Source organism: Canis lupus, chromosome 12 (genome assembly GCF_048164855.1).
Source record: "Canis lupus baileyi chromosome 12, mCanLup2.hap1, whole genome shotgun sequence".
Taxonomy (NCBI): Eukaryota; Metazoa; Chordata; class Mammalia; order Carnivora; family Canidae; genus Canis; species Canis lupus.
The window spans coordinates 49,337,756-49,562,323 of record NC_132849.1 but is presented as its reverse complement, the minus strand read 5'-3'; the positions used below and the strand labels follow the sequence as shown (position 1 = coordinate 49,562,323).

The following is a 224,568-nucleotide window of genomic DNA, read 5'->3' as shown; positions in this document are numbered from 1 at the left end:
TGGGGGTGAAGAGGCCAAAGCGCAGCAGAAGACAGATTTCCCTTTGGAAAAAGGGCATGGCTATGTGTAGCGAGGGAGCGTTGTCACTGCAGACACAGTCCGAGCGGAAAGGTCTTGCTCCACACACAGCAGGCCGCTGGAGGATCTGTCTCACTTCAGGAAGCCTGGGCACCCCCATTCTGAGCTGTGCAGGGAAGCCTCTGAAACCCACAGCCAGAGCAATGCCCAGTTACAGCAGCTTCCCCTGCAAGGCCAGTTACATATTTTAGTGAAACCAGCGAAGTCCTACAGCCAGTTTGGCTGCTGTTGCTCCACGCTCTCCAGACAAGGATAAAGATCTGTGCTCAGTGGCATCACCTCGGACCCTTCAGGACCTCTCCCAGACCCGGCCAGAGAGGACCAGCCACTCATAACTTCTTCCTGCAGCAGAGGAAGGAGAAAGCTATTTCATCAGTTCCCAAAATATTTCTGGGGAAGGACAGGGACTTGGCCGCCAGGAATGACCTGTTACCAGAATGACCTCCTCTGGGATGTGGATACCGCTGGGCAGGAGGCACCTTTCTGCAGGGTCAGGGCAGGGCACGTCCACCGCAATCAGGTGTCCTGCTGTCCCGGTGGTCGTGTTTGTCTCTGTCTGGTGTGAAGTGGATCAAGAAAGTCTGCTCCCCTTCTGCCTCTTAATTTCATCAGTACGAAATAAAGGAGTCTTTTTCTTTGGAAGAAAATGAAGTTCACCTTTCAACTAACTCACTTGGTAGGTACAATTCCATATAAGATTTAAGACTCTGTCCTGGAGAAGTGTAAAGTCTTGTCATGCTTTGTTTATAACCATCCTTGGGCGGTTCTTCATTTTCCTATTTCCTGGTCCCTTCGTGGCCTGCCCGGGCTTTCTGTGGTTGCAGGGGGTGGATACAGAGTAAGCAGACTGTGGGTAGTTACAGGGAGAAAGGAAAGCCAGGGGTAGCATTTAGACATTTATCCTAACACTGATGAGAGCACATCTCAAAGGTCCGCAAGGACTGATGCTAACAGGAGGAGAAGCCTGCCGGCTCGACTCCCTCTGGGGGGCCCTGGGCTGCTTGATACACCCTCTATGCCCGTTGGCTGCTCACTGCCCGGCTGCCGAGGCAGACACTTGCCACCTGCTGCCCTGCTGCGGGTGGCCCTGCCTGCCCTGCTTGTGGGTGCATTGTGCTCCCGTGCTCCCGGGGCGCCCCACACTCTTCTGTGCGGAAGGGAGGGTGATCTGGGGAGAAACTCATCCGTTGCAACGTGTCACCAGTGTGCAGCCACCGACTGCGAGGCCGTGGGCGGCTGCCAGTCCTAATCGCATGCAGGTGCGCGGCCCTTTAGCAGTGGCCAGTAGGAGGAAGCCCAGCTGTGGTGCAGAGCCTGAGCTGGGTGGATTTGCAGAGACGGGATTCTAGTCCCAGTGTGAGGAGGGGGGCCCTGCAGGTGCACCCGCACCCCCTGGCTGTAATGGACGCCCAGTCACAGGGTCACATTCCCATCCCAGGGAAGAAGAATTTTCCCATAGACTTACCCAGCAAGGAAGTCTGTCCCAACGTAGGGAGGTCAGCCCAGGCCCCTCTGCCAGAATGTCTGAGGAATGCGATCCAAAATGAAAACGCTCTGCTATCCCAGAGCATGGTCTTGTGTATTGTTGCTATAATTCCCGCTTGGGGTGCTGCACGGGGTTAGCACTCAAGAAGTAATAACCACATATTTGGTAGTTGCTAATACTCGGGCTCCAGAGGCTTTCTGACCTCGGAAGAATGAAGTTCTTGCCATCAGAGGGAACGAAAGCGGGCCCGAAGCTCGGGGGCCTGGCTTCCTGTCGTGCCCAGCGCCCGAAAGCCTGCCTTCGAAGCCCCTGTCCTGCGCGGCTCAGCCGGGGACAGGCTTGAGGGACGAAAGAGCCCGTCCACTTCCCATTTCCATCTCCACACTCGTCGTGAGGGGCGCAGAGTCTCTGACATGTGACTCCCTGAGAGTCTGACCAACTGAGAGCGCCGTGCTTCTTGACAGGTTGGCCATCAGGTGTGGTACACACTTTAATTTAGGTGACACTTGCTGACTCTTCCGTGGAGAGGCCCTATAAGTCTATAAGCCCCGAGATGACAAGACACAAGTTCCATGTCCTCGAACTCTCCTTTTAAGGGCAGGAAGGAGTTGGGCAGCGGGGGCAGGAGGAGCAGAGACTGGAAAAACAGAATTCCAGCCCTGGCTGGGAAGTTCTCCAGTAGAGACATGGCCAGGGCGCCATGAGGGCTGGGGGGGAGGCAGGGGGCGGCAAGAGCAGTTGGCCTTTGGGGCCGGGTTTGGGGGCGGGGAGGGTAGAGGCTTGGCTGCTGCCAGAGCTGGAGTGGTGGACGCCAAAGTTTCAGAGCACAGGTGCGGGGAGAGGTCAGCACCTGGAGGGCCAAGGTGGCTGGCCAGAGCGGAGGTCACAGTGAGGGCTGCAGCCTGCGCTTGGGCCCCTGCAGGCAGCCGGGCCTTCCTCCTTGCCATGTGCGGCCTGCCTGCTGCCCCCACTCCCCCGCCCCCTCCCCTGTCCCCTCCCTGTCACCTGCCAGCTGGTCTCTGTTCTAACCTGGCCCTCAGTCGCCCTTCCCTTGACTCCCAGGTCCAGCCCCCCACTCCTGTGGCGCTGCCCACTGTCGCCTCCAGGAGGCAGCAGCATGGTGTGGAAAGGGGAGGAAGCCCTGGCTCTGGAGTAGAGGCTGCCTCTCAGTCGCTGTGAGATCTTGAGCCAGTCACTTACCTCCCTCCTCTGTGGTGATCTGGTGAATAGGCCATAAGCTCAAGATAGCCTCAGGGTAACCTCAGCGACCCCCCCTCCCCTCTTTCTGCAGCAGCCTCTTTCTGCAGGCTCCCTCCTGTCTCCCACACCACCCAAGCTCTCCCGGTCTTTCTGGCACTAAGAGCAACTGCCTCCCCTCTCCCTCTGGGTGGTTCCTCTTCACCGGTCTACTGGCAACCGGGAGCCTTCAGTCTGGCAGAAGAGGCCAGACCCATGTCACACAGTGGCTCCCCAGGGGGGACCAGAGCCATCACTCACCTACATCTCCACGGGGCATAGGCAGGAATCTCAGTCACTTTGGAAAGGGACTCCTGCGGGAGAGCTTCAGCCTTAAGGCCTCAGAGAGAGATTTGTTCACAGACCACACTTAGTTCCAGCCACTGACCCCTCTTTTAAACCCCACCTCCCAGAGGATGGAGCAGCCCAAGTATGTCCCCTTCTCTCCTGCAAAGAAAAGGCCAGGAACAAAGATGATGCCTGATGTTATTTAAGAAATGTTCTGCTTCCTGCAACTTTCCTAAATCTACCGTAAAGTCTCCTCAAAGCAGATGCTCGAACATCCTGTGCTGCATGGGGGAGGACGGATGGCATGGCCTGGGACCAGAAAGCTGAGCCAGGTGAGCAACCACCCCCTCCCTCCACCCCCAACATGAAGCAGAAATGCTAAGACTGCAAGAATCAAGTTGCAGGCTAGCCTAGGTGAAACAATGCAGAAGCTGAGACATCACCAGGTTCTCTGCTGCACCAAAGAAAAGAGACAGTAAAAGAAAAACAAGTTTGCTAGGCTTTTCCTTCAGTCACTATTTTACAGAGCATCTACCATAAGCCAGACAGGGTGCTAGATGCTATATGCATGACCTCAATTAATCCCATTAAAAACAAACAAAAACCCTCTCCAAATCTAACATCTCAAAAGGAAAGCAAGTTTTTTTTTTTTTTTAAGATTTTACTTATTTATTTAGGGGAGACGCAGAGACAGAGGCACAGACATAGGCAGAAGAAGCAGGCTCCCTGTGGAGAGCCTGATGGGGGACTTGATCCCAGAACGGTGGGATCACGCCCTGTGCCAAAGGCAGATGCTCAACCACTGAGCCACCCAGGCATCCTGAAAGCAAGTAGTTTATGAATGTAGAAATGGGTGGAGGGGGAGCCTCCGGGAGGCTAAGCCAATGTAGCATTGCAAACCCAATAAATGACAGATCCACGATTTGAACTCAGATCTCCACTTACTGCTCAGATGAAGAAATTTACTTTCTGGAAAAGAAGCAGTGGGAGACATATGCAGGAGAGAGCACAATGGCTTTTTAAAAATTACTTTTATAAATTTCAAACTCATATCAAACTTACAAAAAAGCTGCAGAACATTTTCTTTCCTCTGAACCATTTGAGAGTAAACTGGTATGATGCCCCATCACCACCAGACCCTTCAGTGTGTCTTCAGTACAAATAAGGATGTTCTCTTCTCCACAACCCAACCACTGAAGTCTGAAAGTTAATATTGATTTCTTACTCCCAGCTCTAGACCCTGATCAAGTTGTGCAAACTGCCCCAACAATGTTTTTTTATAAGAAAGCATCTAATCCAGAATCGAGTGTTGCATTAAGTTGTCATGTCTTTTCAGTCCTTTTTAATATGGAATTAATTTTGGGCGCCTGGGTGGCTTAGTCAGTTAAGCATCCGACTCTTGGTTTTGGCTCAGGTCATGATCTCAGGGTTGTGGGATCAAGGCCCATGTTGGGCTCCATGCTAAGCTTTAAGATTCTCTCCCTCTGCCCTTCTCTCCACCCTACATTATGTTAAAATTAATTCCATATTATTTTTTAAAGATTTGCTTATTTGAGAGAGAGTGAGTGGAGAGAAATCAAATCTTTGGAGGCCCCTGGCTCTGGGGAAGTGGATAGTGATAGGAGTTCAGAGAGCCTCAGGAGCTGCCTCTGGAGATGCTCTGTCCCCAGCACAGCCTGAGGACACCCTTTGGGCAGTGATCATGACTCTAGCTTAGACTTTTCACTCAACACTAGATAAACTCCTATGAAGCTGAATCTTTGACAAAGGACCATCCATGTGGCTGACTGGAACATATAGACAGAAATGCTTTTGGAAAATGATTTCATCCACTGTTTATCAAGTTTAGTCTGTTTTTTATGATGATGATGTTTAATAATAAATTATTATAGCCAATCTTTTAAAAAATTTTTTTATTTGTTCAGAGGCAGAGAGAGAGAGAGGCAGGCAGAGAGGCAGAGGGAGAAGCAGGCTCCATGCAGGGAGCCCGACATGGAACTCAATCCCGGGTTTCCAGGATCACACTCGAGGCTGCAGGCAGTGCTAAACCGCTGCACCACAGGGGCTGCCCAATTATAGCCAATCTTTATTGAGAAGATACTATTGGTCAAGAATTGCACTAAAAGCTTTAATTTTACCTTTCCGCTTATTTCTTCCAACAATATGAGGTAGGCATTATTATTAATTCTATCTTATTTTTTTAAGATTTTATTTATTCGTGAGAAATAGAGAGAGAGAGAGAGAGAGAGAGAGAGAGAGGCAGAGACACAGGCAGAGGGAGACGCAGGCTCCATGTAGGGAGCCTGATGTGGGACTCGATCCCAGGACTCCAGGGTCAGGCCCTGGGCTGAAGGTGGCGCTAAACCGCTGGGCCACCCAGGGATCCCTAATTCTCTTATAAGTGAAGACACCGAAGCTTGGAAAATTAGAAAAAGTTGCCTAAAAATTACACAGATGAGGTCTCCAGAGTTCTTATACCTTATTACCTCGTACATATGCATGGAAGCCTTTAGTCTTTGGTTTAATTCCTTTTTTTTTTCTTTAAAGATTTTATTTATTCATAAACACAGAGAGAGAGGCAGAGACACAGACAGAGGGAGAAGCAGGCTCCATGCAGGGAGCCCGATGTGGTACTCGATCCTGGGTCTCCAGGATCACACCCCAGGCTGCAGGCGGCACCAAACTGCTGCACCACCGGGGCTGCCCTTTGGTTTAATTCCTAATGAAATAAAATGAACTTTAATCTCCTAAAGTCGGATTCTTCCTTCTCTAAAAGAAGTACTGAGAAAAATGGCTTTTCAATTTAAGAGAGAGACTTTGACTTTCTCAGATTATACCCTCCTCCCCAAACAGAGAAATAAGGCCAGGCAGTTGTAAATGCTGGTAAAACATTTATTTTGAAAATTCATTTGGCCATCAGATGATAAACAGAAAACGAGCCAGCATCTTTTACTTTATCATTTTACTTTTTATCATTTTTTTTTAAGCTCTGAAAAACCAAAGTTAAGACACAATGTCATACATGTAGAATTCTGAAATACATAGTAATATAAAATAATGCTGAAAGTAAAGCTAGGGGATATTATTATTCTAGTAGGTGTGATTCACCCAGGATTTGCTCAAATGTGTCAAGTTAGTACTACTGAGCATCTCCTATATGCAAGGCACTGCAGAGCCATGAATCCTAAGCTTCTAACATCAGACTTCCAGAAGTCCTCCCCTCACAGAGGGCAATCAGGATTTCGTGTGCAGCCCTGTGCCAATGGTCTGTGTGTCTCCTGGCTTCTCTCCAGGGCCAAGAGCACTCCTTGCCTGGGGCTTGGCTCTTCCCTTCTGAGAAGTCATTTGCTCAGATGCAGAAGCCATGCCAGGACAGCAACTTGTTCTATGCTCACCACTGGGTTGGCAGCATATCAGAACTGAATCCTTCATTGGGGGCTTTAGGGCTTTGGAAGGAAGGACAATATTCTATTGTTCTTAAGGAATGATAACACCATGAGGGGGGTCTCCTCTAGGAGAAAACTGAATGTTCTGATTAGTCGTCAACTATCACTGCTGTCAGTGGGACTTATTGGCTCCTAGGGTCCCAGGATTGAGTCATTTTAGGGAAGGCAGAAATATAGTGAGCCTACTCGAGACTGGACAACAAGCTTCTCTACTGGACCTCAAGGCATCCAGAGAAGGTGAATTCACATGATTCATTATGGCTTCTTTTGGTTCATTAGTAAAACAATTTCTTTCCAACTAACAAAGCCGGGGCAGAAATGTAGAACTCATTTATAGCAATTCTCTATTCAGCAACTGAAAGATGCCCTCCCGAAAGTTACTTACTGGAAGATTTTCCTAAGAAAAGAATCATGACATAGCCAAGAACTTTATCCTCAATGCCTAGCACAGTATTTGGCTCATAGCTGGTCCTCAATATAGTTTTATTGGAAAAATCACAGAAGGGGCAACTCTTATGAGGAGGTACAGGCTGGCTTTGGGACACCCAGGGCCTCCCAACCTGGCAGGCTAGAGCTCAGCACAGAGCTTGCCGGCTGTCTTGTGGCAAGAGGTGCAGTCAGGATCCTTCAACAGCTCTCATCGGGTTCCTTCACCAAAGTTATGTCTGGTGAACTTCAGTGTCCAACTAATGCAGGAAGATCAGGAAGTCTCACTCCTCAGGGAAGCTTCTTAGAAGCTGCATCTTAGAGATGCAGACAAGCACTGCCTCCCCTTGATGCTGGCACTGCTTGGTGGTTTGTGACATGCTGCAAGGTAGTATCGTGGGGGGAGTGGGGGGTGATGCAGGCTGTCCTGGTATCCAGTGTGATACTGAGGACCTCAGCCAAGATCTCTACAAAGTTAGTCTGGGCTGATCTTTAGCTTCTGTCCAGGTCCTCTACCAAGATCCACTACTCACCACTTCCTGCTCCTGGAATGTGCATCCTCAAGACCTCGTCCACTTACATATCTGACTCTACACTTTACTGATGCCCTTTACATTTTCTAGTAGGTATTTCATGATTTCCTCTAGGAGAGCCTATTCTACATGGTAACTGTATTAAAATCAACTAAATTTAGACTTTTGTCTGCAAGGATCCTGCCTACTACAATCAACTGCATGGTGCCACTGGGGTAATCTCATGCAAACATGAAGGGTCTTGTTTAGATCACTGATCTCTGTGTTCCCTGAGTCTTGGAAAATGTGCTGTTAAACCTATGGTGTATTTCATCAACTGTGTTTACTTCAGCCTGTAGTATGGGGGGCTAGCTAGGAGCTGATAGTAAGCCAAAAGGTTCTTTTTTTTCCTTCTTCTAATATCAAACATTCACACTGAACACTTACCTACCAAGTATACTAACTACTAAGAGATGGCACAGCCACTGCTGCTATGTACTAGCTGTCAGTGATGTTTCCATGGGTCAGTACTTATATTTTAGACAGATCATCCTTTAGCCAGTCAGCTACCATGTCAGCCATTTCCTGGGGAAAATGGAGGATGAATGCATGAGGTATTTTCTTCTCACAGAGCCGAATATCTCCTTCTGGAAAATCCTTTTTTATGTCTTCATAGTATTCTTTTGGACACCAAGCATCTGTAGTACCATAGTAAAATGTAAGCTAAAAGACCAGAAAAAAACGTTTTATTAGAAAACATTTTCTTCTTCCAACACAAACATGACACCAGCAATCTGCAAGGCTTGGAAAACAGCACCCGTCCCTGGCCCTGTACGCTAGTCCCAGGGCTCCCTCCAGAGCATGGCTCTCTCAAGGCAGCGACCTTCATGGTGCGAATTCGTAGGAGTGAATTAAGAGGCACCTGATCAGAAGAAACCTATCCCCATATCAAGAGGGAGAGTCTTGTATGAGCGGTCACCCATGATTCACTAAAAGGATGTGCCAGCCAGTTGTGTACACTGTGGCTGGGATGGGCAGGAGTGGAGAGACGGCTGGTGAGGACAAGGACGAGTTACTGGGACATAATCACTGGGTGATCAGTGACCTATTTATTACATACTTCACCGTTTTCATGCAGCCACATGGTAGGTGAATGCACCCAAAGATGAATCAGATAGGCTTCTCAATGTAGAAGAAAAGTCACCAGAACCCTGAGAGTGTCTATAACATTTCTATGAATAGGCTCTGTGCAGCAGGACAGTATGTTGATTCAGTGGCAGGTGATATAATTATACTTCAGGTGATAGCAAGCAGCTGTATGGAGACACAATCCCTGAAGACATTACTGACACCCTTACCAGATACTGATCTAGACCTGCCCATGACACACACACACACACACACACACACACACACACACACACAGAGGTATCCCCTGCTTTCCCAAACTCTGTGTTATACTGCTTTGCTTTTATGGAAACACCTATGTTAGTACCTGTTTTTGCCTCCTGAAAGAAATCCAAAGAGGATTTTTGCTTTTATGAATAAAGGCTAAAAGGGAAAGTAGAATTCAGTGTGTGTGTGGCAGTGGGCACGTATAGAGGCTGCATGCCCCTGGAGCGGTGAGGGTGGCTTCCCCGAGCACCTCCCCCTGGAACTACATTACGCATCAAGCCACCAGAGCTCTGAGCAGTGTCTGCAAGCATCTGTGCTTTACCTCGATTTACTGTGTGCACCCACTAGCAAGATGTGTCCTAAGGCATCAGAAAAGCCTAAGAGAAGTTCTTTTTTTTTTTTTTTTTTTTTGGTCTGGATACACTCAAAAACTTTTCACCAGATACATTAAAGGTAAATGCTTCCTTGCTTTATGCCATTTCAGCTTATAAAAGGTTTCACAGGAATGCTCTGCTTCCTCCCAGCAATAGGGGAGGGGGGTGGAAACCTGAAGTCCACAGGAGCTAACGAAAGACTCCATGCAATGAAGTGACATGGCCATGTCTCCATGGTAGGACACTTACTCCTGCTACAATGGCAATGAGAGACTGGGGGGGCCAAAGTGTGATGGGAAGACAAGATGGAACACATGTGCTATTGCCCACTGGGTGATTCTGCTCTAATGGCCATTAAATCCATTAGCTGGACAAAAGAGATTGCGCTTATAAAAACACTGGTCTTTATTACAAGAACCTTATGATTTAACCTGTAATTAAAGGGATAGTTAAAGCAATACTTTAAAGAGGAAAATATGTGATGTAGTACTCCAGAGAGTCAATTATTAACAGCTAAACCTTGAGTTGCAGACTGACTCTGAATAACTTTGTAGAGATTTTTCTGGTTGTCACCTGGGGTTTTAGTTTTGAATACTGCAAAGGATCTCTGGCTCACAGGCTGCTCACTTATTCTTCTCATTCTTCTGTTTTTTTTTTTTTTTTGTTTTGTTTGGTTTTTGTCTCACTACAACCATTTCTGGACACTCCAAAGCCCCTAAAACTGAAATTCATTTTGCCATGGCTCCTAGCAGAGTATGAAGTTCTTTCTGTTGCTGGAGAACAGAGAGCCTGGCAGTGGTCTGGTTTGTTCCTTCAGGTGTCAGTCTCTACAGGTCTGGCACACTGCAGTGTTATGGCCAGTGGGTGACTACTCTGGCCAGCAACACCCTGCCACAGCTTCCCTTTGAGGTATTGCTGGGAGGACAAGCTACTTGCAGGCATTCATTACCTACCAATAGGGCTAATAACTTCAGGTTCTCTCTAAACCATGCCCTACCCTTACCCACAAGAATCTTTTAAGTTATACCCAGAAAATAATGTATGGTACAGTCATCATGTCCAGGGGTTTCTGCACTTCCTCAGAGTATGAAACAGTGCTGGGAAATCCAGAAATGCTGACTTGGCCTTGTGTCCATCGGGGTGTTTCTCTGCTCCAAGTGCATTCTCTTGCCTGAAGATTCCTAAACACTGAGAAAGGCACCCTGGAAGCCCTCACACCAGCCCAAGCTGGTGCTGAAGTCTTGTCAAAAGCCCTACCACAAAAAAAGTAAGCTAGAGGGAGAGCAAGGCAGAAAACCATCCCTAGGAGTCTCTTTGATGAGGAGACTGTATGCACCTGCTGCTTCCTGCCTCACATTTCAAGAACTATTTCTATGGAGAACCCAGCATTTACTTTTCAGTGAGGCAATCACTCCTTGAAATGTCTCCACTGAACACTCCCGCTTATTGAGCCTCAGCACTGGGGAACCACCAACCCTTCCCTCATGCATAAAACTGTCAGACAGTTGAGCAGGAATAATACACATAGGTTAGAGGGTATCAAGAGACAAGTCGTGTCCAAGTAGTCGTGAGCACTACTACCCAAGGCATGTACTAGGACAACAACAAAGTGTTCAAGATGGCGTGATAGTGATGATTCCAGATTTCCCATATGTTTATCTAACTTTCTCAATCCTCCATGACCAGTAACCATTTAGAGCGGGCTAGATTTTGTTCAATCTCTAAGTGATAGTGGGGTAAGGTCTTTATGTTTTGTGTCTTTTTTTTTGTTTAAAGATTTTATTTATTTATTCATGAGAGACACACACAGAGAGAGAGGCAGAGACACAGGCAGAGGGAGAAGCAGGCTCCAAGCAGGGAGCCCGACGTGGGACTCGATCCCGGGTCTCCAGGATCACACCCTGAGCTGCAGGCGGCGCTAAACCGCTGCGCCACCGGGGCTGCCCCTTCTTTTGTTTTTTAGATTCTTCTTCAGACTATATTCACTGAAGGGCCCTCTATGAAAATCTTGGCTTACAAGTAAAACACGTGGTTATTCTAATGCCTTTACGTACATGGGTCAAGATACTTCCTGTCCCTATAGATTATAAGTCACAGGCAATAGATCTGAACAGAAGACTCTGCATCTGTAACCCTAAACAGGAAACTGAAAAAGTATGGGGTGTGTAGAGGTACTAGTGGGGGGTGGGGGAAGGCAAGTGAAGTAGAAAGAAGTAACTGGACACCAAAGCATGATAGTTAAGAGTGTATACTACTATGTGTCGATTTGTCAAAACAAATTACCATCAGAACACATGACGAACTGATAAAAACTGAGAAGAATGTGCTAGGCTCTATACTCTCACAGAGTCCTCACAACAATACTCTGGGAAGGTATTTTATCCCTATTTTATAGAAGAGGAAACTGAGGCTTAGTAAGTTGCTTAAGTTCAAACAATTAGTGAGTTGTAAAGCTGGGTTATATATCCCAGGGCAACATTCCTAATCAGTTCCTTTTACTACTGTTTACAATTAACAATGAACTGACCCATGTTAGGAAAACACAAAAGCTACAGACTGGGTGGTGGGGGGAGAGGGTCTTAGACTGGCTATGAAAACTGAGTGTGACCATCAAGGGCAGGAGTGCACCCAACCACCTGCACTTACGGCCTTCCTCAAAGTCTATGTAGTTCTGGGGTGCTGCGTGTCACAGGAGGGATAACTGATGGGAAATTACTGGAATTGTGACCTGAGAATCTCAGGCTATCAGCGGAATGTTTAAAGCCAAAGGTCTGTGAGGAGATAAATTATTTCCTGTAGTTTCTTTCTTCTTGGCACTCGCTTTGATACGCGTGAGAGTTGATAAAAAGTACACATTATTGAATGGAAATTATTCTGTGTTTCCAGATTGCTGTCATGTTAAGTAATCCATTTCTCTATTAAGCACAAAATTTAATTTTCTCAGTTTGTGTACACTTTGACTTCTCGGGATTGCTTTTTGCTTTTCCTTGTGTGTTTTCTGCGGTAAGGTGGCATTATGGTTACTGTAATCTCTGTGCTCACAGACGTATTTTCCTTTGACTTTTCAGTGTCCCCCTATGGAGATATGTCCCTGCAAATTGTTGCAGTTTGCCACCACACAGGAACCACATTTGTCTTTTCTCATGTGGGTGGTTTTTTCCCTCTCACTTTCTGCTGCTGAAACTCACAGATTCAAAGCAGTCCCACCAAAAATGACTCTAACCCGATTTTCCATCTGGCACTGGCTAAGTAGTTAAAATTCACAAGCGAGTAAAACACAGCTTGCCCTGGAGAAGCTGCCAGACTAGGGAAGAACAGGCATATACAAGCTGGCCCTGAAACACAACAGGCAGAGAGATGCTGCTACAGGAGCCCAAAGTGGGGAAACCTGAATCCTGCCTGCAGGAGTCAATTTGGAGTTGTTGGCTTTTATGCATTACCAGCAGAGGATTTAGTTTAAGAAAAGCAATGCTAGAAACCATATTATGACCTAAGTTTATATATTTGATTTAGCTAATAAATAACAAAAGTCACTCTCCATGGTAGATCCTAAAATATTAAACATGAAGGAAACCACAAAAATCCCTATCTGGTGGTATACACACACACACACACACACACACACACACACACACGCAGTAATACTATTCAGTCATAAAAATGGAAGGAAAGTCTGCTGTTTGTGACAATATGGATGGACCTTGAAGGCATTATGCTAAGTGAAATAAGTCAGAGAAAGACAAATACAGCATAGTTTTACTTATATGTGGAATTAAAAAAAAAAAAAAAAAGAACTCCTAGAAAGAGAGAACAGATTAGATTGGTAGTTGCCAGAGATGGGGAATGGAGCGGTGAAGGGACTGGGTAAAGGTGGTCAAAAGGTACAAAATTCCAGTTATAAGATGAATATACCCTTGGTCTCTAATGTACAGCATAGTAACTGTGGTTAACGGTATTGTGCCGTACACTTAAAATATGCTGAGACAGTAGACCTTAAAAGCTTTCGTCGCAAGAAATTTAAATTTATAGCTGAACTTACTATGGTAATCATTTTGCACTATATACATATATCATATTCATTAGGTTATAAACTTTAGGCTAGTACAATGTTTTGTGTGAATTATATCTCAATAAAACTGGAAAAAAAATCTGTTTGTATTTCTTCTCTCTATTCAACAATCCAATAGGACTATAGGCATTATAGGAGACACAGGTCTAATAAAAGGAAGTTTTTCATAGTCTTAGAATGTTGTTTATTTTTCTTTTAAATTTATTAATTTTATTTATGTATTTGTTCATTTATTCATTTTGTTAACTTTATGGATAAGCTCAATTTTAGAAGCTCCTTAGAATATAATTCACCATGTAGCCAAGTTTGGTATAAACCAGTTGTCCTTGGAAGTTAAACAAATTGAACTTCCTCTCTTCAAGTGGTCCTTGGGCAATCTGTTTCATGATATAATGTAAACCCGAGCAAAAGGGTAGATGGTATTTCAGGGCCATTATGCTCAGAGTGAAAGCACTTCTCATAAAGCCTTTGTATTCTATTATGGTAAAATCATCTGTGAAGCTGCTCAAGCTCATTATTCAGTTACAGGGGGAGAGCACAGTGCAGCGGGCACAGTGTTGAGAGCTTGAGCCCTGAGCCATACCTGCCTAGGCTGGAATCTTGGTTCTTCCATCTATTAGCAATGTTACCTTGGACCAGTTTCTTAGGCTCTCTGTCTCCTTATCTGTAAAGTGGGGACAGAACAGATACCCTGTGGGGTGGTAAGGATTAGAAAACAAGCATATCAAGTACTTGACATACAGTAAGCACTCTAAAGGGCAGGTGCTATTACACTGGTGATGACAATGAGGACAAAGGCATCTCTTATGGGGGCAAAAATTTGTCTAGATTCTTCCCTAAAGTGGGGGTTGTGCTCAAGTCAGAGGAAAAAGCAGCCACATGGCCTTAAATTGATTTCTGAAAATATATTTTCTTCTGATAAGCTGCTTTTTGATACAAGTCAGGCTCAGAAAATATATAAGTATTATACACTTAAAAAAAAAGACTTATTTTTTTTTGGGGGGGGGTCGGAGGTGTAGAGGGAGAGAGAGAGAATCTCAAACAGACTCTGCCAAGTACGGAACCCAACATGGGGCTTGATCCTATGACCTTGAGATCATGACCTGAGCTGAAATCAAGAGTCAGTTGTTTTAACTGACTGAGCCACCCAGGCATCTCTATACACTTTCTTTAAGCCTAAAGCAAAGCATTTTATTATATACATTATATATTATCATATAGTGCACACACTCTACACACACATGCACACACACACATGCCATGTTCCCCTGAAAAGATCATGGGGAAGGACATTGGTTGGAAGATCCAGGGTCAGTCACCATCCAAAGAAACAGTGAAGCACAGCCCATCTTCAAGCCACTACTCACACTTGGCTCACGGAGGTGACTCTCACCCACTTTTAATTACGAATGAGATCTGGTGCCTACACTGCAGTGCCATCTGGGTACTCCTGGTCCAGCATCATCCAAAATGAAGGACGGCACCAGCATTCAGAGACTGCCACTTCCCACCTGGTAGGGCTCACAGGCAGAGCCTCTGGGCCCTCACGGCAGCAGAGATAAGGCCCCCTGCCTTCCTGGGCTGCACAGGGACTCCTCTGTTAGTGTTCCATAAAGAGTTGTGGCTCCCTAGGTGCTGACTGAACAGGTTTCCCAGTAAGTTTACAAGCTGATTTCTTTAGAAAGAGTGGCCTAAGCCGTCACATGGCATGGCAGGGAAAACTCCTGCATTGTGAGAGCAACTACAGGGCAGTGGTGTAGATGCTCAGGGAGGAGACCTATTTTCTCCTTCGTGCTTTGAGAAGTCAGAAAAATTATGTCAATCCTGCTTTCTCCACTCTTCCTTTCCTTCTCCAGAATAACTGTCACCTGTCAGGTTTGGGTTTAGTTTTTATTTTTGTTGTTTGTGATCAAAGAAGCCAAATATCAGACACAAAGCAGCCATTTGCCTACCAAGGGGTCAAATTAGTACCCGCACATCTAGGTACCAGCTAGATCTCCCTGTTCTGCCTTTATTTCTGTGTTTTCATCATCCCCCTACCCTGCCCAGCTTTCCCAGGCTTTTTTCCCTCCATTGCATTCTACCCTTGCAGAGAACCCAGGGCAGGCTGCAGCTCCCACCCCCTCCCCACTCCCCGTCAGATGACGCACTTCAGAGGAGGCCTATTCTGTAACATAAGCTTCTTCTTTTCAATTATTTAAAAATCATATGCCTCTTGGGAACAGAGGGATGGCAGTCACAAAGCTTTACAATTTCACTGCAGTCCTTCTGAACAAGCATTTTTAGGAACTTGAAGAATTGCTAAAGAAAGGGAGACAGTTTAGGATATTCATTTTCTAATTTACTTTGTTTCCTTTCTTCCTTTTATCCAGAATTGGCTCAATTACCCTCCTTGAGAACACGAGAATTAAAATCCCCAAAGATGAAGAAATGTGGCTGAGGATGGAGGTGACAACACAATCCTTTATGACCACTGAGCCCTCTTCCTTCTGCAGGCACTTCAGGGAGCTGTGGGCATCAAGGCACCAAAGGAGGAGGATGAGGATGAGGATGAGGATGAGGATGATGATGATGATGATGAGGAGGAGGAGGAGGCAGCGGAAGGCCAGTAGGTTACTGGCTGGACCCCTAACCAGTGGCTGCCCATCAGACTCATAAAGTGAGGCTCAGTCCTTTCTGTGTGACTCGAGTATAAAGAGCCAGAACACACTCACTCCCAAATGGAGGGCACTGGACCAGCTACTGACTAGCTTTGTCTCTTTCTTGCCTGGGACTAGAGTGAGAGGCTGACCTGAGGCATCAATTTTCTTCTGGTGAGGTTGCAGAGTATGAGGCATTGGGAACAAATGCATCCTCTTGTGTTTCTGTTTCTCTGTGGTCATATGCCTCAGGAGATTGGCAGATGTGCTGGACGGTCTTGTTTAACTCAGAGAAACAGTGGCCAAGTCCAGCTCATCTGGATTCTTTGCATGAGGGTACTGTCCTAAGTTCCGGCAAAAATGAAGTACTCCTGTGCCTTCTTTTGCCACTGTTCCTTCCTGCACAACTTCTCCTTTAGGCATCTCAAGGGGAGCAGTGGCTGTGATCTAGGATGGGGTTGGGGCATTCTAGGGTCTCTAGGGTATCTACTTAGTATCTGCAAAATCTTTCACTGCAGAATGAAATATCTGGGAAGGAGTGTGTGGGGGAAGAAGTTAAGCAAATAGTCTTTTTAAAGCACTCAGAGGCATATCTAGGATATAACAAACTTTATAATAATAATAAACTCCTATTGAATGCTTATTAGTACATGCCAGATACTCTTGGAAGGCCTTTGTATGAATTACAGCATTATATTTTTGGAACAAATGTGTGATACTAGATACTACTATTAAACCATCTTATTGATGAAAAAAGGAGGCTCAGTGCGGTCACGTAACTTAATCATGGTTCCATAAGTAAGCAAGCAGTGGAGCTGGGGTTTGAACCCCAGGCTGCGACTCAGAAGTCTGCTCCCCAGTACGCACCGGCTCCTTTCAATCTTGCTCCACCTGAGAACTCAGGGTATGCTAACACAAGTGCCTAAGATAAAGCTCTCAAGGTCAAAACGGTTGAGATGAAAACAAACCTACGCACTTCCAGGATGATTATGACATTCTGAACAGGTTTCAAATTAAACAGGCAGAACTAACACGATCAGTTTCGGACCGAGGCGTGGCGGAAGGCAGTCCTGGTCAGCCGGGCCAGGCAGCACTTCCTATGCTCCGCTGGGCAGGACGTGTGCATGTCCGAAGGATTTGCATGCCCGAACCTGCCAACGACTGCACAAGGTTTGCTCCCACAGGCAACATGCACCTCTGGGCTCGGGTGGGCTAAGCAGGATGGGGAAAGGGCCACAGCAGAGGGGTTCCTGTTCCTGAGGACACTTTGCCCCCTTCCCAAAACACACTGTCACCTGGCCTGGCCCTCTGGGGGCAGGGGCAACATGACTCTGCCGGCGGCCCCTTCGCGGCTGCCCGCCTTTGTCACGAAGCTTGCACCTCACAGGTTCTCGCTGGGAAAACTTTAGACCCCTCACTGGCTGATAGCGATGCTCACCGTCGGTCTGGCAGTAGCACACACCAGCTGTTTCCATACGCCTAGGCCAGAGATGGTCACGGCAGTTTAGAGTTTCCCTCCTAAGTGAGTTTCAAATGAAAACTTCAAGTTTCTAAACCAAACACAAATTCACTTTTCTGTGAATGGGACATACATTTCCTTATAGTTTAGAACAATGACAGAACAAGCGAATGCTGACCTATTTGCCTCAGACACACCAGGTGCCTCATAAAGCAGAACATGCCCCAGGGGTTCCCAAAAGAATTGGGATGGGGGTGGCGAAAATGAACAGTTGATTCCCTTACTTGGGCTTGTTTTATTGTGGTCCTCATTCCCACCCCTCTCCCTCCATTCCTGTCTTATTTATTACCTCCTTTGCTTCTTCCCAACCTTTTAAGCTGTGCTCCCAAGGATCCATCTTTAGATGTCTTCTCTCCATATACTACTTCCTTTTGTTACTGTTATCCAGGCTCATGGCTTCAAATCTATCTCTATTATTTCCAAATCAAAGTTCAGCCCAGACTACCATTCTAAGCTTCACACCCATAGGTCCAGCTGCCTGCCGGACATGTGTCCACTTGAGTGTCCCATAGGTATCTCAAAGGACCCAGATGAACTAGTTTCTGAACTACCTCCCACAGCTTGCTAGTACTTCTCTCCCCACGTTCCCTATCTTGTTACCAATCTAAATACAGAGAAATAATCCGAGACTCTTCCTTCCTCATTCTCTCCTGTCCTGTTAGTACAAGTGTTTCTGACTCTACTTCCTAAATCTTCCCTATCCTACCTCCTCTCTGCCCCCACCCCACTGCCTCAGTCCTTGTAAAAACCTCCTGAATGGTCTCCCTACCTCAAATTTCATCCTTCTCCAATATTTTCCATACATCCTCCCACCCAATAATCCCTATCATTTGTTAATCCAGCCACATTCCTAGGGCTGACTGATATGAACTGGTAGCTCTCAACTGTCTAGCTGTTCATTGATGGCACATGTTCTGATGGGTAACTGGCTATGCCAAAAGGTTGTCAAACATTTTGGCTATCACTCTGGTCATTACTCTTTTGCTTAAGCCTTCAATAGCTCAACAACAGCTCAAACTAACCTCATCTTTTTAGGGTGGCATTTCATGGCTTCTTGTTCTCAGACCAGCCAGCACCCAAGCCACGATACCATGCTGCCTAACCACTTCTAGTGTCTCTAAAGCAGGGCTTCCTCACTGGCCGGGGGGGAATCTATGGGTCCACATGGGTTCATGCAGATGTGGTGACAGTGGGGGAAGGGTAACGTAAACTTGCTTGGGAAAAAGATGACATTTTTTGCTAACCTCTAACTACAATTTAGTATTTCCTTCAATTATGAATACAGGCAACAAACAATAGTAGTATGAGTGACATCTACATTTTGTCACCTATAAAATTATTGAAGTTTTCAAATCACAGGAAATTTGTTGAAGATAACTAAAAAGTTATTTATGCTCATTATTATTTATGCTCATTACTATAAACTTATTAATTCTGACTGCTATTTTTATATCTCATTATTTAATGTGTTAATAAAGGTGTACGAACTATCACAAATTTGTTTTTAAGTTATTGTGATAACTCTATTTCGATATAATTGCTTTTTTGTAGTAATTTCATGTATTTATTTTATGTACTTAAAACCATTATTTTGAGTAGGGCCAAAGAGACCCGTGGCACAAAAAAGTCTTAGAATCTATGCCCAAATGGCTTCCCCATCCATCTATCCATCTAGTACACATTTATTTATTAACTCAGCAGGTATCATACATTGTGCTGAGTCTTTAGAGATACCGAGATGAGAAAAACATAATTCCTGACCTGAAGGTACACAGGAGGGGAAAACTGACCACTTAAACACTGTGTGGAAAATGCAATATTATAACTACACAGGGGAAGGGCTGGGGGAGGAACATCTAACCAAAACCAGGGGCTGAGGAACGCCTCCTGGAGATGACATTGGAGCCAAGTTTTAAAGGATAGGTGGCTTCAGTCAGGTAAAGATAGAACACAATCTTTGATGCCACAGGCCATAGTATACTCATTCGGAAGCAAATAGGAGGCTGGTATATTTGCTCCAAGAAAGGAAAATAACTTTATGTAGTACTGAAGCACTGCTAATAAACACAACTGCCTGATACTGTATATAAAGTCTGCAGACCTGGGAGGGAAGGAAGGCAGGCAGGCAATAGGCAATTAGTCCAGTAGATTTTTCAGAGTTAAAAAGTCCATTTTCCTCAAGAAGTTCTCTTCATGTGGACAATGGAAATTCAGTGGCAGAAAATCTGAATGTAGAACCAAAGCCTGCAGTTTATGGTGTGATAGTTTTCTAGCAGATGAGAAAGAATCTGAAAGCCATCCCCATGATGTAGTAGAGAGACTATTTTTAGACTTTCTTGCGGCTTCCTGACTGGATGGCACAAAGACACATTTTTCAGAACTGTTTTAAAATTAGTTGAATAATTGAGATACCTTCAAATATTTTTGCAACAAAGTATGTGGCTCACAGAGTCTTCACACTGGACAGTTCTGGCAGATAGGTATGAAGTTTTTGAACGCCAATGTTCGGGGCTGAAATGGGATAGAGTTCCTTGGACTAAAGTACCTAAAAAGGGATATGTCTAGTCTTGGGAACTGGTTTTCAAGTTGAACCACTTGTCAGGATTGTTGGGAAGGCAAGAGGCAATGGCCACTACCTTCCTAAAACTACATGCCCTTTCAAGTTTCCTTATTTTCTCAAGCAGATGGGGCCGTATATTGATTCGACTTTCACCAATATTAAATTACAGCATGTTTCCTCTTTTTTCATTATAGACACAAAAAGTTGCAATAAACTTCCTGTCTCTCTGTACCTCATTTTACTTAGGAATCGGAACTGTATTATTCTAATGGAGAGATCAAACTGAGTCAGTACAAAGGATAATCAATTCATGGCAAGGTAGTTTTGCATCCTTAAACTAAACAATGCTTTGCTTTCCCAAATTCCACCAGTACCTTTTGTGCTATCTTAAAAAACAAAACAAAACTACGCCCTGTAGTTGGAAAAGTTTATTCCTGTGACTGCGTTAATAATAACCTTGAAATGCCTGCCATCTACTATTATCCCCCCATATTTCTCTTAAAGAAGTTTCAGTAAACTTACAGTCCTGACACAGTTACCATAAGCAGACTTCGATCTGGGAATGATTACACTTGCATATGGATTTAACTTAGGACAGGAATAAGTTAGCACCTTCCTTTGACCTCTTCCTGAGCACAACATACAAACAGAATCCAGAGATGATGAGTATTTTATAGCAGCTGGCTTCCACAGGTGGTAAGATGGGCTTTGACACATGATGGGTCTAGTCATTCTGTAAGTGTGAATTTTGGAAGTGAGCATCTGCCAGTCTTATTATTAACTGGGAATTGAGTTGTTTTTATGAACTTCTAGCCTTGAGAACTTAAATGCATTTTTGAAACAAATTCACTTATAATTTAGCTGAAAAATAAAATACTCTTTTTCTTGTATTTTTACATCCTTCAATGACTGGAAACAGCTGAAAGCCCTGGAGAAAGTGTCCTTCTGAGGCCCCCAAATTCCCCCATTCAGCTAGTGAGGGTTTCCTTCTGGCTTCAAAATTTCAATCTCTAGCCAAATGCTATTTTAGAAAAAGATGAGTACTATGGCCATAAGACAAATACAGATTTTCAAAAGTCCTCTCTGGGTGAAGCTACTATAGATCAATATTCTGGAAAAAAACCTTTTTTTTTTTAAGAAAAAATATATTTTAAAGAACACATACACATATATTTCTTGCTTTAAGATAATTGTATTGGGAGGTTCTAGAAATATGAACACTGTAGCAAGTTTAAGTCAAATGTCTCAAAGTTTATGAAAACATTCTAAACCCAGGGGGCGGACATCTAAGATTTTATTTGCAGACTATAGGTTCCTGGGCCCTGTAAGAGCTGGCCACTCGGCTGGGCTCATTACATTATAACCTGCAGATGTCACAGGTCAGCACTTACTGTAAAGTTCTAGATTAGCACAGCCCTACAGAAATATAAAGACACATATGTAATTTAAAATTTTCTAGTAACTACATTAAAAAAAGTTTAACAGAATGGATGAAATTACTTTTAACAGTCTATTTTGTTTAACCCAATAGTCTAAAATATTATCATTTTAACATATAATCAATATACAAATATTAATGAAATACTTTATCTCTTTTAAGTACTAGGTTTCTGAAACTCAGTGTGTATGTTATACTTAGAGCACATCTCCTTTCAGATTAGCTGCAAATAACCATACTGGCTGCTGACTATGGTATTTAGACAGCGTAGCTCTATCCTATTTGGAATGGACAGACAGACAAATGATGCCACAGGAGTACCAGAGCCACCAATTCTAGGGTTCTTAGATATATTCTTGACCATGGTATCCTCACTGTTTCAGAGACTGGTGCTTTCAACTGTGTTTGTGTAAGACTTTGACGTTTGCAGCAGTAACTCCCAAATGCTAAATATTTCAGTCTTTGCCTTTCTGCACCTGCTTGTACAGAAACCTGGTCTTGGTGTCACAGCTGAACATCCCTACCCTAATGCACTGGAGAATAAAAAAAGACAGGCTGAGTCAACAGGTCATAGCGATATTAGTTCTTCTCCAGTGTTTTACTTACATTTTAATATACCTCATTCATTCTATAAATATTATTGAGAGTCTCCTCAGCATAAGGCCCTAGAGAGAAGCACTGATTCTAAAAACAAACCTTACAAAAACAGGTGGTAAATTATATTTAAGTATCTACTGAAGTATATGGTCAGCTTTGCTTACTTCCTATGCAACTTTCAAGAACTGCCTTATTTGAACTAGAAGTGGAACATTATAGGAAACCCACAAACCCTTGAGGTCTCATAGACTCTAACCAATTCCAGCACTTCATGCTCAGTAAATATTTCTGCCCATCTACTTACTTCCTTGCAGCACCAAAATGATTACCTTAGATAAATATGTCTTTATGGTTTCGTTGTCTCTCTTCACCACTTTCATCATTTCTTGGCCTCCAAGGTAGGCAGCATTGGCTACATTTGAAAAGAAGAGTCAGACACTTAGAATATATAGACCAAACACAAATGTCAAATTAATTGTATTTAATCCCTGGTTCCTCTATTCCATTCAGCAAGCAGTGTCTGATGTGAAGTTATCACTGATGCCCAGAGACAGGTGTGAGTCAGCCTGGTCTCTGGAAACAAGACCATGTCCTACAAAAGAACCTGTTCTTTCCCTCACCTGCCTTTCTCAATAGCAACACGCAGCAGGACGGCCTCATGTCAGATACCACGTCAGATGATGTGTGGTGCACCTGAACAATGTATTTTTATGATTTAAGGATTAAAAGCACAGATGTTTACAGGTAAATCATGCACACCAGGGAAATGGCAGGCAGTTACTAATGTGAAACTATCCTTTTTATTTTATTTTTTGTTAAAGTTACAATTAAGATGAATGCTTATTTTAAAATAGGTTTAAAGGCTCCCTAAGAGCTTTTAATGAGGGTTAGTCCCATTGTACTGACTGCATGAGGAGCAAAGCTGACCCTCTCCCTTTCTAGATAGATGTCACATACCTGAGAAAGAGGAAGAAAACCAGAGACAGCACACATTTAAGTTGCTTTCTCATACTGGTATGCAAATTTTCATTCAGTGCTGTGTGCCTTGGGTTCCATTTTGAATAGTATTATTATTGTCACTTTGATCTCTTCTTTGTCATCATCTGCCTGATATATTTGTCCTTTTATTTTCAATCTTTTCTCATTTTAAGAATGTCTCTTGAAATCATAAGCAGACCTCTTTAAAAATGTAATTTGAAAGTACCTCTTAAAGGGACCTAACATAGTCACGTATGTTGATAGAAGAGATACTTGGTTTGAGTCCAGTTATCCTGTTTTGTATATGCTTTGCTTTCTTTTGATTTCCCATACTCCTTCCCACCCCCTTTAGTGTAAGTGATGTTTTAATCTCGTATTTATTTATTTATTTATTTTAAAGTTTATTTATTTTTTTTAGTTATCTCTACACCCAGTATGGGGCTCGAAGTCAAAATCCCGAGATCAAGAGTTGCACACTCTTCTGAGCTGGCCAGGTGCCCCTTTGCTATCTCTTAAAAATTTCTTTTCACTGAATAGTCTGAAAATACGAATTCTGCTTTTCTTCACTGAGTGATTAGCTGTACCTAAAGTTTTATAAGACTTATATTTTTTCTATCACTGGCTGGAATGAATCAGTGTCTGTAATCTCTCCAACCAAACAAGGTGTCCCCTGGTATCCCTCCACTTTCCTCATGCCTTCCTTCTACCCTGTCTCCTCTTGGGAACTGGAGGGAATAAATTCTTATTCCAAAGGCAGTTCTCTGTGCCTGTCACTTTGTCACAGCTGATTAAAAACAAATTCTGGACACACTGTACAAGAAAGAGGCAGAGCTGGGGAAGTCAGTGTGTGGTTTTGTACGGCAGAGTCATGGAGGGGAGAGAGCTGGTGAAAGTGGAGGAGGGGAGAAAGCTCCAGAGACCAGCAGACGGTTCCTCTTCAGTTCCAGCTAAGTACTGACTGGCACTACCCTGTGAGACATCACCAGAAGCTGGAGAAAGAACCACCAAAAAGGCTTTAGAGGAAACAGTGCCCAGACAGGGAGTAGTTACTGTTCTTACTAGCCTACTAGGAAAATTTTGTAATTAATGGTATATCAACTATAGGACTTGGAAAAGGTTTTGCCTTGGTAGTGGGTAAAACTGACCCTAAACACCCTAAACTGAATGCTGTCTTGCAATCAACTAACAAAGCTTAAAAGCAAGAACAGAACTTGCAAGTAATAGAACTGTCCCATAACAAAGCTCAAGAACATCTACATAAATACAAAAATATCCGGCATCCAAAAAGGTAAGATTAATAAAATAAAGCATGCCATAAACAGTTATCAAGCATGTAAGGCAGGAAAATACAACCCCAAATCAGGATATAAATTAATTAAAACTGATTCCAAAATTACAAAGGTAATAAAATTCGTAAACACTCAAATAACAGTGCTGAGAAAACTGGATATACACACACAATATTATGGGTTGAACCGCCGTCTCATATCATATACAAAAATTAATTAACAAGGAATTATAGTCCTAAATTTAACAATTAAATCTACCTATAAAACTTAGAAGGAAACATAAGAATAAATCTTGGTGATCTCAGAATAGGCAATGGGTTCTAAGACATGACACTAAAAGCATAAGTGAGAAAAGTAAAAATAAACTGGTTTTCATAAACATTAACACTGTACTTTATTTTTATTTATTTATTTATTTATTTATTTATTTTTAAAAGATTTTATTCATTTATTCATGAGAGATACACACATAGAGAGAGAGGCAGAAACACAGGCAGAGGGAGAAGCAGGCTCCATGCAGGGAGCCCAACGTGGGACTCGATCCTGGGTCTCCAAGATCACTCCCTGGGCTGAAGGCGGTGCTAAACCGCTGAGCCACCTGGGCTGCCCAACACTGTTTGTACTTTAAAGGACACCATCAAGAAAGCGAAAAGACAATGCACAGAATGAAAAAAAAAAAAGATATATCCCATAGGATCTAGCATCTAGAACATAAAGAACTCTACAACTCAACAATAAAAAGACAAAAATTTCATTAAAAATGGGCAAAAGGGGCACCTAGGTGGCACAGTTGGTTAAGCATCCGACTCTTGGTTTTAGCTCAGGTCATATCTCAGGGTTATGAGCCAAGCCCTGCCTTGGGCTCCACATGCTCAGCGTAGAGTCTGCTTGAGTTTCTCTCCCACTCTTTGCTCCTCACTCCCTTGCTTGTGCTCTCTCTCTCTCCCTCTTTGTCTAAAATAAATAAATCTTTAAAAAAAATAAAAATAAAAATGGGCAAAGGATTTGGACAGGCCTTACTCTAAAGAAAAAGTACAGATGGTAAGTGTGTGAAAAGATGCTCAACATCATTTTATTAGTCACCAAAGAAATGCAATCAAAACCACAGTGTCATACCACATCACCCCTAATAGGATGGCTACAAGAAAAAAGACGAACAAAAGCCAGTGTTGACAGGGATGCAGGGAAACTGAAACCTTCATACATCATGGGTAGCATTGAAAATTGTACAGGTACTTTGGAAAACAGTTTGACACTTGCTCAAGTGTTAAATATAGAGTTACTGCATTTATCCAGCATTTCCATTTGTAGGCGCAAACCCCCAAAAAGTGAAAACAGAAGTCCACACAAAACTTTATGTGAATGTGTACAGCAGCACTGTTCATGATAACCAAAGGGTAGAAACAATCTGCACAGTCATCAACTGATGAATAGAAAACCAAAATATGCTATCAGCATAAAATGAGTATTATTGATCAATAATGAAGTAGTGCTGTATGCTACAACATGAATGAACCCTGGACACATTATGCTAAATCAAAGAAGCAAGTCACAAAAGGTCACATACTGTATAATTCCTTTTATGTTAAATGTCCGTAATAGGCAAATACATTGAGAGAAAAAGTAGATTAGTGGTTGTCAGGGACTGGGGAGAGGTGGAAATGGGTAGAGATGGGCATGGGGTTTCTCTGAGGTGATGAAAATATTCTAAAGTCAGATAGTTGTCATGGTTGCACTACTCTGAGAAAAATATTCTAAAGTCAGATAGTTGTCATGGTTGCACTACTCTGAGAATATACTAAAAGACAACCACTGAATTGTGTACTTTAAGAGAGTGAGTTTTATGGCATTTGAATTATAGCAAAATTAGTCTATTTTAAAAAAATTGGTATTCACAGATATTGAAAGTTTTATAACCTATTCTATATATTTGAGAAGAAATATTGAACATATTAAATAGAGTTAGGGAAGATATAAGAAAGACTCATGCCAAACCTCTAGAGATGAAAAATACACTGGATGGGATAATGGCAGAGTAGACATCATAAAGGAAAAGTTAGTGAATTGAAGACAGAGCAACAGAAACTATAAAAAAAAAACAAAACACCCCACAGAAAAGAACTTGGGGTGGAGTGGGGGAAGAACAGAATATCAGTGGGCCACAAATGAACCTCAAAGTGGTGTCATATGTCATATGCCACGTAGCTGGAGTCTCTGAAGAAGGGAGGTACAGAAAAATATCTTAAAAATATTAAAATATTAAAACCATAAACTCACAAATCCAAGAAGCTCAAAGAATCACAAAGCACAAGAACCATGAAGAAAAGTATACTAAAGTACATAATGAATTGCTTAAAATGAGTGATAAAGAGAAGAATCTTAAAAGTAGATAAAAATGATGTACAGCTTGACCCTTTTACAACATAGGTTTAAAGTGTATGAGTCCACTTATACATGGATTCCTTTTGGTAAATACAGGATAGTACCATAAATGTATTTTCTCTTCCTTATTATTTTCTTAATAATGTTTTCTTTTTTCTAGCTTACTTTATTGTAAGAATACAGTATATAATACATACAATATATACAATATGTGTTAATTGTTTATATTATTGGTAAGGCTTCTGATCAACAGTAGGATATTAATAGTTAAATTTTGGGGGAATCAAAAGTTATACACAGATTTCTAAAGGCATGGTGGGGAGTTGTGCCCCTGTCCCTCACATTGGTTCAAGGGTCAACTGCATTACATATAGAGGAACCAAGACTTAAAAAGACAGCAGGTTTCTTCTTTAAATGATGTAACTAGGAGAGTGGAGGAACATTTCTAAAGCAATGAAAGGGGGAAAAACAACAACAACAACAACAACAACCCTGCCAATCTAGAATTCTACAGTCAGTGAAAAAAGCTTTCAAAAGTGGAGACAAAATACATTTTCAGACATACAAAAACTGAAAGAATTAACTATTAGTAGAACTTCAAGAAATGTTATGAAAAAAAAAAGAAATGTTATGGAAAATACTTAAAGCAAAAAGATGATAATCTGATACAATTGTGTCTACACAGAGATAAAGGACACCAGAAATAGTAATTATGTGGGTAAATTTAAAATACATTACTCTGTTATTTATACCTCTTTATAAGACAATTGACTGTTTAAAGCAAAATAATAATAACATGTCAAATAAGTAAAATACGTGACAAAAGTGTCCATGCTAGGAGAGAGAAAGGGCTTACTGTTAACTTTTTAGTATAGGACAGTATCATCTGAAGACTGTAAAAGTGGTAGAGTATCATGTTCTTTGTCCCATTTTTACTTCTCTCCTACCTTCCTATAAATCAATTGGGTATTTTTTATGATACATTTTATCTCATTTGTCGACTTATTAATCATTTTTTGTTTTAATATGATACTGTAGAGACAAATAGAAAATATGTATCAAGATTTGATTTAAGCCATCCCGGTTTGTAACTACATTAAATTTAAATTGTTTCAACATTCAAATTAAAAGGCAGAGCTGGTAAGAAAGCAAGATTCAACATTTGCTGCCTGCAAAAAATGGACCTTACCTATAAAGACTAAAAGTTAAAAAATGGAAAAAGATATGTCATGCTAACATGAGTCAAAAGAGAGGTGGAATGATTATATTAATATCATAAAAAATGAGTTTCAGAGCCAAGAATATTACCATAGATGAAGGGTCAATTCATCTGGAAGGTGTAAGTCCTAAATGTTTATGCACCTAGTAAGTTTGAACTTCAAAATATGTGAAGTAAAAGCTAATAGAAATACAAAAAGAAATAGACAAATCCATAAATAGTAGTGAGAGATTTTGACACTCATCTTCTAATAATTGATAGAATAGTTAGAAAATCAGTAAAATCAGAAAATGATACCATCAATCAACTTGACTTAAGTGATATCTATAGAACAGTCTCACTAACAAGTACAGAACATACATTCTTTTCAAGTATCCACAGAGCATTTCTCAAGTCAAACCATATCCTGATCCATAAAACATGTATCATGTCATTTAAACAATTAAAATCATACAAAATATGTTCTCTGGCCATAATGGAACCAAATTAGCGATCAATAACAGAAAGATATCTGGAAAATCGTCAAAAATGTAGAAATGGGTAGGAAATATCAGAAAGGGAGACAGAACATGAAGACTCCTAACTCTGGGAAATGAACTAGGGGTGGTGGAAGGAGAGGAGGGCGGGGGGTGGGGGTGAATGGGTGACGGGCACTGAGGGGGGCACTTGACGGGATGAGCACTGGGTGTTATTCTGTATGTTGGCAAACTGAACACCAATAAAAAATAAATTTATTATTAAAAAAATGTAGAAATGAAATGATCCATTTCTTAATAAACCCCTGGGTCAAAGAAGAAATCTAAAGGGAAATAAAAGAGTACTGTGAGGTGAATAAAAATAAAAACACAACATATCAAAATTTGTGGGACATGATCACAGCAGTATTTAGAAAGCAATTTATAAAGCTTTAACACCTACTTTAGAAATGGATAAAGATCTCAAATGAATGACCTCAGTTCCACTGTAAAAAACTAGAAAGAGAAAATTAACTCCAAAGTAGGCAGAATAAAGTAAATAATAATGTTCATAGCAAAAATTAATGAAATAGGAGGCAGAAAAACAATTGAGAAAATAAATGAAACCAAGAACAAGTTTAGTAAAATTTATAAGCCTTTAGGCAGCCCGATCAGGAAAAAAAAATACAAGAGAAGACATGAGACATAAAACATTAGTATCAGGAAAGAGAAGTGATACCTTACAGATGTTACTGATGCCAAAGGATAATCAGGTAATTTTGTAAACAAATTTATGCTAAGAAATTCGACAAGCGATAAAATGAACAGAATCACAAATCTTAAGCTTACTTGAAAACAAACAGCTTGAAAAGTCTTTTATTTATTAAAGGCATTAAATTTGTAATTTAAAGCCTTTTCATAAAGAAAACTCCAGGGCAAGAGGACTTCATTGGTCTATTCTACTTAACATTTAAGGAAAAAATAATATTGATTCTATATAAACTCTTCCAGAAATGACTATGCATATATGGATACTGGATTTTTGACAGAGGTAGCATTTAAGAGCAGCAGAAAACAGAGGGCAAGTGACACAATACTACTTGTCCTTCTACAGTCTCCTCCCTTTTGAGTGCAGGTGGCACCTGTGAATCTGATGATGTATTACCCCCATGATGAGATTACATCATAGAGTAGAGATGACTTTAATCACACACATCCTTCAAAATCTGAGTTTTCCTCTGGCTGGTGGGAGAAGAGGAAGTCAGAGATTCAAAGTGCTAAGAGGACTAGAAGTTTCACTGCTGGTTTGAAGCTGGAGATCACGTGGAAAGGAACAGAGTGACTTCTAGGAGCTGAGAGGGATCCCTGGCTCATAGTGAGCAAGACAGTGGGGACCTCAGTCATAAGGCCACATAAAATGGACTCTTGCCAACAGCCCGAATGAGCTCAGAAGTGGATTTTTGGAAATGCAGGGCCTTAAGGGAGGTTTCTGAGATCCAGGCAACGGTGACTCTTGAGCTGGGTGTGTGTTATATGGGAGTTTACTTTGGGATAATTCATGCAGGTAAAAACATTTATGTTTTAATCAATTTTCTGTAGTGTTATTCCAAAATTAGGAGCAACTTAAAAATGCAAATCACTTGTAAGGAATTTTATATTTCCAAGAGTAAAATTTCTTATCAGAGAATGTACCTTACCCTGTCTTTATTTCTATTCTTTTTTTCCCTGATAATTTCTGATCTAAGTATACTTTTTTTTTTTTTTTTTAAAGAAAGTAACATACCAGTTTCCTTTCCAGTAATTGCTCCAAGGAAGCCATCTTTTTCATTCCTCAGAAATGCTCATAACACAACACAGTGGTCAGAAATAATAATACCAAATGGACATGTAATTTCCTAAGGGGAAAACACATTTCTCTTGGCAATGATTGTCAACAGCATTCTCAGAAACCCAGCAGAATTCAGAGTTTCAAGCACCACAGTGAGGGAAATATCCAGGAGCAAGAGTAATGGAAACAAAAACATGAACATGAAGGAAAGAGAATGACTTAGAAGAATGGGAATTGTTTACTTGTTTTTTTCCATTACAAATCTCAATACAGGTACAAAGAAAACAAACTGAGGAGTCTAATATACTATACTTTGCTACTATATCTTCTGAAACCTGCTCATTGTTCAAGGATCACTACAGCACTTCACCTCGCAGGAGAGTGGCTAAGGGGATGAAAGGAGTGGGGGCTGACATTGGAAGACAGAAGGATTTTCATCTCACAAGTCAGATGGCATCATTAAGTTCTCCAAGTATATGTAATCTACAATGGAGAATTGCCTTCTATTGAATTTCATCACCTATCTTGATGCTATTCCGTCCTTCTGGAAAAATCCAAACTCATCTTCAAGCCAAATTCAGTAGTCTTATTCTCTGTTCCTGACCCAGGGAGAACTGATTTCTCCTCTATCTGTTCTCATGAAAGCCCTAACTCTGAGAGTTTAAAATTCTTCACATTTGTCTCCCTGACCATGCTGGAAGTTAACTTAAAGGCAAGAGCTTTATTTATTATTCTTTCCAGGGCTTATCTGAGTACTTGGTTCATGGCAGGTATCCGTAAGGGTGTTAAATAAGATTAGGAGGGACTGAGCTGATGTTGTTTTTTGGAAGAGTTGTAGGGGGGCAGTGGTTGGGAGGAAAAACCTGTTGCTTTCCTGGAAGTGGTGCAAAGCTGATGTTACAGGGGAGCCCAGAACTGGGGGCAGAAACCCAATCACACTGGTGAGCCAAGGAGGGATGTACTGGTATAAACTGGGACAGATCCCTGCAGGTAAGAGGGAGAGTCTAAGGGTTTTTGTTGAGACTGGCCAAAAATTAGGTCTCCTAAAGCACTCGTCTCAGCAGTGAGGGAAAATGCAGAGGGAAGTAAAACCACAATGAGTGATACAATAAGAAGTCTGGGGGAGATGCACAGATAGTTTTCTAAGGTAGAAGTTGGGGACTGGAAGCCAAGTTGTCCTGCTAGTTTGGTGACACGTAATCCAATGCCTCCTGTAGGGTTCCACAGTAGAATGCCTCGGTTTGTTTGATTTTACCATTATTTTCGTTATTATAACCATCCATTTAGTCTGCAAATGGATCACCTTATCTCTGTGACACTGAGTTCACCAAAGGGAAAAACACCACTCAAGGTGTATGATTTTTTTTTAGAAAAAAATAATACAACTTCTTAGAATAGCAGGATAACATACACATACAAATTTCTTTAGAAAGCTATAGTAAAGCTTTCATTGAGTCATTTAATTTTAAACTAGAGATGGTCTAGTATTCTAGTATTGTATCCAATCATTACCTTTTATCCTAAATCCTAATACTGACCATGTACACACACACAAAACTTCTCTGTCATGCTGCATTTCAGGCTAGATTTCTAAGAATTATTAAAGTTGCAGTTGCCTTTTAACAACAGATTTTTTCTAAGCTACACCATAAATAAGAGAATAGGTAGCATGGGAGTCTGGTTTTGTCTTACTCAAAAAATTTTTTCTGAGATTGAGTTAAAAATATTTTGAGAAGAAATGTGTGATTCTTTAGTAAAGGTTATGTGTCAGTTCATTGAAGAGTTCATTTCATATCACTGTATGTGTTTAAAATAGTTATTTCTACACAGATCAAGGAAAGGAAAGATAACACAAGTTTTTTTTTTTTTTTTTTTATAAGAATGTATGCAATAAAGTAATATAACCTACCAGGAATGCCCTTTGTCTCTGCACTATGTTTTTCTAGTTAGGTAACTGAAAGGAATTAAAACATCAATTTGGCCTAACTAACGAAAAGACCCTAGAATATTTTTTAAAGTTAATTATCTTGACCTGTGATACTGCTAAGCTAAAATATATTTGCTTTTAGCTTTGATCAGGAAATCCAATTTAGCTGTCTCAGTGAAAAGCCTATTCCTTATGAAGTAGAAGAACATCTATTATAAAGAAAATATGTAGCAGCAAACATTCCAGAATTAAAATTAAAGTAAAAAACCCCATATATTTTCTTTAAAAACAACATTTAAAACAATCTAATTATGTAAATTGATCTGATGGACACTGTGGTAAAGTTTATAAAATATGCTAATTGAATTAGGGCTACTCTCTGAATGCCAGATAGGAACTGATGTTTCACTCACTCAATCTGGGGAAGAAGGCTAATACATGGACTCCCAGCCCAAAGGAAGTGCCATCTTTGCCAAAAGGGCAACAGCATTTGAAATACTTGAATATTTTGGTTCCTTGAATTTTTCGGACCTTACTACAACAAAAAAATATGTGTATAAACTAAAGGATACAGAAAATCAGTGTCTATCTAGATAGGGCAGGATTTATTATCCACTATTTGGACTAGCAAACTTCCTCCATTTGTTTCTGTAAGATTTCTACTGAAGCACAGACATTACATAATGTGCAAACACCGTAAGGCCTACTCAAAGTCAAGCTGGCATGTTAAAGGTCACTGTCTGGGTGACAGTAAAGCCAGGGAAACAGGTCTGCAGGGATGTCACAGATGTTACAGACCACTGAGAATAATCTTGGACCCCGCTTTTTCCTCTTGATTAGCCCTCTCTTTGTGTAACCTAAAAATCATACTTCCGATTCAAGTGGGTTGGTTTGAACACTGATTTACCTCTACCATTCATGGGATACAAGCTTGGGAGGAGGCCACTATTATCTGCAAAAGCCATGGTCTTATGAGTATTGGTCTCTCTCAGCTGGGACCATCTTCCTTTTGTAGTAAGCAAGGTGATGGGAATCACCTAAGGGATAGCCAGGGCAAGCCTGGGCAGAGGCAGTTTCTGTGGTACTTGTTGCAAGAGGAGACAAGGGTGATGGGGGATCCCAAGGGGATCCCAAGGTAGCAAGAGGCTTGCTAGGATGGTTGAAATGCTTGGTTAAGGATCAGCCTAGGATGACTACTGGGAGATTTAATTAAGACCCAAATAGACAATGAACCAAGGGTCCAAAGAAAAAAGACAAGTAATTCTCGCCTGCCTTCAAGGTTATACAGACTGAGTGGGAAATATGGAAAAAAAAGAGACCACTGAAGTACTGCTTACATCAGAAGGCCAGATCTAGAACAAAGACAAAAGAAAATCAGAGAAGCAAGGATGGCAGAAATAGGAAAGCTATGCTCTAAAAGTTTGTTTGGACTTTGGATGTTTGGAACAGATATGAAGCAAGGTAGCTGATAGCTCAGTTTACTTTAGAGTGTAATTTGCACATAGTATAACTCTACAGTGCTTGTGCAGAAAAGGAATCCCAGGGTCCCGAAGGAGCAATGTGGCTTGAATGCTTTGGTTTTCTTGAGCCAGGGAAGGTAGAGTGTCATCCAAACTATCTTGTTTCTTGATGCTTGCACTTGGGGCCACTGGAAGACATAGTAGGAGGTCAATCACTATAGCTGAAAGGAAGATTCCTATCCTTCAAGGACAGCTTATGTAGCCCACTTCTCTAAGAGGGTGCTTAGAACTCTGCTGTAGAAAAACTGGAAAACATCTTTATATAATTACCTCTTTTAGTTAAAAACATTAAACACTTGACTATATCTCGTATGTGTTACACAGCCACTAAACATATATAGAAAAACAAATAAAACTTTCGTATACTCTGTGTCCTGGTATGGCTTTAGAAAATATTTCTAAAGAGGTATAAGAAAAGCACAGATAGTTTGATAATCAGTTAGTTTGATAGTTTGCACAGATAGTTTGATAATCAGGCATTCCTATCTAATGCTTATCAGAAACTCAGATGTTTTGAGTGAAGTGTTCTATAAATATCTATTAAGTCCTGTTGGTTGATACTGTGGTTCACTTCTTCTATATCTTTGCTAATTTTCTGTCTTGTTCCTTCAACTGTTGAGAGAGGTGTTCTTAAGTATCTAACTATAATTGTGGATTTGTCCATTACTTCTTTCAGTTCTATCAGTCTTGCTTCATATATTTTGCAACTCTCTTGTTTGGTGTACACATGTTTAGGATTGCTATCTTCTTGGTAGATTGAACTTCTTATTGTTATTATGCAGTGTCCCTCTCTGTCCCTTGTAATTTTCTTTGCTCTAAAGTCTACTTTATCTGATTTTAAGACAGTCATTCCTGGTTCCTCTTGATTAATGTTTACATAATGTATCTCTTTCCATTTTTTTACTTTCAATCTACCTGTATAATTATATTTGAACTGAAGGCAGCATATACTTAGGTAGTGTTTTTAATCCACTCTGTCAATCTTTGTCTTTTAATTGGTGTATTTTGACCATTTCCATGTAATGTAATTATTGATATGTTAGAAGAGCTTGTACGCCATTTTATTACTTGTTTTCTCTTCATTCTGCTTTTTGTTTTTTTTTTTTGCTTTTTGTTTTTTTTGTTTGTTTGTTTTCTGTGTTTTTTCTCTTTTTTTGTGTGTTTGTGTGTGTGTGTGTTTTTTTTCTCTTGCCCTTCTACATGTTACTGAATATACAGGGGGTTTTGGTACTTAGTAGGAAAAAGTACATCCATTCCATCCTTCTAGAAGCAGAATTCTTTGTAGGAAAATGGAATCTCTAATTGGAAAATGCTTTTTATAATTCCTTCTATCGGGTAAAAAGAAAAATGCCCAAAGGAAAAAGAAACTGTAAAGGGAAATAAAATGATTTACTGAAGCATATGTGGAGTAATTTTATATTTTTTAAAAAATATTTTTTATTTAGTTATTCATGAGAGACACAGAGAGAGAGAGAGGCAGAGACACAGGCAGAGGAGGAAGCAGGCTCCATGCGGGGAGCCTGATGTGAGATTCATTCCCGGGACTCCAGGATCATGCCCTGGGCTGAAGGCAGGTGCTAACCACTGAGCCACCCAGGGATCCCCAATTTTATATATGTTTGCCAGAATTTCAAGTGACTTCCATTTGGTCTCAAATAATTTCCAAAGGTATATTGGCCCTTAGAGATCATCTAGTCTAACTTTTGGTCTGATCAATGTCCAAGAACCAGACAGCAGAAGGGTTTCTGACATGTAGACAATGCCCTTCTCACTTAGGCCATCTCTTTCTCTTCTATGATAGGAAGGAAGGATAAGGGGTTGGATCAGGTCTTTAAGGGGCCTCTCCAACTTCAGTTTTTGTGACTTTTATAACTTCCCTGAATCTTGCTTCCTTTCTTCCTTTCTCCTCTTCTTCCATTGCTATGCTAGGGTATACTAAAAGAATGGGGGTTGGAGAGAGCATGGAACAGACAAAAATCCACAAATAAAGAAAAGATAATGAACTTTTGGGAGTCCTGCCTTTATAACTGACTGGGGCAAAAAGATGACAATAGCAGCTATGGTAAAAGGAATCTTTAGTATAGTGGTAGACTGCCAAAGTCTGAACACTACCCACTAGTTGTATGACTGTGCAAATCATGTAACTTCTTTATATCTCTGTATTTTCACCTGTAAAATGAGGACAGTAAAATATCCAAAACAGATTAGTTCTGAGGACTACAAGTAAATACCCAGAATGGTGCCATTAGCTGCTGCTGCAATTGTTGTTATATCATTCACTGGAGGCTTATTATAAATAAAATATTATATAGACACTTTGCATATATTATCATGTTTCATCTTACAATAACCTTTTGAGGTATAGATTAAGAAGGGATCATTTTATTATGAAAATAATTGATAAATAGCCTATAAATTAGTATTAACTAAAAAGGTAGCTTACATTTATTTATTTTTTATTTTTTTAAAGGTAGCTTACATTTAAAAACAAAAATTGAAGCCAAAAACTATAGTAGCAAATATTCCCTGGCACATTCAGAAAATATAATCAGTACAATGACTGTTATTAATTACTTTTGTCATTTAAACTCCTCCAAAAACATGTAAAAGGGAAAATAAAAGCATTGCTTATTCACTCTATGGGAGTATTGAGCCTGGTTTCCTTGGCTGGTTTCTCCTAAGTTCTTACACTGGACTAACAAGGTGTACTCTGGATTCCTATAGAGTCCATATGTACTATATATAGAATTCTCTCCCACCATCTGGCAGCTAGAGTGGAGAATCAGAAGGATAAGTTTTTAAATCAAAGCCTGATGAAAATGAAAATGAAAGGCTCTATGTCTGTTTTTATTTTATGTCTAGTTTTGAGCTTTTAGGAGAAAAATAATTCCTTGCTCAATATTCACTCACTGTCTGAGGTAATTCTGCATTGTGATACAAGAATAAACCTATCCATTTAATTTTTATTTCTTTCATTTATGTATTTTTTAGAATTTTATTTAAATTCAAGCCAGTTAATATATAGCATATTATTAGCTTCAGGGGTAGAATTTAGTGTTTAATCAGGTACATATAACACCCAGGGCTCATTATGTCAAGTGCCCTCCTTAGGGCCCCATCACCCAGTTACCCCATCCCCTCACCCTCCTCCCCTCCAGCATCCCTGAATTTGCTTCCTATAGTTAATATTTTAAAAATTAAGTTAAGAGTCTCTTATGGTTTATCTCCCTCTCTTTATCTATTTATCTTCCCTCCCTTCCCCTATGTTCATCAGTTTCGTTTCTTAAATTCCACATATGAGTGAAATCATATGGTATTTGTCTTTCTCTGACTGACTTATTTAATACATTTTAGTTCCATCCACATCATTGCAAATGGCAAGATTTCATTCTTTAAATCAATGCACAGAAGTCTGTTGCACTTCTATATACCAATAATGAAGCAGCAGAAAGAGAAATCAAGGAATTTATCCCCATTTACAATTGTACCAAAAACTATAAGATACCTAGGAATAAACCCTGAGCCAAGGAGGTAAGAGATCTGTACTCTGAAAACTTAAAACATGTATGAAAGAAATTGAGGAAGACACAAAGAAATGGAAAAAACATATACCTTTTAAAATGTGCTTACCAAGGCAGAATGGTTCTAATATGTTTAGGACCGAAAATTCGCTCTGCAGGTTCATCATTTGAAGAGCAATTCTGATAACAAAGGACTTGATTTTCTCAGGCCATGGTTTAAGTAGAAGGTAGGCAAAAACATAGAGAGCATATCGAAGCCAGCACAGGAGTGGAGTGGCGATCCTGCCATTCGGTGACTCAGACATTCGCTCAATTGTTGGAAAGAGCAGAAAGGAGCGAATTATCTATAATACAAAACATACTTTGATGAGAAGTTTTCTTAAGGGATAACCCACTGTTTTATTGTTTCTTCTATATAGTACAGTACAGGACAAATGACAGGGCTTCAGAATACAACTAAAGATCTGCTGCAAAAAACTACCATCAGCTGTCTTCTCAGTGCACAAGCAATCTGGGGGAGGCATAAGGATGTCCCCTTGAGTTACTGGGGTTAATATTCAGGGTGAGGAACAAATCAGATTCCTAGATAACTTCCTGATTGTGACAGCAATTCACAATCCTTTTGAAAGACCACCAAAATTAGGCATTCACGTTCCATTCTAATAGTTATACCACCACACTGCCTAGTGATACCAGAAGAAATCAGAACTACATAAAGAACTTTGGTTCTGGTCATCATTTCTTTTGTTAATTATATTTGGGGATAGTTCACTCTTGATAAGCTTCTCTATTCTTTACTCTTACCAATAAAAGATAATCTTTAATAGGATCAAACATACTTCTGACACCTGATTTAACCTTAGTAAAATGCAGGCTAGAAACAAGGAAAGCTGGGAATCTCTACCTATAAGGGAAAATGTTCAAGGACAAAAATATAATTTCAACTGAATTCATCGGGATATCAGGAAATATATTTTAATAATACTCCACAAGAAAGAGCTTTGCTAAAGCATTTTAAATTTACCATTAGCTACCATATCAATATTTTAAAAATTCATAGATAAAAATAATTTCTATTGTTCTGGATCCAGAAACAAAACACTGCCTGCAGGGGTTCTTCCAATCCCAATTCCGACCTCTGCTCACCTCTTAGGTAACTCCTATCCTGCCTTCCTTACTTTGCTTTACATGAATACTTATTCCTTAATACTATAATCACTTCCTTATCTTGCTTTATATTAATAGTTATTGTCCTGCAGTTGACTGAATTGTGACTCTCCTGAAATCATAAGTTGAAGCCCTAACTCCCAATGTGATTATATGGAGAGAGAAATGAGGTCACAGAGTGGGGCTCCAATAGGTGGGATTAGTATCCTTACAAGGAGATTCACCAGAGAATGAATCTCTTCTCAAGAGGTGGCTCTCTCTTCCCAAGCACACACAAAGAGGTCCGGTGAACACACAATGGAGAAGACAGCCACCCAAAGGCCAAGAAGCCTCCCCAGAAACTAACCATCTGGGCAAGCTGATCTTGGACTTTCAGCCTCCAGAACTGAGAAAATGTCAGTTGTTGAAGCCCCTTAGTCTATGGTATTTTGTTATGGCAGTTCAAGCAGACTAATTACATATTCCTTAATATGAGAGTTAAATCTTTTCTGTGAATGAATTTTATATAAATGCAATCAACAGTATGTTTTTGTGTTTTACTTCCTTCACTCAATACTGTTTATAAGATTAGTCCATGTTGATATATGTAGCAACAGCTTATTATCTTGGTTATGTAGTTTTCCACTGTATGAACATACTGCTATTTATCTTACTGATACTATGGACATTTTTATACATGCCTCTTGGTCGCATGTACTTCTGTTGATGGTATCGCTCAAAGTAGAAATACTGTATCATATGGTATGTATAAGTTCAGCTTTATTTATTTTTGAAAATTTATTTATTAATGAGAGATACAGAGAGAGAGAGAGAGAAGCAGAGACATAGGCAGAGGGAGAAGCAGGCTCCATGCAGGGAACCTGACGTGGGACTCAATCCTGGGTCTCCAGGATCAGGCCCTGGGCTGAAGGCAGGTGCTAAACTGCTGAGCCACCGGGGCTGCCCAAAGTTCAGCTTTAGTAGATAATTCCAAATAGCTTCCCAACGTAGCTATAAGAATGTCCCCCCATACCAACAGACATGAGAATTCATGCTGTTACATACCTGCACTAAATTTGGTTATGGCAAACTTTGTAATTTTGACTAACCTCATGAATAGCGGTATTTCACTATGGCTTTGTGTTTCTCTGATGACCGGCAAGGTTGAACAGCTTTTATGTTTATGGTTTCTATATCCCTTGAAGTGCTTATTCAAGTCTCTTGCATGCTTTTCTGTTAGGCTGCTTATCACTTTCTTTCTTGACTTGTAGTTTTTTATTTATTTTATTTTATTTTATTATTTTATTTTATTTTATTTTAATTCTAGGTACTCGTCTTTTGTCATGTTGCAGTCCTTGGCTTGCCTGTTCATCTCTGATATTTTTCTTAATGGACATAAGTTCTTAAGTTTGATGGAAGCGAATTTAAATATTTTCTTTTATACTTATTCTTTGTGCCTAGTTTGAAAAATTTCTGTCCAACCTCAAATCATGAAGATACTACTTTTCTCATTCAAAATGCTTCTTTAGAAATTAGGTAAAGCTACCTTTTAACTGAGTCTGTGAGTCTGTTCCTTTGATTTGAGGTACCGGTGACTTGCCATTTCCCTTATGTATTTATATTCCTCCTTCTGGAGGAACTGAGTGCAGTTTTCCTGGTAGAACTGACAGTACAGTACAGGTTTTTGTGGACTCTCATCCTCTACCGTTGACAATCCTTTTCTGTAGTAACCTGTAGGGATGGCATTGCCCAAATGTTCAAGTTGATCTGTAATTCTCACTGATACACAGTCTCTCTAATAAAGAACAAGGACTTGAGGGTAAAACTATGGAGGACTTTTTTCTTTCTAATCATCTTTGTTTTTCCTTGGTCCTGTCAGCTGAGTGCTGAGCCATTTCTTATAGACTTCCTTTTCTCTCAACAGTAGCCGAGATATTGTAGCTGTTTCTCCCTTGGTCACAATAATTTGACTTCTACTAGGTCTCCTCCTCTGTCACATAAGTAAGAATGTGCTGTTCCTTGTGGTCTTGGTGGTAAATAAGACATTCTTTGGGAGTAGGGAGCCATAGCCTCTTCTGATGATTTTTTAAAAATGCTGCTTTGGCAACTTTACATGCAAAATGCTCATAATGTGCTTTTGGAATGAATGTAGGGTTTCAGTTAGAATAGGGGAGTTTCTGCCACCTTGGCATCTTCTTAAGTACAAAGCAGAGAAGATGCTAGATGGACTGTGTGTGCTTAATAAAGGCATCCATGGGGACTTGTGATTCAGATGACTTTGGACTCCAGAGCATCAGGGATGATCCAGAATCTTCCAGTCAGAGCCAGCTGCCTATTTGGCAATGGGTTTACACAAAGATTATATATCAAGATTCACATAAAGGTTATGGAATCTCAGTGAAGTCTGACTAACCAAGAAAAGTCAGTTAAAGGAATTATCTTCCCTGGACACCACTTTCACCATGAATTCCAACTCCATGTATTCAAACACGGACAGAGAAGAAATGAGGTCAGCTCTGGAATCCCAGGACTCTTCTGTTATTCAGTCTTCTTCCCCTCTGGTCCTGATTTCGCTGTAATCAACACAGGGTGAGGACACAGGGTAAGCAGGATGTGAAGCACCAGCATCATAACTGCAGTCCTCTGCCATTGCAGGAGGTGCCCGCAAAGAATCCAACAACTTTCCAGGGTCTCTGGGCCCTTGAACAGGCTTACCCTGCTCTCATATTCAGTGAACAGTGGTATGCTGCTACTTCACCTTTGCCTTTCTGTCCAAAGACAGTCTTTGGGATTGCGGCCAATGGCTCAAAGTCAAACGTGACTGCTGTCACTCTTGGAGACGTGGAATATCCCCTTCAGACTGACAAAAATTAAGAAGTCTAACAATACCAAGTGTTAAAGATGTGGATCAATGAGAACTCTTACACAACGTGGCAATAATAACTATTACACTTTCCTCCTCTGTTTTTGAAAGTACAGGCACTTTAGTAGGTGCCTAGAACTCACGCAGAAAGTAAATTTTTATCATTTTGTTGAATGTTAATAGTTTAATTAGGGGATCTGGCATTTCACTTGGATACCAAGCCGCATGCTTTAAGAGTCTGAGAGGTAGAAATGATGAATTCTCTCAGCAACGGGAATGGTGTTAGAATTAACCACGAATTTTATACCTTCAAATTCAGAAGTCTTTCCCTCTCTTTTGGGTAGCTCTAACATCTGAGTCCTTTTATTCCTTTAAGTGCTACCAATGTTCTATTGGACTTAACAAGACTTGAGAGATTCAAACGGATGGGTTTACACACAGCAATCTTTGGTGCTGGGAGAGGCTGGGTTTCTCATTGCCCTGCTGAGGCCTCCCAGCCGAAGGTCCAAGAAGGAGAGCTGCTTTCCCCAACCACAGGAAAAGTTCTCCCTTGAGGCTGGAAGCAGGTGTGTTAGCAGCTGTGGTGGCCGCACAGGATAAGATGAAGGAACTGACTTCTTGGCTTCAGATGGGCTCTCATTCGCCAGTCGCACCAGGAGCCACAAGAACATGCCACGCCGAGGGAGCCGGGTGGGCCACAGTCCGCAGGCACGGCAGGCTCCCTGGCAGCCAGCATTCTTTAATAGGATTTCCAACAGCTCTGTGATCTAGTCTTCCATACTTTCATTTATAACCTACCTGAAACTGATTGTTATGTGTGCCATGAAATATGGGTCTAATTCAATTTCTTTCCATATGGAAACTCAATTTCCCAGAGCTGTTAACTGTAAAGGCTTCTTCCTGGCTTTTCTGCAGTGACACTCATGGTGTGAATCCCATGTAGATGTGAATGGTTTCTTTTCAGTGTTCTCTGACTCACTCTACTGGTATACCTCTCTAACTCTGTGCCAAGAGCACCGTGTCTTATTTACTAAAGCTTCATAAGATATTTTGATATTTAGGATAGTAAGTTAAACCCCATCATGTTGCTCTTCAAAAATGCCTGCGCTATTTTTGGCTCTCTGCAATTCCATAAACATTTTGGAATTGGCTATTTGACTTCTACATGAATCTCACTGAGATTCTGATTGTACTAAATTTATAAATTAATTTGAGAAGTAGCATCTTTAAAATACTGAGTTTTCCAATCTGAGAACATAGGGATAGTTCTCCTTCATGTCTCTAAAAATGTACATACATTTTATGTGTAGTCATTTTGCGTAACTTTTGTCAGATTATTAGGTACTTATTATTTTAATGCTGTTGTAAATAGGCTATTTTAAAATTTTCACTAAATGGTTGCTGCTTGTATGTATGATATAAAAAATATTTACATGTTGATTTTGTGTCCAGCAAACTTATTAAATAAAGTCCCTTAGTTTTAGTAAGTTGTCTGTAGATTCTTTGGATTTTCTAAGTACATAGTTATATCATTCATATATAATAACAAGGTTACTTCTTCCTTTCATATCCTTGTATCTTTTTTTCTTATATTACCTGAGCTAACCAAAACCTTACTACAACACTGACAGAAATAATTCTTGCTCCTGAATTAAAAAAATTTTTTTTCAATATAATCACAAAACATGATGTGTACTAATACACTTTGTTGGATTAAAAACATTTCCTCTATTCCTAGTTAATTGCTTTTTATTTTATTTATTTTTATTTTTATTTTATTTATGATAGTCACACACACAGAGAGAGAGAGAGAGAGAGAGAGGCAGAGACACAGGCAGAGGGAGAAGCAGGCTCCATGCACCGGGAGCCCGACGTGGGATTTGATCCCGGGTCTCCAGGATCACGCCCTGGGCCAAAGGCAGGCGCCAAACCGCTGCGCCACCCAGGGATCCCTAGTTAATTGCTTTTTAAAATCATAAATGGATGCTGAATTTTATTAATTACCTTTTTTGTACCTATTGGGATGATTGTATGATTTTTTCCCTTTCATTTATTAACATGGTAAACTATCAATTGATTTTCTAATGTGAAACTAACTTCAATCTCTGGACCACAGTAGTGATATTACCTCTTTCCTTCCTGATATTGACTGTTAGTACCTAACAGAGTAAACTTTTATAATTATGAAGGAATTCTCTTCATTTCTAATATGCTTTTTCCTTAGGGCTTATTTTAATATGAACATGGTTATACCAACTTTCTTTTGCCTAAAATTTATAAAACTTTTCCCACTCTTTCAGATCCTATCTTTTTAAGGCCTTTATTTACAAGTTATATTTGGATTTTTTTCCTCTAATTTGACAATCTTTGTCTTTTAACTAATATGATTAATAGGTTTACTACCTTTTTATTTAAATCATTCCTAATATTTTGGAGCTAAATCTAAAATATAAACCTAAAATCTTACCTTGTTGCTTTTTATTTTTTATAGACCTTCTTATTTTTTTCTTCTTTCTATCTTTTGCAATGAGAGAGACAAATAATTGATAGCAAGTATTAAATAACTGAGTAAACGATACAAAAAGTGATTAAAATATGTATGTAGGGATGCCTGAGTGGCTCAGCAGTTGAGCGTCTGCCTCCAGCTCAGGGCGTGATCCCGGGATGTGGGATTGAGTTCCATATATGGCTCCTTGCAAGGAGCCTACTTCTCCCTTTGCCTATGTCTCTGCCTCTCTCTCTCTGTGTCTCTAATGAATAAATAAAATCTTTAAAAAAAATAAAGCATGTGTGTAAGTCACAAAAATGATTATAATTCTAAAGCAATTAGAGGACAATTTAAGGAATAACAACAAATAATAAAATAATTATTAACAACAATAATAACAGTATGCAAAAATGCATGTTAGTAAACTCAAGTCCATGGTGACATAGGGAAGAAATACAATAATGAAAGGAGACTAGGAATTGCTGGAAGTGGTGCTGTAGTTTAAATCGGGTGTTAAGGGAAGGCTAAAGAAAGATGACAATTGTGCAGCCAGTCATGGAGTGAACTGTAAGATATTTGGAAAAAAAGTATTTCTGTAAATGGAAGGGCAAGTCAAGTGCAAAGCCTGTGAGACAGATCCTAATTTGCTGTGTTGAGCAAAAACACAGAGAACAGTATCGCTGGGATGGTGTGTGTGAAAGGAGAGCAGTTCATGTTGTGATCACAGGAGCAGCACGGGGGACAGAGGATGTAGGGTCTGGTAGGGCTTTGGGTTTTATTGTGAGTAGCTGAGAAGCTGTTGAAGGGTTTTGGAAGCAAGAGTGATCTGTTTGATTTCCATTTTAGTAGAATTATTATATTGTTGTATTGTTAATACTGCATTGTTAATACTGTCTGAAAAGGACTAAATCAGTGAAATTAGACAAGATAAAAAATGAGTAAATACTGGAAAGGTAAAATTACCATTAGTTATGACTTATGTTTAAAACATTAAAAAAACCCACATATAAAAATAGCTACAGACAAATGTAAGAAGAAACGTAGTGCACTTATCTAAAGAAAAGTTTAAAACACAAAGGGAATTCATTTCTTTGTTCTTCTGTTACAAAAGAGATATAAATTTTCCCACTAAATTAATGGACCAATTCATTTCAATCCCAATTAAAATAGTAAAAGATGATTCTTATTTTGAAATTTAATGAATTCTTTTAATGCTCATTTGGAAAATGAAATGCACTAACCACCTAGGAATTCTGAAAAAGAAGAAAAAAAGATTAGCTCTCCTAAATATTGGACAAAGCTGTTTATCAGAAAAAGATCACATAGTTCAGTGGAACATAAAAGAGTCTCAAAACAAACCTGAATACCTGAGGAATTAAATTTATGATAAAAAAAATTTATGATAAAGGCATCTATGGAGAAAAAAAGGAGTTATTCAATAAATGCAGTTGGGAAAACTGGAAAAAAAGAGTTACTTGGAGTAGCAAAGGACTGGAGACTAGAGTTCATAATGAAGAATGGCCCCACATATGGCAGTGTGCCTATACAATGGAATACTATATTACAATGAGATAACAGGTATATTTGCATGTGTTGACAATGAGGATGTACAAATTTTCTTTCTTCTTTGAAACCAGCTGGTTGGGACTGTGAATAAAAGGGAGTTAGCAAGCTTTAAAGGAGACATTCTATGGGTTTGGGCTCATATGCTCTTTGGGCTTTTATTTTTATTTATTTATTTTTGGGGGGCTTTTAATTCTGAAAACACAGAGGCAATTTTGCTTATTTTCAGGTTCTTCAACTGTGTCCTGGAGAATTAATGTCATTGAATAATGCAGTCTCCACCAACTGCAATTTAATTGTTCAGCTCTCAATCTTATTTTCTCCATATTAGTAAATAACCAAACCAACTACTATCAGGGATTTGACTAAAAAATAATTCCAGCAAATAATGTGAGATCAGTACATTTAATCTTAATAATCCCCTAAGCCTTCCATCATTTATAAAACAGCACTGTGGATGATAAAGGAAAATATTCAGAACTAGGACCCTCAAGTGCTACAAATTCTTAATTAGGAAAGTAAAACGATTATGTTCTGTTCTATCCTGTTTGTAAAAGCAGAAAAAATATGTTAAATGGGAAAGCTAGAAAGAAATGTTTCTGTTTTTTCCCCTGGTCAACCCACAGTTAAACCAGAACAATCTTAATGAAAATTATCTGCAAGAAGTCTGGTGGCTTAGTCCTTTATGATAACCCATTGCTCATACTAGTTCCAAGTTTATTCACTTCATAACAAGGGCTTCTTTGTGTTTATTAAAGTGTCCTTAAAAAAATATAAAGTGTCCTTAAAAGATTTAGAGAATATAAATGGTTAATACAGTTACTGTCATACTAAAAAATACACCATATAGATTCCATACTAGTTATGTAACCCACAGTACAAAGGAACTTCAGACTGATCAAATCAGTTGGCAGAAAGAGGAAGCAATCCATTACTTTGTATAAATGATCCATTACTGTGACCCATGTTAAACAAAACTGCATGCAAGGGAAACTCTAAAAATACATGAGCAACTACAGGGTTACATGTGGTTGATCTATATCAATAACAAAATGAGAATTCAAGTGCACTCTGAAAACATGGGAATGTACTGAAACAATAAGGAAGTTCAAATACATACTCTGAATGCATCATTACCTCTAAAAACTGTAAGAAGACCAAAGATTGTTTATCACAACTAACACTTAGTTGATGAGACTTGTTTTCCTCTCTTGCCTTTGGAGAACAACAGTTATTACCTGTTGGGTGAAACTCCTACTTTTTCTTAGATACCAGAATGGTAACTTCAATGAAATTTATAGTCCAAATTTGATAGGATAAGCCACAGCAACAAGAATTTATTTAATTCATACAGAAACCTACTGGCAAAAAAAAAAAAAAAATCCCATCAAAGTCAAGGAAGTATACCCAATTTTATAACACAGCTGTTCAGAGGAGGTTTCCAAATCTGTGTACACGACAACACATTTTCTTATGTTACTGTCTCAATAAAGAAAGAACTTCTAGGCTGGCCAGTTCACTCTACTCTACTGAAACATTCTCATCTATTTCACATTCTCATTTGAAATCTACCAGAGTCAATTCTGATGATGAAGCACAACCATGGTTTCTTGAATAGTACAGGAAAATAAATATAAACAATGGGATTTTTCACAGAAGATGCATTTTGGGGATTTGAAATAGTATTTTGATGTTTATTTTTTTCTGAAATTATTATTATTATTAATCATTTTACAGAAAGGAACTTAGGAATGATTTGAAGTGCAGCCATAAGGTAAGATGAATGATGTTCAGGTGTGGATTGTGTAAAATCCGTTTCATTAAATAGGCATTTTTTTAAACAAAGAGTACAATCTAAAGATCACCAATCACTATGCTTACTGTTCAGATAGTATACTAGAGATATATTATATTACAGATATATCATATAGTGTATATATTATTGTTTGGTGACATAATTTCCTGCGGGTGAGTCAATCACTATCATTTTTTGGAAAGATTTTATTTATTTATTCATGGGAGATACAGAGAGAGAGGCAGAGACATAGGCAGAGGGAGAAAAGCAGGCTCCCTTTTGGGAGCCTGATGCGGGACTCAATCCCAGCACTCTGGGATCACGACCAGAGCCAAAGGCAGACGCTCAACCACTGAGCCACCCAAGTGCCCCGAGTCAATCACTATCATTGTTGTTAGAGGCAGGCCAATATTCACAAGTGTTTCAAACTACTTGGCTTTGGAAATGACTAAGCCTGTATCCTAAGAAATAAAGCATGAGATCCTTCAACTAGTGATTGCTGAAAAGGATGATGCCACTTCAACATGTTCTGCTTTAGATGGCATTTAAGGAAATGACCACTTTTACTATTTTCTATTCATATGAATTACACTCATGACCCTCTGGGACAGAGATTTTTCTATACTTTAATTACCTGAATGTAAAAAAAAAAGCCATTCCATGCATTTAATCTACATGTCAGTGTTGCTAATTACAGAGAATGCTTGCATATTTTCAGATAGGTATATTATAGCTTATGATTGATTACATTAAACATTTGAAACATAGGTTCAAAATCTTCCTACAGTCTATTCTTCCCAAACTTTTGTCATTTTATACACTTCACATTTATTTTATTTTGTATGCAAATTACTCTTCTCTTCAGCTTAATATCTCTTGGAATTTCCTTCCTTTTGAGTCTCTCAGATTTGGAATCACAAAGAACTCAAATAAAAAACAGTGATGCTCATAGACCTACCGCAAATTATTCTTCACAGGTTGCTGGGCAGCACAGCCATCTATTACAGAGCATCTGTTATTCCAAACTAAACAGTGTCCTCCAGGTAGCCTCAGTGAATGGTGACAACAGCAAACCCATCCTCATGTCTACACCTACAACATTCTCACATCGCTACTTTGGGCCTTTGGCAATTTCAGCTTTCTCTTGGTTTCCAATGGCAAAACTACACAGAATTTGAAAGGATGGTTTTCCTGACCAAAAAAGGTAGTAGCTGGTAATTCCCTAAACTTGGAGCCAGAGTAGTCTATGTGGGTCAGGAAGCAAAACAAAACAAAACACAACATCCCAATTGTTTGTAATGGGATTGGGACTTTTCAAAGTTAGAAACTGGAGTCTTTAAAAGCTTAAGCAAGATGACTGAGAAGGAAAAATCATTAGGTCTATTGCTTGTTTTTTGGTTCATTCGTTCGTTCACTCATTCATTCATGATATACTGGTACCTACAACATACTAATGCTGTGGGGCATTCTGGAGACTCAATTCTGTCTTGTCAATTAGACAAGACAAAGAGTCTGCTTTTAGAGAACCTAAGTCTAAGCAGAGAGACATTAATAATAATGCATGATAGGCTGCATGCTACAGGAAAGAAAGAGTGTAACAGAACCATAAAACGGACACTAGAAACCTCTGATTCATCATGGCCTAGGAACCTCTGAGAAAGGCCTTGGAAAGAGAAAATGACAAATGTACACTGGGTACCTCCATGAGCAAAGTGCTGACAACAGAACTCAGGGTTATTTGGGGAAATCTGTATAAAAGACGACTCCTCATTTAACTTTGCTGAAAGACTGTGAAACACATTCACTTCCATTTCATAAACTAAAGTACCATTTTAATACTTGAACTAAGATGAGGCATCACAGCTTTTCAGACTAAGAGAGAGCGGAACAATGGAAAGGCCCATGGCCAGAGGCACACGCTGGACACGTGTCAATGCACCACCCAGTGTCAGACTATTGCCACAGGAGCTGTCCCAGTTAACACTCCTAGCTTCTCAGGAGTCAAAAGGAAGTCTCAAGGTATTGCTCTCTTGTTTCATTTTATCTGGCAAAAAATAAATCCAACACTCAGGGCAGCTAAGTGTTGCTGGAGACAGAGATTAAAACGGGAAAATGAGCAGTTAATTCACAGCAAAGGGTTAGGCCTAAATAACTAGAATTCAGGCACAAATCCCATTACCAGCTTTGATAACAGAACAGGTAAGGATCTGTTCTCCTTTCAGATCAGGAAAAAAGAGAGAGGTACCAAAGATGTATCTTAACATATTTTCTCTCTCACAGGCCTCTAAAGGGGGTGCTCCTCCTCTCACTGACTCCCAGATACATCAGGTTCTTGAGGGAGCTATCCCTCCTATAGTCTCCCAGGCTGGGCAAACACCCGAGTTAGTTCCTGAGTCCTACCTCTGAGACTCACTGAATTTCTGAGGTCTCAGCTTCTATGAAGCTCACAGAAGGGACAAGAGCCCCTGGGAAGGCCCTTCCTTACCTTCTCTCACAGGGTTGGACTGCACTCTTGGAAAGCCTAAGAACTCTCTGCTCTCAAGAGTATTTGGCATAAAATGACAGGTCACCTATTTATCAATTAAAAACATTTCATGGTATCTGAAAATGCTATACAATGGAAATGGGAGTCATATATTCTGTTACCAGCTCAAAGTTTAGCCAGAAACTAATATTTTATATCTATATTTCTATATATCTATATCTATATTCTGTGTGTGTATATATATATATACACACACATATAAATACATATATAGTGTATATATACCCCTACCCTATACATATGAGAGGAGACAGAGTGTGAGAGGGTTGGGAGAAGAATAATAAGGTAAATGAGGTAAAATATTAACATTTATAAGTGTGGGTAAAGTGTATATGGTGTTCTACATACTATTCTTATTCTTCTAACTCTTCTGTTAATTAAGCCTGAAATTGTTTTCAAATAAAATGTTAAATAATAAAGTACAGTCCACCACTGCCCTCTATCCCCCAGCCACGGCACTTCCAATCCCTTTGATCTTGTCTCACTCTAGCATCACCTTTGAACACATTAATTTCTGTATTTTTCAAGTCTACTACTGTTTCCCCTTAGCAGACTGTGAACTCTGAGAAGGCAGAGCTTCTTTTCCGTTTTGTTCATGGGTATCTTCATGTCCATTACAGGTGCTCAGTGACAGTGCATGGCACCTAGCAGACTGAATGAAGATTGGTCTGGTGGAGGGGCAGTGAGCCTTCCAAGATGACTGCCTCATTCAATACCCCTAAGCAACTCCTCCTCTCCAAGCCCAGCTCAGGACTGCAGGTTTACTCTGTATAGAAACCAAAGGAGAGAGCTTTCTGAGCTGGGTACACAGGCACAAAGAAAGGCAGAGTAAAGGGCCCACAGGAGAGAGGGATTAAGTGAGAGCCCAAACACTAAATGCTGAAACTCTCAGATGCAAACACCAGCCTCTGTGCTGTTTTGCTCCGATGCTGCTGCCCTGAGGAAGGAGATTTGGAGAAACTGAATGGCTCTAGACAAAAACCACTGAGTGACATTGAGGAATACCACACACACAAAAAAATGTCAGGATACCTGTCCAATCACCCAGCAGCGAGGCCGGCTAGCTGATAAGGCCCACTCCCACACACAACTTCCTCGGATTTTCAGTGCTTCATTCTTAAATATGAATAGATAACAAAGGAATGTTGGACATTTGAGCAAAGCTTCAATTATGCTAGACAGATCAACAAAAGCAAAACATGAAAACAGGAATTCAGAATGAATCGCAATAGTGCCTGAGTACAACAAAACTCCAAAGGATTTGTTCTCCTTAGATAGAAAGGGAGTGAGCCGTGAAATAAAAAGCACACTACAAAAAGTGAACAGAGACTAAGAAATTATCTTAGAAGTTATTTTTATGAAGGCTGAAAAAAAATTATATAAATTATAAGAAACAGTTGGGAAAATCTCCAATATTTCTCCTGGTAGAGAATGAAAACAGAGGGGGAAGGGAGAAAGAGATTGATAGTGGAAAATAAAATGAATCAACAGAATTGTTTCTGGATATTTAACATGTAAATAATGAGAAAACAAGGAGGAAAAAAAATATAGAAGTTTTTGGTATGGAACGATGCCGGTTTCCAAATTAAAAAGGATAAAGAGTCCCAGGAATATCATCATACGATGTAAAAATGGGGCTGAAGATTCTAAAACTGTCCAGGGAAGAAACAAGGCCCATAAAGAATCAGAAACTCGAGATGGCATACTTTTCAATAGCAGAGTTTGAAGAATTTAAAGCCAGGCAACAGCTGGTAATAGTGGAGATGGGGAGTGGGGATGGCAGACTAGCTTACTGCAAAGCAATCCTCTTGCCAAGAACAATTAGAAAAGCTGGAAAAAGTATTTTTTTAAAGTGCCTTTGAAGGCATCAAAGGGGGGATCCCTGGGTGGCTCAGTGGTTTAGCGCTGCCTTCGGCCCGGAGCGTGATCCTGGAGACCCGGGATCGAGTCCCACATCAGGCTCCCTGCATGGAGCCTGCTTCTCCCTCTGCCTGTGTCTCTGCTTCTCTCTCTCTCTGTATCTCTTGTGAATAAATAGAATATTAAAAAAAAATGAAGGCATCAAAGGCAGAAGGGGCTGAAAGGGCCAAAATCCTAGAGAAGAAGGAAACTCAAGAGAGGTGTGTTTAAATAGCTCTTCTTATTTTCCAATTCATGAGCAACAGGTAAGAGGACAAGAAGCTGGGTTTCTAGAAGTATACTATGGCTCAAGGGTCAACATTTGGGCATTTGGTGCCCATTAAAGAGATGGAATCCCAGGCTTTCAGTGGGAGCTACCAAAGGGTTACCCCCTAGAAGTAGTGACCTACTGGACATAGACCAACTCCATCAAAGGCACTGTTGATTGCGCCCGAGTCCAGATGGCATTAACATGATCTGTCCTTACTGTAATTGCTAGTCAAGAGCAAAAGGAAATTCTCCATGGAGGAATATAGAAGCCTCATATTGTCTTAATTTTTCATATATAATGTCAGGTATTCAATTGAAAAAAGAAAAAGAACATCTTACTAAGCAGTGATGGTTCATTTTTTAAAAAAGATTTATTTGAGAGAGAGAGCGAGAGCGCGCAAGCAAGTGGGAGGAGAGGCAGGGGTAGAGAATCTCAAGTAGACTCCCCACTGAGCGGGGAGCCTGATGTGGGGCTTGATCTCATGACCCATGAGATTATGACTTGAACCAAAACCTAGAGCTAGGTGCTCAACCAACTGAGCTTAACCAGGCTCTCCAATGGTTCATTTTCTTTCTTTCTTTTTTTTTTTCTCAATGGTTCATTTTCTGCCAACTCGACTGAACCACGGGGTGATCAGATATTTGGTCAGACACTATTCTGGGTGTACCTGTGAGGGTGCTATGGAAGAGATAAATAAATATTTGAATCAGCAGACCAAGTAAAGCAGAGATTGCCCTTCCTGATGTTAGTGCCTCATCCAATCAAAAGGCTGAATAAGAGGGAATTCCTCTGCTGTTTTTGAATAGAGACATTGTTTTTCTTCTGCCTCTGGACTCTACCTGAAATATCAGCTCTTCCTGGGTCTTCCCAAACTTGTGTGCTTTGGGACTAGAACTTATACACCATCTGCCTTCCTGGGTCTCCAGTTTACCAACTATAGCTCTTAGGACTTGTCACCCTCCAGAATTGTGTCAGCCAACTCCTTCTAGTTTGCGTCCTTCTTTCTGCATACATATCCTTCCAGTTCTGTTTCTCTGGAGAACACTGACTCATATACAAACATACTGAGGGACAAGATGAGATGACCAGAAACAATGAAGAAAAAAATGCAACTGGATAAGATTTGGATATTGACACAACAGAATTTATCTGACACAACAGAATTTCAAGAATTGTTATAAAAATGATAAAATGGAAATTTTATAAGCTAAAATTACAATAACTGAATCAAGACTGCCAAAAATGGGTATAAAAAGGTTTATACATAGCTGAAGGGAAGATCGGTGGACTGGAAAACAGGTCAGAAGAAAATATCTAGGGACACCTGGGTGGCTCAGTGGTTGAATGTCTGCCTTTGGCTCAGGGTGTGATCCAGGGTTCTGGGATGGAGTCCCAATATCAGGCTCCCTGCAGGGAGCCTGCTTCTCCTTCTGCCTGTGTCTCTGCCTCTTTCTGTGTGTCTCTCATGAATAAATAAATAAAATCTTAAAAAAAAAAAGAAGAAAATATCTAGATTGAGGGAGGGAGAGAAAAAAAGGAATTATTGCGTGTAAATTATACCTCAACATAAAAAAGAAGAAAATCTTAAAAATTTAATAGGGAGAAGAAAAAAATTAATAGAGAAAATTAAATAAATATGTAATACCTATAATACAAGGTGGAATATATAAGAATCATGAGAAGGTTTCAAAGAAGGATAATAAAAATGACTGAGAAGAATCAGGAAAGAGTTCCCACAGGAGTTTACATTTGAGATGATTTCAGAAGGTGGACCAATGGCATTTGTTGGGTGGTGGTAGGAGAAAGCAGAAAGGAAGAAGGTAAGAAGAAGTAGTAACAGGTAGGATGGAGCACTATGTACACACCGGGCAGGTGCCGTGTCTACAGCCAAAGGAGACACAGGAGGCCACCTCCCTCGGAGGACCTGGAGAGAATGCCCCAGCACCCAGATTATCACAATCTGACCCTAAGATTTTCTGAAATCACTTCTCAATCGACATCAGTCAACATTCATATAATATTATAGGAGTTCTCAGGACCTTTCTCCTCGGCAGTAGGGCTCATGAAGCTCCTCAGCATTTCCCTAAGGGTCCTGGGCTATGGAAAAGGCTGAATCTATAACACTCCATTTGGTTTACTACAGAAGCTCCCAGAACTCTACTGGTGAGGGATAAATTAAAATTATTTGTTGAAATGGAGTTTCTGGACTGTCTACAGGCTTCATTTTTGCATGCTCCCTCTGGTCTCTGTATGACTGATACTGAGAAATGATTTACTGTCTCCTTTCCTAGGGATAGGCTGCCAGAAAGGATGCTGGCTTCAATCTTTACTCATTCATCAATATACCTTTCTGACACCTGATAATCTGGCTTCTTCCCAACCTAATGCAATTAGTCTAAACCAGCTTGGAATGTAAGATCTCAAAGCAACCACATTTTATTCTTGTGAAGCATCTTTCATTTAGTGCCTGCTAGGCTTTTTCCACTTCAGGGAATTTTTTGTGGCCTGCATTGCATATTGTTCACAGATTTTCCGTAAGTGCAAGAAGGGAGGGTAAAAGAGACTCATGCACACAGGATAACCATATTAGAGAGCCTTTTCCTTTCTTAAAGATTACATTCACCGTTCTCATCTCCACAAACTGATAGACCTAAAAAGAATCTTCTGGCTAGAATAAACAAGAGCCACAGAACTGCACAGAAATTTAAGAGAAATTTGTTCTTCGGTTTTTATATTCTTGCATGCTACCTCTTTCCTTTTTTTTTTTTTTTAAGATTTTATTTATTTATTCATGAGAGACAGAGAGAGAGAGAGAGAGAGAAAGAGAGAGAGAGACAGAGACATAGGCAGAGGGAGAAGCAGGCTCCATGCAGGGAGCCTGATGTGGGACTTGATCCCAGGACTCCAGGATCATGCCCTGGGACAAAGGCAGATGCTCAACCGCTGAGCCAACCAGGGATCCCTGCTACCTCTTTTCTATGCTATGCTCCATCCACTAAGGCTCTATGAATCTGTTCTTCTGTGAACACCCAGTTCACTGGCATAACAAAGTCTAATTGTAGCAAGGTATGAGCTCTATTTCTCAGATCTGCATCCACAAAGGAGACACCTCTGCCTTAGCATGGGCACTTACTCATACCCCAGAGCCTCTTAGAGTCCAAATCACTATGAACCTCATGGTCCGGTGAGATTTGAATATGGCTGTACTAGAACCTTTTTTTAAAAAAGGACCCGCTTCACTCTAGCAGTATGATGAATGATTATGCTAATCCCAACCTGCGGTTTGTTTGTTTTTTTAAAATCACATTCAAATATAATTATGAAGAGACCTCAAAAGATATACCTATCAACAATCCAAATTATTCTAGGAGTAAGGAGAAGCAGGTTAATAAAAAATTGCAAGGAAGGACAAAAGCCTAGCTAACTGAGTAGAGGAGGAAGAGTGGGTAAGATAAGGTAAGAGGTGAGGATCACTGCTACTGCTGAAAATGCTACCTACCTGGTGCCACTACTGGTCTTAGGAATGGGTTTTCCTACAGAGAAACCATGACACTGATCTTTTTTCTGATAACACACAGTCATTGTAAAATAGCAGAGACAATACAGAGTCTCTACCTCCAATATACCCTTACCTCTAACCCCAGAGATCACAATCATAAGCCACCTGGTGTTTAACTGTTCAGACTTTCTAAAAGTGTATCCAGAAGTATATACACACACAACACTAAACTTTTTCTTTTAAATACTGCAATAGTAGCAGCTCATTTTGATTACTGCTGAGGTCTATTTGTTAAGCATTATTAATTGCTACTACATACTCAATAAGCAGACATTATCAAGTACTACCATATATTAATTTATTAAGGACTGTATCATGCATTGTGCCAGGTACATATTTTTGGATAGATTTTATTAAGCTAGCTCTTCTTCAGTGAATTAACTGCTCATGTCCTCTGTGCCTTTCTTTACTGGAGAACTGCTGTTCTTTTTATGGATTTCTACAAATTCTCTATAATAAGAAGCTAATCTTTTAGCTTAGTGGGTGGTGGGAGCATGAATTTTGGAGTCAAACACACATGGGTTCAAATCCTAGCACAGGCACTTACCAGCTATCTACTTTTATCCCTAGGTCTTGGTTTCCTCATGTAGAAAATGGGAAAAGGAGCCTGTCAAAGAGTTTCTGCGAGGATTAAGACCCTACAAGTGATTGCTACAGTGATATAATAATTGTCATAGCAAAAATAGTTCATAGTTTAATTTTCAATCACTCTGAGTATCTTCAAGAGAGCTAAGTATCTTATGTAAAAATTTACATCCTAATAAACAACAATGCAAAAAATAGTTCAAAGTTTCAGTGTTTTCTTATTAAATAAAAACAAAATTGAGAGGGTGTGCTGGATTATCCTATGGTCTAAGCATGGAAACCCAAGGGACAAATTAGCTCAGTTTAAAAAGACCTGTATAACATTATGATCTAGCCATACTTTTCTTTAAGCAATTTCACATTCAGTTGTAAAAAGCTACTTGTTGACTTATGAAAGAAATTTATGGTACATTTCATATGTTAAATCTCTCTGAACACTATACCAACCTTCAGAGTCACATATTTTTTTACTTTTTTCCCTACCTTCTTAAAACTTAAAAATATATGAACTTTTATAATTGGAAAGGAAACTTTTAAACTTAAGAAAGATCTTGCAAACCCACTGTAAAGACACATTTTGGGGACAAAGGAAATCTGAATATGGGTTATATTAGATGATATCAAAGAATTATCATTAATTTTGTTAGGTGTGATAATGACATAGTAGTTGTAAAAGAAAAGGTCCTTTATTAATGATGCATAATAAATTATTTATGGGTCAAATACCATGAGGGCTACAATTCAACTGAAAGTATTTTAGAAAAAAATAAAGATAACAAAATATTAGTAGCTATACTAATCTGGATAATGGGTTCTGGTGATTCATTACTAATAATAATTAAAAATTAATTATTTTTATTTTTGTTTGAAGTTTTTCATGATAAAAATTTTAAATGAGCAATTTAAAAATGAGCCTCTTTTTCCTTTCCAGCTATATAAGCTTAGGTAGCTGTATTCATGCTTCACTGAGATGGGTTGTAACTGAATATAGCTTTAAACTGCTTAAACACCTCTCCCAGGCTATGTCTGAATTTCCCATTCTAACAACAAGCTGGGGCACTGGGTGATTAGCTAAAGGCCCACATACAATAAACTGATGACTTCCGTCACCAGGAAAATATATTCAGAATTTGATATAATTCCACAAATACAGCTACTTCTGTGCTTAGAGACACAGTGACATAGACACTAGGGTTTGCTGGAATGCAGAGGGCCAGTGCAAAACAAAAGTTTGAGAACTTGCACACAGGAGAGCAGGGCTCAGTCAGCTTCCATTGAAAGCTGGAATTTAAGACTGCAAAGAAATGAAAGTGACATGCATGGGCCCACTCCAGGTGTGACCCTGATAACTCAAGGAAATGAGAAAATACTTCTTGGTAGCATTGTTTCCCTGAGTAATCTGGTATCAGCACCTTTACTCAAGAGGGTCACGGTGCTTGTGGATCAGATCATAGGCAAAGAGAGCTAGGATATATGAAATAGAGACAAAAAGAACTTTCCTTCAGAGAAGCTGATTAGCATTCCTCCTGCTTCCAGGGCATGACATGAGAAGACAGAGCTGACAGGTTCCTGAAAGACCAAGGACAGATTTAATTGTCCACAGCATCTCCATACACCATGTTTCCAGATTTTGGAAAGCCTAGGTTGGCGGCTCCCGACCTGGAGCATGTGTCAGAATCACCTGCGTTACTTGTAAGACCATGAATAGCTGGGTCCCAGCCTCAAAGTTTCAGATTCAGTAGGTGTGAGTGGGGCCCAATCATTTACGTTTTTTTTTTTCCTTTTTCCTATATAAATTTTTTTATCGAAGTTCGATTTGCCAACATATAGTATAACACCCAGTGCTTATCCCGTCAAGTGCCCCCCTCAGTGCCCATCATCCAGTCAAAGACCCCACCAAAAAGGAGAATTATAGATCATTCATGTTTCTAACAAGACCAAAAGTAATGCTGATGCTTCACTGAGAAATGCTGGCTTCACTATCTGAATGAGTGCCTAATGTCATCTACTATTCTACACACAACTATTCCCAAGCCAAGAAGACGTGGTGCTAACATGTGTGCGGGCAGTATGTAAGGTTTCTCTGCCTCATGGCCACTTCACTTCACTTGCCCAACTTGTCCCTCTAAACATATCTTGCTAACTCTCAATTCACGTGGACCTGTGAGAAGATGGGGGAAATTTTCCATGTCTGACTGTATCCTGGACATACCAATACTAAAATGGTTCAATATTTAAATCTGAAAAGTGCTCAGAAATACTCAGATGAAATGCATTAGATAAAGTACTAAGGATTAACATGCATGAAGAATGTTTTATTATAAACCCCTGTTTTCACTTTCTTGCAGCTCTCCAAAAAATTAGCCCTTTGTGGTGAAATTTTCCATGCTTGGTTTCAGCCCAAAGGTGATTTTTTTTTTGCAAAGTTTGAGAAAAATATATTAAATAGTTTTTGAGTTATGAAAAGATGAAAAAAGCCCACACAATTTTTCCACTTTGAAAGCAATTTTAGGATTTTAAAAAAATATGCAGATGACTAAAACATGGCTGAAGTCACAAAGTTGAAACTTTCCATGTGTTCGGCTTTCAGCAAGGTAGTCTCCTGGGTAATTAGAAAAGATAATGTGTGTGCACACACACAAACAGATAAACATATGTATTTAAGTAAATGCATAAGTGATTCGCAAAGTCGCATCTCATCATAGTCAATAAGAGCCTTCCTCAGAGTAGGGGGAATTTATTGTTTTCTGAAAGAGTCTTTCACCAAGCAGAGTAGCTAGCTGTTGACTGACTGACCCCTGTGGTTTTCATGTAGCAGGGGTCACTCCTGGCTCACAGGGACACAAGTGTGTCAATTCTGTGCACTGTGTCTCCAGAACCATCTATTTCCTTTCATACTCCCATCCCCCTGCTGCCCCCAGTTCCTGGAACATTATTCATTTACCACCTAACTGCCTGCGACCCCCTTCTCCCACTATTTCATTACAAATGTGCTCTTCCGGGTCACTACTGACCTTCTGATTACCAATACCAGAAGCTTTAAGTTCTCTTTGAATTCACCTCTGTTACTCTGTTTCACTTATCTATGGCTACATAATGTACCATTCCCTAGCTTATGGTTTAAGACCACAATGGTTATTTTTTCTTAAAATCTGTGAGGTCAGGAATTCAAACAGGACTCAGCTGGACTTCTGCTCCATGTGTCACTGGCTGGGGTCATTCCCTGGGTTGCATTCAGTAGCAGATGTAACAGGCTGAAAGATTCAAGAAGGTTTCACTCATGTCTGGTGCCTCATGATCCTATGTGGCCAGTTTGGGCTCTTTCACAGCATGGTAGTCTTGGGTAGTTGGACTTTGCATATGGCAGCTGGCTTCTAAGATGGAAGAAGTAGAAGCTCCCAGTTCCCAAAGGCTTGAAATTAACATCACTACCACTGTATCCCACTGGTGAAAGTCACATGCCCAACCCAGATTCAAAAGAGAAGGGAAAGAGACTATTCCATGAGAGAAGAGTGGTAAAGAACCTGTGGCCATCTTTAATCACCACACATTTACCTCTTTCTTGATCTTCTCCTTTCTCTTAGCATGTGGTACACTCTAATCTAGGGTAATGGCTTTCATTTTTTTTTTCTTTTTAACCCTGATCTAAAGTAAGATATATACTCTACATTGTAATCTAGGATATCAACAAACCCCATAAAAAGTGAAACAAGTTTACAATCCAATCAACTCTAATATTTTCTATTCTATTTTACTCTATTATATTTTTAGAAATGCTATTTTATTGTTCACAAACATATACTTCGCTGCTCTGAGGAGGATTACACTTTGCAGCCTCCTTGATGGCAGACTTGGTCATAGAACTTGTTCTGTGCAATGCTGTGTGAAGACTGACAAATGTCACCTCCAGGCAGAGGTTTTAAAATGCAGTGGTTTATTATTTCCTTTTTATCTTTTGCCATGAGACTGGAATATGCCAGATAGAAGCTACTCCATCAATCTGGATTCTGGAGTAGGAGTGCATGATGAGAACATGCTGCATGGGGCAGCCAACCCTCAAAAGATTTGTATTATGAGCAGTAAATAAATCTTTGTTGTTAAAAGCTACTTACTGTAGTGTAGCACAGTCTACCCTATCTTGATTGAGCCACTGCTTGCAACCCACTGAGGTGACTTCAGAATCCACTAATGGACTAATGTAGTCATTAGTTTAGAAACTTACTATACCTTTTGCTTCTTCTTCATCTTCCTATCAGATAAAGTCATTCTCCTAATATACATATATGACCAGTTTTTTTCTCTCTTAACAATTTCCCTTGGCAAATTCCAAATATAGTCTTTAGTATTTCTCATCAGAACTAGTAATAACTTGCCTATCACTGGGTTTTTAGCTTCTTATTCTTCTTCTTATTCTATACTCTCTCCCCAATTCACTCTCCTTTTCGCTGAGAGATTAATATATCTGATTCAGGACTATTATTATCACAGATCCCTCAGTGGCTCCTTACTGTCCAGGAAATAGAGTCCTAACCTCCTAGTCCCCACTTCTATTACCCTAGGCTCTCCATCCCACTGCTCGCTACATGCATACTAGGCTGCATCCAAATAAGACCACTCACTGCTCTCTTCATGTGTCCAATGATAAAAACTATTTTTTTATACTGTTCCCACTACTTAGAATATATAACAACTCCTTACCACCAAAACATCAAACCCACTACATCTAAACATTTCTAAGTACTGACTCAGTCTTCCTCTGCTCGAATACCAGCTCTTCATCTTTTTCTGATCTTCCCAGTTAGGAGCCATCTCTTTCTTCAAAATATTCAGAGCCTTATGTTACTTTCCTCAGTTAATCTAGGGACAGGACTCTGACAACAGTTACTTTGATATATGAATGAGCTCTTATTCTTTCCCCTCCCTCCAGTTTATCTTGACTGTTGAACACAATGCAGTGATGTTGTATGAATGTTTATCACAAAGATATCTAGCTTTCACTTCAGACATGAAGGTTCATCCGAATAGTGTTGGGGCACTACAGTCTAAATAATTTCATTGTTTGCAGAATATTTGACTTTATTTTTTTCCCTACTGTAGACAAGATGTACTCCTAAATCAACACGCATGATCTAACATGCTATTTTAACTCTTTCAGTAAAAAGTGTCCAAAATTCTCAGCTATGTCTTTTAAGCCTCTCAAATTTTGAGTATCTAAACACTACTGGGGACCCAGAAGAAATAAACAAAGAAAAAGCTCTGAGCAATAACAAAATCCACATATTTAATTTCATCAATTTTACTCTTGCATATGCATTTTAAGACCTGTTCATTCTTACTCAAGACAAAATTCTAACATGATTATTTGTTGTCTCTACTAGGCTCAAATTACAGTAACCAATTGTAAGTAGGGAAGAGAAGTAGAACCTAACACTGAGGAAGAAGACAGAGAAACTAAAATAAACAGGCAATTTTTTTTAAGCACTATCATTTAAGAAGTTTCAGGACATAGGCAAAATCTCTTTAATCGTATTTCACTGTAGTATAATATCATTATCAAAACGACGTCCTTGAATCACTAATTCCTCCATAATCAATATGCACTGTTGAAGAAGATAGATAAGTAAATAATATATTTTAGACAAATTTTTATTCAACTGGATAAAAGAGTCTGGTGCTTAAAAAAGAGAGTTTAAGTAATCTGGAAATTTCATTTAGAGAGAAGATAGTTTTGCCAACCAGACAGACAAAGGAAGCTCTATGTTATTGTGCATTTTCCCCAAGAAAGGCCAAATGATATAAAAAATTAAGTTTTTGAAGGATCTGTTATCCCTGGAAGGGAATGAAGTGTTTTCATAAAATGCTATATAAATACTTAGAGGAAAATAAAAGTAAAATTACTTGAGGTTCACCTCACAACTCAGTGCAGAATCCACTTGAGAATCAAGGTCTTTCAACTTCCAACCTTGAATTTGACGCAATCTATTGGCAAAATCAGATGGCACATTTTTAACATACAGAGGACTAATGCTGAAAAGAAGATTCTAAATAGGATGGATGAAACTACTACTTTTTTGTTCCAGTTACTTGACCTCCAGCCCCAAATTGCTAAAGCAGCATTCATGGGGGTCTCCAGCTTCTTGAGCTGCAACATCATGGACCGCATGAAGCTCGTTGTATCCAGGAGTATACAGTGCTATCTGTAGGCTCTGCTGTCATCCAAAGTTTGAAAGAGTCATCAAATATCTTCTTAGACTCTTGTTATACCCACAGCTAATATAACTGTATCCTACCCCTGGATTAAGACAGAGCTGAGGCTGCATCCTGGCAAGGGACTTTGCTCTCAGCTCCCATCCATGAAATGGAAGATAGGATGAGACTGTTTCTAAAGTCCATCTCAGCTCTAAGAGCCTATGAGTCTAAAACTATGTTTGTTATTACAAGTCATGACAGCTACTATTTAACAGTCTTCCAATTATATATTTTCTCAGGCTTCTTTTTAAATTCTTTATTTTGGGCATTACTTGTTAAAATATAGAATGATTTCTCTAATTCTATGTACCAAATTTGCTTAAAGAAACAAAAAAAATTTCAATATCAGATTTTTAAAAGAGCCATTTCTTTAGTATATTAAAATAAAGGTCAGATAATATGTCTAAAGTGTGCAATAAGTATTTTAAAACAATTTTAAGACCAAAGTTTCCTATAATTAGTTATAAAAATATTGTAAAGAACTGAACCAAAATAAAACCAAATAAACCAGCTACTAAACTACACATATGTCTTCAAAATCTTATGGGAGTCAAATATTCCAGTAAAAATAACAGAAAAGATGGAAACACAAGTTTCTTATTATCACACTTCATATGTTATAAAACATAACAGCTAACTTATTTTTGGCAAAATGATTAGGGATTGCAACACTCTGGCTTATACAAACTTATTTGATTGTCAAATGCATCTTAAATGGAGCGTGTCATGCTAACTTCAGGCATGCAGGCACCGTGCCGTCTTAGGGTAGCGCAGAGACACTGAAATTTCAACACTTCAGCAGGGATCACACCACCGATATTAACTGGGCCAGGTGTTTAAAGAGGCGGGGGCGGGGGGGGGTAGGGTGGGGAGGGCTTCAACAATGCAGTTAATTGAAAACAGACGAAGCTTTTGAATAATATAAAAAAAAATCATACAGATGTTCACCCTTCTCCCTGGGTGACCTTTATGGACAATTTATTGCATGCGTTATTTTCTAGAAAACACCCTTTTTAAGAAGACACGGTTTCACATGTCTCTCTGAAAACTCTATAATCACAGTATGAGTTATGCCTCCACAAACAGACTACGTTACGCTCATGTTTCATTTCCCTTTCCCCTTTTCACCACCGTTCCTGCAAGGGCAAGAACACCTGGAAGGAGAACAATAATTAGAAAGCTCTAGAGCTAAAGGAGCTATAAGAAGCTGCATTCACCTTGAGAAGCATTGTACTTCTTTCCCAACAGACATGTGAGCGCACGCCAAAAAGGAGAGATGGATTCAAAACAAATGTGCTGAACAACTGTTCTCCTGAATGTAGAAGAGAAACTATACACTACACGCAGAATCGATGTGAAGCAACCAAAAGCCAAAAAGACAGATCAGTGATTAAGTTAATAGACTGTGAGGACTCAGAAATGAGTATTTTCTTCTTTATGTTTACAGAATAGTGTATTTGTCAGGGTTCGCAGAGAAAAAGAACCAACAGGATTTATATGTATGCATGCATATGAAAGGAGATTTATTATAGGAATTGGCTCCCATGATTATGGAGGCCAAAAAGTCCCACAATATGACATTTGCAAGATGGGAAGCAAGAAAGACAGTGGTATGATTCAGTCTGAGTTTGAAGGCCTGAGAGCCAGAGGAGCTAATCTTGTAAATCCTGGGTCGAAGGCCAGCAAACCCGGAGATCCAATGTCAAAGGGCAGGAAAAGATGGACGTCTCTGCTCAAGAAGAGAGAGAGAAAGAACCCCCATTTCCTGAGTTTTGTTTTATTTGGGACCTCAATGGATTGGAAGATACCTGCTGACAATGGTGAGAGCAAATCTTTGCTTGGTGTACTGATTCAAAAGCTAATCTCTTCTGGAAGCATCCTCAAAGACACACTGAGAAATGTTTTACCAGCTCTTTGGCCGTCCCTTAGCTGGGTCCAATTGACATATAAAATTAACCATCACAAATAGTAATGCTATTATTATTTCAAACATACAAGTACTCTTTTCTTCAAAAAAAAAAAATTCCTTTTTTTTAAGGTTTTTAAAACACCCGAGATAACTAATAACCCCAAATTGTATTTCATATCAGTTTGCTGCATTTTCTTTGGCAAGACCAGCTCACTTGCTATACTGGGAAATAAACTCAGTATTTTAACTTATATGTTATCTACGTATCTATATGCTTGACTGTACATGACACAAGTGAAATACTCACTGTAGCGGTGGTGGGGTAGGCAGCTTCTGACATGATCCTTACTTTCTAATGTTCATGCTGCAGTGTAATCTGCTCCTCTTGTGGGGGCTGGACCTAGGGCCTTACTTCTAACAGATGGAATACCATAAGAGTAATGGGACATGATTTCTGTAATTAGGCTATAGTTTGTGACTTCCATCTGCCAGCAGACTTTCTCTGGCTCTTCTACCATACTTCCTCTAATGAGGCAAGTTAGAAAGACGACCCACATGTTAAGGAACTGAGGATGCCCTCACCGAAGTGCCAGTGATGGACCAAGGCTCTCAGTCCAACGACCCTCAAGGAATGGAGTCCTGCCAATGACCACGTAAGTGAGCTTAGCAGCACATCCTTCTCAATTCAAAATTTCAGATGAGACTGCAGCCCTGGAAGATACCTCGATTGCATGTAGTCTTATGAGAGACCCCAAAGCAGAGGACCCAGCTAAGTTGTGGCTAGATCCCAGACCCACAAAACTCTAAGAGAATAAATGTGCATGGTTTTACTCTATTTGATTTTGGGGTAATTTGTTACACAGCTGTAGATAACTAATACAGTACTTAACCTAGTGACTGAGCCAATGATTCCAATGTCACAATTACAGCTAGTACCTATTAGGGGACTTCTAAGGTTGAGGCACCATACTTAATTCTCTCTTTGGGGAACATATCATTATCCCCATTTCACAGATGAGGAAACAGAGGTATTGAGATACTCAATAACTTGTCCCAGGTCACACAAACTATGACAGCAAGTATTTGAACCTAGGTGTCTTAGCTCTAGAGCCAGGGCTTTCAGCAACTTATAAACAGAACCACTGAGTGGCAGGGCTGGGCACTGTAAAGAAGGTAACTTCATCACACAGTACTAGAAGAGATTTGGAAGGCACAAAAGAGATCAAAAGCCATGCAAGATGCTAAAAACAAAAATAAAGTCTCCTTTCCAATTAAAATACTTTTCTGTGGAAAAAAGAGTAGAAACAATAACACAGTGAATGGAAAGCAATCCTGAATTTATCGAAATTGCACTTAGAAATAGAAAATACACTTTCTTACACCCAATAAGCAAAAATTAACAACCTTCATTTGTTTTTTTTAACTTAAATTCAATTTGTCAACATATAGTACATCATTAGTTTCAGATGTAGTTTTCAATAATTCGTCAGTTGCATATAGCACCCAGTGCTCATTATGTCATGTGCCCTCCTTAATGCCCATCCATTTGGCATTAAAAACTATAACCAGGGACGCTATAGTTGTACATTTCCTAAGGGCAATTATGAGTGAGACGTAAGTGTGTCAAGCTGGTACAAACAGAAGAAAATTTCCAGTGAGCTTTGAAACTCCTTGAGATTTTTATCATATGGAATAAGAAGAGTCAAAATCCGAGGACACAGAGATTCTAGGAAGGAATCACTTCTATCTTACATTCAGACTACAAGGTTAAATAGCATTCCCTCATACTCCTACACTCAGTAGTTATCAGACCTATGGGTTAGTGTGTCTCTTCCATTAGACTTTGGACGCTCTTATCTCAAAGACTGTCTTAGTCACCTGGATGTCCTCAAAACACAGCTCAGGGCCTCACACATGGCCAGTGTTTAATATATGTTTGTTGAATAAAGAAATAATTTATGTTGTGTATTGCATCCATTCAGTAGATTCTTTCAATTGTACATGTAAGTGAGAGTATGAGTTGCTCTCTTGTTTTGAAGTCCCTTCTAGCTCACTAGCTTTCTCAGGCACTTTAAATAGGCCTTTGTGTCTCCAGTATTCTACTTAATATTTGACACCCAGTGGCACCCAGTCATTTATGAATGAATGAATGCTTCAAAAAGGCTGCCAATCTATAGAATGGAGAAGTATCCAGGCTTATAATTAAATAAAGATCTGGTATTCCATAAGGACAGCTGTTTGCTTACTGATGATCATGATGACGACAATGATAATAAATTATCTTCCTTTTGAAAGGAGGCGTGAACATTTGCAAAATACTGTCACAATCAGATTCTTCTCTAGGTCTTAGCTGACGACTACTCTTAAATATGCCTTTATAAATGAGAAGTTATAAGCAACTTCAGAATTTCATATAACCCTAGATTAAATAGCATTCATCTGGTAAATTTCTATCTCCTTATTATTTTTTGAAACACATGGAAACAGCATGAACATACATGCACATAGGCCCACAGTAATATAGATAAAGATAAAGAAAGGCAGCCACCAAATATCCCCCTCTCTGTTCTGTTTATCATTAAACAAGAGATAAAAGAGGGAAGGAAAGCTGAGGTGAATTTGCGCAAGTGCATAATCTAGCACTTACAGTCACTTCCTGAGGCATACTTACTGGGAGTTCAGGGGCAAGCTTCAAAATCTCAAGAGAAAAATGGCAGCCTATTGAATGGCCAATGACCACAAGTTTTATTTCCTTTGGCACATGAGTTCTCAGGAAAGCTAGCTTGTGTTCCACTTGACCTTGTAGTCCATAGATGTCATTAATTTCTTGAGCGTTTGTATCTAAAAGCAAAAATATGTGTATATTTTCACTTAATGAGGAAAATAATAAACTCACTGGGAAAAATACCTAAAAAAATAGCCAACAACAGTACTAGTTATGACTTATTTAAAGCCTACAATGTGCTAGTTACAGTGTTATACACTTTACTCAAATTATATCAACAAGTCTTCACAACAGCCCTGGAAAGGTAGTATTTATTTTCTTTTTATAGATGAAAACCCCAAAGCTTACAGACATTAGGTGATATACACTGAAAATCACACATCTATGAAGTGAAAAAGGTAAGATTCAAACCCAGGTCTGTCCTCAGAGCTCAGGAACTTTCAACTAGTCCATGAACTACAGTTAGCTTAGGCCACTACCTCTCAAACTTGATCATCTATCAGAACCCTCTGCAGGATTTAGGAAAGCAGTAATTGCTGGACTCTACCTTCAAATTCTGTGATTCAGTAGGTCTGGGCTGGGAACTGAGAATTTCTGTTTCTAAGTTTCCAGGAGATGTTGATATTGCTGGTCCCAAGACCACACACTGAGAACCGCTGGTTAGGCTAGTTTATATTATTAATAGAAAACTACAAAAACCCATGACACTGCTTCATTATTTTAGATAATCTGTTGAAGAATTTAGACAGAAAGCCTTAAGAAGAAATGCTGCAAATTGTTCCTTTTAACCAGCAGTCTTAACCTGAAATATCCTTTCTTCCTTTCACAAATGAACTGTCTTCTGGAATCTTCAAGAGCTAATTAAAACTTTATCTAGCTAATCTCCAAGAAAAATGAATGAGCCTTCCTTTGTGCTTAGCCAGTCCTCTTCACTCTTATTAGAGCACTTTATCATACTTGTATAATTGTCTTTTTATTTCCTCTCATGGGCTATGAGCTCCTAGGAGGCAAGATTCACCCTTTCCTCTGTGGCTAGCACACAGTAAATCTTAATGTGGAGTGAAAAAAAAATGAACTCACTGGACAGTCTCTGAGGATGCTGCTAAGCTCTGGTATTCTATAAATATGGGAAATTTCAATAGGTCTTCCCTATGCACCTGTAATATTTCAAAATATCACAAGGTGGTAAATTGTTTATTAAAATTTGAATCACTAGCATATTAAATTTCTTGCCTTCGATTCCTACAAGTTACTAATGTGAACTGTAATGAGCCACACTGTGGCTCATTTGACGGGTACCCAGAACTCACTGTGAAGGACTGCTCTTCAGTTTTCTCTGTACATGCCGTTTCCATTCCCTTCAGTGCTCAGCAACCCTTGTTAATCTGGCTAACTCCTCTTCATCCTTCAAACTCCAAACAAGTGCTATCTCCTCCGAGAAGCCATTTTAGGATTCAGTGGGTGAGAAGTAAAGTAGCCTTCTTTTCAGGTTCCCCAATATCCCATGTTTATCTCACCACACTACTCCTAATTTTTTCCTATGTTACAATTTATGTCTTGCTTATCTTTGTCCCACTGTATGTTTCTATACAGTTATGGAAGACCTTTTTTACTGAGTCAATGAGGCTTATTAGTTTCCTTTTTTCCATAGTATTACTAATCTCTCAGGTAAGATGTGCTCTGCCCTAATCCTTCTAGGTCAGCCTCGAATCAGGGAAGTTCAGCATAAAACAGAATGGGGAAGAGAGAAAATCTGGAAGTCTGACTTTGGTAGGGCCCCTGATAGCTCCAAATTAAAAGTGTTCATTGAATATTACACTTGAGTACTTTATGTTCCCCTCTCAGTTTATCTGATTTGATCCCTCCACCCAGAAGTGATCATATTATCCTTACATACTCCAAAACAAACATCTATAAGACCTGCAAACCCATTTTTTTATTTTTCAAAATATATAATGTTTGAAACTGTCAAAATCTTCCTTTCATTGGGACAGCATGGTATAGTAATATCATGGGTGTTGGAGACAAAATAAATCTGAGTCTAACTCCCAGCTGAGCACCTTATTAACTTGGTGGCTAAGGCAAATCTTTTAACCTGGCCTCAGTGTCCTCTTATCTACAACAGAGATAATAATTCTAGCCTCCTAAGAGTGTAAGCATAATATTTTTAAAGCACATAACACAAGTGTCTGGCATAAACTATAAGAGAAGTGAAAGTTATGGTTGCTATCATTCCAATTCCCATCATTTAAGTCCTCCCTGGAATATATACCAAGAACATTTACTTGGATAGCGCAAAGAGAAAGAAAATGAGCTAAATGCAGTAAAACATTTTAAAACTTCACTGACACCAGAAATAAGGTTCTAAAAGATTATATTTCAGATGAACTTTAATGAACACTATAATTCAAAAGATTAATCAAATGAATATTTCAGAAGTAAATCTAGCTTTACCTCTGGGAACTGCTCAGTAGATTTCCAAGGTAAACACATTACTTATTAATGTCTGCTATAGTAATGAGGTTAAAGGAGAAGAAAATACTTTCTAGAAATAATAATGATAGCAAACTTAAATGTGCTATCTGGACATTATTTTACTAGTAAAAACTAAAGGTTAAAGGATTATATATTTCACTGTTTTTCATGATTATTATTTTAATATACTCTGAAAAAAGGCCAGAAATCATTATCACTTTCCATAAAATATAGTAAAATAATTATATTTAATTGTACCAAAATGAAAATAATAATATGGAAATTACCTAAGCCATTTTTTTCTGTAGAAAAATGTACTATGTACTACAATTTACAATCCACTAAATATGTTTGGAACATAACATCTATCAAGATATGGTCTTAAATATAATACTGACAATTTTTAGAACCTGACCCTATTTCTTAGACCCATTTCTATTTACTTTATAGCTCATATATTGAGTCTGGAGTTTATTTCAAAAGGTACATATAATCTGTTCCTACAGAGTTCATAGAGAAATTAAGTAATATTAGTATTTCACATTTACTCTTTATCTAGTTGTTCAAATTGATTCAGTTATTAAAATTTTGTCACTTTTGGATCGAAATGTTATGTATCCCTTACAGACATAGGTATCTGATAACTAGTATTTCATTCCATTTCACACTAAGTGAATTGACCACTCTGACAGAAAACAGTGACTAAATGGCCAGCCCATGGTGACTTTGAAAATACAGATATAAATACAGTATACTCCCCTTATCTTCAAGGAGTTCACAATCTAATAAAAACAAACAAATAGATAAAAACACAATTATAAAACACTGAAATAAGTTTATCTAAAGCATTTCCTCGAGAAAAGAATAAATTTTTATTGCATTTAAAATACGGATTTTAATTTAATTTATTAAACCATTTTAATTGCGTTTAGAACAATTGAAAGGTAATGCCCCTTTGGATTCATGAAAACTACTGTGCCCTTCTTCAAATAAAACAAGATAAATATCTAGAAAATATTCTTTACTAATTCACATTACTATAAATGTGTAACTTTACATATTTGAATGCAAACATATGGCCTAAATTTAATAATACATACATAATATATATGTATGTCTAGGTACATATTGGATATAAATGCATAATCAGTCTTACTATATATTGTCGTTTAAGCAGTATTTATTTACAAGTTATCTATGACCATAGAACTAACAAAATTGGAGATTAGTGCTACATGAGCCTTCTGCTAGGACCAATTGATTCCAACTCAGGTCATTACCTCAGGGTTGTGAGATTGAGCCCCACATCGGGCTCCTTGCTGGGTGTGGAGCCTGCTTAAGATCCTTTTTCTCCCTCTGCCCCTTCCCCCCTTCCCTAAAAAAGTACCAATAAAGATAAATTTAAAAAAATGGAACTTCTGAATTGTTTTCATTTATTAACAGAAAATATTAAAGCAATTATGGCAAATATGGCAAAGTGATAACTATTGAGAGAAAATCGAGGAACAGAACCTTGGACTGTTACACTATTGTTTGTACTTTTTCATACTTAAATTTCTTTTCTCAAAATAAAACATTTTAATTAAGAATGCTTTGACATGACTTTCCTACCTACATCAGTTTTATAGGGGAAATTACCATTCATTTCTCCATTACTCTCAGTGGAATACAAAAGCCCCAAGGGACTTTATCTAAGTTTATGCAAAACATCAGTGAAACGGTGGATGAGAATGTCCCTAATTCTTCATGCGTATGTAATTCACTGATCCAAAGGTCTTCCTTTCATGACTGTACCCTGAGTTTACTAAGCTGATGTGAAAGCACATTCTCATAGTTTAGGCCTCGACTGTCCCTGGCCCCCTAAATATTTCTGTAAACTTGTTGCATCTAAACATTGGTGTAAGTCTGCTAGCTAATTTTAAGGCATGGAACACAGGCTATGGTAGGTAGGCATCCTATTTAAAACTGCTATCAAATAAATAAAATCTTTTAAGCCCCAAACACGTCTTATAAAATAATTTATTATAATTATTCTCCAAATACATGGCTAAAAACTGGGGTCATCAAATTATGCTTTTCACCTGATAAAACCCAGTGCTCTGCTAAGGATTTTAGTAGGGGAAAATACGGGAAATGAGAGACCAAGAGAGAGAAAGAGAGAGAGAGAGAGACAGATTGATTCAGCAAGAAGAACATAATGTTTATTGACTTAGCAAATAACAAAAGCCAAAGACATAAAAGTGTGAGGTGTAATTCTGGACAATGATGAGTTCTGTGGCTGTTTGTGGTTTATAGGAAGGTGGAACAAATGAGGTCGGAAAGGAAGGCTGCCACTTGATCAAGGAGGACACTGAACATCACCAGGGAGTCTGGGCTCCACTGTTGTGAGCAGCGGGAAGAGGCTAAGGCCCATGAAGAAAGGGGCAGTGACCTGGCCTGTGTAACAGGACACTGACTTCAGTATTACTTTCCCTAGTCTTGTTGTGCTTCTTGCTTCTGTCTTCCCCGAGACTAACAATTTGTGGGATTCTTAACTTCTTTTCTTGCTCCACCCCTTGTTTTTTTTCCCTGTTTCTTCCCACCTACTGAGAGCCTTGTTTACTGTCCAGTGACTATGAGTCCCCCAGACTTGACTGTGCCTGCCTTTGGCTTTTCTAGCCATTCCATTCTGCCTCCATGCTCCTCTGCCAATCGTGGTCCTGGCAAGAGACAAAATTTTACTGTTTTTCTCTCTTTCCTTGTGTTTGAATACTGGAATGGGAGTGGTTTACTGTTTCTTTGGATAAGCATGACTCAAATTCATCATCAGTTGAAAGATTGTGTAACTTTTTTAGGTAGTGTTTTATCAGCTGAAACTAAATCACTGTGATTTCTAGTTTTTATGTTACACTTTTTGAACAAATGACTTAAAATAGTTGATAATGAATCTGCCGTCAAGTAAGCTGACTCTATAGTAAATCAAAGCCAGAAGGAGTTTATACTTCTAATTCCTCACATTTTCTTTTCACACTTTTTTTTGGTCTTGAATCACCCCCTCCTGACATTGGTGAACATCTGTGCTCCCAATTATACTCAATTTATGGTTGTGATAATGTGGCGCAACTAGAATATTATTTCCAACTGTTCATAATTTTAACATGTGCTAATATGAAGCAAAACATACTTTCAACATTTGATGGGTGGTTATAGCTTATGTCCTCTCTCTCAATGATTATATATTTTCACACCATATTTTGCATGTCAAAAAACCTGTTCTTTAGGGCAATAATCTTGGATGATGAATAATCTATCTACCCTGCCTATCCAAAGCAATCTACCATAGCATGCATTTGCAAACATAACCTTTAATATGTAAAACAGATGAAAGCAGAACTGTTCTGGCTGGATGGGATACTAGAGCCCCACGTGCCCATCTTAGAACTTTTGGGCTCCTCAGAATACAGATAGAAAGTCACCAACCTAAAAGGCGGAGACTGGAATCTCTATTTCTTTGTAGATTTCCGCAGTACGACACATAATCATCTAGTAGGTTGTCAATAAATCCTTGATGATGATGAGCCACTCATGTACCCTCTCTAGAAAACCATAGCTTCCTTTGGCCCTCTGGTGGCCCTTTGGGCTAATGCCTCTAGATGGCACTGTTCTCATTAGGTAGCAAAGGAACCAGGCTCCAATTACTAAGTTATTAACTCAACAGTGCACAGGTAGCCTAAGCAATAAGCATACTCAAAGTTATAAAAAATAAGATGTCAATTTAAAAGGAGAATCAGGACAGCCCCGGTGGCACAGCGGTTTAGCGCCGCCTTCAGTCCAGGGTGTGATCCTGGAGACCTGGGATCGAGTCCCACATCAGGCTTCCTGCATGGAGCCCGCTTCTCCCTCTGCCTCTCTCTCTCTCTCTCTCTTTCTCTCTGAATAAATAAATAAATCTTTAAGAAAATAAAATGAGAATCAGGGCCGCCTGGGTGGCTCAGCAGTTGAGCGTCTGCCTTTGGCTCAGAGCATGATCCCGGGCTGGGGACTGAGTCCCACATCAGGCTCCCTGGAAGTAGCCTGCTTCTCTCTCTGACTGTGTCTCTGCCCCCCACCCCATGAATAAATAAATCTTAAAAACCAAACAAACAAACAAGAAAATGAGAACCAAAGACATTTCCCAGAAATTCAGCCACACACAGATAATTTTACTGGTTTTCCTCAAGAGCTATGTAGTGGTTCTGAAAATGTGGTCCTAGAACTAACAACATCAACATTACCAGGGGAACTTGTTAAAAATGCAAATTCCCAGATCCACCCCACATCTACTGAATCAACAACTTGAGGTGACACCCACTCATCTGTGTTTTAATGAATCCTCCAGGTGACTCTGATGCCTGCCAAAATTTGAGAAACCTTGATCTAGGGTTATCCTTTGAGTCTATTTTCAACTTTCAATGTTGTTCTTCCTGTTCAAATGCTTGATTTTGCCTTCACTTAAGGGCTTCTTGTGATAAGGGGTTGAATGTTGCTCTCATTAGATAATTCAGTACATAGCTTCTCACCCAGGTTAAGAATGTAGGAATTAGACTTGTCACCTTATCACCATTACATTACACAAAAGAAGATGTATCATCCTTCACTGAGTACCCTGAGGTTATTTTCACTACTTCCTAGCTCCCTCTGTTTTGGGCTTAATGTCTTCTCTTGCCAGAGGTAAGATAACAGGCCAGCAGAGCTGGTGGCTTTTTAAGCAGTTAATCAAGTCTGTTTTCTCTTTTTTTTTTCTTAAAAAAAAAAAAAAACCAAAATGATTTTATTTATTTATTTATTTGAGAGAGTGAGTGAGAGAGCATGTGCACGTGTGCAGAGGGAGGGGCAAAGGGAAAGGAGAGAGAGAATCCCAAGCTGACTCCACACCCAGCACAGAACAGACCTGGCCAGTCCCACAACCCTGAGATCATGATCACAGCTGAAATCAAGACACCCAAATGACTGAGGCCACGCAGGCACTCCTCAAGTCTGTTTTCTAAGAATTCTAACACCTCTGTTTTCCAAACACAACCTAAGATTGCAAAAGCACATTCTAAGCAAACATAAATTTCCTGACAAAGGAAAAACTATGATACTGAACCTAAAATTTTCTTTGGGCTTATACATAGAAATAACTTAGAACAAGAAAGATGTATCTGTTAAGATATTTCATAGCAGAGCAAGTATCTGCTACATACTATCAGTAACAGTATCAGTCACATTTCAATATGATGGCTGTTGAAATACATGTTTTTAACCAAGGAAGCAAAATCTCTGTATACTCAGTTTTACTTCACTACTGCTCTTAAAGTCCTTCACTGGTAGGTAATCAAGATTTACTTATCTTTCAAAGTATACCCTAGTTTTTAAGCGGAGTGTTAAAGACTCTCAAGTGAACTGAATTCATAGAGGGACACACACACGTGTGTGTGCATTAACACAGAGAAAAAACACTATGAAAAAAGCCACTTTGAAGTATTTATACAACATTTGCCATGAGTTCTGCTGTTTTTTCTATACCCCATTACTCCTGTTCCCCTATGAGCCACAGCTGGAAAAGGGTCACAGACCAGGTAAAACTGGTGATCATGGAAGGGCCAATCTGAGAATTAGCCCATGGAGTAACTAAACCTGAAAACGGAGTCTCATTAGCACTTTGCATTAGCCAGCTAAGATGACCTCTCGACAGGAGGAGGTAACACTAAACTAAATACTCAAAGTGCTGGCTTCCTGTCGAGGTTTTGCCACTCACTAGCAGAAGGTGATTTTGCCCTATTGGGCTTTCCTTCCTTGAAAAATAAGGGTTCAAGGTAGGATTTGTTGTGGATACTTTTACCTCTAAGATTCTATAATTCTTTTTCTTTCTTTAAAGATTTTTTTTTTTCCCAGTAGTGGAAACTTTCAAACATACATAAAAGTAAAGAGAATAATATAATAGAATCACACATACCCATCACCCATTTCCTACAATTATTTTTTTCTGCTTTACTGAAATATGATTAACAAATAAAAACTGTATATAGTTAGGATATACCACATAATTGTTTTTATGTGATGATTTAATATACAGATATATTGTGAAATGATTACCACAATCAAATTATTATATCCATCACCTCATGTAGTGTACTGTTAAGTGCCTGACATCAAGCTTTTGATTGACTAGGCTTCCATTTCAAAAGACATCCATCTTGAATAAGCATATTGCCATCTGTATGACACAGCTACTAGTAAAACAGCCAGATAGGGAACTAGGCCACTCTACTCATGAAGGTACCTTTCAGAAAGCCTTGGGTATTTTAGATAACTGACTGCTTATGTGACCCACTTCTCCCTCCCCAAGCCCTAATTCTGGCTCTTAAGCCTTGCATTAGCCAATGAAGAGTGAACCTGCAATTGTAGACACTCCACCCTTGGACCCTAACAGAACCCAAGGTCTGCTCCCCCTGCCATGTAGGTAATAAATCTTGTTCCTCAATGGTTTCTTGCTGAAGTGTATCCTGCAATCATAATTAAGAACCACAAGAGCCAGGCCAGCCATAAATAGGGGCCTGGATGGAAGAAATGTCTGTGGAGCTCCCTACCAGTGATGTGTGCCCAGGCAGGCACTGCAGGCCCTCTTAACTGAAGGTACTGCCATCAGCAGGCTTGGGATGGAGGGAATAATAACCCTTTTTCTTTTGTGTGATGATGAGAACACTAAGATCTACTCTCCTAGCAAATTTCAATTATACAATGTAGTATTATTAACTATAATCATCATGCTATACATGAGATCCCCAGAACTCATTCATCTTACAACTGAAAGTCTGTATTCTTTGACCAACATCTCTCCATTTCCCCAATTCCTCAAATGCTGGCAATAGTTCATAGAACTCTGATTCTGAGTTTGACTTTTTTTTTTTTTATTTAATTCCACATGTAACTGAGGTCATATAGTATTTGTCTTTCTGTGCCTGGCTTATTTCACTTAGCATAATATCCTCTAGGTTTATCCATGCTGTTGAAAATGGCAGGGTTTCCTTTTCCTTTTTATAGCCAAATAATATTGCATTGTGTGTGTGTGTGTATCTATCTATCTTACACTTTTTAAAATCTATTCATCCATTAACACTTAAGTTGTTTCCATATCTTGAAATTATTTATATACTGTGAATAACACTGCAATAAATATGTGTGTATGGATATCTCTCTGAGACACTGATTTCATTTCCTTTAGATATATATCCAGAAGTGAGATTGTTGGGTCATATGGAAGTTCTATTTTTAATTTTTGAGGAGCTTCCATATTGTTTTCCATAATGGTTGTACTAACAGTGCACAAGAGTTCCCTTTTCTCCACACCCTTGTCAATACTTGTTATTTTTTGTCTTTTTGATTATCATCATCTGAACAGGTGTGAGGTGAGTCTCACAGTGGTTTTGATTTGCATTTCCCTAATGATCAGTGAGGTTGAGCATCTTTTCATATACCTGTTGGCCATTTGTATGTCTTCTCTGGAAAAATTTGCCCATTTTTAAACCAGACTATAGTTTTTTTTTTTGTTTGTTTGTTTTTTTGCTATCTTGGTGTATGAGTTCTTTATATATTTTGGGTCAGATAGATGGTTCACAAATATTTTCTCCCACTTGTCTTTCCATTTTCTTGATTGTTTCCTTTGCTGTGCAGAGGCTTTTTAGTTTGACACAGTCCCAATGTTTATTTCTGCTTTTGTTACCTATACTTTTGGTATCATACTAAAAAAAATCACTGCCAAGACCAATGTCAAGGAGCTTTTCCCCTATGCTTTCTTCTAACATATTTTCTGCCCCTTTGTTTTCTCTTTTATGACTTCAAGTCTTAAATATAAGTATTTAGTACATTTTGAATTAATTTTATGTGTATTTGTTTATTCTCTTACATGTGGATATCCAATTTTCCTAACATCATTTATTGAAGATACTATTTCTTTCTCCATTGCGTTTTCTTGGAGCCTCTGGCAAAATTAATTGACTATATGTGTGTGTTTATTTCTGGGCTCACTATTCTGTTCCATTGATTTGTATTTGTGCCAGGGCTATACTGTTTTGATTACTAGCTTTGCAATATAGTTTGAAATCAGGAAGCATGGTGCCTTCAGCTTTGTTCTTCTTTCTCAAGATTATTTTGGCTATTTGGTGCCTTTTATGATTCCACACAAGTTTTAGAATTTTTTTTTTCTATTTCTTTGAAAAATGCCACAACTGGAATTTTGGTGAAAATCTATACAGGGATTGCACTGAATCTGTAGATCTATAATTGGAAGATAATTAGGGAAGTGAAAAAGGTGGTGGAGATGGCAGTAGAAGATTTCGGAGTGGCTAAAGTATGGAAGCACAGTCTGGCTCACCAAAGACCTGAGCACTGAAAGTGGAAATTGTAAGCAGAGAGGAGTAGGGGTTTCCCTGAGAGACAAGGGTAATCTTTCAGGTGATGCCTTAAAGAGGAGGACACAGGAAGTCTGGCTAGTGACATTACCTAACCATGAACAATGTAAGTACAACAAATGTGTTTTAAGTACAGGTGTATTTTTTCCTAAGTGTTAGCAAAGAGACAGGTTCACAGTGGGTACTCAAAATGATTAAATTAAGTGGAATTGGGGGGGGGGGCGAGATTAAATTCCATCCACAAGAGCTGGTATCTGATGTTAAAATCAACTTAAAGTTAACACAGGATTCTGGAAAGCACTAAGATTTCAGGAAGCTGATCTATACTACCATATGTGAGAAGTAAGAGAAGAGGTCAAGAACCAGGGAGTGGAGGGGCGCCTGGGTGGCTCAGTCAGTTAAGTGTCTGACTCTTGATTTGGACTCAGGTCATGATCTCATAGGTTATGAGGTTGAACTCAGCATTGGGCTCTGCACAGGGCATGGAGCCTACTTAAGATTCTCTCTCTCCTTCTTCACTCCCCACCCCTCACCTTCTCCCACTCTGGGACTGCACTCTCTCTCTCAAACAAACAAAGCAAGATCCAGAGAGTTGAGATGTTCAGAGTCAGATGACACACAGAATTTGAGCTATGATTTCAGGAGAGAAAATAAAGGAGAACTATATTTCATATTAACTATAGAACCAAAGAGTATCTATTCTGTATGCATGATGGGTGATTTTATTTCCTAAATTCTGCAATAACTGTATTGTGTCTTAACCATATGCTCCAATTAACAGCCATAATAGGATGTGAATAAAAATAAGAATCACCTCTTAACTGTCACCCACTTCTTCAAATAAAGCAATTCTTGTAAATTTAGCACACCTGCAGATGTTCATAAATGTGTGAAGAAATTCAACTTAGAACAGAAACTTCTTCTGTTACTTAATAGGGTCAAGTCTTTAAAAGACCAGTTTCCCAGTTTCTAAAAACTGTCAGGAAATACTTCTGAGGATAGACCAAAGGCAACTATTAAAACTGAATAAATATTTAGTAAAAATGTTTCAAGAAGTAACTTGTATGTTTACTATTATTTAGGTGCAATGTTCATATGTATATGCTGACCTATACCTGTGATGAGATTTGGAATGTCAGTATATAATATTCCTATTCACAACTGTTAAGGACTCAATGTTTGTATCTCTTAAAAATCTTTTATTTTTTTTAGATTATTTATTTATTCATGAGACACATACACACACACACACACACACAGAGAAGCAGAGGGAGAAGCAGGCTCCATGTAGGGAGCCCGATGTGGGACTTGATCCCAGGTCTCTAGGATCAGGTCCTGGGCTGAAGGTGGCGCTAAAATGCTGAGCCACCCACGATGTGGGACTTGATCCCAGGTCTCTAGGATCAGGTCCTGGGCTGAAGGTGGCGCTAAAATGCTGAGCCACCCAGGGCTGCCCCCTTAAAATTCTTATATTGAAGCCCTAATGTGATCACCTCATCACCTCATGTGATGGTTTTGGGAGATAGGACCTTTGGGAGTTAATTAGGATTAAAGTTAGTCATAAGGGTGGAGCCCTAGTAAGGGGGATTAGTGGCCTTATAAGGAGATATCCGAGGTTCCGGGAGCACATGAAATCATTCTCTCTCCTTCTCGGTCATATGAGGACACAAAGAGAATGAAGCCATTTGCAAGCTAGAAGAAGGGCTCTCCAGAATCTAACCATGTTGAAACCCCAATCTTGGGCTCAAAGCCTCCAGACTATGAGAAAATAAATCCCTGTTAATCAAACTACCTAATATATAGTTTCTGTTATAAGCAATTAAAAAAAGCAATATTTAAATATTAAATTATTTTTAAATTCCATATTTTTAACAGGTTTTGTTAAGAATGGTTTTAGATTTATAGAAAATTTGAACAGATTAGTACAGAGAGTTCCCATATCACCTGCTCCTTTCTCCTTCCCTATCCACACATGGTTTCCCCTATTAGTAGATGCTCAGTAAGATGCTCATACCATGGGAGAGGCATACCAGAACCAGGAGCAAACTAGAGCCATAGCCACCTCTCTCCCATCTCAAATTAACTAAGGGTCATGCTTGGGACAAATGGCTGTTGAATGGAATGCATACAGAGAAGTGAAGTTATATTTTTCTTTTTTAGAGGAATGAGCATGCTGTATTTTCCTACATTAGAGGAAGGTAATTTGCAGCTACCTGGTGCTACTTTCTCCATTTAAAAGCCCCCAGGAGCTTTCTCCCCAGCTCCGAGGTTCCTCCAGGTCTGGTCCTGCCCAGCACTAACACACTAACACACCGACCCACCTATTGAATCTCTCTCCCTGCCATGCTACTTCCTTTGCCTGTTATAACTGTGCACTCACCCCAAACCCCAGATCCAAATTCTACTCAACTATTGAAACCCATCTACTCCACAAAGTCTTCTCAAACCCATACTATGTTCTTTCCTTTGTTCATTCTTCAAATACCCACATGATGAGCAGACTAGAGGTTATCACTTAGTCATTTTCTAAATGTCAGAATAAGAGCCTCTTGAGAGTAAGGATCAGGTCTTATGATGCTTTTTTTTCTCACCACTCCTCTTAGTACAACCCTGGAAAATTAGTGTTTGATCAATAAATATATAGTTGATTGCCAGAAAATGAAAAGGACTCTAAAATCCTAAAATTACCAAAATGTGGCAGCATGGCCCCAATGCCACAAGCAGAGGTTTCCAATGGTGTGACTCTTAACTTTCTAGACACATGAACATCCACTCACTGTAAAGGAAAGCAGGTGTTAATAAAGACATACCGTCTGAGGTTGTAAGAATCTTCTTGCCTTTGGGGACCAAAGCATGTCCAGCATGACTGATAACCCAAACTGGGAAACATCGGTTTACTGAGGAGTACAAAGCCTTTGCAAATGGTACATAAAAGGCAGAAAATCCTGGATTACCTAAGAAGAGAAACACAGACCTTAGTTAACTAAAGCAATAAACTCACATAAGATGTGCAGGGTAGAAAAGAAAGATCTATGTGACCTCACACTTTCTCTTCTACAATATCTACTAACATTTATACATATACTTCAGTTTTAGTATCCTTTATACCTTAAGTCTGGGAATGATCACTAAGAAAATTTCTGCTCCTGCTTTGTTTCTCAACGGTTCAAGATAAATTCTTCCTCCCTATTCCTCAACTTAATAAATGGAACCACCAATCCTAAGCCAAATACTCAGTCCTAACACCAGGAGTCACTTTGGGTTTCTCCCTGTTCTTCACATCCAATTCACCAGTAAGTCCTGTCAACTTTGCTTCTAAAATAGGTCTCACAGGGCACCTGGGTGGCTCAATGGTTAAGTGTCCACCTTCAGCTCAGGGAGTGATCCTGGGGTCCTGGAATTGAGTCCTCTGCCTATGTCTCTACATCTCTCTCTGTGTCTCTCATGAATACATAAAATCTTTTAAATAAATAAAGAAATAAAAATAAAATAGATCTCACATCTTATGCATTTCACATCTCCCCATGAGTATTATCACTTGGGAGTTTCCTGCAGCAGCCTCCTCATGAGCCTTTTATCTACTCTTGTCCCCTGGGACCCATTCTTCAGGGTACCCTGAGAGATACCTTCAAACTTCAAATCAAACCATAGCACTATCCAATTTAAACACCTTTCAGTGGCTTCCCATTATCATTCTTATAGTCTAAAGTCATTAATCCTGCCTCTAAAGCCCTTCGAGATTTTATTGTGCTCAGTTAGCAAGCTGCATGAAAACAAATCAGTGTAAGAATCATTCACAAACAGTACTTTAAGGAGTCTACTGAGGTTTCCTTGTCATTTATCACAAGTACTTATATTGTAAGCAGATGTATAGTTTGAGCTTTTGGGAAAAAGACCACCAACTAATACACATAGATTTTTCTTGTGTATGTCTAGAAGGTATTTTTGACATGGTTTTGCTACAGAGAAATGGAATGAATAATGACCTTTTAGGAAAAGAGTCAATCCAATACATCTTCAGGGGGAAAACACAGTGAAATGGGGTTTTCACCTTGCAATCATCATCTGTATAATGTTTTCACATATACTGGTCCATTTCCATCAATATCAATTTTCCAATCAATTTATTATCTCTTCATGCTATTAGGTTTTCTCCTCTTTGCAATTACATAACATGGTTTTTCTGAACTGATATATAACCTCTGCCACCCTTGTCAAATGACACAGATTTCTTCATTATCTGTATCTTTCAGGCTCCTGGATAGGCAATGTAGCAAAGTGGTTAAGGGCACAGATTCTGGAGCCAACTGTGTGAGGTAGAATCTGGGCTTTGCCACTTACCAGGTGTATGATCTTTGGAAAATCATTTAATTTCTCTGGGCCTTAGCTTCCTCGTCCACAAGATGAGGATAAAATAATTGCACCACCTCGTGTGAGAACTAAATGAATTAGTATGTGTAAAGTACTTAAATACTGCTCAATACACAAGTGCTGTATAAATGTAGCTAGTCAGACTTGTCACGTGTAGCCATGATGGTAATAAGTGGCCTTATCACTCATAGTGCTATTTTGCTTCTGTTGCATTCTATCCTACTGATCCAAGTTCCAAATTCCTTTCTGTAACTGTGCTACTGTCATCTTTGTTACATAGCAAAGAAATTCCTCAAATGCAGTAACCTGCTCTCCAGTCAGCTGCCTGGTCACTGGGCAGCTTGAGAAGGAAGAGAGGTATACAGTACTGGAGCTATAACCTCTGTGGTGGTTGTGGAGAACACGGTTTCATGTTTTATATCTGAATCTTCCATAAGTTTGGAATATTTTTGAGTATACAGTACAAAGTAGCAATCCAACTTCTTTCCAACTGATTAGCCAAGCTTCCCAAGACCATTTATTATATAATCCATTCTTTCTGCATTGATTTGAAACGTCTTTTGAATTTAACACTGAATTCTTACATTAGCTTGCTAATTCTGATTCCAAATAATTCCATCTATTTTTTTCCTTTTCTCTTCTGCCAGCACCATACTGTCTTGATTACCACCTTGGTTTTGTTTGTTTGTTTCTAAATGTTTCACTAACTGGCAGGGCAAATCCCTTTTCTTAATTTTTCCCCCTAAATTTTCTAGGCTGGCCTCACATCCTTTAGAATTATTTTCAACAGCTTTCATCTTTAAAAATCTTACTGGAATTCCAACGGAAATTTCATCTCATTTATACATTAATTTAGAAATATTTGATTTTTTTACACATTACTGAGCATAATCTTCTAGGAATGGGTCATGTCTCATATTCAAATGTTTTATGGCTCTCAGCAAAGTTTTACAGTGTTTTTTATATGGCTAGAAAATACTAATAGTTCTCATTTTGTTTTATTTCTTAAAAACTTTTATTTATTCATTCATTCATTCATTCATTCATTCAAGAGAGAGAGAGAGAGAGAGCAAGAGCAAGCAGGGGAGGGGCAGAAGGAAAGGGAGAAAGAGTCTTCAGTTGACTCTCCAATCAGTGCGGAGCCTGAAGCAGGGCTCGATCTCATGATCCTGAGATCATGACCTGAGCCGAAATCACAAGTTGGATGCTCAACCAACTGAGCCACCCAGGTGCCCTTAGCCCACATTTTAAAGTGCTGTACCTTATTACACGCCAGGCAGCATTTAAGTGCTTTACACGTATTAGCTCATTCAGTCCTGCCATGAGGTAGTACTATTCTTAGTTCCATTGTATGGACGAGGAAACTGAGGCACAAGGAGGTTAAATAGCTTGCCCAAGATCACAAAGATGAAAAGTGCTCAAAAAATATTTGATGGCTGGAAGAATACACAAAAGAAAAGAGTAATACTGGATTTAAAAAAAGCATACATTACCTGGCTTAGGCTCTTCTGCATATCCTGTTTCAGTTAATCTTACAAAAGGCTCACAAAGTAGCTGGCATTATCATTAGGGGTAAGGCATGGGTAATCACTTGTACAATACTTGGCACATAATAAGTGCTGAATAAATGTTAACTATTATTACATATTTTTTATCGAATAAATTAGACGTGACGTTCTGTAATTTTAAGGTGTAAAGCATGTTAAAACTCATTTCAGGAAAATTCAGATAACAACTATATGACTCAGATGCAATAATTATGATGAGTTATGATATGAAACTGAAGAGTACTAGCTAGTGAACTGCTATAAAACAATTTTTTCTTCCTATTTCTGGGTTCTGAGTTCTTTCCCTTAATGACTATGAGATCTTAAGCAAATCCCTTGATGCTTTCTTGTTCACCAATTTCTCATCACTAAGTAAATGATAATGTTAACTACTTCATGTTCATTTCATTCTAGTCAGTGCTATAGCTTCTTTTGAATATTCTTCTAGTTATCAATTATTTATTGACTACTTACTATATGGAAGTCATTGTGTCAGGTAAAGGTCTTTTTGTAAGTCATATTCTAGTGGGAAAATATATACAAATAACTAAATAAATAAATAACTCAAGAGTGTGATAACTTCCATGAGGGAAATAAATAGGATAGTGTGATAGAGAAGGGAAGAGATTAAAGTAGTCTGAGAAAAATGTTTGGGGAGGTGGCATTTAGCTAAGATCTGAAAGGTGAAAAATCAACCATGTAAAAATGTGAGGAAAGAGGAGACCAGGACAGGAGAAGAACAGGTGCACAGCCCTCAGCGATGAAGAGCTTGGCTCCTGAAGGAACAGAAGAATATACAATAGCTGGTAAGTAACACAAAGATCCAACTTACAACTGAGATAGAAGTGGAAAATGTAATGCAAACCGTTTAAATGTCATTGCATACTTTGCCACTTAAATAGTATGGCTTATATTATTACACTTTATGAACCATGAAGTTGACTTCTCGGTTAGGAAACCACAAAAAATTGAAAGGGTCTTGTTTATGCAACAAGAATCAGATACACACACATACATTCATGTTATGTATTTTTGTATTTTTAGGTGTAGGGATTTTTGAAAACCTTCCAGTACAAAAATGCCAGTAAAACACTTTATCAAAGGATATTAAAATGTGTTAAAAACACATGCTTGATCAAACATATAGTCAAATCTTGAGCAACATATAACAGAGGCTTCAGTAACAATTTCTAGACCCCAATAAATAGCTCTTCAACATTGCAATTGTAGACTTATGCCTTCTAGTTAATCTTGTAGGGAACAAAAACTGCCACATAGAAAGTTCAGGTGGCATAGCATCTATACAGAAGGCTGTCAGGTGGACAGAACTCTGGGCTTGCCTTTAGAGCCTTGTCTGTTCCATTTCCAATCACTAAACTCCATACAAGACATAATTACATGACTCTATTATACCCAGAGGACCATTTGAGAGTTATAATGACTCAATATGCTCCACAGTGAGTTCTTAAATTGGCTTCCTTTGCTCATTTCTCTATTTAAAGAAAGTCCAAGGATATTGTTACTTAACAAAAACTTTAAAAAAGTTTCACTGTAAAAGAGAAAATAAAAGTCCTTCAATCCTGGATTCTAATAAATCACTTATTATCATTACCAATTTAAAAGTGATAAATTTTGCTAGCTGCAAAAGTAAAATAATATCAAAAGAAATGTATCAGTCTGTCAGAGACAGAGTAAACATGATGTCTTTAGTGGCTTAACAATCCTTGAAATTCTGTCATCCTACTTTTCCCCACAGTATAAATAGGCTCCACCCAAATACAAAATATCTGAATTCCACAAACTAACGAGCAGCACCAGCCTACAGCTCCCATGAATTCCAAGAAAAAGGGCCAAGGGCAGTAATAGAAGAGAAGGGCAAACATAAAAGAACACTAAGAAGCTAAATATCATCTGAAAGTGTCAAAGCACTATAAAACAATGACACCGTAAAACAACAAATGGTTTCAGCTTCTCTTTCCCCACCAGGTCTTCACTGAATGCTCCCTCTATCTACCTCTTCATTGTATGTTGCACCTGGCTCTCCCCATGACAGACTTTTTCTTTTCGAGCCTGAGCAGCAGAGCTGGCACTCTTCTCTAACACCTCTTATGCCCCAAGGAGAGTAAGACTTCTGCAACACAGGACTCCCAGTGCTGAGTGTAAATAAGTGAGCAAACAAGCACCTCTGAATGGGGAAGCACATTAGAGCAATCAGCTCCACCTACTCATCCATTTTATTGTAACAACCTCTTCTCCTCCACTTCCATCTATCAGCTTTTTAATTATCCTCACACATTCCCTGAAAGCCTCGATCCTTAAATGATGGTTTCACTTGCCATTCCAGGTCAGGAGATTTCAAAATCTGGTAGGGTCACTGAGCCAACACCTTTGTCCCATAATCCATTACCTTGATCAAATTCAAAGATCTTCATTAACTTACACAACGAGCTACACCCTAGTTGAATGGTGTGCACATCACAATCCTCTGGAGGGCTTGTTAAAACACATGCCACCTCCAGAGTTTCTGGTTCAGAAGGTCTAGGATGCAGCCCAAGAACCTGCATGTCTCACAAGTTCTCAGATGATACTCCTGGTCTTGACCCCAACTTTAAGAACCACAGTCTTAGATTTTTTTCATTACCCAGAAATGGTTAACATTCAAACCATTCTCACTCTGATGAGCCTTCTACTCTTTCAGACCTCACTCCCAATACACCTGCTATTCCATCACACTGCTGCTCAAAATCTGTCTACTTACTTTTGGTTATCACCCTGCATATCTGCTATTTTCTTTTTTTTTCTTTTAAAATTTTATTTATTTATTCATGAGACACACAGAGAGAGAGAGAGAGAGAGAGAGAGAGAGAGAGAGGCAGAGACACAGGCAGAGGGAGAAGCAGGCTCCCTGCAGGGGGAGCTGATGTGGGACTCCAGGATCACGCCCTGGGCTGAAGCCAGGCACTAAACTGCTGAGCCACCCAGGGATTCCCAATATCTGCTATTTTCAACACTGGCCACTTTCCTTGGGGCCTTTATCTACTCTCTGCCATACTTATTCTCAACAGATCACCTCAACTCTTAATTAGCAGAGAAGACAGAGCTCAGGAGACAGGACTACTTCACTCCCTCTAACATGCCTTCATACTTCTCCATTTCAGTAACTTCACCTCCTTCCTGCTAGTGTCAGATGGTTATCCCATCTCCAGTCTAAGACAACATATCTCCTTAGTTTCTTAATCCTATACTCTGCCATGGTCTCACATTTCTGCTCCACCAAATAGCACATGTCATGCCTATAATTGCAAACTTTCCTCACTGCTGGCAAAGTATATGTATTTTTAATTATAATAGATGCCAACCGACTGTTTTCCAAAAAGACTCTTACATCATGGCAGGAGACTCGAAGTTTTATTTCCAGAAGAGGTTAAATGGAAGGGAGATTTTATTTTATTTTTTAAAGATTTTTATTTATTCATGAGAGATACTGAAAGAGAGAGGCAGAGACTTAGGCATGGGGGAAGCAGGCTCCCCACAGGGAGCCCAATGTGGGACTTGATCCTGGACCCCAGGCAGGGGCAATGCTCAACCGCTGAGCCACCCAGGCATCCCGGAAGGGAGGTTTTAGATCAGGAATCTTATGTCAGTTGAGAACAGAGCACTATACTGAGAAGGGGTTAAGTGTTACTAAACACTGAGACTCCCAACATTCTTTCCCTTGTTCAGCCCTGAACATTAGCAAAGAGGCTTCTATTCCTCAAACTAGATACGGGAAGACTCCTTCCTGGGAAAACTGAATGACTCAAGAAATAGCTGTAGATACTGAAAGCTGGAAATTCTCCAGTGAAATGCTGGGTCCCTACCCAATTACCCTAGCGTGACGATTCCTAGGGTGACTAGCCATCCTGTTTTGCCTAGGACTGTTGTGGTTTTAGTACCGAAAATCGAAAATCATGTGTCCTAGAAAATCTCATCTATGACTATGATGGTTGGTCACTCTAGGCAAACCTGGGAAAAGCCTCATCACTGAAGACAAAGATTCCAATTAGCTGTCTATGTCATCCTCTTTCTTAAAAAAGGGTTTTTTTTTTTTTTTAAGAAAAATGCAAACAAACAGTAAAAATTCTAACAATGCAAGAAGCCAAAGGAAATGATAATGCTCCCATGAGACAAGGAGACTATAATAAAAGAAAAAACAGAGCTTTTAGAATTGAAGTAGATGAGTTTCTGGTTTAAAAGTGTCCACTGAAGCTGATAGCATATGAAAAAACATCTATACCAAGGTGCTTTTGCTGTAAAATTTCAGAATTGTAGAACAAAGGAAAGATCTAAAATATTTTTCCGTGCAGGGGAGCTTCAAACCCAAAAGATGAAAAAATCAGAATGATACTGAGAATTCTCAAAAGCAGTCTTGACCCCTAGAAAACAGCTAAAATGTCCTCCAAATTGTCTGGAAAAATGATCTCCAACCTAGAAGTTTAAGACATTTTCTGACATGATAGATCTTTAAAAGATTACTTCCCATGCACCTCTTCTTAGGAAGTTACTAGAAGATGTGCTTAAGCAATAAACCAAGAAATAAGAAAATATAGGATCCAGAAAATGGAATCTAACTCAGGAGGAAAATGAAAAGAATCTCCAGGATGGCCTGTGCAGCACACCCACAAAGCAGTCAGTTCAAACTGGAGCCAAAGAACAGAGTTCTGCGAAGGATATCTCCAAAGAAAGAAAAAACCAAAATCTGATTGATTACTCAAACACAGTAGGAGGATTTAAGATAAATGATTTAAAAATAGAAAACTAAGCAAATAAGACAATCATTAACCCAGGGAGAACAAATAAGAAAAAAATGTACAAGAAAAGAAATGTGGGGCACCTGGGTGGCTCAGTCGGTTAAGCATCTGCCTTCGGCTCAGGTCATGATCCCAGGATCCTGAGATCAAGCCCCCATTGGGCTCTCTGCTCAGGGGGGAGCCTGCTTCTCCCTCTCTTCCCTGATCGTGCTCTCTCACTATCTCTGTTTCTCTCTCTTAAATAAATAAATAACATCTTAGAAAAAAAAAAAAAAGAAATGCAGCCATAATACCCCATTGGCTTAGCTATACATGATATGATACATATTTACAGTTTCGCTTTTAATCTTTAAGGCTGATATATGTTTGTGTGTGTGTGTGTGTGTTCTCTCATATATATATAGTATGTATATATATATATATACATACTACATATATACACATAATGTAATATACACATATTCTAACTCACAATTTCAGAACTTTGAATACCTACAATCAAGCATCCACCTCTAACACTCTTTTGATAGTGATCTAGCAAAAGTCACAAACGACTCAGTTGTCGAATCTCAGGACAAATAAACACAGTAACTTATAATTATCTTGGAATGATACAGAAAAAACTGTTAAAAAAACTGTCAAAAACTTGATAGTTCTAATCATTCTAAATATTAAGAAAATTAAAAAAGTGGATCAAAAAACTATGTATAGTATACTTCCAATTATAACTTAATATATATATTAGACAATGAAATATACATAATAAAAATGCATAGAAGAAAAACAAAAAGCCCAGCCACTAAAGGACTAAAGGTGGTTGCTATCAATGGCTTGAGTGATTTTATTTTCTTTCACAAAGTTTTTCATATTTATCAATTTCTCCTAAAAATCTGCAAAAGTTATTATAAGTATCCGTAGAAAGACTCCTCAACCAGAGTTTTCAACTTACCTGTAATAACAAAAATAAGCAGCTTAGGCCTGTTGGCTCTTGGCTCATTGAAAAGGTTAGTCCAGGGCCCACATTTTAGAACCTGGGTTTCAACTCCACAACATAAAATGAATTCCTCATGCACAGGAACTTCTTCCTTCATTTCTGAGTCCATTTCTAAATAAGAGGAGAAAAACAATATAGTGAGTTGCTAAAAATGTAAAAATTTGAGCAAAAGGCAATATTCAAGAATTTTTAAAAAGGCAAATTTCAATCAATACACACAAATACAGGAGATGTAGGACTAGTCAACTATTCTGGATCACACAAAATTAAAACAAACCACAAAAGGAAGGAAAAAATGTGCACATGTCTTCTAGTGAAGTGAAAGACTACACAGGAGTGTGAGTCAAGATTAGATTGGCCAGGGATGTTGCCTAACATTCTATGGTTCCTAGGATAGCATTTGCAACAAAGAATTAACTAGCTCAAAAAGTCAAAGGTGCCAAGATTGAAAAAATACCCCACTCCAGTGCTAGGTGCCTATAGGGTACAGCTTTCTCCAGCACTGGGCTGGCTGCTATGTGTTTCTTCTTTTTCTAGCTCTCTATTCTGGCAGCAACAGCAACAATATATCAGGAGTCCTAGATAGCAAAGGTATGTACCTCAGACCAGGTGGCTGCTCCCTGCACCCTCTCCTCAGCCCACAGGCACACTAAAGAACCAGCCATCTGACCTTTGTCCCATACAGTAGCCTGGAGCTTCCCTGCCCAATAGAGCTCTGAGTTGCTTAAGAGGGATGCTTCTCCAATATTCCATTCTAGCAGTACCCAGAGCAGTGCCCCAACTTTCTCTGAACCTGCCAACCAGCCTCAACTCACCTGAATCCCAGAGCTTTTTACTGAGGACCTTCCAACACAGACACCACACATGCCAGACCTCACATCTGCACCAGCCCTGACTCACTCTGCACACGTCCCACCAGTTTTGGTTTACCTGCTGACATAGTGACCGTTGACCAGCTTTGACCCAGGCAACCATCCAGTTTCTCTACCACACACCTGCAGCCACACCTTCTACAACAAGATCTAAACCCACACTCACAGTTTGTTTTTTCTTGGATACTTCCCCTCAGCCCTAGAGTATCTTTAGAATTTTATTTAGTAACTTGAGAGTTTTTTTTTCTTCCACAGTCTAATAATTCCTTATGTTTATTATTTAAGTTACTGAGTGATTTCTGTCTCCTGAATGGATCTAGACTGACCTATCCTTCATTGTCTATACAAATCATTTCTCCTCAAATCTTTCTCAACTTAGATGTGGCTCAAATTCTACTTCCTACTTGAGGTCTTCCCTGAACATCTCTAAAGGAAATCTCCTTTTCCTCTAAACTTGTAGCACCTGTCATTATCATAAGTCAACAGTGGTAGAGGTAGCCAGTTCAACTTCACCTAGTAATCTGTACACTTGTTTTTCAAGTCATGCCACACTCACAGCACAACAGCCAAGTCCACTACAAGCACCACCCATTCCTCCCTTGATTGATACCCACCTTAAGGTAAACCTAATGGTAGCAGCTAAGATGTAGTGAAATCAGAGATTCCACACTGATGGTAATAGTGCGAATCCCCTTTGGGAGGCAATCTAGCACAATGGGGCAACATCTGTAAGGCATGAACTTTGACTCAGCAATTTTGGGGAAACAATTCTAAAAAGGAAATCTAAAATATTTTTCAAATAATAAATGCATGGAATGCTGTTTACAACACTGAAGAGCTGAAGAACTTCAATGGTCACTTATGGGAGACTGGTTATGTAAATTATGATAATCCACTATGCAGCCACTAAGAATGATATATATGACTCAACATTAAGGGGAATGATTAGATAAATTATAAATCAATCTTCTGATCACTATTACATTCCATCAAAACTGCCCAGCTCTGCTAAATGGCTATAATTAACCCACCTACGATCTAACATTTCTGAAATCTCACTTCTCTAGTCAGATATTATGTTACCTCTTTCATTTTCTTCACTTATGCCTTTATTATTTTTACCTTTATTTTATTGGATTTAGAAATGAAGAAGAAACAAACATATTTCAATCTCCATGTGTGATCAAAAGCCTAAAACTCTCTTAAATAAAACTACTTAGAAAATAAAAAAATTCTCACTCAAAAGTGGGGAACTCCTCTTCATTCAAAATAAATGGACTAAAATAAAAGTATCATCTTCTTCAGGACTGATTTTTAATTCACCAATAAATGTCACTGTAATCTCTTAAACTGTCACAAGACATAGTGTATTGATAAAGGTCTTATGATGTCATTTGTAAAATGTTGGAAACAATATTAGATTTAGTTGTTCTATACTGCATGACAGTAGAGCACCATCAGAGGAGACACTGGCTAAACTGAATACTTATACCAGAAAAGAATCCAAAGTTATTAACTATATTTAACTTATAAATACTTAACTTTAAGCAAATGATATCTTGGGAGTTTGATTAGCCACAGAATTAATGAGAATTCAAAGACATGAAACTCAAACACAGTCTATAAAATTTGGAAAACAAACAAAAGAATAACTATACCTCTGAAATACCTCAAATAAAATACAACTAAGAAACATGGAGTAAACCTGTATATTATAAAACATCTTTTTATTTTACTTCACTCTTATGTTTCTGAACCCCACACTGCCCAAACATTAACAAACAAAGGCAGAGGAAACCTTAAAGTATGAGAATTAAAATCCTTCCTTACCTTATTCCAAGGTAATTCAGTGTGCAAACACGTGTCCCATTAAGAAGGGACAATGTGTTCTATTTATAAAATAGTAGAGGCTGATGGCCCCACCCACAGTCACAGCCTACAAGCAATCTCGAATGAAATGAATTTTGATAAACATCAAGACAGGCTGGATAAAAACCAAGTGTGGATACAATGTGTACAACTTAGGCAAGCTTTATCTAAATGTATGTGTTCTTTGGCTTAGATTAATGACTTTAATTTTATTTAGTAAAAATTTTTTTCCAATTAAATCTTACAAAAACCAAGACAATACGTAAAACAGAAAAGCAACATCTGAGCAGTACAAATTTTAGAGGTTCAAATTTATAATATTGATTATAAAGTTAGCCAGTGAGAACAATGAGGCTATACTAATGAACAAAAATATTTGGAAGTGGATTTATAAATGAGTCTCATTTAGCTTTAGCATCCAAATCCAAATAATGTTTGCATTTTATTTTGTCTACTCGATAAGAATTCTGCTTTATTCATCCATGTAAGAACTGCAAATGATACAGATTCATTTTTTTATTTTTTTAAATTTTTTTAAATTTTTATTTATTTATGATAGTCACACAGAGAGAAAGAGAGAGAGGCAGAGACACAGGCAGAGGGAGAAGCAGGCTCCATGCACCGGGAGCCCGATGTGGGATTCGATCCCGGGTCTCCAGGATCGCGCCCTGGGCCAAAGGCAGGCGCCAAACCGCTGTGCCACCCAGGGATCCCCAAATGATACAGATTAAAAAAAAAAAACTTGGTAATACAAATCAAAACCACAATGATATACCACTTCACACCAGTCAAAATGGCTAAAATTAACAAGCCAGGAAACAACAGATGTTGGTGAGGTATTGGAGAAGGGGGACTCTCCTGCACTGTTGGTGGGAATGCAAACTGGTGCAGCTACTCTGGAAACAGTGTGGATGTTCCTCAAAAAGTTAAAAATAGAACCACACTAGGACCCAGCAATTACACTGGGTAATTACCCAAGTAGGTGTTTACCCAAAGAATATAAAAATACTGATTCGAAGGGGCACATGCAACTAGATGTTTATAGCAGCATTATCAGCGATAGCCAAATTATAGAGAGAGCCCAAATGTCCATCAACAGATGGATGGATTAAAGAATAGGTGGTGTATATACACAATAGAATATTACTCAGCCATCAAAAGAATGAAATCTTGTCATGTGCAACAACATGGATGGAGCTGTATTATGCTAAGTAGTCAGTCAGAGAAAGATAAATACCATACGATTTTACTCATATGTGGAATTTACAAAACAAAACAGATGAACATAAGGGAAGGGGATTAGAAAAAGAGAGGGTCTTTTAACAAGAGAGAACAGTTGATTAAAGGAGGTGGGTGGGGGATGGGCTAGATGGGTGATGGGTATTAAGGAGAGCACTCGTTGTGATGAGTGCCGGGTGTTGTATGTAAGTGATGAATCACTAAATTCTACTCCTGAAAATACTGCACTATATGTTAACTAAATGGAAACTAAATAAAAACTTGAAACAAACAAAAAACCACAAACTTGTGTTGTAGTCATCAATTAAATTACATTACCTTTGAAATATAGTGAGATGATTTTCTTTCAAAGTTAAAACCCTAACAATACGTAACAATAACTTGTACTACTTATCATATATACAAACAAGCCAGCTAAGAAGCTCCTAAGCTTTTTCAAATGATAAAATCTTTATACAAGTTGTAGGCTGTGTTATTGCCCAACAACTACACAGAGCAGAGCATATACTTTGCATGTGTCTGAGCTCTGACTGGCAGTTAGTTAATGCTTTTTCTGGGCACTAATACTAAAATTACTTGTGAAATGTTTAGTGACTGAGCAAATGAAAATTAAATTTTTAAAGTCCCAGGGACAAGATACTGAATTTGTAATTATTTTCAAAACACAATATAAGAAGTAAACATATGTACAAAAAAAGCAGCAGCAGCTTTATTTAAAGTTCTATAGGTTTTTAGTTACTCTAGTAGCAAACATTAACATGCTGGTGATCTCTAAATCTCATGAATCTGGGAGTTGTTTTAAATTAGACGTTTTTTTTTGTTTTTTTAAATTTAAAATGTACACTAAAATTAAGTTCAATCCTATGTTAGCAAGGAAACACTAGCTTGTTGTTTCAAATTGTTCCACTAAGAACAAAAAATTGTTCTTAGTGGAACAATTTGAAAAGCCAGAAAATATTGAAAAAAAAAACCTGTTAAAAAATCAGTAATCAATAAAAGATCCATTCAAGAATGTGAAATAAGATAGGAAAGAGAGAATACATTTAATATGAAAATGAGAGGAAAGCAGAGAAGTAACTCAGAACAGGTATAACAAATACATTTTAAAACGATAGTAAAATTACATAGTTAAACACAAATATGTCAGTAATATATTAAGTGAAAATATATCAATAAATTAAATGTAAATAGACCAATTATGCTAATTAGATAAAGGCAAATATGATCAGATTGGATAAAAATAAAACATGTAACTGTATGCTTATAAATGATATACATTAAGAATAAAGATACATAAGGAACAAAAGTGAAAGGATGGATATAATTTACCACAGATATACTAATCAAAGAAGAGGTGGTATAGTTATACTGAGATCAGATTTAAAAAGTAAACTTTAAAGTAAAAAGTATATGAGAGATAAACAGGAGCATTTCAAAAAGTCAATCCACGAGGAGACCATAACAATTTTAAATAAACATGGACTTAAAATTTTAGCCCCCAGAGATAAATTAAAAATTGACAAATGTAAAAGGAGAAATAAAGATCACAATCATGGAAGTGGTCTTGGAAGTGGAAGATTCTGACATACTTCAGTATCTGATATACAAAACCAAGAAAAGTCAATGAAAATAAAGAAAATTTGAATAATGCAATTGTTTATACGAACACAATGAACATTATTTACATGTGTAGAATTCTATACCATATAATGGTAAAATGCACATCCTTTTCAAGTGTTCATAGAACATAAACTGACCATATACTGAGCCATATATCAAGTCTCAACAAATTTCCAAAAAGTGAAATAATATAATAGAGTATATTTTTTAACCACAGTAGAATTAAGCTACAAAATTAAAAAAAAATAAGAAAATCCCCCAAATTTTGGAAATTTAGCAATAAACCACCAAATAACTCACGAGTAAGAGAAGAATTCACAACATAATTGACAACCAAATAATAATGAAATAAATAATGAAAAAGATATATCAAAATGAATTGGATGCAGAAAAAGGTATGACTGCAGAAAATTTAAAGTCTTAAAACGCTTTCTAAAATATCAGAAAAAAGGGCTGGAAATCAAAGATCTAAACATCTATCTTAATTAGTCAGAAAAACTAAATGCATCCAAATAAAGAAAAATAGAGAAAAGTAAGTAATAAAGAATAAAAATTAGTAGAAAAAAGTTTACATTTGAGAGGATTAACAATGCCTGAAATCTAGGCTTTGAAAAGACCTATAAACAACTTCCTGAAAAGACTCATCAAAAAAAAGGGCACAAATATCCATTCAGATGTGAAGAGGATATCACTCTAGATTCTATGGATATTAAAAAGATAATAAAAGAAGTATCATAGAAGAACTTTATGCCAATAAATTTGATATGTGCAAATTCCAAGGCAAATGCAAAAAGGCTAGAAGACTTTTAACAGTCCAATAGCTACTAAAAACATTGAATAATTTCAGGTACAGATGAGAGTCAACACTTAAGGAAGAAATAACACCAATCTTACAAAGTTGTCCAGAAAATAGAAAAAGATGGACCTCTTCCCAATTCATTTTATGAGTCTTGCGAACCTTGATATCAATACCTGACAAAGACATCATATCAAAGGAAAATTACAGGCCAATCTCTCCATGAACAGAGATGCAAAAACTCCACTGAAAATACTGCAGGCCAAATCCAGTGATACATATGACCAAATTGTGTCTATATCAGAAATGTACGACTGTTTAAACATTCAAAATTTGGTCAATTTATCACATTAATAAAGGAGAAAACCATATAATTGTCTCAACTAATGAATGAAATGAAAAAACATCTGATTATATCCAATAAAGAATCATGAAAAATCCCTTTAAGAAAAGAAGAGTCCAAGATGGCAGAAGAGTAGAAGACTTTATTTTTGTCTAGTCCCAGGAATTCATCTAGATAACTATCAAATCATTCTGGACATCTGTAAACTCAACCAGAGATCTAAGAAAAGAATAGCTGCAACTCTACAAATAGAAAAGCAACCACTTTCTGCAAGGTAGGCGGTGCAAAGAAGTGAATCCCAGGTGGTATATAGGAAGAGAGATCACAGGGAGAGGGAGACGACTTCAGTAGTCAGCACCAGAAAGTGATATAGCAGTGGAGTGTAAAATCAGAACATTTAGGGGTCTGCTCCAGTGAGGGAAGACCTGGCCAGAAAGGTGCTCAGGTGGGTGGGGTGGAATCTTAGATGGGACAGTGTGGTCTCAGGATCACAGGAAGACAAGAGGTGCCTGAGTGTGGCAGAGTTTCCAGGCATGAGTTCCAGGCTGCAATCAGCGAGCCCAGGAGTGGGCTCTCAGCTTGAGGTTACCATGGACCATGAACCCCAGAATGGTTGGGTGACTGCTCCCAAGCAGGGGCCCAGCAAGTGGCAGAACCATCATGAGACCCTTCCTTGCCCAATAGGAGTGGCACAGGTGTGAGCCACAGGAGTCTGCAGGGTTTGGTGACTCAAAATAGGCTCATATGCCTGAGACAGAAATGCTCAGTTACAGGCTAGGTCAGCATGGAGTGCGGACAGAGACCAGGGAGACAGGCATGACGAACTGCTTTTCCTCGAGGGTGTACTGAGGAGGGGGGCCCCAGGCTTTCAGATCCAGTGTTGGAGAATGGGAGGCTACCATTTTCACTCTCATCCTCTAAGGTGGCAGAGAAAGCATTCGGGGAACCAAAGCCATGTATTGTAATCCATAGAGCAATCTGGAACAGATTACTTATCCTAGCCCTGGGAAGGGCGGTGCAATTGTGCCTGGGACAAATCCACCTGAGAATCAGTGGAACAGGTCCTTCCCCCAGAAGATCAACAGGAACATCCAGTCAAGACCAAATCTATTGATACAGAGAACTGCAAAACACCAGCACTAGGGCAGAACAGCATATAGAATTCATGTTTTTTTTTCCCCCATGATTCTCTAGTCTTTCAATCTTAATTTTTTTCTCTTCCCTTTTTCAACAAATTTATTTGATCAATTCTTTTTTAAAAATCTTTTTTAATTTTTATTTTTACAGTGACATTCTATTCTTCCATTATATTTAATTTTATTTCTGTACACATATAAGTTTTTATTTCTTTACAATAAGTCTAGTCTTCTAACAAATGGACCAAAATACACACAGGATCCAGCACATTGCTCTGTTCTGTCCATCCGTCTGATTATATTCTCTTTTTCTCTCTCTTTTTCTTTTGGTTTTGGGGCTCTTCTGACTTGTTAAGTATATATTTCTCTGGGATTGTTGTTGCCATTTCAGTATTTTGTTGTCTCATTCGTCTATTCTTCTATGGACAGAATGACAAGACAGAAAAACTCACCTGAAAAGAGAGTAAGAGCAGTACTGACTGCCAGGGATCTAGTCAGCATGGACATAAATAAATGTTGGAACTAGAGTTCAAAATAACAGTTAAAAAATACTAGCTGGGCTTCAAAAAAGCAGAGAAGACACTAGAGAATCCTTTTCTGAAAAGAACCTTAATCCAGTTGAAATCAAAAAGGCTATTAATGAGATGGAATACATAATGGAGGCTCTAACTGCTAGGATATAATAAAGCAGGAAATAGAATTAGTGATATAGAAGACAAAATGATGGAGAATAAAGAAGTTGAAAAAAAAGAGAGATAAACAACTATTGGATCATGAGGGGAGAATTCAAAGATAAGTGATACCATAAAGTGAGACAATATTAAAATAATTGGTATTCTGGAAGGGGGGGGCAGAAGGTATGCTGGAGCAAATTATAGTGGAGAACATCCCTAGTCTAAGGAAGGAAACAGGCATTCAAGTCCAGGAGGCACAGAGAAATCAATAAAAATAGTTTCACACCCCAACATATAATAGTGAAACTTGCAAATCTCAGAAACAAAGAGAAAATTCTAAAGGCAGTTTGGGACAAGAGGTCTGTAAACTACATGGGTAGAAACAGTAGACTAGCAGTAGACCTATCCACAGACACCTGGCAGGCCAGAAAGGACTGGTATATTCAGTGTGCTAAATGAGAAAAATATGCAGCCAAGAATACTTTATCCAGCTAGGATGTCATTCACAATAGGAGAGATAAAAAGTTTCCAGGACAAACAGAAACTAAAAGAATTTGTGGCCCAAAAATAACAGAGACCAGAAAGGAACAGAGACAATACACAGAAACAGTGACTTTACAGGTCATACAATGGTACTAAATTAATATCTTTCAATACTTACTCTGAATATAAATGGGCTAAATGCCCCAATCAAAACTTACACAGGGTATCAGATTAGATAAAAAAGATCCATTGATATGCTGTCTGCAAGAAACTCATTTTAGACCCAAAGACACCAGGTTGAAAGTGAGGGGGTGGAAAAGCAGTTATGCTTTAAGAAATTTTTTTTGAAGATTTTATTTACTTATTCCTGGGAGATACAGAGAGGCAGAGACATAGGCAGAGGGAGAAGCAAGTTTGCTGTGGGTAGCCTGAGGTCTAACTTGATCCTAGGACCCTGGTATCATAACCTGAGACAAAGGCAAATGCTCAACCCCTGAGCCATCCAGATGCCCTCATCATGCTAACAGATATCAAAAGAAAGTTGAGGTGGCAATCCTTATACCAGACAAATTAGATTTTAAACCAAAGACTGTAAGAAAAGATAAGAAAGGACATTATGTTGTAATTAAAGGGTCCACCCAACAATATCTAACAATTGTAAATATTTATGCCCCTAACATGGGAACAGCCATTTATACAAGCCAATTAATAACAAAATTAAAGAAACACATCATCATCATCATCATAGTAGAGGACTTTAACACCCCACTCATTGCAATGGACAGATAATCTAAGCAGAAGATCAGTAAGGAAACAAGGGTTTTGAACGACACACTGGACCAGAGGGACTTCACAGATATATTTAGAGCGTTCCATCCTAAATCAACAGAACATTCTTCTCGAGTACACATGGAACATTCCAGAATAGATCACATACTGGGTCACAAATCAAGTCTCAAACAGTACCAAAAGACTGGGATCATTCCCTGCATATTTTCAGACCACAATGCTTTGAAATTGGAACTCAATCACAAGAGGGAATTTGGAAAGAACTCAAATACAAGGAGGCTAAAGAGCATCCTACTAAAGAATGAATGGGTCAACCAGAAAATTAAAGAATTTTAAAAATCCATGGAAACAAATGAAAATTAAAACACAAGTGTTCAAAACCTTTGGGATGCAGCAAAGGAGGTCCTAAGAGGGGAGTGCATAGCAATACAAGCTTTTCTGAAGAAACTTAAAGGTCTCAAATACACATCCTATCTTTACACATAAAGGAGCTGGAGGAAAAACAGCAAATAAAGGCTAAACCCAGCAGGAGAAGAGAATTAATAAAGATTAGAGCAGAAATCCATGAAATAGAAACCAAAAGAACAGTAGAACAGATCAACTAAACCAGGAGCTGGTTCTCTGAAAGAATTAATAAGTTGATAAACCGCTGGCCAAACTTACCAAAAAGAAAAGAGCAAAGACTCATATAAAATCATGAATGAAAGAGAAGAGTTCATAACTAACACTGAAGAAATATAATCAATTATAAGAACATATTATGAGGGGTGCCTGGGTGGCTCAGTGGTTGAGTGTCTGCCTTTGTCTCAGGTCGTGATCCTGGGGTCCTGGGATCAAGTCCTGCATCAGGCTCCCAACAGGGAGCCTGCTTCTCCATCTGTCTCTGCCTCTCTCTCTGTGTCTCTCATGAATAAATAAAATCTTAAAAAAATATTACGAGCAACTATATGCCAACAGATTAAGCAATATAGAAGAAATGGATGTATTCCTAGAGATGTATAAACTACCAAAACTGAAACAGGAAGAAATAGAAAGCCTAAAGAGACCCATAACCAGCAAGGAAATTGAAGCAGTAATCAAAAATCTCCCAACAAACAAGAGTCCAGGGCCAGATGGCTTCCTAGGGGAATTCTACCAAACATTTAACGAAGAACTAATACCCATTCTTTTGAAGCTGTTTCAAAAAATAGAAATGGAAGGAAAACTTCCAAACTCTTTCCACGAGGCCAGCATTACCTTGATCCCAAAACTAGACAAAGACCCCACTACAAGGAGAATTACAGACCAATTTCCCTGATGAACATGGATGCCAAAATTCTCACCAAAATACTAGCCAATAGGATCCAACAGTCCATTAAAAAGATCATTCACCACGACCAAGTGGGATTTATAACAGGGCTGCAAGTGTGGTTCAACATCTGCAAATCAACGTGATACACTACATTAATAAAAAAAAGGAAAAGATCCTCTTGATAGATGCAGAAACAGCATTTGACAAAGTATAGCACCCTTTCTTGATTAAACTCTTCACAGTGCAGGGATGGAAAGAACATACCTCAATACCATAAAAGCCATATATGAAATGCCCACAGTAAATATTTCTCAATGGGGAAAAACTGACAGCTTTTCTCCTAAGTTCAGAAACAGGGATGTCTACTCACCACTCCTGTTCAACACAGTACTAGAAGTTCTAGCCTCAGTAATCAGACAACAAAAAGAAATAAAAGTCACCCAAATTGGCAAAGAAGTCAAACACTTACTCTTTGCAGATGACATGATACTCTATATGAAAAACCTGAAAGATGCCTCCCCAAAATTGCTCAAACTCATACAGGAATTCAGCAAAGTGGCAAGATATAAAAATTAATGCACAGAAACCAGTTTCATTTCTATATACTAACAATGAGAAAGAAAGAGAAATTAAGGAATCTATCCTATTTACAATCGCATCAAAAGCTATACGATACCTAGGAATAAACCTAGTCAAAGAGGCAAAGGATCTGTATTCAGAAAACTATAGAACGCTCATGAAAGAAATTGAGGAAGACACAAAAGAATGGAAAAACACTTCATGCTCATGGATTGTAAGAACATATACTGTCAACGCTCTTACACTGCTGTTGGGAATGCAAGCTGGTGTAGCCACTCTGGAAAATGGTATGGAGGTTCCTCGAGAAGTTAAAAATAGAGCTACCCTATGACCCAACAATTACAGTACTAGGTATTTACCCCAAAGATACAAACGTAGTGATCTGAAGGGGTACCTGCACCCCATTGTTTATAGCAGCAATGTCCACAATAGCTAAACTATGGAAAGAGCCCAGATGCCCATCAACAGAGGAATGGATAAAGATGTGAGATCTATATATTATACATATATAATATATATAATATATGGAATATATGGAATTATATATATGAATTATATATAATGGAATATTACTCAGCCATTAGAAAAAATGAAATTTTACCATTTACATTGACATGGATAGAACTGGAGGGTATTATGCTGAGTGAAATAAGTTAGTCAGAGAAAAGAATTATCATATGGTTTCACTCATATGTAGAAGAAACGAAACAGCACAGAGGATCATAAGGGAAGCAAGTGAAAACGCAATGGAAAAAAATCCGAAAGGGAGACAAACCATGAGCAAACCTTAACTATAGGAAACAAAGCAACGGTTGCTGGAGGGAAGGTAGGGGGATGGGTAACTGGGTGATGGGCACTAAGGAGGGCACATGATCTGATAAGCACTGGGAGTTACATGTGATTGATTTATTACTGAACTGTACATCTGAAACTAATGATGTAGTGTATGTGGGTTAATTGAGTTTAGATTAAAAATGGGGAAGGATTTGATTAATGTAGTTTTTTTTTTTTACATTTTTAATGTAGTTCTTTTAAAAAGATTGTGAAAGGCAAAAAAAAAAAAAAAAAAAAAGAAGACTACACTAGAGTTTGGAAACTATCAAAATAACCTAAGCAAGAAGTAAGGGTGGGAATAAAGGAGTGAATGTGAGACTCAAGTCTTAGTAATGATTCTCTATGAGAAGCTAGGGAAGGGCAAATCACAAAGATGACTTAAATTCTATGCTAAGATGAGGAGAATGGAAGTACTACTCACATAAAGAGGAACTACCAGGGAAGGGAAGTTAGTTGGAGGAAAGGAAGTTGATTGAGTTACAAATATTCTAAGTTTCAAGAAAATAAGGGACAAGAGCAGAAGACAGTAGGAGCTACAGAACCAAAGCTCCAGAAGGTCACAGTAGAGATATGATTTGCCCAGCTCCTTCTTAAAGAGCTCCCTTACCTTGGCTTCACTGATACCTCCCCGTCCTCATTGAGACACTTTCCTCCCCCATTCCCTATATCCAAAGGTTCTGCCCAGGGTAGAACCTTCTCCCTTTAAGTGCTAACTACTGAGCGCTTTTATCTGGGTGCCTCCCTGATATATCAACCTTTCATAAGTGCCAAAAATACAAATCACTTTATTTCAAAAATCAACTCTACAGACCCTATACCCTGACTTCTCTGTTGCCATACAGAGTACCATTATTCACCCAGTCACCTAACTCAAAAGATTCTTTGACGGCTCCTGCTGGAATTTGGAGGTGGGGATACCGTGGCGAGGGATATCCCTGGGCAAGAAAAAAAGAAGACAGCAAAAGAATGAAAAGAAACAATTAGGAATAGGCGTGAACTAATAAGATATGTAAAGACATGTGAGCCACAGGGAATGTTTCAAGAAAGTTAGGGGCTGGTAATGAATTTCTGAAAATATATAAATATCAAAAAGCAAGAGAAATGAGGCAATATTAAGAATTCACATTTTAAGAGTACTTTCTATAAACCAGGTGCTGTGCTAAACACGTTATAAATATAGTATCACTTACTCCAACAGCAATCTTATGGTGATGTGCGTTATTGTTTCCTCCCTCTACCCCAACAAAACATGTGAGGAGATAATGGATTGAAAGATACTAAGGAATTTATGTTAAAGTCACACAACTAGTAAGCTGGATTGGGGCTGAAATTTAAACCCAGATGTCTGAATGACTCCAGAGGTCACGTTCTTTGAGAAATTTTACTTATGTATATATACCTTATGTATAATTTCATTGGAATGGATAAATGAGAAATATTCTGAGATTTTTTTTAATAGTCAATATTTTTTAATCTTTTACATGCCTCATCTCTACTTCTCCTTTTCACTTCCATGCATATCACTTGGAAACACATCTTACTAACTTAGTTATAAAGTCTTCCATGTTTTTCTGTAGTCACATACAAATATTCATAAGTACTTATACACAATTTGATAAATATAAGTTGTCAGTGTTTGATAAATAGGAGGATATTATACACAGTTCAATGCATTTTGCTTTCATACTTAATAACACACGAAAATACTGCCAAATCTAACAGAATAACTAATTCATTATTTTTAATGTTTCTATAATATGGATACACCATAATTCATGTGACCATTTCCCTGTTAACAGGCACTCAATTAGTTCCCAGTGTTTTGGGACAACGTTGCAATAAGTACTCTTAAATCTCCATGTTCTTACATATATCCATACATAGCAGTTCTTTTGTTTCTAATGGCCAGATTCCCAAGTATGGAGTTACCGCCTTGAATTTTAACAGGTGTTGCCAGACTGCTTTCCAAAAAGACTGTAAGAATCACATTTCCTCTAGCAATCTAGGAAGGTATCCTTCCCTTTATAATCCTATCATCAATAAGTAGTACCATTATTTTTAAGTCTTCAGATATTTTATACCTCACTCTAGTTTGCATTTCTCTGCTGCTTAGTGCATTTGAACATCTTTTAATGTTTGCTTGCTTTTGAACTTTTTCTTCTATGAACTATTTATATGCCAATGTTTTAAATGGGTTATTTATCTTTTTTTTTATTGGCTTATAAAAGAATTTTGTATATTGCTGACACTCAACCCTTTTCTGGGCTCCTATATTTTACATACAACTTCGTAGATGTTTATTTTCATTTTTGTCATTCTAGTGTTCACATTTTAACTTTTGATCTACCTATATAACTATCTACCTTGTTTTCTTTCAGATAGAAAGCTACATGTGCTAATACCATTTAATAAAGAAACCATCTTTTCTCCAGTGAATTAAAATACAATTATTTTTCATATAATAAATTTTCATACTTACTGGGAGCTTCTTTTTTTTTAAATATTTATTTATTCATAAGAGTGACAAAGAGAGAGGCAGAGACATAGGCAGAGTTGGGAAAGCAGGCTCCCTGTGGGAAGCCTGATGCGGGACTCAATCCCAGGATCCCACAAGACAAAGATGCTCAACCACTGAGTCACCCAGGCATCCCCTTACTGGGAGCTTCTTAACTATAGAAATACAAACTTCAGAAAACCAAAACAAGGAAAAAAATCTTAAAAGCGGACAGAGAAGACATAGTATCTACAGGGGAACAAGAATTTGAATGTCAGATTTCTCATCAGAAATCAGGGAGGCCAGAAAAATGTGGCACATTTTTCAAGTGCTGAAGGAAAATAACTGTCAACCCCAAATTCCTATCAGGATAAATTACCCCTCAAAAGTGAAGGGTAAATAAAGATATTCTCAAGTGAAGAAGAACAAAAGGAATTTGTGACTAATAGATCTATCCTTAGGAAGTTCTCCAAACAGAAAGAAATAAGTAAATAAGGTTTAACTTCAGAAGAGGAAGAACAATGGAATGGTTAAAAGCAGTGGTTAATATGATGGACTATCCTCTCCTTATAAATCTTTTAAATCATATTTGATGATTGAACCAAAAGTTATAGCATTGTTTGATGTGCTGCTCAGTGTATATAGAGGAAATATGACATATGTAAGAAGTGGAGAGGGTAAAAGGACCTAAATATAAGTAAGGTTTCTACATTTCACTTGAGGTAGTAAAATGTCACTACTAGCAGGCTGTGTGGTGTTACACATATATAACCATTATATCGAGGGCAATCACTAAAAAAAAAACAGTATACTAAGCAATAAACTAAAATAAAATGTCAAACGGAATTTTTTTTTTTTTTTTTTTTTTTTTTTTTAAAGAGAGAGAGCGCGCAAGTGGGACGGGCAGGGGCAGAAGGAGAGAGAGGATCCCAACCAGACTCCCAACCAGTGTGGAGCTAATGGAGTTGGGGGGAGGGGGTACTGAATCTTACCACCCAGGAATTATGACCTAAGCCGAAATCAAGAGTCAGATGCTTAACTGAATGAGCCACCCAGGTGCTCCCAAATGGAATTCTAAGAAATATTCAAGTAGCCTACAAGAAGCAAGAAAAGAGAAACAGAAATGAGGAAACAGACAGAAAAGAAATAATAATAAAATGGCTGAATTATGCCCTAAAATATCTATAATTACTTCAAATATGAATGGTCTAATTATACCAGTTGAATGGCAAAGAAAGGTAGTAAGGATTTAAAAAGAAACATGACCAAACTATATGTTGTCTACAGGAAACTCATTTCAAACATAATGACATGCATAGGCTGAAGATAAAAGAATGAAAAAAGATACATTGTGCTAATATCATTTTTTTTTACTAATATCATTTCTTTTTTTTTTTTAATTTTTATTTATTTATGATAGTCACACAGAGAGAGAGAGAGGCGCAGAGACACAGGCAGAGGGAGAAGCAGGCTCCATGCACCGGGAGCCCGATGTGGGATTCGATCCCGGGTCTACCAGGATCGCACCCTGGGCCAAAGGCAGGCGCCAAACCGCTGCGCCACCCAGGGATCCCACTAATATCATTTCTTAAAAGCAAATTTGGCTATATTACTATACTATATTACTGTCACAAAAAGTAGACTTCATAGCAAAGAAAATAACTGGATAAAGAGGGACACGTCATAATGATAAAAGGATTAATTCACCCAAAAGATCTTAAATGTATGTGTGGGGCGCCTGAGTGGCTTAGTCAGTTAAGCATCTGCCTTCAGCTCAGGTCATGATCTCAAGGTTCTGGGATCAAGCCCCACATTGGGGAGTGCTCAGTGGGGAGTCGGCTTCCACCTCTCCCTCTGTGCACATGCTCCCTCTCTCTTTCAAATAAATGGATAAAATCTTTTAAAAAATATATATTCAATGAACAACTGACATTCAAAATACATTAAGCAAAGACTAATAGAGCTGAAAAAGAGAAAGAAAAAGGCACAATTATAGTTGGCAATCTCAGTAATCAAAGAACTACTAGATAGACAATCAACAAAGTGGGGAAGAATGGAACATCCCATCAACCAACAGGATGCAATTGACATGTAACTGACATCCAATACCAGCAGACTAGGTATTCCTTTCAAGGGCCAGTGGAACACTCACCAAGATACACCATATTCTGGGTCATACAACATATGTAAAGGAATTAAAATCATTTAGCTTATGTCTTCATTATGGAATAAGGCTAGACATCAATAATAGAAAGACAACAAGTAAATCTCCAAATACCCAGAAACGAGAGAACACACATCTACCTAATCCACAGGTCAAAGCAGAAGTTTCAAAGGAATTTTAGGAATACATAAAACTCCATGAAAACGGAAATACAATATATAAAAATTTGTGAGATACAATGAAAGCAATGTTGAGAGGGAAATCTATAGCACTATATGCTAACATCAGAAATGAGAAAAGGTCTTAAGTCAATAACGAAGAAACTAGAAAAAAGAGTAGAATAAAGGTAAGGCAGGCAGAGGAAGAAAACAGGCAGAGGAAGAAAATAAATATCAGATCAAAAAATCAATAAAATTGGAAGTAGAGAAAAATGAATTAAATAAAGAACTAGTTCTTTGAAAAAGACCAATAAAATCAATAAAACTCCACTGAGAAAGATAGAAGGCACAAATTACTAATACCAAGAATGAAATATAGGTTTATCACTAAAGACTCTACAGAATACTAGTGTGCTGATAAAGACAAAACCAAAGACAGCACATGAAAAGAAAACTATGTACCAATACATCTCATATCTACATCTTAACAGAATATTAGCAAAAATAATCCAGCAATATATAAAAATATTATATATTATGATCAAGTGGGACCTATTCCACATATGTTTAACATTCAAAAATTAAACAATGTAATCCACCATAACAAGGTGCTAAAGAAGAAAAAATATATGATCACATAAATTAACTAAATACACACTATATGATCCAGCAATTGCATTCTTGGGTATTTATCCCAGAGAAATAAAAATATGTTCACACAAAATTTCAAAGGTTTATAGCATTTGTAATTGTAATAGCCTATAACTGGACACAACCCAAATGTCCTTCGACAAATTAATGGTTAAACAAACTGTGATACAGTCATACCATAGAATACTACTCAGCAATAAAAAGAAACAAATTATTGACATACTCAACAACTTGAATGGATCTCAAAGGAAGTATGCAAAATAAAGAAATCTCAAAAAGTCCTATACTATATGATTGTGTTTATACTACATTTTTGAAATAGGCAAAATTATCAAGTTGGAGAATAGTGGTTACCAGCGGTTAGGGACTGGGGTGTGATGAGATGGCTGATTATATGAAGCTATATATATGTATACACACTCAAATGAGTGCTTGTGAAATAGAGGAAATCTCAGTAAATTCTGTGGATATATTAATGCCAATTTTCTGCTTTAAGTTATACAAGATACTACCATTGGGGAAGGTTAGTGGAATGGCACATGGGGACCTCTTTGTATATTTTTTTTGCAACTTCCTGTTAACCTAGAATTATTTCAAAATAAAAATTAAAACCACGCATATTTATTTAATTGCAATTGGTACAAGTGGAATTAAAGAGAAAAATTGAGAATCTTATCACAGCCCAAAGCTTCAAGACATACAAAGCTGAAAGTCACCACATAATACAGATGCATAAACAGAAATTTTTTTACAGTCTGCTATAACCATTAAATTTATATCCATTCCATCTTTCTCCAAATAGCTGTTGAAGCAAGAATCATATTCTATGTTGACGTAATGATCATCTTACCAACTGCAACAAAACCACGTTCTTTTTTTGTAGTTCCTTTCCTTTGTGAAGTACATTCTCATCCTTCTCTTCTGACCTTAACAATGGCTGCAAAATAGGCAGTACAACTGATGTAGTATTATTTGTCCAAAGTTATAGGGCTTTAAAATAGTAAAATCAATTCGATAGTCTTCTGACTCCTACTCCAATACTTCCCAGTCACATATCACTCTGAAATTTTATGCAGTACTACAGACTCCAAAAAGATCGCATATTATAGGAGAAAGTCAAAGGAATGGGCATGATGCACATTATACCAAAATTCTGTGCAACAGTCTCTTGCTCTTCCTTGATAAGTGGTCATGAAACCACCAATTTTACAATTTTTTTACTTTTATATTTCAACTAATTTTGATATCTTAATGACCGCATACTAACCTCCAGTGAGATTCTTCTCAACCTGTTTAACTGGGTCAGAAGAAGCTTATATGATGAATACAAAGTCTATCATCCCCACTGCAGAAGTACCAAAACTTCATGAAGCACATGCTATACTCATGATGAACTTGCAGAATTATCTTTTCTTGAAAAAGTAAAAAAAAAAATTTTTTTTCATAACTCCTTTGCGGGTTTTAAGCCACCAACTATTATTGTAATCACACACAAAATAATTTTTTTATTGTCCCAGAAAGCAATTATAAATTGTAATCACACACGAAATAATTTTTTTATTGTCCCAGAAAGTAGTTTTCAGCTTCTGGACATCAGCGAAAACCAAGAATTTCACAAATTTGTATGAACTTCTCTATTTATATATTAAATACACTCACTGAAAGTAATATACCAATTTTCCTTTGAAGTATACTTGAAGTAGATTTCAGAATTAGCATTTAGTTCTAAGTATAGTAATAATAGAAATGAGAAAATGAGAAGAGGATGGGCTTTTCAGGAAAGAAAAAGAAAATCACCTATTACAAAGGTCGAAGTTATCAAAATAAACACCAGTTTCAGAGGAGCACCTACTGTGTTGCTTTGATTGCCCCCTATATACCTATGCTGGAAAGTGGGGCTTTAGGTCTGTAGGCCTTCTTCACCTTTAGGTGAAAAAATGGAAAAAAAAAAAATCCAAAAGAGACATTTCCATTTATGGTTTAAGAAAGAAGTTCTTAAAAAAACCCACACAAGCCTTTACGAGTAAAGATTCCAGAGATTTTCCTAACTTTTCTGGGTTTATCTTTCACTATAGAGCTTTGCTCTTAGAATGAAAGTGGGTTGAGAACTATGGGTCAGGGACCTTAGACTATGAACTCTTCCAGTGTTTGGCATACCAGACATAAAGCAGGTGTCAGATTACTACTCCCGAAGAAGAAATGAATTTATGAATCAAATGAATACCTGTCTCATCCTGCCTGGTGTGGAAAACCAGGAAACCCAAGGGTGAGAGTTTAGGCCTCAGGGCGAAGGGTGACTGTAAAGCAGTGTGAGCACCGGATGCCTGCTGGGAAGATCACCTGGAGAGCTGTGGGCATGGGTGTGTTATTCTGAAACAGCTCATGTTCCACGAGTGCTTTGAACACTGTTCTAAGTGCTGTATGAACTACCTCGATTAACAAAGCAATCTTAACAGATACACTAATGTATCCCATTTTACAGATGAGAAAAACCGAGGCACAGACGCCTTCCAAAAAAATACCACAACGCAGGGCAAGTGGTTAGAGGCAACTGAAAGCCTCAAAGGTCCCCCCACAACATGCCCTACTGTAAATTCAAGGGAACAAGCTCCGTTCTGACCTTGGTGCCACCGAGAGATACCTTTTTTTTTTTTTTTTAAGGTTTTATTTATTTTAGAGATAGAAAGACTTGGGGGGGTGCGGGGGGGGGGGTCAGAGGGAGAGAGTGAGAGAGAATCTCAAGCGGATTCCACGCCGAGCTCAGGAGCCCGGAGCTCATGACCTTGAGCTGAGGTCCCCAGTGGGCCGCCGCAGAAAAATAAAAATACTTGAGCGACTAAGGCTGAACGTCAAGCATGTGGTCGGGGTGGGGGGGGGGGCGCGTCAATTCAAAGGGTTCCTGCTGTTAACAAATTTGGGAGAGGCGTGGGGGAGGAGGCTGATCCTACGGGAAAACCTGAGATCCAACCAAAAGAGCCTCTGGTGACCCCGCCGATGGGACAAGTGGGGAGACTGCGATGCACGGAGCCAAGGGCGGGCCAGCTAGAGGAACTCTGATCTCTGGAGTCCCCCCGACCCAGATTTTGGCCCCTCCTGGCCCCTCCTCCTGGCGGTCAGTTGCCCAAGATCCTGGCCCCTGCCCCCCAAAAGGGCCGCCCGACGAGCTGCAGGCTGCACTTCGTACAAACGGCTCGCTACTGCGCCCACGACAGCGAGCGCTGGGGCAGCACCAAGGTGGTTCTGAATCCCGAGCGGTCGCAGCACGGTCATTCACGCCCCCGCGGGCCGCCCCACCGAGGCTCCCACGGGCCGGCCTGCCCGCCAGGCCTCGCGCAACGCCGTCCCCGCCACCTGCGGACAGGGCCTCACCTGTCCGCCTAGAAAGCAGCGGGCTCTGCCGCAACGCTCCTGCTTAGACGTCACCGGGAGCGGAAGTCCCGCCTACCCTGACGTCACGTCAGAGCGCCGCGCCGCGCCGCGTCGCGCCGCGGGGAGGCGGTCCCTTTCGACGCGCGACGTGCTCAGGGCTGGGAGCTCCCGGAGCTGGGCGTGTGGGGTACGTGTTCCCGGGGCGGCGAGGCGGCCGGGAGGGTGTAGCTGCGCGGGCGGCCTGTGCTCCCTCCCGTCTGAACGTCACCCTCCTCTTATCCCGGTTGTCCCGCTGTGCCCCGTTCTCCATGCTCGTGTTTCCCTTCCTCCGTTAATGGTTCCATCTCTTCCTCTGCCACACACCCAGGAAAGTTGATTCTCGGGTGACCTTGTCCGTTAGCATTTAGACGGCCCGCCTGGGCCACTCCGCGCTTTTAGCAAAATGTGGGGAAATGTCGGTTCCAGAGGTCTGTCGAGCTTAAGGCACCCAGCCTCCATGAAGACCAAGGTCACAGTGGCCTTGTGAACTGCTGCATCCTGAGTACCTGGCACGTAGGTGAGCGGCGTTCATCTGTGCAGCAGAGCGGTAGCGAACGCGACGTGGGCCGGGAGGAAAGCAGAGGAGCGGACCCGCAAGGCAGCGAATCAGCCGCGGCTAAGCGCCTTCATCCTTTGGTATTCAGCTTCTCCGGGATAGACCCCACCCTCCAACCGCTTGTCCGGCATAGACTGGTACCGCTCGTTCATTTCCTCTCCACTTTTCAGTGTTACTTCCTTAAATACAACAGTTAACACGATGGGTTTAGAAAAAGCCTCTTAAGGTCCAAGACTTTCTTTTTTTTTTTTTTTTTTTATGAATTAACTCATTTTTAAATCCTCACAGCAGCCCAGTGAGGTCACTATTAACCCGTGACCGTAGAGTCTGGAAACACAAATCCACAAAATAAATAAATGAGTGACTCTTTTGCATGGCATTGCCTATGTTCAAGGTCTGCATTACTAATGCACAACTCAATGTATGCATCTCAATGAACAGGATTCACTAATGCAGGCTTTCTTTCAGCGCTTGTGAATGCTTTTGCGGTGCATTTCGTTAAATAAGCCTATGCCAGAAAACTTAACTGAGGAAGTTCAATCATTTAAAAAAAAAAAAATCTTTCTAGGCTGATGGCTACTCTATTATTATCCCCATTTTTACCTGCAGGATAAAATAAGGCAGAGAAATTAACTTGCCCAAGGTTGCATGGCAGAGCTGGGTTCTACAACTCTGTACAGGGCATAATGCTTGGATGAGTTCCCACCACCTCTGCTTGTGTTGAAGCACTTATTCTTCTACACCTGGGTTACTTGGAGCAGCCTCATAATTTTTCCTTTAAAAAAATTTTTTTTTTTTTATTTATTTGAGGGAGAGAGTAGTGTGTAACAAGATGGGGGAGGGAAAGGGAGAAGCCGACTTCTTGCTGAGCAGGGAGCCAGATGCAGGACTCGATCCCAGGACCCTGAGATCATGACCTGAGCTGAAGGCAGAAGCTTAACCAACTGAGCCACCCGGTGCCCCAGCCTCATTCTTTTCCATGCATTCTCTCTGCTGTTTCTGGAATGCCCATACTCTCTTCAGCAAAGCTTTCATATTTTTGTGCACACTATTCTCTCTGGCAGGATTGTTCTCTCTCCCTTTCCTAATTCTTCCATCATCTCTAACACTAACACATCATGCAAGATTCACTTTGGCATGGCATTTGCTGGTGCCCCCAGGTGGAGGCCTATATCAATGATACTTATGTTCTTCTGTTAGGGTGCTTATTTGTCTCCAGCATCAGACTGTGAGATCCCAGAGAACAAGGACTCCTTCCTTCTTATATCTTTGTATTTCCTAGGTCTAGAAAAGGGTCTGAGACATGGTGAGCATTCTGTAAATCTGTGTTTAAATGATTCCACTCAAATAGCGCCCTGTGAGGCCTATAGGATCCATTTGGCATGTGTTCTAGGTGAACTTGTATTGTCACACCTGAAAACCAATGCGGAAAAAAAGATATATAAAAACTCCACAATACATAGACAATGAATGAGAAAGTAGGAAATAAGAAAGTAATAAAAGAAAATTAAATGGTGGGGGTGCCTGGATGGGTCAGTCAGTTAAGCATATAACTTGATTTTGGCTCAGGTCATGATCTTGGGGTCATGAGTTCAAGCCCTGCATTGGGCTCTGTACTCCTTGGGGAGTCTGCTTGAGATTTTCTTTCTCCCTCTCCCCCTATCATTCCCCCTACTCTCCACTCATGCACACACACACACACTCACTCACTTTCTAAAATAAGTCTTTAAAAATAAAAAAGAAAAGTAAATTACAATGTGAAGGAGAGTGGGTCAATTAGGTTGGACAGTCAAGGAAGCATCTGAGCTGTCCTAAATGGTAAGAAATCAGCCAGAAAATGTAGTTGAAGGTAACTCCTGCATTCTTCTCATCCCCTGTGTTCGTTCAGTCTTCCCTTCTTTCTTTTGGATATTTGTTTGTTTATTCATGTGAGAGAGAGAGAGAGAGAGAAAGCACAAGCAGCAGAGGGAGAGGTATGCACCTCCCCTGGAGGTGGGAGGGAGAGTAGCAGACTCCTCACTGAGCAGGGAGCCCAACCCAGGGGCTTGATCCTAGGACCCTGGAATCATGACCTAGCCGAAGGCATGTGATTAACCAGCAGAGCCACTCAGGTGGGACCTCTTTATTTTATTTAAAACATTTTTAATACAAGTGTAGTTAACATGCAGTGTTTTGTTAGTTTCAGGTGTACAATCTAGCAATTCAACAATTCCACATATTACTCAGCGCTCATCATGACACCTGTCTTCTTAATCCCCATCATCTATTTCACCCATCCTCACCTACCCACCTCCCATCTGGTAACCATCTGTTTGTTCTCTATAGTTAAGATTCTGTTTCTTGGTTTGTCTCTATTATTTTTTCCCTTTACTCATTTGTTTCTTAAATTCCATATGTGAGTGATATCATACGGTATTTCTCTGACTGGCTTACTTCACTTAACACTATACTCATTAGCTCCATCTATGTTGTTGTAAATGGCAAGATTTCATTCTTTTTTATGGCTGAGTAATATTCCATTGTATATAATACTATTTCTTCTTTATCTGTTCTTCTATTGATAGACGCATGGACTGCTTCCATAATGTGGCTATTGTAGATAATGCTGCTATAAACAAAAGGGTGCATGCATCCCTTTGAATTAGGGTTTTTATATTCTTTGGGTAAATATCCAGTAGTTTGAGTCCTGGATCGTATAGTAGTTCTATTTTTAATTTTTTGAGGAACCTCCATATTGTCCTTTAATACTAGCTCTCGTATCCTAGAGCACTTCTCTATCTAAACACTCCTCTCCTTACCCACAGCTTTAAATACCATTTATAGGTTACTCTTGAAGTCACATTTCCAGCCTAAACTGTTCCCATGGGTTCCAGGCTTATAGACCAGACAACCTTCCTAACATTTCCACTTGAAAGCTAAATAGGCATCTCAAAGTTAACATATCCCACACAGAACTATTGATTTCCCACCCCAAGGACAGGAATGCATCCAGATCTGAGTACAAAGTTGAAACAGGATCTAGAAAAAAACAGCTGAGAAGCGAGGCAGGATTCTCTCTCTAGACTTCACTTCTCTCTGGGCATCTGTTTTGTTATCATTCTTTGGTCCTCAGGCTCCATGACAGAATATGGCTGTTTACAGCTCATGCAATCTATGTTGTAGGTTGAGGAGTTGTGAGTGCTGTTCAGATAGTTTCTGCTTTCCACCTTCTAGGCACTTGCTAGGAAGGTACTTTCCTTATAGTTCAGGGGATGGTGGGAGGAGGGGAGTGACCAGAAGATGTGAATAGTTCTGTCCAATGAGTTATGAAGAAAAATGTTATGTCACTGCCAGGTTGAGCAGTTGATTCCTTATGTGAGATCCTCCGTCACCGTCTTCTTTCACAATGTGATGACAACATTCAAGATGGTGTCTGTCCCAACAGCCGGTATCCTTGAGTAGCTGCTGTTGTATAAAGCGTACTGATCATCCTGTGATGAACAAATGGGAGGAAGAAATGCAGTTTGTTGTTATTTTTGATGATGTTATGGCAGTAAAATGTAGCCTATATAGGCTGCCTGGGCTCTTTCTTCTCTTGATTTTAATTCCAAATACTTGGGGGATAATTTCTGATTGGCTCAGTTTGGGTCTGGCTTCTAGCAGTTGTCCAATGATGAATGACAAGGGCTGGGGTCATATTGTATCTTATACAGAGGGGCTCTCTACTACAGTAAAGGGGGTCATAGTGAGTAGGCAAACATTCCACAAGGGTGTCTCCTGTAAACACGTGGTTATAAAAATTCGACCATTGTATACTGATTTTAAAACAATATATGAAATTGAAGCACTTTGACCTTTTACATAAAAATTTTAGACTCTCATTATTCATTCAATATTTATTGACCACCTATTACATTCCAAACTCTTTTAGGCACCAAGGACACAAAGGCAATCCAGAGAGAAAAACCCTTGCTCTCACAGAAACACAAATAAATGAAATGCATTAATATACAATGATGGCAGAACTAAAAGGATATGAGTCAAGGGTGAGGAGTGCATTCGTTACCTATTGTTGCTTAACAAATTACCCTCAAACATAGCAGGTTAAAACTGTAGATATTTATTATCCCACAGAGCCTTTTGAGGGTCAAGACTCTAGAGGCAGATTAAATGGGGGATCTAGCTCTAAGTCTTTCATGAGGTCTCAGCCAAGCTGGCTGAGCAGAGCTGCAGATATCTCAAAGCTCCACTGGGGCTGGAGAACCCATGGCTGAACTCAATCATGTGTTTATTGGTCAGTCACTGTACCTCATTGGCTGTTGGCCAGTGGCTGACCTACTCCAGGGGCACCTGGGGGCTCATTATAAAATCTTTCAGGAGCTGACTCCATATTTCACTGATGAAGCAATGTCCGCAAAAAGATGCAATGCAGTTTTCTGATTATTTAACTTCATGACTGAGTGGCAAGGAATGATTTATGGAAAGAAAGCTTCAAATCATAAATTGAGGCTTATGTAGAATAGGCTAATTATAGAACTCTAAGGAATATAATGGCCAAAATGAGAGAGAGACTTGTGTCAATTAATATTTATTGAACATTTACTATATGCCAAGTTTTTTGCCAAATGCTTTATGTAGTTCTAGAAGGAGAAAAGAAATTTCAAGACAGTTCAGATGATGACCTCAGATAAATGGTCTCCTTTTTTCCCTATCCATTTGGATTCATGTTTTTTGAGTCTTAGAGGAAGATTATAACGGGAAGCAGAAAGAAGTGATATTCCCACATAATCTGTGAGAGATTTTGGGATCCCAAGGCAGTACTCCTCAGGAACTACTGAGACAGATTATAGTACATATAGGAAATATGTCTCTTGTTGAACTCAGAGAAGCCTCTGTACAATGTCCCATGGACATGAAGTGATTTCAGGGGACTGTTAATCACATTCAGCCCTTACAAGGAGGAACTTGCTGTGGAGGTTGTGTCAGAGCCTCTTGGCATCTCATAGGCAATGTCAATGAAGAGAAAGAGAAGAAAAATAGTTGTATTTTTGATATGGCCCAGATAAGCTATGGAGGGACCCATGAAAACAACTCCTGGAAACTGCCACACATGTTGAGGACCCTTTAGTGAAGGTAAGAGAGTAGCTGGGGACACTTTGCAGAAGGGATGGAGAGCCCACAATAGCAATGAGGATGAAACAGAGAAAGGTGTGACACTTAGATATTTATGATAGGAAAGAATGCTTCATTTTTCCCCCAAGATTTTATTTATTTATTCATGAGAGACACACGGAGGCAGAGACATAGGCAGAGGGAGAAGCAGGCTCCTTGCACAGAGCCCAAAGTGAGACTCAGTGCAGGACTCCATCCTGGGATCATGCCCTGAGCCAAAGGCGGACACTCAACCACTTAGCCACCCAGGTGTCCTAGAGAGAATACTTCTGATGGATGTTATAAAGATGTTAGAAGGTCCTATACTTACTAGTAAAGTATATTCTCTTCTTCCTCATTATTCCATTGCTCAGAAAGTTGAAACTCTTGGTTAGACCCCTTTTGAAATAGGAAATGGAGATTGAAGATTATGTAAAAAGAAATGTGAGGAAGAAAAAGAGCAAAGAAATAGAAGAAAATTTTTTTCTAAATATAGGAGACAACTAAAATTTATTCTGAATATATGTTCTTTTTTTAAAATATAAATTCATTAGCCAACATAAAGTACATACTTAGTTTCAGATGTAGTGTGCAATGATTTATCAGTTGTGTATAATAACCAAAGCTCATCACATCATGGGCTCTCCTTAATGCCCATCACCAAATTACCCTATCCCATCACCCACCTCCCCTCCATCAATCCTGTTTGTTTCCTATAGTTAAGAGTTGCTCATGGTTTTTCTCCCTTTCTGATGACTTCCCATTCAGTTTCCCTCCCTTTCCCTGTGATCCTTTGCACTGTTTCTTACATTCCATATATGAGTGAAACCATATTATAATTGTCTTTCTCTGATTGACTTACTTCACTCAGCAGAATACCCTCTAGTTTCATTCATGTCGATATAAATGGTAAGATTTCACCTTTCTGAAGGCTGGTAATAATTCCATTTTGTGTGTGTGTGTGTGTGTGTATGTATATACACATATATACATACACACACACACACACACACCATATTCATTGTGTGTATATATGCCAGCAGAATATATATATTCTATATTCTATAAGAAGATTTATATATATATATACCATATCTTCTTTATCCATTGTACCATATATTCTTTATCCAATATTCCATTGTGTATATACATACCATATCTTCTTTATCCATTCATCTGTCGTTGGACATTTGCACTCTTTCCAGTTTGGCCATTGTGGACATTGCTGCTATGAATACTGGGGTGTCGGCGTCCCTTTGGATTATTACATTTGTATCTTTTGGGTAAATATTTAGTAGTGCAATTGCTGGATTATAGGGTAGCTCTGTTTTTAACTTCTTGAGGAACCTACCTACTGTTTTCCAAAGTGGCTGCACCAGCTTGTATTCCCAACAGCAGTGTAAGAGGGTTCCCCTTTCTCTGCATCCTCACCAACATCTTCTTTTCCTGTCTTGTTCATTTTAGCCATTCTGACTGGTGTGAGGCAGTATCTCATTGTGGTTTTGATTTGTGTTTCTCTGATGCCGAGTGATGTGAGGCATTTTTTCAGGTGTCTGTTAGCCGTATATGTCTTCTTTGGAGAAATGTCTGTCCATATCTTCTGCCCATTGCTTGACTGGATTATTTGTTTTTGGGGTGTTGAGTTTGATACGTTAGTTATAGATCTTGGATGCTAGCCCTTTATCTGATATGTCATTTGCAAATATCTTCTCCTATTCTGTAGTTGCCTTGTAGTTTTGTTGACTGTTTCCTTTGTTGTGCAGAAGCTTTTATAATCTTGATGAAGTCCTAAAATTGTTCATTTTTACTTTTGTTTCCCTTGCCTTTGGAGCCATGTCTAGCAAGAAATTGCTGCAGCTGAGGTCATAGAATTTGCTGCCTGTGTTCTCCTCTAGGATTTTGATGGATCCTATCTCACATTCAGGTCTTTCATCCATTTTGAGTTTAACTTTGTTATGGTGTAAGAAAATGATCTAGTTTTATTCTTCTACGTGTGGTTGTCCAATTTTTGCAACACGATTTATTGAAGAGACCGTCTTTTTTCCACTGGATATTCTTTCCTGCTTTGTCAAAGATTAGTTGACCATAGAGTTGAGTGTCCATTTCTGGGTTCTCTATTTTGTTCCATTGATCTGTGTGACTCTTTTTGTGTTAGTACCATACTGTCTTGATGATCACAGAGTTGCAATAGAGCTTGAAGTCTGGGATTGTGATGTCACCAGGTTTGGTTTTCTGTTTCAGCATTCCTTTGGCTATTTGGGGTCTTCTCTGGTTCCATACAAATCTTAGGATTATTTCTTCCAGCTTTGTGAAAAATGTCAGTGGTATTTTGATATTCTCAATATATGTTCTAGAGATAGAACCACTAGTCATAAATATCAGTAACTTTTGAATTGTGGTTTTCCACTGGCTCTAATAATGAGTTTTCTCCTTTGTAAATTTTTTACTGTAGGTAGTTCTAAAAGCTTGTAAACATAAAATTGCTTCATGCAGCTTCTGTAAGATGGCTCTGGTGCACCCTGGGATCCACATTAATATCTTTTTCAAACACCTTAGATCAAGAAAAGTGATCCACATAATGATTTATCTTAAGCATAAGTTAAAAATCAATAGCTAAACCACTGACAAAGCCATATTTTTAACTCCTATATTATAGCTGTCCTATTTCAGTTGGCATTTAATTATTCAGAGACCCAAAGAGATAGATAGCTCTAAAGACCAGTACACTTGATCTGTGAGATTTGGAAATTCTTGCCAAAGGACTATTCACTGATAGCATTGCCGTTACAGAGGCACTGGCCTTATAAAAGAATGAATTTTTAAAATCTCTGGCAAAGATCAACATTTAGATGTTTGGGCCACCAATGTGTATGTTTGTGTATGTACACACACACACACACACACACCATACACATACATATATGTTGGAAAGAGACTAAAATAATATTTTTAAGACTTTCAAGGTAATTCACCATATATAATGTAACTGCAACTCAAATATTTTGTTTAATCCATTGATATGATCCCTTAATTCCCCTCAATGAAACCACATCATAAAGAAGCTTTTAATGTGTCAGGGCAGGCAATAGTGAGGATAAGAAAATATGGGAGATGTAATTCAACTATCTATTATAAATTAAAGCCAAAGTAGAGCTTGGAACTAGCTACACATGAATGTTCCTTTAGAGTACTGTATATTTCCATTTTATTGGATTCCTCAGAAACTAATTGCTCTGTTCAACAAGGTCTCTGTGGGATAATCATATTGCTATCTTTATAAATTATTCCTTATTTTTTAATGGAAATTTCCCAGTAAAATAAGAATGGAATTTTTCATAAATCAAAATGTCTTCCTATATCATCCATTTATTGAACTGTTGTGGACTAAAAAATGGCTCTCCAAAGATGTCCATGTCCTAATCTCTGGAGCCTGTGAATATTCTACCTTTCATACAAAAGGGACTTTGCAGATGAGATTAAAAAGTGGTATGGATCTCCAGATGGGGAGATTATCCTGGATTATCCAGGTAAACCTAATGTAATCCAAAGGGCCATAGGGGACGAGATGGGAGGTGGGCAGAATCAGAAGGGATAATGTAAAGGTGGAAGCAACACTCCTAGTCAGAGAGACAGGTCAGAAGGTGCTAGGCTGCTAGCTTAAAGATGCAGGAAGGAGCTAAAACCCAAGGAATGCAGATATCCAAGTGCTGGACAAACCAAAGAAATAGGTTCTCTTCTGCATCTTCCAGAAGAGACACAATCCTGCCACCATCTGGTTTTAGCCCAATGTAGTTGACTTGGAAGTTCTGATTTCCAGAACTATAAGATGGTAAATTTGTGTTGTTTTAAGACCTAGATTTGTGATAATTTGTGGCAATAGGAAAGGAATATACCAACTAAATAAAGGCTTAGATCATTTCTGTTTTATAAATGAATAATATTAGCCAGGTAGATTTCAAACTTCAGAGTGTTAGTTGCCAAAATACTATGCCATCTCTTACTTCCACCAAACATTTCCCCTTCATTGCACCTTTATCCTGCTGTTGGCTGAACATTCTTGTTTGATATGACTTTTGACATGTATTCAGTCTTGACAGAGAGAAAGCCAGTTAACTCAGCTAATATAGGTTTTTTCGTTTAGCTTTCTTTGGGCTTAGCCATGTGCACTGGTTTTTTAAAGTTTATAGCTTAAAAATGTGTATATTGTTGCCTTAAAAAACTCACAAAGGCATTTTATACTCAGCCTAAACCAACCAAACTTTAATATTTAATAGCTTTAATGAGGCCCAGGTCTACAATTCAGCTCTCTGAATTATCCATCAGAGATACTGCCCTCTGATCCTGAATACCACACAACAGAGGAACTAAAATATCTATTATTCTCTTGCCCTTTGTTAAACTATTGCCATCTAGGATTTAGAAACCTTTAAAAGAGTCTTACTTTGGCCTTACTTTTCATAGTCTAGTTCCTAGAAAACTAAATGTAGTCACATTGTTAACAGAGTTCAATTCCATTCTTAAATTCCATTTTAATTCATGATTTTCTTTAGAATTCTTAACTGAAACTGACAAAGTTAAGAATTTAAAAGAAATACTGAAATTCCAATGTTATTAGAGCATCTTGACTTTTAGTTATCATAGTATAGATTTTTGTAACATTTCAGAAAGGTTAGAGAATCACATTCACTTTCCCTTTCTGGAGGATTTTTCCCCTAGATGGTAAAGCTGAGATAACAGCCCCAAAGAACATCTGTGGGTATTGAGTAGATGCATAAACTTTTGACTGCTCATATCTTTGTGTTTGGAGAAATGCCCCACAGATGAGTCCTATAAGATCTTAAGCATTGTTCTAGGCTTGGCTAGAGGCAACTTATAGCCAAGAAGATGAGATTATCCCATATAAAACTGTCCTGGTATCATAGATGAGCTCATCATCCAGAGTCACATTGAATAGCCTGCTTTCAAGTCAGAAGAGGGGGAATTCAGTGAACTATAAGTTGGGTAAGGAGAGCTTTTAACTGAAGGAAGTTCTTGAGTCCTATCTTGAAAGATAGCTGGTATTTTCATAAAGGAAAAAAGAAAATGGTATTCTAGCTGAGGAGATAATTTAACAAAATTAACTGGTCTAAAATGGCAAGCATTGTGGAGAAAAGCTGGCTCAGTCTCAATTCTGCAGAATCAAAACAAATAAGGCTCTTTCCCTTAAATGTTTTCACTAGGGTTGTACACATTTTCTACTGAAGAATTGCTCTGAGTTCCTCCATGTTTATTTCAACATCCTCTTGCAAACCTGTATGCCCTTACATATCACCTACCCTTTGTTTAGAATGCTTTTGCTTTTCCTGGTAACTCTACCCCAAATAGACCAGAAAAGTCCTACACATCTTTCAACACTCAAATAGCACTGCCCTCATTTTCCCAGGCAGAATCAGGCTCCTGGACTTTTGAAATACCTTGAACATATTTAGAGTTTAGCACTTAATTCGTCTATAGTATGTTCTCATTACTGTAGTTTTGTTTGTTTGCTTTTATTTTGCTGAAACATTTAAAAGTGTGTTCCTGAAATCATATTATATTACCCTTGAATATTTTAGTATGAGTCTCTAACAGATAAGACATTTTTTGAGATAAGTACCTTTTTAAATTATTTAAATTCAATTAGCCCAACATATACTAAATCATTAGTTTCAGATGTAGTTTTCAATAATTCATCGGTTGAGATAAGGACTTTTAAGAACAGAACACCACCGCCATTATCACACCTCATAAATTAACAATAACTCTGCAATATCTTTTTACTACCCAGTCTTTATTCAATTTTTTAATTTCTCTAAAATGGATTTAGCTGACTACATCCTCAAGGTTCCAATTTGGAGCTTCTAGAACAACCATAAAGATTTGTGTTTTACCATTGGAGTACCTTAATATTGTCATTTAAACTGATTGCAGAACTTCTGTTTTAGGCAGCACAGCTAAGACAAAAATTAAGATAGAAAATAGAATGGAGAATAAAATTTCAGCCTTGAAGACAGCATGGTTTTGGATTTATTACATAATGTACTTTTCTGAGCCAGTTCATAGCTTTCTGGGGGAGAAATCCATCTTGTCCAGCAGTAGTCCCAGGACAGCTAACGAACAGTTGGAGATGCAATAACCTCCTGAGGGTAAGAACAGGACTTTCCTTATGGGTCTTAAGACCATAGACTCATGGTCAAACCAAATTAATAATAATAATAAAGCTAGAATATATTTTCCACTCCCAATATTTCTTTCCACGGTGGAGTATCTAAATAAGTGTAACATTCCTGGCCTCTCTCAATCCCTTCCTCAATTTGCCCCAGGAAAGTGAAATGACTTGCCTGATCTGTAAGTTTTGGAAGAATAAACTGTGCATGTTTAACTCATCTCTGTATTCTTGGAACTACCTTTCCACAGGGTGTAGGAAGTCTTTGTTCTCTATGATATAACCTGGGCAAGTCTCCACCCTGATAGAATGCTGTTTGGGTAAATCTGCCTTTGGCATTCATCGTGCTGTCCGTTTGGACTTGCATGCTGGCTATGGACCCTAATATAGCCTTTATTGGAAATCCACATGATGTTTTGGTTTCCATATGTTCTATTCCTAGTCTTCTCAGTGCTTTTAGAATCCTGATAGCAAATTGTTTCTTTTTCTTTTTTTTTTTTAAAGGATGATCAAATTATCATTCTTTTAAATTTTTATTTATTTATGATAGTCACAGAGAGAGAGAGAGAGGCAGAGACATAGGCAGAGGGAGAAGCAGGCTCCATGCACCGGGAGCCCGACGTGGGATTTGATCCCGGGTCTCCAGGATCGCGCCCTGGGCCAAAGGCAGGCGCCAAACCGCCGCGCCACCCAGGGATCCCAGCAAATTGTTTCTTAATCCAAACTGTTAGACATAGAGTGGATTACACGTCCCCTCTTCAGTAGCATCCAGTGCTTGACTGTGGTGTGATCTACTGATCTACCTCCCTACATGTTATTGGTAATGCTTATGCTTTTTCACTTACCTGCCCATTCTTTTTTTTTTTTTTTTTTTTTTAAGATTTTATTTATTTATTCATGAGAGACACAGGCAGAGGGAGAAGCAGGCTGCACGCAGGGTGCCCAATGTGGGACTCGATCCCGGGACTCCAGGAGCACGCCCTGGGCCAAAGGTAGGCGCTAAACCACTGAGCCACCCAGGGATCCCCTATTTTCTATGCTCTTGAATAATTTAAGTAGTGTTGGAACTATCAATAATTTATATTTTCCTAAAATCATCCTTTTAATCCAGGTTCTCAAATTTATTGACTCAGAGTTGAGCCAAATAGTTGCTTATGAATCTTGCAGTTTCCTCTGTATTTGTGGTTATTCCATTATCATTTCCAATTATTGTGCTTTGTGGTATCATTTCCCCCACTTGATTAGCTGACCTAATGGTTTATGTTAATCTATTTTTAAGATTTTTGGAGAAAGCATTTGTTGGGTTTACATGATGGTTTTGCATGTTTCTCTTTTTAAATTCATTATTGAATACATTTTATTTATGATTCTTCCCTTCTGCTTTCCTTGGCATTCTTTTTTCCTAACTTTAGTCTCTTTGGTAAATATATGTTTTCTATCTATGAATTTTCCCTTGAGCTTTGCTTGTATCCCATCCTTCTGATGTCCTGATGAGTAAAGTCCTTTGATAAACAAGCAGATTTGCTCATTTGAGAGATCTATAGTCCTGTTAGGAGATAGTTGAATGATCTATTGTTTGGGTAAATACGTTTTCAGGAAGTCTTTTAAGCAATAAAGTTATTACCAATAATTTCCTGACCTTCCACTAAGAGGTTGTATTTGGCGCTGCATCGGTATCAAGCTTGGCTAGGTGGTTTGTTTCAGACAATGACATATTAACAGATGGTTCATTGAAGGATTCTGATGTTCTTTCCTCTCTGCCCAGAATCAGTATGTCCTTGATTGGGGTTGTTCATTTGTGCAGGGTCCCAGAATGAAGATGTAGAACAGAGGTGCAGCTGACCAGTGAAGGACATATATTGGGAGCAAGAGATAAATCTTTGTTGTTGTGAACTGCTAAGATTTTTTAGTTGTTATTGCAGCATAAGCTAGCACAACTATCTGCTATGGCATGTATTGGATATATATACATACACATGTAGGTATATAATCTATACTTCTTCATATGTACCTTTATATAGTCTATACTATATTTCATGTACACCTAGATATGATATAGAAACATCTTTTCAAAAATTGGTATAAGTAAAATTTATGGAACTTAGGATACAATTTTTGCTAATTAAATTATTATAAAGGTTTTATAGTTGTGTCTTTACTTTTATGACACATTTGTGGTCAGAGCTATGATTTGTTTGATGACAAGTCTTTTGTCAGAAAAGTTCCTCTGTTACAACTTTTTCTTTCAGAAAAATCCTTTGCTCTATACCCATCAGCTTTAAGACATGATTCTAGAAAACCACTACTATGAAAAAAAAAAGACACTGCCTCTACTTGTTTGCAATTTTTAAATTCTGATTTCATTACTCCTTAAAACCAGTGGAAATGACCCATAATCATAGTAACATATTTTTATAAATGTTGTCTCTTATAGAAGAAAAATGTCTTCTGTGACTATCAGCATGATGTATAAAGACAGTTTTAAAAAAATTATTCTAAATAGGGGCACCTGGGTGGCTCAGTCAGTTAAGCATCTGCCTTCTGCTCAGGTCATGATCCCAGGGTCCTGGGATTGAGCCTGCATTGGGCTCCCTGCTCAGTGGGGAATCGGCTTCTCCCTCTTCCTTTGCCCCCCTCCCCACCTTACCCCCACTCATACTCTCTCTCTCTCTCTCTCTCTCTCTCAAGTAAATAAAACCTTTTTAAAAAATTCCTCTTGGGCAGTCTGGGTGGCTCAGCGGTTTAGCATTGCCTTCAACCCAGGGGATGATCGTGGAGACCCAGGATTGAATCCCATGTTGGGCTCCCTGCATGGAGCCTGCTTCTCCCTCTGCCTGTGTCTCTGCCTCTCTCCCTCTCTGTGTCTCTCATGAATAAATAAATAAAATCTTGAAAAAAAAATTCCTCTAAATGGGAAAAAAGAAAATATTTTAATTTTTTTCTTGAAACCATCATCAAGAAGTCAGGTAATGTTTAAAGATTCCAAAATATGCATCTCATTTTGAAACCACAGATTAAGAGTTGTACTTTTATTTAGCGAGTACTTATATAATTTTATAATTATTTTAATATTATGTCTTACTGAACACTCTTTGTTATAGATCTAAACAAAAACAAAATGCCAAAAAATTTTGAAAGTATTAATTTTGGTTTAATACCTCCTTCTCTGTATTGTCATTATTGTACAATGGCAAAGCTGGCATGTGAAAATTTGATTAAATGTCTAATTTTTGCCTTATAAATCCCAATTTTCAATATGTTAGTACAAATCTGAGTTCTAGCATGCTAATCTCTGAGTAATCAAATATGCCTAGGAAAAAATAATCCTCAGGGAACTGCATTTACAGACCATATGATTTGCATTATTAGTATTTTCCATGTAATAATTCTACACATTGTTATCATTAGCAACACTATTTCAATCATGAATATCACCAAGTTCAGAAGAAATCATTTCTGAATTGTCTCTATTAGGCCATGATCAAGAGGAAAAAATACAAGACTGAGTTTTCCTTTACTGTTGTATCTGACATTTTTAAATAGACTCATTTTCTGTGGTTTCATGTAACCTATTACATTTGTCACTGGATGGCATGGAGGCCTGTCTCTCATTAGCACTTCCGCTTGTACTTGAGAAAAATATCCTGGAAGAAAAAAGATTCAATTTGCCTCCCCTGGATTTGGAGGCATTTGATTTTTTGAGAATTTCAGTAAATATCATCTCTAATTTTAGTTGAATACCCCTTACCATATGATATTACAAGATATAACTAACATACTATCCGCCTAGAAATATGTTTCTCTTTGATCCTAAAAATGGCTTTTGATTAAAAAATTGGCTCTCCATTATGTTAAGAGTGAGATAGAATTTAAGTAGTGGTGGGGGAGACTGATCTGTAAAAGAACAAAAGAAGAGATCGGAATTAAATCTGTGACTTTATCCATCTCTTAATTTTTTCCCTCCTTTATGTTTATCTGAATCCAAGATTTCCCTATAAACTTCCACAGATTTGAAATGTATTTATACTGTATAATTTTGTAGTGGGTTTGTCTGTAGTTGTCTGTAGTGTTTGTGTGTGTGCGCACATGTGCATGTATGCGTGTATGTGCATGTGTGTTGTCTTTGCAAGGAAATTTTGGAAAGTGTTTTATTTAGCCTGGTTATTTGCCTCGCTCCTCTTTTTTACCCCCCTCCCATCACCAAAGATGTCCTTATAGCATCTGTTAATGATTCTCTGTTGAGGTGAGCTATTCGGGATAAGACAGATTTCCCCTTGTCCCACTCACCAATGGATATATCTTAGTGTAAGTGTGAATAATCTTACAGTTATGCAAATCAGACCTTATCACTCCCATGCTTAAAATTACCCATTGGCTCCCTCTTACCTGCAGGATGAAACCCATACTCCCCTATCTAGAAAACAAGGTCTTTATGATCTGGTCCTAATCTTCCATTCTGGTTCTCGTCTCCCCTTCTGTAGGAGTTTGAACAATCTATAGTTTTTCTACAAGTTAAAATTTGATCCCTTTGTCTTTACACATCTATTTGTGTGATCTTGGGTGGCTTTCACCAACAGGGGAGGCTAATTCTCTTTCATTCAAATACTAAACCTTTTTAGGAAAGCCTTTCCTACCTACCTCAGGCATTTTCCAGAATTCCTGCTGTACTTTATACGCACTTACTGAACCAGAGATGGCTAATGTACTGTCAATCCAATAGCCAATCCTTTGTTTGTTTCCCAGAGTTAGGAATCTCTCATGGTTTGTCTCCCTCTCTAGTTTTTCCCACTCAGTTCCCCTCCTTTCCCTTATAAAAATTGCAGGTTTACATATTTTTAGGGAGAAGAAATCCAAAAGTTTTTAAAAATAAAATTTGCAAGGGTATCCATGAGCCATAGTATAAATAGTCAATGTTAGGGCAATGGCAACTTTAATAACTTCTTCATCTGTTTTGCCAAGTTCCTATGAATAAGATTCCAATAGGTTAGTCCCTCAAACAGGTAAGTCTCTCCCACTCTCTAACTCCATCTACCAAGCAGTTTCTCTTGGCTTGTATTTTCACTGTAAACTTCTTCCTTTGGTGTTTGCCTATAACTGTTACTAAGATTTTGATGGGAAAACATCTTTACTACATCTTTGCTCCATTCTGGGGCATGCGGAGTTTCAATATTTGAACGCCCTGGCAGACAGATGAACAATTGTTTCTATCAGTGTTGACAGCACCAAAAGGCCTGGTGCTCTACAGTCAGTTCTGATATTTTCCTTTATTCTTCACAAGTGTTTGCTCAGTTCATTGTGATAATTGGAACTTGAATGCTCACTCATTCAACATTGTTTATGACCTCTGTTGACTTTGAAAATTATGTTTATTTCCAAAGTGATGTTTTCTTTACTCATTTTATTAGATATTTTTATGCTTCACACCTCCTTTAATCAGACAAAGGAGTTAAAATAAAATTTAAAAATGTTAACGTTACTGAGTGAGTGAATGAATAAACAACACTGAAGGGGAAACACTGGGTCTAGGTATAGCTGAGAATGGAGTCTGCTAAGTTGCCACTCACCTTGACTGGGTCATTGGTATCTCATACCTATTCTATTTTTTCAAAATGAGCATGCTTCTGATAGATGCTGCTGAAATAATAAACCATACATTTTTTTCCCTGGTATGTCCTACCGGTCCTTCTCCCACCTGGTTGAAAGGGCATTCCACATTCCCTGTAGCAGATTGGGAAAGACACAACAGAAAACAGAAAGAAGGCAAACCTTGCTTTTGTGTTTCAAAATTCTACGTCTCAGTGAAAGGGGAGGAACTTCCCTACAGTACCTGGACTGTAGATTGGGAGACTGTATGGTAAGAGAAAGCTTGGAGACATTCTTTAGGCTAGGAAGATTGAGAGAGAAAGGGAGAAGATATAATTAATTAGGGAAGAGCATGAGGGAAGTGGGATGGACCATGGGAGAGAAAGAGAGAGGGATGGCAATTCAACATTCACTTGAGCAAGCAGCCAAAGTATTCACTACCTACATGCCATAAAGGAGTTAAGCCAGTGCTCATAGGATGTCTAGTTTCCCATGGAGTATCCTCTGGGTTGAGGAGCTATGCCACTTGCTCTTGGTGCTAGCTTTTTTTTTTTCTTTTTTTAATCTATTTATTCATGACAGACACAGAAAGAGAGGCAGAGACACAGGCAGAGGGAGAAGCAGGCTCCACTCAGGGAGCCCGACATGGGGGTCCTGGGTCCCCAGGGTCCTTGATCCCGGGTCCCCAGGATCACACCCCAAGCCGAAGGTGGTGCTACCACCCGGGCTGCCTGGTGCTAGCTTCTTAAGGAGAAACTCCTTTGCAAGAGTTAAGATGCTACCAATGGCTCCAGAAGTAGTTATGACTTTTTTTTCCCAGAGCTTTTGATTGAGCTCTACTGGATCATGCTGTGGGGAACTACTTCTTTTTTGATGTGCTAGGGCATCCACAGTCCCTTTGAAGGAAGGCAGTGTCTTGGTCAGTAAGCCTTGTGGAGAAAGCAATAGTCTTGTGACCCTGGGGTTTAGGTTTTTAAATATTTTCTGGCATATAACATAAAAGTTCTCCCTTTTATTTCCTTTCAAAGAAGAAAAATTGTTTTGGTTAGGCAAGATGAGGGATGGGGCCAAAATAAGGCACAAAAGTGGAGAGGTAAGAGAATGATAGAAAAACCTTGAAGCAATACACACCACTATGTGATTCTTGAAAGATGGGGAGAGATGCTCCTGTCATGTCCATCCCTTGTTGGGTATGTTCCAGAAATACTGCTGAAGCAGCACTGCATGTTCTCACCTCCCATTTCCACAGCTTCCACAGGGGTTAGTGGAAGTACTGAGGGAAGTGGAAGTATTAAGTAATACTCCTATCCATTTTCATCTCTGGACACTAGTCGTTAGTGTCAAAGCCTTGAAACGTATGCTTTTTACCAAGGCTGTAACTTGCACTTCTCTCATTGTTTATGGGGCTCTGAGAGAGATACCTGCCACTTGGGTCATTTCCTATATGGTGTTAAAGGGATTTTTCAAAACTGTTCTGTCATCTAATGAATGTTATACCCCAGAGTTGTAATTTCAATGCCAATCATGATAAATTTTGGCAGCAAAGAGCATGTACTTCTGTCATTTCCTATGAAGTCATATATACAAAAGTGTCAAGTCCTCTCTAGGGCCCAGAAGAAAAGTGGTATTTTAGACAAATCATGAGCTACAAGCCTTCGATGTGTGTGATGGTTAATTTTATGTGTCAACTTGACTGCTCCATGCTGCCAAGATATTTGGTCAAACATTATTCTGGATATTTCTGTGAAGATGTTTTTTGGATGAGATTAACATTTAAATTGGTAGAGTGGTTACTCTCCATAATGCAGGTGGGCCTCATCTAATCAGAGGAAGGACCTCATAGAACAAAGATTGACTATCCCCTACCCCCAAACAAAATTCTGCAACAAGATTACCTTTGGACTGCAGCTGTAACTCTTCTTTGGGTCTCCAGCCTCTGGCCCACCCTACAGATTTTGGATTTGCCAAACCTCCACAATTATTTAAGCTAATTCCTTGAATTCTCAATCTCTCTTGGTCTCCCTCTTTGTCTCTCTCTTTCTCTCTCTCTCTTTTTTTTTAAGATTTTGTTTATTTATTCATAGAGATACACACACACACACAGAGGCAGAGACACAGGCAGAGAGAGAAGCAGGCTCCATACAGGAAGCCTGACGTGGGACTCGATCCCACATCTCCAGGATTGCACCCCATGCTGCAGGCGGTGCTAAACCGCTGTGCCACCGGGGCTGCCCTCTGTGTGTCTCACTATATATACTGTGTGTATATATTTATACTGTTGGTTTCATCTTTCTGGAGAACCTTGATTAATATGACATGTGACTTGTGTTTCTAGTTATCTTATTGTTACTTAACAAACAACCCTAAAGCCTAGTGGCAGAGCTGGGCTGTGGAGTGACAGTGATGTGCTGGAGTAAAAATCTGCTTTTTTTTTTTTTTTTTGAGTTTTATTTTTTTAAAAACAATCTCTACACTCAATGTGAGACTCGCACTTAGAACCCAGAGATCGAGAGTCACATGCTCCACTGACTGAGCTGGCCAGGTACCCCAAGATCTACTTTGAAGATCACTCTCACACATGGTTAACAAGTTGCTGCTGGGGTCTGTCTGAGGCTTAGCCAGAGCTATTCGCTAGTAGTCCTGTTGCTCTCTGTGTGTGCCGCAGGCTACGTGGGCTTGCTCACAGCATGGTGACTATATTCTAACAGCAAACAACCTAAGAGGACAAGGCAGCTGTACCATCCTTCATGACCTTGCCCAGGAACTCACATAGCATCATCTCTGCCATAATCACAAGCCCACTCAGACTTAAGGGGGAGAAATTCTAGGGTTGCCAGATAAAATACAGGATAGTTATATTTGAATTTCAGATAATAATATTTTTTAGTATTAAGTGTGTCACATGCAATTTTGGGGTCATATGCTAAAAATTATTTGGGTTTCTTGTATTTTCATTTGTTACATCTGGAAACCCTCTTACAGACCCCCTATATTGATGGGAGAAGAGTCAAAGTCACATAGTAAGGAGAGCAAGTGGAATGACAGTATTGTCCTACCTATATTTGGAAATGACCCTCTGCCTGTCCCAGTCTGCCCTCTGGCCACAACAGTAGCCATCCCTCACATATGCAAAATACGCCCATCCCTCATCTCCTAGACCACTTGTCCTCATCCCTTTAACAATCAGCTTGGGGATCCCTCGGTGGCGCAGCGGTTTGGCGCCTGCCTTTGGCCCAGGGCGCGATCCTGGAGACCCGGAATTGAATCCCACGTCGGGCTCCCGGTGCATGGATTGAATCCCACGTCGGGCTCCTGGTGCATGGAGCCTGCTTCTCCCTCTGCCTGTGTCTCTGCCTCTCTCTCTCTCTCTCTCTCTCCCTCTGTGACTATCATAAATAAATAAAAAAAAATTAAAAACAATCAGCTTGAAGTCAGGATCTCACCATCTAGATCTGGTCCAGGTGCAAATGAAACTCTTCTGTGGGGTACTGTCCATCAGGTACAATTCCTTGCATATCATTCTGTTTAACCCGAGACCTGTGGAGAGAAGTCAAGTTTTCATGCATTCAACCTGAAAGAGTGAGATACAGGTAGGTCAGCTGCTATAGACACTCCCATCCCCAAAAAGGAAACGAGTACACAGCAGTTACTTGTTCAGAATAATTCTGAAATTTAGCCAGGTATATGTCACATCTTTCTTGCTTTGGGCTCAGTTGGAGTGCCTGGCAGTTGTTCTCCAGGACTGCTCGCTCTCTGGGCTCTTGGTCCTGCCCTGTGGGTCCCCTCTTTCCTTTTCCATAAGCTTCCTGTGTTTGAAGCTGGGCAGTTTTTTTTAAGTCTTTTTCCTGCCCATAGCAATCTGGGAATACAAAGTCCTTTTTCACTTTGTGTTATCTCTTGCTTTCAGCCTAAGTTGATAGAATTCCTTTAAAAATGTTGCCAGCTTTTTGTGTATCAATTTATAAGACTCTCCATTAGACAAAAGTCACACTCACAAATATCTAGATATACCTTCCTCTACCTAGGCTCCCTGAGGGACTGCAATCAATGGGACAGGGCCCTTAAGATTCTTAGAAGCTGGGGCACCTGGATGGCTCAGTAGTTGAGTGTCTGCCTTTGGCCCAGGTCATGATCCTGGGGTCCTGGGATTGAGTGCCGCATCGGGCTCCCCGCAGGGAGTCTGCTTCTCTCTTTGCCTATGTCTCTGCCTCTCTCTGTGTTTCTCATGAATAAATAAAATCTTAAGAAAAATTCTTAGAAGCCCTCTTGTTTTGTTTTTGTTTGCCTTTATTTAGAAATACTTTCAAATTTAGAAAAAGTTGCAAAAGGTAAAACAAAAGTTTTGTAGAAGCCATACCGTCTATTTCCTTTCTCCAGATCTGCTTATCGTATGAGGTTCCTGTGGCTGCGCAACACATTACCACAAACTGGGTAGCTTAACACAGCAGAAATATATTCTCTCTCAGTTCTGGAGGTTGGATGTTCAAAATCAAGGTGTAGACAGGGCCCTACTCTTTCTGAAGGCTCTAGCGGGGGAATCTCCTACATGCCCTCCTGGGCCTGCTGCCAGTAATCCCTGGCATTCCTCGTCTGTGGACAGACCACTCCAGTCTCCACCTCCTTCATCACATGCCCTTCTCCCTGGTGTATGCTCACATCATCTTTTCTCTGATGTCTGTCTGTGTGTCCCTTCTCTTATAAGAACACGAGTCCCACTGGATTAGGAGCCCATCCTATTCCAATAGGACCTCAGCTAACCTTAATTATACTTACAACAACCCTAATTCCAAGTGGGGTCACATTCTGAGGTTCTAGAAGGACATGAATTCTTAGGGGGACACCCTTCAACCCAATACACCTGTTGGTACAGTTTTACCCCAACCCAATACACCTGTTGGCACAGTTTTACACCACTGGGTTTCTCATTTGCACTTTTTTCCTCTCCCCAGCTCTTGTTTTGTTTCTGTTTCAGTTTTAGGTCCCTCCCTGCTTCCACCACCCTGTTCCTGTCCTGATTGACTTAATCTCTTTTATTGAGCATGGAGGATAATGAAATGCTTTCAGAAGTCAAAGATATTTCATTCTCTCTTGTACTCTCCATTCTCCCTTCTCTTTGCTGATAACTTTCTTGTTTTCTAGTGGATGCATCCTGTATTTCTGTTTTGTAATGACAAATAGAGGCATATATGTTTAATTTTTTTCAGCCTTCACAAAAGGTAGCCTACTCTTCAGCATTTTGATTTTTTTTTTCACTGAATAGTATCTCCTAGAAATAACTCCACAGCAGTTCATAGTGATTGCCCTCATTTTTAACAGCTAGATAGTATTCCATTGAGTGCATACACCAGAGTTGATTGAACTGATCTCCTTTGGTTGGATATTCAGGTAATTTCCAACATTTTGTAGCTACCATGAATAGCTTTGTGCAAATAAATGTTCGTATGGTTGGGGGGGGGGGGTATCCTCTAGGTAAATTTCTAGCAGAGGGATTTGTGGGTTGAAGAAGCATACATGATTCTGTTAGACATTGCCAAACTGTTCTCTATATAGCTGCTCCACCAGCAATGTACAAAACCGTCAATCTCCCACAGCCTTGCCAGCAGAGTGCATTGCCACATTTTTGAATTGTGTTAACCTATGGGGTAAGAAATGGTATTTCAGTGTGGTTTTACTTCTGTTCTTCCTGTCATAAATAAGGACAACACCTTTTCGTGTTTTAGAGTCATTGTGAATTGTCTGTTTTTTGCTCCTTTTTCCTCCCAAATTTTATTTTATTTTATTTTATTTTATTTAAAATATTAAATTTGTTTATTCATGAGAAACACACACAGAGGCAGAGACACAGGCAGAAGGAGAAGCAGGCTCCACGGAGGAAGCCCAATGTGGGACTCGATCCTGGAACTCCGGGATCACGCTCTGAGGCAAAGGTAGATGCTCAACCACTGAACCACCCAGGCATCCCTTTCCTCCCAAATTTTAAAACTAGAGCTGTGAGCCCTTTATCATGATGCCCATCACAAATATCTTCTCCCAGTTTTATTGCCTCTGGATTTTGAGTTACAGCAAGAAAGTCTCTTTCTACAGTGAGGTTAAAGTGGTGCTCATGCATGTTTTCTTCTGGTGCTTACATGCTTTCTTTCATTTAGCTGACTTTGGTATTTGTTTAGTTTCCCATTTTTTCCTTCTTCTGAAAGAAGAATCAAGATTCAAGAGTTTTAACTATCCAAGACCATTTTTTAAAGTGCTGATTTAATTGCTGTATGTTTAACCGTGTTTTCCATGTGCTTTAAGCATTTTGCACATATGTGAACCAAATGATAATTGGATAATTAAAACTCTTGAATCTTCTCCTGACCTTTTTGTCAAGTCAAGAAAGTGCTTAAAAATATTTTATTCAGAGATTTCAGTGGTGATTATCAGGAGGGTCATTCAGATTCAATCTACCATGCTGTTGGAAATACAAGTGAGCTAATCTCTTCTCTGAAGCCGTTGAAGAAGACAGTGTGTTTTGGTTCCTCAGTTCTTAAACCTATATTGTCTTATAACCTGTCAATCCTTTTGGTCATTTGCTTTTGGCTGGTCACACTATTCTCCTTTATAGCTATTGAGAAAAGAAAACAGTGCATGCTAACTTTCTCCTCAAAGCTTCCTTCTGTCTTTGCTTAAAATACGGTAACATATAGATTATTTAGCTAAGTCTTTATTTTTAAGGGCAAGATCTTAAACAAAAGCAGCTTAACAAAAAAACAAAAACAAAATCTGCTTAAAGTGAAAATGTGCTTGAAATCTACACGATTAGCAAATATTAAGAAAATTCAAATTTCCTCAAGATAAACCCAGATACTTGTTTAACAGAGAAATGAAATTTAAATAATCAGCCACAAATATTTAAATTGTTCCTATCAATGCAGAAATGCACTTCATCAGGAGATCATTAAGCATTTTGAGGCACCTGTACTTATTTCTCTGTGATCTAGAATTGATAAGGTATAATAGATCATAGTAATTGTACACATGGCTTTTGTAGTCAAAAGGGTGCCAGAATGTCACATAATAGAATTTCTATTTATTTGCAAGATGATTATAGCTGAAAACAAAACTCAGAGGAAATACCTCTCTACTGCACTCAGCACTGAATGAATGACTGGCAGTGCTCTGGAGAGCTAGTGTGGTTTTCTACTTAGCAGGAAATTTCAGAAACCTTCCTCTGGGCCATTAGTCATAGGCCAGGGGAGAGGAGATGCTGAGAACAAAGGCAGCCAGAGATGGGACTCAGAAGGCCCATGCTAGGTGATCATCACTGAAAATTTCCTGATGCAGAACCTGGCCTAATACCATCATCCACTGTACGGCAGAGGTCACCTTTCAAGGCCCAGATGGAACAATGCATTTTATTCTTTGAGAGAAAATGAGAAGGTAGAATTATCTTGGTGCTGCAAAGGATAGTCCTTTTTGTGGTTGTGCTTCTCTCTGCTGCCAGACATGCTAGGACTTGTGCATCTTGAACTGTGGAACAAAATTCCCCATTTTCATTTTTTGGCTCTTACGAAATTAGAAATTCCATCTCCAGTTCAGTTGGTTCACATATGTGCAAAATGCTTAAAGCACATGTGTGAAAACACGGTTAAACATGACAGCAATTAAATCAGCACTTTAAAAAATGGTCTTGGATAATTAAAACTCTTGAATCTTGATGAGGTGGTTAAACCATATTCCGACATTCAATTTAGGGACTGTGTTAGGCCAGAAAAGTTCTTTGCAAATCCCACTTGAATTTCATAGCATGATGGTCTGTGTTTACAGTTGTTAAAATGCAAGTTACTAAGCATAAACCCTGGTGAAAGTATCTCTGCTGAGTTCAGACACTTTTTCTTTAGGTCCCTCAAGGTTAAGAGCTTTATAATTTCCCTATAGCTGAGGCTGGGGCTGGAGATGGAGCCAGGACCAGTGTTGACACATGAAACAACTGTTTAGAACACAGAAGGGGATTTAGGAAGTTGAGTGAAAGCCTACGAAGGGCTGGAAGAAATCTTATTTGTGATGTATCAAGACTTGTAGGTACAAATTGACCAAATCATTGAGCTATTTTCTTGAGTAGCCTTATTCTTATTCCACACAACCCTGAGTCTATACCTTCCCCGCATTCTTGCCACATTCTTCTGTAGGTATTCATGTCTCCAGCTCTATTCTAATGGTTCAACCCTTTCCCAGTGTAGATCTTCAAAGCCCAGCCCTCCTGAGGGGCAGACCGCTGGATGGGAAAGAAGGCAGACACCTTGGCACAGAGCTCTTTGTTCAGGCATCTTTCCAGGCTCTAATCCAAATCCACACTTACCTCCAAAAGTGTCTCAAAACACTAATCCAGTCATGTCACACTCATCTAAAATCCTTCTGAAACACTACTGCAGGTTTTCAAACAGTTCATACGCAGGCTATCCTCTGCTTATTATCTTGGCTTGTGTGACCCCTTCTGCCTGGAAAAGAAAGCAACGACAACAAACCCCAAACCCATTTATCTTTCAAGGCTCTGTTTTTGTATCCTTTGTGAGCAATTCCATCATCTTCTACCTTTTATCTCTACTTCTACCTTTATCTCTTCTTCTATCTTTTATTTCTTCTTCTACCTTTTATCTTTACTAGGACAGAACTAGGCTCGCTGTTCTTTATGTGCCCACAGAATACAGTGCTTACTTACAGATTATAGTACAGTTGGATAGTTACACACGTGTGTGCACTTAAATGAGCACACATACATTTCAACTGTATGTCAAGAGCCACATCTCTTTCCCACATGCTGTACAGTGGGGGCAGTTACAAAATGAGGAATTAATCAATTAAAGGAGAAAACACAAGAATCCCTGAAGAACCACAAATTATCTGGTTATCAGGAGATATCACTTATTTTTGTGGTTTCACCTATGCTCTAAACGCTGATAATTTCCTCTCTGTCCTACACCTCTCTCCTGAGCTCCAGGTTTGTATCTCCAATGCCAAGTAGTCATCTCCACCTGGATGTTTCTTAACCACCTCAAACACAACATGGCCCATGGCTCACCCCATTATCGCCTTCGAACGCCCAGTTTTCTTTTCCTGATCCCAGTGAATGTCATCACCAGTCATTTACACTCCAAATCTTGGAACCATTAACTTCACCAAATATTTTTTGAGTGCCTACCTTGGACCTGGCATTGGGAAAATATTTTGATACAAATTGTGTAATATTTGGCTTTTTCTTTGTCTTCATACCAGCCTTTTGGCCCTACTCCACCATGCCCAACCTGATTTTAGTCTGCTCACTTTGATTCCTACACAGTTTCTCACTGCCTGCCTCTTGGCAGCAAGTGTCCTATTAAAAGTTCCTAAACCTGCCAGTTATCATTGGAATTCATCTGGAATGAAGTTCACATCCAGCTTGCCTTCTAGAGCTCTATGTGATCTTTGACCCAACTCCCTGGCCTCTCCACCTTCTCTTCCACACCCCAGAGCTTCCACCTCCAGCAACACTAATGGACTCTCTCTCTTTTTCTTTTTTTTTTTTTTGCAGGCCCTTCTCTACCATGGTTGTATGCTGGAAGTATTCTACCTCTTTAGAGGGCTTTTCTCCTGTTCTACCAACCTTAAAGGTCCAGCTTATCTTCCCAACTTTATCTCCTTAGATTTTAGTGATCACTGCCCCTCCCAGACACTTTCAGAGTGCTTGCTTTACATTATGAGGGTCACAGCTATCCCAGGAGACCTTAGCATGAGGTGCTAGAGGGGACAGTCTCTATCTCAAGTCAGTCTGCCTGTTTCCACTTCTAATTTAAAATTGGACAATATATCATTGATCACAAAACTTTGGACTGAGTGTGGTAGGATCACTTTGGGAGTTTCAAGGGAAAGGGCAGGGAGAGGTCAGCTGTGTTAAGGAGGCATAGCGGAGACAGTAATAAAATTGGATGACCATCGCAGTGATAACCAGAAGGTAGGCCTCAAAATAAGTGTTGCATCATTTGTTGGGGTGCATTAGGTAATTGTCCTACTTTGCCACAACTGGAGTGAAGTAAAGTAACTTGGCCATGACTGCCATGTGAAAACATGGTGGGATGTATGCAGCAGTGACTATAGGTAGTGTTAAAACTTTATCTGGAATTAGATGATTAATTCAGAATAAAATTCAACAGGCTGAAGAAGTACATAGCAAGTAGAGCATAATTTGGACCAAACAACAACAAAAATTTTAACATTTTCTCAATTGTATTTTACCTTTTGAATTGTATGGAAAATCACTTCCAAACTTTAATATTCTAGTAAATCAGTGCTACACATCAAGAATACTGGTATTTGTAGTCATTTATGCAAGGAAATAAAGCAATCCAGCAAACTAGTGGTGTCATTGACAAAGGGCACTGCTTCTCACCTGAAGATGTGGTCATTTAGCTATGAGGGCAGATGGTATCCATCCTAGAAGAGTGTTCCTACCTCTCCCTACCACCCCATCCTGGTAGTCTCCCCCTCCCTACCCCAAGAACAAGCACATGATCATTACAGCATTTCTCAGACTGTATTGAATTGGGTCTTTTGTTTCCTCTCCAGATTGGGAGCTCCTTAGGGATCTCTTCAGGCCATTTCTTAGATTTTTTGCATTTTGCCTGAAATTAAATTCAGAGTATTGTGTTGCCTTTTTATAATTACCTTTCCTGAATGAGGCCAGAGGCCCGAGTGAGAACTTGAAGGAAGAATGTGAGCCGTTTCAACTGGAATCTGCCCAGGCCTCCAGGAATGAGAGAACATATAGACATGAAAAGAATGGGAGCTTGGTGGCCCTTCATGGAGGGGCAGGTATCTGCTGAGGAGTGTTCCTACAGAGGAGGATGTTGACTGCATGATTTCAAGTCAGGTTTTAATAAAGGAGAGCTGTTCAGGACTCCAACTTGAGCCAAACCGTGCAGCTCCACACATGCCAGAGACGGAAGGGGGAAAGAGGAATGCCTTCTCCCGAGTGGAATACGGGGGTCCCCTTCTGGGTCGCTGGGCTGACTGCCTTTTGGTGTAACAGAAGAGGGGCTGCTGATACACTCTCTCATCAGAGAAATGCTGGCTTAAGAGCCTGGGATAAACTGCAAGGGTTCTACCCTGCCAAGCAGGTGCAAGTGTCTCTTCATTGAGGAGACCAGGCTTAGGTCTGCAGCCCTGTGTTTCATGCAGGCATAATTAGCAGCCAGCTGGGTCACCTGGAGCTCTGAGCATGTCTTCCTTTTTTTTTTTTTTTTTTTTCTGATCATGTCTTCCACTGAGCATTAAAATTCCCTTGCTCATCAGACAACAAAAAGAAATAAAAGGCATTCAAATTGGCAAAGAAGTCAAACTCCCTCTCTTCACAGATGACATGATATTGTACATAGAAAACCCAAAAGACTCCACCCCAAGATTGCTAGAGCTCAAACAGCAATTTGGCAATGTGGCAGGATATAAAATCAATGCCCCAAAATCAGTGGCATTTCTATACACTAATAATGAGACTGAAGAAAGAGAAATTAAGGAATCAATCCCATTTATAATTGCACCCAAAAGCATAAGATACCTAGGAATAAACCTAACCAAAGAGAGAAAAATATACCCTAAAAACTATAGAACACTTCTGAAAGAAATTGAGGAAAACAGAGAGATGGAAAAATATTCCATGCTCATGGATTGGAAGAATTAATATTGTGAAAATGCCTATGCTACCCAGGGCAATCTACATGTTCAGTGCAATCCCTATCAAAATACCATGGACTTTCTTCAGAGAATTGGAACAAATAATCTTAAGATTTGTGTGGAATCAGAAAAGACCCCAAATAGCCAGGGGAATATTGAAAAAGAAAACCAGAGCCAGGGGCATCACAATGCTGGATTTCAAGTTGTACTACAAGCTGTGATCATCAAGACTGTAGTATGGGCACAAAAACAGACACATAGGTCAATGGAACAGAATAGAGAACCCAGAAATGGGCCCTCAACTCTATGGTCAACTAATATTAGACAAAGCAGGAAAGACTATCCACTGGAGAAAGGACAGTCTCTTCAGTAAATGGTGCTGGGAAAATTGGACAGCCATGTGCAGAAGAATGAAACTAGACCATTCTCTTATACCATATACAAAGACATTTCACCAAAGAAGACATAGACATGGCCAACAAACACATGAGAAAATGCTCCACATCACTGGCCATCAGGGAAATACAAATCAAAACCACAATGAGATACCACCTCACACCAGTGAGAATGGCAAAAACTAACAAAACAGGAGACAACAAATGTTGGAGAGGAAGTGGAGAAAAGGGAACCTTCTTGCACTGTTGGTGGGAATGTGAACTGGTGCAGCCACTCTGGAAAACTGTGTGGAGGTTCCTCAAAGAGTTAAAATAGAGCTACACTACGACCCAGCAGTTGCACTGCTGGGGATTTACCCCAAAGATACAGATGCAGTGAAATGCCGGGACACCTGCACCCCTATGTTTCTAGCAGCAATGTCCACAATAGCCGAACTGTGGAAGGAGCCTCGGTGTCCATCAACAGATGAATGAATAAAGAAGATGTGGTCTATATATACAATGGAATATTACTCAGCTGTTAGAAATGACGAATACCCACCATTTGCTTCAACGTGGATGGACCTGGAGGGTATTATGCTCAGTGAAGTAAGTGAATCGGAGAAGAACAAACATATGGTTTCATTCATTGAGGGAATATAAAAAATAGTGAAAGGGATTAGAGGGGAAAGGAGAGAAAATGAGTGGGAAATATCAGAGAGGGCGACAGAACATGAGAGACTCCTAACTCTGAGAAATGAACAAGGGGTAGTGGAAGGGGAGGTGGGTGGGGGATGGGGTGACTGGGTGACAGGCACTGAGGGGGGCAGTTGACAGGATGAGCACTGGTGTTATACTATATGTTGCAAATCGAACTCCAATAAAAAATGTAAAAAAAAATCCTTTGCTCTCCTAGTGGAAGAAAAGAGATCTGGATGCCAATAGGGTGAAGGATGGGAAAGCTCTTTGGGTTACAAGTCTGATACCCCACCATTAGCCCTTGAGCTAAGGCAAAGTCCTTTGCGCAAAGGCAGCTCCACCTAGAAGGGGTCAGACATTAATGATAATTAATTGATCAGTCATCAATTTCTTGACTCTTTCCTGCGTGGCCCTGAGACTGGAGTTTAAAAGGAAGATTGGAAGAAAGGAGTCCTGAGGTCTAGACACCCATGGGGTGAGCTGGTCTGAAAGCCAGGGGTAAGGATTCCACAGGTTGTCTGAAAGAGGAATGAGAGAAGACAGAGGAGGAAGAGCAGAGACACAGGGGGAGCATGGTGCTGGAAGGACAGATGGAAAGAAACACAAAACCCTCTCCTGCCTCCATTGGTTCCTGGACTGGCCTTGGCCTGAAAGGGAGTAGATCGAGCCAGAGATCCCGCCCATTTTGCCCGACCAGGGAGCCTCACCCAGGCAACGCATCTGGGAGCAGGGACAGAACCTGAGGCCATAATGGCCTTTCTCTCCACTAAGAGCAAGAGTTAAACTCATTTGAAGAGAGTTGGTGGAGAGGTGGCTGTGCCAGAGAAAACAGACAAGCAAAACAGAACCTCACCCAAGACTGCAGGCTGAGAAAACGAACATAGGAACGTGGATTTCTTTCTGATATAGGGGCTTGGCTGTAAATGGCAAAACACGCAAAGGTTTTATTGGGGAAACATTACACAGAGAGGACTATTCCTTTCGAGATCTGTTGTCCTCAGAGTACATCCCATTTTTACCTGCTTAAATAGGCAGCCCTTAAATCCGGGTTTTTCAGCCTCAGCAACTATTGACATTGTGAGTCAGAGTCCTTTCTGGGGAGGGGCTGTCCTGTGTGTCATAGGATGTTTTAGCAGCATCCATGACCTCTGCCTATTAGATGCCGGTGGCACCCTCTCTCCAATGTGACAATAAAAAATGTTTCCAGACATTTCTAGATGTGCCATGGGGGTACAAAATCTCCCCCATCTGAGAATGATTGGCTTAGATGTTCTAAAGGAGGATGTTTCTTTGTTACTTTGTTCAACTATTTCCTGGTCTCAGTTTTTCCTTTTTTTTTTTTTTTTTTTTCATCACTGGACTAAGTTGATAAACCCCGCTTTACATAATTAATTTGTTCATCCATTCAATCAAGTTTCCTCCTCATTAGGTGGTAGTGGTAACAAGAAATGACATTTTGAAGTTCAAATGAGATGTTTGAGCAAATGGTAGATCAACTGTGCTTATTTAACTCATTAGCAGCAAATTAGTGCATTTACAAAATTATTAATGGAAGCAATGTGGAATGCTTAATTGACGCACTGAATTTGAAGTCAGAAAACCTGTCACCCAGTCTCTTCCTACACACGGAGGTGATAGCAGCTCACCCTTGCCAAACCAGTTTAAAGTGGACAGAGATAGCACACCCACACAAAAATTGTCATTTTATTTTTCCATTTTATGAAGCTAGACGCACATAGGAGAAACCTTCCACTAGGAAGTTTTCTGCAGAATGGCTTGGCTCTGTCTGAACAATAATGCAGTATTAAATGCATCAACCACAGGAGGGGTGGTTTGTGTCAGTAACTCCAGTGAGACATGTAAGTATAAGGAAACAACCAAGCAGGAAGAAATTGCAAAAGTGATCAACTTGGTGAATCATATGGCAATAACCACATACATGCTTATTAGAAACATGAAAATAAGAGATGCCTTTAGCAAGTGACTGAAGCAGAAAAATAAAAAATTTCACAAGAGGCTAAAACTGACTTCACAGAAAAAGCTCTAATATTAAAAAAAGAAAAAGGTAGGTGGAAATAGCATTCTTGAGCAAGTTACCTATATGTAAATTCACTTTAGAGAAATTGATTTTAGGCCAACTGTTTAGTTAAAACTGTTTTCTTAGCTTAGTTTAGTTAAATTGTTTTCTTAGGAAATTGCACTGCTCTGGTTATTCTGGGGTTATACTGGCAGTTTGGGGAGTAAAAAGAAAAACAGTGTAGGTGGATACAGGAAAATCAAAATGAGGCAGTGTTAAAGGACAGGTTTCTGCCCAAAGACTATATCTCCACAGATCTGGTGCTTCATAAAGTGGACAACACAGACCCTCAGTGGGTTTGTTTGTTTATTTGCTTATTGTTTGTCTCCTGCACCCCCTTCCCCTCAAGCAACATACATGTATACACATACACATGTGTGCATACATATATGCACACATACACATGCACACACACACTCACACGTGAATGTAAACTCTTCAGTCAGTACCTTGTTATTCAGGGCTTTTCCTTCCTGGTTCTTCAGAACTCTTAGGCACTGAGTATTGTTTTTTTATTTAGCATTAGATATTGGGCCACTTATACCCTGATGCCTGAGCCTCACAACATCTCTGCCAGGCAGGGATCGCATTACATCTTCAGGAAACTCACGGAGTAGGGCAGGTCAAATAGATTCACAATAAATCTCTCTCTTTTTTTAGCAGGAAGAATAAGATGTTTAGAGAGGTATAGAAACACACCTACAGTCACACAGCTAATAATGAGACTAGCTTGTATTTAAAGCAAGCAATTAAAGTTGTTCCCAAATGCCTTAGTGCTCTAAAGGAGCAAAAAGCATCAGGCAAAGAAAGACCTTTTGGTCTGTTGGAAAGTGTTCTTCAACTTCCACCAGGACTCACTGTGAACTTCAGGTTTGTTCCATGCTTGGGGATGGCACAAAGGCAAGAAAGACCTGTGGAAAGTCACCTGATTCAAGTGTGTCACCTGGCAAGGTGGGAGACCACTACCCAATGTCCCCAACTCTGGGTTCCTGAACCTGGAGATGGTGCTTGAAAAATTCCTTCCAATAGAAATGTAAGGTAATTCCATTACTGAGTATTTACCCAAAGAAAATGACAACACTAATACGAAAAGATATCTGTGCCCCTATGTTTATTGCGGCATTATGTACAATAGCCAAATGATGGAAGCAGCCCAAGTGTCCAATGATAGATGAATAGATAAAGAAGATGAGGTATATATACACTGGAATATTATTCAGCCATAAAAAAGAATATCTTGTCATTTGTAGCAACATAACTGGATCTAGAGGGTATAATGCTAAGTGAAATAGTCAGAAAAAAAGTACATGATTTCATTCATATGTGGAATTTAAGAAACGAAACAAACGAACAAACTAAAAAGAGAGACAAAGCAAAAAATAGACTCAGAACAAACTGGTGGTTGCCATAGGGGAAGTGGGGGGAAGGATGGGTGAAATAGATGAAGGGGATTAAAAGTACACTTATCTTGATGAGCACTGAGTAATATATTGAATTGTTGAGTCACTATATTGTACACCTGAAAATAATGTAACACTGTATGTTAATTATACTGCTTTTAAAATAAACTGCTTTTGAAATAAAAATTTCAAAAAATATATAATGTGGGCCATAATTTGTTAAAATTTTCTAAAAAAATTCCACATTAAAAGGAAAAAGAAACAGGTAAAATTAATTTTTAATAATATATTTTATTTAACCCAATATATCCAAAATGTTATCATTTCAACATGCCATTAGTATAAAAATTAGTAATGATATATTTTACATTAACCCTAATGTTAAAGTAAACTAAAATTTAAAATTCAGTTCCTCAGTTATTCCAACTACATTTCAAGTACTTCTTAGTCACATGTGGCTGGAGATGGTGGTAATGAACAGCATAGGGCTACAAACATTTCGTGCTGGTGGCAGTTAGGAGGAGCTCCCTCAAGCGTCTGTGTGTAGTATCTCATCAAGGATTTTAAAGGCTATCCAGCATAATAGTTCAGGGTGGTCAGACTGCTCAGTGTCCCAGAAAATAGTGCAGAAGCTGCATGCCTTTCATGGGCTAGTCTCAAAAATCACACTGTGTTGCATCTGCTATATTCCATTATTGCTCATAAAAAAAGTTTGATTGTAAAATGGCCATGCTCATTTGTTTACATTTTGCCTATGGCTGCTTTTGTACTACAATTTTGTATTAGCTGTGTTGAGGCAGAGTTGTGTGGTTTCAATTCAAGACCTAAAATATTTGCTATCTGTCCCTTGACAGGAAAAGTTTGCTAACCTTTGCTGTAGAAAATCAAAATTTGGGATGGCATTATTGGACTCTCAGGTTTTAAATGGCAGGATCAAGTTAAGATTATGCTACCTTCTCATCTTGGAAATTAAATAAAGGCAACAAAGAAAAAAAATCAGACATATTTCCATCTTCAACAAAAAAGGAAACATCTATAACCTTGAACCACAACCTATAAGGAAATGCAATGGAGATCAAACAGGAGAAATGAGGAGATGATATGTGTGTCTTGGATGTCTCAGAGAAAGCTGGCAGAGCAGAGTTCTCTCAAGTGGATGGCCCGTTCTGAGGGGCAAAACAATAATTTCTTATTTGGAACAATGGGAATATCATGAGCAGAGTGATAGCAGGAGCGCTCTTGAAGTTGATTTGCCACCAAGGATAGTCAGATGGCAGCACTGTATTGGAGAACCTGCCATATCGTGAGAAGAGGAGAGGAGAGAGATTCTAGACAAACAGCAGCAGCTCCCAATTTCCCAAATTTATTGGAAGAGGTAAAAGCTAAAAATGTACACAATTTTTCATTCTTTCACAGCATAGTGTATTAATTTCCTAGAGCTGCCATAAGAAATTTCCATAAAATTGGCAGCCTAAAATGGCAGAAATGTATTGTATCAGAGTTATGGAGCCCAGAAATTTGAAATCAAGGTGTTGGCAGGGTCATTTTCAATCTGAAGTCTCTAGGGGAGAAACATTCCTTGCGTCTCCCAGCCTCTGGTGGTCCTGCCATTCCTTGGCTTGTCATAACTCCAGTCTCTGCCTCTGTCTTCACATGGCTTTCTTTCCTGTCTCTATGTTTGTGCATCTCAAATTTCCCTTTCCTTTCTCTAATTAGGACACCAGTTATTGGATTTAGGGCCCACTCCAAATTCAGGATGATCTCATACTAAGATCCTTAACTTAATTAGATCTACAAAGACTCTATTTCCAAAAAAAGGTCACATTAAAGGTCACATTTCAACCCACAACAGAGAATGCGGTGGCTTTAACACATGGCCCCAAATTATTTGAGATTCCTTCCATTAAGGGGGAGTGGTCTATGGCTTCTCTGTATGAATCCAGTGACCTACCCATTGAAGCGGTCTATGGCTTCCCTGTATGAATCTAGTGACCTACCCATTGAAGCGGTCTATGGCTTTTCTGTATGAATCTAGTGACCTACCCATAATTGCTCATTCCTCCCTCTTCCCAGCCCCTGGTAAATCTGTCCACTTTCCATTTCTATGAATTGGCCTATTGTAGATGTTCTGGCTAATTTCACCTGACATAAAGGTTCAAGGTTCATCCATACTGTTATCTGCATAGAACTTCATTCCTTTTTATTACTGTATAATATTCCATTGTATGTATATGCCACATTTTGTTTATCTATTTGTTTATCTCTTGATGGACACTTAGGTCATCTCCACGTTTTGGCTATTATGAATAACACTATTATGAACATTGGCATATGGATATATGTTTGAGTCCATGTTTTCAAGTATATACCTATGAGTGGAATTGCTGGTTTAATATGGTAATTCCTTGTTCAGTATTTTTTGGGGAACCAATAAACTATTTTCCAGAGTGGCAATGCACAAGTGTTCTAATTTCTCCAGATCTTCATCAATACCTGCTATTTTAAACATTTCAATTCCAACCATTCTAGTAGTTGTGAGGTGGCATCTCATTGTGATTTTGATTTGTATTTCCCTAATGATTAGTGATGTGGAGAATCTTTTTATGGGCTTATTGGCCATTATAGATCTTCTTTGGAGACATGTCTATTAAATCTATTTTTTTCTTTTTTTAATAATAAATTTATTTTTTATTGGTGTTCAATTTGCCAACATACAGAATAACACCCAGTGCTCATCCCGTCAAGTGCCCCCCTCAGTGCCCACCACCCAGTCACCCCCACCCCCCGCCCTCCTCCCCTTCCACCACCCCTAGTTTGTTTCCAAGAGTTAGGAGTCTTTATGTTCTGTCTCCCTTTCTGATATTTCCTACCCATTTCTTCTCCCTTCCCTTCTATTCCCTTTCACTATTTCAAATATATTTTCTAATTGAGTTTTTTGCTTTTCTGTTAAGTTGCTTTTCTGTTGTTAAGTTATTCCTTATATATTCTGAATATTAACCTCTTATCAGATGTATGATTTGCAAAGACTTTTTTCTTTCTGTAATTTCCCTTTTACTCTGCTGATAGTGTCCTTTGATGCACCAAAGTTTTTAAGCTTTTAAAAAAGATTTTATTTGTTCATTTACTGAGAGAGAGAGAGAGAGAGAGAATGTGAGTTGGGGGAGGAGCACAGGGAGAGGGAGCAGCTGACTCTATGCTGAGCACAGAGCCCAGGGCAGGGCTTAAACTCAGGACCCTGAGATCATGACCTGAGCCAAAACCGAGAGTCAAGTGCTTAACTGACTGAGCTACCCAGATGCTCACAAAAGTTTTTAATCTTTTTTTTTTTTAAGTTTTTAATCTTAATGGGTCCAGTCTACCTATATTTTTCTTTTGTGGCCTATGTGAATCACAGCACTAGCCATCTAATTTGTGTAACTAGTGATGTCTTTCAGCTGTATTGTCCTCAAAATTCTGATGCCTATAAAATATACAATATCACCAGTTTTAGAGTTGATTTTTTTCTCCTAGAGATAACCTTTTCCCCCTAATCATAGATGGGGGAAAGAAGTTTGGACAATAAGGTATAGCAGGTGTGTGTGTGTGTGTGTGTGTGTGTGTGTGTGTGTTGCATGTGCATTCAGATAAAAGCACTTCACTCTGTGGATGCAGGTGGATTCTCCAAGTACCCTAGAAATACAGAAAGTCATTCGTGATCTTTTTGGGTATCAAATACAGGTGGTTTTTTTGTTTTGTTTTGTTTTTTTTTGCCATGTATAGGAAACAAAACACACAAAGTACATCCAAGAACCTATGGAATATATGGAAAGATTTTGAGTCCCAATTCCAGATACTCCTTTCAGAATAGATTTAGTTCATTGAAACTACTGGTATAGTGACTTAATCAGTATAAAAGTTTAAAGACAAACTTGACATAAGCTTCATGATTTCACTACATTCATATTTTCAAGTGATAGCAATGTGGAAGCAGTGGTCTGAAAGAGCAGAATTGGAAAATATTTAAATAAGCCATTAGTCCTGCCAACTCAACACCAGGGCATCTTGACCGCACATTTGGAACTACAAGAAACAAGTCATAAACCTCTGAACTCTGGGAACGATTAAATTACATCTGGCACTAGAAGAGGCAGGGCGGGGTCCTGCAAGCCAGCCACAGCTGATCCTTGGAGTGTGTTTCTAGCCTCTCTGGGAGAAAGGTAAATGGAGCCAAGGAACCTGAGTGGATATTTATCAACAGGAAGGGAAGGCCAAAGGCCGCAGGAAAGGGTAACAAAATGGAAAAGAAGGGGTACGGGACTAAAGTGTTGCCAAGGACAGCTTTGTACGAGGTGGAGTCTGATGGAGAAAGGAGCCACCCCAGCTAAGAATGCATGTGGATGTGAAAGACTGGAGCAAGAGAATGCAGAAATTCTGTTCTAGAAACTAGCACTTCCACAACTAAAATGTATCTTCAAATAATGGGAGAATCTTGTTAAAATTTTGATGAAGTTGGTCTGGCGTAGGACTGAGATTCTACATTCTAACGACTGCCAGGTAATGCAATGTTGCTGGATCCCACTTTAAGTAGCAAGGCTCCAAATTGAAGATAAGGTAGAAAAAGAATGAAGGAAATGAAGGAAGGATGGAGGGATAGAAACCCTAATAGTTATTCTGTGGATCACACCCTGGGACTACTTCCCCGGAGGTCTTTTAGATTCTTCTGCCACTGAATCTCCTTCATAGGGTCCCTGCCAGAATTCGTTCTTGTAAGAATTGTAGCTGTTTGCTTCTCTTGGATCTGTGTGACAAAGAATGATGCAGAGTGTGGAGTGGTCCTGTCTCCTCATTTTGCCTAGGGAGACACCATGACTTCAGGGTAGTAAAACTCTTGAGGCAGAGATATCAGTTTTCTAAGGAAAGGACTGGCACAGAAGCAGCCACATGCAATCTAAGTGTATAAGGCAGCATGCATGAGACATCTTTGGGAATGTCTAGAACAATATTGTTTTGGTGGACCTGATAAAAGTTGAGAAGTATGTGGGCTTCCAAGGAACCAATGTGTGCTGACAGGAGAGCCACCATTGGGTTGTCTGTCCCAACAGCCCACAGAGAAGAGGGTATAGCATCTATTTGCCTTTTCCCCCCCTTTCCCTGGTCCCATCCCAACATTGGAGGAGCTAGAGGAAGGTGGCAATGAGAATATCTGAAAGACTCTTTCTTTGATCTTAAATACTTCTAAAACACACTTTAACATATATTTCTTTTACTGTGAACCTGCATGTTTATATTTCTTGCCAATTTTATTGTTTATATTTTCTTATTGGCTTATGAGAGTAATTAATAATATATATTAATATAATTAGGACTTCCTTGTATGTGCATGTTTAAAGTTTTAGAACATATGCCCTTCAAAGATGCAAATACTACTCTTTGGGCATCAGTCCTGGGGGTCACTAGTGTCCCATGAATACTATTATTGCAGAACAAGCATGCAAACTGAGCAGTGGGTTGAGAACAAATGGAGGTTAAATGGGGACCACCACCAAGTGGCTAATTAAAGGTCTCATGAATATTTACTTATGCCTCATGAAAACTTGATGGCTCATATGCCTCATGAATATTTAGTGCCGACTTGGGCCTTCCATCCATTCCAATCTGTTTTTAGCACATGTATGTTCTCCTCCTCCTCCTCCTTCTCCTCCTGCTCCTCCTCCTCCTGCTCCTCCTCCTCCTCCTTCTTCTTCTTCTTCTTCTTTTGCAAAATGTTTCTCACATGATATCTATCTCTATACTTGGCTTCATTTATACTCATTTATTTGTTTCTCTAATTTTTTGATTGTAGAATTGAATATTCTTTTAAAAAAAATCACAAACATCTGTTTCCCCAGTGCAGTTTGCAAAAACTGGAGAGATGATGAAGGAAGCATACAAGGCACAATTAAGTCTCCCCTCACAAGCTGAAGTATCCCTCCCAATCTTCACTAGGTTTGGGTCCCAGAGAGCATGGCATGGGAAACCAGTCACATTCCTTCCCATCAAGGCTGTGTGAAGTCCACATGTCCAAGTGTAAGGAGAGCTTGCATGTTCTGACAGCAAGATGGGGGCTTCTTGGAGGCCATTGCAGGGCCACGGAAAGTGTGAGTGTTCAGGATTTGTAGTATATTTGTGAATGGCACTGGATTATTACTGCATATACCTGCACTCTTGAGGTGGTACAGGGGTGAATGGTGGCACCTGTGCTCTTATGGGTTAATTCCATACAAAGCAAAAGTTGAGATCCAAACTGAAAACATAAATAAATCCCATCTTCCAACATTTGTGACATCCCATATAATGAATGGACAAAAGTGAAAACTTAAATTACTCTCATAAAATGAAAATAGTTATGGAAATAAACTTTCTCCCTCACATTTAATAGGAATCATTAGGCTTTTATTTTACATGGGAAAGGGGGATCAAAGGCATTAAAGACCCATTATTTAAAGTAAAAACAATGTTTTATTGGGTTTTCATGAATTAAAATAGATCAAGGTCTTTTCAAAGTTCAGAAACAAAAGTGAATAAAGTTAGGAAAAGGATGTAGCATGGAAGGAAAGAAAGCTAAACTACTAGAAGTTCTATATTTAAAATAAGTGTTCCTTGCCCCTCCTCCAATTCTTGTGTTTGATAGAAAAACAGAGATAAATCGTTTTCATTAGCTAAGCATATTCTAATGTTCTGTTAGCTAAATGGAAATCTTATTATAGTCCCTGGTGGAATAATTTAAGCTAGTATTCTTTATGTGGCTCTGCATATAAATATCTAACTTCAGAGTTTTAACCAAGATCCAAATCAAACAAAATTAGTTAATTTCATCTTTCAGTAAGACATTGTTCAACTAACACACAGGTGTACTCTTTGGAAAGAAGCCAGTTAGAAAATACTTGAAATTGACTACAGAGAAATTGCTAGAATTTACTAAAGACCATAGGTTACAGTTTTAATTACTTAAAGAGCAATTTATTCAAATAGCCAGGAGGGGTTTTAATCTCAGCTGAAAATGTTTGGGTAGGTTCCATTTTAGTTTTACCTTATTCTAGAATCTAAATCTTGTGGTTTTTTTCCTCCCCAAAGTACCATATTGCTTTTTGGGTCATGCCAATAAATACAAAGTTCTTATTAGTTGAAATATAGGCAAACAAGAAATACTCACTCACTGTCCAGATACTCTTGATTCACATGTCTAAAGTGCTTAGGATGAATGATACCCATGCCCCTTTGTTCTGCAAATAGAGCCTAAAATCTCCAAAGATTAGATTTTCTTGCAGTGCTTCCAATAATAATACTTGATTACACAAGAAACTGATGTAATAATAGTTTCAGATAATAATAATGCTTAGCTCTTAAGCATTTGTCATCTTCAAAGTGTTTTAACTATTTAATCCTCAGAAAACCCCTGTAAAGTGAGGAAATCATCCAGTAGTACGTTATTCTCACTTCATAGTCTCGAACTCAAACCACTGAAGCGTGTTTGCCTCCTTTTGTATCACTTTGATCCAGGTGGGGTAGATGAATTGTGAAAAAACTTTGCCTTCACCATTTCATTTTGTTTCCCATAAGACGTAAAGCTGGCAAAAGGCTGCAGTTCTTGCTTTTATTATTATTTTTTACATCATAAGCATTAGTTCAATTATCTTAATGTCACAAAAGTAACTGGTGAATACCTTCTGTGGTACAGGTGAGACACAACTCCAAGCCCTCTGTCTTACTAGATTTGGAAATGTTCTTACTAGCTGTTAGAGAAAGTCACTTTGCTTGAAAGATAGTCTAGAAATAAGAGGAACTTGGAAGACTGAAAAGCATTTAAACCTTATCCAGATAAAAGGTTTGGAATTTTAAACAAAATTATCCAGATTTAAGAGGAGAACACTTAAATATTTTTAATAAAATTGAGTGATTACTTGATTTTTAACATCAATTTGAAAAAACAATTATAGAATGCAATCATTGCTTCTAAAACCTGCTACTCTTCAATCTGAGTTTAAATCTCTACTTGAGGTTTGTTTTAGAGAATTCCAAGGAATAGTTACTGTATCAGTCAGGATAGGATAAGTTATATTGGGGTAACAAATTAATTGCAGCATCCTAGTGGCTTAACACAACAAGGGTTTACCCCTCATACTATCTGTTCATTGTGAGTCAGCCAAAGGATTGGGTAGGAGAAGAGGCTTTGCTCTGGGATCCAGCTAATGGATGTTCCACCGTCTGGTTGCTACACCAATGTGGAACACACCTCATTTGCCAATGCAGAAGAAGAAAGAAGCATAGAGAATTCACATTTGCTCTTCAATGAATGAATCTGAAAGTGACAAGTCTCATTTCTGACCAGATTCCATTGACGAGATAGGCTAGAAGGAGAGCAAATGAACCTCATGGTGAGCATTATTGCCTCTGCTACAGTTACTATGTGATCTCTACAATACCTTATGCATATATAATATGTTGTATGGATATGTATATACATCAGAATTCATGTACATAAACATATTCTGTATATTAGAATATTTTATATATACATAGTGTACATTACATGTATATTCATCTTATTTTACTTCTATTTGCTATGAAAAATTGAATGACAAGTAAAAATGTGTACTTCCCTTCTAATTTCTATTCCATTTTGGAAGAGCAACCATTTGTCCCAGTAGAAAATACAAAGAACAGTAAAGAACTGATTCTAACGTCTGTGTTGTGAAACATCCAACATTGTAAGCCTATTGAATGAAGAGCTTCTCCTGTAAGTTCTTTATATGTTCAACCAAAACCCACATAGCATACTACACCACTGAAATAGTTTTGACTATGGAGTTTAAGTGACAGCGATGCTAGAGGACAAAGGATAATGTGGTGTGTCCTAACCATTCACCACATCCAGTTGAGAGATAAGCCAGGATTTGTTAATACTCTGGCTTCGGCATGCCATTTGCAAGCTCAGAGTCCAATATCAAAGGGATAGTGGGCTAAAACAATAATAAACATTAGTTAATGGTGGTGGGGGCTGGGAATAGCAGGATCTATTTTCTGGCCACTTGAAGGTTGGTTAAACCACTGTAAGGGAGCATGGCTTAACATCTCTACATGTTAACTGGACTTTGCTTGGTTGTTAAGTTCACTCTAATTTTTGAGGTGTCTTGGATATTTTGCTCCAGGAAATTTAATGAAATGGAAGAAACCCAGATGGATAAGTAGAATGACCACATTTAGGAAGGGCTTACTCGGGATCCCTGGGTGGCGCAGCGGTTTGGCTCCTGCCTTTGGCCCAGGGCGCGATCCTGGAGACCCGGGATCGAATCCCACGTCGGGCTCCCAGTGCATGGAGCCTGCTTCTCCCTCTGCCTGTGTCTCTGCCTCTCTCTCTCTCTCTCTGTGTGACTATCATAAATAAATAAATAAATAAATTTAAAAAAAAAAAAAAGGAAGGGCTTACTCTATGCAGGTATATTACTAGGTGTTTATAACATTATCTTAGTTAATGTAGATCACACAATGACTATTTGAGGTAGATAATAAATCCATTTTACTGATGAAGAGATGAAGATCCAGACAATGAAATAAACTTGCCTGAAGTCATAAGGCTGTAAATTACAGAAATATGACATGAATCCACACACATTTGTGAGCTGACTGGATGAGGGTTGTCTGGTCTGATATGTGGGGGTCTGATTAGACCTGAAGCCATCCTCACCCCTTCTCAGGGTCACTTATCTTCTACAAGTGCACACGCTCAAGGAAGCCTGGACAACCCTCCTCGGTCACAGCCTTTGAAAATAGGCTTAGTTCTCAGAGAAGCCAGAGAAAACCCAGGTTGGAGGCTAGCTATTCTCTGAAAGCATATCTCTTGTGCATTAGTCACTTCTTCATTCTTGGCGTCTTTACGTAACTTCTCTGCAGTTTTAATATCTTGCTGGTATTTTTTGCTTCTGTTTGCCACTCCTTCCTTCTGGTCTTACACTTCATGCCTTCCATAAGTGAGCTGTTCCTCTGATTCTCAAACCTGCTTTTCCTGTAAGAGACCAATTTCTAGTCCTTTTGGATATGTTGCAATGACGTGCAGCTACTCCCAGCACGGGGCTAGACTTTTCTCCAGCTTCCCCAGCTTTGTCCATTCCCCTTCCCACTATATCAGCTGGAGCACCCAGGAGGCCCATGACTTCTCTGAAAACAGTGTCCTCGGGCCTCTGGATTCTGCCTGGATTTTCCTTCTAGGAAAGAAGAACAAAAATTGACTGCAGCGGGCAAAGATCTATCTATAGCCCAATGGGGACTGATTTTTGACATGTTCTGGGATCCTTGCTCCAGGGACACTTATCACAGCCTCTAGAAAGCCCAAGCTGAAAGCAGTCTCAAAGTGTTCTTTGGCATCTTGCTATGACATCGAAGGATTTTTGTGCACAAGAAGTTTGGGAAGTCTTTGAATGTGGTAGTCAGGGCTCCATCCTGTCCTGAGCTACCTGTCCGCCACTCCACCACCACACACCCTTTGCTCTCTGCCTATCAGACAGAGATCTGAAACTCATTCCCAGTATAAGAACCATCTCTAAAGGGCACTCAGAGTCAAATCTCTTTTGAGGTCTTGTGTTTTAAGCAGGTGCATGTGAGAAATCCAATAAATGTATTTTATTGAACCAGTGAACATTTCTCACAAGGAATAGTTTTGCAAAGAAGGACTTTCAGTTAGGAAAACTTGACTGGGCCTCTGAGAGCAAGTGGCTAAGAACGGGGAGCAGGAGTGTCCATACTTACTCAGTGCCAGAGCTTCAGCCACAAGGTGCATGGGATCTGCCAGTGAGCCTCAGGGATGATGCCATGATTCCCTGAAAAGAAGCTCTGGAATGGGGTGTTTATGCTCCTTTTCCCAGGGGCTTACTCCTTCAGTTGAACCCAGACCATGATGGTGGCTCTTTCTCACTTGGCTTTCTTACCCCTTTGCTCCTCTCTTGGGATAGCACAGATGTCTGCCATCTGAAGAACTGAGGTGACTGTGAGCCAGACACAGACTTCAGCCCAACACTAGCCCACTGTGCCCTCCCTCAGTGCACACCCCTTATTTTTTGGGTTTTCTGCCCCTCAGAGTCCTGCAAAAGGTCTGGGATTTGAGATGTGTCCAGACACTGAGAAGCAGAAGTTAGGATCCCATAGCTGCAGGTCTGAGGAGCTTTAATTAGAGGCTTCTCCAGACCACCCGCCTGCCGGCCTCTCTAAGGCCCTGCCGTCTGCATCCCAGAAGGGTCCTCGCCGCTGTGGGTGGCAAACCACAGCAGGACGCCTGAAGGTAGTCAAGTGGGCCTGAGGAGGCCCTCAGACCTCAGCTGTTTTTAATTCCATAAAACTGAAACTTAATATATGAGGCAGGCAAGATAAAAAAAAATGCTTTTGTGCCGCATCGGTGTTCCACATTGGCCTTCAAATCCCATTGGGTCGAATTCAACTATAATAATGACGATGATGGTAACAGTACTAACAGCAATCACAGAAACCATGTGATGATAAAAGAGAAAAGCAGGAACCAAAGGGGGGGATCCTGACACTGGTCTGGCACTGCCTGGTGTGTGTTGTCCTGGCTGATTAAACAGGAAGCCCAACTGATAGAGCCCAGTAACCGCAGGTCCTCCTGGTCCCAGCAGCTCTGTTGGAGGTGTTGCCAACCTGGGGTCATCCTCAGGCCTGTGTCTGGTTGCCCAAAGCTGACTGGGGGGTCCAGTCAGAATTCTCTTGGCTTCTCCTCAGCTGTGGTGGCCTGACATCCTGACCTCTGGGCCCAGGAACACCTATCTAGATGTCCTCCTGAAGATACCTGAACAGCTGGAATCAAGACAAGAGCAAGTGACCAAGAGTAGAAGACTCATCACCTTTTGTTACTTGATTAACTTGGTACGAAAACTAGGGAACCTTTTGCATGTCTCCAGGTGAGCACCTTCTCCAGCTCTACCACACTGGTCTCTTGCTTTCCACCACAGCACACATGGGCTGCCTCACTGTGGCCCTCTGAGGGGCTTGACTTTACTCTGACCTCCTTCCACTCTGGCTCTGTAGGAAGAGCCAGTCCTCTTCCTTTCCAAGACCAGTCACTCTCCTTTGCCCTTGACTTCATTTTCCTCCTCTGTCCTTCTTTTGGACCATCAAGTCTTCTGTCATGTATTATTAGCAGCTTATTCTGCTTGGCCTGTGAACATACTCAAGTCACTCCTATCTTAAAACAAAGCAGAAATTCATGCCTCTTCCACCTCCATTTTTCCTTCTTTCCTTGTTTCGTCTGCACACACAGCCCCACCCTGCCCACCTATGGTGTTTAATTCTTTGTGTGTGTGGCAAAATATATATGACATACGAGGCACCATTTTGACCCCTTCAAGTTTTGTAAGTCTATAATTCAAGGGCATTAAGTACCCTGTCATTGTCCACTCTGTTGCTATCTACATCATTGCACTGAAACTGCTCTTACTGAGCTCATGAACAGCCTCCTGATTACTGACTCCAGTGGATACTCATTCAGGTCTTGTCTCACTGGCCTCCTTGGGGTCACATGTCACACACCTGGCATCAGTGCATTGTTTCAGAATGACTGCTGGCTTGCACCCATCTCATTACCTCCAACTTGCTGGCTGTACCACTATCCACGGTAGGATCCTTTTGCTCTGCCTTGGATTCTGCAGCTCCTTGGGAACCCATCTGCAGCTCTCTGTTTTTTCTACCACGTGTGAATTATCTCTTGGTGCTTTGGCCAGGTCCCTCCAAATGAAGGGCATAATGGGCATATTACAGCTGAGAGAGGCTCCAGAGAGTATTATGCAATTAATTCCACCCCAAAGGATCTTCTCCAGTATCCCGATAGTTGCAGGTGACTGAAGTGTGTCTGGTTGGTAGAGGAACCGGACATATTGGGAGTTTTGGTGACGGATGGCATAGACTACAGATAAGTTAATTTTGTAGTTCTTAAGAGCAAAGAAGAAATCCCCAATCAACTATAGGTAAAACATATGGCCTACATATGTAGGAAAATAATATTGTCCTTCTATCTTTGAACCATCTCCCTGATTCCTGTATGGAGAGCCTTAGTTCTCCAGCTACTTTGTAACCTGCTGTTTTAGAAATCAGGAGGATAGAATCACTGTGTTCAGGGAAGTGTAGTGTGAAAGTGGAGGCTTTCAGCACCCCAGCAGAGGGGAAAGAGGCCTAAGGACAAGCATGGGCAGGAATAAGAACTGAGGAAAGGCTGTCAGGGACCGTCTTGCTTCTTTTCTAAATTGAGGAATACCTGATATTAACCCAGTCATCAGCGACTGAGAATACACAGGCCCTGTCACAGGGTGTGTGCTTGGGGATCTTTGTACAATGAGATAGGCCTAAAAGAGTCCTCCCCTGGGATTGGCTGGCTCAGGGCCTGCTGATTGCAGGGCCAGCATCAACTTGCTAACACCAGAGCACTGTGGCTGTAATCAGCCAGCCTGGTAATAACTGTCAGCATCTTAGGGAAGGATTTGGGGGGTTTTAGTATCCTTATCATTATAAACTGTTACATGACCAGGTCCTATGCAGAATAGGAAAATCAAAACTCCTAGGAATGATGATGCTCTGGATAGCTCCTGCTCGTCTTCTAAGACTCAGCATACATGTCCCTTCTCTATGAGGCCTTCCTGTCCCTGACAGAGTGAATTTCACAATGCCTCTTCCATGCCCTCTTGTATGCCCTTCTGCCATATAATTTCTTTGCATGTGCCATAATCATGTGTTCATCTCTGTCTCAGCCGTTGGACTGTATGCTCCCAGAGGGTAGTATATCTATTTCTGATGCTTACCATTATTCATGGCATACAGAAAGCCCTCAGGTAATTTTGGATAAACAAATGAATGAGTGATGAATGAATGAGTGCAGATTTGAAGTGACTGGTTTTCAGGGCCACACTGGGAAATCACTCCCTAACAATGGACACATATTGTTGGGTGTGTGTGAAGCCTTAGATGGTTAATAATGAAGCATCAGGAGCAGGTCCACTAAGAGAGGTATGGGAATTATGTAACCAAGGGCCTCGGAGAAGGAGCACATGTTAGTTTGTTCATTAAATGTTCCATATGAAATATCAGGATGACATAAAATACTGGGCTCTCCCTGGGTGTGAAACTCTTTCCAGTGTATGACCTCAACACACCTAAGCATTGAGCTGGAGAGGCAAACTTGTGCTTGGTTTGTTTGTTTGTTTGTTTGTTTTTCTGTTATTCTGAACACGTTTACTACTCCCCCTACCACCTCCTCAAGAGATTGACTTAGGAGAATGTCTTTGATAAAAGCATCCTTATAACCTAATGAAGTCACTTCAATGTAACATCCTCTCCATCATACCAAAGGGTGGAGGTGTTGGCTCAGGGATGGAGCAAACATTAGATCTATCAATTATTATCACACCAGTTGTTTTATTTTTTATTTTATTTTATTTTTTATTTATTTTAAATAAATAAAAGGGTGTTTAAAAAAAAACCCTTTCCCCAACTCTGTGACAACAGGCAAATTGGACCATTATTATTATTTTTTCTTCTTCTTCTTCTTCTTCTTCTTCTTCTTCTTCTTCTTCTTTCTTCTTTCTTCTTCTTCTTCTTTTTAAAGATTTTGTTTATTTATTCATGAGAGACACAGAAAGAGGCAGAGACCCAGGCAGAGGGAGAAGTAGATTCCCCATGGAAAGCCCGATGTGGGACTCGATCCTAGAACCTGGGAATCACGACCTGAGCCAAAGAGAGACACTCCCCCACTGAGCCACCCAGGTGCTCAGAAGTTGGACCATTTCTACATAAAAGAAGGAGGCCCCAGCAAAGGGAAGAAGGCATTCAAGTTCTGTGAGTGCCAAGGCAGAATGAGAAAAGGATCAATGGGGATGTTAAAGGATCAATCTACTGATGTGAAACCCTATCAACCTGGCTCTGAGAGCTGAAGATTTTTCTGGAGTAGGCGAAGGAAGTAGGGCCTGCCTCTCTCAAGCCTGGTGGGCTGCTTAGCACCCCAAGTTGGGTGATCTTCCCAAGTTGGGTGATCTTCCCAAGTTGGAAGATCTGGGGCTGAGACATCCTCACCACTTTTGCATTATTTCATTAGGCTGTTGACAAATAAGCACATGGAAACAATCCATCGCTGGGCACTGATTACATTTTCCTTCAGAGCCATGTGTCTTCTGTGAAAAATTATCTTAATCCCCCATTGACATCGGACCCACCCTCACATTTTCCAAAATTTCTTAGTCATGCTTTTCAAAGGGTTTGATTGCTGTCCCTTTGTACATGATTTTGCGCATGGTGTTTGCCTCTCTCTTCTCTTCTGACCTGGAGTAACTTGAGGCCAGATGACAGCTGAGCTGACGCCCCCTCCCCTCACATCATCATCCTTATGCTAGATGCTGCACACTCTGTGGTGGCCCATGAGTAACCCCACCATCCGGGACCTTTCTGCAGAGCCAGAGTAAGTTCTTCCTTCTTGCTTATGTGTGATCTCAGTCAGATCATAAACACTCTGGAATTCCGTATATCCCACCCTCCCTAACACTCTGTTGGCTTTTCATTCATTAATTGACAAATAGCAGCCCCAATAGTATAGAACGAACTAATTTTTCTTGTGTGGATTTAGAATGGTACCAGTTACTACCATACTTAGGAAAGTGGGTAAATAGTCACAGTAATTTTTCACATCCTGTGGTCCCAATGATACTGGAAAGTTCTTTAGTGGAACAATTCACATCCATGGTGCAGACAGCAGCCTAGAATCAGGTGAACTTGGCAACTTGCTCAGCAATTTTCCACTGGGTCATTGTGAGTGAGGGCAGGAGGTTCCTTGGAGGTTTATCGTTCCATATGTGTTTATGCAGGCTTTACTTCGAGAGAGCATATCTCCTCAACCTGACAGTCTGTTTATGCACAGGCCTCCTGATACACCATGCACTAGTGAAAATGTCCAATGTGGAAAGTATTATAACAGCTATGCAACCACCTTTGATTAGAAGCAGCTTTTGCATCAGATATGATCGGGGATACCAGAAAATCGGGCTTGTGCGGGGTGGGGGGTGGCTTAATGACTTTAGTCTTTGCTCTGCTCTTGTTTATCGTTTTGTAACCTTGGGAGGTGATTTCTTAAGTTCTGTGTTCCCTACAGAGTGTCCTGTGGCGTTGACATTGAGGAGCACAGATATATAACACATGAAAACCATTTATAGTAGCAAGGAAGCTTTTGAGGGTAGAACGTTTTGAATGTTCCATTCCCAAGCTTTGGCTCATTACCTGAGAGGTGGAGACCTCTTTCACAAAAACAACAGACCAAAGTGAACCCAGTACTCAGACAGCTAATGTCTGATGACCTTGGCGTTTGGTGTTTTGAGTTTCTTAACTACCCATGATTATTGGGTATGGAGCCATGCCCTCCTGCAGGTTCCCTTGAAATCTTATCTAAAATACAACATGGTTTTGTAATGAAAAGTAGCCAGTTCCCACTCAGAGTCATGCAGTTGGTGCAAGGCATAAAAATACATGGCCGGTGGGTGGGGGGGAGGGTATGGGAAGGAGGGGTTTGTGGGGCTGGAATGCAGCCCTTCTCTGCTTCTCAGGCCTTGTTCTCTGGTCCTGGGCTGTCAGCCCAGAGGATGAAGCACCTTTTCGTAACTCGCCATCTCAGAGGGACACCCTTTTGCCCAGAAATGCTGCCAAGCTCAGTACCATCCTGGTGTTTCCTTGACCTCTGCCTTGGGTGACTCTCAGGCTTCTCTCCTGCCAAGGAAAGACCAGGGGTGGAGGAACTTCTTCTTTCATGCCATTTCCCATGAGAGCTTGATCTCCTCTATTTATTTCCAGCTTCTTCAGTGATACTCCTGAGTATCAGTGAACACCAAGGATTTTCTTCCATATCCACATCCTATAGGATTGGGATGCATAGCATGGCAACATTTTGTGACATTAACTTCTGTGCTGTTCTTTTCTCCCTGTAGTTAATTACTTTGCCCTTCCCTCTCCACTCAGCCAGTTTAAACAACTAAGCTGTTTTGTGCTCAGTCCCTAGGAAAGGGAAGGGAAAAGTAGGATCAGAGACAACGAAGGGTTGTCTTGAAATATGTTTCCAGAAGCTGATACTCTTAAGGGAGAAGTGAGGACTCCGTGTTAAGACAAGATGGGATAGACATCGTGAATAAGAGCAAAGATGCCCACTCTTGCTGTCTTTAGGAAGGGCCGTCCTGGCAGAAGGAGGGTTGGTAGAGAGCTCTGTGGTCTACCTGTTGGCAAGGCCGTCTGGGGAGATTCTATGGCCCCAAGATGGCATAAAGTGAGTCCTGTGCTTTCATGGGCAGCACAGGAAAGCGAAAGGAATCGTCAGATCTAAAGGGATTTCTGCCTGGAATGAGGGATGTCCTGCTGAGAACTGAAAAGTGTGGACTGGAAATGATGAGCAGGAAGAAAGATGTCTTCAGAGACTCCATGAGACCTCCCACCCAGTCCCTTAGCACCATGTGAGCTTCCAGAACACAGACAGTCCCAGGGAAAACAGACATGCTTGAGATTAAGCTCCTGCCACCCCAGTGCAGTGGGGCTCACGATATAACATGAAGTTATAGAAAAACAGGTGAAATGCACACCTGAATGGTGAGCAGGGATCCAAACCTGCTGTAGGATCTGCAGAAATCAGACCTTTCACCACTTTCCCTTTCTGCCTCACTCTACCCACGCGTCTACTCATGCTTCTGTAATTTTGTCCAGCACCCACGTTCTGGGGAGGAAACCAGCTAGGGCTGTGGGGCTACTGGGGTGGGGGCTGGGGTGAGAGGCTGGGCCCAGGTGCTAGTGGGTGTAATGCTAGTATGAGGAAAGCTTCTGAGAGTGTCTGCTCACTTGTCCTCTCATGCTCCCTCACCCTGTGGCCAGAGCGAGGTGCCAGCTCAGGTTTTAACATTAAGCCAGGAGTTCTCCCACTCCTGCTCTGTTAGAGTCTCCTGAGAGTCTAGTCCTCTCTTCAGAGTCTGAGGGAAAAGGTGTTTTGCTACCTGGGTTCCAGCTCCACCCCTCTGACTTCTGAAAGAAGCAGGTGTATTCTGGGCTGGAGGCAGGCCATGAACATCCTGGTCCTGGCTCTGGCAGGACATGAAGTGGGACCATAGCCCTTGTCCAACTTCTCCAAGTTTCCAGTTCCTCCCTGGGAAATGAGGAGACTGGACTAGAATGATCTATATGGTTCTTCTAGCTCTTCAATATTTGTAAGTATGACAGTCTCTGACATTTCCTTTCCCTGATTTGAGGCAGCAGTTTAGTTCTTTCAAAAACCTAGGCTGATGCAGTTGGTTAAGCATCGACTCTTGATTTCAGCTCAGGTCATGATCTCAGAGTCCAGAGATGGAGCTTGGGGTTGGGCTCTGTGTTCTGCAGGGAGTCTACTTAAGATTCTCTCTTTCCCTTTGCCCCTCCCCTGTCTCCTCTATTCTCTGTCTCTCTCAAAACCAAATCAAACCAAACCAAACCTAATGGAGATCCTGTCCCATTTATATGCCTGGCACTTTAGAGGGTGCCTTTCTCATCCCCTATAGTAATGATAACAGCAGCATTTCCCATATGAACAGGCCTTTATAGTTTAAAACAATGTCACATTAATGAATGCTGTTCACTATTCAGGACCTGCCATTAGGAGTCCCTTTTGCCCCTCTCCCTCCTGTCATCTGCCTCTTTGGTGATTGCTTTTCTCTTTCTTTCTGGGGCCTAGAAGGCTCCTGACTGTGCCTGGGGGCAATTCCTGCAGCTCCTGGCTACGGTCCCCTCAGAATTTCCTTGTGCACACCTTCATGCCCATTTGTAGTGATCAAAGCAAATGACTTTGACCGCACTTTATTTTTTTAATTTTAATTCCAGTGTAGTCAACATACAGTGTTTTTTTTTAAAGATTTTATTTATTTATGAGAGAGAGAGAGAGAGAGAGAGAGAGAGTCGCAGAGACATAGGCAGAGGAGGATCAGGCTCCATGCAGGGAGCCCGATGTGGGACTCGATCCCAGGACTCCAGGATCATGCTCTGGGCTGAAGACAGGCACCAGACCACTGAGCCACCCAGGGATCCCAACATACAGTGTTTTATTAGTTTCAGGTGTACAATATAGTGACTCAACACTTCTATACATGACTCTGCCCTCATCACAACAAATGCACTCCTTAATCCCCAATCACCTAGTTTGCCCATTCCCCACCCGCAACCTCCCCTCTGGTCCCCATCTGTTTTCTATACTTAAGAGTCTGTTTTTTGATTTGTCTATTTTTGCTCTGCTCATTTAAGTTTCACTTATGAGTGAAATTGTATGGTATTTGTCTTTCTCTGACTGATTATTTCACTTAACATTATACTCTCTAGCTCCAGCCATGTTGTTGCAAATGGCAAGATTTTATTATTTTTTATGGCTGAATAATATTCCATTGTATAAATATACCACATCTTCTTTATCCATTCATCTATCAATAGACATTTGAGCTGCTTCCATAATTTGGCTATTGTAGATAATGCTGTTATAAACATGGGGGCTTGTATATCTTTTTGAATTTGTGTTCTCATATTCTTTGGGTAAATACCTAGTAGTGGAAATATTGGATCACATGGTAGTTCTACTTTTAAGTTTTTGAGGAACTTCTACACTGTTTTCCATAGTGGCTGCACCATTTTGTGTTCCTAAGAGTAGTGCATGGGAGTTCCTTCTCCACATCCTCACCAACACTTGTTATTTCTTGTGTTTTTGGTTTTAGCCATTCTGACAGATGTGAGGTAATATATCATTGTGGTTTTGATTTGCATTTCCCTGATTAGTGATGTTGAGCATCTTTACATATGTCTGTTGGCCATCTGGATGTCTTCTTTGAAGAAATGACTTGTTCGTGTCTACTGCCCATTTTTAATTGAATTATTTGTTTTTTGGGTGTTGAGTTGTGTAAGTTTTTAAAGGTATTTTGGATACTAACCCTTTATGGGATATGTCATTTGTAAATATCTTTTCCCATTCAGTAGATTGCCTTTCAGTTTTGTTCATTGTTTCCTTTACTGTGTAGAGCTTTTTATCTTGATATAGTTTATTTTTGCTTTTGTGTCCCTTGCCTCAGGAAACATATCTAGAAAGATGTTAGTATGGCCAATATCAGAGAAATAACTGCCTATTTTCTCATCCATGATTTTATGGCTTCTGGCCTCACATTTAGGTCTTCAATCCATTTTGAGTTTATTTTTGTGTGTAGTATAAGAAAGCAGTCCAGTTTCATTCTTTTGCATGTAGTTGTCCAGTTTTCCCAACACCATTTGTTAAAGAGATTCTTTTCCCATTGAATATTCATGCCTCCTTTGTCAAAGGTTAATTGGCCATATAACTGTAGGTTTATTTCTGGGTTCTCTATTCTATTTCACTGATCTATGTGTATATTTTTGTGCCGGTACCATATTATTTTGATTAGTATAGCTTTGTAGTATAAATTGAAATCCAAGGTTGTGATACTTACAATTCTGTTCTTTTTTTTCCCCAAGATTGCATTGGCTATTCGGGATCTTTTGTGGTTCCACACAATTTTTTGGATTATTTTTTCTAGTTCTGTGAAAAATGCTTTTGTTTTTTGATAGGGATTGTATTAAATTTATAGATTACTTTGAGTTGTATGGATATTTTAACTATATTTGTTCTCCCAATCCATGAGCATGGAATATCTTTCCATTTATTTGTGTTGTCAGTTTCTTTCCACTTTGACCACTCTTTAAACACTTTGAGCATTTAAAAAAATGTTTCCATTCATGTGAAGAATCTACTGCTCTTCTGACAAGAAGTGTCACATAGAGTTATGCAAAATTTAGGTGTTTTAGAAAGCTTCATACAGTCAGGTAGAAAGCCTATCTCCCTGAAAGGAGCACTGTTAGGGTTTCCCATACACTCTGCCACCAGGCTTTCTCCACACAAATGTTCTGTGTACCCCATCACCTCCTCTTCTTTAAGCTTGATGCCTCCTAAAGTTGAGGGGTTAAAAATATTTTTACTTTTTGACAGTATAACTCAAGGCTGGACAGGAGATAGACCTTGTTCAATAATAAGGAAAAGGAGACAAACTAGCAGGAGATTCACCTATTTGCACTGCTTTTTAGGATTTTAACTTTCTCTCCCCTTTCTTCCTCAATTTTCAGTGCTTGAAGCTTCTCTTCTGCCCCATTAAGATGCAGAACAAGTCAGGGCAAACAAGGTGCACATATGGTCCTGACCATTTCCTTCTGTCATAGATTAAATATAGAAATCTCCACTAAGATGAGTCTTTGGCTCACATAGCAGCCTATTCCTCGATCTCTGCCTCTCCATTTCTCCTGTGCCCCAGGTCAGAGGAAGCGAGGCTGTACTTCATATTACATTGAGTGGGACGTGTCTCTTGGCCAGAAGTGGTTATCTGCCCAGTGTTGGAACAGGGACAGGGACAGAGTGGGAGCGGCATTAGGTAGAAGAGAATGCCTATGGCTCCTTAGTCATTTTCCCATCTACCATGTCCTTAGGGTTTCTGGCTTTGGGTGGCTGCTCCTGACCATTGAGGATTGTGTGAACTTTGCATTTCACAAAGCATTTGTTTTCCTATTTCCTCATCTGAACCTCATAATGCCGTACAAGGTGGGCTGAGCAGAGTGAAGTGCAAGTGGCAGTGGCTTGGCAAAGTCACATCAATGGTAGAGATAGGACTTGTCACATATGTGCCCCGACTCTCAGAGCCTGTGGCCCAAGAGCAGTTGGCTAGCAGTTTATCCCTGAGGCTGCAAGCCAGGCCTACAGCTGCTACAAGATGTGGAGCACAGGGAATTGGTGAGGCCTGGCTTTTTTCTACCCTTGAGAACTTCTCAAGGTTTAGTGTCTCTTTGAGGCTGTGCCTGTTAGGAATGTCTTGAGTCTTTGGGGCATGTTTGAATCCCTGAGTAGGGCTAAGGGTAGCATTGCCAGGTAAGTTTGAACTTCATGTCAGATCATCAGCTAGGACTGTGTGTGCATGCTCTGAAAGATTGGTGTGCACAGAGGCATAGTCACCATTAGATGTATGGACTCAATCCAGAGCCAGTGTTAAATGAGTGCTTATTGGCTAAATGAATGTGAGAGTGTCTCTCGATCCAGAACAGCTCTTTTATGGGATGCCACATATTCTAGAACGTTCCCCAGAGATTGTGCTTAACGTATCCCTTCTCCTTCTACCTTCCTGAGCCTGTAACTCTGAGGCTCACCTTTGGACTCCCACGGAATCAACTTTCTCTGCTGATTTTGGGCTTGGTGACAATTTTGTGTGTATGTGTGTGTGTGTGTGTTTCTAAAAAGCTCTGATGTCTAGAAGCTTCGTGATTATAACCTGCCTCATTATATTTTATTAGGTGTCCAAGGCACTGCATTGCTCCTTGTGGACTCCAGAAGGTAACACTAACATTTTTCCTGGGGAAAGTGACAGAGAAAACAGGTTTGAGCCCTGTTGCTGCCCCTCAGCCGGCCTGGCTGCTCACGCTCCTCTGCTCACACACAGAGCAGCCTGCCTTACCAGCCAACTGGCGTAGCTTAGCCATTAAATTCTGTTTGAAGTTTTATTTCCTTCTATTCTTGTTATCTCAATGGGCAATCACTCTCAGGACATTTTGTAACAAATAGCATTTTCTGTTCTGCTGAGAACGTGGGCCTCTGGCCTATAGCCTGGTTGTATTTGAGAGCCTAGCCCATCCCTTCCCCCAGCTGAACCTCATTCCTTCTTGCTCCTTGCTGTTGTTGTTTTTAACTAATATTATTTATTTCCGAGGACCTCAAGTGTACAGCAGTGAAGTATATATGACCCAGTTCGTGTCACACTAGCATCAAGGCCTTTGGTTTTATTTTTTCCTCCATCTCTGTCCCATTCTCTCCCTCTGCAGGAACCCACTTATATTGCAAGGCCTGTAATGCTGTGCACTGCCTGGACTTCTCTGAGCCTCACAGAACCCCACAGGCCCAGCTGTGGGTTCCCTGGTTTCACCAGACACATTCCCACATAGTGGGAAAGTTTCCCCTGCTGGCTAGTCCTCTTACCAGCTGGACCAGCTGCACCCCATTCAGTCCTTGATCTAATGATTTCACCTCCCTGCCAGCCTGTGAAATGATTCAAATGTCAATCACATTCTGTGGGAGTCAGGGGCACTCCATCCACCCTCCAGTTACTAAAATGCCTGCTACTTGCAGGCCCCACAGGCTCTCTCTGCTCCCAGGTGCAGCCCCGGATGGCCCTGTGTGGTGTGTGGCACCCTCCTCCCCAAAGAGGTGAGTACAAGTGACTAATAACGTGCTGTCGGTCTCATGTGTCCTGTGTTGGGTGTCATGGTTGCAGGACTCATACGGTTTTGGACAACGGGCTGAACGGTAGGTAGTGAGAACAGTGCTCAGTGCATTTCATGCGTGTACTTCCAAACTGTCTTCCATCATTTCATTTAGACATTAATTTAGACATTAGGCATTTCATTTAGATATAGCCATTTAAAATGCAGGGTGTGCTTTTACTCTGCAGTAGGTGCTATGCTAAAATCCCAGTTTCTTTCTGGAGCATCGGCTTCTGGTGCCCCCTCCCCCCCATATCCTTTCATCACTCACAGTTTATTGAGCGCTCCTGGGACTTTGGGGAACTTTCTCAGTTCTAATGATGGGGCTAGTTGGAAATGCAAGATGGGTATCATCCCTGGGAGCAGTCCTCAATCAATGAAAGTGATAAAACCCAGCTTTCTTACAACCCCTGGGGCATGCTCTAGGTGGTTCATCTGAGATCCTCCCAGCTGCCCAGAGAGATGCCTTACTTATCCACCTGCCAGTTCTTCCTGTGATCACTACTCAAGCAAACTAGTTACCCTCAGATCCTTGTCTTAGATTCTGCTTCTGTTTTTCACTCAACGGTTGTGTTTGAAAACTCTGCGAGTTGCTGTCTATAAATACATTTCAGTTGCACGGAATCCCAACATGGGTGTTCACTACATGTCACACGTCCGTTTTCCTGGTGGCAGCTTCATTGCCCATAACCTGCCCTGGGCTGGCCATCCTTGGCCCCTTCTCCAGGTGGATGGGTGAGATGGGTGCATGAGCTTCTCTGGGGTAGACACCCAGACATGGGAGTGCTGAGGTTGGTGGAGTATGCACACTAAGTGTTGTCAGATTTCCCTCTAAAGTGGCTCTGCCTATTTATTCTATCCCTGTGTTACAGGCCTACATCTTCCTGCAATGTGGTTTGAGAAAGTGGTATCTCATTGCTGTTTTGATTTGCATTTCCTCCATTACTGGTGAGCTCAAAAATGTCTTTATGTGCTCATTAGTAAAGCTGATTCAGCCAGTTGGAACCAGATGTTAAAATAGCCACTGCTCGAACCCCCAAATGCACCCCCCTAACCTGGCTCAAACAACTCAGCCCCTCCACTGGGACCCCCTAGACCTCTCCATTATCCAGTATTGGTAGAGGTGTCCTGCACCAGGGGACCTCTGACCCTGCCCCAGGGATTTAGTAAGTCTCTTCTGTTTGTCGGTGCCTATGCCATATCTGCTTTGAAAATCACCCTGAGAAGGAACTGTTGTGTTTTCCTTTCCATGAACTGCCTGTGTACAACCTTCTGCAATGTTTCTACGAAGTTTCTAATCCTTATCCAGAGGATGCTATTTCAGGCTTCAGGGCTTTTGTGGTGGGGAGTGTGGGGTAGGTAAGGGGGAAGAAGGGTCCAGGCTGTTGCCTCTCTCAGCACCTGCGAGAATCAGCAGGTCTTCAGGTCAGGGGCCAAACAGATTTGAGGCCTGCAAGGTCAGGCTGAGGATAGTGGGAGTTCCTTGGGCATAGAAGAGCAGGGGCCTGCAGCTGTGCCTCCTGGGAACCCAGGTAATCAGTGACATTCCTGAGGAAGTCCTACCAGACACCTATGATGGCTGTCCCTGGGATGAGTGGGGAGAGGGTGGCCTGCCACTGTCTTCGCATCAGCTCCACACACCTGTCTCTATTACTCTGTGTCCTACTCGTCTCTGCCTGCCCAGGGATCTCTCCCAAACACCTATTCTTTACACTAAATCCCAAGTAAACTTTATTTCTAAAACCCAAATCTGGACGTATCTCTTGAATTTTCAAAAACCCTTCAAACGCTTCTTATTGTTTATTAGCATTGTGTGATCCAGGGAGCGTAATTGGTTGGGCCCCTTTTGGCTTTATGTGATGGATAAAAATCGAAATGTTCTTCACCCAAAGTGAAATGTGTAGGTGTAAACATTTGAAAAACATGAGGATGTTTAGATTAGATTACAGAGATTGTTTTGGGATTATACTGCTCTGAAACGGTTGCATTCATTGTTCTATATTTTTAATGTCCACAGCTAGTTCTTGGATTTTTTTTTAAATCTGCCAAGAATAAAAGTGAGAGTTTGAAAAGAAAAAAGAAAGAAAAGCTCCTCATTGTCTATAGCATAAAATCCCTTAGTCCAGCACACAAGATCTTCCCTCAGTGGTCCCAGCTCTCAACCTGTCCCCTGTCCCACATCCCTCCTCCCCACCTCTGCCCATTTACCCACATCTCTCCTCCATCCCCATAATAGCTCTGGAATCTCCATGCCCTCAGGCCTTTTCTCACTGGGTTCCTTCTGCCTTGAATGCCTTCCCTTGGTGAAGTTTCCCTGACTCCTAGTGGTCAAAAATGGGTGGCTTCTCTCCCTGGCTTTCCCAACAGGTGGGGCCTGAGATCACAGCTAACTAAATGAACCAGGCGAAGAAGAGGGGGAGCAGAAGGGATTTGCAGGCAGAGGGAATAGCATGGGCAGAAGACTGGGGTGACAGGGGGCTCAGAGGATCCAAACTCCAGTAGTGGGTAGTTCGGGAGGGCTGGAGAGAAGAGCACGTGTTGTGTATGTGTTGGGGAGCTGGGGTGAGGGTGGCCAGGAATGAGATCAAAGAGACCAGCAGGGACCTTGTGGTCCAAGTACGACTTACCTTTTGGCAATGGGGATCCACTGGCTGAGTTAAGCAGAGAGGAGCCTGGCCAGCTTGTAATTGGGCTTTCCCAGCTTCCCCTTATGGTTCTGCCCAGCAGCTTACCCAGTGGGGTCTTTCTCCAGGCTCCTATGTCTCCATGAGCTCCCACTGGCCACTGAATGGAGCCTTCTGAGGCTCATGGACCCTGGCTGCTTTGTTAATGGTATTCCTCCGTGGGTCCTTGGATTTGTGATTCTGGGAGAGCTGAACACAGGTCCTCAGGCTCTAGTCCATGTGAAAGTTGTTGCTCATCTGAAGAGAAGGGTCTCTGGGTGGGAAAAAGTGGTAATGGGTACCCTATGGCCAGGGGTATAGCTCAACAGTAGAACTGGAGCCCAACTGTATCTTGTGTTTCAACCAAGTGTACTGTTGGTCTCCAATGACTTTTGAAACTCAGGCCCTAACTCAGAGGATCTAGGTGTCACCAGGATGGAAGAGAAGGGGACAGTGCCCAGCCTGGACCCAAAGAGCCTGTGTTGAGGGGGCCCCACAGAAGCCTGTGTTTTCATTACTAAGCAACTTTAGGAGAAGTGTGTTTGGGGAAAGAAAGACGGTGGGGTAATAAGGCTGTAATAATGGCTGCCATGTGGAGGGAAGGCAATGTTACCCAGCTACGAACTAGAAAGCATGGTTTATATTTTCAACAGTTGGAGAAAGAAATGAAAACGGAATATTTGCTGCACCTGTGAAAACATATTTGATCATGATGGCAAGTCCAGCATTCTTAGTGCGGGATTCATATTTCATAACTCGTGTTCAAACAAGAAAAATGATTATAATGTTAAGTATTTCCTGAGTTTATTTTGATGGATGACAGAATAAGTACTGTATCTTTCACTCATTAAAATACAGATTGGTGTAATTTAATAAATGAACTTAATACACAGATGTTCCAGGCTGTTTTACCAGGGTGTATATTAATCAACTTCTTTATATATGATCCTCTTTTATATTTTTTAAAGAAACTTGCAGGAGCCAAGAATTTATTAGATTTGCATGCTCTAGGACGAGTATCCAATGTCAGGTACATGCAGGAGTGTATTAAGATGAAACGGAGCCAGAGTCTGCAGAGCGGCCAGGCCCCCACAAGGGTCGTCCTCGGCTCCCGACCAGCTCTCTGGGTCATCCCAGAGCCCGGGTCTGTGCCAGCTGTGGGCTTACCTGCTGCTGCCACTGTGTCAGGCCTACTCAGAGGTGCCTCTGGAGCTTGGTGGGCTTGGGCCCTTAGGTGGCCGGGAGTGGACAGTGGCTTTGCTGGGGAAGAGGCCTGCAGCCCATGGGGCCTCTTGGGCCCGTCTCAGGTTCCTTGGCCACCCTCAATGTCTTCTCCACTCTACATCACTCTCCCTTTCCTCACTGTCTCTTGGAAGCACATTATGGGACTGTGCTTTGTTCTGTCTGTAGTTCCCATGAGGGAAGTTTGCCTTGCTAACGAGACGAGACTACAAACTCTTGAAGGCGGGAGTGATGTCTTTGCCAGCTTCTACAGTCTGTGCTCCGTGAATCTGGCTGGTCTGGACTGAATCCATGTGTCAGAGCAGGACCTACCTCCAACTGAGGAAGCTTTGGAAGGGGACATAGAAACCCTGGTTCAGCCATTCTAGAAGGTGCAGGTTGGGAGGGGAAAGCCGGGCGGGGACACAGTGCTACCTTCTCTCTTTGGTGAAGGACAGAGAAAGTGAGAGTAGGAGCTTCAGTTACCCTCTTTTCTCATGTGCAAATCCTGTTGAAGACTGACCTAGGGCTCCAGGGAAGTTGTCCCCAGCAGTGGTGGTGGGAAGGCCAGAGGAGGTGTCTTGGTCCAGGCGGTCTGCTCTGCCCACAAAGAGCACTCAGTTTTCTCTCAAAGCACCTTGCACTCTCTCAGTAGTTCTAGAACTATAGTTATATTTCTTGGTGGATAACACTAGGTGGAGATGCTGCAAGGCCAGGGGTCACTTCTCACCAATTTGTGGCACCTCTCTCTTCATGAGCATTTAGCCCAGGCCTCTTGCATCTCCCCTCACCCCCCAGGTAGATGGTTAGTGCAGGTTGATTTGTATAGTGTGCGTGAGAAAGTCCACCACCTGAGCATAAACACCGGTGTCCCTCCAGTTCCCTCCAAGAATGGGTGCTCCCTGGCAGCTGCAGCCTGAGCTGGCCTGTTCCCTCTGTAGCCCCTCTGCACCCCTCAGTGGCTCATCAATCACACGGGCACGTCCTGCGGGTGGGTAGTGGCTCTGCTGTCACATGCCTGTTTGCAATAAGCTCTGGCCATAATCATTAATCATTCATTGAAGCTGTGGTTAGCGGCCCTCAGTCAAGTAGATGGTTTCAGGTTTTCCGGGCTAAGTGCCTCTCCAGCATGCATCCTTCCCAGCCCTTTCATGTCCAGCCATTTGATGTTCTGTGCATGCCGAGCTGGCCTCCAAGGCCAGGCTTTGTTTTGGAGGGTTGTTCTGAATGCTTCCCTGAGGGCCAGTCCAAGAGAATTCTGGTCTCCAGCTCCACGTCTGCACAGGAAGTAGAGCTCGTAGGATGAGTCTATGTTGAATACTTCCGAGAGCCCAGTTCTCTGCCAGGCCATGGGGATCTGAGGGAAGGAGAAGGTACTCACTCTGCCCTCAGACCTCCATTTAGGGACGGAGCTCATGCAAAACAGTTGACTAGCAAGATGGAATTTATTTGGATGCAGAGGACTCAAACAGCCCTTGGTCCACAGGTTTCTCAAGAGGGTAGATGCCTGGAGGCTGGGGTGGAGGGGGAGAATTGAGGGAATGAATACAGGAGCAGAGGCTGTGGTGGGGGGGGAAGCGGCAGTGTGTGCGTGCAGCTGTGGGGGGCCTGCTGTGCGGTCTGAGCTGGGCCTTCCCTCTGAATGGCAGACTGAAACCATTGGTAATGGCCTGGAAACAGGGGTTGCAGTGAAAACTCTGTTTGCTGGGAGAAACGTAAACTTTAATTTGAGAAAAATTAACTTTACATTAAATCTTAAAATGAAGTATTTCCTGCATATTACTAATATGGTCATAGTCAGAGGTTCCTGAGTTACTTGAAAAGATACATAATGCACAGGAGTGGGATTTCCTGGGAAAAGCTGGGACTAGAGTTCAGCTGGGTTCAGCAAACACTAGGAGGTGCTTGGACCTCTGCCATGGGGCCAGGAAATGTCCTGAAAATGCAGACAGAAGAATTGTGGAGTGCACTACACCCAGGGCCATGCCTGACTCCACAGTTTCAGGGCTCAGGACTCCAGGGTCCAGAGCTAAAGGAACACGAACTGGGGGCTGGGAGTTGTTGGTTATTGAAATGTGAAGTTAACACAGAGATATTACTGAGGCTGATACCCCAGCCCCCATTTCAGCTTCTTTGCCAGAGAATATTTCTTGCCCAGAAACATTCACTATGTGTTCATCCACTGAGGTACAGCTTTGAACCAGTAAAAGAACTCTGGGTATTCAGAAGGAAGAGTCATTGCATCTGGTTAAGGGGGATCAGGAATGGCTGCATCTAGCAGATGGGCTTTGGTGAGGTCTGACTTTCCCGGGCACAAGTGGGCTAGAGAGAGTTTGCCAAGTAGATGGAGCAAGGGACACAGACACAGAGGGTAGTCTGACTTGCTGGCAGCCAGCGTCCTTGTGCCAGGGTGGAGGGAGATGAGGTTGGTGGTGCAGGGTGGCATGAAGCTCAGCATTCCAGGCTGAGTCTCAGACTCTAGTCCTGGGAAGCTCTGCTCTGCTCCTAGATCACCACCCAAAATGCTTCAGCCCTGTGTCCTCACCCATATCTCTCATTCCTGGTGCACAAGATGCTCTCTGTCACCTGAACAACCATACTCTTGTTCTCTCTGTAATTTTCTCACACTTTCTTCTCTACTTGGGAAAATTTTCCTCTTTTTGTCTCTTGGAGAATTTCTCTTCATCTTGTAAAATGCAGCTCTAATGCAGCTCTTCCTTGCAGCCTTCCATGACTGCCATGGTGGTACGTGTGGATTACCCTCCCACTGGAACCCTACACTGGGGGCTTAAGATGCTGCCCACCACCTCCTGGGAGCTGGTTGGGGGTGAGGGATGGTGACAGTCTGAGACCAGCCCTTGCTACTCACTGCCTGGGTAATCAACCATGTTGATTCCGTCATCTCTAAGAGAGAAGAAACATTGCAAAATGTTTTGCATAGCAGTAAATGGAATAATAAAGTAATGTGAGTAGTGCCTGCTTCAGAGTCTGGCACAGAGTGGACACTCAGACAAAGTTAGGCTTCTTCCCATTCCCTGACAGCATTCTGTCCATACCACTGTCAGCCATTTAGAGGTTAAGTCTCTGCAAATAGGCTGTGAGACCCATGAGGTGGAATCCATGTTTCTGGTACCCTCAGTGTCTTGCACAGTAACTGACGTGGGGTATGGGCTTACACCACTAGGAATGCTTTGAAACTGCTTCATCAAGACTCCTCTACTATGGAGAAGGAGCATAGCTATTCAGGAAAATTTATAGATGTGGGAATCAAGTGTGTTTATTTTTATTTTTTTTAATGAATGATCTGATTAAGTCAGAAACTTTCTGAAGTCCCACAATTCTCCTATCCCTAGAGAAAGATTTGAATAAAGTATCCTCCTGCTGGAAGGAAAATTAGAGATAATTAGTCCAGCGGTTTTCAAAATTTGTAGAGGACTAGAACCATTTTTTCAAAAGAAATTTTATATAGAACCTTAAACTACACAAGCAGACAAAGCATGATTTTAGGAATACATTTCTATTTATTAATGAATAGTGAAAATTAAATCATATTGACAAATATATTTATTGTTCAATTATAGCAAATAAGTGAATAAATAACAAATAAGTGAATGCATAATAAATCAGCTTGACAAATGTATTTATTTTATAATCCCAAACTTCTATGATATCTTTAAGATGTAAAATATTGAAAAAAGCATTTCTAAAATCCGTAAAGTAACTTGGCTCTCTAGAGTCAAGCCCAGAGTGTGTTGATAGGACTTGCTGATTGAGCCTACCCCTTTATGTCACAGATGAGTAAACTGAGAGCTGGAATGTGACAAGGACATGCCAAGGTTACACAGAGATGAAGTGGTAGGCTGGAGTGAGAACTTGGGTCCTCTGCACCCCACCCCAGGGCTCTTTCAAATGTATTCTCTCTCTCCTAATTTGAGAGCAAAAAAGTATTATTGTTATTACTTGTTTTTTAGCAAGTAAGATCCCCTAACTCCATAGTTTTGACTTATATTTAAGGCTTTCATATAACCTGCAATGAGCATGAAATAGGCTGCTTGCTAGAGTGAACAGTACCACCCAGAAATCTCCATCCGCGTCTTCTCATCTCAGCAAGAGAATTTTTGCCTGGTGATGGATAATTGAAATGGATCTGGTCAGCCAGAGCTCTATACTGATGATGGTTTTATGTTTGTTCATCTGTCAGAAGAGTAAAAAGCAAAGCTGGTAATTTCTGTTAACTAAGCACCTTCATTATAAGAACTCAAGGGAAAGGGTGGGGAGCGAAACATTTTTTCGTCCAGGTGTCCCGGATCCCGAGGATGATTTGTGTAGTTAAGGAGAAATTCTAATAATGTTAAGCGTATGGAAAAGTTTAAGGAAAAGATGATGGGTCATTTTCCAAGTGTTTGGGTTGAATATCAAGAGCTAGTGCAGCTTCCTTCCCAACCTCTGCTTTTCCTGGCTGGGCCCATCTCACATTGTGCCTCTCGCATGGGGCAGTAGTGACCTCTTGTGAATTCCCAGCTCACAATGGGCCATGACAAAGGTATAAATATCACAGAGGGACCCAGAATTTCCCCCTCTTCACCCAAAAAAGGCCAGAAAAGACTGGATAAGGATCCCCTTATCCTTATCTGGTTCTGTCTGGCAGGTGCTGAGCACCTAATTCGAGGCAGCATTTTAAGAGTGATCCTTTCTGGGGTTGTTCTTACTATAGGGAGAACAGGCTAATGGTCTCCTTTCGTTTCCTCTGTCCTCAGGCATTTTTCCTCCTCCTGCTCATCCAAGAATGTTATCCTTTGAGATAACAGATGAGTAAACTGAGAGCTGGAATGTGAGAAGGGTGGCACCATTGACAAAAGTGTGCACCATTATTATGGCTGCTGCAGATCACAGCTATGAATGGTGAGGCCCCGTCCACCCCACCAATTTCTTGTGACTAATCAGGAACATCTTTTCTGTATGGCCACATCTCTCAGGCACTTGAAATCATGGACAAAGCTGAACGTGTCTCCCTTTGTTGGATTCACATTTTCTTTCTGAGGAGATTATACCTGAAGAGTTAAAGGCAAATCTGACAAAATAAACAGGGGTCAAATGTTTGCCAGGGAGTCTTTAAAAAAAAAAAAAAAAGAATTGCTCTTTCTTTTGGAACCTTGGTTGACCTATATGTGTGAGGGGGTGGAAATGTCCCCAGGACAACTCCAAAACCTCAGAGGAAGCTGCTGACAGGCTTCCAGTGAACTGGGTTTTTGCTTGTGCTCAGAGGGCAGAGAGTAACAGATGGACTTTGACAAACTCGGACAGATAAGTATAATCTTCAAAAGGTCGGTTTCTTACTTTTTTTTTTTTTTTCACTGGCAGCATTACAAGTTCACACTGCAGTATTTCTGGGCACCACAGTGGGGTACTGGCCTAATGGCAGTTTTTAAGAAATTGTAAAGAGCACCTGACTAGAGTCAGGAACTCTGCATGTCTAGACAAGTCACCTAACCTTTAGTCCAAGAATTTCTCATTTGTAAGGGGAGATAACAAAAAAGCCCTATCTACATGTCCGAGCTGTTGTGAAAATTACATGGGGCCCTGGAGATGTCAAACACTCTGTGAGCAGATTGGAGGCTGTAATAGCTCAGTGATAGGAGCTCAGCTGGGCTATTACATAGAAGCACAGGTTGGAGAGGGCAGTAACAGAGCAGGGCTGCATTTGAGGGAGCAAACGTGAGTGGAGGAGCAATTGTGTTATCTCCAGGGAGCAAAGACATTTTCTGTCACCCTACAGACATGTGCTGTCTTTACTTAGAGATCCACTTCTTTCTATTCCAGGTTTAGAGGCTTCTGGTCCAGTAGGGACAAAGAGCAGAGCAGGGACTGGCCCAGTGTATGAATCTCCTCAGACTTCCCTGAGCGTGTGATCAGGGGCAACACTTCCTCTCCCACGTGGACACTGAGCCAGAGATCAGGTGAAGCCTCCACATCCCTGATTTCCTTGCTGCCCTGTTCATCCTAGGGTGCTGCAACTGAGATGCTGGAATGTCCATGGTGAAAATGGCAGGGGTAGGCTCTATGAAGCACAAATAGGATTAGTCCAGAAAGAGGGGTGACTCGAAAGTGGCTTGTCTCTTCACTGGTAATTAACCTGAAATGAAATCATGACAGCTGATGAATCCTGTGCAGTCTGGGCACAGAATCTTGTGGAGCACTAGTCTTCAGGGTAAAACTAGCTCCTCTGTGATTCAGGATCATACCCACCAACCTCTTGTGGACCACCTGAGCAGCAGCTGTAGAACCCATGAAACCCAACTCGGCTTACTTCCGGGCCAGTTGCATTTTTGGGATCCTTGAAGTTGCACAAGATGGGCATCTGGCTAATGGAGGTGCTCAGCATCAGCACTTTCCTCTTCCTGCCACCTCCCTCAGAAAAATCCAGGACTCTGGTCCAGTTAGCTCCCCAACAGAGGTCAGAGCTGGAGCTCTCCAAGGTGCTGATAGCTCAGGCCAACTCCCCCAGAGGACACATTACACTGCAAACGTGCCTTGAAGCAGGTCGTCTGGAATATCTTTCTTTGCCTCTATTCTTGTTGCTGAGGTGGAATCCTGGTAGGTTTGAGGGAAAGAAGATACTTCCTTGGCTCTCCAGACCAGTGTGGGAAGATTGACCAAAGGATCTGAGCAAACCTGAGAACATAAAAATGATGCATTCCTGAGATGCCTGGAGAAGCGTGACTCAAAATGCCTTACTACTTGGAAGTAGCCACCCTTGAGTCAGATATGTTCACCCCAGTATATACTCATCACCTTTGAGAAGTAGGAGAATGCTCCTTTTAGAAAGAGTCTAAACACAAGGGGAGCAACTTAGGGCATCCTGTTGATTGACTATAGGTGGGACCAGTGAGTGAAACCAACTGGAGGCTATTTGATAGTTCAAGCCAGAGATGAGTACTGAATTAGGGCAGTGACTTTATCACTGGAAGAATCTTAAGAGGTAACTCCAGCAGGATATAGTGAGTATAGGATGTTAAAGCTGGGATGGTTAGAGATCATCCTTGATTCTCAAGGCAATCTGGGAAACTGAGTTTCCAGAGTATCCCAGTGATAATGCTACTCAGGAGGGGTAGCTGAGTTTTTGGGCAGGAAGGATGATGTATATCTTGGGTGGGAGGTTCCAGTGGTACTCCCAGAAGGGTTGTCCAGGAGCTTTTGGATACATGGTTCTGGAGCTCAACAGAGATGTCAGGGCTGATGATAGAAGTTTCGGAATTGTCCATAATGGGAATGTGGCTGAAGAGATGAAATAAGATTAGATCAACCAGGCAAAATGTGTCAAGTGAGAGGAGAGGGGAGCAGAGAACAGGTCTTGGTGAAATGTGTACATTTTCTGGGTAATGCTGAGGCATAGGTGCTGATAAATGAGTATGTCATGGGGCTCTCATCATCTTCTCACAGACCACTTCATCACCCAACCTGATATCATTCCAACCACTTCTTTTTTATTCTCCTCTGACATATATATTCATATATTGTATAGATACAGATTTAGGTTTAGGTATACAGAGATAGATTTATTTTAAGGAATTAGCTCATGTGATTATTCGGGTTGGCAAGTCCAAAATCCAGCCAACAGCCTGGAAACACAGAGAAGAGCTGATGTTTCAGTCTTGAGTCCAAGGGCAGACTGAAAGCAGTTGGGCATTAAAGAGGGCACATGATGTAATGAACACTGGGTATGATATGCAACTGATGAATTACTGAAAACTACATCTGAAACGAATGATATACTATATATTGGCTAATTCAATTTGAATAAAAATAAAAGAAAAAAGAAAATGGTTCTTTCTTTCTTGGAGGACATCAAACTTTTTTAAGGCCTTCCATTGATTGAATGAGGACCACCCACATTCTGGAGAGTTATTTGCATTACTCAAAGTCCACTTATTTAAATGTTAATGTAATCTAAGATTTACTGTCACAGATATGTATACCTACTTTAGTGTTTTACTACATATCTGGGTACTGTGATCTAGTCAAGTTGATACCTAAAATTGACCATCACAAGGTGGGACATCCACTGGAAGCCTTACACTCAGGTTCAGATGAGGGCAAAAAAAATAATACATGAAGAATAACCTGCCCCTTCACAGTTGCTATAATGACCCACATGCCCACTTTTTCTCACCATGCTCATCACACATATGAACTCCAGGGAGGGAGGAACAGGGGATGTTGGGCCACATACCAAGTCAATCATATTTGCTCATTCCAATCTGATCTTGCTCAATTCTCCAACCTAATTTTCACTTCAGGCCTCCTTTCCTCTGATAGACTATTTTGGACACTCTTCTGTGTTCTCTACATAGAGATTCTCCTTTACTTCTGATTCTAGTATTTGTCATACTGCACCTTTGAGCAGGTAATGGATGTTTCAGCTTCTACTCTGTCTCATCCTCACAAATATAAGAAGGTTATAAGATGAAAAAAAATTTTTCCTTTTTATTTCAAAACTAGAAAAAGTGAAATGAATAGGAATTAAATTACTGCCCCAACAATCTTTCAGAGAAAGTCTAGTGCTGCCAACAGTGGGGTTTTCTGCATAGCTACACCATTCCCCATCTGTGTCAAAATCCTTGGTGCATTTTTCAAGCTTAGTGTCCAAGACATCTCCAGCTTAATAAGAATAAGGTGCCCTGGGCTGGTTCCCAGCCAGGGAGGGAGTGAGCAGATATGCATTCCTTTGAAGCCGGTTTCAGATTCTGGAATGCTTTCCTGGAAACCACACAATCTCAGGAGAGATTCATCACCTCCCGATACTGCCTTAGGACTAGGTCAGGACAGGGGCCCTGGACCTCTGAATGAGAGAGTGTCTGCCCTGATTAGCAGCTTCCTGTGTGGTGGCTGCAGGATTTACTCAGAGCTAGCCTGGGCAGATCTGGCTGAGATTCAGAATCAACCCCCCACTTCATCTTTCTCCCAATCCTCCTCTCTCCTTATCCCTGTACGTACTTCCCTACAAAGCATGAAGGTGGGGATTTAGTCCTTGCATATCAGGGCAGGAGGCCCAGGGCCAGAGGCACAAGTAGATCTGGATGCGACCCAAATATATTCTCCTGTCTAGGAGTTAGGGATAGGGTTTGGCTTCCCTACTGTTTAATGATGCTGAGATGTCTTAGGAAGGCAGCTGTGGGACCAGTCACATGAGTACTGGACAAAGTCAAGAGCCTTGAGACCATATCTTGATTCTACTGTCCCCTCCTGGTGACCTCAGGGGAGTCACAAAGTCAGAGAATGGTGATGACAGATGAGTTCTTATGGATCATCTTCTCATTTGAGAGATGGGGAGACTCTAAGGGGTCACAGCACTGGCTTAAGTTCCCAGACTAAGGTGTCAGAACCAGAATTAGAAATAAAATATCCCAACTAATATACTTCCCATTATTGCCTCCGTCCCTACTTAATTTCTCTGGACCTGAGATCTCATCTGTCAGATGAAGGCCAGTGGCATCAGCCTCTAAAGACTATTGTAAAGACTAAGTGCAATCATGGATAGAAAAAGGTACTAAAATGGTGAACATGTTGGGTACTAGGAGTGACACCTACTTACATGTCCTGATCTGAGTATAGGTTGCTTTCTCACATCTGACACAGCCCAGCAAGGATGTAGGTATGAATTCTAGGATGATGGATACTGGGGATGATGCCCAGCTGGTGCTCATGTATTTGTCCATAACTGGTATTAAAATACTGAAATGCTTTCTGCCCCAATCTCCCGGAGTGCCCTTCTGTAACCCTGGACCTTGCCCCAGAAATTAAAGGATAAACTTTTGACACAGCAGGAGATCTCTAAGGACTCTGCTCCAGCCCTACTGCCAGTCAGCATCAGTTCCAATTGAACAATATTCACACCATACCATATACTTTGGTTATCTATTGATATGCAACAAAAAAACCCCTGAAACTTAGTGGCTTAAAACAACAGTTTATTATTATCTCTCACACTTCTGTGGGTTTACCAGGCTCAGCTGGATGGTTCCCCATTGGGGTGTCTCCTGTGATTGCAGTCAGTTGGTTGGGTCTGACATTATATGAAGGCTCAGCTGGGCTAGAATCTAACATGCTTTATTCTGTGGTCTAGCAGTTGATGTGGTCATCACCTGGGAGCTCGATGGTGGTGTCCACCCGACCGAAGCACTTAGAGTTGGCCTCTCCAAGTGGCTTAGGCTTCTCATAGCAAGGTGGCTGATTTTCCAGAGGTAGCATCTTAAGAGCAAGTGTGCCCAGAGTGGGAAGCTGAATTGGCCTGGTGCTATCTTCACCAAATTCTACTTGTCAAAGCCACCAAGGGCCCTTTCAGATTCAAGGAGGTGGGAGAGTGCCAAGATCACATTGTAGAAAAGCATGTGAGTGAGAGATCCTATTAAATTAATCCTTGGAAAATATAATCTGTCCCTATCACTGTGGGAAAAGCTCATCAGACTGGCCCTCGGTCTGTCTGATGTCCCCCTGCGGTTCTACTACAGCCTTTTCTCCTTCCCAGGTGGACTTGCATGGGCCAAATGTGAGAATTCCTTTTCCTTTCCAGAGCTCCCTCTCTTCTGTTTTCACATCTCCATCAGGGAAGACAACTGACAGTGCTTCTACACACTCTTACACCATAGGCTTCCGCAGCTACTTTTGACCAGATTTGCATCAACAACAACATGATGCAACCTCAGGGTCATGAAAGAGGCCAGTATGAGGTTTTATCCCTTATGTATGTGTTGGCAAGGAGGAAGCATGGCATGACAGGATGCATTGATACCAGAGGTCTTTGGGTAAACTTTGGCCCCTGCTGGAGACATGAGTTCTGAGATGGTGTTAGAATTCAGCAGTGTCATGAGTGAGCTATCTTAAAAGGCTTTGCCTTTTCCAACTAAGTCAGCTCCATATTCTTGACATCAAATCCTCACCTCTGGCATGTAGGTTTGTGTCTACCTGGGTTGAATTCTGGGTGGTGTTTGGACAGTTCCTCTTGCTGTTTATAAAATCTGTACCCTCACCTTCTGGGGCCAGGGAAGGGTTTGGAGTAATCATCAACCATCATTCTTATCTAGAATGTTCCATTCACCCGGTTTTCCTTCCGCCAGTGTGAAGTGTAGGTGCATCTGCAATCTTTCTCTTTACCATGTATGTCCTCACACTTCTCTGTCAAATCTTTGCCAAGCTATCTTGGGGAGATGAATATGTATGGCCTTCCTGTCCACCAAGGAAAAATCAAGTGACTCTTGGGCTTTCTTTCATCCGACCAACCCCCAATGTGCTTTTTAACTGAGGGAAAATCTGTTATTCATAAGGAAAAACAAAAGATGATAAATTATAGGATCTTGTAAAATATATTAACATGAATCCACACTTTCTTCTATATAATTGAATTTAGAGTGATATCGGCCAGACTCTGCAGCTCATGCAGGAATGCCAGCCTCCCTCAGTTGTTTTTCATTCTTTTAGTGTGATCCCACAAAGACCTGGCTAAGTCAGAGGGCCTCCATTGTTTCTAGGCCAGCACATGTTGTAATCTTGTCCACAACTTCATGACTTGCTGTGAATTAGGAGCTTCCCTGAAATATGTCTCTCTCAGCATTGTAAATGACAAGTGACCTTCTAACCAAATGTGGCCTCATTAGACGGCAGGAAAGAATTAAATGTCAGGATACAAGATAGTAAGGTCTTGATATTTATGAAGGTCAAATGAAGGGTGAGTAATACAATAGTGTATTCCACTTAAAGTCAGACCAGTTCCTGCAAACTTTTCCTGTGGCTGTTCTTTGGTGCTGTAAGAAATGGGTTTTCTGTAGATTTCACTTACATTGTAAGGTTGTGGACTGTCCATGGTTTGCATATGGCACCATCATATTTTAATTATAATTGGAAGACTGGTTGGGAAAAAAGGTGGAAAATGTCCAGAAACAACTTGTTTCTGCCAGCTCTCTTAATCTTCCACTTTAACCAATTATTCACTGGTTAGTTGGTACTTTGCCAAAGAAAGGCTACTTTGCTCATCTGAGAATCACTGTGATTTGGCTCTGCTGGACTTCCTGCCTTTTCAGACCTTTTTTTTTTTTTTTTATCTCTTCAAATAATAGAAGAAGTTTGGTTTTATTTTATTTTATTTTATTTTATTTTATTTTAGAAGTCTGGTTTTAAAAGACATGTTCAGTGCTTGGGGCTACTCAGTGGAATGAGAAAGAGGCTTTGGTTCTGTACCACTGTTATTCTGATTGGTGTGACCCCAAGATCTGTAGGCTTTTGGAGCAGGGGACAGTTGGTGGAGGTTCAGGGATACTAAAACCACTGGGGTGGTCTATCCCAAATCCAAGAAGTTTGTCCTCTTAAATCCCCAGCATCTTGGGGAATTGGAGGAAGGGCCACCATGTAGGATTGTGTAGGTTTTGCCCAAGGGTACCCAATCAAAAGTATAAGAAGTGGATGAGTTTTAGCCAGTGTCCTTTTTTCAAGCTCTGGTGGTGGGCTGCAACCATCTGGAGCAGGGTTGGCTAACACTAGTCAAGATTCAAATCAGGTCCACTGCCCATTTTTATAAATAAAAATATTTTGGGACATAGCCATATCCATTTGTTTATGAATTGTCTATGGTTGCTTTCATGTGACAAATGGCAAAGTTATGTAGTTAAATAGAGACCTTCTGGCCTGTAGAGCCTAAAATATTTATCTGGCCCTTGAAAGACCGCTGATGTGGAGCTAGAGGTACCTTTTTCTAATCTGCAAGGGTTCTGTCTGCCTGCCGAGCCAGAGTTGCATCTGAAAAGTAGGGGCTGTCTTTTCCTAATTAGCACAAAGATGCCTGGTCTGCTAGCAAGGGCCTCAGGAGGAGACCCCTGCCATGCCTCTGAGGGTAGGAGCCTGTGGGAGCCAGTGCTCAGGAAGCCTTACCTCAGACCCTCTGGGTTTTGGTCATCTCCAGAGCTGGGGCCAGGCAGTAGAAGAACCACAGGCTTGCTGTGCAAAGAGGCTATTTGGGGAGTGAGGGGCTCCTTGTAGCAGCTCCCAGGGGTAAAACAAATGCTTTCCTTGTTCTTTTTCCAAATAACCGTAAAAGAGAAGGTTTGTTTTTGGATCTTTGTCGCTGGCTACTCCATAAAGAAATGCAAACTGTCTCATGGGTTATCATCAACCACTTGTTTACACAGCAGGGCTGATTGACACGGTTTATTTTTCTGCGGTTTTTCTTCTAATCCAAAGTGAAATATGAACTAGAGCATTCATGGAGTTCCTTTCACCTTTTGCAGCCCAGAACCTGCAAGGGAGGTGACTGTTTTCACTTGTGTGACTATTATATGCCCAGTATTGGTCTGGCTGCACCCACGTGAAAGGTTGGGTCAGGTATGCTTGAAAACCTGCAGGATCACCTGTCCTCCCCAGGGGATCGATGGACAACGCAGGACCAGGGACTGGTAGAGCATGAGACTGGAAGGAAACTCAAAGCTGTCTGGTCTTTTGACAATTCTAGAGCCCCTTCATTGAGAATCAGCTCCAGGTAGATGCAATGATCTTCCCAAAGCCTCACAAAACCTGGTGGTACCTTCTCTGATCAACCTCCAGTAGTTAGGACCCGGAATCCAGGCAGGACACCCCCGTGGTAGGAGAGAGGGCTTGTGGCGATCCAGACTGCAGGAAGCAGGGCATGGTAGGAATAATCCTATAAAAATTTCAGCATACCCAATGCATGGTCATTTACAAAGGTCTTCTCACTTATGATCTTACTTCTCCCTAATATACCCTGAGTTTGACGCTCTGCCCAACATCCCATTAGTTATTATATATTGTTTAAAGATAATCTCAAAAAAAATCTGGCTGGATAGGATGGAATAATAAATCTAATTGCCTACACATATTAAAGAAATCATATAATGGGATTGATTGATTGATCGATTGATTTAAAGCAAAGAAACCAAACACCTCTGGCCTTGTTAACAGCCTTGTTAACCTAGTTTTTAAAAGCTCACGATACAAAATCAGAACAGGAGGGGTCTGCCTATAGCAAAGGTCATGAGGATAGACCTGGGGGTCTGAGGCAGATGGAGCTTGAATCAGGGATAAAGAGGCTGCCTGTAGAAGATGATGCTGTGGGACACAGGGTCCAGAGGGGGCCATTGCCCCTGCCTTGAGGAGAAGACAACAAATGGGTAGTGTTCTGACCCGCAGTGCATTCCTGGGCCACTTCTTAGGGCTACGAGCACTCCTGCCAGACCCGAAGGAGACATGTTCCTCACTTCCCTTCCTCTTGGCCTGATGTCTGTTGCCCACACCCTCCTGGAGACTATGGCGGTCTTAGAATATCCACAACATCTGCAATCCCAAGATCTATTTGGAGCCTGTTTCTTTCAGGATTTCCTGCCGTGTTGCCCCTCAGCCCCCTGTACAGGTGCGCACATCCTCATATACACCTGTGTGGTATTTCTCACTGACACTCTCTATTGGCTATAGAATCTTTTGTGGGAGGGTGATGGGCTTTGTTTCCTCCTAAATAAGACTCATCAAGTAAGTAGGCTTACTCAGCAAGTGAATTAACTCCTCAAAGCAAGTTGGGGGAGTAATGATGTTCTTAAGACCCACTGTGTGGTGTGTGTGGTGTGTGGTGTGTGTGTGTGTGTGTGTGTGTGTGTCTGTGAATGTGCATGCATGTGGGAGGCCTCCCCATAAGAGTTTTGTTAGCCCTCTCTGCCTTCATGGAGGGCACTTGCATGCAGCCGGCAGCAAGAGACATTTTTAGGCTGAAATGAAGCAGGCTTTAGGCCTGGAAGAGTGTGGGAGCTTTGGGACCTTTTCCCAAAACCATCTCTAGTTATTTGCATCCCAGCTTTAAGAAAGGCTCTCATTTGTTTAGGAGGTTTCATTAGGCTTCTGCTCTGTCCAGTGACAGGGGAAGAAGTTGATGCTCTGTTTAGGGCTATCCTTGCTCAGCGGTCTATGATTCAGGGCGAGGTAGAAGAGGACAACCAGAGTCCCTTACACTCAGGTTACTGATAAAATCCATCAGGGCAGCAAACCCTGTCCCAATCAGCTCTGGTCTATACTCCAATCAGAAGCAATTCTGGAAGGAAACTTTGTCTTTGCCAGTGCCCTGAGCAATCCTTCCCTGTATGCCCCTCTCTCTCCCTGGGAGTTGTGTGAACCACCTGACTTTGAAGGAAGCCACTTTAGTCAGGGCCCTAGAGCACCAGAGCTATTGTTTCTAGAATCCCGGAGACAGGATTGTAGTTTTGTTGCTTATTATAAGGGAAAAACTCAGTTCTTGGGTTGTATTTACTGGAACAAGGAGCTTCTCAGGATTCATTTCCTCTGAGGTCAGAACCAAGAATTCTGAGGGGGTGCCCCGTGCTGAGAGCACCAGATGTGAGCACCAGTACATTGTGGGAGAGAATAAAACAGACCACAACCCTTCCGAGGGCACAGACATGTTTCTCAGGCACCCAAGTTCTGCACCATGGAGATTAGCTTAGCTTTGGAAAGCGTAGATGTTCATATGTACCCAAGTCTCTTTCTGAATTAGTTTAATACAATGAACTTGTCCATTTCTCTCTTTGAAAATATGCTGCCTGACTGACAAGCAGAGCTACCCATGCTCCCATTTTTCAAGCATTTCTGCCTCTTTAACCCTCTCTTGTCAGCTCTCTTCTTCTCTAGAAAGTCTTCCTCGTCTATCCCAAGTCATGGCTCTTGCCCTCTGAGAGCCTGGAGCATCCTGGGCCTTTGCCTAGAGTGTCTGACAGGGTGATTGCCAGCATGGGAAATACCCTAGCCTTGCTTCCGGACTTGGCCTACAGAAAGTCTCCTCTCTCCTAAGGAACTGTAATCTGTAAGCTTGGCCAGTCTGGACTTGGACCCAAGAGTTTAACTGAGTAGGTGGGGCCATGTATAAATCAGAACACCTTAACAGGAGTACAACACTGACTTTACCCACTGAGTGCCTAAGGGGAGTGTGGTCCAGGCCCCACATGCCTAAGGGATGGGTCTCTGCTCTTCCCAACTTCCCATGGCCTTTGTCCTGTTGTGGGTTCATGAAAAGTTTTAAGTTTTAGGGGAACGTCTTTGTTACAATCATTAGTATTTTAAAGAGGTTATTTATGCCAGCAACTGTTCATCTTTTCCTTTAAATGACCTGAGCCCACAACCACAGTGACTTTTATCTCTTCTTTCCCCTTTGGTTTCTGGAATTAGGGGAGATAGCATGAGTTTCTTGACACTCCGAGGGCCTTTGAGCACCAATTACAGAGCAAGCACCACATGAATGGTTTTTAATATTTGATACTTGGACTGTGTCTTCTCATGCTTTGGACATTGCCAAACATTTCTGAGAGCAAGGGCAAGACAAATCTCAGTCTCTTGCCATTTCTTTCTTTGGTCTCAATGTCTGCTGCCTCTGGTAATATCTGGGTAATCAAAAGATATCTGAGTGATAAAACATATCTCTCCCTGGAGCCCTGAAGCATAAGTTGAGTGATGGTCTTTGCCAAGAGTACATAAGTGCATAATGGCTGTTATGTGTGAGAGGAGCTTAGTGATCTTGCCAATAGAACCCACCAGCCAAGGAAGATGGAACAGACTTAACGTGCCAACACTCATTTGGATTCTGAGTCAGACCATGGGAGGGCACCAGGACATGTTGTCCAGGGAAAGGATGGTTTGGGGGGGACTAGTCAAAAGCAAGGAGAAGAAATAGATAGTATGGCCTCAGAGGGGCCCAAAGCATGGCATATATAGGCCAAGAGAGAATAGAGCTTCCTACCAATCAAAGAGCACTGTTGCCATCAGGCCTACAGAGAGATAGCAGAAGCTAGGGGGATAGTCACTAGTGATATTGCTAAACAGTGTTTCTGTAACATAGGATGCCTATGAAGCCAAATGTGTAAGAACATACAACCTGATGGTCTTTAATAATAAAATGACACCACACGCACAACCCGATAAAGGCCTGGTTTAAAAATAATGATATTGCTTATCTTTAGTGCAAAAATAATGAAGCAGGGCAGCCCAGGTGGCTCAGCAATTTAGTGCCGCCTTCAGCCCAGGGTGTGATCCTGGAGACCTGGGATCGAGTTCCACGTCAGGTTCCCTGCATGGAGCCTGCTTCTCCCTCTGCCTGTGTCTCTACCTCTCTCTCTCTCTGTCTCTTGTGAATAAATAAATAAAATCTTTAAAAAAAAATGAAGCAGGAGGAGAAAGGAAAGAACAGTACAAATTTAAAAACTTTCAAGGCATCTGATTAATCACATATCTTGAAAAGGAAGGGATGGTTGTTCATCTAAGGTTAGAGCAATACTGGAAATCTTGGGCAGTAATTGATCCTCTTCTTCAGCTCAGAGAATGGCTCCTGCTTGGATAACGTCAGCTAGTCCCCATGCATTGAAAGGAAGGGTCTTCAGGCCAGGTATCCCTGGGAGATGAGGACAGCCACTTCAGGTTCCCTTTCTACCTACCAGCCCCACGCAGCCCATTCCCAGTGCCTACAAGAGCAGGCCGGCAGAGAAGGCTCCCAAGTGCCATGATGCATGGCAAACCTCAAAGGCCTGTGTGATGTCCTCCATCGCCCCCAGCTCCACCCCGCCATGTGTCTCCTCATCTCTGAGATAATGCTGGTTGCTGGGTTGCAGTCCCACCATGTTGCTGCTGCACAAAAGGCGCACTCAGGCAACCCAATAATAAAAGCAACTCGCAGGCAGACCAGCTGTACTTATAAATAAACATCCCGAGCACATTAATCTGCTGAAGGTTTTTATGAGGGGAAACATAAAATTTCAAATAAAGGGCTAATGGGAAATATGTCCAAAATGTTGGAACTGGTGATGTTCTACAGTAGGGAACGGCCCAGATAGATCCATAAAACAAAATGTAACGAACGACTGATTCAGTTTTAAGACCTCGGCCCTCTCACTCCCACACCTGAGCTGTATATTTTATCTGAAGGGTTGTTTCATGTTCCAGAATCAGCTCTGTTTGCAAGCGAGCTGTCACAATTTTATGGCCTTGACTTTAAAGAGCAGGACATTTCTTTCCTGGAGAAGAGGGCTAATAGGAGGTAAAATGCAGGGATTACGGGCTCTCCCACAAATCCAGGCTAGCAGATGCGCCTCTTTTCTGTAATCAAAATGAATGTTTTCTTTGGATCCAGCTAGGAAGGCCCCTTAAAACATCCCAGGAACAGGAGACATGTGCCAGGCCAGATAACAGATTGGAAGCAGACGGTGAGGAAAGCAGGTGTCTAGCTCTTTGGAGTACCTGGTCCTTTCCCGCTTCAGGACAGGTAATTTAAAAAAAAATGACAAGGTGATTTTCTTTTTATAAGTGAAAAACGGGAGATGGCATATGGTTAGCATTGCTCCCTGCCCTGCCCTTCACCTCTGTTAACGATCTGCTTTCTTCCCCTGCTGGGGCTACGAGGAGCTCTGTTTTGCGTTCCTCTCCTCCTTAACTTTGTTCCAGACCATTCTGGGCTGCATGGGAGGATACTCTCCTCCCCTCACTCCCCCCAAGTAAGAACCTTTGGAGCAGTGCAGAGAGCTTAGACTAGGGAGTCAGAATGGGTTCAAATCCCCACTCCTTCACTCACGAGCTTTGCTGGACCTCAGGCAAAGTCACTTGTTTTCTCACTGGGCGAAGAAGGAAATAGGCTCCAGCATCCCGGGCTCATTGTGGGTTCAGAGGTGGCCCTGGGGCAAGCACCTGCTTGGGCAGGGGCAGACTGCCCAGGTGCACAGTTAACTGTTGATGGTGAAGAGATACCTTCCCCTCTGAGCCTCAGCTTCCTCCTCTATGAAATGGGGATATGAACGCCTCACAGCACTCACCTGGCACACCATAGCCCTCCTTGAATCTGAACCATTACTGCTATTATGTAAGCAGAAATCAGGCTGTTCAGCAGAGGGTCTGACTCACCCAAACACCATGTGGTGAAAGTTCATTGAAGTCAAAACCAGGCACTCCATACACTACTCCTTGCTTGCCATAGGGCCCTTGTTTCATTCCTGTTCCAGCCTATCTCTGGCCCTTGGGTTCTCTTGCTCTCAGGCTGGCCCATTCTCTTTGGGCTCATCACCTGAACATGGTTTGCCAAGCTAGGGGATGCTCAGTATTGTCTGAGATCTGGCTTGGATCCCTCTTGAGCTGTTTCGGCTCCTGGATACCTTAGACAGGGCCTCCTCTGCTAGCTCTGATCCTTGTGTACCAAATACCAGCTCCAGGCTGCTCACCACCTTCAGGAGGGTCAAATTGAACCCCCTAAGAGAGCAATAAATTATTAAAGGTGAGGAGGGAATTAGGTCACACTGGATATTTTCCATCCATTCCTATTTAGGGGCCAAACACTACTTTGCTTGCTGTATTGACTCCAGTTTGACAGGAACACAGAACTAAACACAAAGCTAACACACTCACTACCAGCAATGGGGACAATAGCAGAGCAGAGGCAGCACCAATGGTGTCAAGTTTATGCCATATGCCCAGCATACCCTCTGTCGTCATTGTGGATCACCCCTCCTCTGGGTTGAAATAAACTCATCTCCTCTGCCCATACTGCCCGCCTCATGCTACCTCCTGTGGCTCTTTAGTTCTTCTGGATTTTTTTCCCTTCCATCTTTCAAATGAGATTGAATTCAGGGAGGGTGGGTACCATGGCCCACAGCTCCTTGTTCCCCCTTATCTCACGTCACAGAAGAGACTAAAGTAAGGGGGGGCCAGGCCTCAAGGAGAGGCTGTGCTAGAGGTGTTGGGTCTCTTTGTCAGTTAGATATGTGGAAACCTCAAGAGTTTCTCCTCCCCTAGCCACTGCTGGCCACAACCAGATGAGGGATCTGAAGAGTGCCATCTAGCTGAGCCCAGTCAGCCTCTAGAGCCATGAAAATAATAATTAATAATAATAATAATAATATTAATAATAATAATAATAAATAGTATTAAATAATAATTATCAGGTTGGAGTGGCTTGTTGAGCAGTAATAGATGCTTGGATCACTGATTGTTTAAATAACTTTTGGCTATTTGTATGGTCATGAGAGCCATAAGCCATGCTACTTAAGAGGGCTGGTGGTAGAAGGTGGCTCCAGACTGTTGTCGCTTCCCACCATACCTGCATGCCAGGCTTCAGGATTGCCAGGGACCTTGGGCTATGGGATTCCTCTGGCTGGACCCCTTGCCTGGGGGAGGCGTTGGCTGACTGGCCCTTGGGGAGCAACCCACCCTTCCTCTTCCAGCCGAGCTGGGAAGGTATCCAGGGCCAGCTGTGTGCTTTGGAAAGCCACTTCTCTGGTTCCTCGGCTCTCTCCCCTGTGCAGGAGTATAAGATTAACCTCCAGTTTTATACCCTGGAACTCCAAGTACCATACAAGTTTCAGTGTTTTTCAGGTGCAGGCTCTTTGTTTGGCTTTAGCAAATGAGTACAATAACAATCTTGAATATGCAGGTCCTCAGGGGGGGTGGATCTGGGAACCACAAGAGCAAAGGGGTTTTCAGTTACCCTCTGGCTTGTGCTCAAAGTCCTCACTCTCCCTGAAGAATGGGTGTGAAGGCTCAGGCTACGCAATGGTCTGGGAATGAAGACTTGGAAGAGAGACTGAGGTTCCCCAGAATTGCAATCCACGCCTTTAGCTAGCAAGCAGGTGGTCAGACAGAAGGGAAGGGAGGGGAGGGCTGTAATGAGGGGGTGTGATAAGCTCAATATACTCTTTCAAGATGGTTTTCAGCAGCTCTACTTGTCTACTGGCCCTGTTGTAGACTGAATATCTGCATCCCCCCCCCCCATTCATATGTTGAAGCCCTAATCTCCAGTGTGATAGTATTTGTAGGTGGGGGTCTGTGGTAGATAAATGAGTTTAGATGAGGTCCTGTGGTTGGAATGTCCATGATGGATTAGTGCCCTTACATAAAGGAGGAGAGACCAAGACCAGAGCCCTCTCTTGGCCATGTGAGGACACAGCAAGAAGGCAGCTGTCTACAAACCAGAAAGAGGGCCCTTCCCAGGCAATGAATCTGCCGGCACCTTGACCTTGAATTTTCCAGCCTCCAGAAGTGTGAGAAGTCAGTGTTTGTTGTTTAAGCAACCTGGGCTATGGTATTTTGGTATAGCAGCCTGAGCTGACTGAGACAAGCCCTGAGATCTATTTTTAACTCATCTTGTGTGCTCAGAAGGATCTAAGAGATTTCCTCCAGCCTGATCTATTTGTGGGGGAAGACTCTCAAGGCTTGGGGACTTGCCCTCATGATCGTCCCATATTTCTGTTGTGTTATGGTTTTTCTGTTGATTTGTTGGAAGAGAGGGAAGAATTTTCCTTCTTCATCACTTTTTATTTCCAAGTAAGAGGACATCAGTAAGTGCATCTCTTGTCCTCTTTCTGCCCCCTGCCCATGCCTTGAGTACAGGTGCTCCTGGTGGCCCTTGGCTATGCCCCAGACTTAGCGATGAAGGCATTGCAGAGCTACCTGTGATGTGGTGGGCAGATCTGCTTCATCCTGGGGCCCAGAACGAGGAGACGCCTGGTCTGCCCACCTAAGTCACCTTCGCCAACAACTCTGTCAGTAACAAAGCTGATATTTGCATCCTCATTTGTCTATTCTTTTTCCTATTACAAGTTGGTTTGGAATTTTAATAGAAAAATGCTATTTATTAGACTCCCTTAAACACCACATCAGCTTTGAAAAGTATTAAGTAAATTAGTCTTTTACCTGTATGATAGGAGTTCCAAATACCTTTTCTAGGGTTCCATTTATCTTTTCATTTGTTGTTTGGTATTTTTCTTCTTTATATGGAAATATAATCAAATTTATCAATCTCATATTTTGTGGATATTGAGGTTTTGTGTCCTGTTGAAAAAGACCCTTCCCCTTCCTGGACTATTAAGCATGTTTTTTGGGGGGTTTTCTTCAGGTTCATACCTGCCTTCATGTTTCATGTTTAATCCTTGAGAGGTCCTACCTGTTATGGCATATTAGCAGGAGCTTAGATTGACTCTACAGGGATGGGTTTTGGGAGGTGGCAAAAGGAGAGACAAGGGAACACAGGGCCAGGTACCTTTGTGTTTGGGTTGGTGCTGATGAGTATGTGCAGTTATGGGTCAGATGTCGGTCTCTAGAGCTGCCTGAGAACTTTAGTGGCCATACCAGGGTGGAGGAAGAGCTCATGCAGCCTGCCTCTGGAGCCTAGAAAGGGAAGGGGCTCTCTCAGCCACTCTGGGAGAAGGTGCTGGAAAGATTGGAGCCTGGATCCAGTAACCACAAGCCGAGGGCTTGTTTTCTGGAGTCAGGGGCCCAAGAGCAGCTTGAACTAGAGAGCTCAGCTCTGAAGCTGATGGCCCCCCATGCCTTGTCACCGTGAAGCCCCGCCGCATGCCCCAGAGATCTGCTGCACAGCCTGGGCCTGGCTGAGCTCAGACTCCTGCTGGGGATGTGTGGGCTGCTGGGATGGCTAGAAAACTGAGGCAGGCCTGTGACTGGCCTCCAAGAGAAAAGTGATGAGTTGCAACCTCAGTTCTGAGTAAAATCAACAACAGGCTGCAAACATGGGATCACTTAGAGACCAAAGTCTTCCTGCATCGGGTACTTGTTACTCTCAAAGTTCCTTTCACATGTTATAAAGGAATATGCCTTTGGGGAAGTAGGGCAAGCCATGTGCTTATCTCCTTGCAGCCCCTTGTGACTCTCACAGCCTGAAGGACTGGTTGATGAGCAGCTTAGTGTCCTCCCACCTGCCTACCAGCAGTCCTGCCTCTTTCCCACCAGCCTATCCTCAAATAATAAAACAGTCCCTAACCCTTTGCTTTCCATAAGCCTAATTAACACTGAGAAGTTCTTTGGTCCTTGTCCTAATGCTTTTTATACAAAATGGGCGGAGGGGGGGAGGAGTCTGAATGAATGTGAAGATCCCTTACTATAGCTGTTTATGGGCTGTGTGTACATTTAAATTTTATCTATTAAAACTTATTCTCCTCTCTCAACAATGTGATCAATTTGATGTGATCTTTGGTTGCTGTCTCTTCCTAGCTATTTTCCCTTCCTGCCCAGAAAGCCCTGAACAGCTTCCTCCAGAGCTACCATATACAGTTGCACAAGCTGTGTACTACACAAGTGGTATTTTATAGTGTATAGGCTGAAAGGCACTCTTGCACTTATGGACTAAAGCAACACTATCTTCATTGATTGTGCAATCACAATGTACATAGGCCATTCTAATTCGTCTTATAATTAAAAATTTATATGCCGTATGGAAATATTTCTTGGGTTACCTGCTATTCTGGATTATTCATGCTTAACTCTTCTACTAATGTATGCAATTAAGAGTGGCTCCCACTCTTTTAGTTGAGCTGAATCAAGAGATACAAGGAAAATGTCAGATTACATTGATGCACACTGAGGTGAGAAATATGCCACTGGAGCTCTGGAAGAATGGGGAAGGTTATTCCATTTCAGAGAAGGATCCTATTGGCTAAAAGAAAGATTTAAGTTGTAAAATCCCGACTAAATGGGAAGAGGAGGGGAAACATTTTTGTCAGGGTAGGAACAGATTTGAGGGGAGGCTCCTAGGACCAATCAACTCATCAGCCTATAGGTCTGAGGAGAGTGTTTCTGTAGGAGGCATCTTCAGTGTTTTGTCCATTTGGGAAATCCACTAAGCACGAACCTCCCACCTCCTGCTACAGAAGCAGAAATAGTATGAGAACTGTTCAAGACCCTAGCTGCAGATATACAACTTATGGCCAGCTAATCAAATGTATCCATCCAGAACTGGAGCAAGGGATGCCAAGAAGCAGGAGCTATTTAGACTTCTTTCTGATGGAAGGTAGAAACAGCAAACATCCAGGTCCAATGCCCACGGCTGCAGAGACTGACAAGTACCCAGCAGCATGGAGGGCAGCCTCCCATGGCCTGGACTGGCACTCTCTGCCTTGCCACCCTGGGTTCCAGCCTGTTTCCTGATCTTGATTCTCTGTGTTTCCTGTAGGTTTCTGTAAACTACCTGATATCTTTCCTAAAAATCATATTCATGTTTACCAGAGTTCGCTTCTGTTTGTATAACCATGAACCCTTAGATAGATCCCTTCTGCTCACAAAGGCCTGAGGTCTTGTTGAAGTCAAAGTGATCCTGTCTGGCAAATAGTGATGTGCTGATAAACCATTCTCTATTTTTTTTTAAAGATTTTATTTTTTATTCATGAAAGACACAGAAGAGAGAGAAACAGAGAGAGAGAGAGAGAGAGAGAGAGAGGGGTGCAGAGACACAGGCAGAGGGAGAAGCAAGCTCCATGCAAGGAGCCCGATGTGGGACTTGATCCCAGGACCCTAGGATCATGCCCTGGGCTGAAGGCAGGTGCTAAACCACTGAGCCACCCAGGGATTCTCCCCATTCTCTAGAATAGAGAAAAGAAAGAAAAGAAAAGAAAAGAAAAGAAAAGAAAAGAAAAGAAAAGAAAAGAAAAGAAAAGAAAAGAAAAGAAAAGAAAAGAAAAATCTCTTATTTGTGGCTTTGGGCATTTGCTGATCACCATTTCCAACATGGTCAATTTCAAAATACCAACCTTTAAATGTCTGTCTAGCAAGACCCCTGAACATTTAACAACTGGAGGTCAGGAGCCTGCACAGCACTGTTAAGACTTAGAAGCAGGCTCTGAGCCTCTGAGCATGAGGGACACTGTCAGAGTGTGGCTTTTATTTATTTATTTAAAAATAATTTAAGAGATTTTATTTTGTTTATTTATTCATGAGAGACACAGAGAGAGGCAGAGACATAGGCAAAGGGAGAAGCAGGCTCCTCACATGGAGCTTGATGCAGGACTCGGTCCCAGGACCCTGGGATCATGATCTGAGCCCAAGGCAGACGCTCAACCACTGAACCACCCAGGTGCCCCCAGAATGTGGCTTTTATAGCTAAGGTTCTGGATTAGTGAGATACTGACTTGGTGGAGTGTCAGGAGGGCAGTGGTGATCAGTGGTCAGTCCCCTGAACCGGGGTAGAGAACTAAAGCAATGCCCAGGCGGCTGGTGCTCCCTCAGGCCAGGAAGAGCGTCTTTCCTCACTGAGGAGGGATAGAAACCCATCTCTGTTTTTACCCTAAACCTTGACTGCTAAGGAGGATTCTCTGGCTTTGGGCTAGCTGCTTCTTCCCTGAAGCTCAGTTTCTTCATACAAAAAAGGGGGTGGCACTTGCCCTGCTAACACCTGTAGGAGCCAGGCATTTTGTGCTAAGGCCTTGGTGGGTCAGCTCCACAGGGACTGCTTACGACTGCTAGGGCTGAGGCTGAGAGATCGAGTCTCAGGGGAGGCCCTGGCCTTGCAGCATCTGCGTGACACGTGCCTGGTGTGTGTGTCTCTGTGTGCTGTGAATGTGTGGTAGACCTGGACCCTGGGGACTTCCAGTCCAGTGTGGCTCCAGGCATGTGTCTTTGATTACTGGTACTCAGCGGGTGAGCAGACAACAGAATCCTGTTTTAGAGGACATGAAGAGGATTTGAATGTTTAATAAGAAAAGGATGGGCAAAACATGCTGCAAGAAATCCACAAAATGTCACTGGCATGGGCTGGCCTGCTCCCTCTGGCGTGTGTTGACAGGATTCTGTAAATAGTCTGATTAATTTGTGTCCTCTTGTGACCTAGCAATTCACCATTTGAGTCTGAGTCTGTTCCTGGGCTGTGTTGGCCAGTTGCAGAGAGAAGCAAGGGGGCACTGCATGATTTCCTGGCCTCACATCAGAAAGGCCCTGAGAATAGCTCCTTAGCCTCCCCAAGTCAACAGTCTCCATTGGCCAGCAAAGCCTGCCCTATGTAGAAGATCTGACGTAACTGGTGCTTCCTACTCTGACGGGTCCCAACCTTATTGCATGGCCTGGGATTAGGGCTTCGTGCAGAACGAAGGTCTGGGGCAAAACCGCCCACCCTGCTCGGTACCCTGAAGGCCAGTCAAGTGCTTGTTGCCTTCCATGTCTCCCAGAACATTCTCTTGGCATTCAGCCCTAAAATATCTGGGGAGATAGTGAGATCCTCAGTAACAACTCCTTACACTCATGAACCACATTAATACAAGACTGTTTCGTATGAACTGTGTTCCTAGCTCACATTTGCTGGTACCACTGGATGCTGCTGGCCCTCTTGGCTCAGCACCCCCTGCCCCCCCCCCCCCACCGGCATCTGTAAGGTCTTAAAGCTGAAAGGGAGTGTGGCTGATGCCCAGAGGGTTTAGTGACCATCTGACCCCACGTGGCCCCAGGGGCTATGTGAAGCTTGCCCGAAGCTGGCCCAGAGCACCAGGCACCTCAGCTCTGGAGAAGCGCGGTGTTAGAGGCAGAGCACCGGGCTCTGGTTGGAAGACCTGTCTCTGTCGACAGACTCCCTCACTTCCAGTTTTACCACCTGCTTGCCCTCCCCTCCCTGCATCCTGACCTGTCCCTCTAGTCTGGAAGAAAGTGGCAGAATTCCACTTCAGAAGTAAAGCTGAGAGAGAAAGTCTGTGCTCAAAACGTATGTTTTGGGGGATAGGAAATTTCCCAAATCATTCTGTTTTCCCCATAGAAAGCATGCTATGGCAATATTCTAGCTTTTTGCTTAGCCCTGAATTAGTGTGATGTCATCCAAAATGACTATTAGTCTGAAGTTACACTTTCAAAGCCAAAAAAAAAAAAAAAAAAAAAAGAGTCCCTTTCTCCCAAAATAAACATTACATATGTTCAACCATAAGAGAACAGGATTATAGACTCTGGGAACTGGAAGGGATTCTAGAGTTGATCTTACAAATGAAGAAACTAAGGTCTGGGGAGGGACGCTCCCAGCCTGGGGCCCAGATGAAAGGTCAGGATCAGGAGCCCCCAGGGCTCTTGCCACATCTCAGGAGGGCGGTAACGCGGAGTTACCTGGGACAGCAGCTGAGTCTGATCGTACCAACTGCCATTTGAGTGATAGCTGTGTTTGGTCACAGACTGTGAGGAGGTGATGGGGGCCTAAGGGACTGCTGTCTCTTCAGATTTCTGTGCCCCTTGGGACCCTCGAAGTCATTGACTTGATTGTGGCAAGGAGAAGCTCATGGTAGTAAGCAGGGTGCTTCATTCATTCCCTCCTTCCCTGGACCAGAGGGAAGAAGGGTTCCCCCACCCCCGCTCCAGGCAGGAACAGCTGTATACATTTCTGCCGTGAGCTTTTGTGGATAAGCTCCAGCAGATGCCATGACCGGCTGGTGAAGAAGGGGTACTTGGATGGGAGGAGGCTGTTCATTTGATCTGTGAAGCTGCTCAGGAATGGCCAAGAAAGCCCAGTGAGGGAGGTGGGGAGGCTCTCTGCCACCTGGGGGTCAGACTCACTCCAGAGCCTTAGCCTATTTTCTGAAGCATGTGGGGGCTGAAGGTATGGGAAGTGTAGGGCAGGAGGACTTCTCTTGGGCCTGGAGGGCACCTGACATTTTGACGGGGCCATTTTTACATAGGGGCAATATTGTAGTGGCATAAGAAAATACCCCGCGAAATAAAATTTACAAAACTAGAAAGAAAAAATAAACAAAAATATCCTGTGAGATGCTCAGCTCTTTCTTTTCATTTTTCTCTTCTTTTAATTATAATTACTAACAAGATGGGTAAGAGTGCTCCTCCGCCCCAGGTGAGGCTTATGGGCTGGGCGATAGACAGGAGTGTGAGTCATACATATTACTTGGCTAAAACACAGCAAAAATGAAAAAAAAAAAAAAGAGTTTTTCATATATGGAAGGGGCTACATCAGAAAGTCCCCGATTACAAAGTGCTGCATCTAAATATCTCACTTGGATTCTTAGCAGCTGGGGAGAGGGTGGTGGTGAGTACCCCAGAGAGGGCTTTATATACCAGTGAGGTGCCCCCAACCCCAGGGCTCCCAGCTCCCTGGCCCGAATGCCGTCTACCTCTGCACACCATCCTGCCTCCCCTGGGTCCTCACCACTCTCCTGCACCTGAGGAGCAACACTGGGCAGCCCTGATTGCAGCCTCCTTACTGCTCTTGTCCGGCACAATCTCCTCTGCCCAGGTCTAATACTTGGGTCTCATTTCCCCCAAATCAGCACTTGCAATCTGCCCTGAGCCTTCAACTGTGACTGAACCTCTTGAATTCTTGAGAATGCCTGCCTCCAGGAACGTGTCTATACCACCTGGGACCCCTGGGAGCTGGAAATAGAAATCTTTGTTCCAAAAGGAATGTGTTTGAGTTTCCTGTAATTGCTTTGTTGGGCCAGAGCAGCAGGGCCTCAGTTCAGCCTTGAGGCACCAGGAATGTCCTAGTCACCCTAATACGTATCCTAGGTCTTTGTGAGATTAAAGAGAGAGGGGCCAGGGCATCAGGTCCCCGATGGTTTGGACCTGCATCCACCTGCCCAGAGACACGGACAATGAGGGCATGAGGGAGGAGGTGTGCACTGGGCCAGGCTTTCTAGATTAGGAGACCAGTCAGCTGGGAGACCAGAGGGTCTGTACACAGGACCTAATTCACCTGTTAAATGGAAGGGTTGATGAGGCAGAAGAGCAGCTTCTATGAATGCCAGGTTGCTCTGCTCAGTCACAGGCTACTCTACCCATAGGGGCCCAGCCTTCTAGAAGTTACTCTTACCTTGCTGCTATTGTTCAACTGTCTTTGACAGTCAAGATTTTTCAACCCCAGTGCAATAGCGTTAAACATAAGATTTGATCATATTGCTCCTCTGCTCAAAAATCTTTGCTGGCCTGGTTGACAACCCTTTTGAAAATGGCCAGAGGGGACACCTGGGTGGCTTAGTGGTTGAGCATCTGCCTTTGGCTTGGGTTGTGGTCCTGGGGTCCTGGGATCGAGTCTTGTATCAGACTCCTTGCAGGGAGCCTGCTTCTCCCTCTGCCTGTGTTTCTGCTTCTCTCTCTGTGTCTCTCATGAATAAATAAAAATAAATCTTAAAAAAAAAAAAATCTTAAAAAAAAAATCTATCTGGCTCCCTTCAGCAGTACTCACCACAGTATTTGTCACAGGAGGTTACCAAAATTGGCTTCTGTGATCCTGCTTCCCTCTTGAGGATTTGCAACACACATTAGCGTACTTAAGGGTCCTGAGAAGACCTGCAGGGAAGAAATTGGTTTCCCAAGCTTGACAATGGACTCTGTCTTTTGTTTGCTTAACATCTATTAGCACACAGCAGAGTCTGGGATGTGCTAACCCAAATGAATTAGCCTTGCACTCAAGAGATTATGAAATCTGCCTTCAACCTAAGGTTCTTCCCGTTTCCCCACCATCTTGCTCTTCCTCCCTACATCCCATGCATCTCCTTCCTCAAGCTTGCTGTCTGTATGGGCTGAATTCTGTTGCCCTAAAATTCACATCTTCGTTTCTAATCCTCTATGTTTTAGAATATGACTGTATCTAGGGATAAGGCCTTTAAAGAGGTCATTAAGTTAAAATGAGGTCATTAGGGTGAGCCTCTATCTGATATGACTGGTGTCCTTATAAGAAGAGGAGATGAGGACATGAAGAGAGGTGCCAGGCATGCGTGCACACAGAGGAAGGCCGTGTGAGGACACGCGGAGAAGGTGGCCGTCTGCAAGCCCAGGAGAGAGGCCTCAGGGGAAACTGACCTGCTGACACCTCCTCAATCTCAGACTCCCAGCTTCCAGAACTGTGAGAAGAGAAAATAAATTACTGTCGTTCAAGCGCTCCCATCTGTGGTATTTCGTGGTGGTGACCAGACAGGACTGGTTCACAGTTCTCCCTACTGCTCCCCAAGTGCACCCCAAGGTTCAAGTGTTCCACCCCGTGATTCTACTTCTGTTCCAGCCTCCTCCTTCAGAGCTCTGCCATTTGTCTTTCTTTTAGCCACAAAACAAACCAACAAAACGAAATAAAATGAAATTCTACCCATTTTTTTTAAGGCCTGACTCAAATGCCTCCTTTTCCAAGCAGCTCACCCTGATGCTCTCCTTTCTGTGCTCCCACAGCTCGTGGAAGCCTCACCTCTGCTCTTTGCCGCCCGCTTCCTGCTACAGTGAGTGGAGCACATTTACCCCCTCCCCCTGCCACCTTGGGATCTTTGGGGACAGAAACTTGTCCTGTGTCCCAGGATCCAGCACAGTGCCCTGGCACGTAACAGGTACTCAAAGATTATTTTCTGGACGCAATAAAAATCATGTCTCTGCCTCTAGCAGGCCAAGAGGAAAAGTGAGAATCTCCTCTGTCTGGCATTTTCTGGTTTGGGGGCCCTGGGACTGAAGCTGCAGTCTCCGCTCTGGTTCAGGGAGGGCTGTGTGGAGGAGGAAACACTCGAGGTGGGCTTTGAAGGATACGTAAGAGCTGAAGCCATGCCTCTGTGAGAGCAACGGGACAGAGAGCTGCTTAACCTGAGTTCCAAATAATTGCACATGTGTTTGACTTGATGGCCCCGGAACCCTGTGCCCTGCTCACAGAAGTCACTCGGTAACCATGATGCGGGTGAAGATGGCCCAGGTGTCAGCACCCTCAGCTGTCGGGCTCGCTTCTTGGGGAAGTCCCCTCCAGTGACCCCACAGGGATGGGAAGGCACAGGTGGCGTGCCGTGGGTGGAAGCCAGGACCTCCTTCAGGAGGCCAGGCTGGGTGGCACCTGTGTGGGGCCACCAGCACTCGAGTCCCCGGCCCTCACGTGGGGTCTGTCCAGCGAGGCATCTATGTGGCCCACGGCCTGGGGAGAAGGGCCCCCATGCAAGGGGAGCTTTGACACCCTCCGCTCTGATCTGAACACAGGTTTTTAATTTCCCTGTAATTTGCCCTGCTCCCTCTCCTGGGCTGGCTTCCCTGTCATTTCATTTCCTGCTGTATTCTCATCTTACAGCAGAGGTGAAGAGAGTTGACCTCTCCTTGCCCCAAAGCTGAATAAAATACAGAACAGATTTTTTTTTGTGAATAAAAATAGGCTTGAATACCAGCGGCCAGTCACTTGGGGCTGCGGGCACCTCCTGGTCTAGTTCTCTCCCAGCCACTGGGCCGCAGGACGGGGCTGTGCCGAGGGGCAGCGGCGCGAGCCCGGGCTCGGGTGGAGGGAGGCAGGGAGGCCGCAGCGAGGCCGGTCCGGTGGTCCTCTCACATGAGAGACGGCTGTGGGCCTGGAAACCGCCTCGCAGGTTGCCCTTGCCAGGGGACCAAGGAGGAAAGATTGAAATGTCAGCACCTAGCGGGAAAGAAATTTCTGTCTGGAACATTTGGGCAGATTCCAAGAGGGATGCAATTAGAGTCTCTCCTAGCAGAGTCGGGGGGATGTGGCTTTAGGGGCAGACAGACTGCAGGCCTGTGTGCTCCTCACCCTTCTGCAGCCGGCTGTGTCATCTCAGACAAGAACCTTAATCTCGGCAAACCTCAGTTTCATCACCTGTAAAATGGAGACAGCAGTGGAGGTTCTGTAGGGCAGCCGTGGGCATCCCATAAAACAAGGCGGGAAAAGCGCCCAGCACATGGAAGGCGAGCCCTGGTTGCTCTGGGTCCTCTGTCATTCCAGTCCAGGTGTAAAGTCAAGGGGCTGTCGTCTCTAACCCCCAGCTCCCACCCAATGCGGTCACCGACTCTGGGCTCTTGAGCAGTGCCCTGTCCTCCGCAGGGCAGGGATGCTTCCCTGCTTCTCTGTGTAAGAGTTTGATGTCTGGCTCCTCCTGGCAGGAAAGCCTGTGGGGGCAGGGACCAGCCTCGGTGTGGACCAGTGTACCTAGCAGCCACCATCTGGCGCAGAGTGGGCACTGGATCACGAGTTACTGAATACACGGCTGCAGACATGCAGGCGAGCGCTCGTACTGTGTCAGGTAACCGTTCAGTCGTGTTTTTATCCCCCCCCCGTCTCTCCCCATTGCAGGAGTTAGGCCGTGGGCTTCTTTCCTCCGGGGAGATCTGTGGCTGGGCTGAAAGCACAAGTTGTCTGCAAGGTACTCTCCTCCTCGGATTTCGTTTCTGAAATATCTACAACCGCTGAAGGGATTACACTAGGGCCTGGAGGGTTTAAGGAGAGAGAGAAAAAGAGGGAGGGGGAGGCAGAGACAGAGGTAGAAGAAGGGAGTGAGGGTGGGACAGAGACAGAGAGAAGGGAGGTTGTTCTGCAGGAAACATAAACAAAGAGACTCTCCTCATCACGCACCCCACCAGGTCCAGAAGGAGATTTCTGGAGATTGGATGGGGCAGGAGGAAGCTCTGGGTTCTGGGAATAGCAATGGATGCCCAATCTGCCTGAGATAGTGCCCTCGGGAGGGGTCAGCACTCAGAGATAGTGGCTGTGACATGCCCTCCGGAGGCAGGGACCTGGGCCCCAGGGGCCCCAGTGACAGGAGCAGCAGCTTGGACCAGCGTGAAGATGTCTGAGTGCAACTGGTCAGGGCTGGTGACTGGTGACCACAGGTGCCTCCCTGGAGATAGCATGGCCCCAGGAGGACCGAGCTCTGGCTCGATTGTTCACCCTCCTCTGTGTTATTCATTCACTGGGTCTTTTGAAAGGCCTGATGACCCAACCTGTGCCCTGCTTGGAGAGAGGAGTGGCGGGGGGGCGGGGGGCGGAGAGGGGTGAGAATGCCAGTCTGGTCCTAGATAGGGCAGGAAGGAGCATGCCGCCACTGCACCTGCTGGCACTCCTGGACCCCACCTGGCCCAGGGCTTCACGAGTTGTGAAGACATACAAGAAAGGTTGTAATTCCTTATTTCCCTACGGCACGACTAAATCTAGTTAAGGGACCCCCTGCATATGGTTGACGTATAAATATCTGTGACTCTTCATGGTTCCTCCTCCTCACTTGTGTTATATTAGAACTCAAGGCTTTGCAGTCCAGGAGAGGCACGGGAGAGCCAGGGGCCTCACACATGACCACTTGCACTGCGGTGGCTTCTTGCCCAGGACCAGGAGGTTCATTAGAAGGCAGCCAACTCCACTGGCAGCTGCAAGCCTGCTCTGCATGGGAGCCTCTGGGTTTAGGGTCTGCTGGGCCCTGGCGCTCCTTGTCTGTGTCTCCCCTGCACCCTGCAGCAGGTACCCCGCTCCTGGGCTGTGTGTGGGTGGGCCAGGGATCTGTTTCATCCTCTGGTTCGTTTACCATTGGGGCGGTTCATCTGGCTCTGCCCCTCAAAGAACCAGTTCCTGATTCCATCCCCACTAAGAACTAGATCATTCTCTTTGTGTAACTTGGCTGTCCAGAGAAGTCCACCCTGTCTCACATGATGGTGTCTCTCCTCTTGCTCTGAACACAGAAGAGAGGTCAACAGAGTACTGGCTACAAGGGGAATGGCTAACATCTGCGTTAGCTTCCTATCGCTGCTGTAACAGATCACCACAACTTGGTGGCTTAAAACAACACAGACCTAGTATCTCCTGGTTCTGTAGAAGTTTGACACTGGGCTGGAGTCAAGTTGATGGCAGGACTGTGTTCCTTTGCAGAGACCCTAGGGGTGAAGGTACTCCCTTCCCTTCTGACTTATAGAGGCTACTTGTTGTGTTCCTCACCTCATGACTCCTTCCTTTTCTTTTCAGCTTTTTAAAAAATTTTTTTTATTTATTCATGAAAGACACATGGGGGGGGGGCAGAGGGAGGGGGAAAGGGAGAGAAGGGAGAGGGAGAAGCAGGCTCCATTGACGTGGGACTCCATCCCAGTCTCTAGGACCAGGCCCTGGGCTGAAGGCGGTGCTAAACCGCCATCCCCGCCCCCCCCCTCCCTCCCCGGGCTACCCGGCTCCTTCCTTTTCAAAGCCAACAGAGTCACCTGTCCCTGACCTGCTCACAAAGAAGTAACATTCTATTTGAGTAGCAGCCAGGTGAGCCAACAGCTTAATTCACTACAGTAAGAGAAGCACAGATTCAGGGAGGGAGCCGGGTGGGAGCAGGTAAGGCCAGGAGGCTCTTCTGAGCCGTGGTACCCAAACCAATGCCTGGCTTAATTCCTCAGCTGGACTGTGGAAAACTGGAAGGCAAGGACTGGGGGGAACTCATCCTCTTCCTTCCCTCAATGATAAGTTCACTGCTTGACCCCATAGATGCCCAATGTATACCACTTGCAATGAACTGATTCAACTCTTTCAGAGTCATTTTTCTCTTTAGGGCCAGGGTTGCAGAACTGTGATGTGACTGCAGGTAAGGACTCTTGCTGGTGCTAGAGGACTGAGCCAGCGTCCTTAGGGCAGAGCCCCCGCCCCAGGGCTTGGAGAATTTTCTTTCTTATCATGCATTTTCCTCTATGAGAGATAAATAGCAGGATTGAAGCTGGTGGGGCCAGCCAGTGGTGGGGCCTCACCAGGAATCTTCCCAGACATCAAGGAACTGGATTTGAGAACCGCCCTCCAGTTCAAGCAGGACTATGGGATCACTTGAGAGGTTGATCAGTGATAGATGTCTCCTCCTTTAAGTTTCTTCATAAAATAACATGCTGGGAGCAAGAGGATGAAATTGAGCAAGTGAAATACTTGGCAGAGTGTCAGGAAGCACTTTCTGGGCAGTTCTATTAGCTGTGCCCCAGGGGGAGGGGGCTGTTGCCTGAGTCTGGGGAGGCCTGTGTTGACTGTAGGAGGAAGCATCCTGGGGGCTCTGCCGCTGGGCCCCTGCTCTGAGGTTTGGGCTCCAGTCACAAAAATTCCCCTTGAAGTTTCTACCTGGTGAGGGCCCTAGGCCCAGATTGTTCCCCTTCATTCCGTTCTCCTTCTCCGCCCTCCTCCTCCTCCTTCACCTTCACCGAGCTACTAAATGAGGACCCTACCTGGCTTCTAGGACCTGCAGGCTGACCCCAGGGGTGTCTGAAGCCAGAAATCACCTCTGGCAGGGCTGGCTAAGGACCCGGCTGAAATCTCAGTGGTGACTTAGTGTTTCCCGAGGGAATGAATAACAGAGTGAGGCTGAACGGAGAGTCAAGGTTGCCTTTGACTTTTTCCCTAGGCCATTAGTCTCCTTTTCCAACTGGAGAACACATGGTCCTTAGACCCCTCCTAAGTGCCTGCGGGACCCAGGTTGTACAAGGGATGGCAATGCATCGGATTTAAATATTCTCCAGGCTACCCTTCAACCAGGATTGGCAACCAATTAATGGGTAGTGAAATTAATGTAGCCAAGCATTAAAAGAAAAAGAAAAAAAGACACGGAATCAAGTACAATCGAAAATACCAGAATGTATCTTAAGAATACAGGTCTTACTTTGTAAAAACCGTGTTTCAATTTTGTGTATGACATACAGAATACTAAATGAAGGTTGCAATATGCAATGTATTTCTTGGTTCAAGATAAAAAAAAAAAGGGCTAGAGCATCCCAGGGATTTCTGGGGTCCCACACTCCCAGGGGGAAGCAGCTACAGCTCTGAACAGGCAACTTTATGACTATAAATAAAGATACTTAAACCATCCTAACCAAACCTTTCCTGACACCTTGGGGGCAAGTGGAGAAGTGCTGTCTGGGAGGCGGGAGGCTGGGTGGGGTTCTGACCTGGATCTGTCCTATACTCATTAGGAAACTGGGGTGAATTGCTAACCCCTCTTCCAACCTTAGTTTTCTCCTCTCTCAAATGGGGAGAGACCCACTGTGTCTGTGTGCAGGGCTGACCTCTGGCGGTGAGCTCTGGAGCTTGCTGCTGCTCCCACTGGGTTTGCTGATAGGCATGTGGCTCTCCAGCTCCTGTCTGCTCCTGAGAAGGGGCAAGGTGAGAGCTTCACTCCCAGGCAGAGTGTATAGTACCCTAGTGTGTGCGTTGTGAGGTCTCCTCAAAGGCTCTGGCCTAGAGAAATACTCCCATGTGAGAGTGTACAGAACAGACTTTGGAATATTGAGTAACTTCCAAAGTGTGGGAAGTCATGCTAGTACGGAAAGCTTCAGGCCATGGGATTAAGGGATCGGCTTTCACCGGCCTCGACTTTAGCTGGCTTTCCACAATGTGGAGTTTGTTGTAGGGGCACTGCCTGGATGGCCAGTTGAAGGACAGTGGTTTGGTTCTGGGGTGGGTAGTATGAGGCCTATGAGTCTCAAGATGGTGCTACCTCTTCCTGACTGCCCACAGCCGGTCTCCTTCCCTGTGGACAACTTTACCAAACGTCAGGAAAGTCAAGTGAGGCCAAGGGCTGAAGCTTTTCCCCAGGGGGCCTACCTAGTAGCCTGATGAGGTCCACTTGCTTGGGGTACTTTGCTGTATGCCAGGTACTCTGGATGCATCTACTGTGTCTGAACACTATTTTCTGGAGCTGCCAAGAGAGGGACCCAATGTTTAGGGCATGGAGCTTATCTGTCTTGCCACTTCCCCCAACCTCTTTCTTTTCTGATGGTATCAGCACCTGTTTGCATCTCCAGTTAAAGCTCTAATTGAATTCCTTTCAGTCTTTGACTCAACCTCTTGCAAGATAAGTGATTTTCTGAAAAATTTCTCACTTAAACAGCATGCTGTATTGTTCTGAGATTTATTCATAATAAATTAAGAGGATGAGATGCTCCTGGCATTGTCTCTGGATTGAAAAAGGTCAGTTGTCAGCAGGGGTAATGCATCTTCGAATCCCCCAGAGCAAATATCTTGGATCATTGCATTTAATAGGTGTTGAACAATTGTTTTTTTAAAAGGCTGAATGGATGAATGGATGGGTGGAATCTCAGCAATGGTGCTTCGGATGAAGCTTCTGGGCTGTGAAGTCACAGTGTTGTCCCAACCCCACTATTACCTGATAGTTCAGAGGGCTGGAACTAAGTCAGAGTACTTGGTTGATGGGATGGAAAGACTCAAGTAAACATTTGGCAAAATGGAGCCAAAGTACTTTTTAAAACAATCATTTATGTTAGTAAGCCCACTATCTTATGGGGTCTGAGGGCCTAAAGTAGGAGTGATTTATTTTTAACTCCTGAAGTCAGGAGACTTCAGGAATCCCCATGATAGCTGGGTTTGGAGGACATTACAAGTCAACCGCAGCCTAGAAGTGATTACCAAATGCCTCCTTCAGAGACATGGCTCTTACTCTAGGCTGAGTTCAAAGCAGAGTTCTTAGTTTAACAATAATATAAGATTTGCTTTCCTTAACAATTTCCCATGCTGGGACGCTTTTGGGGAAACACACACACACACACACACACACACACACACATACACTCTCTCTCTCTCTCTCTCTCTCTCTCACACACACAGAAATATCCCTGGAAGCCTGGGGACAGAAGAGAGACTTAGAAAAAACATGAATTACGTATTTGAGTTCTTGTTCACACCCAGTCATGATGGATCATGGAGAAAATGTCTCTCTTTAATTCTCTTGATGGGAAATGGTGGTTGTTTCCTGGGACAAATGAAACATGGGCTTGAATTCTCCCATCAGCAAACACTGTGCTGGATGTTGGTTTCAGGGCTCACAGAATCAGAGAGAGAAGTATGGCCTTGACTGTCATTTATTACCATGTCGTTTAAAAGAAATTGATTAAATATTTGGGAGAAACACTAGAATTCTACACAATAATTTAGAGCAGCGTTTCCCACAGCTGTGGATGAGTACCGATGGCAGCATGTGGCATGATTCTAGGCAAGACATGGATAAATATTTTTATTTTAACAAATGTATTTCAATGGCATATATTTCATGGCAATTAATTTAATGGCATTGAGTTCGATGGCATGTATTTATTTTAACACATGCTAAAAGGATATACAACTAACACATCTTACCCGTGATTTCATGAATATTTTAGGAAAAGACTAAAGAAGCTATTTAAGTAAGAATATTAAGTAAGAATGAAGGCATGTTACGTTAAAGAAAACTAATCATAGTATGTAGCGATATTGTGAGGCTGGTATCTACACAATGAAGTTTGGGGTACAGAATCAAGAGGAATTATTTACAGCTTACAGATTAAAATCATTTTTATAGCACTGTTAGGAGCAATACTCAGATTCTGTAGTGTCATTGGGAATAAATATACAGGACCTGCCTTCCACTTGGGGGAAGGCTCAGGTACTGTGGTTGTGTTTGGAGGAAGTCTCAAGGGTACAACCACTCTCCTCGGCTGTGGGACACATTTTGACTAAAAGATCTTCCTAGATCAAGTTTCTGTGAGTCCACCAGTAAAGACACCCACTCAGGAGAGTGGACCTTCTCTTAGACTGAGCCTGAGCCTCAGGGCGGCAACCTCACAACTGCCCACCTGTCAAGGATATTGTTGCTAGATACTTTCCCCAGGGCCGTCAGACCTCACAGTGCATCAGAGCAGAGGCCAGCTAACAGGTATGTCTTCTGTGACTCCTGGCTCCTCCACTACTTGGGGATGCAGGCTGGTGTGGGAGCCCCTACTGCATCGCCTTCAGGGTAAGACAAGGGGAATGGGCTCTGCCTTTATGCCCTTTCCTGAGTCTTTGGTGATGGAGAAGTATCCCGGGAGGAGACTCAAGAGGACAGTTTAACCGTTGAGGTGCCTTTTCTGTGAACTTCAGCCTTAATTAGAGAATCCACTCCAAAGCCTGGCCTTGCGCGGGATACTGGCTTTCTCAGAGAAGGAACTCGAACAGTGCCCAGAGCTGGTGCTGGGGATGCCATTTGGTGGTCTGGGAGTTGCTGATTGCTTTCTCTGTCACAAAGCCTTTGATTTGCACCGGCTCATGTGTACACATGTGGGTATTCTTGGTGGCCTGACCATTGAGCATAATTAAAAGAAATGATTGGCTTTCTCTTGATGCAAACATCTGGTTTTACTTGAAACAAGATGACTTAGCTGTTTCAGAAACATTCTTGTAACCCTGGATTCACATTTTCTTCTTAAAATATATATTTTCTCTGTAGGGCAGCATGCTAATGTAAACACTCCGTGTAACTGACAACCGACAGTTTCAGAAGTATGTGGGGCTCCAAGCACCGAAGGAACCGCAAGAATGATTGCGTTTTTGATTTGATCACTAGAAATCTGTTTCAACAGTCACTCTGATTTAAACAATTACTCTGATTTATACTCCAAACGCTATAATTTGCAGAAAATGTAACCATGTGAGGACATTTTTGTAGCGTATGTCTTGGCAACTTGGTTTTGTTGTGATGTCATTCCCTTCAGTTTCAAGGAAGCGCTGAGAGAATGAAGGTAGGAAAACAGGGTCCTTCCTTCTGATGTGCTTTCCTGGCCACCAGGGGAAATAATTCTCAAGTCTTCCTGGTTTACTACTCCTTACCGCTCCCAGTCCCCAAGGCCACCTCTGCAGGGCTCGGAATGACAACCAGAAGAGAAGCGAGACCCACCCAATGCTTTCTGAAGGTCAAAGGATTGAGGACCAAAGAATTAAGGAGTTGGGTGACTGGTTTAGTCATCACCCCCACTGTCTATACTTAAGCAGGGTGAGTGGGAAGCATACTGTCACACCTTGTTCCTTCCTCAAAGCCCAGTTGGGTAGAGCTGGAACACTTAGAGAGCTGGAAGACGTAGAGAGCTTGAAGCTTAATCCCTTCATCTTCCAGGGAAGATCCAGAGAGGTAAAGAACCCCACCCAGGTTCTAGAGTGATTGTCAGAGCCCAGGACGAACCAAGTCCCTGGGTTTCTGATTCGCTGCCTGATTGAAAGGTAGGCATGGAATTGCAAGTTGGGCCCCTTTTGTGTGCAAGGAATGCATTTCAGTAAAATGCAAGTACAAGGTCAAAAATAAACAAAATTGGGGTGGTCTAGATTTTATAGAGTGTGGCTTAAGAAAGTATTAGCTCTGTTTATATTCCTACTTCCCAATCCAACTATCCCCATTGGGCCAGTGCTGCTAGGGAAAGAGTTGTGGAGGGCAATTCTCTGTGGCTTATCTCTCGGTGACAGCTCAATTACCATAGGCATTGAAGGTGCTTCTTACATAAGGTAACATCATGCCTATAGGGGTGACAAGACTCATGATGGTATTGGGGTGCCAGGACTCTCTAATCACATCTTCCTGGACCACTGGCTAGGGATTGAATGTTTTTGACCCTCCAAATTCATATTTGTTTTTTTTTTTTAAGATTTTATTTATTCATGAGAGACACAGAAAGAGAGAGGCAGAGACATAGGCAGAGGGAGAAGCAGGCTCCATGCAGGGAGCCCAAGGTGTGGAACTCAATCCCGGGACTCCAGGATTGCTCCCTGAACCGAAGGCAGACGCTTTATCACTGAGCCACCCAGGCATCCCTCCAAATTCATATTTGAATTTTTAATCACCAGTGTAATGATATTTGGAGGTGAGGTCTTTGGGGGGTAATTAGTCATGAGGGTAGAGTGCTCATGAATGACATTAGTGCCCTTATACGAAAAGGAAGAGCCTATCAGCATCTAAGCATCTCTCTCACTTAGACCATAGCTACAGCTTCCTAACTAGGGAATTCTGACTTCTACTGGTGTCCCAAAGGAGCAGAGGTTCTCATCTTGGGGCAATCCCTCTCCATCCAAGGGACATTTGGCAATGTTTGAAAACATTTTTGGTTGTCACTATTGGGAGGAAGGTGCCACTAGTATTTAGTGGATGGAAGCCAGGGATGCTGCTCAATATCTTACAGTGCATAGGAAAGTACCCTCCACCCCCAACAAAGAATCACCTGGCCCAAGGTAAGTAGTGCTGAGGTTGAGAAACCCTGCCATAGAATTTATTCTCCCCACTCAGTGAAAGAATGATCTTTTAAAAGTATAAATTAGATCATGTCACTTCCATGCTTAAAAAAATACGGACTGCTAGTGTAACAAGAATAAAATTTAAATTTTTGCTTTAGTCTCAAGGTCCTATAGAATCTATTCTCTGTTAACCTCTTCCCTTCCTTATTTCTTCATTCTGCTCATTTATAATACTCTAGCGGCAGTGACCTTCTGTCCTTCTCTCCAATTTTCTAAACTTGTTCCTGTCTCAGGACCTTTTCACTTGCTGTTACTTCTCCTTGGAATGATGTTCTTTAGATTATTGCTTGATTGCTATCCCATCTCTTAGGTCTTAGGTTGAATGTCACCTCCACAACAAGTCTTTTCTGACCTCCCTAAATAAAACAGGCCCTCTGCTTGCCTTCCAACACACACATACATGCACACACACACACACCCGATATCCCATTATCCTATTTTATCTTATATCTTATTCATAGCACTTATTAATTCCTAATATTATCTTACCTCTGGTTACTTGTTTCTGGTGTGTCTCTTTGCCCGAAGTTTCTTAAGGACAAAACTAATCTTTTGGAATGGTAAAAAAAGGGGCTCAATAAATACTGCTGCTTGCCTGCCTGATTGATTGTCAACATGTTGAATAGAAGCTAAAGTGATTTAGAACATCCTTTCTCTGTTGTCGATGGCTAGCTTTCAGGCTATCATCTTACTGTGAAATTGTATTTCAATAATATGAGCTGAACATTAACTTTTTCTCTATGCATTCCTGTTATAACAATACTAACCACCCCTATTCCACCTCACTCAATCAATATATACCTTAGCTGGCTAAAGAACAGATCATGCACAAGAAAATGCAAAAGAAAAAAATAATCCTTATTTTTCAAAATGTTTCTCTTTTACAAATATAAACAAAGAATTATTTTTTAAAACCCTACTTCTTCTAGGAGGCAGACCCCATCCTATTTTCTCTTTTTCCCAGTGGGTAGCAAGATGTGCCCTAGCTGGTTGGCCTCTGCGTATTGGCCCCAGTAACTGAATGTTGGTCAGCTGTCTCCTTTTACAGCAGCACAAACATGCTTAGGGCTATTTCTAAATTAGTGAAAATAATTTGTTTCCTTGCAAATTAGCAGGTCAAGACTAAATGCAGAAGTGCTGGATTCTCAGGAGCCCTTTCAGATAACAGGCTCCCACTGGCCAGTGTACAAGCAGCCTAAGATTTCACCCACAGAGTAGGTGAGGTTGTGGGAGTATGCTGCTCATGCATGAGTATGCATTGTGGTGTGTGTATGCACAGGTCTCTGTGTATGTAGCAGGTGTGTATCTATGTCTATGATACCCCAGAGGTCAGAAATAAAAAAATGGGAAAGGATATTCTGTATATCAACACACGAAAGAGTGATGGGAAGAGCACATTTATTTCACATGAAATAATAGCATTTGGGTAGTGGCAGTTGTTGTAGCTTTTTATTATTATTTGCAATTGGCCTGTGTTCAAATCCATTTGTTAGTGTGTTTTGAAAAAGTACATACTTCTGAGCTTTAGTTTTCTTATCTGGAAGTTACGACTGACAGTTCATTTATCATGGTCCAAAAAGTGCCCAGAGCTCTGTCTTTACCTCCTCCCTGCCCTCCCGTTGCTGGTTAAGAGGCATCTGCTATCCTTGTCTCATAGTTCTGGAGTCTTTATGGCCCAGATCGGTGTGTGTGTGGGGTGTAGGTGAGGGTAAAACATGAAGCCTTATAGGATTTCCATCGCAGATGGCAGGTACTACTGGCTGAAGAACAAGGATGGAGCCAGAGTGAGGAAGCAGAGGCAGAAATAGAGTTGTGCAGGCTCAGTTGTGCAGCTCTTCCCTTAGGGCTGAGGGAGGAAAGAGGATTTCAGGGCATCTGTGAATCATGATAACAGAGGGAACTGTGACAATCTCTAAGGTTCTCTGTGTGTTAGGATGGTGATGCCACTTTATTATTTCCTTGAGTGTCTACAGTATTGATTGAAACTGTTTTTCCATCACTTTAATGGCTTCACAGAGATTCCTTTGAATGTGACAGTCCTCTTAAAAGCTGAACCAGAAAGCCAGACTTCATTCAAGTTATAACCAGTTTGTGCTGCTGTTGTATTAAATGCACATGAAATATGATTTTTTTTGTGTGTAATCCTGAACACAAAGTCTGGTAAATATTAAGCACTAAATAACATGTAGCTACAATTTACTTACTCGTTACTGTCTTATCTCTCAAAGAAGTGACTTGATTTTCAAGAGTTCACATTCTCTTTTATTTGGCACTAACCATTTGCCACTGTTTTGCCCGGTCTGGATTTTCCCTTGGCAACTCATAACCCAAGTCGTATTGGCTCAGAGCTGCTCATGAACCTAAGAATAACTTCTCAAGTTTGTTTTGAGATCCAGAGAAATGGGGGTCAGCTTTAAGGATACGAAATACTTCTTCTTAGAAATGGTTAGGCCTGGGTCCTTTGGATGTATCTTTGTGAAAGGAAAGGAGTGACAGTTGTGATCGAACTGTCAGGTTCTAAGTCAAGGGGCCACTGTGTAGCCTGGTGAGGGGTCCCAAGAATGCCAACTGAAATCCCTTTCCTCTGCCTACCTGCCCTGCTTCTTCCTAGTACTGAACTCCAAAAGCCCTGAACTTGCTCTGTGCTCTGGGAGGTGATTTAGTTCTTCCTAATATGTTAGGATCAACCAGTCATTATATCCTGTGTGGGGTCTCAGGACAAAGTGTGATCCAGGTGTGGGCAACTTTTAAAGAAAAATTATGACATCCCCAGGATTTTCATAGTACCAGACCCAGGGGAAGCATGCTTTACCATGTTGTGGCTGGAATGTGGAAAGGCTTCCTCCAGCAGTCAATTTCCTTTCTGCTCACTGCAGTCCTTACTCTCTGCATCCCTTCCTTAATCCTTCAGGCACCTACTTTCTTGTTCCTTGTGTGCTGGTCTCAACTGCCCATCCATCCCATGGGCAGGAAGTTCATTTCTTTTCATGGAAGGGTGGAGAGCACAGACACAGGTGCAGTTGCGTGGGGTGGATTTCAGGTTTACTACTTGGTACCTGGTGATTCTGAGCCAGTTACTTAATCTTTATATACCTCAACTTCCTTACTTGTGAAAGGGGGGGTATGGTTAATATCTGTCCTATAGATTTGCTATGACTTAAATGAGTTAATACTGAACTCTTCTGGCAGAAAACTATGTAAGTTTTGTGGAGGGTGATGATGATGATGGTGGTGGTGATAGTGATGATGATGGTGATGGTAATGATGAGGGTGATGGTGATGGTGATGATTGGTGATGGTGATGGTGAAGATGATGGTGATGGTAGTGGTGGTGGTGGTGATTATTTTTCTCTTCCCTTGTGCTCAGAAGTACCCAGGACAGGTCTGAACACAGAGTTTGTTGCTCTTAAAAGATCTATTACTTGTCACAGCCTGGATCTGAGCTAACTCTGAGGTCTCTGTGGAAGATAATAGTAATCTCTGAGCTGACTTTTTCCTGTGAACAATCATGGGTCACCCCTAGGAAGTACTCACAAATAAAGAGTTTATGTTAATGCTGCAGTGAGCAGAACCTGATGAGGCTGACCAGACTGGACTGTGAGGGCATCCAGGTCCCCACATAATGCTGAACTAACTCACATAATGACAATTACTACAACACAGGCACTCCTTCCCTTGGCCTTCCTGGGAGTAAGTTGCCCATATTATTGTGAGAATAACCAAAATTTCTTTCAATCCAAATATTTGGAAGTTGTTATCAGGGGACTCAATGGGCTGGGCAAAAAGTGTTGCTTCCTACTCCCAGTCTTTATATCCTGAAATAGTAGTAAGAGCCAGTATACCAGATTTTTTCTAGGGGGGAGATTTTTATTTTATCTTTTTAAAGAAAAGCTCCATTTTTTCTGTATCAGGAAGAGGCCAGACCCTACTAGGTTTATTTGGCAGAGGCTCACAGAAGGAGGCTGGCCCACCCAGATATTTGGGTTCTGGACTAAAACAAACTTCATCTAAATTCTGATTTCTTTTTTCTGAGAAGCCTGTTCCTAAATATTATGGTTCCTTGATTCAAGGATTTACTGATTGATAGTGCCCTTAAAGGAGGAAAAGGAGCTTTTGGAACAGTCAAAAGAGAAAAGGGCCCTAGATTGAGACTTGGGCCAGAGACTGAGCATTGCAATCTGAAGTTGAGCCTTTCCCCAGGAAGACTGTCTTCTGGTTCTTACCGCTCACAGTAGTTGACTGTAGAGATGGTTGAGCACTATAACAATAAGGAGACATGGATCTTCTTGGTATGTGCTTTTATTACTAATTCTAATCTGATTTAATTAGAAGATTTAAATGTATTGTGTTGACTGCCCCACCAGGGACCCTAGATCCCTAAAGTGGTCAGATGGCCCAGGCACTTTGCTCACAACTGCATTAGGGACATTAACTATCATGGAAACAAAGAGCTGAGGTATGTTGCTGAAAATGGTTGGGGTATAATCTCAACCTTAGGCAGAATTGGTCAAAATGGAAATCCCAGTAAGAGGGATGAGAGAATAAAAAGGAATCATGTCCACAGGGAATGCAGGGTGAGATATATAAGCCCAGGGGGCGGGACAGGTGCCGAAGCAGTATCTGTGGTCTGGCTAGCTTGAGTGCAGTGAATGGGTAGGAGATGCCAAAAATTAAGTGCAGTTAACTCTTCTAACTTCATTCTGGAATTTCAGACCCCTCCCTTTGACAATTGTGAAGGCTCTGCCTTTATTTTTTTTAAAAAAGATTTTATTTATTTTTTTTCATAGAGACACAGCTAGAGAGAGAGAGAGAGGCAGAGACACAGGCAGAGGGAGAAGCAGGCACCACACAGGGAGCCCGATGCAGGACTCGATCCCGGGTCTCCAGGATCACGCCCTGGGCTGCAGGCAGCGCTAAACCGCTGTGCCACCGGGGCTCCCGGCTCTGCCTTTAGAGGGTGTTAGGGACTGTTTATGCTCCCTTCCAAATTTGTATGTCGATATCCTCAGTGCCAATGTGACAGTATGAGGAAGTAGGGCTTTGGGAGGTCATCAGGTCATGAAGGTGGAGGCCTCATGACTGGGGTTAGTGCCCTTCTTTGAAGGCACACAAGAGCTTGTTTTCTTCCCCTCTGCTCTGTGCCATGTCCTCGAGGATATAATGACAAAACGTCATCCTACAAGCCAGGAAGCAGGTTTTCACCAAACATCGTATTTGCTGGTAACTTAATCTTGGATTTCTCAGCCTTCAAAACTGTGAGAAATAAATGTTTGTCATTTCAACCACTCAATCTATGGTATTTTGTTACAGAGGTCCAAGCTGACTAAGACAGGGGTCACTATCGGCCAAGTTCAAGAATATAGTGTTCCCAGAGGTGGCAGGGTCCTACAAGCCACTCCCCCATCCTCTATCTGGCAAAGTTAGACTTTACTACATAATAGCAGTGGTAAGGTCCCGGGGGAGCCTGTGGAAATGTGTGAAACTCTTGAGGCCCAGACTTGGAACTTTTGTGACGTGTGTTCTCTGAGTTCTATCATCTAAACTAAATCACTAAGTCAAGGTATAGATTCCACCTTTTGATGGGAGAAGCCACAGAGAATTGTGGCAAGTCTTGCAATTAACCACAGGTGTCCTCTGTGATGTTGGTAGCTTTAAGGATTTCCTTCCAGCTCTTTGAAGTCCATCAAATAATTTGTGGAAAGAGAATCTAAGAAGAACTTCAATGTCTGGGAGATTATAAAGATTCCTTTTATTGTCAAAAAGTTAAAACCCCACCAAATAATTGATGGCCTTTCACAATCTAATGTTTGAAAAATTACTTAATAACTAAGTTACTGTAAATTTGAGAAAATTTTGAAATAAATGCATATGTTTTAGTCACAGTAGTCATCAGTAGGCATTAAAAAAAGTAGTTTAAAGTTTATGTGAAGTAAGACATACTAAGGCTTCAGGTATTAATGTACGAACAACCTCATGGCCCCTTGTTACAGCTCTGAGATATAATAAGATCCCAAGCCCATAGGATAAGGACCACTGTTCTGCAGGAAATGAAAAACGGGCCTAAAGTAGAGATGTAGATGGAACTGGAAAGAAATTGTGGCTGGAAATGCCTGCCAATGGTAATGGATATATCTGGAGGGTAAAAGAGAGTCATTAACTGAGACCCATGACAAATTTCTGTGTGTTATTTTATATTTGCATTTGAAAGTCATCATCCTGGGCTGTGACAGAGGGGTGTGTTCAATATAGAATTTCTGCTTTGCCTGAAACACTGGCTTTTGGCTGTAAAAGTAACACATTGTCAATTGTCTGTATTTTGGCCTTCACACTGCATTTCCTTCCCTGCTGTGAGGCAGTAACCAGCCACATACCTCCTCTCAGCCTGCTCTGTGTTCATCAGAAACCTGCCTTGTCTCTCTCTCAGAACAATGACCATTCTGCCAGGCGGAGGCCTGACATTCAAGGCCCTTTGCCAGCCAGAGGCTTCCACCTGTGGAAAATGGCCCACACATTTCCTGGGAGAAGGACAGAAAGCAGTTCTGACTTGTGGAGCATCTTTGAATCACCGATGGCCCAGATCAGTGCTTGTCATCATGGTGACAGGCTTCAGCCAGGACCCTGTGGGCACGGGGTGGCCAGCAGAGGGGTGGATGGAGAGCCAATGGGCATGGCCTCCAGCGGTTGAGACCACACCTTTTGAGGTTATGCTTGAGTTCAAACCTCTAGTGCATCACTTATGAACTGTGTGTCTTTGGACAATTTGCTTAATCCCACTGTGTCTCGGTTCCCTCATTGTAACAGCACCAACTTCAGAGGGTTGCGGTGATCATTAAGTGAGAAAATACAGGCAACATGCTCCTCCCCGTGACTGCTCCCTAGCATGTGCTTGGAGAACATTAGTTTCATTAGCATCAACACCGCAGGTGCTATGGTTGCACTCCGCCTGATTTTTAAAATCTGGTGTAAGCAATGCATCGAGGCAGGGAAAGCTCGCCACGTGCTTTAAATAGCCTCTGGGAAGGACCTGTCACGTTTTGGAGATGCCCGCCAAGGAACATCTTATTTCCAGCCAAGCACCCTGTTCGTCCAGCTACAGAGTGTGGCCTATTTATCTGAGACGAAGTCACCCCAGCCCCATTTTTCATATTTACTTCTCAAGACGTGCAGCCAGCGGAGGAAATTAAGTTGTGGCTTGGTTGCAGCCCAAGATGCAGACATTCTCCTTTTGATAGGCGCATCCGCCCTTCCAGTGGCCCCGGGAAACACGCAGGAACGGAGAATCACTTACGGTCACTGGAGGAACTGATACCCTTTGAAAGACGGTTGAGAATAATGCACATGTCACGTGATATCGGCTGCCACAGAATGGAAGGAACAAACCAATTAACTGATGGAATGTGGAGCATCTAGGGGAACTGCAGGGGCTCTGAGAGGCCAAGGAAAGCAGCAAAGTAGGTCCCCGCGTGCACAGGAGTCAGCTCCCGGTGCTAAGTGCGGTCAAAACTAAAGCTGGGCCAGTGGCTTTGACTGGCTCCAGGTCATCCTTCCAAATTCTCAAGGACCTTAATTTCTTTTTTAGGAGGGCCACACCCCCCTTTTGAACCTATAAGCTCCTATATCAGAGTCCAAACACCAAGCCCAAATTTCTCCCTTTCTGGAATCTTCAGTTGCCACTGCCTTGTGGCTTTGCTGTCATGCTGCCTTGTGTGGCCACTGTGCCCGGATCTGCCTCTTCTGTTGAATTCCCAGCTTTGCTGAGGACACCAAGTCCTACCAGACCTGTACCAAGCAAGTCCTTACCTGAGGCAGAAGTAGATTTTTAGGGGGTGCCTCATGCACCAAGTGAAGTTTCTTTGGGAGACTGTGTAACCATCGATTAGCAATGTGTGCTATGGACAAGGGCGTATACACATAGGCTCATCAGACACTAGCTCACAGTAAGGGATTTAGAAATGTTTGTAAACCAATAGCTAAATGAAGAGGAGGTACAACAGACTGGGCAAGTATCTTCCTGAAGCTCACATAGGCAGCCTGTTGTAGAGAATGGACTAGAAAGCTTTCTTTTGCTTGGCAAACCTGAACTCTTCCTCTATGTATCAGTTTGCGCTTGCCCTGGGCTCAAAGTATGGTGGCTGTGGGAAGCCATCAATGAAAGCTGTACAGGGGATCTGGTAAAGGCCAAAGCTGTTTCTCCAGCTCTTGTTTGACCTGGTCAGAAGCAGACGCACCTGGAGCCAGCCTGAGGAAGAGCCCTCAGCTGAAAAGAGATAGACTTCTCTGCAAGATGCCTGATTTCTCTACCACTCAAACAAAAATCTGTTGCAACTTGTGACTGGGGATTGCTAGTCACATATATTCGCCATCTAGAAATTATTTGTTAATCAATGAGTGTGCCTTTTTTTTTTTTTTTTTGGTATGTTGAATCACATCTGGAAATGATCTATCCCCATAAACTGAGGCTCAGGAAGATGATTAAAAAATTCTGATTGTGCCCAAATGAGTATGGTAATGTTTCATAAGGAGCTGGGTCTTAGGATGCCTGTGAGGCATGCTCTGGAATCCTCATAGTTGGGACTTCACTTGGGGCAAAGGGACAAAGGGAGGATTGCGGAGGGGCCGGTTTAGTTTGTTTCCCAGCCTCGTGTGGGCGAGTAATCCCCTGCTCCCTGCTTGCCTTCCACCTGTCTTTCTGGGGTCTAATTTCCATTGCTTGATTGATTCTCAAACATATCACCAGCCTTGTTTCCCAGGGCAGAGGGAAGGCGGAGAAGAGAACGTGGTTGTCACAGCGTTGGCATCTCACAGAAGCGCTGTGAGATTCCCAGGAAGTGGAGATTACCACCCGTTTTCACCCTTGGAGAGGTTATGATGATTTAGTCTTTTTGAGCTTAAAATTTCACGTGACTCACACAAGGTCATAGAACATGCCAGCTGCCTCAGGGCTTGTTGGCAGGACCTCTGTCCTGTCACTGAGTAAGTGGGACCATGCTAACCAACTTCCCTCACAGAGGGTGCAAATGCAGAGTGAGAGAAAGGCCTGGGTGTAGCTTGGCTTGCTGCCCTGGAGACTTTACTACATGCCATGACTTAGGAATGTGCCCCAGAGTTGGAAGAAAGGGCCCCTGCCTGGGCTCTCCTACCTCAGAGTATTGTCCTGTGTCCTCCTTGTGGGTCTAGGGAACCTGACTACTTGCATGATTCCAAGGGCCAAGGAGAAGGGCCCTGGCCTCACCCTCAGCCAGGACAACAGCCTCATCAATCAGCTGTTGGTTGGACTCCATTTACTTCAGCATCTTCTTCTGGGGGCGGGTGGACAGCTCTCTGGGTCCCTCAGCATTTTTCTGTCCTTTGGCCTCCTTCCAAAAAAACTCAGCCCACTGAAGACTAGAAGGAGGAGGAGATTTTCCCAAGATCTCATGGGATGCTGGGGGGCAGAACTAAGATCTGAAATAGGACTCCTGCCCATACCCCACTTCCATATTTCCCAAAACCTTTCTATTTGCCAGATGGTAAATGCACATTTTTCTTAAGCCCCCTGGACATCTGATAAATCAGGTGGCGCCATGACTTTTTCGTCCCCCTGAAAGTTATTGCCCAGGCGTTGGAAGACATAACTGAATTAAGAGCTAGAAGCAGGCAGATCCTGAGAGAGAGAGAGAGAGAGAGAGAGAGAGAGAGAGAGCCGCGACCACAGTAATAACCAGAGCCAATAGCTCTGGGAGGAGAAAGGAAGCAACGCTCACTCACCTCAGCAGATTGTGGGGCATGAGGTTCTCAGCCCAGATTTACACTTAGTCCTGCCTATTTCCTGTGAAGCCCTGAGGTGTCGTGTCACAGGCCCTGGGATGCCTGTCTTCTTGGCTGGCCTGGACATTTTGGGCTTTTCTTGGTGTGACATGAACAAAACAAGGTGGGAAGCCTAAGAGACAGACAAAAAAACAAAACAAACTAAACAGAAACAACTCTTGTCACTCATTAGAGAATACTTGACAAATGACCACCTTATTCTGGGCATTGAGATCACAGGGTATATAGTTCCAGCCTCAGAACAGGGGTCATTTCAATAGAAATGCTCTACATTGTGCAAATTCGTGATGTTACTGAGGGGGATGGAAGGTACTTGAGGAAGTGGCAAATCTTACAAGGTGAGTCAAAGTCAAAGCCATGGTTTCTTCTTGTTTTTTCCTTCTTGTACTGCACTCAGTGCAGGATGGGGAGAGAGCAAAAGTGTAGTTCTGCTCAGCAGGCTTTGCAAGAGGCTTTCTCCCACTGGCCGTGCCTGAGGCTCTCTGGTGTCCAGCTGGTTGTCAGGCACGGTGACTGTGGTCTAGCACGTGGAGGTCTCCCCCCGCCCCTCTGCCCCTGAACTGCCAAGTTGGGTGGCAAGGCTAGGGGAGATTATCCCCATCCTAGAGAAGACTTGGGGGTCTGAGAGTAGTTCCAGGGTCTGCTCTACACTGGTCCTCCATCCAGTGAGGAATACACCATCAGCTTAACACCCACGGCTTGGGTGAAGCTCTGTAAATCCCTTTCTTGGGCTGAGCATTTTTGGCCGATTTTGAGCTTTAACTAATTTGGAAATTTGGTTTGGAGCCAATAGTGGGCCTTCGTCTAAACCTCAGGGCTGCATATAAAGTATCTGTCTCCTTGGGCTAGGGACAGCCGGTGTGCAGATGTTGCTCCCCTGCTCTGAGTGGCTTGCAGGTGCAAGGGGACATGGAGGTAAGCAGCAGGGATGACTCAAGCCAGTTCCCTGGAGGCAGGAGCTATCCAGAAAACTGGCTCCTTACCTCATTTTCTTCAGTTGGCACAAGATGGCAAAAGTACAGAGGTGATGGGTGGTGAAAGGGTCTGAGGGGTCAGGAAAGGAAAGGGTCTGAAACAGAGACCTTGCCTTCGTTGAGCTGCTTCTGCTGACAGTAAATGCATTCAATATGTGTATGGGCTCAGTACTTTTTGCCTGGTCCTGCACTGGGTGTGGAGATGCTGTGGGACATGGTCCTTGCTCACAGAGAGGGCACAGGGCTCTTTCAGGCTATAGGCAGGTAGGTGGGCCCAGTTGAGAGTGGCTTGGTCCCGTGGTGGCACCTCTAGTGAACAAGTCCTGGGGAACAGAAATTTGGTTGGAAGTTCTGTCCCCCAAATAGCCCTGTGGGTCTTGGCAGTCCCTATACCTTCCCCTTATCAGAGTCACTTCTCACGTTCCCAGAGGCCACTCTACCTGGAATGAAACAGAGACAGCACGTGTACAGCTAAAAGTGCATTTCCCCATGAGTGAGGATCATGGGCCAGTCTTTGGATGAAGTTCTTTAGGTGGGGTGGGGTTTTTTTCAGGGTATCTTACTAAAATGAGACACTCCATGGAGAAACCCAAGCCTGATGCCTGTGCTGGGAGGGAGCACTTTCCCCAGCGGAGACCACAGCCGCCACTATGCCTACCATCTCAGACACTATAGGCCTTTCTTTGGAGGCTCAGTTGCTCTCCTGGCCATGAGAGATTAGATTTCTCTACTCTAGTGAACAAGTTTAAGTTAGAAGGAATATGAAAGGTTCTAAGACCCAAATACCTTGTAGAACAGAAAGGGAGTTTGCAACAGTAATAGGAGAAGTCACAGAGGCCAACAACCAAAATGTCATTGTGTTACTTGGGGATAAGGGCCTTATAGGCGGAGGTACTCCAGACGGAATCAAGAGATTTTCTTGTTTTGTTCTCTCCTAGAAGGGCGTCTGGCACATAGCAGATTATGTGCTTATTGGATGAGCAAATTGCAGCCCATCTCCACTCCGGGGCCTGTCTAGGGACCATATTGACTCTGGTTGAAGTGGGAGGCTGAGGGAGCCCCCCATTTGTGCTCACATCAAGAGGTGTGGGCTGACCTGCCAAGGAGTTCATCTGAGAGCAAAGTGCTGTGATGCATTCTTGGAAATTTCTGTCACTCTTACAGGAAGACCAGCCTCCCTGGGTGTCTCTGAGCACCCCATAGAAAGCATCAGGCTAAGTGAGGAATATCCTAGCCCCTCACCAAAGCTGGTACCGCACTGGGGCTCACCTGGAGCTGATGGAACCAGACTCTCCTCATTTCCTCTGTGATAAGAAGCTGAATATGTAGATTTACTGGAAGCTTGCAGACTGCAGGCAGTACCACCTACCTGCCCGTAACGGTGCTACTGCTCTTCTAGTTGAGGTGACATCTATCAAGCAGAGCACCAGTGTGTGCTAAGTGCACCAAGCTAGAGTTACAAAGCCCTTGCTCTTGGCCCTCCTTCTCAAGGGGCAGTCATCTGACCATTGTTGCTGAGCTCCTCTCTGCCTCCACATATCAAGTAACACAGCCCTGGATTTCAAGGGAGC

At 41.4% G+C, this 224,568-nt stretch overlaps 2 protein-coding genes and 1 pseudogene across 9 annotated transcripts; 1 reads left to right on the top strand and 2 right to left on the bottom strand.

Annotated features, from left to right (window-relative positions):
- Window positions 1-5,959: 5,959 nt before the first annotated feature.
- LDAH (lipid droplet associated hydrolase) lies at window positions 5,960-110,862 on the bottom strand. Of its 8 annotated transcripts, none has more exons than XM_072770948.1 (8): window positions 110,729-110,816; window positions 108,210-108,296; window positions 89,323-89,478; window positions 80,476-80,619; window positions 66,726-66,895; window positions 37,292-37,526; window positions 22,393-22,475; window positions 5,960-8,195 (listed from the first exon to the last, which is right to left on the bottom strand). In XM_072770948.1, exons 3-8 carry the CDS (start codon window positions 89,474-89,476, stop codon window positions 8,004-8,006), a joined length of 978 nt encoding a protein of 325 aa, XP_072627049.1. In that variant the 5' UTR covers window positions 89,477-89,478; window positions 108,210-108,296; window positions 110,729-110,816; the 3' UTR covers window positions 5,960-8,003. The 8 variants fall into 8 exon arrangements, 5 of the variants coding, with proteins under 5 accessions (XP_072627049.1, XP_072627050.1, XP_072627048.1 ...); XM_072770949.1 differs by lacking the exon at window positions 110,729-110,816 and adding an exon at window positions 108,627-108,771; XR_012004675.1 differs by lacking the exon at window positions 37,292-37,526 and having other exon boundaries at window positions 110,729-110,818.
- LOC140601868 (nuclear pore complex protein Nup88-like) lies at window positions 38,876-41,862 on the bottom strand (annotated as a pseudogene).
- LOC140600808 (uncharacterized) lies at window positions 110,377-179,454 on the top strand. The gene is made up of 9 exons (XM_072768941.1): window positions 110,377-110,624; window positions 110,741-110,915; window positions 111,194-111,460; window positions 156,195-156,373; window positions 166,830-166,869; window positions 167,685-167,736; window positions 168,665-168,740; window positions 175,691-175,897; window positions 176,434-179,454. Exons 1-8 carry the CDS (start codon window positions 110,377-110,379, stop codon window positions 175,710-175,712), a joined length of 1,059 nt encoding a protein of 352 aa, XP_072625042.1. The 3' UTR covers window positions 175,713-175,897; window positions 176,434-179,454.
- Window positions 179,455-224,568: the final 45,114 nt, after the last annotated feature.

Excerpts from the sequence above, each read along its gene's own strand:
- LDAH (XM_072770947.1), bottom strand. The coding sequence starts at position 89,476 with ATGGACTCAGAAATGAAGGAAGAAGTTCCTGTGCATGAGGAATTCATT. Across the intron at positions 66,896-80,475 it reads GATTCTTACAACCTCAGACG|ATACAAACGCTCAAGAAATT; the intron begins GTATGTCTTTAT and ends TTTTGCTTTTAG. Across the intron at positions 8,196-22,392 it reads TAAAGACATATTTATCTAAG|CTTACATTTTACTATGGTAC; the intron begins GTAATCATTTTG and ends CTGGTCTTTTAG.
- LOC140600808 (XM_072768941.1), top strand. The coding sequence starts at position 110,377 with ATGCACGGAGCCAAGGGCGGGCCAGCTAGAGGAACTCTGATCTCTGGA. Across the intron at positions 166,870-167,684 it reads CTCCTTGTGGACTCCAGAAG|GTGCAGCCCCGGATGGCCCT; the intron begins GTAACACTAACA and ends CTCTGCTCCCAG. Across the intron at positions 167,737-168,664 it reads GCACCCTCCTCCCCAAAGAG|GCCTACATCTTCCTGCAATG; the intron begins GTGAGTACAAGT and ends CCTGTGTTACAG.